The 288358-nt window shown below is 37.6% G+C and overlaps 1 protein-coding gene across 8 annotated transcripts; it reads right to left on the minus strand.

Annotated features, from left to right (window-relative positions):
• Nucleotides 1–558: 558 nt before the first annotated feature.
• On the minus strand, nt 559–243145 carry SLC10A7 (solute carrier family 10 member 7). Of its 8 annotated transcripts, none has more exons than XM_058550154.1 (12): nt 242834–243145; nt 236533–236615; nt 229809–229945; nt 224867–224942; nt 169214–169252; nt 68598–68633; nt 49268–49351; nt 40039–40204; nt 38808–38859; nt 29646–29719; nt 4853–5023; nt 559–2673 (listed from the first exon to the last, which is right to left on the minus strand). In XM_058550154.1, the coding sequence occupies exons 1-12, from the start codon at nt 242931–242933 to the stop codon at nt 2579–2581; spliced, it is 1113 nt and encodes a 370-aa protein (XP_058406137.1). In that variant the 5' UTR covers nt 242934–243145; the 3' UTR covers nt 559–2578. The 8 variants fall into 8 exon arrangements, with proteins under 8 accessions (XP_058406137.1, XP_058406138.1, XP_058406139.1 ...); XM_058550157.1 differs by having other exon boundaries at nt 2579–2673; nt 4853–4998; XM_058550155.1 differs by lacking the exon at nt 169214–169252.
• Nucleotides 243146–288358: the final 45213 nt, after the last annotated feature.

Below are 288358 nucleotides of genomic sequence, written 5' to 3' on the forward strand. Positions count from 1 at the left end.
ATGAACTTATGTCTATTGAACCGCAAGTGATGTAATAGTCCTGGAATGAATCAAGAGCAATCTATAGATACTTGGAAGGTATTTTGAGTGCATCTGAAATTAGGGTAAAAATAAGCCAGAGGTTCTCTTGTGATTTCTGAAACATCTCTTTGTTTAATCACAGAATCATTTTCATCTTCCGTTAACCATAAATAACCCACTTCCTTACTTCAGCAATCCTTTTGAAAAATTTGGTATTTAGCATAAACAAATACTGAACATTAGCCAGAGGTGTGTTAGTTTTAAACAGAATAGGGAAGAATTAAAAAAAACCACAAATTTTTAAAACTTAGAAAAGAACACATGAAAAGATTAACATTATCACCCATTAAAAAATCAAATTTCATAACAACCCTTAAAAAAATGCAGGTGAAAAAATTAGTAAACATAAATATAATCTAATGTATTTCTCTCATAAATACATTTAGAAAAAATAAATGCATAAAACAGAGAGCTTGCCAGTGCATAAACATAATAAAATATTTTAAGATATGAATTATTAAATCCCAATGAACATGATTAAAAATGAATTTTGATTTTATTTTTTGTTCCTTATGGAAAAATATGCCACAGCATTTGTGTAAAAAAAGAAATAGGCATAAACATATCACTAAAGCCACCAAAAGTCACCAGGTAAAGAAGACTATTTGAAAACAAAACACATTTTTCAAAGCAAAAGATAAAATGTGATAGCATTTTCAGTTGAATTTTATCCCATAATCACACCTACTATAGGTGTTAGACAATAGAGGTAGATAAGTTGGGGGAAAAAAATCAGTATTCAAACGCTAAGGAGAAAGATTTTTATGATAGCTCAGACAGACAGACAATTCCATTTACTCTGAAATTCAAAGAAGCTTGTAGGAACGAAACATGAAAGGCTTTCTGTGCTCCATGTGTAAGCATCAAAGTATCGCGCAAAATTACTGTAGTTTTAGACACGAGTGAAATTCTTGACAACAGAAATTTTTGACAAATAGCCTGTTTAGCATGGATTTTTGTGGGGTCTGGCAGTGGTCTTAAAATTTACACTGAGGATGACTCTTGTGAAATTTACGAGCTTCAATGATATTGGAATGAGTCAGAAGTACCTGGCAGTCACAATAGTATAAATTTACACTATTGATAAACTTGGTAAGTTTTGAAGGAATGATTTTTTCTTGTTGACAAAACAACAAGACAGCTGCTGCGGAGAGAGTGCGGCCTCAGCGTGACCCAGGATGCCAATATCATCTGTCAAATCAAGAAAGGACACGTAGAGACGATGTGACAGAATAGTGTGCAGGAAACAGAAAAAAAGTGTTCCCTTAATTCTATGTATCGCTTTATTCTCTCTTTGGGTCCGGTGAAAGCTCTTCCAGCCGTAGTAGAAGCAAGTATTGGATACTCCTTTGAAAGCTGATGCTCAACTGGGAACTAATTTTACTTGATATTTTGGTTAATGAATGGTTTTGATTTTCTGTGTCCTTTTCTCTTTCCATCTGGCTAAACGGAATGTGGATATGTAACAACTGTTTGCATCTATGACTTTTATATTTTCATGTATTCATAAGAGCAATATGATTTAATTTTTTAAAAAAATATTGCAAACATTTGTCAAATCTGCCAAGAAAATTCTAATAACTTGTGTCAAATGCCTTAAGTGTGCCTAATTCAAGGATGTACCAGGCTGCTTCTGGCTAAAAGGGGCAATTTGTGATAAGTACATCTGTGGAACAGGAAAAAAAGTTTTGGTCTCAGTTACGAATGTGAATTGTTGCCACTCTCCAACTGTAACATTTTTGCGTCTCATATTTGGCTGTTATGAGTTTGCAAGTGCGTTGGAAAACACGAAAGAAAAAAATTATGGAAGAAAAAGGAAAAGCATATTGAAATATAATTTAAAAAATTCTGAAAACCAAATCCTGTAGTTTATCTCAAAACTTCACTTACTTGACTCATAACTCAAACATCAGGCCCTTTCTTTGAAGCAGCTTATAATAAATTTAAGACATATAACACCACAATCTCTTATAATGGGACTGAGGAATTTCTGTGTGGAAACTATTTGAAGGAATGTCTAAAAAAATGATGTCAAGAAATGCAGATAAGTTACGATTTTCAGCATCTATTCAATCTATGACCCCTGCTGAGCTGATAAAGAAGAGGCATGTCACAGTTGTAGAAAAAAAGAATCACAAAGAAATCAAAGTATTCATGAAGACGACTTTGGAAATTTTCACTGTCATCAGAAGGGCATTTTCCTGATGGTGCGACCTCATTTCAAGCAGTACAGTGACTAGTATAGAGTTGTATTGCACAAAAGGTGGAAAGAGGAAAACATGTTTGCTTTTTGTCACTTAGATGACTGTTTCTTGCGTTAGGAAAAAAACCATTAAACAACTCCAAAATACTGTACCACCCCTGGCAGTAACCAACAAACTAGGTTTTGGAAATAACGCTCTTGTCAAATACATTTTAAGGCACTTAAACAGTTATATCATATTTTTGTGTAAAAAAATAAAATATGCATCGAAGCAACATTCACAAGTACAAGTCTTCAGAACTGTTTGTATGTACAATCCTGTACATATATACATCGCAGCGTAAGGAGCGCCTCCTTCGTTACACTGTTGGCCTCGTCAACTTCACTCCCTACGAGAAAGGAAAACATGCTGTTCAGAGTTGGACAGTATCCATGGCAAAGTGAAAGCATCAATTAACACCAGATAATTCATGCTACTAGAAGGAAGAAGAGGCCACCCAGATAGCATTACATAACCAATGACCCAAACCTCTGGATACAAGCAGATTCACCTGCCCACCTCACTGGTCAGCAGCCTTTGTCATCTCCCCCAGCTCGGCCTGGCTATGCATACTCTCCTGTTGTGCACTAGATGGTGGCCGTGGGCCTCAAGCAGTATTGTTCGTAAAGCAGAGGAGACACTCATGGATACTCTTAAGATTGACACTTTGTATTTATTTTTGTGGTCAAATGGGATAGATAAATATTTCAAGTCTTCTGTATTATTCTAAGCTAGCCAGCGGTCCCCTGCTTTGGAGTGGTTTCTTTGCAAGGGGAAAACGAACAGCATTGTCCAAGTTAGTCTCCCTTTTGGAAACGCTTCTGTTATTCTGTAGAATAAATCCTAGAGCTTTTAAACATTTAGAGGTAAACTTCATTCTGATTAATTTGCCGTTCACTACAACTGCATATTATTGATAGAGTATTACGATTTTCAAATAATTTTCTTCATATTTTGTCAAAATTTATATGCATAAACTCTGGCCTACAATGCACACACACATTGATAAACATAAGCATAAACATAAATGGAAGTTTTCAAAGGGGATAAATAGCAAAAGAAAGAAAAAGTTACTAAACTACTCCTCTACCAACTCTTAGTGGGAGGACCAGAGCCTGGAGTGGTCCCCAGCACAGAATGGTGATCACTAACATTTTGTTAAATAATGAAATGAGTGAAGGTGCTGGATGGGCTAATCTTTTCACATAGGATCCTGGGGACCTAGGATGCTCCTTCTAAAAGCAAACTTATAATCCTGTCTGGAGTGTCATCGTGGTATAAGGGAAAGGTGTTGGGGGCCAAATAGACTAGGGTTCAAGTCCTAATTCTTCACTGACTAAACCAATCATATAATCTTGGGCAAGTTGCTCAACACTCTGAGCCTATTTCCTAACCGGTAACATGGGGATAGCAAAGCTTGCTATAAATGGTGATGCAGATAACAATGAACAACAATGACAATAATGGTAATTATAGCAGTTAGCTTTTATCAAACCCCTGCCACCTAGTCTCCTACAACTCTGAGGAGTAGATATTATCATTAGTCTTAGAGTGGCAGAAACTGAGGTACAGGGAAGTGAAGTAACGTGCCCCAGGTCGCCCAGTGAGAAGGTGGCAGAGCCAGCAGGCTGGCTCAAGGGTCCACACTCTGAACCAGGTACAGGTTGGGATGTGCTTAGCACACACAGCTCAATAGGTGGCATTGTGGCTATTCTGTTTTCAGGACACTAAGGACAGGACACAGGGCACTCCTCTGTCATTGGCTGTCTCTTCTTCCTACTCATCTCCTGATAAGGGTCGCCACCTTGTGTACAGGCTGAAAGACGTCCTGTAAAGTCCAACCACTGGGAAGAAGCCAGCTCTACGCATGCTTCCACGATATATGCAGCATCAAAACTTCATGTGACTCACCCGGCTGATCTTATTTTGGGTGATAATTTAGGAAATCAAATCCACAAATACCAAATAAATAACGAGACTCTGAGCTAAGTGTAGTGAATTGACATTGTGTGGGCTCCTTTGCTACTGAAATTTTTTTAACGCTCAAACACGTAGTTTTGCTATACAAAAAAGTTATTATGTGTCTAGAAACAAAAATAAAGTAGGAATTCTAAATAAAGGCAGGTGCTATGATATTTAGACAGATGTGAAATCAGGACACATATGAAAGATCAAGCGGGGCAAAGACAGTATACACTTGGGTGGAGGGATACATATATTTTTGAGTATATTTACTGAAACTTTACCCCATTGCAATATGCCCTTCAATATGAGCAAATTAAAAAGACCTTTTTAAAACTGCATTTTAAGTATAACTGTACTTTTATAACAATATAGAATATTTAACCCTCAATTCTCCTGTTCAAATTGAAATGGATCAATGCATCATTATTATTGTATTTAGTTAAGAAAATATATACTTGAGAATAAGGATATGCTCGCACAAGTTAAAGTGTATAAACAGCCAAGATTCAGAAACAGCATTTCAATCTGATTTGGATTCAAATAAGATCCTTCTAGAGTCTCACCTTCTGCCTTGACACCATCCAAGACTTTATGGTTGGCACCAGCACACTTCCCAGAAGGATCTGAACCGGGTGGTAGATGAGCAGGGGTACGGATATTAAAGAGAGGTGCTCGTGGCCTGCAAACACTATCTTCAGCATTGGAATTCCTGACGAACAAAGAAGACAGAAAACCTAGAGGCAAATTCAGTCTGTCATCAAATTAAAGACATACTCCATTAAAATCAGAACTTGGGAATAGACCATTGCCATATTTCCCCCATATGTATTCACAGAACTGAAAAGGGAAGGTCTCAAACGAGTCACCAAATCTTTCCATCTTCCTTTCACTACATAAAGCTCTAAACTCTACCTAGAACAGATTAAAGCTGAAAAGATGGTCACTATTCAAGGGCACCAATAACTCACACCGCAAATTAGCAGCCTCTAACAAGGAGATGAGAGAAGATAGTGTGGAACAGAGTTGCTTCAAGAAGACTGAAAAATGCCAGTGAGGTAGAGGTTCAAAATGGATCTTTTCTTGCTTAGTAGTGAAACAGTCTGTTGGTCTTTAGGGAGGCCTGCCTGGCACCATTTCAAAGACCTAAAGTTCACTTTTGAGAGTCGAAAGGATATGGTAAGACAATGTATGGTACATACTGCTATAAGTAGGAGGGGACTTTAGCCAAATGAACATTAATAAAGGCTTTGCACATTCTCTTTTCACCAAGGATCTCAAAGCACTTTACGCAATGTTGTATATGGCAGGTAAATTCTAAGATTAGTGCTGAAATGTTCAAACCCCACAGTGAAGGTCTTAATAGAACTCGAGTGAATGAATACTACTTCCTGAGTCTCCCATTCTATTAACACCCAGGCAAGGTGTGCATATTTTGCAAGCAGCTGCCTATAGTGTGTACCTATTAAGCCTCTATAATAGAATTCAGACACTGGCAGTTTGACTATTATCAACAATTGTTTTAATATGGCCCAGTTCTCAGAACTGCTGTGTATGCATGTCAGCTTTTCCAACTGAATAGCTTTAATAGCTTAGCTTTCTTCTCGTTTCTTTGAGAACAGCCTCTGAAAAGGACCCAAGCTCCTAACCACCCGCAATGATGGCACATAAATAACTTTTTATTATAATCCAGCGAGGAAAGCTCTGCTTTTTCAATTATTTCTACCTTCTAATAAATTTCAAACCTTTATGCAAAAATGTATTTCATGGCTGCTTTCTTTTTCACAGCCTCACATATCATTGCCATAAACTGAAAACACTTAACCCTTCCCAAACAATGTCTCTCTCAGAGCTTCAAAAGCACAGATTTTTGCAGTTTCTGTTGTCTCACAAATAGAAAAAACAAAAGAGCTTTATTTTAAAAAACAATATGCTTCATCCATTTATAGTTGAAAAGCAGCATCTGGTATTATAGTCCTGAAAAGTTATGAAGATGAAAAAATGAGACCTGAACATACTCCTCCTGTCTCCAGGAAAGATTACTTGGCCCAAAGGGATGATGCTAAGGAGCTGGGGGAGGAGGATGGAGTTGAAGTGGGGGTAAGGGGAGCAAAAGATAGAAATATGGAGATATTTATTCCTAAAAATGATCAGAGCAGGGGTCTTTGACCCAAAATTCGAGGACCGTAGCTGCTGGGCTAAACGACCTGAGTTATCCTTTCTTGGCCAAGACTCAGGCTCTGTGTCATTCTTCAGCAAGCTGAAGTGGGCTCTGAAGGGAAGCCACAGACACTCACAGGGCTGCTGCCACAATAAGTAAACAAAAATCGACTGCAAGATATACAAGGTATCTTAATGTAAGCAACGTCGGAAATTCACGTTGGTGTGATGAATCAGGTACACAAAGATAGCAATGATGATGATGACAATGGTTAGTGTGCAGTGAGTGCTTACTAGATGTCACGTGCTCTCAAGAGCTTTCCCATATTAACTGAACTAAGCCTCACAGGAACCCAAGGAGATTGATGAAAACTATTGTTGGCAGCATTTTACTGGTCAGGAAACTTTCCCAAGTGGTGAAGGCCGAACTGCAACCCAGGCAACTTAAATTTCCAGTTCTCTGTGTCAGGTAAGGTTCAAGGCCTCTGAGGTCTCAGTTCAAGATGCCATGAGGATTGCAGCTCCATTACCCTAAAGAGGGCCTGGAATGTAAAAACCTTTCTAGTCCAGAAGTCCTTTTGGAACTCATTCCCCTTGGACCCTTCCCAGAAGCACTTCCAGGAGCAGCAGACCTCATCAATCTCCCCTGCTACCGACAACAGGATGTCCTGTGATTTCACACGTGTGAGGAGCTAAGTAACTGCTATGATCACCCCAATAGCGGCAAGGGAACCAGAGATTGAAAGATGTAGCCAAGTCTTTACCCTCAAGAAGCTTCCAGTGTGCAAGTGACCTTCTACCTTCTTTGGACCCTAAAACCAATTTGTGTGAAGGTGTCTTCTGGCCCTGTGCTGGTTCTTCAGCTCTTATATCTCATCTTCAAACACACCCTTCTGTACACTGCTCGATGATGGGACCAGGACTCTGGAAACATCACTCCTTGTCAGCTGGCTCTCAGGACAGTTCTGCCAAAGGGGGCACTAGAGGAAGGCTGGCCAAGGAGGAGGTGCTTGGGGTTCCTGCCAGCAACAGCACTTTCAAGGGGGCAGCAGTAGTTGGCTCCAGCCCACAGCTCATTGTCCCCTCCTCGCAGGTCTGAGCCCCCATTTCCTCCTCCAAGTGTGTAGGTTCTGAGAACCCCAACTTCTCCCCTTTGTTCCCCTGGCTTGGGCTACTTCCTGCAGTTATTCCTCATTTGTTTTCCAGTACATACTGTTTAATCTTCCCTATATTGAAGGAGTGGTGTCTGTCTTCCTGACTGACCCTGGGGAGACAGGCCCTTTTCTTACTTTGCCTCGCATCACAGTCATTCACCATGTGCTTGAAAACGAGAAGGGACCCATGACGACCTGCAGCTGCTGTAGACATTTGTCGAATTAAATAGGGATTTCTCCTCATCACCTTACGTGCTTGCAATACCCTCTTGTTAATAGTTAATCAAATTCCCTATCACCACCGCTTTGAGCGACTAATGTTAAAAATATGATTGAAAATAATGTATCAGTGAAAAAAACTTAGCTTCCCAGAGATTAGGCCCAAGACCTTTCACATGTCGTTGCTTGTCACTCTCATGTGGTGGATTCACAAGTCAATTACTGGGCGGGCGGAGGACTCCAGCAATTTTCCCTCAGTCTTAAAATCTACCTTACTTTTCAATCACTTGATTACCTACTTTCCTTCTCAAATATTAGCGTTTTCCCTCTGTCTCCTGTTAATCTCCATCTTTCTTCCTTCCTGCTTTCCTTCAGTTTCTTCCCCACTCCCCTTCCCATCCCACACCAGCAGAGCGTCCACTGAGTGCATTTTCATTTTCTGGAAGGCCAGAGATGAAAGAGAAGTTGGGAGAAGCAGAGTGAGAGTTAACTTCTCCATGTTTGAGTGATCCTTGCCACGGTGGCAATCATTGGAAGCAGTGAGGGTAACATCTCTGTTCTAGGGCATCTTTGCCATGTCTCCACACTATCAGGAAGACAATGAGAAACTCAGCAGAGAGGGGTTGGAAACCTGCGAGCTCCACTGCACTCACTGTACTGTGATTTCTGACGCCTGGTCATGAATTGGGCAAAATTTGGTCTTCAAGTCAAATCAAAGAAAATCAGCTGTAGCTTTTATTCCAGAAGCCTATGTAATGAACCACCCTTGCATCCTCTTCACTCACTCACTTAATAATTCACTTGATCACTCATTCATTCATTCATTCAATCAGCACTCATGGAACTGATTAACTACTCTGAAAGGGCTAGACATGAAGGGGGATGTGACATAACCCTGCATTTAAGTAACTTACTGGGCACCTCTGTGCCCATTCAAATCCCCTCCAGATAACTTTCCTTCAGGGCACAATCAGCTCTCAATTGCACTTTCCACACTATCTCCAAATCAGTCTCTGCCTTTAGGCTTGTCCTGTCCAAGCTATTTTCCACTCTGCAGCTAGAGTGAACATTCTTTCTTTTTGGTGAGGAAGATTGTCCCTGAGCTAACATCTGTTGCCAATCTTCCTCTTTTTACTTGAGGAAGTTTGTCCCTGAGCTAACATCTGTGCCAATCTTCCTCCATTTTATATGTGGGACACCGCCACAGCATGGCTTGATGAGTGGTGTAGGTTTGCACCCAGGATCCGAACCTGCAAACCCCGGGCCACTGAAGCGGAGTGTGTGAACTTAACTGCTACGCCACCGTGCTGGTCCCAGAGTGAACATTCTTGATTACAAATCTGACTATGTCAAATCATGCAGGAGTTTCTCACACAAGAGAGTGTGGTGTGGTGGACAAGGACCCCCCTCCCACTGTGTCTCATCTCTCCTCCCCTCTGCTACTTCTGGGCTCCAGCATGAGGAGCACCTGTGGTTCCTCCCTCACTCATCCCTGCCCAGGCACCCATGCCCACGTTGTCTCACCTCTAGGCCTTCGCACATGAACTCCTTTTGCCTACAATGCCCAACATCCACTTCTCAACCTGCCCAATCCTTTAGTTTTCAGTTCTTAAGTCACCTCCTCTGGGAAGCCATCCTCGAAGTCCCAAGTCTGGCTTTACATCATTTCTACTCTCTGCTTACCTAACCCGGGGCACATTCCAGCCTAGCGTTCATAGCACTTGTTATCATTGCCTGATTCTTGTGTGTTTTCCTCACTAAGCTGTAAGCTTCTTAGGGTCAACAACTATTTCTTCTTCATCTTTGAGCATTTAGTAGGTGCTCAAAAGGAGTGTGTTGAATGAATGGATTTGCACTTTTCCAGATCCCATCATAAAGTTACTGTGCAGACTCTCACTCTATTTTTATTACATTCTTTAACTAGGAAAAAAACCAATAATTTAAAAAAACCAAACAAAGTTACTCGAAAGAGTTTTCTTTTTAAAGTAAAATTTAAATATAGGACTCTTTTCATCTTGCTATCATTGCAGTAATATAAATGAAGCAAATTAATTTTAATGCTCCCAGGTACTGATTCTGTGTCACCATGGTTGACAGGATCCAACCAGGCTTTATGAGATGGCATTTGACTTTATGGAAGTGAACACTACGCACGCATTTACAATTTTACAGGGACTTTAAGCTGTCATGCTGAAAAATGTTTATAAAACATTAATCAAAAAATGCCTCTTTAATACAATGCATTGTCTGAAAGATGTTAGAAGGCGCATATTGTAAATGGATTCTTTTTCTGACTAAAGTAATTTCCACCAAAAGCATTTCCCCACTGCTCTACAAGTACACTGTGTGGAGAGATAAGGAGCCCTTTCCCAGCACATTACTACCTGATCCAAACACTTGGGAAATCACTAATGTACAGCATGCCATATTTCCATGTCACACATGACACATTTGTCTAAAATTATCCAACAGAGTTTGACACTGCAGCATATTCCATAAGCAGAGCTTTCAACTGACATCTGCCAAGTAGGAACTTCAAGTGAGAGCTTTCTTCTTCTAACAAGCAAGTAAGGGGTTTCTTTTATCCTATACCCAGGATGGAAAGGATAAAACAAGACGTATGAGAACAAGTTTTTTTTTCCTATTTTAAATATGTTTATTTTATGTTCTCTGAATTAGAAAATTCCCTTTGTATCAGTGTTGAAGATTCAACAGTTACGACTTTCCATGGGATGAACAGTTTTTTTTATTTTTCCTTGAGAAACAGACATTTTTCTTCCTAGATTAAATATGGACTTTTATATAACTCCCACTGAAGGCTGCTCTGTGGTTCACAATATAAAAACTATCTATCTTATATTATTGTTCAGAGTTTACTTATTTATAGGTGCACAATGTTCTCACCACCCATCCATCCATTCATTCATTCAAAAAATAGTTTTTGGGTCTCTGCTGTATGTGAGTTCCTGTTTTCGGTGCTAAGGACATAAGGAAAATAGCACAGATAAGGTCCCTGCCTTCTTGGGGCCCCCTGTCTAGTAGCTCTTGGCCTGACCACCTCAACTTCCCTCCATCCAAGAGATGAGTGCCGGGACATCGCGTGTAACCCCTTCTGTCACTGGCTTACCTGATTTCTAAACTCAAAGCCTGAGGATCATCTTTGACTAATCCCATTGTCTTTCTACCTCTAAATCAAGCCACCAAATTCTTTCCTCACCTACCATTCTCCTTCTCCCTGAGTTTTCACTGCCACCTTCCTAATTTAGGTCCTCAGAAAATCAAGCCAAGATTACTTTTACAGCCTCCTGACATAATGCCCTGTCTTCAGACTCTTCCCTTCATCAATCTTACAAACCGCAGCCAGATTAATCTTCCTAAAACTCACATTAATTAAAGCCAATACTCTGCTCAAGAATTACAATGACTTTCCAGTGCCCATTCATCAAACCCTCTACCTATTCAACTACAGCAAAAAACCATTGCTCCTACCACCATGTTGTGCTTACTGCATGCTAAGTGTGTTGCATGCATTATCTCATTTAATCCTACAACAGCGCTAAGAAGTAGGTGGCAATTTTCCTATTTAAAGATGGGGAAACTGAGGTTTAGAGCAAGTAAGTGACTTGCCTAACATCGTACATCTGGTAGGTGGTAGAGGCAGAATGAGACCTCAGTCTGTTGACTTTTAATCACTAAGCTATGTTAACTCCATTAAACCAAACTTTCAGTTGCCAATTGCTGCCATGGGCTCAGGCCTCGCACTTTCTTGTCTTTGTAAAAGCTGCGCCCCTGCCCGGATCTTGCCCTTTCTCTCTGTGTGCCTAACCCCTATGCGTTTGTTCGGGCTCAGCTTCATAGTTTCCTCCCCCATGAAGGTAACCTCCCTATCGATTTCTCCTTCTTTGGAAGAATGAAGACACTCTTCCCAGCTGCACCACATAATACAGCATTTGCTTATGTTGCCATTATTTTCTTACATGTAGGTTTTGTTTTCCCCTGCACGTAGGAAAGTGTCAAAGTGTTATATTTTTCTAGTCTCCTGCAGTGTTTAAGCACAGGACTGGTACTCAATACATAAATGATTGATTATTCAAGAATAGGTGCTAAAGTCATGCTTCCTATTGAAAAAGGCAGGATATAGAACACATACTAGAGGCTTTACTAGATGCTAAAGAGAATCATTCACACACCCCTCTGGGAGAGGACTGTATTTCATAGGACAAAAATACATTTGATATGGCAGGAAGGTAAGAAGGTGAACTAACCGTGGAACACAAAATTTGAAATGAGTATTGACTGTGCAGTAGGAGAGGAAATAACGTGAGAAACCCCCTTTGTATCTTTTGAAGTCGAACATTACACTTCCTTTCCCACTTAGCTAAGGGAGAGTACACGCCAATCACCTGGATCATTTCCTGTCTTGCAAAGATTCATTCGCCTGAATTCACATGACTTGTTTCCCATTTAAATGCTTTCTCAGACTTTTCACTGAGTTCTGGAAAGAGCTGCTGGCAAATGTGGAATCCAGTTGCTTCTCTCTTTAGTTGTCATGGTGATTTCCCACTTTTGTTTAGCTTGTTCTTAGTTAGAAACATCCATAAGTTTACAATCCAAATGTCCTCTGCATTGTTATTTGAATTCTCTCTCTTCCCCCTTAGTGAATCTCTCAGAAAAGCCCATGTTTGCCTTTAAAAGTCATTGGGAGAGATGGTCTCCCCAGTCATAATATTAATCCAGGGAGGCAGTCGCTGTCTGGGGAACACAACCACCCTTTTCCAGCATCGCTAAATGCCAATCTCTGTGTCCCCTTCCCCACCACATGTGTGTGCGCGCGCACACACACACACATACAGTCTTTCTCTTTAGAGACAAATAGTCACAGACAGGCAAACTCACTGGCACTGATTTATCTCAATTACTAAACAAAGGGGCAACTGTATGCCATTTCTAGAGTACGAAATGATGCCATGATAAGGTATAACAATAGTTTTGGAATTTGGTTAGAAAAGGCTTTCAGTTAGTATTATCCTAAAGCAAACTATAGTTGTCATTTCATGCTGCAATTTGTAATTTACTGCATCCAGTAGCAGACATGAGGCAGTCCAGTGTAGCAGTTAAGAAGCCTGATGCAGGAGTCAGAGAGCCTGACTTGGAATCCCATGTCTACCACTTATCACCTGTGTGACCTTGGCTGGGCAAGTTATTTAACATCAGTTTTCACATCTGTAATATGTACCTACTTTGTAGGTTTCTTCTTTTCTTATATTATTTATTTATTTATTTTTTTGGTGAGGAAGATTGGCCCTGAGCTAACATCTGTGCCAATCTGCCTCCATTTTGTATGTGGGATGCTGCCACAGCATGGCTTGACAGGTGGTGTGTAGGTCCGCACCTGCGATCCAAACCTGCAAACCCCAGGCTGCCAAAGCAGAGCGTGTGACCCTAATCACTATGCCACCAGACTGGCCCTTTTCTTTTTAAATAAACAGTAAGTGAAATGCTACACAATGTCTGGCAACTAGTAAGTCTTCCTTCTTTATATGCCAGACACTCTCCTAGGTGCAGTGAACAAATGGGCAAACCCCCCTGCATTCATGGAGCTTATGTTCCTACTCATGTAATAAGGAGAGAAGACAGACAGAGCCACGCCACAGCTACGCAAAGAGAAAATTCCACCCAATAACAAAATCATGGCACTGGGCGGTGAGAAAAGGCAGCACTGCTGTCTAGGAAAAAAGGTGTTAGGCAAAAAGTGGATCAGTGAACATTTGGGTTATTCTAATTTTTATCTCTTTTTTAGAGTGGGTAAAAAGAAAGGCCACCTACTTCCAGGTTGATGGGTGTGCCCTGGCTTGCTGTCCATCAGAAGCCTGAGAGATCAGTCAAGAGCTGCCCGAAGGTGTGGCATTTTGGAGCAGGTGGTGTTTAGTCTGCACAGCCCCCAGAATTATATTCTGCTCATAATCCTAGCTCTTCTAGGACTTCCCCCTAAACCCATTCTGGAATGTTCCAAAGGCTGGCAAGTCAATTCCTGCAGACTCCATTAGGAAGGGGGATAGGAGGTCACAGATCATGTGACCTGCTCTCATTCACTCCCATCTAAATGACTGGTCTTTTGCTCAAATTCTCCAAGGTATTTTAATACCTTGCCAATGATTTGCATTTTACTTGCTTTCCTGTTCTTCTCCTGTCATTCCATCTTTAACTGAAAACTCTTACCATATTATTTTTGGTATGACTCCACCACAGCATCAGAACCTCTATTGTTGCTTTATGAGACACAGAAGAAAAAATTTTTGTCCTTTTTATACAAAGATTCATCCCAAATGAGGTACAACTAAATAATGTACGCAAATAAGAGCTCTCTAGCAGTTTTCTCAGTGTGATGGGATCAGGGAACCAACATAGACGTAGAGCATTTCCAAACTGCTGAACACAAAGCCAAGAGCAGCAGCTCCGGGATGTCTAACAACCCCCCTTGGCCAGACCTCTGGCAGAAAAACAAGATAATCGCGCACCAGTTTAACAGATATGTACAAACGGAATTTTAATTTCCAACCCCTGAAGCCTGAAAAATGTCATATGGTTATCTCTGCAGATAGCATAGGAGAGGGAAAGGGACACTGAAATCTACACAGGAGACGTCAGCAAACATGCTTTACAGACTGGACTCAAACATTCTCTCTGCCACCTCGAAGGGGCTCCCACTGCTCTCCCACCACCCCACCCCTCTACAGTTAGGAAGATTTTAAAGCTCCATGTCTTTTCTGGTACAGTCAGGAGCTATTTCGCTATGTTAAACAGAGGTTTATGTAAAACTTTCCTAAGAGATTTATCCTTCCTTCATATTTCCAAACCAGAATTCAAAAACATTCCTTTATCCAGAAGAGAGATTTAGTCCTGGAAGAGCAGGGAGATGAACAAATATAACGTTACAAACTAAATGTCTGAGGCCATTGTTAAGAGAAAGGAACAATCTTTCCACTAATTAAGAGCTTTAGAAAAACGAGAGCAGTATTCATGTTTTAGTCCTTCAGCGATCCCACATCACATGGATTTTGGAAGCCACCTCTGGCGTTCATGGACACTTTTGGTTTTCATATGTATGTTGTCAGGCAGAAGACAGACTGCAGAAAATAATTACACGGGGCTTACTATGTGTCAGGCCATTCTGAGAGTGTGCAAATATCAACTCATTCACTCCTCACATCTACAATGTGAGTAAAGCTACCACTATCATCTCCATTTTTCAGATGAGGAAACTGAGGTAGCAGATGAATAAAAATTTCCCCAAGGCCATGCACAGCTTGTGACAGGATGTAGCTGGGATGTGAATACAGACAGACTGGCTCCAGGGTCCGTGCTCTTCACCCACTCTGTGCCTGCAATGCCTGTTATCTGTCAGAGTACTTGGGAACCCTAGAGAAAAGAGATGCCTGATAATATTAACATAGACTAACAGAGGGTGAAACCTAAGGAAAATAATATTTACACAAGAAAGGTCTGGAAGGAAGAGAGGTGCTCCTTTCCACAAAGGCGCTTATGCGGCTGGCCTTTACTTGCTTTGAATAAAGGTTGGTTGATGATCACTTTTGGCTCATTAGGAAAATTAAAGATTGTGTTTTCGCCTTCAGTTACCTGGGCTATAATCCTACCATCTTGCTGAAAGTTTTATGTAAATAAAGATGCAAGAAAAGACCGTGATGAGCAGCTGGTGTTATTTCTCTTTTGAAACAGATATGTTCTGACTGGAAAAGATGTTTAATGAATGGCCTGAGCTGGCTCACCAGATGCTGACAATGAAACATTTAACTCTACCAATTGAAGGTTTCTGCCCCAGAAGATTAGGCACACCCTCACCTGTCTGACAGCGTTGTGGGAGTAATTAGCAAACAGGGAAATCAAGAGTGAATTAAAGAACTGAGCCACGGAGCCTTCATTCAAATGCTGGTGGTATCATCCAGGAGGGGTCACCATATTTATGGAGATAAGGTGGGCAGGAAATAGAGTGAGATGACTTTTTTCCTTTTCTAGGCTGTAAATGAAGAGTTGTTCATCTTCTAAAGAGAAAATCTAGCTAATGTTCACACTCACAGGATGTGAAAACATCAAAAATAGAATGAGAATTTCATATGACAAAAATAACACAAGGTCATCAGAAAATATTTAACATGGTCATCAACACAGAACTGGCTTCCTCTGACAGGCTCTGGAAAGCCTTGTCTAATTTTATAGAATATTTTGATGTGTTTTATATAAATGAAGAAAAACACTTGAACATTTTCAGTCTCAGGCAAAGAGAAGCCGGCGGGTGTGCCATGTACTTTCACGGATTCTGCCAAGCTCCTACCACCTTAAACTTAGTTTTCCCTAAAATTTTGCATTCATAAACCTCTTAATAGTGGAACTGCCGGAAGGCTTCCAAATCTTAGATAAGTAAATAAATTTGAGTAAGCTGTGACCCAAATGCACAATAACTATTTTTAATATACATTTTTTTGTTTTGTTTTTGCCATTATTCACCCTCTGGCAGTAATTTTCTTCATCATGGTTCCATGTTTATGAGGAACATAAACCTCAGAAGAGATGTCTTCTGACACAAAAGAACAAGGCAGTTTTGATTTGGGGATTAGAAATCACAGTCATTTATCCTTAACCATCTGTCTTAAAAAGGTTGACTCCGGTTTCTGTGGTTTAACTTGGCTAGAAGATGTCCTGCTAACCTACTCATGCTCTTTTTTAATTTATTCTCAGTAACATAAAAATTGGAGAGTTAAGACCTCATGTAGAAGACTTTTAGGCAGAGGAAGAAATTAGGAAAACCTTGGAAGCCATCTCTGGAAATAATGACGTTTTTCTAATCCTCTTGGCTTCCTTTAAACTATGAATACTTAGCATACGTAATCATAACACAGAGAATTGTGGTTTTCACAAATCAGTACAAATGGTCGATTTTATTAACAAATGAGTAGGTATAATCCTACCTTGCATGTTTTTTGGAACAAACAAATACAGAACATAGTCTCACGCAGTGGTTCTCACCACCAGCTGCACATTAGAATCACCTGAGTGGCTTTTAAAAACTATGATGCCTGGGTCTATCCTGAGAGACTCTGAGTTAACAGGTGTGGGGAAGGGTCCCAGCAGCACTGTTATTGAACAGCTCCCAGATGATTCTAATGTGAGCAGAGTTGAGAAGTTGGATCCGGTTATAAGAGAGAGCTGGAGGACTCTGGAGCATTGTGGAGGTAGACAGATGGGCTACTGCATGCCGGCTCTGCCCTTTACACACTATGTGAACTGGAGTGAGTTATTTGACCTCTCTGAGGCTCGGTTTTCTAGTTTGGATAATGGGATCAATAATAGCTATTGTGCAGGGTTGCTGTGAAGATTAAATGAGATAATAAGGCAATTTATGTGCCTAATACAGGGCCTAGCATGTAGTAGGTACCAAATAAATGCCGGAGCTTTCTCCTTTCAAAGTGCCTTCACATCTACTTTCTGAGTTAATGTTCACCTCAACCTTGTGAGACAGGAGGAAAATACAAGCTTGCCAGTTTGGATGTCTGTATGTCTGGCTGATTTAGATTTTCATATTTTATTATCAAAATAATTTCATATCCTCTCTAACCTCTGGAGAGCCTCAGGGCTCAGTCCCCAGAGCTGTTTTCTCCTCTATCTACCTACAGGCTGGAAGCTTAAAATAACACCTATATGCTGAAAAATCCAGCCTGGATCAGAATTCCAGACTCATAAAACCAACTCTCCGCTGGGTGTCAAAAAGACACCTCAAAATTAACATGTTCAAAATGGAACTCCTGACTGGCCCCCGTATCCGTCTTCTACCACCAAAATCTGCTCCTCTGCAATCTCCCCCAGTCCAGTAAATGGCAACTCCATCTTTCCAGCCTCTTGTGGCAAACACCTCGGAATCATCTTGAATTCCCCTTTCTCTTACATACACATCCAATTTGTCAGCAAATCCTAGTACAGTTCTGCATTCAAAATATATCCAGAACCCAACACTTGTCACCACTTCCACCTCTATTACCTTTGACCAATCACCCTCAATTCTTGTCTGGATTAAAGTCTCTTGACTGATCTTCCTGTTTCTCACTGCTGTACCCTTCCACCCATCCCACCCCCGTCTTTATTTAATGCAGCAGCCACAGGGATCCTTTCAAAGTGGAAGCTGGATGTTGTCACTTGTCCATCAAAACCTTCCAAGGCTTCCTCCTTATTCTGAGTAAAAGGTAAGTCCTCACCATGGCCATAGGCCTTATGCAATATCGCTCGCTCCCTCTCCCATTACCTTTTACCAGGTCTCCTGTCACTCCCTCACTCATTCTGTTCGCTGAACACTGGCCCCTTCCTCTTCCTCCAACTTGCCAAGCACACTGTTGCCTCAGGCCCTTTGCCCTCACTGCTCCCTCTGGTTGGAATCTCCTTCCCCTACATATCCACAGGGCTTGCTCCCCCTTTTCTTCAGGTCTTTGATCCAATGTCTCCTTTAAGCCTGAAACTTTCCCACCTCCACTCTGGCACTCCTTATTTTCCTTCCTAGTTTTATTTTCCTCCATAACGCTTACCATCATTAGATGTGCCATATATATAAGTGTTTGTCTGTTTAACCCCACAAAAGAGGAAGCTAGATAAGGGTGAGAACTTCTTTGTGTTTGGTTCACTGCTCTACCCCATAGGGCCTAGAACAGGGCCTGGCACATAGTAGGCACTATAGAAACACTTGGATGAATGAATCAAGTAGATTGCGTTTTAAAGGCATATTTCCATTGGCACCAGTGCTTCCTGTTCATCTCTGTACTTGCTGTCAGTTGCAGAGGGGTTTATTATTATTATTATTAATATTTATAAAGTTTGCTCTAGCAGTACTGGAGTAGCATAGTACTAGTACACAGAGGAGAGTACTAGTACTAGAGCAAACCTGCAGCAAAGGCGGCTCTGGGAAGGGTCACCGCTTCACTATCATTGACACGCCCAGCTTCCGGATAGATGACATTCCAAATGGGCTGGCTTCCTGGGGCCCAGGAATCTTTTGCATTGCGTCCAATTTTACATCTCCTGTCCCCAGAGTAACTTGTCAAAAACCTACTGTGTAGCCCATGGCTTTAAAAACTGGGCAGCTCACTTTAATTTCTTGCTAGAGTTGCTTGGATGGGGCTGTAGATGGGGACAAGGAGGTGGTGAGGACCACCCTCATTTTGCAGCTGTAGGTTCATTTATTTTTTTACTGTAAAGAAGCACAGAGCTGGCTGTCATTAAGGACATGCCAACTGGTTTATAGTGTCTGGTTCAGTTAAGGGAAGTTCTGGGAAGAGACAGGACCCAATAAATAATTGGAGAGATGCAACTCAAATGACAATCGTTATTCACTGATCTCTGTTTGCAAGTTGAGATTGAGAGATATAAACTTCAAGTGAATGAGATCTCCTGGGTGAGATTCTTCACTTCAAACACAGTAAACAACTATTGTTCTATGATGCACATTTTAGTACTGCTTGAGGCAAAGTTTCTAAATATTAATAATAATAATAAAAGAAACCCTCTGCAACTGACAGCGAGTGCAGAGATGAACAGGAAGCACTGGGGAATAGGCCCTTGTCGGCTCTCCTGGATGTGGCAAAGGCCTCATCAGAAAGGACAAGCTCCAGAATAGCAGAATGTGTTCCCCTAACTTCTTGTGGAATTTCCCTTTCAGAGCCTTGGGTGTATATGACTTCAGGCATGTGAGTTGATTATTAGTGTGTAAAATTGATCTCTTTAGAGCTACTTCTAACTAGGACAGAGTGGTTTTTACTTTGAAATAAATATGCAACTATGGAATTAAAAGCTTCTACCACTAAGAGCTGACATTCAGAAGCACACAGGGATAAAGATTCAGTACATAGTTTGAGATGCCACTATATAACACGGGGGATTTTTAAGTCTCCTTGCCATTGAGCTGCAAAGTAACAACTCCAAGTGGAGCTGGGCTGCAGTGAAGCGGATGCATGGAAACACTGGCCTCTCTTGCTCTGGCTCCGTCACTGAGACTGAGCGAGCAGCAGACAGCTAACACGCCACTCTCAGGTATTTCTAGAGGACTGGGTGGTGTGATGCGCAGGACGTGGGCTTTGATGTCAGAGACCTAGTTAAACACTTATTGTGCCACCCATTAGACATGTGATTGGGGAATCTGACCCTAATACACTCAGTTTCCACATCTGCTCAAAATGAGGTTAAAAATAACTATCTCAAATGGTGGTTGGAGGTTTCAATAAGACACAATATGTCAAGTACCTAGTACAGCGCCTGGCATAGAGTCAGCACTTCCAAAATGATATTTATAATTATTGTTATTAGAAATAGCAATACGAAACAGTATTGTGGGGCTTACAAGTCTATAGAACTGAGCAGGGAAGGGGTTTCTCACTGAAATCATCTAGGATGAGGTCTGAAGCATTCCTAAAATTTTGGAGAATGGTGGCTGTGAGAACTGCCACAGGAACTGAAACATCCTACCCCAGATGCTGTCCAAACCTCCAACGGCCTCCATCTGTATACAATTTCTTTTCTTTTTTTTTTTTTTTTGTGAGGAAGATCAGCCCTGAGCTAACATCCATGCCAATCTCCTCTTTTTGCTGAGGAAGACCAGCCCTGAGCTAACATCTATTGCCAATCCTCCTCCTTTTATTCCCCTTTTTCTCTCCATAGTCCCAGTAGATAGTTGTATGTCATAGTTGCACATCCATCTAGTTGCTGTATGTGGGACGCTGCCTCAGCATGGCTGGACAAGTGGTGCGTTGGTGCACACCCGGGATCTGAACCCAGGCTGCCAGTAGCGGAGCGCGCCCACTTAACCGCTAAGCCACGGGGCCGGCCCCTGTATAGAATTTCTTGATAAGAGCTTATGATTCTATTTGGTCTACTGCCCCTTTTGGAGTGCTGACTTCCAGAAAGAAGTGATTCTATCTTGTGTTTCTTTTTTTTATCTTTCCACAGTATCAGTTATGCTGTGAGATTTTTTTGCAAAAATCATACATAGTTCCTTTCATAAGGGGACTTATATAACAGTTAACTTTCAAATAGTAGGCATTCTGAAATTATTTTAAATATGCTTAAATTTTACCCTCACCTTGCTAGGAAGACATTGTCTTAGAGAAGGCAAGCCCCACTTTTGGAGTGAGTGCTAGGTATGATGGGCCCTAAATAAATGGCTTTCTTTTTTTTTGGTGAGGAACATTAGCCCTGAGCTAACTTCTGTTGCCAATCCTCTTCTATTTGCTGAGGAAGATTGGCCCTGGGCTAACATCCGTGCCCATCTTCCTCTCCTTTATATGTAGGACACCTGCCACAGCATGGCTTGATAAGCGGTGTGTAGGTCCACGCCTGGGATTAGAACCCGTGAACCGTGGGCCACCAAAGCGGAGCACTCGAATTTAACCACTATACCTTCAGGCCGGCCCCAATGAATGGCTTTCTTTTGATCTGGTGTTATACCTTGTTAAAGGTTGGCACACTTCCACATCTAAACGCTGTGGTTTAACCAAACTAGTACAAAGGGAACTCAAGAGAACATTTGAAGGCAAAAATATGGGAAGCCCAGCTACAGATTAGAAAAACGGGTGCAGGTTTTTATTTTTCCTAGACACGATCGTGAATGGAATGAAGAAGTGGGTGATTCCTAGAAATCAGGGTCTGGGCCTACTGAGTTGTTGTTTTTTAATTTTATTATTTATCTTTTTATAATACTTAGTTGTGCGTCATAAGCCTCTACGTCTTAAGTATCTCATTTTGGCTAATAATGAGATAAAAAGTATCTAAAAGTGGGGCACACCACGGCCAGGCTAAAGTTAAAAAAACCCCAACAACCTAGGATGGGCTAAACTGGTTCCACTGTCATCAAAAAGGACTTACACAAAAGCTGACTGAATGCTCTGCTAGGTCAAAGATTCCCTAAGAGCCTGGGTGGGTGAGCCAGCTCCTCTGGAAGCTAAGAGGTGGTTATGGATGTCTGTAATATGGTGGCTCTTAAACTTGTGTGTGCATAATACTCTTTTTTGGAGTGTGTTACAAAAATCAGACTCCAACGTCTTATTCTTAAAAATTCTGAATCAGTAGGGCTCAGAGGAGACCCAGAAATCTACTTTTTTTAGGAAGCAATTTGCTATAATTTTGAGGGCCCGCCCTTTGAGAAATGCTGATCTTACGGTGTCAGTCTGAACGACTCTAGATTCTAAAGCTAAATACTTAAGTCTTTCAAAATCAGAGACTTCTTGAAATGTTAGAACTAGAAGGGTGCCAGGGATCATCTAGCCTAAACTTTTCATAGCTAGCAGACCACAGCACTGATTCCAGAGCCCAAGTTTCACAGCACAGGCCTTTTCTGCAGACAGCGCAGCACAGTGGCTCAGAGTCAGACTTGGCTTGACTTCTGGCTCTGCCACTCGGGGTCATGGGACTTGGATAAGTTGTCTATCACTTTGGAACCTCCCTTTCCTTATCCGGGGTGATTGTGGGAGTGATGTGTGCTGGTGCATGTAAAGGACTCTTGATGCATGTAAAGTGACCTATATCAGGCTGCCCATGCATAAGTTCCAGATTCTTTCCAGCAGATAGTGTGTCGTGGCTAAAGAAGTTTAAGGTAGGTGAAGATTAGTTATACCCCACAACCTTGCCCGCAGGTTTGAATGAAAGTAAGCTGCCACACATATAGGTATTTTTTAACTTAACACATATTAGCAGTTAGGCACAAAAATAGTTTAAGCAACTTATCCCATATACTCAAAAGTCCCAGCTCTGACCTTTCAAGTGCTCTTACCAGCACCTTGCATGAGAGGGTCTCTCAGGGCAGAACAGCTCCACTCCAGAGCAGGATCCAATGACCCTCACAGTCAGCCTCAGGCAACCACAGATCCTGCTAACAGTAGCTGGGCACAAAACTGGGTAGAGATTGAACCTCCAGCAAGGCCCTGAGAATTTCCTATTCAGGCTATGGGATTTGCTAGATTCTTTTAGCAGGTGGCAAGTGTCTTTAAAGTTTTTAGGTAGTTTCCATATCAAAGAGAGTCCATTTATTACATTTATCATGCAAAGTAGTAAGTCAGTAATTTCATCAATAAAAACCTACTTCTGAATTTATTATGCTAATTAGTAAGGTCTCCGTTGATAGAGATACAGATAACGAAAGCATTTGTTGTAGCTGCCTCTGGAGTATTTCCTTTCTGATAAATTAGTAGCTGAACACTCCAGTGAGAATTTTCCATTAGAGCAACTGGCAGTCCCTGGCGCTGAAGTCTGCACTAACTAGTACATACAGAACACCACACTGTCAACACAGAAGTATTTTCAAGTAAATTACTTCTTGTAACAAGCACTTAGCACAGTGTTTGCCTATTAAGTACCCAATTAATGTTAGCTGCTATTATTATTATTATTACTATTGAAAACATGTTAATGAGAGAAACAATTTAACAAATAAATCAACAAAAGTTACAGAAACTCTGTTATATAAGCTGAATTAATAAAATCTAAATGCAGGTGATCTTACGTTACGACAAATCAAGAATTACTCTAAGTCTTAATTTAGCTCTGGTTCCTACATGGTATCAGAAATTTGGGTTAACAGTGAAAAAGGGACAGCAGTAGCCAAAGCCTACAGGGTAACTATTTGAATAAGGGGACAAAATCTCACCAAGCCAGATGTAAAGTAATATTTTTCAGACCTTGGATTTTCAGACCAATTAATGAGTTGCAAAATCAACTTAGTGGGTTTTCTCTAGTACTTGGCTAGAATATGGAATGTATCACATACAGTAAGAGTGAATGTTGTTTTGTAAAACTTTTACACATGTGCAAGTATTTTCTGGATCACACTGTAAATATATTTCTAACTGTAGGTTGTAGTTAAAAACACAGTCCCTGGCACAGGAAACATGGAGGAGGAGGAGAAGTGTGGGGGTATTAGGGCATTGGTCTTCCAGCTGAACATCTCCTGGCACATCATTAAGATGAATGGTCCTTGAGGGACAGGCTGGGGATCCCCCAAAGAGGTTTTATTGTCTTTAATTTCATACTTGCTGCCTAGAACCTGGGGACTTCCTAATTTTTTATTACAAAGTCTAGAAACACTAGCAATGATTTTCAGACACCAAATCCAGAAACAAAAATATGAAACAAAACAGTCCACAAACCTCGTAGGAACGTAAACGTATCACTCTGCTTGAGAACTTGCATTTCTCTCTTTTTGTGGATCAGAAAATAGCACAAAATGACAGACACTCCCCTGCTTTTCTTCAGCATGGCAGTAAAATCTACTGGGTCTTTAATTTCAGTGGCATCTTTAAAAATCTGTCAAATGGCAGGGGTCCCCACACTGCCTTTCCTTACAGAACTGTAACTCCAGGGGCAAACTGCAGGACAAAAACATATTTACGGCTATGCTCAAAAGACAAACTTCCATTTTCTCTCTTTACTCTGGATTTCTAGTTCTACTTTAATAGTTTATGGTCAAACAGCACTGTGGCCCTTAGTTTGCCAGAATAGAGTGCAGACAGTGATGCCTCATGAAAGGTAACGACTGGCTCATCAAGAGTCACTTTAAATAGAATATAACTTTTTGTTAATGAAGAAAATATAAGGAATGAGTGCCAGTTTATGACTGGGTCACACAGAAATATATGCTTATGGGAACAATTAAGTATTTTTAAACCACCTTATAACTAGCAATGTAATTAGAAGTAATTTTCTTTTTTTTAAACAATAAACGAATTCAAACCCATGCTGAGATTGCACATTTATGATACTTGGAATCAGTATAGCACTTTTGGTCTTCTAAGTGCTTTCATAGCCTCTGATCCAATGCAGTTCTGGAAATTAGGAGGCCTGGAGTCTAGTCTCTGTTAGTTATATAATCTGGGATAAGTTTAAAATTTTTTTCTATGCTTTCATTTTTTTCTATGCAAAATAAGATAATAATTCCTGACTTGCTAATATTCAAAGTTGTTCAGGTAACATGACTTAACGGCCTTTAAAAAAGTGCTTCCCATTTGTAGGGTAGTTTTATTAAGATAGTAGTCTTTACATGTCAAATAGAATCACAGATAAGCTTTAGGGGAAAGAAAAACAGAAACACAAATTTTCGTATTTCAATTCCATTTCCCCTTGAGAAAATAACCCAGACGTTATTAAATGATCTTTTCAGCCCAAGTTGCAGGTAATCCTTTAGCATTCTTGAAAGGCTTCCAAGCAAAATTGAAAACAAGATCCTTTTCAGATTTTGTTTCTCCTATGAAACTCTTTGGAGAGTATGAAGATATTTTTTAACCTCTTTAGGAAGAAGTAACAGTCATGTTTCCTTTCCTGTAATATTATAACATTATTTACATAACTGTGCCTTTTAAGAACTCTTTTCCATTTCACACATAGCAGGAAACTTGTTATCTTATAGAACGGAAATATCAGTCACTGAGCACAGCCACACAGAAGTTTACAACTGGAAGGAATCTCAAGTATCATCTTGTCCATCTTCTCATTTTACAGATGAGGAAATTGAGGACTACAGCATTTAAGTGATTTGTTCCAGCTTTTGGTGAGAGAACTGGAACTTGAATCCAGACTAGACTCAGGTATGTGTTCTTTCCACTCTTTCCAGAATCCTATGTCTACCAAAAAGCTATATTCTTTTTGCTTAATGCATAGTTTCTCGTCACAGTTTAGCTGTGTAACCGCAACCATAGACTCACAATGAAGTTCAACGTGAGGAATAGCTGCCTTCACTCACCTTTGTAAACGAATGTCTACAAGGGGTCAGACACACAATGGGCTTTTAATAAGTGCTGATCATGACACTCTTAAAATTTAAATAGCATTCTTTCAATTCAGAAATGCTTTTGGAAATAAGAACCAACTGGGAATCTCACAATTGATTGCCAATAGTCAGTTGATATGCTCTAAGAGTATGTGCTTTCATTTTGCTATTTAAAAACTTTAAAAACTAATATAAATACACACTTAACTTAAGGATCTCAAACATCCTGAAACATTCTCTTTCTAGGTATAGTGAGAAAGTTTTCCTCATGTATTAGAACACTAGGTAAGCAAAGTGATTTGAATACTCAAGAGAAAAAGATGAATAAAATAAAACTAACACAGTAATTCCAGAGTTTCTTGGATCGAATTTCTTTCTTGATGAGATCTATTGACTGACTGTGCAGTGAGCCATTGTTAACCAGGGTACAAGCTGTTCTTCAATCTCTGCTACGTAAATTATCTTCTCATTATTATACAAATATTACCATCAAACTAGAGAATAATTTGGGACAGTTCTTGGCTTTTATAGCAACCCATAGCAAGTGATGCTGTCTTGACAAAATATAAAATCACCTCCAACACTGAGCTGAAACTCTAGGAGAGCAGCAAACAAGCCCTGTAGTATTGTTTTAGATGAAGCACAGTGATAGCCCTGCACTTCCTCCAGGCCTCCTCTTTCTTCCTGAATGAACTCCAGGGAATGGCATCATGTCAGGCTTTCCAGATGGATTATGTGAAGCCATAGCTCAATGTCATTTTCAATAGGAAGCCTCATAATTAAAGGTCAAATAGTCACTTCATCTGCAATCAATCAATAGAAAAAGTACTAATACGAAGAACTAATCAATCAATGGCAAATGCACTAATAAAAGCAATGAATCAAATTCAGCATGTGTGTAGATGCAAGCACATGGAAGAGATTGAGACAGGGCAAAAGCAAGAACAATAAAATAAATTGAAAGTATACGTACATGAGAATATTCAGAAAGCTTCTCAAGCAAGAGTTTTCATCTTTAGTTCATTAGTTACATGGGTACCTCTTGGCCTGCAATGATTTATTCTTAAATACAAATACTGGATGTAATAATGAATGGTATTTCATAAGGCTCACTTAATGTATTCTATTTGAGATGTTATGTATGCATATGTGTGTGTGTGTAAAATCACAAAAGGAAATATTATGACAGTGATTGTAAAAGGGATAGGTAGATTTTCTAAATGCCAAATAGATATATTATAATCTGTTGTATTTTATCTTTGTGTGAGAAGTGAGAGAAAGTATAACTCTGAGTGATATTACCTGAAATTTCCCCCCTGCTTTCTGGAATATGAATTCTTCACACTTAGTGTGATGGTCTTTCATTTCCATGCAGATAAGAAGTTCCATTAGGATACTTATTAGCCTGGAGCTCAGGTCACTGTCATGGCATATCCTCTGTACCACTGGTACAGGTCAGGTCACCAGTTGAGGGTAACATGTATTGGATCTTGTGAAAACTGATACAGTAAATTTATAGAGCTTAACAAGCCATTTTAGCAATGGGATCCTAACACTTCTTGCTATATGTGGAAATAAGGGTGCTCCTGGGACAAGAGCGATCCATGCTCCCCTTCTGAGATAAGGTTAAGTGGCAAAGAGGCCATTTTTATAAATGTGACCTAGAAGACTGCAAGAGGGTAGCTAGGTATGAGCATGGCATGATAGAATAGTTGAGTTGGAAGTAAAATTGTCTAATCTAAGAGCTATGGAAACTGAGGCCTGGGGAGGTATCAGTGGGAGAGCCAGGATGAGTATTTAGTTCTTGCAATTCCAAGAGAGCTTAAGTGTGTCATGTTATGGAAGTAACTAAGGATTTACATTCCATGCTTACTTAGATATTTAGTTACACCAATATTTTATTGGAGGATCTAAGCGTCTGCTTCATGGAAGAACAATGCAAAAGCAAGGCAAAGTCAAAGTTAACCCAACCCTTTTTAGCAAAACTGCTACTTCTGATTGGTGATCAGAGCACCTATCTGCCCGAAAATTAGCTTTCAAAAATCATCAAGAACAGAAGAGTATGGCTCTGCGATTAAGAAAAATGAAAAGACAAAAAAAGATTGAATGGATAGGTATTTTGCTTACAGAAAAGAAAAGAAGACTGATCATGCCGCAGCATGCTTCTTGGGTAGAGCTCTTTGTTCAACCCAGACGGCTCTAGCACAGAACATCATAGAGAAACAAAAAAATCCATTTTGGTTTTCCTGACAAAAGCAAACTCCTAGGGGTGGGTTGGGTTTAAAAGCCCATTGCAAAAAAGGGTGTATCTGGTGAAGCCGTGGTTCAGCATCTGCTCTAAGAACACGGGATCATTTGATTCCTAACTCTGGACATCTGAGGCATCTGGTGGCACCCACCTCTGGGCTCCCTACCTTTGTAACAGCCCCTTACTTTTAGGGAACCTGGAACACTAGACATCACATCACAATAACCACATGGGAAAAAGTTCAAGATGATTTCTTTGAGTCAACAACTAAACCACACTTGTTACATGAAAATCGACAAGACAGGGGTCAGCGGACTGGAACCCTGGAAATGGTAACACAGTCATAACTAATTTAGTTAATAATAATTAATAACAATAGCTACTGCTTAAAGAGTATCCACTGCGTGCCAGGTAGCACAGCAAGCTCTTTAGGTGGCTCATTTAGTCCACAGCAATCTCTACACAGTGCAATTATTGCACACATTCTGTCATGTACTGACCAATTGTTATGTACAAGTACTGTGCTAGGTACTTAACAAATTTTATCTTTATTCTTTTACCTTACAAAGTAAGTATTATTCTGCCCTATTTTACAGATGAGAATGCAAGAGTTCAGGGAGGTTAAGTGATTTGTCCAGGGTCACAAAATCAGGATTGGAATGTGGCTTCCAAAGCTCGTTCAACTCAATTTGATGATGATTATGAAGAAAACCAAACAAACATACTGCAGTGTATGGACATTATATATATAATTTATTCAAGTAAGCTGAAGCCCTAGATAACAATTGTTCCTTAAGGAGTTTGTCCAATTTCTAAATCATTTTCCAAAGTTGGTAAGACTGACAATAGCTTCTATCAGACAAATATGCTTGGGGTTAGTAAAAACATCGTGAAATGTCTTTGTTTTCTAGTTTACAAACTGAACTTTTTTAACGTGAACAGACTTAGAGCAATATCATGATTCTTCAATCTCGTAACATGCCAAAATATAAAGAAATTTTTAATATGACTTTTTACCACAATGTGCCTACTACCCCAAGGAGTTTGTGAATGATGTATATTTCAATAAAGTTTCTGATTACTTAATGACTTTTAATGACTAAAAACATGGATTCCTGATGTCTGGACAGGTTATTGGGATAATGCCATTAAACTGGATAACGCTAAGTGGAAAATAGCATTTTTATTCTTAATCTATTTTTTCCATTAAATAAACACTTATTTCACTTTAGGTGCTAATCAGATTGAGTTAATGATAACTATACTGTGTTTCTTTATAGAAATAAGGTTATGTTATATAACCTTCTGAAATGAACTTCAAACTACTGTCAATATCAAATTAGAGTAATAACATTATTCTCACCTTGCTCCAAGCTTCTAGAATAAATTAACATTTTTCCAGGAGCAACTCTAGAGCCTTCCAAAGCCAAGTTTTTGCCCATTCCTTTTTCAGAAGTAGTTCCCTGTGCCCCCACCCCACCCTAGCTTTTAACATTAACATTCTACATTGAAAACCTTTTATGAGAATCAAAAACCTGATTACAAATTAAGCTAAATCCTGCATTATTAAATTTAGGCCCTCAAAATTGGTTCAATCAAATAATGGTATTTCAAAGCAAAGAATCATCCTCACTTTTCTACTGTTCATTATCTAACATAGTGAACAGTACCCATTCCATTTTCATTTGAAGAGTTGCCTGAACTCCAAAATCATAAGATGTAACTATCTGAGGATAATATTAAGTTGGTTTTTAAGTCTGTGAATCACTTACCTAATGTGAGGGACTTGTGTGTAGAACAGAAAATGATAGCCACAGTGTCTGCTGGTGTGAAACCCGAATTACTCCTAGAGGCAAAAAAAGTGTTTTACAAATACTTTTATAGAAAACCTATCTAATACATCCTAAATCAAATGCAGTACCTACCTTCATGTTAACATCTCTTTGATCAATCCTGGTGACAGAAGTAATTCTATGCCCAAATGTACAGAAATGTCTAAATTTCTTTCTAGAGAATCATTTCTGAGTCATTTATCCATGAAAAGGAGACAGTTTTAAAAACATGTGGTGGAGGTCTCCTAAGATCATGTATGCAATCAGCCTGTGGTGCAGGACTTCATGAAAACCATGCAGCAAGGGACTCTGTCAGCTAAGTTGCTAGGTTATCACTTGATATTAACCCAGTGGCTTGAAAGAGTTAATGTAGCTCCAAAACTGTTTCCCTCAAGGAGCAATGTATCCTTTTGGCAGCAAACACACCCTTTTGAGAAATACATGGTATGAACAAAGATCTAACATCACATGTTTTAGTAAAAATAATAACATCATTCTTTGAGCAGTTACCGTGTATCAGGTACTCCTCTAATGTGTTTGCATGTAAAGACAACAACCCCATAAGGTAGGTGACACAACAACCCTATTTACAGATGAGAAAACTGAGGCACACAGAAGTTGTGTAACTTATCCAGGGCCCCACAGCTAGTAAGTGACAGAGCCAGGATTTAGATCAAGTCTGGCTCCTGGGTCTATGCTCTTCACTGCTTGTTATATAACACGCTAAGCTTAAAAAAAAAAATCTGGCTTAGTCAAAATCCATTCAATGTCACAAGGGTCAGTACTGGTGAACATCATATTCAGATATCCTATTTTAGATTATAAAGATTTAGAGAACCAGGAGCCAAAAAGGTTAGAAATATCATTATTATTGTGTCCTTGATTTGTTGGAAATTATTCCTTCCTGGAGAATCAGGGGTTGAAGATATAGTGAGTCTACTCATTTCCTGCCCTGAACTCAGACAAGAGAGTTAGCAAACGGAAAATACTCTAGAACCTGACTGAAAGTATATTGTTGCAGATATAACAATCTACCAAATTTTTAAGAATCTCTAAAGAAAGAGATCCCACCATTTCCTTTAGTAACCTCATCCTCATATATAAATTTTTTTGGGAGAAAAATCTTCCCTAAATGGATCCCACATCCTGTTTTCTTTGTTATACACTCACTGGAGGGGAGAAAGGCCTCCTCCTCCTCCTCCGCATCCTCTGTGCATATGTTAAGAGAGTACTTAAATTGCCCTTTGGTCTTCTCTCCTTTGAAAGGTCACCTATGTCATGCTTCCTAACCAGTCTCACATCCAGCTCTTTTTTGATAACAACTTTCCAAACTGATTTTTTGGTGTCTCACCTCAGTTAAGAATTCCTTACAGCTGTATATCACTTGAGAATAAGATTGCCTTATTGTTCCCACATTTTATTCTCATATTTATATTGTGATACCGCTCATTTCTTAAACATTGCACTACATGGCTGACACATTCCTTGATCCTTTTATTTGCCATGTAGGCCTAATGTGGAAGGAGCTATGTAAGGTTCTATAAATTCATGGATGAAAGGAGTACAGATATGTACGCTATAAAAGAGAAAGAGATTGAGAATGAGAGAGAGAGAGAGAGAGAGAGAGAGGAGAGAGAGAGTTTTGGCACCGAAGAGAAGGATTATCTCAAGCTTGGCAGGGGGGTGGGGGATCTTGATGGAGCACATAGAGAACCTTCTTGGAGGAAATAACAATTGAGCTGGGCTTTAAGCAACATGTTTAGACATGTGAGATGTGTATTTTAGGTAAGGGATAGTGAAACTGAAGTAAGTATGGGAGTGAGAGGGGCAGTTGGAAAAGAGCAGATTCTTCAGGCCGACTTGTGTGCAGGGACACTGGCTTGTGACCAGGAGTGTGGACTTGATAAGATGGGATAAGGAGAACTGATGAAGGACTTGGAACAGTAGAATGATAAGATCAGATCCATTCTTAAGGAGGGGTAATCACACAGCACAGCCTAAGACTGAAACTGAAGAGGCCAGGCAGGAAGCAGAAAGCTCTAAGGGCCTGAAGAACCATAGTGCAGGCAGGAGACGGTGGTAAGAGACATGAAGATAGAATTAAAAAATTTGTCAACTGTTAACGTCTATGAAATATTCCCTCCCAACACTTAAGAGCACAGGCTTTGGGGGCAAATGAACTTGAATTTAAATCCAGATCATCCTTTTGCTTATATATGAAATAAGGATAATACTGCCTGCCTCTTAGGGTCATTGTGAGGATAAATGCCAATGTTTGCTAAGAATTTGGCACATTGCAAGTATTTATTTAATACACTCTAGTTGATATTTTTATTGTTATTGTTGCTTTGAGAGCAGGAGGAATTACAGAGAAATTAGAAGCTTTGAGCAAATAGGACAGAGAAGAGCATTTAGGCACTGAGGCAAATAGAGAATGAGAAAGGAGGCCAGTGAGGTCTGGGGAGGAGGCCAAGGAGTTGATGTTTACATGTACTGAATTTGTAGTAGTAAGAGGGCACTGTGTTTTCAAGAAATCTGGTGAAGAGAAGAAAAGGGTCTTGGGAGATTTTAACACGAATAGAGAGAGAGCGAAGATGCAGCAGGTAGAAACAACTGATGAAACCAGGTCCTCAAATACGCCTGAGAGGACGAGACTGAGGGCGTTAGCCTGAGTGGAGAGTTCCCTGTAGCCTGTGAGCTGGAAACAAAAGATGAAAAGGTAAATGAAAAATACGGAAATTTTTCAGGTGGAAAATGGGAAAGTGGAGGCAATTTCTCTGTCAGAGCTTGTACTTTCTTTGTAAAGCGTGAGGCACTTCACTCATCCACAGAGTCTGAGGTAATACTGAGGCCTGGGAACCTAAGAAATTAGAAAAGCCTGAAATAGGAAGATTGGGGAATATGATCTACAGTCAATTCACAATGAATAAAAAACTTCCACAGAGATGAATGCCCACCTGTGCTTGTAGCACATGTAGCATAACCAAGTGGCCTAGTTTTGGGCTGTTCTCCAGCAAGGCTTGTGGTGTTAGTAACACTACATAGGCCTTTTTTGTCTTTTGCTGCCCTTGTTTAGAACCAGTTGTCGCTGCATCTGAATTTATGCAGTTTGGTTTTCTTCCAAGAGAGTCTGGCAATACACTTCTCCTTTGGTGAACTCTGTTTTGCTTGATATCTTGCTCTTTTCCAGATTTTAGCACATTTCCAATGTGTCAAAATCTCTGGCCAAGAAGGCTCTGATTTAATCTGGCGCTGGCTGCCATTCCGTAGAGCAGCACTTACAGTGTGGCTAAACAGGATATTTGCAAGACGTGCTTACCTGTCCTCTCTTTTAGGTAAGGAGACTGAAGGTAGGCCCACACTGGGAGGCTTCTGGCCTGATTTGAGTTGACACATTGCCCTATCATTCTATTGACACAAAGCCCATCAGGTGGGAGAGAGGAGCAGGACATAAAAATGGAATGTTTAAGGTTCAAAACAATATTCCCCCTAAGCAGGGCTGACTTCTACTCTACCTCCAAGTAACAGACTGTTCCACATAACGGATCTCGGGGAAGGCCAACAGATCAGATGCTCACTTAACCCTCCATTCATGATGAGGATGATGACAATGATGACGAATGACCACAGCAGTAAACATTTATTGAGCACTTTTCTAAGCACTTAGCTTCCTACTTCTTCTTCTCAGAAGAGTCTTATAACGTAGATAGTATTATTGCCTTGCTGTTTCCACAAAGGGAACTTGAAGCACAAAGAGGTTAAATAACTTGCCTAAGGTCACACAACTAGTAAGTAGGCTCTCCCAAATCTTGGAGATAAGTTTGCCTGTTGAGAAGGAAATTATAAAGAAACAAAAACAGAAACAAAATAACCACACGATTTAGTGGACGAGAGCAGCCATGCTCTGTCAAGGGGTGGCTTAATGGAGGAAAGTCATGACAATACACAGAAAACCGAAGCATTCTGTACATTATATTTAAGTAGTAATAACTGTAATTATTTTCAGTGATTAACATCTCTATTGTGTCTGCTCACATTCTTGAAAGGAATCACATTATTATTTCTTTTCTTTTTTTTTTTTTTAATTTTTATTTATTTTTTTCCCCCAAAGCCCCAGTAGATAGTTGTATGTCATAGCTGCACAGCCTTCTAGTTGCTGTATGTGGGACGCGGCCTCAGCATGGCCGGAGAAGCGGTGCGTCTGTGCGCGCCCGGGATCCGAACCCGGGCCACCAGCAGCGTAGCGTGTGCACTTAACCGCTAAGCCATGGGGCTGGCCCTACTATTTATTTTCTAACTCTACCTTATCTCTTTTTAATATTGATTTTCTTTTTATCCTGTTTTTATAATTCTTTTGATCACTTGGCTTCCCCTGAGATGTTTGTTTCCTTTTCTTCCCAACTGGTCTTTTTATTCTCTCTTACAAAGCTTTCAATCAGTGTTTTCCACATAATATTTATTTTGCCTTCCTTTGCAGTACCCACAAAGGAAAACATGTCAGAAGGTTTTACCAGTAGAATCACAGAATGTGGAGCAGAAAGGGTCCTCAGAGATAGTTCCGCCGGAGCCCACTGTTTTTAGAGGAGGAAACTTCCATGTGAAATACTTTCCTTTGTTAACCTCTGTACCTGTGTTTTGTCCTTACTCATTTTAGGGGAAGACCTCGTCTGTCATTAGCTGTGTGGTACTAAACAAGTTACCCAGAGCTCTGTGGCTTCACTGCCTCATCTCTGAAATGGTGTGGATACTCACCATTAATAATAATGCCGTCTTCCCTCTCTCCCTCCTTTTCCCACTCTCCGATCCTTCAACCACCCTTCTTCCCTCCCGGGGCTATGGTGAGAGGCCGATTGACACATCTGATTGAAAATGTACTGACAAGGATTAAAACACCTACACAAATATTGGTTTTCTTCCTTTTCCTTTCTTAATGGTTTCTTTTGTCACTCTAGTGACACTCTAGGTTTCTATTACTCTAGTTCTCAGCTTACCAAACTGTCTTTTATGTATTTTTAAAGGCTCCCAATTACTGCTTTCTTTTTCTAAGCTTTTTCAACATTTTTTTTTTACCTTTGACAGCTTCCCAAAGTTGCAGAAAGCTTAGGTCACTATGGACAACTGACTTTTGGTTTAATGAATCAACTCTCATTTCCTAGCAACTTTGACAGAGAAATGTCACAAAGAATGTATTACAAAGCTAGAAATGCTAATTCCCTCTCTTCCATAATTAGTTTTTGAAATAATATAAACTATTTTGACATAATAAATAAATATTCTACAGTAGCTAACATTCAGTGAGCACTTACTATATGCTAGATATTATGCTGAGGGCTTTATGTGCATATTATTTACTTCTCCAAACGACCGGTACCACTACTATCTCCACTTTATAAATGAGGAAACTGACAAAAATGACAAAGTTTTTACATAGGATTGAAACTCAAATCCATTTGACTCCAGAGTTGGAATTTTTAACCCTGACTCTATTCTGTAGACAAATAAATGAGAACACAGAATGACAACTCTTAAATGTACTTTAAGTACTCAGAGTAGAAGAGGTTCACATGCCAGACACTAGAATGGTAACATGTCAGGTCAGTAAATCTAAGAAATGTTAACCAGGTAAGCAGAGTGTTGCAGGAAAGTTGAATTTTCTAGGCTGGGTCTCTTCCGGTTTATGCTAAACTTCCATCATTCAGAGGTCAGTGGCATGCTGTACAAAAAAAGACAGACTGATTTCCATGCTGAGATTTTTGTCTCTTGATATCTAGATTGGTTTTAGATTCACTGAACTGGTAAGAAAAAGATGAGGAAAAAACCACAGACCAATTTCACTAATTTAAGTAGGAAGGAACAAAAAGTAGGAAAAGAAAATGAAACTCAAGAGAGTATAAACCAAGGGGTCCTAGTTCAAACTCTTGGTATCTTAGACTAATTTGTGTGTGTGTAAACTTGAAGAATCCAGTTAAACACTACACATTCCCTAACCAAAACCAGTATAGGAATTTAAAAAGTAATTGAAGTAGTTTAGTGCAGTGGATAAAGCATGGGCAAATGTTTTTGGAAACGTCAAATAGAAATAGATTTCAATTCTACATGTACTATTTGCCATCTGTTATTAAACTACTAAAATCTGATTTTAAACTAAATTACCTATTCTAAGTGTGGGTCCTCATCTGCAAAATAGCAACAAAAACACGCAGTATCACAGTCTTTGCTGTTAGACTGACATGAAATAACATATGCACAATCCCTTGCATAGTGCCTGGGACAGAGAAGGGTTCAATCAATGTTGGTCTCTTTCATTCCTTCAGCAAAATCTTCAGGCACTATGGGGTCTCTCAGCATGAAAAAAATGTGAACACCATCTTCTAAATTTTGTCCAGTTGAAAAATCTCCAAATTTTAATGGAATACTTTGGGGCTACACAACCATTACACAGGAGCATAGTTATGGCCACCCCATATTCTGTTGTTTATCAAAGAACGTGCCTGTGTGACAATGGGCCAAGCAAGTTCAAAACGTGACAGAACTTCAGTGAAGGCAGAATAGAAGGATCTCAAAACCACAAGGTCTTATGAATGTCCCGTTTACCGCATGCTGAAAATTCTCAATTTTAATTCAACTAGTTGTGACACCCTAGCCCCTGCCTTCAGCAATCCCAATAGTGGCTATTCTGTGCTTTTCAAGGAATTTTTCGGTCACTGACAGGATATCTGAGAGGATAGGATGAGTGGGTCTGATTATTACTTCTGCCACAAGGACCAGGAAACAGCGGCGAAAGGCAAACATCTTTTCTAAGGTGACATAACAAGCCATTTATAAAACGAACTTTAAAATACTTCTACTCTCAGACTTGACCAATTAAGTCACATTTTCTCTGTGACTTAATGGCTCTAGGCTTTACTCTTACTTCATAAATCACAACCACAAGCTTGGGAAAATGCTTCCAATTATACCAGTCGATAAGTTTTTATTGACTGTTTACAATCAGCCTCATGCCAGACCAAGTGCTATGGGAGCCAAGCACCTAATGTGAGGCCTGAACCATCCACAGCTCTGACACTGTTTCAGGCCTTGTAAACAACCCAGGACCTTTCCCTCTGGCAGCTCATTGCCGTCACCTGGAATTCAAGAGCCTGGCAACCTGGCCCAAGCTTACCTTTCCAGCTACCCCTCTACTCCTGTTGTCTCACCATGTCTTGTTTTTAATCTTCCTCTACTCCTGTTGTCTCACCATGTCTTGTTTTTAATCTTCCTCTACTCCTGTTGTCTCATCATGTCTTGTTTTTAATCTTCCTCTACTCCTGTTGTCTCACCATGTCTTGTTTTTAATCTTCCTCTACTCCTGTTGTCTCACCATGTCTTGTTTTTTTTGTGGGTGTGTGTCCACATTTACATTATTGTTTCTTCTCCCACCAAGAAGCCCCTCTCTGCATCTCTGTTTGCTGAATAATTAGCCATTCTTCATGACTTACGTCAAATCCCATCTCTTCCATGAAGCCCTGCACCACCACTCTCTTGGAAGTGCTTTCTTCTTTGAATTGACTACAGGTTGGCTTACTGTACCACTAAGAGGACACTTAGTTATCAGTGCATATATGTAGTCTATAAACTCATGCAGGATCGGTATCATCTCTTATTTGTTGTATTCACTATGGTAACTTTCTCACACCAAAGGCTTAAGTAATATCTGTTGCATGTACAATACTCGTGGAAGAAGTTGCATTAGAAGTGAGCCTTTAAGAACAGGAAAGATGAACTAGGACATGGAGACCAGTTTAGATAAGGGATAGCCTAAGCAAGGTATAAAAATGAGAATGCATGAGGTTCCTCTAGGGAATAGCAAAGATTTTATCTCAACCTAAAGCTTAGACAGCATGAATGCTAGTAGTGGTTCACTTAGTCCACCAAAATGAACTTCATTCTGTGGGAACTGGATACCCATTGAAGATCTCTGAACAAGAGGGCTATTATCAGAACTTCGAGTTATTGGAACCAGTGTGAAATGCGTAAGAAAAGTCTGGCCTAGAAATGAAGATACCAGTAGGATATCCATTGTAATAGTCTAGGGAGAAAACAGGCAACAAGAGCCTGAATTAGGGAAGTGGCTCTGGGAGCATAAAAAATATTTCTACAGAGGTAGGAAAAGACATTTTAGGGCCGGCCCGGTGGCGCAAGTGGTTGGGTGCGCGTGCTCCGCTCCCGGGGTTCGCCAGTTCAGATCCTGGGCACGCACCGACACACTGCTTGGCAAGCCATGCTGTGGCGGCGTCCCATACAAAGTGGAGGAAGATGGGCATGGATATTAGCCCAGGGCCAGTCTTCCTCAGGAAAAAAAGAAGAGGATTGGCAGATGTTAGCACAGGGCTGACCGCCTCACAAAAAAAAAAAAAACGGCCGGCCCTGTGGCTTAGCGGTTAAGTGCGTGCGCTCCGCTGCTGGCGGCCGGGGTTCAGGTCTGGGCGCGCACCAACGCACTGCTTCTCCAGCCATGCTGAGGCCGCGTCCCACATACAGCAACTAGAAGGATGTGCAGCTATGACATACGACTATCTACTGGGGTTTTGGGGGAAAAAATAAATAAATAAAATAAAAAAAAATCATTAAAAAAAAAGACATTTTAAAAATAATGATGTGAAGGATTCCAGTTTGAGTAACTCTGCAGGTGGTGGTTCCATTAAAAATAAAGAAATGAGAGAGAGAGAGGCAGTATTGGGAAAAAAGATTAATTCCTTTTTGAATATCTTGAGTCTGAGGTCCTGTTAAGACAGTCAGGTGAAAATATCTGAATGGTAAGTGATAAGCAGTGCTGGAACTCAGGAAAAACGTTGGAATGGAAGGTCTAGGCTCAAAAATCATCAGCAGGAAGCTGGCAGCTGGAGCCAGTAGAATGGAGGAGGCTGCCTAAGCACATGATGTGAATAGATGAGACAAGGGCCAAGGACAGATCCTTGGTAACATCTACAACTTGAGGGTGGCAGGAGCAAGATGGAGTGGTCAGGAGATAGGAGAAAAAGCAGAACAAGTGGCATAGAAGCTCAGTAACGAGCATGATCTGTCATTTAAGCAACTAACAATGAGAGATACCAAATCACTTACCTTGTTGAAAAGATGAAGGTTAAAAGCATAAAACTCAGCTGAATAGAAAATACTGAAGGAAAAAAAAAGATCGAATCTAAATTAGCACTATAAAAGCACATTTACCAGTATGCTTAGTTTTATCTGAAACTTATGGGAACTCAAATAGAAAAACAAACAAATGAATAAACAAACAAACATACCTTGAGCTAAACTGATAGAATCATTTAAATTGGTGGGACTCAACTTGTTCTTATTGAAGACATCCCTAGATATAATCTATGATATCTACTACTCAGGGCAAGTCTAAAACTCTCTTTGATTTAAGATTTGGTTATTTAATTTATTCAATTTAGAAAGAGCTGGTATATACTACAAATATTTATAGCAAATAGCATAAATGTGGTGGCATATAACATATATTTTGGAATAACTCATTTTGATTTTAATAACAAAAGATTCTTTGATATTATAATTACCAAAAGTTTTTGGTATCACAGCATAAATAGAACAAAAGGTTGATTTTTGAGCCTAGCAGTTACAGTCATGCAGTGTTTAATGAACGATGGGGATACTTCTGAGAAATACATCCTTAGGTGATTTCGTTGTTGTGTGAACATCATAGAGTGTACTTACACAAACCTAGATGGTATAGCCTACTACACATCTAGGCTATAGGGTGCTAATCTTATGGGACCATCGTCATATATGTGGTCTGTCGTTGACTAAACATTATTATGCGGTGTGTGATGTACTTGCATTTTATAGTCTGCTGCTTCTTAAAATGAAATAATATTATGCTGGGTATATTTTAATAGAAAAGATTATGTAAATATTCACATTTTAGCCAATGCAGCTGATTATTATAATTATAAAATAATAGTATCATATACTATAAATCCTACTTTTAATTCACAATAAAGGATAAGATTAGCTTAAAGTTATAATAAAATAAATTGGCAAAAAGTGCTCAATCTAACATTTGAATTTGATAGATATTATTGCTTCTTTCATCTGACATCAACTATCGTAAATCAAAAATAGAAAACAAAGGAGATTAAGTCATAAGTGTGTAACTGGTGTCTTTTTAAAGCCCAGATACACATGATAGTATCACTGAGTACATATAATATGATACTAAGTATTCTTTTCTAATCAAATTTACGTTTGAAATGAATTTAGGGAACACAAATTGCTACACTTTGCTATTGGGGAGACCGAGTGGATAGCAAGGATCCATTTACCAACTTACTTATGAACAGTATGAGAACAAGGCTGAACTTATCCAGGTCAATATTTGGGTTAGAGAACGTGTCACAGAACGTCGTGTAGATGATCATGAGGAGCACACTGCTGCTGATAGCACCAAAAGGCGGTTTCTTCCTTTCAAGCCAATCCTTGATGTATCTTCGGACAATCTGAAATAGAGATCAACAGGTTGCCTCTTTTCAGAAATAGAGGGAGTTGAATTGGGCATTGCAAAGTGAGTCTGACAGCAGAAAGACATAAAGGAAAGAGAATAATTTGGATGATGGCCACAGTGGATTTCAAAGCTTTCCTGCCACACCACTCTTCTTCTGGGGAATTTAACATTTGTAGTGCAACTTCCACTGGTGTCCATAATGAGAGTATATTTTCAACTGTATTCAAATCCATCCTTAATCATGCCAAATGCTCTTTGCTAGCTGTCACTGAGACATGCCCATTAAGCCTCCCCAAAGTTTACCTCCTCTGCTGATCCTAATGGATGTGTGTAATTATCATAGTCCCCTTTGCCTCAACAGACAATTCCAACTGCAACTTTGGGAATCTTAAAAATCTGACATCTTCAAGAATTTCAAGACGGTAGATAATCGAAAGTGATCCATGGAACATATTAATATTTAAAATGCTAGCAATGCACCAGAAGTTTTTAATTAAATTATAACTCATGCTTGAAAAGCAAAAGTGCATGTGTTGTGGGAGTTTAAATAATTCAAACTCTGAATATCTAGAGTTTCTGTGAATCCAAAGACAAATGCCATTTGCATGCTTTTAGAATTCTAGAATTAACGCTTAAAAATGAATAAACCTGTCCTAACTTTTCTACAAAAGGATGAGTGAAATATAAAGTTATATAGCAATCCTCTTATTTTAAAATCAAATCAGATATTTAAAATCAGGACAGTCTGAATATTGGTGATAACTTTTGTTTTGTTATCAAAGTGAACTGCTCTATTTAAAACCTTTCGCTTTTGAAAGAAGCTGAACAAGCCCTATAATAAGGACTATAGCTGAGACATACTAAGTTTTGAGTCACTCATTATCCTACATAATTGAACACGAGATTTCACAACAGGCTGAATTACCATGATCCATTAGCAATAATGAGGTCAGGGAGCTTCTCCTGACTAGGCTGATGCGGTTCTATCATCTACTCTGTCACTGAAAAGCCTTAGTTTGCAATGGAGCATACCTTCACAGATACTCAAGATCAAAATAAACTACTCTCAAGAGAACCTTTGAACAAATGCCTTTGGATCAACTTTATCCATTCTCAAGGACTCAGTAAGTGAAATCACAGTGTTAATAAAGGGAGTCCTGGCAGAAAGCTGACCAGGTGGTACAAGGTACACTTACAATACCTTGAAGGTTGGGTGGGGGTGGGAACGAGGAGAAAGAGTGTTTTATATATATAGATAGATAAATGGTTACATATTTTTAAAAAGTAGATCTTGTAATTAAAGTTATAACTGGATTTATAAAAAAATATATATATTTTTTTATAGAAGTGATCCCAAACTATAGTAATTTATCTAGTGTTTCTTTCTTTAAGGTTAAAATGTAGTGAGGTACAGAGAAATAAGAGCAGTTCTGTCACACAGTGTTATTGACCGATGTATTAGAACACAAGTTTGGATAACAGTGCTCAAGTCCCGAGATGGCCCCATGTTCGGATATGTCACCGTGGGGGTAGCTGCTTATTAGAAAGCTACAGAGAGACTTCATTTAAAAGGGCATTTCATAATCTATTGTGTTTAATAGCATAAAGCTGTTAGTTGCCCAGATTTAACACAACTCAATCCTTTAGGAAATAAAATAAATGGAAATTACATGGAGTTATTGAAATTGATGCTGTCCTCCAATCTTGTTTTAAAATGCAATGGTTAAAAACACAAAAGTCCTCTCTCTGCAATAGGTTATAGAATGTGTGATCTCAATTCCAAAAGTAAAAGTATCTTCTCCCACCACTATCGACCCCTCCGACAAAATAAACAAATAAATATGAATGAGGTGTAACTTGGAAGTCAAAGCCATTTTAAAAACCAAGACAAATCTCTAATCATCAATCAACTTTATAAACTGTAATTTGACTTAGTCAACCTAATTACGTTTTTCTTTATTACAAACTACTCAGACTCTCTTTCAATATGGCAAGAAACAAGGGCTCCTGAGTCCTGAATCCTCCTGGCCACAATGCCTTTCTTCTAAACACATGAATGTGTTTACGTTGGATACTTAATCTCAATAAAGAAAACAACTAGAAAGTTGGAAATTGGACAGACCCACAAGTGAAACAGTAACCCTAGGGGAAAACAGATTGTCTTTCACTGTTTTTAGTCTTATAGTGATATTTGTGTTTTCTAAGTAAACCACTTTATAACTGGCCAGGCTCCATAGAGTTTTTCCATCTTCTTCTAAAATTAAATTCACAAAGCTGCTGCTTTTGAATTGCGGAGCTAGAAAAGTGTTAAAATGTTTCATACACTACAGGGTGAGGTAGTGTTGACACGCCTCAAAGATGTGCTGTGGACATAACTCTAGGAAACCTCGTCTTCTCTTAGTTCAGCCACAACACTTTTGACACAATCATTCTCCATTTGTGAAGAACCATGTCATTTTAAAATTCTCCAAAATTCTTTGCCTTAAGAAATGTTTAATAACCTTATAGGAAACAAGATTTTGCTAGAGATAGGTCAACACGACCTGATAGAGATGCCTCAGATTCTCTCTTGGGAAAATTAAAAAACCAACAACTCAAGATGAGATGGGAAAAGGCACTCTAGTGAGGTGGCCAGTTGTAGCTTTCTTCAGAATCTATACTAATTCAGTTGCCCACATAGCTCAAAGAAACTTAGACATTCAAAATTAAATGACAAATCCTCATTAACTTGTTTGCTTTTCCCTACGGAGAGAGGAGGAAAAACATCTTCCACAGGAAGCTTTTTATTTTATTTTCATCTTCTACATTTTGATTTTCTTTATTTTAAATTAAGCACCAGGAAAGGTTAAAGGGAAAGTTAAATTTGAATCCCTGTACTTCTAATAAGCTGAGCTACATATCAATTACTGCATGACCTACAAGCTGGAAACCTGGAAAAATAACATGTCTTAGGTGAAGAATGTTGATAGACTGAGATAACCGAGAAGTGTAATATCCATCATTTTAGTTTTCTTCATTTTTTTTCAGGGTATTGTCTTGCTTTTTTCTTTCTACTCTGCCTTTACATTTATAAATTGATTTCTGAGTGGGGATATATGATGGATTATTTTTCAAGTTAAGTCTGAATTTTAAAATATATTTTTCTTCAAGGTGGCTTTAGATTGTTTCTTCAATTTTTATCCTCTACTCCAATGAATCCATATATGTTCATAAAGTGTTTTGTTTCTTCATTAATATTCTGTTGAAATGTATAGTCAGGGATATGAAATCAAATCCAATTTATATAACACTTTTCTTTAAAGGTATTTTTTATTAAATATTGAGTAGATTCAAAATAATATCTGTATACTTTCTAAAAAGGTATAAACAATAATAATAAATGGATACATTAAGCACACGTCATCTACTTAACTTTTTGAAAATTCTTTCCCACTATTATTTAATTTCATTGTCATGAGAAAGGTCGTGCAGATATTATCCTGCTCAGTTTACAGTTGAAAACAAAGGCACAGAGAACTCAAACAACTTGCATAAATTTTAAAAAGCTAGTCAAGTGGATAAGTAGGAACAGACCTATATTTCCTGAGGGAACAATAGCATAGGGGTTAATGGTACAGACTTTGGAGTTTCTTACTCTGTGATCTGCCCTGTGCCTCATCTGTAAAATGGACATAATAGTAGTCATAGTGAGGAGTATGTAGTTAAATAAATATAAAATGCTTTAGAACCTGGGCCTGTACATGGTAAATAATGGCCAGTCTTATTTCCAAGTCTCAGACTGGTGATGTTTCTATCACAACACTGTTTACCAGTATATCCCACTGCATAATGTAACCGCTAGTTTTCTCTCAAAGCAATGAAAACAGTTCATAACTAATATAATTTTATAAGTGCAAAATTTTATTAACATTAATAACACTAACTTCCGCTTTAGCTGAAGATTATTATGAAAAGCCAATCTCAAATTGTGAAACAAATCACTAATGAAAGGCCAGAGAATGCATGAATGATAAATGATAGATATGCTTTTGATTATTAATTTATAGCAAAAAGTGGGGTTTAGTGTGCTGTTTTGAAAAACATTTTTCAAAGGTGGTAGAAATTTTATTAACATTTATTTGTAAATCTCTCAAATATAACGCATAAAATAAGTATTTGTCACAAGCACTTAGATGTATTGAAGGGTTTATCAGAAAAGGAGAAGAAATATTACAATAACACACATTTTATTTCTTTCTAGAATTGACAGAAGAAGCAATCCCTCAACCATCTATGGAAAGACTAATCTTATCTCACAGAGTCACAGCATCTTCGAGCTGGAAGATATTAAACTCCTTGTTCTACAAATGAGGAAAGTGAGGCCTAGAAGTTGTATGGATAGCCAGGTGGTGGCAAAGACCAAACCAGACTTCAAGTCACATCACAGTCAGACAATAATGATTGCAACCAAAAAGAAGTATTGTATGAGAAAAACACATAAAAATAAAATAAAATTCACTCTCAGAAATATAAATAAAAAATTGAATGATGAAGTTTTTTGTGTGTGTGTGAGGAAGATCAGCCCTGAGCTAACATCCGTGCTAATCCTCCTCTTTTTGCTGAGGAAGACCGGCTCTCAGCTAACATCTATTGCCAATCCTCCTCCTTTTTTTTTGCCCCAAAGCCCCAGTAGATAGTTGTATGTCATAGCTGCACATCCTTCTAGTTGCTGTATGTGGGATGCGGCCTCAGCATGGCCGGAGAAGCAGTGCGTTGTTGTGTGCCCGGGATCCGAACCGGGGCTGCCAGTAGTGGAGCGTGCACACTTCACCGCTAAGCCACGGGGCTGGACCCCAATGATGAAGTTTTATCATCACTACAAGATTAAGGAAAATATTTTCAGCTCACCCTGCGTGGTCTTTTTCCTCTCCCTCTAGTTCCATTGATTATTTAAAAGGTAATGATAAAGTCTCATTTTAAAAGATGCATATAAAAATCTATAGACATGTTTAATCTCATAATGTGGCAGCTCTAGTTACAATTGAGAAACGAGGCTACCTTGCCCGGCATCTGTTTCCTCTGAAGTGCTACATACGAGCACTTCTTACAAGGTCCTCAAAGATCACCTTACAAAGTTTAGGTGAGTCAATGGATTACAAATAAATACAGAGATAAACAAGCAGACAAGGTCCCTGGTCTCATAGAGTTTACATTCTAGTTTGAGAAGATAAATAAAAAGAAAAACAACAAACAAATAAACGAGAAGCAGATAATGATCCATACTAAGCAGAGGTTTAAACTGGATGATCTGACAGTGACCAAGTGGCTACCGGGTAGCCCCTGGAGGAGGGTGAGGAAAGGTCTTTCTGAGGAGGTGAAAGGTGAGGTGTTCCAGGCAGAAGGAACAGCCAGCGCCAAGGTTCTAGGCGGGATCAAGGCTGGCGTGTCGGAGAAACAGAAGCAGGGTCAGTGAGACCTGAGTGTAAGGGCAAGTGGGGGAGTGTTAGGAGAAGTAAGAGGGACTTGAAAGTAGAGGACAGGGCAAAATAATCCTATAAGGAAGTGGGGCAGGGTTTCTGGGAAGTGTTGAATGACATTTTAAATTTGGCGTCATGAATTTAAAACAAGATGAGACCAATTACATGTTTCTCTCTAGCAAGACCGGAGATCTAGGGAAAATGGCTGCTGGGGGCTCTGTGAGGGTAAATTCAGAGTTTTCTTCAGTCAATCTTTTTACACAGCTTACACCCTACTATTGAGTATGCTATTAAATATAATATAAGTCTCTGCTTCTAGGAAGCTCACAGATAAATTATAATCTCTCCTGACAATATTACAAATCAAGTACCATGGGAGAATTGGAACCTAGTCTAGGCCAGGGGAGTCAGAGCAGGTCCACTGCATGTCAGAGGGCATCTCTGTACAGAGTCTTAAGGAATGAGTAGGAGTTTGCTGGCAGAAAAGGCAGGAACAATAAGATGAAAGGCATGGAGCAGTGCAGGGCACGGTCAGGAGAGGGAGTGGTGCACATACAGCCCCCCAGAAGAGACGCCTCTATGAGGGGGATGGTGGGAGGCGACTCTGGAGAGCACGTGGGGCCAAACAGTGAAGGGCTTTGTGGCCCACACAGAGATAGACGACAGGGAGCCAGGAGGGAAGTTTTTCAGGAGAGGGATAACATAATCTGATTTGTTTTTTAGGACTACCCTGGAGGCAGTAAAGACATGAGATAGGAATTGGAAGAGACAGCACAGAGACTAATTTGGGAGGTGCAACTGTTTAGATAAGAGATGATGAAGGTGTGGCATCCTCTCTGCAGTGTGAATGAGGCTGCAGATGCCAGATCTGAAAGATTTCTGAGGCAGAAATGGTGGCATTTAGTGACTGCCTGCATGTAAGGGAGTGAGGATGTAAGGAGAGGGAGGAGGCAAAGTGGTTTCTAGATATGGAGACTGGGGGTGTGATTGTTAATTCCTAAGACTAGAATACAAGAGGGGGGCAGATAAATGCAAACATAAAGGTTGTTCTCTTTGAAAAAAGCCATTGAAGTACTTTGGTACTAGAGTACTTTTAAAAAACCACCTATATTACTTTTTGACTACCTTGACTGCTTTATAATTTACTGTAATACTTGATTACTGGGCATGCAAAGGATAAGCAATCTAATAATTCATTGTTCTCTCTGGATAAATATTCTTAATTACATAAATTATGTAACCCTATATATTAAAAAAAAAAACCACTGAATAGCTTAGACAAAGGGTTTTTTTCCTATATGTTTTAAGCCAAACATTTATTGTTAATAGAGATATCTTCAAGATTGACTAAGAGAAGAACGTATGTGCCCTGAGTTATTATATGGAATTATTTTCAGAACCAAGAAAATAAGTTTGGGTTTAAACTAATACTCTGCACATCTTAAACTGTGGCTAGAGCTGAGAAGGGCAGGCGGGTTCTGTTATGCCTCTGTAAGACACAGTACTTCCCCTATAGATCACAGAATTCCTCTCACTCATTCACTCCCTCCCTCACTCACTCAACACATAGTTACTGGGTGCCTATGGTCTGGGTATGTAATGATAAACAAAACAAATATAGGTCCTGTACTCATGAAGCTGACAGTCTAATGGAGGAGACAAAGAGTTAACAAGAAACAGAAGATAAGTATATATTGTGACAAAGGCCAAGAAAGGAATCAAACAACATGCTGCAATGAAGAATAACCAGGGAAACACACTTCAGATAGATGGTTCAAAGAAGAGACGAATTAAAGAGTTAAATGAGCAATGAGTTGGGGTGGGAGGGTGGGTAGAAAGACATTCTAAACAGAAAAATTAAGCAGGAATTGAGAAGAAGCCAGGGAGGCTACAGAATAGGAAATGTGGCAAAGAGGTTAGAGGGGTAGGTGGGGGATGTAATATTTATTCAGAATATCTGTTACGTGAGCAGCAGTGTGGAAGAAGTATTGTTTTCAAGTATCCTTCTATATTCAATTAAATGGTATTCTTTGAGTGCTTTTAAGTCCTCCCCTTTTACCCTAAATTTAGTCCCTTTTCTAAGCAGAAAATTAAAATTAAAAAAAGATTAGTGCATGAGTAGTGGATGCAGTGGTATTCCACCCTGATCCATCTCTTTAGGAATGAGGTGCCTATTCCCACATCTGCAGGGCATGTTGGTTGACTGAAAGGTCTCAGTTGAGCTCCTCTTTGGAAACTGCCTTCAATTCAGTTGAGTTCCTCTTTGGGAATTGCTGCCAAGAGAGCAGACTCACCCAAGGTCATACCTCTCATGGGGAGTGGGATCTAATGACTGGTCAATGCAAGAGTATAGAGACCAGGCACTCTTGTTAGGCAGGACAGCAATGAGGGGTCATTCCACTTGAGGCCTTTGCTGGGACGGCATCACAGTTCAACTCCTCCCTCAACCCCAGCCAACTTTTTTCACTCTCCCAAAGGTGTTGATCCTAAGGGTGCTCCCCAATAAACTCCCTGCATGGAAACCTCTGACTCAGAGTCTGTTTCCCAGAGAACCTAATCTAAGACAACATGTACGTATTACATGTCTATACATATATACTTTTTTATAGTTAACATTTCAAAGAGTTGCTTCTTAGTATTTATAGGGAATTTGAAAATGATGTTGATAGACGCTCTAGAGCACTTACCTGTGTCAGGCTCTATGATGACAAAAACTTTATATGCATCCATACTACATTTAATCCTCCCAACAACCCTTTAAGATAGGTACTATTATGTATTATACAATTTGATAAATTACAAACCTGGATCTAGGGACGTTAAATGACTTGCCCAAGCTCACATACCAAGTACAACATTGAACTAAGAACTAGAGTCTAGTTGCTCTTAAACCAACATCTGTGCTCTTAACTATCTTAATATACTATATTCCTAAGACTCACTCATTTTAGCAGTACATTAAATTCTGCTCTGTTACCGTGGCTACTGAAGATTAAAAAAACAACAATCTTGTTTTTAAGTTTATATGCTTATAGTTAAATTATATGCTCATTATTAACTTGTAAGAAATTAAAATATAAGAATTTCTTCTATTAGTCTAATTCAATAAGAATGATAAAGGAAACTAAACTTTCTAAGATCTAATTTTAAGAGCTAATAAGATTAAATGTTAATTTTATCAATTACATGATCACAAATATGACCACCACTGTTGGAGAAGTCTGTGAAGCAGCCAGCCAAAGACAGATGCTTGTTCCCAACAATGGTCATAAATGCTGAGACCTTATGGGAAGTCGCAGAATAAGGTAATGATTTGCTAGATGTTTCCAAGCTAGCTACACAGCTACAAAAAAGGGAAAATAAATTTAAAACACCAAGATTCTGTGCAGGTGTCTTTATATATAGTTATCTGTAAAGCACATTGATATTAATTAAAAAAAATTAAAAGATGAGAATATTGTGATTGATGAAACTGTGTTTCACAGTCTTATATTTTCATTTAATTGTCTCTTCCTCTATCTTTCCTCTCAATTGTCCTGACGTTGCATAGGAATTAAAATTTGATCTATAAAGAAAAGAGCAGATAGAATTGGAGACCTTACCTGCCCAATAATGAGAGGAACCACAACAGTCATAAAAAGCTGAGAAAAAATAGATGTAAAAGGCACAGAAGAGGATGAGCCAAGCTGTAAAACAAGAATATAAGGGGAGTTAAAGTTACTTTGAATCAGTTATCAAATATTGCTGTTAATTAAATAATGCAATAAATGAATTCTCTCAGATGCACCCAAAATTTGACAGCTATATACAAACAAAAAGCAAGTGAAGTTACTTTTAATTTTCTAAATTTAACACAAAATAGACTGTTGAGTAGTTTAATTTATAATTTCTAGGGGGAGACTAAGATTCAGGAAAAACGATAACTATTGTTTTGCAATGAACTTAAATTGCTTATTATTATTATTATTATTATTTTTTTTTGTGAGGAAGATCAGCCCTGAGCTAACATCCATGCTAATCCTCCTCTTTTTGCTGAGGAAGACCAGCTCTGAGCTAACATCTATTGCCAATCCTCCTCCTTTTCTTCCCTAAAGCCCCAGTAGATAGTTGTATGTCATAGTTGCACATCCTTCTAGTTGCTGTATGTGGGACGCAGCCTCAGCATGGCGGGAGAAGCGGTGCGTCAGTTCGCGCCCGGGATCCGAACCCAGGCCGCCAGTAGCGGAGCGCGCACACTTAACCGCTAAGCCACGGGGCTGGCCCAAATTGCTTATTATTAAATACATATCGAAAGATTAAAGACATTCTGTGTTCATACTGTCTATAATCACATGCCATGATATTTCACCTATACTCATAGTGATTTCTATTTCACATGTCTGCAGATACCTAACACAAACAAGTATGTCTCCTTATTCTCTTTTTGAGATAACATATTTTTTTTTGAGGAAGATTGGCCCTGAGCTAACATCTGTTGCCAATCTTCCTCCTTTTTTTTTTCCTTTTTTCTCCCCAAAGCCTCAGTAGATAGTTGTATGTCATAGTTGTACATCCTTCTAGTTGCTTTATGTGGGATGCCGCCTCAGCATGGCTTGATGAGCAGTGTAGGCCTGGGTTTCTCCGAAGCAGAGCGCGCAAACTTAACCCCTTCACCACTGGGCCAGCCCAAAAAAATATCAAGATAATATTTTTATTAATGCAAATAAAATAGTTTCTAACTTTCCTACTCCTTCAAAACAAAGGCAATGAATCTTATATCCTTTAAAATTTATTCTTACACAAAATCTATGGAGTGGGAAATACTGAAACAACTTATTTTTCAACTTAAAATTTCAATATACCTCTCCTAAATCTGTATGTCCTAACAGTGTTCATAATTCCTATTTTTTCTCCCTCCTCACTTTTTGGATCTTTCTTTGCTAATGACTGAAATCTCAGGTTCATGAAGATTCTATCGCCAGCAGGACAAGTTAGTGTTTATCTATGAACACAGTCACACACCCACATTAGCCTCAACCACCAAGAACTGCTGTCTTCCTATTAACTTTCTAATGGTTTTCAAAACCTCCTTCCGGTTTTCAAACCTTTCTGGACAAACGATAGCCTGTTCCATAGATGTTATCTCTTTTATGATGCCCTTTTGCAACCAGGTTCTCCCAAACCATCAATAATGATCTCCTTGGCCCTTGGAATTTACTTCATCCTTCTCTTGCAGACCAAACCTCAATTTTCATATTTACTTAAGTTTAGTTAAACTTGGAAATACCTTTCGGAAAATAATTTTTATGAAAGACATTGAAGTGGTAATGACTGAGGGCATAGAATGTTAAATAAATCAAAAATTTAGATAAATGAAGTCAATAGCTCAGAATGAAATGATGTAGGATCAGTGTTTTCACTAATTTCTGATATCTGTATGAGCTAGCTTACCAAAATTTTTTCTACACCCTGGTGTATTTTGTAAAATTCTGTCCCCAATCCTCAGCCCCAATCTATGTGCACTCAAAATGCCAAGAATGTATGTCCTGCCCATCAATGGCCTGCATTAACAAAAGCTTCAACATTGACCACTGGCTGTCAGTTTAACCTATAAAAATTGTAGCCTCTAGCCTTTTCCTCCATAACCAATATAAACTAAAGAAATAAAGAAAGACAAGCAGAAACAGTCAAACTGGTGAAGAATACATGGATCCCGGTGTGTTAAATGTTACATGGCTGTTAGATGTTCCTTTTTATGCAAAGCAAGAATATTAAAAGCTAATAATTACACCCTATTTTAGAGCACCTATGTCCTCGAAGCACAAGGTATTTACCAAACATATTCTCTCCACAAATATTAACACTAAGGATGCTCCCGAGGCAAGAATTGAAATAAAGAAAATATATATTTTACAGAGAAACCGAGGCACTGGATGAATAAAAAAATGAACAAAGTTTTTGGGGCCAGCCCAGCGGCATAGTGGTTAACTTTGTGTGCTCTGCTTTGGCAGCCCGGGGTTAGTGGGTTTGGATCCCGGGCGAGGACCTACACAGCACTCATCAAGCCATGCTGTGGTGGTGTCCCATATACAAAGGAGAGGAAGACTGGCACAGATGTTAGCTCTGGGACAATCTTTCTCAAGTAAAAAGAGGAAGATTGGCAACAGATGGTAGCTCAGGGCCAATCTTCCTCACCAAAAAAAAAAAAAAAAGAACGAAGTTTTCAAGTTCAAAAACATTCAGCTCAACGCTCTATCCAGAAAGTTCACAATATTTGTAGAGAGACAGTAGGATTCAGGGTGATAACCTTCAAGTAAAAGGTGTCAATTCTTGCTTGGGATCCCATGAGTGATCTCACACATCTCTGTTCCTCTTCTAGCTCAACTTTATTAAGTTATTTAATATGTTTTTAAAATGTTTCAATGAATAACCATATCAAGCTATATTCCCTCTGTAAGCCCAGGGCTTAACCCAGAACCTGGCACAGAGAATACGTTTGTAGACAAATAAACCTGTGCAGAATGAACAAATGAAGTAATTTGAAACTATGAGGTGCTAAAAAGTGACAAACTCTTATTCAAAATCATATCTCTCTTTTTTCTGAAGTTAAAAAAACACAAAACTTAAGTATATCTAAAAACCTCTTATTATTGTGGTATTTATACAATCACTTGGTATTATTTTTCACACTGCTTATTTATCATTAGTGACACAATTAATTCTAACATGCACCTAGAAACAAAGGGCGTCTAGTCACGACAAGAACTATGTGAAGAAAGGACATGCACACGTGTGTAAAAAGCAGCGTGAGGGTGGCCTGCGCGTGTTCTTTGCCCTTGGTTCTCCTCCATCCCTCCTCCTCAGCTCCTTAATGCCGTTCTGGAGGGAAAGACCTAAAACTGATAGAATCCCAACTCTGGAAGAGACTTGTAGTCCCATCTCTCTTTTTAAAGATGTGAAGACTGAGGTCCAGAGAGAAGTGACTTGTAATTAACATCTCTAATACCTGCACTATGATGTGAAATTGGCTGTGCTTCTCAAACACATATAAGCAACTCTTTAGCTGAATCTGCTCTGTGATAATAGTTCTCCTACACTGGGGAGGCTTGTTTGTTTAACCAAAAAGTATTACTGCAGAGCAGTAAACTCAGAGATCAAATGGAGAGAAAAGTTAAAACATCACTTCAGGGCTGGCCCCGTGGCTTAGCGGTTAAGTGCGAGCGCTCTGCTGCTGGCGGCCGGGGTTCGGATCCCGGGTGCGCACTGACGCACCGCTTCTCCAGCCATGCTGAGGCCGCGTCCCACGTACAGCAACTAGAAGGATGTGCATCTATGACATACAACTACCTACTGGGGCTTTGGGGGAAAAAATAAAATTAAAAAAAAAAATCACTTCATTTATTAAGCGAATTTTGGGAGTTATTTTTAATCCCTGTTCTATCTAAAAGATTGAACTTGGAAATAAGAAAAGTAAAGAAAACGCCTTTCAACTTTGGTTTTAAAGAATATTATGTGCTTTAAATTCTCCATCCATCACATAATAGATTTATCTGCATGTTCAATGTTTGGAAGCCTCATGTACCTAGAAGACAGTGGAAAGGGCTGTGGGGTGAGCGGGAGGGTGTCTACAATCTCCAAGGTCCCTTTGTCCTCTAAAAGGCCTATAATCTCTGAGCCACTTGATTAGGAACACAAGGTAGAGCAGCCCTCCTCCGAGGCTTTGTCAGATCACAGGCCAGAGCAAGCTAGCCAGGGATGTAATTTAACTGGGTACATGAAGCCAGGGCAGGGATGCTGGGGAGGAAATCCCACGGGATGGTTCCCTTCGAAGTGGCTTTGAAAGGAAGGAAACCTCAGTACTGGGGTCTAATCCGGCACAAGTCTTTTCTTTTGAATTGGCCACCAGACCTGTCTCTGTGGCCAGAGTGAAGATGCAGAGGTACCCTTGGGGAAGATTCTGATGCTATGAAGTATGCCCTGGCATCCAGAAGAAAGAAGAGCGAGCATCTGGCATACAGCAGCATACGAGAACATGACGAGAAAAGTACAAGACCCAATCATTTTGTATGCAGAGTTGATTTTAACTAAAGCAGAAGGAAATGTGCTGCCTGGATATTGGGTTCTTCATACTTTAATGAGAAACTGTCATGGTTTCTATTGCAAAGACCAATGTGTTTATAAGAAGCATCAATAATTTGCACATTTGGATAAAGTTGCAAGTTCAGGATAAGCTTGTATCAAGCAAGTGCTCTGGCCTTCACTGAGCCACACAGATTTAGAGGTAATAGGTCTCATACTGCCAACCCATGCTTTCAGATACAGCATGTTCAGCAAACAATCCAGTCATTGGCTAATTTCTTGCAGGAATATAATGCTTTAAAGCAGAGAATTCAAAATTAGGTTTATTTGTTTTAATATCTTATGCCGAGAAGAAATGATTCAGTGAAAATTAAGTAGGTGGGAATTGAGGACCTTTGTGTTTAGTCACTCAAATAATTACTGGTCCTCCTGTGAGCCAGGGGCATGTTCTAGGCACTGGGGATCTAACAGTGAACAAAACATAAAACCCCTCCTCTCCAGCTGGTTAAGCATAAAAGTTGAGGTCTGTAGGTGGGTCCACTCATCACCAAGTCAGATCAGCAGTGCTCCTTTCTATGGAATGTCCCCCCCATTTATAACTGGAAAAGTTCTAGTCTTTTTCTAAGACTGAGTTCAAGCATCACTTCTAGGAATTCTTTCCAAACTCTCCTCCCAAAATGCAGACTTGGCCACCCCTCCTTTTGTGGCTCTGTGTTTCCACTGTACCTTTCAGCATCCTTGGCTGCTGTTGTTTACAAATCTGCCTCTCCCAGTAGACTGTCTGTTCCTGAAGGTCAGGCACAGGGTCTTACTCATGTTTATATTCCCAGTGCCCAGCAGAATGACTACACTTTACATCTAGGGCAGTGGTGCACAAAAGTGGTGCACATCAGAAACACCTGCAGGGCTTCGGAAACCAGAGATTGCTTGGCCCCACCTTCAGAGTTTGATTCAGAACACTTGGGAAGAAGGAGGGAGGAGGATGGTGAGAGTTGGCATTCTAATAAGGCCTCAGGTAATGCTGATGCTGCTGAGCTGGGGTTCACACTTTGAGAACTACTACTTTAGTACATAGTAAGTGCTCAGCAAATGGGAGTTCAATGAATGAATGCCCACAATACATAGGTAGAAAAAGAGGCTTGACAATGTTCTCTTTTCTTTCTATTCTTCCAAATACAAGTAAGCTACAAGCCCTACTTAATTCACAGACCCAAGAAAGATCACTAGCCTGCCGTCCCAACCAATTGTCTCCTATAATTTCAATAGTGGCAACATTTATTGAGCACTTCCTATGTGCCAGCCACTGCTCTACATACTTAATGGGTGTTGAATAATTTACTACTCACAGCAACCCCTTCAGGTAGGTCTTATTAGTACCCCATTTTCATGTGAGGCAACAGTGGCACAGATCAGTTAAACAACTTGGACAAGGTTCACCATGGCTAGCAAGTGACAGAGCCAGGTTCTAAACCCAGAAGTGTTGCTCCACAGCTCTCACACGTAGTGCTTACATTCTACTGCATACTAATTACCAGAAGGTACAGAGCAGTGAAATGGGGAAGGGGGCAGGAGAGGAAGCCAAAACCGGGCTCCCCTCTTCTTGCCCCTGTGAGAGAAAGAGGGAGTGTGTGTGTGTGTGTGTGTGTGGCTGCAAGGAGCTGGGGAGCTGGAAGGCAGGCAGAAGCAAGAAGAGGGAGGAAGAGAAAGAAAAAAAGCGGTGGGGGAAACTTGATAAGCAGAGGTTGATGGTGCAGCCTTTCTCAACTGGGGTTCCTGATTTGAACCATGAGACACAGAAAATTACCTGAGTGACTATTTTCTCAACTCTCTCAAGGATGGTACATAACTAATACCAAGGTAGATGCTCAGAAACAGTTAATCCAATATACACAGTGGATGCCTTAAAGCATTAGGACTGAATTCTCTAACCTGGCAGAGAAAGGCTGAATGGAAGTAGGATTGGCTGCTATCAATTCATTCAATTTAGAAACTATTTGATTTGGAAAGAATCTGGGGGTCCAGTCAGTAAGATATTATGAGGCCACACTAACCAGACTCAGAAAGACAAATAAGAACCAATTCTTGATGAAGAGACATTGACTGTCCGTAAAATCATAGTTATCAACCGACAGCTAGAAAACAGATGGTGCGTTTTAAATCACTCCTGTAAGTGAGCTGACCTGTAAATTGTCATTAATGCACCAGGTCTTCACTTGCTCTGCTGTGTAATCAGCCTTTTATCTCCTACCAGGGAAATCCATTAGCCACAGGCGTCTCCTCTATTTGTGTCTCTTCGCAGCTATTAAAACATTATTGTATTAAATAATTCACCCTTGATGATTGGTCTTTGCTTTCATTAGCACCAAATTCAGGGAAAAATAAGAATAGATATTTACAGTTTATACTGTAGAATGACGAATGTTAAATCTCTTTTGTGAGAAAATCAGCAAGAAGCCGCTTCAGACCTAGAGCAGGATTTGTTCACTTCCTGCCCAATTTCCACCCTGCCCCCATCGCCCACAGAGCCCAGCCCTGGGGAAAGGGAAAGAAGGAAGGGACTTGCTTGCTACTGGATCTAACTTTCTTGTCCCCACACACAGACACACTCATATATACCCATCTCCACGTTACAAGGACAAGCATTCAGACAGAAGAGAGAGTGTCCCCAGGTCCCAATACCCCAGATTCTTCTAGATTTCCATCTTTCTCCAGAAACTATAGTTCAGCCTTTCTTTCATCCCTGCTGCCCCTTCTCTCACAGGGGTACTTGCACACTAAATTGATTACTTACACAAAATCGATGACTTAAATGTACACCAGCTGATAGGCTGAATGTAAAAATGACTATGATTTTTGTCAAAATTAAGAATGACTGTTAATCAGCCATATTGATTCAGCTGCATGTATCAAACTAAAATTAGGTTACTGCATGGAAAGTATATATTTAGTAGAGAAAAGGATCCTTTTTCTATCTAGATGCATGGTAATTTTCCTTCTCTGAGAAGTAAAGAACAAAATAATCTTTAAGTGACTTTTTAAAGGTAAAAAATTATGTGAAACATTTCTTTTTGTTATGTGTTAATTTAAAATGTAAGATGAAAAGGTTACCTTCCAATAACCAATGGAAACTATGTACAATTGTAAGTTTTGGTTACTCAAACCACACAGAAATTTTAGAGAAATATGCCCAAATGAACTGTAAATTGGCTTATCATAACCCAAAGAGGAAAGCTGTGGGGACATGGAATTCCAGGACATGGAGGCCTGGAGATAGGGATACTCAGAGACAGCTAGGGACAAATTTGCTCCTAATTCCCTGACCACAGGATTTGGTCTTGTCAATCTGAATTTGCTTCAGGAACCAAAGAGCCCACTGTTGCTAAATAGTCCCTTAAGTAAAGCAAATGTTTACGTTCCTCCAGAAGAGCGTTCTAAGCTTGGGGACCAACAGGCAAGGGTGGAGCAAGGAAGCAGTGTCCCGCTCACTCTGGCTGGACCCTATCTGCTGAGGGAGCACCAGCAGTAGCTGGTGTTGGGGAGGGAACCGAGAGGCAAGGGAAAAGCTTGGTTAAGACAGTGCCGCGCCTGAGCTCATCCAGTGTCACCACCTCCTTTCGGTTCATCTGGGAAGTCCCAGACCAGCAGTAGAGTTGGTGTCTCTGGGTCAGTGGTCCTTAAAGGGGGAGGGAGTTTATCAGTGTCACTTCTAGAGCATTTGAAGATGGCTTATCAGACGCTCCCGCTAGCCCATTATGGTTTAATAAGGTCTAGGGGGAGCCCTGGCATGAGCACTTACAAAAGATGTGACAGATTATTTTGCTTCACAAAATTCTCTCTGTGTGAGAACCACTTCTGCACGATTTACACACGCAGTCAGAAGATAAGCCACTCTCAGGTTCAAGAGGAGGAGATTCATCTTCACTTGCTTTAGGAAAAAACACTCCTGGGCACAAGGTGGAGAGAATGGTTCAGTGTGAAGTAACTGGGGCAATCAAATGGACAGTTTCCCTTTAAATGCTTTACGTCTTATTACCATTTTATACATTGCACACACGTGTGACATCAATTATGCAACCTTTGCATAATTGATGCATTGGGAACATATTATAAAAAATAATCAGAGTATTATACATGACACTAATGGCTGTATTCATTGTTTTTGTTTATATTGATGGGATCAAAAGTTGAAGAATTTTCTATGACAGGTAGCCAATTACTAGGGAAACTAATGATAATTGTAGCCTCAAAAGCTGCCATCAAGCTCTCTCCCCCACCTGGACCTCTCTTTTCTATGAACTCCTATGAAACTCAGTCTCAATCATAGTTTAGCAGTTAATTTTTCCTCTAAATTTCTCTCATATTCTTTATTGTTGTTTACCCAAATAAACTTTCAGTTTCTTCAAGGCAATAATTATGCCTTATTCTTTTTTGTCTTTCCTATGTTTCCTAGAATATAGATGTTCAAGAAATAATAATTGAGTGCTGATAGTATGTCTTAAAATAAACTGTGTCTCCTAAGAGGCATGCTTTGTAAGCATAACCTGGAAGGAACACTCAAGGGGAGGCAGGCCTGGCTGAAAGGGCCTTGTGTTCTTTACTTGTGCAGTCTCAAACGAGTTCACAAAACCTCTTAGAACCTAAGTTTTCTTCTATAAAGTGAGGATAATATTTATGTCTAAAGGTAGTCATGCTCTTCACATGGGATTATGTATAAAGTACGTATTATAGCTACTCAATAAAAATTACGTTTCCTCTTCCTTCCATCTCCCCTCGCAGAAAAACAAAGTTTCTAATACAGTGTTGTGGGAATTCAAGCCTATTGGATTTAAGAACTGCTGAAATGGAAAGTAACAGAAGACAGTCAGATCAATGGAACATATAGTTAGCCTAGAAACAGAGCCAGGTGTGCATGCATGTGAATGTACATACGTGTCCGTGTGTGTGTGTGTGTGTGTGTGTGTGTGTGTGTATGTGTGTGTATATGTCCAACTATCACAATGCCTTATAAATATCTGCTTGAGGAGGGGCTGGATTCCTAAAAAATCAAGTCATATGAAATCATTTGATACAATAGCTGGGCTAGTGGTGCTCCCACTTACTTAAGGGGGTACTCACATGCTACTGAATGGGTCAGCATGTAGATGACTGTTGATCAGATATCCTAAGGTATTGATGTGACCTTCCCCACATGTGAAGATGGTCTGGTCTATAACTCTGAGGACATGACTTTCAGCAGTGGTCAAAGTCTGGACCCTACACCTTTCCAGAGGCCTTGATGTTCAATGACCTTTATGGCTGGGGTGGAAACGAGGCCTTGATCTGTCGTTCTAGTGGCACAAGCTCAAAGTGTTACTGACCTTCCCCTGCCAAGCATGACCTTATTTAAATAAATTGGTGGTCTACAGAATTATGGGGCTTGAGTCTGTGAACATGATCTCTAATATATGAATTCCTGAGATCGCAATTGCATAGAATTAGACTGACCTGACAACAGGTCAGTGTGTACACAGGTGTGTACACAGTTATCCCTGACTTCCTTTCTCTAAACTTCCAGAGCGAGTAGGAGAGAAGTTTAGGCATTACTTCCTTTCATTCCTCAGAGCAAGCAAGATGTAGTTGGGCAGAAGATATGAGGTAGCTGCTAAGGAGACTTCGGGGGAACAGGAATCAAGGGAACAGGAGCTTCACACTCATCACACTCTTCTTCACTCCAGCCTGATGGTCTGTCCCAGTGCTGTTCACCAGGACTTCAAATGCTACTGGCTGACTTCACGGCCATAGTGCTTAACTCAGCAGTATGACCTCTTCATCTTAACTACCACACTACACTATGTTTCAAGTTTTAAAATCTCTCTCCTTCAGTCTTCTCCATTATTTGCTGCTGAATAAAGACTATAATAATGGCTGGAAAACATAGTGTAAGTGATAAACCACATCAAAGGAAAGGGAAGATAGGCAAGTTTTTAAGTGATGTCAGACATAACAGAGAATCAGAACCACGCATATGAAAACATCTGAAGTAAGCAGGAGACCCCTTGAGAAATATTAGAAGTTTCCACCAACCTTCTTTCTCCTCAAATTAAAAGTTTCCTTTCAGTATAAAATCCATTGTAAAAAAGAAAAAAACACACTTCTTCCATGAAATGAAATGTTTTCTATTTTAATAATCTCCTTTGAAATATTATACTTGTGATACAATTTCTACCTTAGATTTTAATTATCTTTAAATATATTCTATTTTCTCTATTAAATCATAAATTCTTTGAGGGAAGGCTCAATGTCAGATTGATCTTTGTAATATTCACTGTGCACAGTAGGCATTCAAACACTGAATAAAAGAAGGGATGTTTTGTTTAATATTATTGAAAAAACTGAATTACATTTCATAGCAAATACAAAGTAAGATTTTATTAGTCAGGCTGAGATCTTAACCTTGTAACCATTCATTTATCATCTGAACCACTCTAATCATTCATTACTGACCCACCTTTCTACTCCCCCCCTTCCGACAAATATTTATTGAATATTTGGCATCGGAGATAAGGTAATGAATAAGGCATGCACCGTCCCTGGCTTAGCAGAACTTAAAATCTAGTGGATGCTTACACTTGTAACATTGTTTTTTGTAAGGAAAATTAATATGGAATTCCAAGTAATGAATTTATAAGTGCAGTTTTTAAAGCTAGACAAGGCCTTAGTTTATCCTCACAGATAGGAACTCCATGGACTGATGCATATCCACTGACACAATAAAGACAATAATTTCTGACCCTGCCAATATCAGAGGTTATCAAGAAAATTGAGGCAATATAGGTAAAAGCACTTTGAGTCTTAGGAGCAAATGGTAATACTTCAGGAAGTTTCACTGCTCTCACTGGCAGCCATGGTAAACATTGCATTTGTTTACATACGAGATTATAAGATTATAGATTATATAGATTATATATGTATTATAGAATCTTAAAGTTTTGTTTTAAGACTTAGCCCATCATTAAGGGCCGAATGAGTGGGACTGTCGCTGCATTTCAGATAAGTGCTTTTGCAGAATCTTGACATCCTTCTTGGAATTATTTTCTATTTTCCTTTATAAAGTGTCAAATTTAAATAATTAGCACGTGCATGGTTCTTTACAGTTTACAACATGCTTCCACATAAATTAACTTACTTCGTCTTATCATAATCCTCATTTTACAGAGGTAAAAACTGAGGCTGAGAAGGGCTAAAGAAAATCTACTGTTACAGAACTGCTACTGGCTGCAGACTGGACCAAAATTGGATGCTTTCTCACTATACTGTGCTGCCTCTCTACAAACAGACTGTGAGGGAAAGTAAAGTCAGTCCCTTCAAAATGGCTTTACAATAAGGACTGTGTGTCTGAAGGCAGAGCATGTAACAAGGAAATACTAGTCTTAATAGTAGCCCTAACCCAATTCTGTGGACAGATGCATCCATCCATCTGTCCAGCTAAGATGTGATACAGTAAGAAATATATATTCGGTCTTCGTCTCCAGTTCCTGGCACAGAGCTTCTAAAACTCTTGTAAATTCCTGAGTGATAGGGGTGATAGGAGTTTCTTTTAGTATAATATTTGATTTTTGTCCCCAGTTCCTGGTACAGAAGAGTTCAGAGAGCTCCTGGATTGGTGACTGCATCCACATGTAGGGAGAATAGTGCACCCCAAACTCCATGGGGACAGAAGCTCCTGCACTTGGGACCCTTCTAGATCTCATCCTATGTTCCTCTGCATCTGGCTGTTCATTTGTACCCTTTATAATATCCTTTACAATAAACCAGCAATAGTAAGTAAAGTGTTTCCCTGGGTTCTGTGAGCCATTATAACAAATTATTGAATCTGAGGAAGGGGTTGTGGGAACCCGTGAGTTGTAACCAAGTCAGACAGAAGTGTGGGTAAACTGGGAACCCACTACTTGCAGTTGGTGCCTGAAGTGGGGGGCAGTCCTGTGGGACTGAGCCCTTAACTTGTGGGGTCTGCACTAAGCCTGGGTAGTTAGCGTCAAAATGAACTAAATTGTAGGACATCCAGTTGGTATCTACAGAGAACTAGAGAATTGCTTGGTGTGAAAAACCCACGAATTTGGTGTCAGAAGTGTTGTGAGTACAGAAACAGTCTTCCTTTACCAATCATCCATTCAAAACACGTTTTTCAGTGGCTTCCATGGCAAGGGACTATTTTGAGCATTGGAGTGACAGTAGTGACCAAAACAGATAAAGTCCCTGCTATCCTGTGATGCTTACATTGTAGTTGGGGAAGACAAATAATAAACAAATTAACAAATGATTAAGATGTCATGTGATAATAAATGCCAAGAGGAATAATCAAGCCTGGCAGGTGGTGGGAGAGTGATGGAGCATATTATTTCAAGTGAGGTAGTTAGGAAAGGGCTCTTTTTTAAAACGACATTTGACCAGAGACCTGATGAAAGCAAAGGAGAAAGCCACATGGATGGATATCTTGGGGGGAAAATCCAGGCTGAACCAATGCAAAGTGTAAGAACTCTGAGGACGGTCCTTGGTGCTGCTGGACCATCCCACTACATTTGCCCATTCCATTCACTCTCCCACCTATTTCCTATCTTCTCTCTTATCAAATCTTCAACGCCTCCTTGCCTTTCTTGTCTGCCTCCCCAACTTTACTTGCCATTTCACTGAGAAAATATAAACTTCAGAAGAGAACTTACACAAGCTCTTATAGTTACATCAACTAATTTACTTGCGTCTCTGCCCATATACCATGGCTTCGCTCCCATTACTACGGATGAACTATCTGTGCTTAGGAGACCACACTCCTCCTTTATGCACTAGAGCTCACCCCCTTTCTCCTACTCAAGGACATGGGTCCATGAATTCTCCTTTCTTTTTTCTGTATCAATTTATCCCTCTCTTACTGGATTAATCTATCAATACAAACATGCTAATTATTATTTTTTTTTCTTATTTATTTTTTTCCCCCAAAGCCCCAGTAGATAGTTGTATGTCATAGCTGCACATCCTTCTAGTTGCTGTATGTGGGACACGGCCTCAGCATGGCCGGAGAAGCGGTGCGGCCGGAGAAGCTGGGATCCAAACCCAGGCCACCAGCAGCGGAGCATGTGCACTTAACCGCTAAGCCACGGGGCAGGCCCCCAAATATGCTAATTATTTTCCCAACTTAAAAATAGAATCCTCTCTTGATCCTACATTAATTTTGTTGCTGGTCCATTTTCTGCACCCTTTATAGCAAAATTCCTCCAAAGAATTAATGATTATCACTGTCTTTAAGTCTTCCTTCATGCATTCTTGAACTGACTTCAATTAGGCTTTCACTTCCACAACTCTGCTGAAATACCTGTAGTTAGGGTCCCCAGTGACCTCCATCCTGTTAAAATCAACAGTCAATGCTCAGACTGCATTTTATCTGAACTATTACCAGCATTTGAAGTAGTTGACTACTCTCCCTTTTTTGAAACACATTCCCTGCTGGGCTTCTAGGACACTAAAATCTCTTGGTGTTCCTCCTAAGTAATCTGGATATCCTTGATCTTCTTTGCTGACCTCTTAATGTTAGAATGCTCCAGAACTCAGTCCACTGATACCTTTCCTTCTGTATTCTCTCTTGGTGATCTCATCCAGTCTAACTTAAAATCTATTTCTATGCTGACCTCTCTCAAATGTATATCTCTACTCCAGACCTCTCCCCTGAATTCCAGATTCATATAGTCAACTGCTTACTTGACTTCTCCACTTGGATGTCTCAAAGGCATCTTAATCCAAATACATCCAAAGCTGAACTCATTACGAGTTCCTTCAACCTGCTTAACCCTATCTCAGTAAATGGTAACTCCATCCTTCTCATTGCACAGGCTTGGAGTCATCCTTGACTTTTTTTTTTTTCTTTTTTTTTTTGTGAGGAAGACCAGCCCTGAGCCAACATCCAATGCCAATCCTCCTCTTTTTTGCTGAGGAAGACTGGCCCTGGGCTAACATCCATGCCCATCTTCCTCTACTTTATATGGGACGCCGCCACAGCACGGCTTAACAAGCAGTGTGTCGGTGCGCGCCTGGGATCTGAACCAGCGAACCCCGGGCCGCCACAGCGGATATCCTTGATCTTCTTTGCCACTTCTAACCACTTGCGCCACGGGGCCAGCCCCCTTGACTTTTCTTTTCCCTCATAACCTTCATTCAGTCTCTCAGTTCTTTCAAGTTCTACTTCCAACTACTCCCCACCAGATTTACTCAACCATCCTGGTCCAAGCTAACAGCATTTCTTGCCATAATATTGCACTTGCTTTCTGACAGGTCTTCCTGTCTCCACCATGATCCCCTTACAATCTATTCTCAACCCAGCATCCAGAATCATCCTTTTCAAAGGTATGTCAAAACATGCCATTTCCTTGATCAAAAGTCTTTTAACGGTTTTCTGCCTCTCTCAAATTAAAATTCAAAGTCCTTACAAAGGACTTCAAGGTCCTACATCATTTGGCCCCTGCTATAACTTTGACCTCATCTCCATTTACTCTCCCTCTTGCTCACTCCATTCCAGCCACACTGGACCCCTTGCTGTTCCTTAAGGACCTGAGGCACACTCTCAGGACCTTTGCACTTGCTTCCTTCCACCTGGAACATTCTACTGCCAGAAGGCTTATTCCCTTATCTCCTCTAGGCCTATGCTCAAATATCATTTTCTCAGTGAGTCCAACCTTGATCATCCTATTTAAAATAGCAACCCCCCAACCCACTCTGGCACTTCTTATTCCCCTTCCTTACTTCTTCTCTTTAGCATGTATCACTCATCTTATACATTATATTTTTACTTATTTGTTGGATATTTCTTTCCACTAGTATGTAACCTGCATGAGAACAAAGATGTATCTGTTTTCCTCATTGCTATATCCTTGGTACCCAGGAAAGTGCCTGCCTACATATAGAAATAACTCAATACATATTACTGAATGAGTGATGAATAAGTTTAAACAACTTCTTTGAGGAATTTTGCTATAAAAGAGAACACAGAGCGCAGGTAGGATAAGGTAAGATTTAATTTTTAAAATATATAATATTACAGAATGCTTATATGCTAATAGAAATGATCAGCAGAGATAGAAAATTTGATAATATAGGCGAAAGAGAGAAATCTGTGTGAATCATATTGTTAAGTAGGTGGTAAGACGGCACAACTGGAGGGACTTGCCTTAGATGGGAGCAAAGACAGTTTATCTACAGAAACAGGAGAGAAGGCAAAGAATATAGATGCAGGTAGGTGGGATCTTGTAAAATTTCTCTGATTGCTTCTAATTTCCTCATCAGCTAACTTCCTTTCTGTATCAGTTGAGATGAAAAAAGAGGCATTGGAAATTTGAGAGGCAAGGAGAAAGTGTGAAATGATTTTCTAGAGGGTGGGAATATGAACAAATTAGGGGAAGGTAGTAGGATTGCCAGGCTCACTTACAGTTAGTTGTCGTGAATTTCAAATGAGACCAGTCAGCATGATAGTGTGTGCTCCAGTCATGTTTAGGTACATATGCAGGAAGGTACAGAGCTGGATTGGGCACTTTACCAGCCAAATAGGAGCAAGGTTGTTGATGATGTACACAATAAAGTAATTATAATGATGGGCTGTGAGATCTAGGCTAGGTAAGATGGGATGTGAGGGTAAGGGGGTGAGGGGAGGGTGTGTTAGATAGAGGCATTGTTAGGGTGATAAGGTAAATAATTGGTTGCTCTAGCAAGTTTGAAGTATTTTTAATTTGGGGAATAAGTCACAAAGATAGGACTTGCTGGTAAGAGAAGAAATTTGAAAATAGGATTATGGAAGGATGCAGTTATTGGCAGTAATAAAGATAGGGTCTGACTATAGGGGTGGTTGGTTGAGATGAAGTGGAAGGCAATCCTATTGGAGAAGAGGTCAAGAATTTAGAGGCCAGGGTATTGGGAGGATCAACAATGTGAATATTGAAAACATCAAGAATTAATCCAAGTGTACCGTTAAAAAGAAGACAGTGGGAAGATGCTACCATTTTTTGGGACTCATAGAGAGTGACTTGGGGTTCTACTGATAATTAGAACAAGGAGCAGCAGCAGGCAGTATAGGCAGATTGGCATAACCTTCAAAGGAATTAGGGAATTTTATCGAGAAGTCATGCAGAATGATCTGGAACTGGTAATGAGGTACAAGAAAGACACCTTACCCATTTTCAGTGCTCAGTGATATGAAAGACGACTATCAGAGGATAGGTTTCAGCTGAAGGAAGACTGTGAAAGGAACATTCTGAGAAGAGGTTAAGATATAGGGAATTGAGATTCCATCAGCAAAAATGGCCTGTACCAGCTACTACACCTGAATATCCAGAAATTTCCATTTTCAAGATATGATTTAAAAAAGACAATTCAATTTTCAGGGGTTGTATTAGTTTCTTTGGCTTCTGTAACAAAATACCACAAACTGGGTGGCTTAAACAACAGAAATTGTTTCACAGTTCTGGAAGCTGTAAGTCTGAAATCAAGCAAGGCCGTGCTCCTGCTGAAATCTGTAGGGGAGAATCCTTCCTCTTCTCTTCTAGCTTCTGATGTCTGCCAGCGATCCCTGGCATTCCTTGGCTTGTAGATGCATCACTCTAATCTCTGCCTCCATCAGGACATGGCGTTCTCCCTGTGTGTCTCTAACTCCTCTTCTTGTAAGGACACCAGTCATCCTGGATTAAGTGCCCACCCTACATCAGTATGACTTCATCTTAACTAATTGCATTTGCAATGGCCCTATTATCAAATAAGGTCACATTCTGATGTCCTGGGGGCCAGAACTTCAACATATCTTTTGGGGAGACACAATTCAACCCATAACAGGGGTACTGATAAAAAAACTACATCTTTTATGGAATGTGTTCATATTTTAAGTTCTTCAGGTTTTGTCCTGCTCAGTAAATGAAGCCTGGTAACTCAAGTGTTTAAGCAATTCCCATTGTTTGTAAAATGCATGACAACCTAAACAGACAAAAAGTGTTACATACTGTGCATGCGATTTAAGGTCATATAACACAGAAGTATCTATTGATGTTGTGTGATGATTCCATTGAACCTATTGGGACAGCCCAGTTAGCTCAGCAGGGAAGCATTACACTTTGAAGTTGAAGGTCTTGGCATCTCTTTCACTACTTAAAATGTTGAACCAACTAAAGCTCACAATCCTATGGGTCTAAGAGTGGGGGACAGCTTGCAATAGCATGATGTCATATTAATCAGCTGAGAACATTTCTTGCTATGGCATGGAGACGGGAAGGAGAGAGAGAAAAGTACTCATCTGATTCTTTAGTCATGAGCCGAAACAGGGTCCCAGAGACTCCAGACTCTGAGATATTCAAAATTGCTACCCTAGGTCTCAGCCCCTTAGTTGTGGTTGTGACTTCTCTCCTGTTCTTCTTAAAAGAGTTACATGAGTAAGAGATGCCACTCTTCTGCAGTGGAGAAAACCTAGGCTACAGAGCCATTTATTGCACACTTACTAGATGCTCAGCTCTATACTAGTCCTCTGACCCACTGCAAGTGGGGACCTCAGACCGGGCTGCATCCTGTGCCTGTTGAGGACTGCTCTTGGCAAACTGTGATCCAAGGTCTTGGAAAAAACACTGAGGGATGATCCCAGTTCCTCCCATCTAGGGAGCAGGTAGGTAAATACCAAGTCTTTTTTTCCAAACAAATACAAATCAATATTCACCTCAGTTTCAATTTGACTCACTGCAAATTCTGAATTGATGGACTCCAGATTAACGAGGTTTGTTATGCTGAGGGAAGTGATCTGATTATTTGACTCTTCTTACCTTGTCAGAATGGAGCTAGCATTTCAGAAGGGATGGTAAGGCAGAGGTTTATTACTTGAAAGTAATGTCTTTCATGAAAGATGCAGAATACAACTGTTTAGTAGTATCTCTCTCTCCCTCTCCACTTCCTACACAGCTTGTAAGAAATGAAGTCCCTCACTCTATTACTCTAATTGAATTCCAACTTGGGTAATTACATTATAATTAAATAAATTTTCCCCATAGTTTTAACTCACTGACAAATAGTGCTAGTCAAACACCAACATGTCACTCCCAGAAACGCATCCCCCCTCCATTTCAGTGATGAGTGGAGTGATTTATATTTGGGAGATGTGTGTATGAAAAATGCATAGTTCATAAAATATTTTAGGTATCATTCATGATTACATATGCTTTTCTCAGCATGAGATAACATTAATTTCTATTATAATCTTTCATCTAATTTCTCATATGCTTAGTGCCAAAAGAAATAAGACAGTTAATTAGCATTTCTTATTTTCAGAATGATTTTGCTTAGTTAACCAGTAGCTTGTAGTTTTTATTTCTAAAGCACATTTCATTATCCCTGGGAGACAGACTGGCATAGGTGTTATTGTTTCCCATTCTACAGGTAAAAAAATCAAGGCAGTATTTCCCCAAGTGAGGAAGCCAGTTACTATCAGTTCTAGCCTTGGAACCTAAGCTTCCTCTGGTCCCCTGGTCCAAAGCTCTTTCTATCAAACACGGTCATTAGCAATCACTTTAGTTTTACTAATGAGAAAATAAACAGCAGCACATTTGTGACCAATGTCACAGGTCATTAATTTATAATAATTAATGATTAACCAGGAGTCAGAGGCCTAATAACTGAGTCCTGATACTGTCCTTGGATCATGAGACCACAGAGATTCTTTGTGTCTATATGTTATTACTTGGTGTAGCTCAACTAGAAGAACAGTTCAAAATGTGATGCAAAGTGGTGCAAAAGGATTCAAATTTCAATTTTATTTTAACGACCTTTCTTAAAGCGTTGTAGATGGCTTTTAATAAAATATATTAAAGACAACATCAAAATACTCACAAAAAGCAGCAGTAGCAGGGGTGTTATAATGATGCCCTGAAAGAAATAAAAGAGATGATGATCATTTATCAGCTTGAAAAGCAAGACACTTTCTTTGCCATTTTAAACTCTGATGCGTGGAAATGCGTATCTTTCTCACTTCCATTTAATAAAGTCTAGAAGATAAACAAGACGGAGCTCCAATCTTGGCCCTACCATAATGCCTTAGCATCTTTATTACAATTATTTGTATTTAGCATCATTAAAAGTACAACCACCAATCTTCCTTAAACTTGTCTTCCCTTTTTTGTTTTTTTTTTGTGAGGAAGATCAGCCCTGTGCCAACATCTGCCAATCCTCCTCTTTTTTTTGCTGAGAAAGACTGGCCCTGGGCTAACATCCGTGCCCATCTTCTTTCACTTTATATGGGACGCCGCCACAGCATGGCTTGCCAAGCGGTGCGTTGGTGCGCGCCTGGGATCTGAACCGGAGCACGCGCACCTAACCGCTTGCGCCACCAGGCCGGCCCCTTGTCTTCCCTTTTTAAAACTTAAGTTACCTTCCCCATCGCATATATATCAGTTGGGTGGAAGCTGGCAAGCTTTCTCACGCCAAGGCTTTCAACTCTAACTTGGATAAAGTACCCCTTTTCAAGAGAAGACAGGTGGTTTAGTCCCAGTTGGAGTCCTCTCCTGAGCAAAGACCACGTCAGTTGTGATGAATGATATGTCATGATTTTGTAATGTGAACTGATCTCCCCTAGGAAATGAGCTGGGATCTCAAAACTCATTTCACTTGATTAGACTCCATGTCTCCATGGTGGAAAGCAAGTCTTTCATCTAATTCAGCCACATAGGACCACCTCGGTCCCTCTGCCTCCCCTAGGCAGAAAGGAGCAAAAGATTTGTTTTCTGCAATGACAGGGAACAGTTTGAGGCTGTTGTCAATGAGGCAGGATACAAGCTTTTAGCTTTCTTGAAGGTAAATCTTTAAAACAAGGTGTTTGAGTTGGGAGTTAACATGACAGGTTTCAGTTTTAGAGAAGCAGATGATTATTCGTCCCTCTTAGTTCTTTCTTTAGCTCTCAACACTACATTATGATTTATACAAGACAATGCATTTCATATTTTCATTAATGAATTCTACTTGGAACTTTAAAATTCCAAAGAGTTTATGTCTGTGTGTGTGTGTGTGTGTGTGTGTGTGTGTTTGTTGTATGAAAAGAGAGAGAAACAGACAGACAGACAGAGACTGAGCCCAGGATCTAGGTCTGGGACCACTGCATTACTTTTGGAAAAAAGTCCTTTTGATAGTTATATGCAGTCCTTTTGTGATTACAGTAACTAAATTCTCTTGGATGTGGCCCAAGAGAGAGTGGCTTACCTTATATGACACTGCTAATATGACTTTCTTAGGCATACATGCACGTGGATATTCACATACAGGCTTGTTTTATTGTTAAATAATAGAATAAATGCTTCTTTATTGTGCAAACATTTGCAATTGGCAGTAGAGAGTACAACATTTTAATTTAAGTGTTTTATTTTTTAATCTATTTATTAAAACATGTATTGTGGCTTATCAACTCCATTGGTGTCTAAGAAACAGGTTTCATCGGCACATTTAGGAGAGCCAAATGTGCAAGCTGCCAAAATAGTTTTTAGAAGCTACTGCCTGTCAATGACATGGAAAATAGTCAGACTTTAGGAAGAATTTTAAACTATACTAGGCTATGTGGAAATGAAAATATCTGCTGTTTCAGTCTATGTGGGAGCTAACTGATTTCAAGTCATTTGTTTAAACATTTATTGAACGTCCACCTATAGGCCAGGCACTCTTCCATTAAACAGAAGAGTTAATGGAAACTGATCTGGCAGAAAGGGGATAAAGATATTCCAGGAACAGGGCAGGGCATTCACAAGGCTATAAAAAGTTGAGCAGGGTGGGAAAAAAAGCATGAAGTGGAGAAGTCAGAGACCAGATCACCAAAGGCCTTGTAGGCCAGGAGAGGGGGCTTGGACTTGATCCTACTAACAATAGCAAACTATTGAAGAACTTAAAGTGAAGGTATAGTAAGTTGGTAAATAATTTAGTATATGAACAATGGATTTGACTTAGCTTATAACCTAATGAGTTTTACCTTTGTTATCTATCAATTTACCTAAATTCAGATAAAAGAAAATAGAAACATATTAATTATGAAATATCAATAGCACTAATCACACTTCTGAGAAACAAGGTATGATATCCACCATAGGAAAAGAATTTTCACGAGGAAGAAGGTTGAGCATTGTCACCACTCTGGGGACATTTGTCCTGTATTAGAGGAGTCGAAGCCACCCGGGTGTCACATAACACATGGGGACCCATATTCTTCCTGGTGCCCATTAATTTTCCTTTGCAATAGTGGAATAGTAATAGTATTAGTAGTAATACCAGTACTATTAATGGTATTTGCTTCAGCACTTTCAAGCACATTTTAAAATTTGACCCTCCCGTATTGAAGGAGTTAGGTTACATAATAGCCCCATTTTATAGATGAGGAAACTGGGTTCAGAAAAGCCAAGCAAGCAGCCCAAGGTCACACAGTGAATAAATGCCCAAGCTTGGACTTGAGCCTGCTCTGTCCAATTCCGAATCCAAAACTGACTCCGTGACACCACTGGTCCCTGGGTAGCAGATTTGAGCAACCAGTGCAGTTTTCTACAGAGTTATGCTTAGGATATACATGTAGTAATTATTTGTTGCATGATCTTGGTCTCGAGTTGATAACCAGTTCTCAGAGATGACCTTATTCTGGAAGGCAGAGCACTATTATCTGTAGGTTTTCCTGCCTGAATATTTCAAGCATATAGTCACCAACATATAATAGTTTCTTTGCAGTTCTTCCAAGAACTTACAATATTTGTTCCTAAAATAATGAAAATTTCCTAGCGAATGGTATGTATTTTCTAATTCTGGATGGAAGATTTCTCATTATTTTCTCAAAATGGCTGTTCTAGTTCATTAACTAAGAATGAATTGTTATATAACGCTGAAACCTGCTTTTCAGTTGTATTAGGAAACAAGTCAGCTACGATGCCATTAATACTGACAAGAGCACCATAAAGTTTTGGGGAAGTAGTTATAATTATTACTAAAATAATAATAGCTAATATTTATGGAGCGCTTATCTTACGTCAGATGATGTGTGAAGGACTTTACGTACGTTAGCATACGTAATCCTCACAACAACACTATGAGGTGGTTACTATTATTATCCCCACCCCTTAGGGAAGGAAACTGAGTCTCAGAGACGTGGAGTGAAGTACGAAGAGGCAATGCCAAGAATTCAATCTTTATCTCCCTGACTCCAGAGCCTGTGATCCTGAATGGTGTAAATAAAATCTTTGCAATCTCATCCTCTTTCCTCAGGGTTATATTCTAAGAGTAAACCAGAGAGGAGCTTCAAACTCAGTATGTCTTTTTGATGACAGGAAACAAATTGAGAAATAAGCCTTTATGTAACATGGCTGATACATTTTTTTAAAGTCAGGTTTTTTGCAAATATCAATGGTAAAAAGGGTGAACTAAAAATTTAAACTGTAATAGCAACAATTATTGGAAGCTGAAAAGTCAAATAAACATATTATTTCCTCTTGGGTATTTAGAAGGCTCAATTTGATGACCTCCATCTACTTTCTCTTTCCCAAGGAAATTCTATACAAAGAGATAAAACCAAAGAGGTGGTGGATAAGCACTTCCTGCAAGAGATGTTAGCCCCCTCTTTGCAGATTCAAGGCTGAGACATAGTTTTAGCATCCTTGCAAACTGGGATGGTGTGTTAAGCTTTCCGATTGCAACACCTGAAGAAGTCAAGTCACAAAGTGACTGGCTTTGACTGTCTCTTAAAAAACCTTCAGAAAATCCATTTACACCTCTGATGTGAATGACTGGGTGAGTATATTTCAATGACTTTGGTGAAAAGGAAAAAAAAAAGTGTCAATTCTGAGACACTGAGATTTAGTTGCATTAAAATACAAACCAAAAAACCCCCAAATAACAACAAAAACAACAACAAAATTGTAAATGCACTTCTCTCAGCAGTAGGACTTGTAAAAAAGGCAAAACTGAAGTGAATTATCATTATTTTAAAAATAGAAAATGTTATTGAAAGGTTTTGCTGCAAACAACTATTGTGATCACAGAGATACTAAAACTGACTTCTTAGGCTCTGTCTCCAGAATATTGAATGTTAAACCTTGGAAAAGGTGCTTTTTATTTTTTAATTAAAAGGCAATAACTCAATTTTTACAGAATGACAGCATCTCAGTTTTGCAAGGGATCTTAGACCCACCCTTGCCCAGGCCTCATCTGACCCTGGACTATGTCTATCTCCCTCTGTTTATCTCCCTTCTGTGCTCACCAGTGATGTGAGGCTGTGATGGCTGCACCTCTGCCAGAGAACCCACAGAGAGACAAAGCTCTTGCTCTCAAGGCACACAGTGCCCTGGCTGAAGCTCTTTCACAAGGAGGAAGCTCTTTCTTATACTGATTCCAAACCACTTCTGTTGCTGCCCTGTCTTCCCCTTGGAGCAACTTAGGGCATGTCCCACCCCTCCTTCCTTGTGATGGCCTTTTAACTGCTGCCCTTGAATGATGTACATAAAATCTCTGCACTCTTAGACTCTTTCCTCAGGACTATATTTTAAGAGCAATGCTGAAGTGAGCATTTGGGTCCCACACTAAGTCTTCTCCAGGTTGAGTCCTTGGGACCTCCCACTGTTCCTCCTGGGAAAGGGCTCTGAGCCTTCCCTTAGACATAATCCCATCCAGATGAATTTAAGAGTCCACAGCACTCACTTAATAAAAATTGACCAAAACTTGGAAATGAGGCCAAAAGAGGACTGCACGTCCTTTCAATGTCATCCTGGAGCATTGTCTAACAGGCCAAACCAAGGATTATTTAATTACTTAGAGGGATATATCTTTGTTTTATTTCTATTTACTATTGATTAGGGCCTGGACAGTGAAATTACATGTTAATTTACAAAGTGTTGTCCAGTAGAGATAGAAATCATTTCTGTCTAGCAGAAAAAAACAACCATAAACATTACGGTTTTATTACCCTGTAGGTATTTGCCAGTTTTCTCTCTAACTTAGCAAACTTATCTTGGTGTGCTTTTCTGATAGACTATATAACCCCCATTTCTATAATCTCAAAACCAACGTTACCGTCCTGCTGGTTCCCTCACCATTCAGTTAAATAAATGTTTGACATGTGTTCATTCTATATTTGTAAGAAAGTTGTGTTTTCAACTTTTGAAAATTATATTTTGGAAACTCCTTTGTTCTGAACTTTGTATTTACATTAATGCAAAGATCATATTTTTTTTTTTTAAAAGAAGATTAATGCCAACTAAAACTTCTAGGGTGTCTTCACATTTTGTCCCGTGGCCAGTATATAGTGATATCTTAACGGTTAGAGAAAAGTTTGCTCTTCAAGAATGAAATTATGTAAAACCAATATGTAATAAGTGAGATTTGCCAACACATCCTAATGAATAAATTATAAAGGGGAGGGCGTATGGGGAATTTTGGAGATACCTAAATTTAAACAAAATGGTCAGGGTATACGGTCTCCAGAGAATATGACCTTATAAACATGGATGTCAAAATATATTGTTGAGTAAACTCTACGGAAGAAAGAAAGAGGCATTAGGAGCCAAGGGGAGGGCAGTTGGAAAGAAAGTGGTGGTTAGTTGGTGGGTGAGGGCCTCTTTCCCCTCCTCTGTCTATACTTTTCTCTTTAAAACTGGACATTCACAGAGTAAGTGTCTTAACATCCCCAAATCAAGGATTTCTCAGTACTTTCATAGCTCTGTCAGGGGAAGAGGGTGTCCTAGCAGCTGCCATGAGCATTCTGGTTTGTTTACTAGGCACAGTGCACTATGGTAAAGACAGCTGCATCTGACTATTTAAGCTAGATAACACCAGCCACTGAAAACATCCAGTTAATTCTCCCTGGTCTGAGTCCACACTTGCCAGGACAACACTGAATAATAATTTTGTTTTCCAAATAGCATTTCCGATAGGAAGAGAACACACTGATGAGCTGACACCAGTCTTCTAGAACACAACCACATTGGGGTGTGCTAATGACAGTGAGTTTCTGAACCTGCAAAGCTCAGGGTCTATTCCTGGATTGTGGTGACCCCAAAAAAGCAGTGTCATCCTGCGAGGCCTTGCAGGAATGACAGCTGGCTTGTCTCAATGACATACATTTAATTAAACACACATTTATTGAGAGGTAACTCTGTATCAGACATCCTGGGTGCTGAGGGTAAACGGATTCCAAAGTCTCCTAAGTACATAAAACTTCAGTCATTTTGAAGCGGACTTTTACATAAAATTCCAGAAAATAGTTTCCATGAAGTCCTTGAGGTTGTCTTTGAAGACTGTCTTAGAAGATTGTTGTTCTTTCTTACCTATTTTTCTTCTCCTACAACCACTGTTGAGCACTCACTAAGGCACTTAGAGTAATTTTTGTTTTGTTAAGCCAAGTCTCTGATATGATATGCATATATTTGATCTTTAATTTATGCTATGGTCCATGCCCATAAGGAGTTCCCATTATAGAAACCAGTTCTACCTTGTCCTTCTGTAACTTCAATGCTTCTGTTAAGAAATACCTCTACTATCTTATTCCCAAAAGATTGTGACTTTTTTCCAGACCAAAATTAAGGGTCTTATATATGTTCATATTAAGTATTATCTTACTAGATTTGACCTATTATCTTTTTAGATTTTGATCTGTCACTAATAAATTCAACAAATACCTACTGAGTAACTACTGCACCAGGCCCTGTTAGATGAAGAATAATGGTGAATGAAACACACACAACTGATATCCTCAGTTTTTTAGAGAACTCAGACAAGCAATCACAATAAACTGATGAGTGTTCAAAATGAAAATCTCAGGGTGCTATAAGAGTGCTTAATAGGAAGGTGAGGGCAATTAAGATGAAAACTGAAAGCAGAGTAGGAGTTCGCCAGGCAAAGGAAGGGCAGGCCAGAAGGGGAGGGAGAGAAAACATAGGCAGGGAGAAGAGACAGTATAAAGGCTTTGGAGGCAACAAGAACATACAGAAACCGAAAAGTGAAGAATACAGTGTGAGGGGTACAGTTGTGAGAGATGAAGCTAGAAACAAGATGAAGCAGGAAGGCCCAGTAATTCATGGTAAGGAGTTTGGGCTTCATTGCAAAGCAAGGGGAAGCCACTGAAAGAATTTATGCAGGCATGGCTGTGGGGAAGATTCGGTGGCAAGGGCTTGATGATATCTGTGTTTAGGTAAAAATCACTCTGGGTGTAGTTTAGACAAGAGATTAAAGTAGTGGAATATTAAAGGAGGGGAGACTAATTAGGAGGTTGTTCAGTAATCCAGGCAGGAGTTGCTTTGGGGTAAAATTATGGAACCTTAATTATCAAGAAAGAGAGACATAACATATTCAAGAAGTATTTGAAATGTAGACTGGTAGATTAAATATAGGGGGAGGGGTGTGATAAAAAGGGAGGAGGGATAGTTTCTTAGTCTTCTGAATTAAGTGATTTTTGACCAAATAGGTGGATTATAGAGCCAATTACTGAGCCAGGGCCGAATTGGTATGTATGGATTAATTTTTCTTGATGAAGATGATGAGTCTGAGGTGTCTACAAGGCCTCCAACACTGTAAGCAGTTGGATATATGGGACTGAAGCTCAGAATAGTGTGGACAGTGGCTATAGATGAGTGAGTCCTCAGTATATAGTTGGTGGTTTACTGTTACAGAGAAGATAGGAAGTTAAGGCATATAGACTATATATTGCAGCTCAGAGGAAGCCTAGAAAAAAAGCAATTTCAATGGAATGACTAGTGTAGAAGTTAAACTGGAGTAGATTGAGGGCTGAGAAGAAAGAGAGGAAAGAGAGACAGAGTTTGGCCAAGTCTTTCAAGAAATCTGGCTGCAGAGAGGAAGAGAAAAATAGAGCTGTAACTTGAGGGGAATGAATATGAAGTAAAGGAAGTTTGTTGTTTTCTGTTTTATTGTTTGTTTGCTTTGTTTTAGAAAGGAGAAACTTGAGGATTTCCAAAATTCATATAAAAGAGCCAAAAGGGGGCAGGGGAATGAAGATTTAGTAAAGAGAAGGGATTACACTTATTATACCTAAGGAGGCAGCAGAGAAGGAGTTCCAGTGCACAGCTGGAGGGTCTAACTTTAGAAAGGAGGTGGGGCTGACACTTCTTCATGGTGAAAGGAGAGAAAAGGATAGATTAGGTACAGATGAAGATAGACTTGTATGCTTGATATTAGAAAGTTGAAGAGACTTTCATTTAAGAGCTTGTATTTTCTATATTAAGTAGAAGGTGAAGAGTTTTACTAAAATGAGGGGAAGAAAGGTTCAGAAAATGGGAAAAGTCAGTGATTGGAAACCTGTGTTGTGACTAATGAGAGAGAGTGTCCAAAACTGTGAAGGGGCTGAGATGTTACCATACTTTGAAGATAACAAGTTAGCCTGCCACAGTTTCATGAATGCTGGAAAAAGACAAGACTTCTGGATCAGAGCCCAAGGACTGTATCACTCACAGCACAGTAAGCAGCCTAAGCATGATGTTTGCATCAGCTCCCCTTGCCCCTAAGTAAGCAGGGTGGTGCAAACAGGCTCAGATGCATGCCTACCTATTGTTAACGTGGATTTGAGAGAACCTATCCTCCTGCCTTCTCGTTTTGGCAAATTTGAATAAACCTTTCTCCATCTCCAAGCACAAGTGTCTCAGTGATTGGCTTATTGCAGATGGGGCACATGAACTCGAGATTGAGAGGTCTGGTATCACTATCAAGCTCATTACTGCTCCCCTCAAACATCAGCATTTAGCCAATGTCCTCATACAAGGAATGATAATTAGATAATCATTAAAAAATGACCAGAAAAACTTCTCTTCAAGATGACATTGATCTTCTAACACTCCTTGGACACTGTGATTCAAATAAATAGGAGTCTAACCAACTGAACTGATTTCCAACTCATAAGTCACTCTATTTCTTTTCTTAAATGGGGGAATTTGCTAAATGTCTTTGAAATCTAGATCCTCGCTAGGTTGAACTGTGGTCTGTGGATCAGCAGCATTGGCCTCACCTGGCAGCTTGTCAGGAATTGCTGAATCTCTGACCCCATTGCAGACCTATTATACTATCATCTGCACTTTTAACAAGATTTCCAGGTAATTTGTAGATACATTAAAATTCAAAAGGAACTGATTTAGATGCTAGAGGAGCGGTAGGCAAACCTTTTCCGTAGAGGGCCAGATAATTATTGCAGGCTTCGCTGGCCATACAGACTCTGTTACAATTACTCAACTCTGGTGTTGTAGCTGGAAAGCAGCCAAAGACAATAAGTAAACAAATGCCAAAGACAATAAATAAACAAACGGGCATGGTCAAATTTGGCCCAAGGGCTGTAGTTCTGACCCCTGCTCTAAAGTATTGTTTTGGATTAGCAATTATATTAAAAAAAGAAATAAGTTAGTGTAACAAACTTTTATTTTTAATGACCCGGTTTTTAGTGAATCCATGCTGGCTTCTAAACATCACAGCATGTTCCTTTTTAGCTGCTTAAAACATACTACTTAATTACCCATTCTTCAATTTTTCTCTAGACTGAAAACAAAATTACCAGTTAATAGTGTGTAAAATCTACTTTCTTCCCCTTTTTGATATTTGCAGTGACATTTGCACATGCCCAGCTGCTGATTCTACTCCTTTTCTCTATGATTTGTCAAAGATAGCAATTCAGCAATCTCAAATGTTAGTTTTCTCAGGACCCTATGAAGTAATTTGTCTGGACCAGCAGATAGTCTGCTTATCTTGGGCCTATTTTCCTTTTGCCAATATTTACTTTACCATTTCTAATCTGCAGATGGTTCTCTTTGCCAAAGATGATGGAAGCAAAGGGAAGGGTCATTGGGGTGGGGGAATTAAGGATGCTGAATAGCAGGCAGAGAGTGTGGAGTTTAGGCTCCTAATATCCAGCACTGTACAAGAGAAAAATGAAAAACACAAGAACACCAAAGAGGAATAACACGTACATTGCTAATTAGAACTCATACAGTAATATATGTTAAAGCCGAAGAACAGTCTTCAAACTCTTGATTTTTCTTTTTACTTTTTAACTGACAAAGTGAATCTTCTTTTCAGACTATATAAATTCATAGACTTGTTTAAAACTATTAACTTGGCTTTTTCTATCTAGATTAAGAGTGATAAGAACAATCTGAAATTTGAATAAAGCCCAAAGTGAGATGGATGTGGGAATTTTCTGTATTTCCCAAGAATCTTTCATGTAAATGTCTTCTAAGTTTATAGATTTAACATGCAATAAATAATTTTCCAAAAGAGCTTCTTAGAAATGCTTACCTGTAGATCATATATTAGACCAAAAATGCGGCAAAAGGAAATTAAGTCAAAATTTCTTTTTTGATGAAATAAGCTTTCATAGCTGAAGAAAGATTTGCCAGGGTTCATTTTGGCCTGCAGGCTGCCACCATGGGCACACAGTGCAATCTGATGTGTTGCAGTTTTATATTCCTTGGGAATACATGTGGCAGCCTATTAAGGATTATTAGCAGCACAACAAACATTATACACAAGAAGTACAACTCTCTTAAAATGTCAAGAGGATAGTCCCACATTACCCAATGGTCAGCCCAAGTTCCTATGGCCTGAATCTTATATATCAGAGTTTGTAGTATTTCTTGCTTTAGAATCACTGCTTCAGTGATACCAAATACCACCAACATAACAACAGCCAACATTTATTAAGGTATATCACATACTAGGAACTGTGCTAACTGCTTTACAAACATTATCTAATTTAAAATTCCAATAAGTAAATTGATTATCCTAATTTTAAAGGTGAGAAAAGAGAGGCTTATAGAGACTATGGCTAAGCTGTAGGAAGTACCAGGAGGTAGAACTCAGCCAAGGGAATAAAAACAAAAGTTGAGAGGTCAAGAGATGGTCCAAAGGGAAGAAAAGCTGTTAGAAAGAAAAAGAAAAGCACAAATGAGGAAGTTGGAAACTTAAAAAGATATTCAGGAAATGAATTGTAGGAAACCAATACAAAATATGTAATAAAAATCAAAAATAGGGTCAAAGATTACACATACAATCTGCCAGTGGTATAGGAATATATGAAAAGAATGCACCAAGTAACTCTCTCAGGCCACTGGAGTAACACTGAATATTTATTACCCACTGGCTTAAAAGATTTAATGTCTATCTGCCATTTTGTTCACTGACACCTAAAACAGAACAGTACCTGGCACATATTAGGCATTCAATACATTTTTTTGCTGAATGAAGGAATGAATGAATGAATAAATGAATGTGTGTCCACAAATGCCTCTCTCAGGGAGGAACATATCCATTTGACGAGAAACACACTTTCTGAAATGCTTTAAAACCCTTATGTTTGTAATAATAAGGAGATTAGTTGACATTTATTGAATGCCTACTCTATGTGTCAGGAGCTGTTCTATGCTCTTCATGTGTACTAACTCTTCATACATGCTCTTCATATGCTCAATCCTCACAACAAATCTATGAGAAAGGTGTCATTATGATTCTTATTTTACAGAGGAGAAAACTGAGTTAAACAGAGAGAAGAATTATACAAAATTCCTAGCAATAAGTGGCAGAATGGAAAGCAAGCCATGCATATGGCTCCAGAATCCACGGCCTCTATCATTATGTGTTTATGTAGTGGTTAAGAGTTCTTTGAGAATTTAGAGATATCAGAGAATTCTAGCTGAAAGGGATATTAGGGATAACTTGCTATCTCACTTTACAGATTGCAAAGTTGAGGCCCAAGGAGGCAGTGTCTCTCAGAGTTAGTGGAAACACTAGGACTAAGACAGTAAGTGTCTCAAATTCCCTGTCCAGTTCTTTATTTCTGATACCACACTGCCTCCTATAAACCAGTTGAGTAGAGCAAAACTCACATATAGAAGACCTGAAAACTATTACTCAGCACTACATCATTTATCATATGTATAAGGCAAAAAAGATATGAATAATAAAATAGAAGAGACTATAGGAGAGTTTTCTGAAGGAAATCAAATCATGAAACAGGTGCTCCCTTCCCCTAAAAAAGGCTCATGAATTTCCAACAAGGCTATGGGAGAACATTGTTGCAAAATTTTGCAAAAGCAAGGTAGAGATGTGCAAGATGGAGGAGAGGGATAGTATGAGAGTCAGTGAGGGTAGAGAAGGGAGGCAATGAAAAGTGATTTGTGGAGATTTGGGGAAGTGGTTTTTAATGCAGACCTGTGGATGTTAAAATAAACTTCCAGAATAATTATAAATTGATTTTCTTTTAAATAAGACATTCAAAATAATGGTTTAATCAAAACTAGTGTTCAAACTTGTAACTGACCTTTACCATAAACAAACAACAAACAAAAAAACCAGACTATGTCTACACATGTGAAATGATTTGGTTTGGCACAGCTCATCCATTCCTTTGGATGTGTCTAAATGACAGATCACAGTGCTGATCTAGCTGTGACGATCAATACTGAGTGTAAAGATGGACAAAATGAATGGAGACAGCTGCGGTCCACTTGCCTTGTCTCATATATCAATAGTCTGATTTACTCTGGTTTTTATAATATTCCTTAGCCAGAGCCACTCCTACAGCTTAGAAAACTGGCCCTGAACTTTGTGACTCAGAGAGGCTCCAGTTGGGAGAAGAGGGTGGATTAACCAATGGTCCTAATAAAAGTCTGCTCCTCATGTGAGCATCATCGGTCCACAAATCCTCCCGCCATTACCAAGGCAGAGGCAGTAGCATTCTGATATTCTGGCTAACTTTTGGGAGTCTCCTTTTCCCACCCAGCCTCCACCATCAATGTCTATTTTAAACAGGTTTCTCCTGAATAACTGTTTATTTTTACGAAATATCAGTGGACAGGAGAAGAAAAACATACAATGTGATATTGGGGTCTGAACAAGATAGATCCTAGACCCTGAAACTCTCTAGGGCAGTGCTCCCAAAGCCTAACAGAGTTCCTGGAGGCAGAAGGAAAAGCTATGATGAGGTAGGTGAGGAAGAACACTGTCTGATCAATTTATAAGAACTGGGAAATAGACTTTGTCATTTTAGGATCACTTTTTTTTTTTTTTGGTATAAAAAGTTCAATAATTAATACAACAAGTTAATCACTTCTGCATAATAAAATTTCACCTTATGACCCAGGAAAATGAAAAGGAGCTATCTAAAAACAAATTTTTAGTGCTTAGATTTTTACCCTCCAAATTCCCATGGTGAATTGCTAAAAACAGTCCTGACTCATTTTTGTTGTATAATTATATACAGCTAATTCCTCTTAATGTTTCAGCAAAGACTCATTCCTACACAATTACTTCTGGATCTATGCTATTGAGTATTGTCACTAAGGAGTTTTTAAGAAGGAATAGCCAATGTTTTCACTCAGAAGTTGCTGTAGGTACATTCACATCAGATATTTATTTTTAAATGTACTCTGCTAACCACTTCAATATTTTTGAAAGTTAAAAGTGTCAGAGAGCAAGAAGTGATCATCTGGTACATCACATCAATGCTTTTAACTAAGAGTCTTTAAAGAAATTGAAAATCTATGTCAACATAATTTTTCTAGTTCCCCAGTAGAGGGCAACTTGTACACACTTTGACAGTTAAAAAAAAAATCGATGCACACTGCATCAGTAAGAACCACTGTGTGTTTAAAAATAAAACAATACAGTTTATGTCTATGAATGGATTTTCACTATCAGGTAGCTATAAAATGTCATGAAATTTTAAATATGTAATTGGGAATTCAGTATATTTAATAATGAGTAATTAGGATTTTATGATTAATATAAGTGTTACTGCAGGAACTTTAAAGTAGCAATCGTTTAGATCACTATGATAGAATTATTAGTTACTGAAATATAAAAAGCAAATGATGAGAGTACCGTTCTTTAGTAAACATTTTGATTGAATTTCATTGTGATCGAGTTACAAGTATAGCTACTTGGAATGCATAAAGTCTTATTAAGAATAGACAAAAAAATAAAAAGGTCATAACACAAACATCTCAAAGTATAATGTTGAATGCTTTTGTTATGCTAAACTTTAAAATAATACTTATCAGTGTTCATGTTTTAAATGACATCAGATATAAGAATGTAACTGTACATATATATTTATGTATATGCAAATAGAGTAAAATAAGGTTCTACTACAGTACATCTCATTACTATATAGATTGGGACACAATGTGATAGATTGTCATTCATTCACTCAGTCAACACTTACTTACGGAGCATTTATTATGTGCCAGATACTATTCTAGAAGTCAAGGATACAGTGTGACATATCTGACAAAATCCTCTGCCTTCTTGGAGCTTACACTCCCCATAATAAAAAATAATGTATCATAAAGCCTTTTGAAAAGATAACCCTATGAGATAGAGGCGTATTGTGTCTCATAGCACTAGTTCTTCTGTTTTTATTTTAAAAATTAGGCTTTGTTTTTAATACAGAGAAATATTACAAGGAAAAATGAAATGGCTCATAATATTCATATTCAAAGAACCCCTGTTGATCTTAAAGTATAGATGGATTTGATTAGAAAAAATTTAATCGTATAGAAAAGTAAAAAAATGAAAAATGAAATTTTCTAGCACCCTACTCTGCCCGGAGATGTGAAGTTTCTTGTGACTCCTTCCAGAAAAGAAAATAATATACCAGTATCCATCCATCCCTCTACCCACCCATCCATCCATCTAGCCTTCTTAAATTATTCAAATTTATACAGTTTCCTTAAGACAATGATACTATACACAGTATTCTCACTTCACTGTATTTCTTGGAGCACTTTCCATAAAAGAATAAAGTGCACCTCATCCTTTTATTTGACGCATTTTATTTTTTAATGTAGAAGTATTTTATAACATTCCATATCTAAATACCTCAAAATTCTAATTTTAAAAGTGGTTATACAATTTTGTCTAAAATTGATAAGAGCTGTGATGTTAATTAGTGTAGTTCAATCTATGAAGACTGGGAATTCATGGACTTCAAAAAGAAGCCTGGAAAAATGACCTTTAATTTATTATAGAGCAGCAAATAAAAAAATAAAAGGAATCAGCATCTGCTTTGGATAAAAAACTTACTAATAACTCCATTAGGTCACACACAATGTAACGATCTTCCAAAGAGTGTCGTTGCTTGTGAATTAGCAATACTAGTAAATTTTTTTTTACTAGTAAATTTTTATAATAGTTCTGTTATATAATCAATATTTTTTTGAGTCCCACTTAAAATTTTCCATTAAACATGTAAGAATTACTTTATTTCATTCTATTTATAATACTGCTTAAACTATATATTTATTTCAGTGCCATATTTGACATTAAAATGTGATCAGAATTTTTAAATGTACAAAAATATTATGCAAAATAAAATACAAGGCACTAGGTGGTGCTGTGGGACCTTCCAGATAAACCAACGCTGCAAAGTTCTGCACTTGGTAAATTAATTGTGTGGCTGATTCTATATATTTAAATGTATATTAAATTTTTTTTTCTAGATAAACCAATGCCATGTAAATAATAAAAGTAACACAATGCAAAGTTTTGATAGATGACATCTCTCAGGACGACATGACCTCCTTTCATAATTCCATGCCCTAACTCCTATGTTAAACTATTAAAAACATCTCTATATAATAAATATCATTTTTGAGGCATGCCTCTCAATTAATCATAATTTTTCACTTATCTTTAAAGTTATGTTTCCATATTCCAAGAATAAAAACACCAGCAATTATATAGTCTTGTCAAATAATTTTCTATTAGGTGATTTCTTATGTCACAGTATATATTGTAATCTTCTTGGGTTCTATTTTTCTATTCTCCCTAAATGTGACAACTTGTTATAGAACTATTAATTCAAATGCTGACAGTGGCCAGACTGACAAGGTAAATGCATGAATTAGGCCACGTGTAAGATAATAGGGAGTGGGAGCAACCTAAAAAAACAGTGTGTATGCATTCAAATTCAGATGAGAAACAAAAACGCGCGTGCACGCGCACACACACACGCACCACAGTGCTATGCAGGCCAAAGAAAGCACATCTGCGGTCTGCATGTGGCCTGTGGGCCACTCATTTGTGACCTGTGACCAAGCCCAACATGTCCCAAACTATTTATCTATGAGTGACACATCTTAAAAGAAAACCCAAGAATTTCAGTTCAAATGAAGAAGTGCAAATGACGTTTCAGCTGTCCCTCTAGAATGTTTTTTTATCACAGATGTGTGTCCTTCCTTAAAGATAGAGATTAGTAATGATTCAGGAGATAAACTGTAGTGGTCAAGAGCATTAATGCTCTATGATGAGCTACCGGGTTAAAGAGAAGCATAGATGTAGCAGCCTTTTTCCATTGGCACAGTGTTCTTCTCCCCACAGGTACTTTTATTACTGTGTGTGTGTGTGGGGGGGAACGAACTACTTAATATTGAATGGATAGAAATATATGATTCACATAAATGAAAAAAGAGTAGAATTTCTTCTCACTAATAGTGATGGTGGAACTTACATTATAGGAACAAGGGGTGATTAAAAGGAATGAAAATGAATTTTTGACAAATGCAACAAACTAATCTAAAGGAATGTTGTTCTTCAAGTTTGTCATTGAGAAGCCAATCTCATTTTTAAATGATGCATTATTCCAAACATTTCTAGCTGTCTTCAGAAAGAGCTTGTGTGCCACATAAGAAAATGATATAAAATTGTATCATTTCTGAACTGGAAGAGACCAGAGATGAACAATCCTCTTGTTACTCTAGCTACACCTCACAAATCAGCTCTTCTTGAAAGATAAACACAGGGAAGCTGCAGTCTCCAGGCGAGGCTGTGTCACAGGAAGCCAAGTGACCTGATGCTCACAGGAAGCCATGAGGGAATCACAGTTGACTTTGAATGGAGAATAAGCCTTACACCAGTAACCAAGGCAAAAATAGCGTGTTTCAGGAATTTCAAATATTGTCTAAACATCCATAAGAGTCTCTTCTAACACTAAAAATCATTTGGAATTTTTAGAGGATTTAATGGGTTCAAACAGATATATGGACAAAGTGATGAAAAGCAGAAATAGATCAGAGCCACATTGCCTGAATTCTTTCAATTTACTTTTGAGACTGCCTGAAATTCCATCTCCGAGAAGAGTCTTTTGACTTAACGAGAGTCTTGCTTTTAAATAGCATGTCTTCTACAGCAGCAGATCTTAGTGTGGTCTGGGGACTCAGGGTCCCTAAGACTATTTTGGGAGTTGGTGAGATAAAAACTACTTTCGTAATAATACTAAGACATTATTTACCTTTCTCACCCTCATTCGCTCACAATTGTACAGTGGAGTTTTCCATAGGCTATATGACATGTGATACAGAAAGATTTAATACAGAAAGAGATATGAGACTCTAGCTGTCTTTTATTAAGCCAGACTTGAAAGAGATCTGCAAAATGTAAAACAATATACTATTCTCACTAGTTTTTCTTTTTGTTTTGGAAAATATAGTTATTTTTCATAAAAATATGTATGTTTACATATCATGGGGTTTATTGTTATTTTTAAGTGAATGATTAATTTCCTAGCTTTAATTTCAAATATGATAAATACAGATAGATATAACTGACAAAAATAAAAGCTCTCTGTGGTTCTCAACAAGTTTTAAGAATATAAAGGGGCCCAAAAAGTTTGAGTGCACTATTCTTGAGGTAAGTTGCTCATATCTCAGCCTAAATCAATTCTATCAGTGTGCTTTCCTCTAAATACTTATATAGATCTAAAACTTCTACCAGAATGAGGTTTTACTAGAAGCAGGGAAGCTGGAGCATTCTGGAGTAGGAGGCACTTCTCTGGGCGAGGTGGGCCTGACTAGCTTGATGCAGAGGGCTAGAGAGCGGCATGAGAGCTACGGGCTTAGCTGAAATGAGCCCAGTAGAAGAGGAAATTGAGTCAGGAGGGTGCAATGGCAAATATTTTGATTTCAAAATTTAGCCTGGGACCAATGCTATATCTAGGAAGGGTCATTTTTCTCTGCCTTCTTTTACCTCATACTTTGGCAGACTCTAACCAAGTCTCCACACTGAAATGCAATCCTTCATTGGTTTTTGGTCTTTAAAGAACAATCATGGCCCTCAACATTCTGTATGATCTGCTCCTGTCTACCTCTCTATTTCCTTCTCTCCTTGTTCTCCTCCTGGCTCTCTATGGTCCAGCCACAGGGCCCTTGGTCCCTTTTCTTGACTGAGCTATGTTCCCTTACACCTGCAGACTTTGGTTTCCTTCAGTCATCAAGGAAGCCTTCCTGCCAATATCAACTTCCACTGAATATGCACTCTCATGGTATCATGGATTTCCTTTGTACCACTTACCACAGTTGCAATTTTACATTTATTTGTATGATTTTTAAATTAACTTCTATATCTCCTCTACTAGGCTGTTGGCTTTATGAGGGTAGGGACCATGTTTATTTTTACTCCATCTTGTATTCTCTGTACCTAGTAAAATGCCTGGGATACAGTAGGGGCTCAATTAATATATATATATATATATATATATATATATATTTTCGTGTGTTTGAGGAAGATTAGCCCTGAGCTAACATCTGTTGCCACTCCTCCTCTTTTTGCTGAGGAAGATCGGCCCTGGGCTAATACCCGTGCCCATCTTCCTCTACTTTATATGTGGGACTCCTGCCACAGCATGGCTTGATAAGTGGTGTGTAGGTCTGTGCCCGGGATCCGAACCCGCGCACCCGGGGCCATAGAAGTGGAGCATGCGAACTCAACCACTATGCCACCAGGCCAGGCCCTCAATATTTTTGAAAGAAAGAATAAATGATTTCTTGCTTCTAGATACTGTTCTATACATTTGGCAAGTGTTACATAATTCTGAAAACAAGCCAATGGACAGGAACAATTATTATCCCGACTTAACAGATGAAGAAACCAAGTCACACAGAGGTTAGCTAATTTGCCCGTCAAACAGCAATTTTTAAGGTCAGAATTTGAATTCAAACAGTTTGACTCCAGAGTCCTTAACACCAGACTGTAGTTTGTGGGTCTAATCTCCATTTATAAGGTTGGAATTCAAAGTTTTTTGCCACAGAAATCAACAACTGATTTATAAACCTTAGGAAGCTAATTTGCAAACTGATGAGTGACTCTAATGGGGAACTGTGGAATATGTTCTGAAATTAAAAGGCATTAAAGAAAAACCAAACAGCCATTTTTACATTAGAGAGAACTTTAGTAGCTTTCTATGTTTCATTGGTTAAAAGAGGAAACGACGTTTGTACATTCTGTTTTCTGAAGGTATAAAGGCAGTCCAAGAAGTAATGACAAAAATGCTGTTCTCTTCCAGATATCTAGAACTAGATAGTACAAATGTTAGGATTTAGAAAAATTTTTTGCATTTATAAGAAATTCTATTTTTAAAAATGGAAGAAAATCAAAATAAAGCAACTAGCCTAAACTTTCAGAATTGAATAGATATATGTCCCACTCCCGAGTTTGGTTTAATTTGAATTAAAATTTCCAGCTATGCTTATTTGTTAACTAACACAGGTTTTATTTATATTAACCTGGTCATTTGAAATTACAAATTAGTCTCATCAGTCCTAAAATGCAAAACATAACTGCAATTCAAATCAATTTTTTTTTCTGTTACCAAAGCATTCTTAAGAATATATATTACTATAAGAAAAACAAAGTGAAAATCTAGGAATCCTAGAAATTCCGACAATTTGTTATCTAAAATCTAACAACCCATATCATCATTTTTATGTTTAAGTTCAATTTTATATTATTTAGTATCTTTGTAGTTTCACTCAACAAATAATTATTGGGCACCTACTCTATGTCAGGCACATCATAGAGGTTGGGGAAACAATGATAAAGGTGGCCTGGTCTCGACCTTAAAAGATCTTATAGTCTAGGTGTGGCAAAGTAAAAAGACAAAGGCCAGGTAATGGGGCGAGGAGAGGCTCTTACTTCACCTTCATCCCTGAACAAGGGATTCTGAAAGAGGTGACATCTAAACTGAGACCAGAATGATGAGGAGAAACGGCCGAGAGGTGGAGGTGGAAGGTACCCAAAAATGGTCTAGGAAGAGGGGGAACAGCATGCGCAAAGGCCTAAAGACAAGAAAGTGTGCTCACGGTGTTTAGAGAAAAAGAAAGATGGGCACAGTGAATGGGACATAACAAATGCCACTCCCATGACAGGAATCTCACAAATTTCTCATGAAAAGATAACCGGTTATATCTACTAGCCTTCTCATCTTCTAGTAAATCAAAGAAACAGAAAGGGCAATTAGATTAAGCAATATCTCAAAAAGCGCCATTTGGAATTTAACTTTCCTCAGCACTAAACTTTTTTTTAAATATTATTACCAAAATGTCAGCAAAACCAAACATTACCAGTGCTGCTAAATTGAGAAATGGGTGGAGAGGAGGATAGGGTAACAAAAGTCAGGATCTTAAGACTGTCCAAATCTCCTATTGCTGGCAAATGCCTTGTTCTCTGAAGAATATTTATTACTATGGTAAACTTACTCCTTCTGGAATTTTTGTTATTTAGCAAGGAGTTATTTCTATTCAGAAATGGAAAATTCAAAGACCTAAAGCCCCTCACTGTGTGGTAATCTATATGGCTTGTGTACTGGTGCTGTCTGCTGGGCCCTAAGTCATCAATTATGTATAGAAATGTAGAGCTACAGCAGTAGCCAGTGTCGTGGGCCTGTCAGGGATTTCTTAAGAGGAACAAAAACATTTGATTGTGTCTTCTTTTAGAAAACACAGGCTAGGTGAAAAGAGGAAGATCTTTGAAAGAAAATATGAATAATCTTCAATACATAAATTGACTTCTTGTAATGAGTGAAAAATGAATCTTAAAAATGTACTTAAAATGAAACCAGAAATATAACTGGGGGAAATGCCTCAGAAATAGATACAAGAAAGGCTGACATTAGTTCATCAAAACCCACGTTAGAATACAAATTCTTTGTCCTTATATATGTGAGGAAAAAGAACTAATGGGGTTCAGCAAGCTCCAACCTCTCTGAACCAAATTAAGTGGATTCAGTGTTTACAACAAGGAGTAGTCATGTTATTTAAAATAAAATGTCTTATAATCCCCAAACCTGGCTGGCTTCTAAGGTGTGAGTTTTCATTCTAAATGAATGAAGCATGTTTACAGACTGACCAGGGAGCACAAGGACTAGGAAGATTACCATGAAGAAAATGCAATCTAAGAAATCTTATGGAATTTTTCCTATTATACCAAACACAACAAAAGCTTTCACTGGGATTTCAATAAATTTAGTTCTACACGTTGCTGCAGAAATTTCGTTATTCCCCTTTCTCTAGTGGATATCTGGGGTAGCAGCTGGTCTGTTTTGTATTTAAAACATGAAAAAGAGCTCTCCATCTCTCTCAGTACCTACATCAATGTGCTTGGGAAAATTTGGAAAAATGATTTACTTTAAGTAAAATGACTTTATTTCCTTTCCTGTAAGGTATTTGACATGCTTTTAAACATCTGAGAGTAAGAGTTGTGTTTTCAAAAAGCATACAGATTTCTTCTGGAGGAAACTACAGTGCATAAAAACATATCATTTAAATTTATGTAAATTTAAACACACATGCTTGAATGTGTATCTTCATTCTTCAACACTTTCTGGGTAGAATTCTTAATGCCTGATTTTTATAAAATAAATTAGGCGACCTGTAAATATTGCGAGGTGGCTAGACAAAGATATCATCATTTTCTGTTACTTTAAAGAGTGTGTAACAGTCTCATTTTGTCATTACCATACAGGTTAGATCACATGTCATATTATTCAGCCAAATTCTGTAAAATTGAAAGCACATTTAAAAATCAATGCTCAGACATTAGGGAATGCCTGAAACATATGAGAACCCAATCAATTTCCTTATTTCTTAGATTTAAAATGAGAATAATTTGTTGATCATTCATAGAAACTGTAATTTAGCAAAACAGACTCCTGTGAATGCTGAAATATTTGATTTCCTTAACTCTTATTTGTTAAACAAATGATTTATGCCAGTTTGAATGTGAAAAATTCCAACATATCTAAACACATTGCAATTCACATGACACGTGACACATGTGACACAAAACACATGACATGACACATCAAATTAACTACTTGCTACCAATATAGTCCATTAAAAAAGACCAAGCTACAGTTCCACAACTATTATAGTTTAATTTACTGATTTCCATATTTTGGCTTACATACACAGTTAATTGAACATTTTGCAAATTCAGTGAGAAACTGATTGAGACCATTTAAAAATATCTACCACTATGAATTTTTAAATTCACATTTTATTACACACATGAGATGTGAAGAAAATCTTCAGTCACCTGTCTGCTATACGACTGGTGCTTTACATAAATTACTTTACATAATCCTCGGAAATATATTATTGACTATTGCTCCAAGAAGGTAAATAACTTGTCCAGGGGTCACATGGCTACTGAGAGCTCCTCATGTTACTCCGTCACTCAATAGCATTTGACTTCCTCCTTCTTGAAACACTTTGTTCCTTTGGCTTCTAGAATATTACAAACTCCTCTTTTATCTTCTTCTCTTAAATCTTCCTCCCTCACTTAATTCAGGTCTCTTATAAGACCTTCCCCGACCACTATCTCTACAACAGACAGACAGACAGACAGACAGACACACACACACACACACACACACACACACACACTCCTATCTTCCCTCCTCTACTACTTTCTATTCCTTTCTATTGCTTTATTTTTGTTCACAAAACTTATCACCACTTGACATTATATTTAGTTATTTGCTTATTGTCTGTTTCCCTTACCGTTCACCCATCCCCACTCCCCAACAAAGTTCCACAACATTGCGATCTAGAAGGTTGGGATGCTGTCTGTCCCCACCCCGGTCATCTCAGTGACTACAGCAGTGCTTGGCACAAAGTAAGCCCTGAATAAATGTGTTGAATGAATGAATGGCTAGAAGTTGTGGAGCTGGGATTTATTTGAATCCAGGTCTTTTTAACTCTAGCCCTCTGCTTGTTTTACCACATCTGGTTTAATTTCAAATATAGCACACTTTTATTAAAGTTTCCAAATAGCAAACTTGCATTCTTTATAATGAATCCTAGAGCCCTGCCTCTCTCTGCTCTACCCAAAGCCTATAACTAAAGAAAGCTGCTCTACTGAAAGAAAGGGAGTGAGAGGTCACCTAGTCCAGGAAGAAAGAAGAAAGGAGCTAACATTTATTGAGCACTAACTTTGTTCTGAGTAATATATGTACAGTATATATGCATGCATATGTGCATATTTATGTATATATATAATTCATTTCTATTTTATCCTCATGGCCATAATATAAAGCAGGTAATATTTATCTCTTATGTTTAGATGTGGACACAGAGGCTCATAGAGTTATTCACTGTCACCCAGGAAGCCTCAATAATCTTTGTGCATGGGAATGTGTGTGTACATGAGAAAACCTATATTTCTCAATCTTCTTTTTTCTACCTGAAATATTTTTGAAGGATAATACTAAAAAACAAAAACAATTGCACAGTATTTAATATTCCAGAATGCTTCTTTTCATTCAGAAAAACCTCGAGTAACTGGAAAAGAAGGTGGAGCAGGTAAAATGATTACTTCTCTTTTGGGCAAAACTATTCATTTATCCTCTAGCTTAAAACAATAACTGTGCTCTACTATAGGTTCATTATTCACTTTCAAGCTATGCACGAAAGGCAGAAGTAAGATTGGGAGAAGCAATTTCTTTGGGGAGGGTTGTCATTGGACCGTGTAGATATCCACTCCCCTCTCCAAGGCGGTTCCCACCCAAGGTATGTGAGGGGAGCTTCAGAGAACCACTTGCAGAATGTGTCTCCTGGAGTTTGGGGAAGGTGGAAAGGGAACACCAGGGTAGGGCCTGGTTCCCGCTTAGAGAAACTTCAAGCTGAGAGGCTGGGAGTGGAGAGAGGCCACAATGGGAGCAAACTGCAAGTTCTTTACTGGCCAGGTAAAGACATGTCAGATTTCCTCTGGGTCAAGTAACCCAAGGAAGAGAACTGGACTTCAGTCATTCTGACCAGGACTCCACCCAGAGAAGCAGATCACTAAAAGCCAAGACCTGTGGCTGGAGTTATAAGAAGATCATTGCCCATGCTAGGCAATGTTGTATTAGAATGTTCCTAGCGAAGCAGGATCACCGAAAAACCCACAGAAGCACCCCCACAAGAGAAAGCACTAGATTTTGGAGATGTGCCACACTTAGAGAGCTTCAAAGCCAGATTACAGCCCAAGACACATCAGACTTTGTTCATTCTTCTCTAATCCCTCCTTCCCCTCCATGCCTGATCCTACAGGGGACAGAAACAGTGGCTCAAGAATGGGAGAGGAGGTGAACCAAGGATGAGAAAAGAAACGTATCACAATTCTCCCTTCCCTATTGCAGATTATTGATTATGAGTTGATGATGTGAGTTGAAGAAAGGGGAAAAGCTTTCAATAGGATAAGAGACTGAAGTTTTGACATTAGACTGGACTAGTCTTTTTCTTTGTTTACTGAAGTACAACAAACATAGGATAAACTTTTACATACACATTTCATACATATATACACATACCTGGGTAATCACTATGCAGATCCAAATATAAAACATTTCTAGTAATCTAGAAGGATCCCTCACGCTTCCTTCCAGTCAATATCCACCCTGCCAAAGTTACCATTATTCTAACTTTTATCACCACAGGTTAGTTTTTCTTATTTTGAACTTCATATACATGAAATCATATATATAAACTCTGTTGTGTCTGGCTTCATTTGCTCAGTATTATGTCTGTAAGAGTTAACCTTATTTTTGGGCGGGGTCAGTAGGTCATCTTTTCCATTCATATTTTGTGTTCCATTGTACACTTACATCACAACTTATTTATCCATTCTCCTGGTGATGAACACATGAAATTTTTCCATTTTGACTTATGAAAATAAGTTGCTAAACATCTTCCTGAAACTGTCTTCTGGTGAACACATGCACTCATTTCTGTTGGGTACATACCTGAGAGTAGAATTGTTAAGTTATAGGATAAGGCATATGTGTAGCATTAGTAGATACTGCCAAACAGTTTCCCAAAGTACTTGAATCATTTTCTACTCCCACCAGCGATATATGAGAATTTCAGTTACTAGACATCTGCATTAATATTTGATATTGACAATCTTTTTAAATTTTAGCCATTCTGATGCATGTGTAGTGGTATCTCATTGCAGCTTTAATTTGCATTTTCCTGATGACTAATGATGTTGAGTCCTTTTTCATATGCTTCTTGAAGATTTGGATATCATCTTTTATAAATGTCTATTCAAATCTTTGCTCATTTTTCTCTCTTATTTTTTTATTGACATTGGTTTATAACATTATACAGATTTCAGGTGTACATCATTACATTTTGATTTCTGTGTAGACTACATCCTGTTTACCAGGCAAAGACTAATTGCCATCCATCACTGTACACATGTGCTCTTTTACTCCTTTCGCCCTCCCCCCCATTCCCCCATTTCCCTCTGGTAACCACCAATCTAATCTCTATATCTATGTGTTTGTTTGTTGTTGTTTTTTGGTGAGGAAGATTAGCCCTGAGCTAACATCTGTTGTCAATCTTCCTCTTTTTGCTTGAGAAAGATTGTCACTGGGCTAATATCTGTGCCAATCTTCCTCCATTTTTGTATGTGGGACACCACCACAGCATAGCTTGACGAGTGTTGTGTAGATCCGCACCTGGGATCCAAACCTGCGAACCCCGGGCCACCAAAGTGGAGCATGCGAACTCAACCACTAGGCCACTGGGCCAGCCCCTGTTGTTGTTTTTATCTTCTATATATGAGTGAAATATGGCATTTGGCTTTCTCTGTCTGACTTATTTTGCTTAGCATAATACCCTCAAGGTCCATCCATGTTGTCACAAATGGCAAGATTTCATCTTTTTTTATAGCTGAGTAGTATTGCATTGCATATATATACACCACATCTTCTTTATCCATTCATCCATTGATGGGCACTTAAGTTTCTTCCAAATTTTTGCTCATTTTTTATCATGTCATCTATATTTTTTATTGATTTATATGAGCTATTTATACAGTCTGGATACAAATCTTTTTTGGATATCTGACAAACGATGCATGTATTCTAACTATCTTCTCCAACTTGAGGCATGCCTTTTATCCTCTTAATGTTGGCTTTTGTTGAACAGATGTTTTTTATTTTAATCAATCTTTTTAATCAATTTTGATAAATCTTTTTATATATGGTTATGTTCTTGAGACAAGCAGATGTTATCTGATGTTTTCTTTTAGTGGACTGGACTTTTTAATACCTGCAAGTGCCTGGAAAAACTATGGGTTCATCTTGAAATTTTATCCAAAAAGGGGAAGGAATGATTTCAAAGAGCAAGAGTAAAAGGGTGCTAATGAGTGACAGTAATATTGCTCTCTGCTTGCACCCAATAATGTCTAGCTCATTCAATAAGTCAGTTATACTTGGCTTGACTATGAAGATTCATTTGAGAAGTAAGTATATCACATCTTTTTTTTTTTAATAAACAATCCTCCTAGTGTGTGTATGAGACACTCCTGATTTATTAGCTAAGTTTATTATAGATATGACATAGTTATACAGAATCAGAAGACTTTCCAGTATTGGATATATATTGAGTTCACTAGGGCAGTCCATGCAAAGATATGCTTCTCTTATAATTTGATTTTCTTAGAAATGATATTTGCCATGGGAATTTGTGTGTCATACTGAAAAGATACTGGGCAGGAATTTAGAAGTATCTCCAGTCCACTATGACTGTATCTCCAGTCCACTTACTACCTAGCAACAATAGCTCTTCCATATCCATAGAGTTGATTTTCCACAACTGTAGGTTACAAGGTTGGATTTGGATTTCTAATATGTCTTTCTGTACCCACCCAGTGGTCCCAAACTAGAAACCAAGGAGTCACCCTTAACTCCTCTCCGTCTCACCTGCTATATTAACACTCGCCAAGGACTCTCTATTCTACTTCTAAAATAACTTTTCAATATATATTTGCTTCTCATCATTCCCACCGCCACTACTTTATTCTAGGCCAATGTTCTTTTTCCCTTGAATCACTGTACCAGCCTTTGAATTAGTCTCCACACCTCCAATCTAGCCCTGCTCCAATCCATTTTCCAGATGCAGTCAAGTAAATAATTTGACTCTAAGTTAATAACAGCTAAGTTTTCTACAGCACTTAACTCTGTGCTTGGTACTTTATAAACATGATCTCATTTAATGTTTACAACAACCCTAAGAGGGAGGTAATATATTTCTCTTTCTTTTTAAGTGGAGTCACTAAAGTTTAAAGAGAAAGAGTAACTTCCCCAAGGTTATTTAGCAAGGAAGGAGTCTACAAATCTGATCAGGCCACTCCCTCCACTTGTTGCTCTTAAGTTCATCAAATGAACCAGGTTATTTCTCTGTGCTGGGCCTCTGTGCATGCTGTTCCCTCTGCCTGGAACATGTTTTCTCTACTCTCTACTCCCCACACCCCTTTTTCCTAACTCACGCCTACCTTTCGGGCATCAGCACTCCTGAGGTCCCTGAGGGTTAAATCCTCTACTTACATACTCTCATAGTTTCCTATCTTCTCTTATCATAGCATTTATCACATTTTATTTTAATACTTGTTTAAATGTCTTTTCCACTAGATACAAATTCTTTGAGGGGAGGGGTGGTCTATCTTGCTTGTTACTATTCCTGTGGCACCCAGGAACAGTCATAATGCCTGACTTTTAGGAGGCATTCAACAAATATTAGTTAAAGAAAAAAATGTCAGCAAGATATTTTGTGATTTGTGGGGATTATTCAATGAGAAATACAATGGACCACAGAACTGCAAATAAAGCATCAAATAGAAGTTATATTCTTTTATCAGATAGCGCCCAAACAGATCATCAGAAAGGTTGTACACTTGCTATAAGCTCGAGTGCAGTGTCTGTATTTTATTCATTTCTGTAGTGCCTTCCACACGATGGGTATTTATTAAATGACTGTTGAGCAGAATTGCTCACAATGCCTCTCTTTGGATGATCTTCCCCATCTATCACTCAAGGCATACTCATGCCTCTTGTCATTTGAAAACATAGACTAGTATGGATTGTGGAGCCAGACTACCTGTGTTCAAATTCTAGCTGCGTCAGGTGTATGACCTTAGCAAATGATTAAAGCCTTATGCGAGTCAGAATCTTCATCTGTAAAATGGAGATAGCAATTGTACCTACCTTATAGAGTTGATGCAAGGGTTAAATGAGTTAATATAAAGTATGAGAATGGTGTCAGACAGAGAAAGTGCTATGATACTGCTGCTGCTATGATTTATATTACCACTACTACTACCAATGAAATGAATCCTTCTCTTCTCTGAACTTCTTGAAAGCAAATGCATTAGATATTTTTTTACCTCCCTCCACAATGCCAGGTATAATGCCTCACACCTGTTGGTCCATAATAAACGTTAGTTGGATAGACTGAGGGATTTTGCATTTCTGAAAGGAGTCAATGCCAGATAGAGTGAGACAAAGATTTTTTTTAGGTAGGTCAAAGGTTCACTATTTATTCCCAGCTACATCAAACTTGTGTTTTGTAGGTAAGCTGGAAGAATGGATTTGGAAAGCTTTAGAAGAGTTCTTTTGAGGGAGCCAATTAAAATGGGGCTGCCAAAGCAAAAACACAAAGAGGATTAGGGTGGTGATTCTTGCTTGATTTTCTAAGATTCCAACAAGTGCACAGTTGAAGGGAAAAAAACAAGCTAATACACAGTGGAATTGTCTTCCATTTCCTTTATTAATAAAATACTACTTTCATTTGAGAGTCTCTGACGAGGTAGACACCCCCTAAAAAGCAGATGGCCAATCTTGAGCAGCAATTGAAGTCATAAGATCAATGGACTGAGTAAAGTGTCAGGGGACTCTGTAATTCTAACTCTGATTATTGTACATTAAGATCACATTACTATAGCTTAAGATCCAGTAAATATAGAAAATATAAAATTTTACCAAAAATTATGGTTCATTAATAGTATCTTTTGTACTTCTAGAAAGCACAAAGCAAAATACTATCTTATTTATATAAACATTGAATTCAATTAATAATAAGACAGATATTTGCTTTCTTTTTGTCAAATACCTATATTTGCATTTTTAATTTTTATCTAGGTACATAACTATTTAAGATATAGTAAAATCAGATCTATGATTTAAAAATCACAAAGTATACATCAAAATATTATTTTAATACTTCATAACTGATGGTAGCTGACTTTATGACTCCATTCAACATTCAAGTTTATCTCTACTTAAAACACAGTTAACAGAAGTTTTAAATTAAACCATTAAATTCAGGCTTAGAAGTTTAATAAATCAGAATTTTCTTATTATTGATGAATAATGCTTCAAAATTATTACACTGAGTGGTAAAGAAAGGGATGGTTACCAAGTTATCAATATCTGCAAGTTCTGCTCAGGGTCTTTAAGGTGGGTAGGTTTATATTTACTATTTCTCAATATATAGCAATTTTACTCAAATGAAGCAATGTTTTAGGATCTCAAATTCTGGAGTCAGAGAAGTTGGTTTGAGTCTTGGCTCTATTTCCCACTAGCCATGAGAGCTTGAGCAATTATTTACTGTCCCTATATCCTCTTTAGCAAAACTCAGGTAACACAGTTTTACATCCTTTATCCAAAAATCTTGAGGCCAGATGAGTTTCAAAATTTTTCACATTTTTGAAAGATTATATGGTGTGTGTATATATATATAATATGTATACCACATTATATGTATATGCATATATATTATATGTACATACTACTATATACTACATGTATATGGTGTATATATATGTATATGTCAGTGTATATATGTATATATTATATGTATATTACATTTATACATATATATGGTATATGGTATATATATGTATATAATATATATGGATATATCTTAAGTAACCACTCCAGTACACTCTGGGGAAGCACTCTATAATCAAATACATTACATATTTCTGCAGCAAAACATATTAGTATTCATGTTTAATGAGATAAATAAAGTATAAAAACAACCTCATGTCATTTCAGGTCAGATATTGCCCTAACTCATACCCTTTCAGTTTTGCTCTTGGTTTTCAGAGCTTTTTGGTTTCTGAATGTGGACAAGGAGTGGAAGAACTGTAATTCCTCCTTCATGGAGCTGCAGTAAGTATTACATGATAACATGCATGGCCAGCACACAGCACATACTAAGCTATATATAGCTGTCAGTGTTGTTTCTGTCATCAACATTATTATAATTTTGAAAGACTAGAAAATATGTTTTTTTTTTTTTGTGAGGAAGATCGGCCCTGAGCTAACATCTGCCAATCTTCCTCTTTTTTTTGCTGAGGAAGATTGGCCCTGAGCTAACATCTGTGCCCATCTTCCTCTACTTTATATGGGACACTGCCACAGCATGGCTCAACAAGTGGTGCGTCGGTGCGCACCCAGGATCCGAACCGGAGAACCCCGGGCTGCTGCAGTAGAGCGCACGCACTCAACCGCTTGCACCACCAGGCCAGCCCCTATATCAAAGTTTTAAAAGTAATGATTGCTGTGGCCAGTCCGGTGGTGTATCGGTTAAGTGCGCGTGCTCTGCTGCGGTGGCCCGGGGTTCGCAGGTTCAGATCCTGGGCGCACACCGACACACTGCTTGTCAAGCCATGTTGTGGCAGTGTCCTACATAAAGTAGAGGAAGATGGGCACAGGTCTTAGCCCAGGCCCAGTCTTCCTCAGCAAAAAGAGGAGGATTGGTAACAGAGGTTAGCTCAGGGCTAATTTTCCTCACCAAAAAAAAAAAAAAAAAAGTAATGATTGCTAACTGATAGAATTCCAATTGAATTTTATCTTGTTGTCTATACTCTTCTATATTTTATAAATTCTATGTAATGGACAGATATTACTTTTATAATAAAACAGCTTTATACAACTTAAAAAAATATTTATTCTCCCTTCATTTGAAAGGATTTACTTTCTTAAGTCATTGTATTTCCTTCTAGATTTTCTTGGTCTTGCTTTTTCTTTTATCACCTAGACAAAAATTCTTCTGAGTTTTCTGTGTTGAAAATCTTGGGTTATAAATTCATCAGGAGCAGGGCCAGCCCGGTGGCATAGCGGTTAAGCTCACGTGCTCCGCTTCAGCAGCCCAGGGTTCATGGGCTCAGATCCTGGGTGTGGACCTACACCACTCATCAAGCCATGCTGTGGCAGTGACCCACATACAAAAAACAGAAGAAGATTGGCACAGATATTAGCTCAGGGACAATCTTCCTCAAGCAAAAAGAGGAAGACTGGCAACAGATGTTAGCTCAGGGTCAATCTTCCTCATCGAAAAAATAAAATGAATTCGGGCTGGCCCTGTGGCTTAGCCATTAAGTGCGTGCGCTCCGCTGCTGGCGCCCGGATTCGGATCCCGGGTGCGCACCGACATACTGCTTGTCCAGCCATGCTGAGGCCGCATCCCACATACAGCAACTAGAAGGATGTGCAGCTATGACATACAACTATCTACTGGGGATTTGGGGGAAAAAATAAAATAAATAAAAATAAAAATTAAACAAATTTAAAATAAAATAAAATAAAATAAAATGAACTCATTAGGAGCAAAGAAACTTTATTTTTTGAATCCATATTCAGATTTTTTCTCTTCTGACCAACCTATAAACAAGGCTTTTTTTTGCTACTCATACTAAAAGCATGGTTTAGCTAATCTATAAGGCATTTCTTCAGTTCCTGAATTACTTGAATAACGTATTTATAGATCTGTGAGCTGCTGGATATCATAACAGTAAGATATCAAGATGAATACCAAAATTCTCACATTAATTCTCCTAACAGTTATAGTTTCTGCTTCCATAAAGGAATATTTTAAAATTATAACTAAAAATCAAAACCAAAAACAACAAAACAAGACAAAACAAACAAAAGCTTGGGTTGGCTTTTCCTATTATTGTCCAGTGCAGTGCTGTCCAACAGAACTTTCTGCAATGATGGAAATGTTCCACAATCAGCACTGTTCAATTCAATAGCCACCAGCCACATGGAGCTATTCAACACTTGAAAGGTGGCTAGTACAACCAAGGACCTAAATTTTAAATTTTATTTAATTTTCTAATTAATTTAAATTTAAATTGAATTAGCCACATGTGGTTAGTTACTAATGTATTAGATAGAGCAGGTCCACAAAACTCCAACTGTTTACGCAGTCCTTTTCAATGGAGACACTGAATGCCACTTCTATTTTAAAACGATTTGTAATGTTATCCATATGATGAAATTTGAGAGCTCTTTTCTACAGTCCTACTTGAAAAGGATCATTGAAAATCAAATTGTCAGAGCCTGCATGAATGAAAGTTTCTGCTTGATTGTGCTATGTTGGTAGTAGCTGGCTAAAGTCGCTTTACGCTTGTCTTTATTCTCTAGTTCTTTAGGCTGTTCTATCCACTCTACGTTGCCAATTATGTCTAATAAATAAATATCCCCACAGTGGCTTCAGGCAGACAAACATTAAAAACAAAACAAAAAAAACAACCACCACCAAACAACACACAATTAATAACAAACGAGCCTTCAATCAAAGAACTGTAGCAAGTGCCAAAAGCCAATTAAAAAATCTATCACAGTCAAAAAAAAAGAAAACCCTTTAAATTCCACCTCAGCACGCTGATCCTATCGCTCAGTATTAAAGACCCTACTCAATTTTTGGAAACATCCAGAAAGCTTCTGTTTCAGCATTCATTATACTGCAGCTCACAATTAACACTGCCAGACTCTTTTCTAATCAATTATTCGCTAAGATGTCTAGCACTTCTTTGGAGGCCCTTACCTCAACATCACAATGGTTTAAGAGGTGACACATGCCTGTGTACTTTTCAGAATAAGAGGCAGGCTTTAAGCAGGTTTTAACACTAAATGAGAACAAGGGTAAGAGAAGAGAAATCAACTCTTTTAGTCAAAGCTGAGCTTCCGGCGAGCTGCAGGCAGTGCACAGCGTGACAGAATCTGGCCCCAGAAAGTGCCCATGTGTTGACAGCTTAGTAAGAGTCTGAAGGCTTAATGGCACAAGTGTTCTGTCAATGGTACTGTTACACAGGGCTTTACTCAGCCAGAACTGCCAAAAGTCTCCAAAGCCGCTGACAACCAACGATGTGAAATTAATTCACTCTAGGCTTTGACATTAAATTAGCAAGTTATTGTTTTTACAAAGGTAGTAACTCTGCACTGACACGATTAACTGGAGAGAGGAAAGGATTGTTTTGTCCAGTCTATAACTTTACAGAAATAAGACAATTAAAGACTATAAAAGATTACAACTTGTGCCCCTTCCTTCCTTCTTGAATAAACCCACTAGATATTAAATTGGTATTGTGTAACATTTTTATCAAGTGTAAATTCAATTTATGGCACAGGTGAGGGTTGTACACATGGAAAGTTTTCCCCAAAGTGTGAATATTCAAAATAATCCGGGAGTAAATTAGAATCAGTAAGAGATAACTCTTACCAGTATTTAGTATCACATGTAAAAACAAAGATACTGCAGTCTATAAAATTACTTCCAACATTAACATTTGGTGTTTGGAATTTTAAAGCTTTTCCTAGGCATCTCAGTTTTAAGTAAATAATGACAAGTTCATCTGAAAGCTACCCAGCCTATAGTAGTTCTTGTCTTTTCTCGAATACATGCAGCACCTATCAGAAGGCCCTTATCTGCTACTTAGTGGATGTCTTCTATTAAGACTTACTATTCATGATACTGTTTATGATTAGTATCAGAAAACGGGAAGGCAAGCCACTGAGGAGAGGGACATCTCTCACATATTCCTGCAGCAGGGACGCGATATTAGCCAGGAGCATGGGCCCTAGGGCCAGATATCCTGGGTTCAAATCCTGCTCTACCACTTACTATCTGTGTGACCCTAAGCAAGTTACCGAACCTCTCTGGGCCTCGGTTTCCTCAGTAAAATGGGGATAACCACAGTACCTACATACCTTAGTGTTATTGCAAGGATTAAATAAATTTATACATGCTAAATGCACAGTATTGTTCCTGGTTCTTAGTAAGCATTCAAAAAATGTTGGTTAACATTATTTTACTATTAGTTTTTGTAAGCAAATATAGTTAAAAAATAACGCAACAGCATCATTTTTAAACATCACATATCAAGGTAAATAGAGAGAAGAAAGGCTGACAAAGGAAATGGGTTTATCCTCTTTTGAATATATCTTTTTGATAATACTGACAGGTAAATGCTTCTATCCTAAATGATGTTTCTATGAACATTCACCTTGTGATTCGTATAATATGAGGGCTCTACAGCAGATAAATGAGTCTTATTCCTAAGGCCTGATTACTGATAGAACATAAAATGAGTAATGTTAGAGGCATTATCTTGGTTATTACAGTGAATGATTTATTCCATAACATAGCTCAGTAATCCTAATATTAACATATCTCACAGCAATCAATCATATTCAATTTTGACTTTCAAATCTTTGTGAAACATCAAATGATACTGCTAAGCATATAGCTTAATTGTATAGAATGCTGATGTGGACAATAAAGCCATTAGTGGGCTCAAAAAGCTAAATCAGCAGTATTGAGTCTGAAAATGAGAGCGGTTGGAATTCTGAAGAAAAAGAGTTAATCCACCAATTTAAACAAGATAAAGACACTAAAAATAATTTGCAAAACAATTTTCCTCATGCATTTAATAAATGTGTGTCAGAATAAACAAAAATCACAGAAGCTGAAAGTAAAAAAAAAAAATCAATTAAAATAAAGTCACAGGGCATAGTAGAGAATTATTTCTGGCAGTTATTTGATATAATATGGTTAATATTTCTAGTCAGTCGAATTAACACAATTTTGCCACTGTAGATTTACAGTCACAAAATGCACACTCTCAAGAGACTTATTCTAAGAATCACAGTAATAAATTCCTTTTAGGCATGGAACAACTTGACCATTTTCTTCTGAACATAAGTAATGAAAGAGAAATCATCCCTCAGAAAAAATTAATTTGCTAAACATTCACGTTTGGCCATCTTTTCCCTCCTTGATTTCCCGTTCAAAGTCCTTGGATAGAAACCAGTCCATTTATTGCTCCATTTGTATCAGCAGATATGCTTTTATTTCTTATCGGTCTGCCTATTCCTATCACGTGTACTCCACCATGTTATTGACTGAAAGAAGCTCAGGCAAGGTGGTGTCAGCTTATATTCCTAAAGGGAGTCCCCTGAGGACATTAGTGAGGCACTAAAATCAAGTCAGAATTGTCTGTTTCTATATTAAAACTGCAGGGCTCAAAGAGAAGAAGAATGTAGAATTTTCAAGCATGCAAAACAAACACCAGCATTCAACCTTTTTTGTTTTCATCTTTGCCCACAGAGCTCAGAGGTACTTTTCATGGCAGAAAACTTGGATTTGTAGAAACAAAAATTATTTTAAACCATTCTTCTTACTCTCCACGCTTTCTTCTTATTCTCTTTTATCTTTCTTATTTGTCTTTCCAAATGGTTACTCCAAAAGAAGAGAAATCATAAGGCAAATAAAGTCACTAAATCACATCATAGCTAGAGAGAGAGGATCTAGTAACGAACCTTGAAGGTTAATTGGGCATTTTCCTGGCTTGTGAGGTAATCTGTACACTTGGAAGACGGAGAATGTAAAATTAACCACATTTGCCAACTGTGTTCTTAGCACCATAAAAATTTCCCAGATCTGGTTTATTGGAAGAACCTCAAAATTCATTCACCAACCACCTTTCAGAGCACATTGTATGTGTAGCACTTCTGGAATTAAGATTGCAAAGGTGAAGATAATATTCTTGCCTTCAGGGAATTCACAATTCATTATCTTACAGTATATGTGCTGTGATGTGACACGAACAACATGTCAAAGGACAGAAAAACATGTCATGGCATAAAAAGCGTGGGAGTTAGACAGATTGGGGTTCCAAACTGCCTGTCTCCACATACTGGGGGACTCTTGGAAAAGGCACCCACCTTCTTGAACTTCATTTTACCCACATATAACATAGCCATAGTATTATTTATCTGACAGAGAGCCTTTGGTAGATGGTTAAGAAAGATTAGTTTACTTTCCTCCTTGTATACAAAGTCAAGAACAATTCATTTGGTCTAAAGGCAGTGAAGATGATGTGAGAAGGGGCCAAAGAAAGAGCAGAGTTGGGGCTGGGCTTTGTGGAAAAGTAGGATTTCAATAGAGAAGAATGGGAAGTAGGGATTCTCAGCAAAGGGAGCATCATGAGGCGAAAAAATGGAGCTGTAAAAAGTACGTGGCTAAAAAGTAAAAAAGCACACGGTCTGTTTAGAGGCAGCAGAGCATAGTGGTTAGGAGTGGGAATTATGGGGTCAGCCTGCCTGAGCTGGGATCATGTTGCCTACTAGGGGTCACTGGGGTAAATAACTTGCTTACACGGTGTGTCACTTTTCTCATGTTTTACCCACACAACAGTACCTAAGTCATAGAGTGTATTGAGGATTAAATGGGAAAGATATATACATACATATATATATAAACAGAGGCTCATGCATGATAAATGTTATTGCTACTACTGTTAGAGCTATTATTACTTGAGAAGTCTAGATGTCTGGCGATGGCTCAGGCATAAGGAAAATGGAAGTGTGGGTTATCAGAGTGGTATGTCTCATTCTGCCTTTTGATTCCCAAGCATCTGATTACTTAGTACTCTGGAAGCTATATTTTACCTCAGATGGGTGAACGGCTTACTTCTATCAGGTTACTCTATGTCTTTTCCCATTGCTAAATATATTCTGGTCCAGTGGTTCTTAAACCTGGCTGTGCATCAGAATCCCCTGGGAATCTGATAAAAAACAAGGACTCTTAGGTCTAAACCTAGAGATTCGTTCGTATTCAGTAAATTTAAGGTGGAGCTGAGAAACCTACATTTTTAAAAAGCTTCCCTGGTGATTCTGAAGGACAGGCCAATTTGAAGACCTTCATTGTAGCCAATTCAGAAGCCAGGTCAATATGTTTTACTCTTATTATCCACTGAATAAAATAACATCTAGCTTATCTAATAATAACAGATTCGTAAAAGCACTAGGCTCCTTCTTACTTTTAATCTTAAAAAAATCTCTGATTCATTTAAAGAAGGCATTAATGAGATTAGAACTTCTTTCTTAATTAGTTACTAAAGCATTTTGCAAGGATGATGGCATAACAGACCAGGGACAGACAGAGAGGCAAGTTAAACTTTTCATCAAACATTAAAAAAGGAAATACCATAGTCTCCGATTAAATATCACAACACTGCCAAAATACGTTGTTTCACCATTATTTACTCTGCTCTCAGTTACAGTTAGCAATGCAAATTATGAAATGAGAAATCCAAGTAATTCATCTCAGTTTCAACATTGTTATGAGGAAGATCTAAATTTTGATATGCAGAGTCCATTTGTTCTTCTAGTAGGTCTGTCTTAAAGAATATCTGTCAGCCATCTCAGAGAGCTCTTTTGTTTCACAAAATAATTGTTTATTTTGTTAAAATCATTTATAGCTTCTTAGTGCACCTAAGTTTGTTGATCATTATTTGACAGGAAGTTCTAGTGAAAGAACATTTTAAGCAAAAGGCCAATTAGAAATACAAATAAACATCCCTGAATAATAATTATATAATATAAACATAATTTTATGTGATTTATAAATAAATTCAAGGGCAGTACGAGATACAAGGGCTGGCAAGGTAAGCCCAGGGACCAGGTCAAGAAGGGCGATATTAAAAGTTTGGACTTTATCCTGAGAGGAAAGAGAAGCTACTCAGGGATTTTAATGGTAAAATTTACATTATAAAAGGGCGTAATACAATAGTTCTCAACCTTGAATACATATTAGAATCACCTGGGAGCTTTTAAAAAATACCAATGCTGGGGCTGGCCTGGTGGCTCAGCGGTTAAGTGCGCGTGCTCCGCTTTGGTGGCCCAGGGTTCGCAGGTTCGGATCCTGGGCACGCACCGAGGCACCGCTTGTCAAGCCATGCTGTGGTGGTGTCCCATATAAAGTAGAGGAAGATGGGCACGGATGTTAGCTCAGGGCCAATCTTCCTCAGCAAAAAAAGAAAAAGAAAAAAAAAACCCAAGGACGATTGGCATTGGATATTAGCTCAGGGCTGATCTTCCTCACAAAAAAAAAAAAAAAATCAATGCTTAAGTTTCTCTATACCAGGATCCTAATATAACTAGGCTGGAGTGGGGTGCACACATCAGCAATTTTTTAAAAAACTACCCAGAAAACTACAGCCAGGATTGAAAACTACTGCTCTGATTGGAAGCCTGGAGACCAGCAAGACTATGAAAGATGATGGCTGAACTAGGGCCCTAGTGGTAGAGACGGAGAAATGATAACTTTGACAGATATTCAGGTGATAAAATCAACAGAATGTATTGATTGGTTACGTGTGGAAAGTGAGGGAAATACACAAAGCAAAAATTACCACGAGGTTCCCCCTAGGACAATGGGCAAACTATGGTGCTATTCTTTGGCCTTGAATTCTAATGGATCTGGATTTGGATCTAGCTTCTCCATTTTCTATTTTGAGGCTTCGGGCAAATTATTTACTTTCCCTGAATCCTACACAAAATGGAGACAGTAACACATCACAGAAGTATTGTAGAGATCATATGAGATAACATACACAAGGGACCTAGTACAGTGCCTATCACACAACATGTGCTCAGTAAGTGTTTTCCCTTCCATCTTAAAACAGCTACTCCAGGTGTAGCTATTGTGAAAAGTAAAGTGTACTCATTTAAGTTCCTAAAGAAATTAGATTTGTTTTAATATATGAAATTGTTTTAACGTAGTATTTAAACAAATATTATGATTTATACTTCGCAGAAGATACAAGACATTTCAAAGGATGTCTTGGATGTTGGAAAATAGTGTACTATCATTTCTAGAAACACAGATACATCTGCTTCTAATATTGTTAAATAATTTCAAAAACAAACAGTAAAGATAGACAGGAACTTGATAATGGAAGACTGATCTTAGGAAAAGCATTCTAGTTTCAATTTATAAGAACAGGGTCTCTGAGTACTTGGAGGGATGCTTTCACCTTAGGGCCTTTGCATTGGCTGTTCCCTTTGCCTGGAATGTTCTCCAGAAATCTTCATGACTAACTCCTTCATGGCTCTCAAGGTTTTGCTCCTCCTAAATGAGGCCAACTTGATCACCTACCTAAACTGCAACCTCCTCACCCCTGCCCCAGCACTTCTGGCCCCTTTAACCTATCTAACTCCTCTTCATTTTCTTTCCTTAGCTCTTATCTCTTTTTAACAAATTATATAATTTACTTATTTGTTTTATTTTTTTATTGTTTGTCTCTTCCCAATAGGATGTAAACTCCACGAGGGCAGATATCTAAGACTGTTTTATTAATTTGTTTTTATTAGGCCAAGTACTTAGAACAGTGCCTGGCCCAAAGTAGGTATGAGATGAATATCTGTTGAATAATTACAGATTTAAAAATTGCCAACAAAATTCAAAATTCATAGGTATATATGCCAGTATTGTAAGTAAGCATGCTACTAATATAAAACCAAGTCATCGAAACTGATCAAAAAAAAAAATGGTAGGTGAAGGGGTTGTTGAAACCAAAAATACTTGTACACTGGTATTAATCAATGCTCTCTCCACTCTTAGAGCATCTGTGCCAGGACTAGCGGAACATAGAAAAGGGTATGTGTTTTAGGTGAAAAGCCTGGCTTTTGTAGGCAGTACTTTGGGAGTGAAGCCTGATCTAGTGATGAGAACAAACATCAGGATTGAAGAGTCTGTCATTATGCTTTTAAGCATTAGAGATGTTTTCTTATGCCAAAGAAAGGCATAAAAATCCACTTCCTTATCAACAGTTTATCAGGGATACTACCTGCCTAGCCATAGAGATGACTGCGATAATTTATATCCGGCTAAAATGTCATTAGTGTTCTCTCTCTCTCTCTCTCTCTCTTTCCCTCCTTTCCCCACCCACACCCCGCCTCCCTCCCTCCCTATGTCCCTTTTTCTCTTTGTTTCAGAAAACATAGGAGAATGATGATAAAAATGATTGCTAAAAATATAATTCACAACCCAGTCTGATATCCTAATCCACAGAAACTGTGACTCACGGAGATAACCGATCTTTCTTTTGACTGAACCACAGCTACCTTGAAGGGCACAATCAAGCAGGATTACCAGGGCACCAAGGACAGCCTAGGCTGGAATGACTTCATGAATTTCCAGAGAAGAAATTAAATTACATCGTAATGCTATACCTACATTATAGAAAACATGAAAAAACGAAGGGTGTTTGATAATTCCATTTTGCATGGATTTCATGATACATCTGTTTTCTAGTCTAAAGATTTCTAGGAGATAAGAGTAAAATAAATGGGGTTTAGGCAACTCTAGAGAATACAGATTAAGATAGAGAAAATGCCAGACCAAATAAGCCTAAAGTCATTTAACAAAGCAATGCCTGTTGATTGATTTATATTTGGTTTTGTAATGGGATTGCACACAGAGTCCACTGTGCCTAACTTCCCACACTTCACATTTTAGCCCCATCCTTGGCAACTGAAAGCCCAATGGGAAGGCTGATGATAGAAGATCAGATAATCTGCAAAGCAGATAATCTGCTTCTCACAATTGAGTATTAGAACAGTCTAGTAGGCCACCTGAGCCCCCATAATATACCCTTTCCAGGCCCACAAACAGGGCCTTTCAGGTTATTGACCTGAGCCCAGAGGCATCATGGAGGCTCACAATTAAAAGGCTTTGACCCAACTTCTGACCTCAATGTCCGCTTCCTGTGGAGAATGTCAGAACTGGCCTAACAGAATTGCAGATTTAGGAACGCTGCCCAAATTACTTTCATTCTACCTTCTAGCTCACAAAACCATTAGGATCCTATTTGCTCAGATATATGCTGGTCCAACAGCTCAAACCAGTTCATATTAGTCTTTGTTACACGGAGGGCTTCGATGTTCTCAAAAATTACTTATCCCTTACCCCTACCAAAAGTGACAATCTTTAACACATGTAATATGTGTATTTGCAGCTTCAGCTCTATGCTTAATTGATGAATACAACATCTTTTATTGATGCAGATTTACCAGAAGCCTCAGCAAGATCATCAGTATAAACAGGTCTTTGAGAAACAAGACCTCCAATAAAAAAGTTACTGGTTACTTTAATATTGTAATTGCTGTTGCTGGGAGAATAAATTCAAAACTAGGACAGCTGGTCTAAAATGAAACAAATACTTTATCTTATTTAATTGCCTGTGAAAACTGCCTGAATAACTGAGAAAATCAGAAAAGTGAGAAATAAGCTTCTTTGGAGATGAAAACCCAAATCTTAAGAACCTCTCAGTCAGAAGAAAAAATTTTAAATGGGCAATTTTGATGCTAGCAATTAAGTACTTTGTTCTAAATCAATGTATTCCTTTTTATATTTATTATTCTTTCCAAGGAGTATGGCAGTAAGAGACTGTACTCTTTTACTGAGTATTTCTAGACCATCCCGCCATTGAGGTACTGAATCAGATATATTACTCCTAGCTGAGAGATATAAAATTCTTGATACCTTGAAGAATGGCCCCAGCTCTTGTCAAATTATGCAGTTCAGAGTTCATTCAGTGATTCACGCTACACAAATATCTTCTTGCCATATAACTATCTATGTGTGTGTATTGTGTGTGTGTGTGTGTATATATACACAAAAATATGAATAAGTAAAAGAGAGCTAACCTCCTGTGTCTTAGAAAGCAATTGGAACAAAATTTGATATCCATTGGGAAGAAAACCACCCAAGGGATATAGGTTTCAGATACAAGTATATGACTAGTCAAATAAAATTTTGTCTAAACCCAAGTATAATCCATTAGTTATAATTTATCTAGGTCAATCTACAACTCTATCAAAAGCAGGAAGGCAAAAAAAGACCCCCAGATCTTTCAAGCATATGTGAATTTTCAGACAAGGCACATAGGATGCCCTAGTTAACCATGTACTCACCCAACAAGTAATAACGTGGTAGCAGGTTTGTGATATTATGTTAATTGTACTTGCTAAAGGATGATTATGTAATTTCTGGGAAAGTAGAGAGTTTTGCTCTATAAACGTTACTTGCCATCAATGTGCAAACCACTATATTTAGGTTATGTGTTTTATTTTTTTCAAACCAGACAGATTCTGTTAGCATTTCTTTTTAGTTTTAGAGCAATTCAATTCACAACATATACTTAGTTTCAAACCAACAAATACTTTTTGACCACCTACTATGTATGAGGCACTAAATTAGGTATTGCTAAAGGGTACAAAGATGAATTACATCACAATTCAGAATATAGGAAATCTGTGAATCTTTTTAAAATGAATCCATTTGATTCTCATTTATAATTATTGTATCAGTACACAGAAACATATCCATTGGTACCTTTATATTATTATATTAGGGTTTTTTCCTACTTCTTTTTTAACATCACTAACACTATATTTAGGGAATAAAGTAATCACTATACTCACAAAAACATGTAATTAGCTAGTACACTGTTCATCTAAATTCCTAATTTCAAAAAATAGATAATTCAGAGTAAACAGATAAAGATCTAAGCATTTATTAAATTTAAACAGTTCCAGAATCCCTAAGAAGTGAAGAAATCCTGGCCTTCATTTTGGAGAACTTTTCAATTTATGTCCGATCACTTATTTATAATTGAATTTTACTAGCAAGGACAGATCCAGGTTTTGTGGGACCTGAAGCCTATACAATTTGGGGGGCTTTTCTTTAAGAAAGGAATGCAAAATTAGTTCCAGGGCCTTAGAAGGGGGCTATGCATGTGAGGGGCCCTAAAGTTTAAGCTTCATTAGCTTCTGAGCAAATCTGTCTCTGGTTTTCAACCATCAGTAACGAGCTTTCATTAATGACATGATGTAAAACAGAGCAACAAGTATCTGAAACTTAAGTTGGGGCGGAAACATATTTTTCTGAAATTTAATTATAGAAGCTATGTGGACTTTTGTGAAAATGAGCTCCTAAAGCACCCCTCGGAAACCTACTCTAACATTGCCATGCACAGCATCAGGAGGAGGCTCAAGGTTAATCACTCATTTCCCCTTTCAATCTGTCTCAATTACTGTTATGGGATGCTTCAATTAGTCATTCTCATTCTCTCCAGGGATAGGGAGATTGCAGATAACTCATCCCAAATAGACTTCACAATTTGAATCCCTCCACCCCACTAAAGAAAAATCTTCACTGGAGACAAGCAAGATTTGCTATCACCCACTCTGTACTCTGTCAATGCCACTCTTTCATCAGACAAAGAGAAGCCATAAGTCTTCTGGGATGTGAGGCCTTCTTTTCCCTTTCCCCCAAAGGAGCAAATTCTATTTCTACCACACACTCAGCCCAAGACAGCCCTAGGCAATTGTTCTTAAAACTACCCTTGGAAGGCCCTTTCCAGAAGCTAGCCCCTGAGACAGACAACCATATTATCAATCACCCAGACAGCATTTATACCTTTTTCTATGCAGGCTCTTCACTTGTAAGAAGACTGCTTAGCCCTAAAGTCTAAAATCTGCAAAAGGAGATATTCAATGAGTCTTTAAGAAGCATGTATGGTATCAATAGCTTACAGAAGACTATATAGAAAATAATGATTTCTAAACCTAGAAAGAATAATGCCTCCTATCATCAGAGAAGGCATTTGATCTCTCTAAATGCATGAAATAAGAAAAAATTCTAGTCCAACGACAGGCTTTGTTGCAAAAGTTGAATTTTTACCTTTGCAAAAAATCTAGTAGTCTGGGTTCTGTTATGATATGGAGATTACACACATCGTGCAATTGTAGCAATGCTATAAAATAACACCTATGAATGGATAAAGATTTCCAGTTATGTTGGGATTTCAGTAATTGTGTATTCTCCTATAAAAGGAGTAAATTTGCTCAAGGATTGTGTAAAGTAGCCTATTTCTGATCAGTCATTTTTTCCTTTGTGCTATCACTGGATTTACAGCATCACAGCACTTATATTAGCCTGCGATTACTTGTTCTCATGATTGTCTCACCCAATACACTATAAACTCCTGGAGTTGGGGTGCAGGGGAGCACTGGGGCTGTTTTCATTTTTGTAATCTTAGTGATAAAAAGAATGCTGACACATGGTAGACACTCAGTGAGTGAATTTATTTATTGAAGGAGAGTCATGGAATGGATAATATTAAATGGTAAGTTTATATATTTTAAAAATTGACTTTGAATGTGCTCTTCAATTAAATGTGAATGGCAGGGAGCCCAGCATTTTAGGAATTAACACGGCATATTGAAAACCAAATAATAAGCTACTTTATAAGGAGCTGGAACAAAAGATGCTCTTGATGAAACTGAGTAGTACTAAGTATGGAGTGATTTTTAATACACAGTAATGTCTCCTTCCAGAAAAACATTTCAAAACCCAGAGATTAAAGATGTTCCAGATGTGTTTAAAATTACATCATTTATTTCAAATTTCTTATATCCTGACTTTCCTTCTCATAACATTTGTATTTTTGCACAAGAGAAAAATACAAAACTCAGTGGTGACTTATGAAATTCTCCTCTATTATGAGTCTAGGACATCTGGAGACAGAATTACATCAGTATTAGGGGGAGGGAAAGAGGAGGATTTAATCCATATCAGTGAAACTTTCCTTGGTACCTTCTAACCTCCTCTTGGCATCACCTCCTTCTTGCATGCCTCCCATATTTTCTTTTCGCACACAGGCTTCTGAAACAATTGAATGTTCACTTGGTCTCCTTATCTATTTTGTGCTCTGCTCGCTCATCACACGGTTTAATTGAGCATCTTTACGGTTTCAGTGACCACTTTAGATAGTGCTTACAATCACAAATCCAGAAGGGGGTGGGAAGCAACTAGACAAGATTGGTTGGCTCAAGCTGATTTTAGGAGACTGAGTGGTTACATTTTACATAATATTTTACATAATATTTACATAATTATTATTTTGATCCAGGTACTGCTCCAAGCGCTTTGTGTGTGTATACATATTTATTAAATATATAAAAATATAAAATATAAAACCCAACCTGTTTCTTCAATTCCCTGTAATATAGGTTCCATCACTCTCGTGTTTTATAGTTGAGAAACTGGAGGCTTAGAAAGGCTAACAACTGACTGCTAATATCACTGAGACACAATCTCAGTCTGGCTCCAGAATCCATGCTTTTTATAAATAATGATGATGATACCATGACAACAGCAAAGTAATAATAATAGCTAATCCTCAGGGAGCATATATTAGGTGCCAGGCATGTTCTAAGTACCTTATACATATTCATTCACTTATTTAAGAAACAACATTAGACTGGAAGTCAAAAAGACCAGGATTCCAGTCCAAATCCTGATATTGATTAACTGCAAAATCTGGAGGAAGTCATTTCAACTACTCTGGGTCTCAGTGTCCACAGATACACGTTGAAAGTATTGTACCAGATGATCTCTGAGGTCTGACATTATATTTATAGTCAGCCCACTCAGAACAGGACAACAGAAGAGGCCCTGGAGATGAGTGCAAGGGTACTAGAATGAAATAGTCTTGCTCTCTAAAAAGTTGTATACTAAGTCAAACAATATCAATGATTAAAGACCAACAAAGGTCTTACATGGTGCCCAAAACTGCTATTTGGTGGATTAACACAGAATACAAAATGAAATTTGGTAATTATTATGGACTGAACTGTGTCCCCCCCAAATTCATATATTGAAGCTCTAACTTCCACTGTGACTATATTTGGGGATAGGGCTTTTAGGAGGTAATTAAGGTTAAATGTGGTCATAAGGGTAGGGCCCGAATCAATATACTGGCGCCTTATAAGAAGAGAAAGAGGGGCCGGCCCGGTGGCGCAAGCGGTTAAGTGCGCGCGCTCCGCTGCGGCGGCCCGGGGTTCGCTGGTTCGGATCCCGGGCGCGCACCGACGCACTGCTTGGTAAGCCATGCTGTGGCGGCGTCCCATATAAAGTGGAGGAAGATGGGCACCGATGTTAGCCCAGGGCCGTCTTCCTCGGCGAAAAAGGAGGAGGATTGGCGGATGTTAGCTCAGGGCTGATCTCCTCACAAAAAAAAAAAAAAAAAAAAAAAAAAGAAGAGAAAGAGACACCAAAGATCTCAATATTCCTCTCTCCACCATATGGACACGGCAGGAAGGTGGCCATATATAAACCAAAAATAGACCCTGCGCCAGGAACTGAATCAGACTGCACCTTGATCTTGGACTTCCTAGTCACTGTGAGAAATAAATTTCTGTTATTTAAGCCACCCAGTCTATGGTCTTTTCTTAATGGCAGCCCAAGCAAACTAAGTAATTAAAAGAAAAATTTTCCTAAAAGCTATAAAGGAAAAGACTGCTAAATTTATTTGCACATTAAAAAAAATTACAGGGGCCAGCGCAGTGGCTCAAGCCGTTAAGTGCGCGTGCTCCGCTGCGGGCGGCCCGCGGTTCACCGGTTCGGATCCCGGGCGCGCACCAATGCACCGCTTGGCAAGCCATGCTGTGGCAGTGTCCCATATAAAGTAGAGGAAGATGGGCACGGATGTTAGCCCAGGGCCAGTCTTCCTCAGCAAAGAAAAGAGGAGGATTGGCAGATGATAGCTCAGGGCCGATCCTCCTCACCAAAAACAAAAAAAAAACCTACATGACAAAAACATACAGTCAAAAGATAAATGACTGGAAGGGCTGGCCCCGTGGCGTAGCGGTTAAGTGCGTGGGCTCCGCTGCTGGCGGCGCGGGTTCGGATCCCAGGCGCACACTCACGCACCGCTTGTCAGGCCATGCTGTGGCGGCGTCCCATATAAAGTGGAGGAAGATGGGTACAAGTATTAGCCCAGGGCCAGTCTTCCTCAGCAAAAAGAGGAGGATTGGCGTGGATGTTAGCTCAGGGCTGATCTTTCTCACACACACACACAAAAAAGACAAATGACTGGAAAAATATTTAAAACACATGTAACGGACATAGATTATTATTATATGAACAGCTTATAAAATCAATATAAAAGAGTGATGGGAAAATTGGTGAAAAGATATGAACATGTTTATATCCTTGGTGCCTAGCCCTGTTCCTTGAGAGAAACAGATGGTCAAGAAGCTAATGATTAATTGAACTTAATACATAAACTATGTAATTTTCTTACTACTCTTCGTTAGTTTTTTTTTTAAAAAGCACACAACCTATATATATAGGGATTTAGACAATAATAGGTTAATTTTACAGAATTATTATAGAATTTTATAGAAATATAAAATCAGAATATCATATTAAAAAAGAAAAAGGTATGTAAAAGCCAATGAACATTTTAAAAACTGCTCAACCTCACTTGTAATTGACAAGTAATATAAGAAATGCCATAATAAATAATTGAGAAATATACATCTAAACAAGGTAATATTTTCTCTTAACGAATTTACAAGTTGGTAATACCCACTGTTTGTGAGGGTATGGGGAAAACAGCATTCTCTCGTACTGTTGGAAGGAGGGTAAAATAGCAGAGCCTTTTAAGAGTGAAATTATTTATCAAAATTAAAAATATAAACACTTTTTGGTCCAGCAGTTCTACTTCTAGGAACTGATGCTACCAATATGCTCCCCAAACAAACAAACATCAAGATAAATGCACATGCATTTATATACATAAATGCACATTTATTGCACATGAACATGCATCATGTTCATGATCGGTTGTTTGTAACAGTAAAAAGCTAAAAACAACTTTATGTGTTCATTCATGGGAGATTAGTTAAATCCATTATGATATACCTTGTCAATGGACTCTCATACAGATGTTAAAGAGAATGAAGGAAGAGCGTATTAAGTTAAGGAAAAAAGAAAGTAAGGCCTCTAGTTTCATATGATATATGACCATTTGTGTGAATTTTTATAAGTATACATGTATGAATGTGCGTGCACACACATATATTATGCTGGTATTGTCATAAATATTTTTCTGGTAGAAAACATCAGAAACTTAACAATGACTATCCACAAGGAGAGGTTGGGTAGGGATACTTTCATTTACTGCCTTATTTTTTGTGTGTGCTAGTATATATTTAAAAATATAATTATTAAAAACAAAGCCTTTATATAAGAAGTCTTTAAATTATAGGTCTACCTTTAATAATTTCTAAGAATCAACCACTCTTCCTGAAAAGACTCCTTCAGAGTGTTCAACAGTCAGTATGGCAAACAACTCAATTAAGCTAACATGTCTTCCTTTCCATAGCAATGTCTTCCTTTCCTTAGCAATTTCTCTTTACAAACAAACAAACAAACACGTTGAGTTTTTCCTGAGCTCTCTTTCCTCCTCCTTGTTTCCTCAAATGCAATCAGTTGCCAAATCCTATTGATTCTCTTCCATTCCCCCTGCCACTACCCTAATTCAAGTATTCATTATCTTTTATTAGATAATACTAATAGTAGCAGGACATGTTGTTACTGAGTTCTTTTATGTGGCAGGTACTTCATATGCTCTGCTCTCTAATCCCTACAGCAATCACAGAAGGTTGGTATTAACATTTCTTTTTTTTCAGATACTCACAATGTGACTATACTTAAAAAAAGGTGTAATCAAGTGGGTGAAAAGTAGTATCTCATTGCTTTAAATTAACTTTCTCTAACTCCTAAGATATTGAACATATTTTTATTTATTTATTGGCCATTCTTATATTCTCCTGTAGCATTTTCTGTCATGTTTGCCCCCTCTTTTTTTTTTTTTTTGGTGAGGAAGATAAGCCCTGAGCTAACATCCATTGCCAATCTTCCTCTTTTTGCTGAGGAAGATTAGCCCTGAGTTAATATCTGTGCCCATCTTCCTCTATTTTGTATATGGGATGCTGCCACAGCATGGCTTGATGAGTGGTGCATGGGTCCATGCTCGGGATCCAAACCTGTGAACCCCGGGCTGCTAAAGCGGAGCATGTGAACTTAACTGCTACACCACCAGGCCAGCCTCTTGCCCATTTTTTTAACTAGGTAATTTGTCCTTTGGTTATTGATTATAAGAGTTTATGTATTTTTTTTCCAAAAAATTTCAAACCTCCAGAAAAGTTGCCAAATATAGTATAACAAACACTCATATACCCTTCACCTATATTCACCAATTACCAATTGTTAACACTTTGCCACCTCTCTCTCAAACCTCCAGTGCCCAAATTATTCTCTGTTACTTGCAGACTTCACAACATTATGATACTTCTCATCTAAATACTTCAGCATGTAGTCTGTGCCTATTAATATCTTCTGCTATGCTGTCCCTTCATAGATCTTTTCTCCAGCCTAACGAATTCTCACCACTTCCTGTATCATGCATTTACTGTTTCCTTCCCTTGGAATGTACTTCTGCTATTCTCCACACCCAAATCTATCCATCCTTCAAGGCCCAACTCAAATGTCCTTTAATCCATGAAGCCTTCCCTTCTCAATTTCCCTTCTGTTGTCTGTGCCTCTCTTATACCACTTACTGCCTTCTTCTTGGCACCACAGTTATTTATGTACATGTCTCACATCCCCTAAGAGTCCATGAGCACCTGAGGACAAGATGTGTGTCCAAAGCAACTTGTATGTTTCACAGAGCTTAGCATAGCTCCTTGCAGAGAGGAGACACTCAATCAATATCTGCAAAATCGACCAACAAAAATCAATGAATAAATATATGTTTATGGGAGAATCAGAGGGAGATTTAGATTCTATTTCTGCCCCTTTCAGCAACTCTTTGTGATTTTCTACAAATCACTTAACTTTAGTAGTGATAATATTGATGATAAAATAATAGCTTTCTTTTTCAAGACTAAGCAGTATACATATACTGTGTCATTTAATCCTCACAATAGCCTTATGAGGTAGACATTATTACCATATTACAAGAGGAAGCAAAAGTGTAGAGAGATCGAGTAACAAATCCAAGATGTGTGACGTGTTGGCTTACAATTTTTGTCTTGTTCATCTTTGTATTGTTTGTATTGCTCTCCTGACCCATAGTAGGTGTTCAATAAATGCTTGAAAAGCAACTTGTTAAAATTGAGTGTTTCTTTGTGCCTGCTTAGGCTTATATGAATTCAATGGCTAATGCTATTAAGCCAAAAAACCAAACCAAAACAAATAAATAACTCAGACTTGATAACAGATAATTAAGGAAAAGCTGATACCTCTGTTATATACAAAAAGTGACATAATGATCTTTGGGACTCTATAATAGATTGATTTGGATTTTAACTTTTTGATTTATCATGAACAGCAGTAATCCTTAGAGAGGCACATGCTTGAAACATATGCAAAATTAAGGGGCTTTCTCTTTGGGGGGTTCTGGTAATAAGCTAGGTAATTTCAGCTCTGCTTTCATAATTGGCAATTCCACCAAAATCCCTCAGATGGGAATCTGTGATTTCTCTATTAAACATTTTATATTAGAAAAAGCTCAGGCCAAGAGTCCAGTGTCAGGGCCCTTTGTTACCATACAGGAAATCTTGCTCCCAGCTCTCACAGGTCTGCGAGTCAGTGGGCCAAGTAACTTTCTGGTTGACCAGGGCTTTGGAACCTCAAATAATGGGGCTATAATTTAGTTCTCTTAAAGTGTGATGCCAAAGTAGCTGATAAGCTTTGCTCTTTAAATGAAAAAAGAAAAAAGGTTAGTGCATAGAACGATTTTTATCAAATTTTGTTTCCTTGAATTATACATCTAGTGGTTTGTCTCCCAAACCGCTGCTGTGTTTTAGTTTTGAATATATACTCTCAATGAGATCTACTGACTCTTTCAAAAGCAGTAAGTAGCATCAAGACACGTAGTAGACCTATGCCCCCAGAGAGAACTTCATACTCTTTGGTCCAGTCTCAGTGTCTTCACGGCCAAGGTCAGGGGATCAGCTTCTAATATAACGGGGAGGGGGGGTGGGGATGGCTGTTATATAGATAGAACTCCAGATGTGGAATTAGGAGGCCTGGTGGGTTAGCCTCCTGGCCTTGAGACTCTGGGCAAATCACTTCCTAGCCTCTACAATCCTTAGAGTCCTCAGCTATAAAATGCAGATGACCATTCCTCCGTGGGGTAGCTGTCACGATTTGTGAGATAATGGACGTGAAAGCACTTAGCACAGTTACCTAGTTTAATAAATGCTCAATAAATGTTATTGAGTTGAAAGCAACCTATGGGGACTCAAAACATATATTTTTAGGGATTATGATAATGAAAAGTGTAATAGCATATGACATTACTAAGGTGTGTGTGAGTTTTAATCTTTTAGCAGTAAAATTTGTTGAAGACATCCTAGGTTCTGCTATTTGAAGGACTATTTTTACTCTTATTTTATACCTTACTCAGAGCAATCAATGAATAAATGTGTGTGTTCATTGAGTGAATAAATGAACACATGACTGAAAATAGGATTTTTGGTTATAAACATAGCTGTTCACAGGAAACTGTATTGAAATGGACAAAAGGCAATCATAATGTTTTACGGCTTCAATTACTGATAATATTGCTAAAGCTAGTAGTTATTAAGGGCTTAAGGTATGCTAGGCATTGAGGAGTTGTGGGGGAAGGATACAGAATATGTAAAAGATAGTTATTTAAATCAGAATCCTAGAACTAGGAAGGTTCAGAGTAGGAAGAGCCAAGAAAACACGTGCATTTTCCCTTCTTACTCCACCAGATATATCACTTTTAAGTTATTTAAATTTACTGAGTTTAAACTTGCCTGCACTGCAAATATTTTCTGCTTTTAATTCTAACTTCAGATTTAGCAGACATAAAGACAGAAAATTCCAAATGGAAACAAATAGTTGTAAAGATAGAGAATATAAAAGCAAGCAGGGCTTTTGGAGAAACTAATACTCAGAGCAACTTGAAAGGGAAAAAGAATCAGACAAACAAACCTTGATCTATTTTCATTAAGAAGAGAGATAGATACTGAAGCTAGAAAGGGCAATATCATCCTTCTAGGTAAATGCTGATGTATCATGTAATTGAAATTTCTGATTGTTTACAAAAGATGACATATATATGTCATCTTGATTATAAAGAAAATTTGTTTTGCTCAAAAAAGGACATGGAGACCATATAAACTTATGCCCTTAGTACAACAATTAGTAATTATCTCTATTTTTTATCTTTATTACAATTCTCATTTACATGTTAATATAAAGTACACCAGAGCTTTTAAATATCGGTCCCCCAAATTTGAACACTGTAAACGTGTTAAGAGGAAAACAATGTCAGGTATCCATTTGTGACTGTGCAAATCAATGTCTCTAAAAAGAGTAGTCTGGACTATGGGTTATTCTTGTTACCAAAAAGAAAAACAGCCTGTGTGACCATTACCAAGGAAAAAAAGTGTAAAGTAAAAACACTGCTAAAAGCAAACAGAATTCTTGAACTCTTTGACCTAATTTGAGTTGAGAAATAAAGTGAACCTCAGTCCTTTAATTCATAGTCCACTCAAATCTTTGAGGCTTGTGGAGCTGGATTTCATTGAGTAACTGGTCAGTTATTAGGGACAGAGCCACACAAAAGGCAGAGGAAGTCTTCTCTTCTCAAAGTCAATATATCTTCTCTAAGGTCCCCAAACATCCTAACTCTAATCAGTAATTGTCATGAAAAGCTCTCATTATGTGAAGTAAGTGTAATTAGAGCATCTTGCCCTCACAGGGTGTACTGCACCGAGAAGGCTAGAAGAGTTCATAAATTAGTGCCAATTCACTCTCCCTCTATTTACCAAGCAATCTGCCGTGAGAGAGAAAAATCGTATTTGTACACATTAAGGCAAAAGCCCACTGGCCCCTACAAAATTAACCTAAACACTAACTGTGGTTATTTGAGGGACTCCCTTTTTCATTATGTGTCTCAGAAATAAAAGAGATAAGTTTGCTGCCATCAATAACACTGAACATATCTGCTGAATCCCGCAGATTCCAAGACATTAATAATTCAAAATCTTGTGGGAATTTTCTTACGGTGGAGATACGACTTGTCTGCAAACGGAGCTCAGGGGATGCTCAGTATGATCTATTCTTGTATATGCACATGACTGCTGCATTTATCATGACATGGAGAACAACAGGATTCTCTAGTGTCTCTACAATTTCTGAAATTTTGGAATCTATATTCTAAAGTCATTATGCATAACATGTTTCCAATCTCACATGAAGAGTAATCATTATGATATGTCATTATACCTTATAGATTAAAAGGATTGGTAAATGTATTTCCTGTCCCTCATCTCTTAAATATATATACCATAACTCCAAAAACATTAAGATTGAATAGTCAGAGGCAGAAAATAGGAGAGAAAAACATGTTGGACTCTCTCCCTATATGTGTGTGTGTGCATACATACATACACATGTGCATATTTATATGTATATGCATGCATATACACATACAGTCATAGTGTGTTTATATATATTTATGCATATATGTACACACTCACACGTATACACACTCACATACATGATCCCCAGATTTACTGAAGAACTGGAAATCGACAATGTCAATTATGTCACTGACTATTGTCCCAGGGACCAACACTCAAGAAGGTGTAACTAGCAAAAATATCCACCAATATTTTCCCCAAAAGATCCCTTTAGAGATGAATCAGACCTTTAATTCTTGATGAAAGATTTCAACCATTCTCAATACTAGTGCCAGAACAATCTTTCTAAAATTCAAATTTAATCATGTCATTCCCCTGTGGAAATGCTTCCTATTGTCCTTAGAATAAAGTCCTAAATCCTCCTTAACAAGGCCTACAAGACCCTGAATGATCTAGCTACCCCAGCCTACCTCAGCCTCAGCTCAGGCCATTCTCCTCTTCATTTTCTGAGTCCAAGCACAATGGCCTTCTTTCAGATCTTTGAAAACATCATGGGAGATCCTGCCTTAGGGCCTTTAAACATGGTGTTCTCTCTTATAAAATGTTCTCCACTTAGTAAATTCCTACCGTAGTTCAGATCTCAGCTTAAAAGTCAATTGCTAAGAGAAGGCTTCCTTGGCCCTCCCTTTCATAAAAAAAAACTAATAGGTAATAATTAGTAAATGTTACCAGGTATTAGGCACTATGTCCAACTTTTTACAGGCATTTTTTTCCTTTAATTTCACAACAACCCCATGAAGTTAGCATTATTATCATCTCCATTTACTGTTGTGAAAATGAGTCCCAGAAAGATTAAGAAATATATGCAAGATCACACAGCAGGTCAACGGTAGAAGAGGAACTCACTGAGATGGTCCTTCTGATACATTCTCTCTTCACCCTTTACTCTTTGGTAACACTTACTAAATAATCACTTGTTTAATATTTGCTTTCCATACTAGAATGTCACCTCCATAAAGGCAGAAAGGGTGTTGTGAAAATTAATAAAGAGAAACTTCATTAAAATGGAGTCAGGAGGCCAAAAGGGGGGGCTCTCACCCCTCGATAGCAGAGCTCAGCAAGAAGAAGAAAGACTTTCTGTTCTTGATGGGCAAGAAGCTCAGCCAATGAGAGACTGTCACAACTCATTCAATGAAAAGCCACTACACTTCGAACTCTCAATTCCTCCAATGGACTCTGTTTACAATGGCCCTCCCAACTTCCTCTTTCCCTCTATACAAGAGTTTCTCCTCCCCTTGTTCTCTGGATTTACAGGCCACTCTCCACGGTTGCAGATCCTGAACTGCAATTCTTTGCTGAACCCGAATAAACCCATTTTTGCTGGAGAAGTAACTAGCTGTCTATTTTTTTAAGGTCAGTAGTGTCTACTTTACTAAGATACTGTGCTGGTGCTGGGAACACAGAGGTGAACAAATTTTTCTTGTTGAATGAACAAGTGAATGACACACCAAGTCATTTCTAACACAAAGAAGAGAAAGGCTAACTAAAAATGCTCATAAGTTGCTACCTATACAATTCAAGCACTGAATTTGGAAAGCTGAAATAGGCATAACTTATTATTAAGTACTATATGAAGTCCAATCAAGTCCATAGTAAATATAATCTGAATAGGAAATGTATGAAGTATGTCTTTAGGGAAAGGCAACACAGTGTACATATCAAACTTTATGCTAGAACCTGCTAGTAAGTCCCTCAGAGAACTCTTTGAAAATTCAGTTCTCCATAGCTTTCAGAGTAGGCTTGATAGCTTCCAACTCCAATTTCAAAGTATAAACACATATAAAATCACACTGAAAAATTATGTATAATTAAAGTAAAATTGTTTCAAAGACCCACAGAAGATCTACCTCAATGAATACAGGTAATCCTTGCATCTAAAGAGTCAGTATTACTCCATATTATGTCAAGAAATCTAATCAGAATGATTGCAAATTTTCTTGAACCTAATATGTAAGGCCATTTACATTGACTCTAGGGACTGGTCAAGGTCAGGCCTAGATTTCAAATTCTCATAATCCATGGTTAAACATGAATGAAAACCTGATTTAAGTTTTTATTTCAACATCCTACCTCATTAAATCAGTGCTGCAACTGAAGAACAAAATAAATGTGTCTTGTTTAGTATTCTTCCTTTCTACCTTTCCATAACAAAGTGGTTAATGAGTATTGAAATGGCCAAAGGCACGAGGAAGCTTGCTTTGAAAATTTTTCAGGGAGTACAAATATCATACTTTAAATTGCAAATTATAAAGGACAATAATACTGATCAGAATTTATGTGAGGACACCAAGACAAAAGTCTGTAATCTTATTGTTAGCAATATGTCTATTTAAAGAGCCTACAGAATCCACCATGTACACACATAATAAATATGAACCATATGAACAAATGAAAACATGGAAGACCTGGGAAAGAGTCAAAGACATCTTCCTTCTAAGTCCATTTTCTTATCCATGGGATCCTATTCTTCCATATTCTTATTCATGAGTATAAAATGAATAATCTATATTTTTCAAAACCCATGCCTTATTAGACACACACAAACTTTGTTCAGCTATCAGAAATGTTAAAAAGGAATATTATTCTCTGATCAACATCTCTACTACTTCTGTGAAGCCTTCCTTGATCATTTCCATCTTCCCCCCTTAATCTCTGAGCTCTCACTCCATGTTACCATGTTACCTGTCCTTTCATTAATACTTCCCTGTTAAAGCATACACTTTCTTCTATCCTGAATTTCATTTATTTATATGTACATGCCTACCTTTTTAAAGTAGAAGCTCGTTCTGGGCAGGTTTTTCATCTGATTAAATTTTGCCTCCCCCTCTCCCAGCACTTTTCATAATGGATGCTCATAATAGATAGATAGAACAATTCGTTTCACTAATAAATGAACATAGCTGTTTGTGGGTGAAGTGGAGTCAGGTGCTAATATTTGCTCACAACAAATACTAACATCAGACATGCTCGTTAATACTAAAATGTAATAACTTAAGTGAAAAACTGAAACAAGTGTATACACATTGCACAGCATGAATATCTTGAGAGGAGTGTTATTACTTTGGTTATTCAATATTTCAATGTATTTTCTATCCCTTGAGGTCCCCTACACACTGTATTTGTAGATAACCATATATGTCATTCATTCTTCTTTGCTCAATTTGGACTTTAGGGAACTTAACATTCATAAAAATCAGTAAGATGTCCTCATAAAAGTAAGCCAAGTTGGCCCTTGAATTAGAGACACGGATCATTCTTCTCTTTGTTATGCATCGTGGATTGTTCTCATTATAGGTCAATCTACAAGGTTTTTCCCCTCCACTTCCTTCCAATATTAATTATTCCTTCTTCTCTCTGGCCCAGATCAACCATCCAACAGGTTGCTTTATCATGTCTACCTGAAGAGAATTGATAAGGTAACTGGACTGACATCATTTAATATTTTGTTCCCCAGCTAATCTCCCTGCTTAGTCCAATTCTTTGACTACAAAAGGGGATCATTATGTTAGCTTTTTTTTTTTTTTTTTTTTGCTGAAGAAGATTTGCCCTGAGCTAACAACCATTGCCGATCTTCCTCTTTTTGTATGTGAGCCACCGCCATAGCATGGCCACTGACAGATGAGTGGTGTAGGTCTGCGCCTGGGAACTGAACCCGGGCCACTGAAGCAGAGCATGCTGAACTTAAGCACTAGGCCACCAGGGCTGGGCCTCATTATGTTAGCTTTTAAATAAAGAGATAACTAATTAAACCAAAGTAATTCAAAGGACTTAGAATATTGAAAGACACACAGATACGGGTAAAAAAGTCTATTTCAACGGAGGCAACATATTTAAATAAAGATTTTCCCTCCAGTGATAGACATTTTACCAAAAGCTTTAAATAAAATGCATTATTTCATGCATTACAGTATGAAAGTCAAAAGCTCATGAAAGTAGAAAAGGTTGATAGTTTAAGATTACATTACTCCAAATAAAGAAGGAATTGTTGCTGACATCACCTTAAATATATTGTATATTGACATGTTTTTGAAGGAATTACAGTTGTGTGGCACAGGTTAAAATCAAATTTAGTCCAATCAGCTACAGCATATATTTAAAAAATAAAAACATATTAGGACAGAAATATATGAAAAGGCCTTTATCAATCTTGCTCTTTATGTACCAAATTTTTAAATCCCTACTTATTTGCAAGCAAAAAATATGTACATTGGTAAAATTGTGGGATTATGTATATATTCATAAAAAGTAATTTCACATACAAAAAGATTTCTGACCACTACTTCTTCAAAGTTCACTGAAAAAAGGGAGGGAAGGACCTGCCCCTTTAGAAATTCAGTACTAAATGTTTAAACCCATAAAATGAAAAGTCACCAAGATTTAAACATAAATAACAAAGAAAAAAAGAGAGAAAGAAACAAAAGAATTAAGTCAAACACTCTGTAAACTGAATTCAGACTTTAGGGTTTTAAAGGGCATTAATCTAATACATGCCAAATTAGATTTTCAAATTCCATAATATTTGATTTCTTTTCTAAAACTGGTTTACCCTCAATCCCAGAAGTTTTTCTTTCAAAGATAAACTACAATTCTAAGTGAAATTTCTATTCAACTAGGAGCTCTATTGTTTTTTTTTAAGTATTTATGAATCATATTATGATTTTACCCTCCCTAAACATTACTTTTGACTTTAATAAAGCTAAGACTGATGTAAGAACAAAAAGATGGTTTAACATGGATTAAATAATACTCATTTAAAAACAAGCCCACTTGTACACTATTTGTCAACTAAAATAACATCGGAAGTTTTCACACATCTGGGAATTTCTTCCAAATTGACAACTACACGCAAGACCAAAGTCAGCCAGAAATTTCAGGATAAGATAAGTCTGCTTTTGAAACACAACCCCCAAAATATAAGATAACTTTTCTGTCTTTGCTGTAGGACTATACCCTTTAGCTTGAAAAAACCATGACTATGTTCCAGTCTATACCAGGAAGAATTTGCACAGCCTAGAATTTTCAGCAGTTAGACAGCTTGACCTTTCCTTCACACCCTGCTTAATGGGGCTGCTCATTAATCCCACTCCTGAACTTCCAGGCACAGAGTGAGATCATCCAACAGAAGTCCTTCAGTATGGCCACTTCAGTGATGCTGAAATGGTGTTGAAATGTTAAGTCTGTGGGTTGTTCAAGAGCAAATGAAAGACTGCAGAAGGATATCCAAATACGCAGTCATCGGATAGTGAGTAGATCTGGGGTAGCTTCAAAACAGGAGAGCAGAAGAAATATCCTTAAGAATTCTCTGGAGTATGACTTAACAATACAAAACAAGAGTGGAAACTAGAGCTGAAAGAAAAACTGGATAAAGCAATAACAAAAAAGGTTGTTCATTTTGGGCAGAGACTCCAGGGACCAGAGTTTAAGAGGTGGAATTGTAAAGCACAGTTAGCTCTTTAGGCAGTGCAGATGTATTTAATGTCACAAGTGTTCTAAGTGTTATCAATACAGCCTTGGTATTTTCTGCAACATCATGTAATCAGAACACAGTAACTCTTAGGAACACCTGAGATTTCTGGAAGTGTGTGAACATGTATATACATGAGCAAATGCCTGTGAATGAGTAGAACCACTCTTCTGCTGGACCCTCTCCCCCCCAAAAAAGATTCTATTCTGAACTGAAAAAGAATAGATAAATCTCTTTACATAAGTCAGTGTCCTACAATATGATATTTATTCTGGCAATGAAATATTAATCAGGATATAACGAAGAGCCATGTGAAAAAGGGCAATAGTTATATACAGTTATACACACACACAATGAATGTGTGGCATCCATTATAACTTAAATATTTTGGTTATCTTTCTGGTTAAAGAAATAGTAAGAGAAGAAGTATCAAAAAGATTCTTCATTACAAAAGAAGTCAGAAAAGACAAATTAAGATCAAGAAAATCAGAAACTCCAAAGGAGAATCTATATGAGATTACACTGCTGGTAACAACAGTGGAACATTTGTTACAAGAAAAGTAGACAAGCCTTGGACTAGTGATCAGGAAGTCCTTTAATTTGATATAATAAGAAACAGCTTTATGTACCACAACATGTCGGAATTACTCTCCTTTAGAAAAGAATCTCTGAGTGATATCAAAAGACAAGAAGGATGAAATGTGGCTTTGTAAAGGCTGTTTAGAGATGGAAACAAAAGACAAGTCCATCTTGAAGAAGGAGTAAAGATGCGAAAAATGAAACTTTGCGTGTGAATACTATCACAGACCACCAACTGATAAGACTTGCAAATCCCCAGACTTTTTGTTCTACCTTGAGTCCTGGAAAATGGTTAATTCATTCTACAGCTATTTAGCCCAGACTAGATGCCAGTCACTATATAAACAGCAGGGATATTGGAATGAAAAAGACCGGCAAGGACCCTCCTCTCTCAGAGCTTACACTCTAGTGGGGATTGATACACAATAGATAAATGAATGAGATAACTTTTGATAATGACAACGGCTCTAAAGAAAATAAAACAGGTATATGTGATAGAAAGTACTGGGGAGGGTCTCAGGGAAGGTCATTGAGGAGGTGCCATTTAAGCTGACACCTGAGTGCCAAGAAGTAGCCAATCCAGTGAAGACCAGAGGCAATATTCCAGACAGAGGGGATGGCTAGTGCAAAGGCCCTAAGGAAAAAACAGGCTTGGTATGCTTGAGGAGAGAAACTTTGTGTTGCCGAAGTATGCTGAATATGAGGTATGATATAAGATGGGGCCAAGAAGGAAGGCAGAGCTAGATAATAGGACCTTACTGGTTAGGATAAGGAGTCCAGATTTTAGCTCTAAGAGGAAGAGAAGACACCGGAGGTTTTAAAACCAGAGAAGAGGGGCTGGCCCCGTGGCTTATCGGTTAAGTACACGCACTCCACTACTGGTGGCCCAGGTTCAGATCCCGGGCGCGCACCGATGCATCGCTTCTCTGGCCATGTTGAGGCGGCGTCCCATATAGAGCAACTAGAAGGATGTGCAACTATGACATACACCTATCTACTGGGGCTTTGGGGAAAAAAAAAAAGGAGAAGGATTGGCAATAGATGTTAGCTCAGAGCCGGTCTTCCTCAGCAAAAAGAGGAGGATTGGTATGGATGTTAGCTCAGGGCTGATCTTCCTCACAAAAAAACAAACAAACAACCAGGGAAGAGTTGGGGGAAGAGTATGGTGACACAATGTTAAGTTTATATTCTAAAAGATTATTCTAATATTCTAAATGATTACTTTAGCTGATGTGTGACGTCAGAATTTTAGGGAGATCAGAGTAGAAGCAGGGGGACAAATTAGGAGTTAACTGCAGCGTAACAGGCAAGAGCTGATGTCATCTTGAATTTGGTAGGAATAGTGAAGCTGAAGAGAAGTTGATGAACTATACATTTTGAAAGTAGATCCAATTGGATTTGCTGATAAGTTAGATATGGGGAAGGGGAGATGGTGGAAAGAGAGAAATCCAGAAACACTCTTAAATCCAAGTAACGAGTAGAGCCATTTACTGAAATGAGAAATATTGAGGGAGCAGCAGTTTAAGGATGGAGGGATCAAGAATTCTATTTTGCATATGGTAAACTTGAGATGCTTATTAGATAGCCAAGATGAGACATCAAATAGGCATTTTGATATATGAGTCTGCATTTGGCGGAGAAGTTAGAGCTGAAGATATCAATTCGGTAGCAGACGAATTTTGATACTACATCAAACCATGGAATTGGATGAACTTTCCTAGGGAGTTACTGTAGATAGAGAAAAGACCAGGACCCATGACCAAGCCCTTAGACACTCTAACATCTGGAAGTTAGCAGAGCAGAGAACCCATATAGGAAGCTGAGAAGGAGTAGTTGGTGAGGTAGATGGAAACCCCAGGAGAAGGAGGTATCATGGAAATGAAGAGGAAAACAAGTTTCAAGGAAAGAGTGATCAATTGTGTCTAGTATTGCCAAATGTTTGAGTAAGACAAGGACAGAGAAACCACCACTAGCTTTGGCAAGATGGAGGTCACTGGTGACCATGATAAGAGCAGAGTCAAGTTCTAAGTAGAGTGCTAGGGAGGCTTGAATAGAGTAAATTGAGGAGGTGTGGTGCTGTGAGGAGTGAAGATTGGGACAGCTGTTTCAAATTTTGCTTGCTTGGAAGAGGAACAGTGATATGGGGCAGTGGCTGGAGGGGAACTTGGAAGGTGTCATAAGAGCATGATCCAGTAGAGGTCCACACTCAATCCTATTCTGGTTTCTAGGCTTAGTACAAATATCTGGGATGAAAAGCAGGATCTTGAGTTATTTACTGAGTCACCGGTACAATAAACACTTAATGAAACATTTATTGAACATCTACTAGACGTGAGGCACTGTGGTAGGAATCAAAATAGAACTAAGGATATGCGCTCAGAATTTCAGCACTTGAGCTCTCTTGCTAGGAAGCAGAACCCTAATCCTAGACTTGTGGAATTTGGTTCCAAGGAACCAAAAAAAGTAGTCTAAAATTCAGGTCCCACTGGACTTATTGTGGCTCACATCTGACGACAGACAGATGAATGGCCAGACTGTCAATAAGAGCTCCTGCTCTCCACACACATACAACGTTTATCAGTCTGGCCTTGCAGATATCTTTTTTCTTTAGATTTTTTTCAACTGGAGGTTTGTACCTTTTGACCACCTTCGGCCATTTCACCCACGCCCCACCCCCTTGCAGACATAAAAGGAAGAAGACGACGACCAAAGAAAAAAAAATAGAAATGAACTTACATGTAATAAAGATTGCATAAAATGTGTGTTGACATTTAGGGACTATGTATTTATATATAAAAGTGTAAAGAAAGTGAGTAATCAGACAAACACCCAGGGGCTGGCCCAGTGGCATAGCGGTTAAGTGCGCATGCTCCGCTGCTGGCGGCCTGGGGTTCGGATCCTGGGTGTGCACCGACGCACTGCTTGTCAGGCCATGCTGTGGCGGTGTCCCATATAAAGTGGAGAAGGATAGGCAGAGATGTTAGCCCAGGGCCAAGTCTTCCTCAGCAAAAAGAGGAGGGTTGGCATGGATGTTAGCTCAGGGCTGATCTTCCTCACAAAAAATAAAATAAAATAAAATAAGAAAAACACCCAAAAAAGAACAAAGAAAAAAATGAAGCTATCAATGAAGGAAAGAAACTGCACACATTAATGGCCACAAGACTCAGAACAGCTAAAATTTGCTTGCTGAGTAAGGAGTCAGAGAGGAGAATCAGACAGTCACTGGGCCATGATTAATCAGTATTTTTCTGAGAGATCATAAGCTACTCTGACAGCAGATGAAAACAGTCTCCAGGTTGGAAAGCCCTGCTCCATCCTATCCTTCTCACTGACACTGGCTACTGGTCCCCTAGTAAGCCACAGTGCTCTGGCAATCCTCTTGTCCTCTCTCTGCTCTACACCCATCCTCCCCCCAAACTGTGATCACGGTCTGGCTTGATTCATCTTCTGGATGATGATGGATGAGTTAATTACAGAAATAAAGGCAAAAATCAGATACAAGGAGGGAAGACAAATATCAACAAAAGGGCAGGGACAGAGCCCTTTTCCTATGGTCCCTTACCAATAAGCTTTGTATTTCCCTACACCCAGGAGGCCTGCATGAGCACTTTTGGTGAGAGAAGGAAGAATGAAGAGAGGGAAGGCAACACTCACTGCATGCCTCTTACATGCCAGCAACTCTGCTTAGGCTTTTCATGTTTCCACATTTGTTCCAGACGACAGTCCTGAGTTGCCTGAGGATGAGGAAACTGTGACCAAAAAAAATATAAGAATTTTGCCCACATTCACACAGCTAGATAGAAAGAACTGGGGTGTGAAACCAAGTTTTTCTGACTCTAAATACCATTCTCTTTCCATTATAAAACACTGTGGGGCAGACTTTACATGTCTAAAATATATTAAATTAAGAAGAAATTACGTGAAAAATAAGTAAAAAGTATATAAACGTAATAAATTTGTGACTTGGGGTACTTCGAATCAACATTTTTTGTAGAGATTGCAAAGGTCAACTAAACTAAAAACTACACAGAAATAAACTTTATGAAACATTTTTAGAAACCAAGTTAAAGGGTAATAATTAGGGGCCAGCCTGGTGGCATAGTGATTAAGTTCGCATGCTCCACTTTGGTGGCCCTGGCTTTGCAGGTTCAGAACCCAGGTGCAGACCTATGCACTGTTCACCAAGACACGCTGTGGCAGCATCCCATATACAAAATAGAGGAAGATGGGCACAGATGTTAGCTCAGGCTAATCTTCCTCAAGCAAAAAGAGGAAGATTGGCAACAGATATTAGCTCAGGGCCAATCTTCCTCACACAAAAAAAAGAGAAGGGTAATAATTAGGTATTAAACAGGTCTGTTTAGAATGGAATAAAGATTTACATCTACACAACCACCACAGAAGAGGTATAAACAGGCACACAGACAATCATTATCTTCAGAACTGAGAGTAGGTTGGAGATATGATACACCATTAATACTTTGGTGTATACTTCCTAAAAGACAAGAGCACTCCTCTACATAACCACAGTAAAACCTGTTAAATTAGGAAATTATCTTGATAATGACACTACCATCTACCATCAAATTTCACCAATTGTCCCAATCTTTTCCCAATCTAGAATCATGTCTTGCATTTAATTGTCATGTCTCTTTATCTGGAACAATTCCTTAATCTTTCTTGCCTTTCATACCCTTGGTATTTTTGAAGAGTACAGGCCAGTTATTTCACAGAGTGTCCCTCTGTTTAGGTTTGTCTGTCTCATTCTGATGATTAAATTCAGGTTATATGTTTTTGACAGGAAGGCCACAGAAGTAACGCGGTGCTTTTCTTAACGTATCACATCAGGAGGCAAACGCCCCTTTACTGGGGATGTTCACTTTGATCATTAAGTTAAGGTGGAAGTTACTATTTTCCCCTTTTTAATTAAAACACTTGGAGAATACTACCATCCTGTTCCTTCATTAACTGTCACAAACTAGTTTTTAACATCTATTGATGACTCATGCCTGAATCAATTATCAGTATTATTCCTATGATAGTTGCCAAATGGTAATTTTTTAACTCCATCATTCCTTCTATGTTTATTGCCTAGAATTCTCCCCCACTGATTTATTTATTTATTTATATCAGTATGGACTCCTGGGTTCCTATTTTATTCAGTGGGGTATAATCTTTTACTATCTTTTACTTTTGCTATCATTACCACCTCCCAAGACCCAGTTTCAGTCACCTCAGCTCGAGCGCTGACTGGGTCCAACACCCCTCTTGGGCCTGACTGCCTCCTCAGCCCCGGACCACAGGCCACCCCAACCCCAGCTGCCTCAAGGGAACGGAACCAAAATTATTTTTAAATTGTTTTTTTAAAGAAAAACTTGAGGAAAGGAAGGGGGAGGAGGAGGGAGACAGGAGAAGAAGAAAGCTGCCTTTTCTCTTTGAGCAGTATGTGTAGTGGTTAAGCGCACAGATGGGGGAGCTAGACGATTTGGGTTCAAATTCCAGCTTGGCCACATACTAGCTCTGTGATCTTGGGAAAATTTAGTAACTTCTTTATGCCTTATTTTCCTCTTCAGTAAAATGGGGATAATAGTGAGTTACTATCCATAAGTAAGTTAATACATATATAAAGCACTTGGAAGATTACCTGGCACAAAGTAATCACTATAGATGTGTTTGCTATTACTATCAGTAGAAGTTGCAGTTGTGTAGTCTTTGTTGCATTGAAATTTTATTCTGATATATAGGTGTGGATTTATTTATACTTATCCTACTTGGGACTTGGTAAACTTCTTTAATCTAGGGATTCATGTCTTACTAATTCTAAAAAATTCTCAGCCACCCTCTCTATTTTCTCTTTCTGGAAGTCTTGTCTGGAACTAGATTTTACATTAATTTCTAGGCTTGGAGTTTCTGGTCACACAAAAATAGGATAAATTCATACTCCACAACCACCTGTGGTTCAGGCTTGGAGTTTCTGTTTTTCACAGGAGACTTATTTTCTTCCACTCAAACTCCCAGCCTAAGACAACACTGTCACTTATCTTGGCCAATGAGCAGAGTTTCTCCTAGTACCCCTTTCACTGAGGGGGCACTTTTTATGTCCTTTTGTTCGGTGCTCTCAGTTCCAGCTAACTGCCTTGAATATGCCCAAACTACATTTCAGATAGCTGCATGTATACTTAGCACCTAACTACAAAGGTATATAACATTATTGTGAGTACAACTGGGCATTTGATGATTACCTTTTCAACATAAATTCCTAGAATTGGAACTGACCCACCAAGAGCAGGCTGAACAGCACAGTGGTTATCATTGGGAGTCTGGAGTTAGAAAGATATAAGTTCAAATCTTGACTTTATCACCTAACAACTGAATCACTCTGGAGTGGGGGAGACTCTTTTACACACCTGCTTACACACCTACCAACAGTGTGTATTTCTTTTTTTTTTTTTTATAATTTTATTTATTTATTTTTTTCCCCCAAAGCCCCAGTAGATAGTTGTATGTCATAGTTGCACATCCTTCTAGTTGCTGTATGTGGGACTCGGCCTCAGCATGGCCGGAGAAGCGGCGAGTCGGTGCTCGCCCGGGATCCGAACCCGGGCTGCCAGCAGCGGAAAGCACGCACTTAACCGCTAAGCCACGGGGCCGGCCCAACAGTGTGTATTTCTAAGTCTTTCCATTCTCACCAACAATAGGTCTTGTCAATCTTGTTAAACTTTGCCAATTCTATAGATGGAAAATATTTTTATTTGCACTGATATGATTAGCAGTGCAGTTTACATCTTTTCTTAGGTTTATTGCTCATCCATAGTTGTTCCTCTATGAATGGCCAGTTTAAGATCTTTGCTCATTTTTCTACTGGTATATGTATTTGTTTCTTCTTTATCTGCACGATTTATTTATATATTAAAGATAAAAACATCCTTGTCTATATTTTGCTTCTTCGTTACAGTGAACTTCAGATATTCAAAACACTTCCTTTATACAGAATGAACTCACTGATGTATCACTGTCTTAGTTTCTCTTAGTTCTTAAATAAATTCACCCAAAGCTTTTAAAAATTACTTTTCAGTTCCCGTTAAGTAGCTCTACTTCTTATTTTTCAAGAGAGTTTCAAGAATGCCCTTTCATCTTTCCATTTCCAGATCTACCATCTTGGTCCATGTTCACCTTACCCATGCCATTCATGATTTGAGAGATTTCTACTTTTCAGGCCAAGGAGTCCTAATCTTTCACTTTGTCTTCATATGTCAATTCCTCTTCCCTCTCTCCTACTCCTCTGATCATTTTATAATGAATTGGTAACCACAATAATGAAATTTATTGAGAAAACTAAATTTTGAGATGCTGCCATAACTAATGGAGTCAGAGAAATGATGAAAAGAGCTTTAATGAGGTTTGAGATATGGTCGGAATATTACAGATAGAAAATCAATTTGGAAAATGCTGTCAGCTTCATCCACAGAAGGAAAAATTATTTAAACGCACCCACATCTAAAGGACAGGAGTATCTTTGAAGGCAATGAATAACTGAGAATTGTTGTATAATAGAGAAAAATAGTTTTTTTTATCTGCCTATATCTACCTATCTCTCTCTCTCTCTCTCTCTCTCCATCATCTATCACTATTTTGCTATCACTTTTTGCTAAAAGCCTAACCAGGTAAACATTCAAATACCTTGGGCATTCAAATTCTAGAAGGCCCAGTAAATAATTAAGCATTTGACTATTATAACTAATTTACCCTTAACTCTATATAATCTTGGATGTAGAAGGAAGACTTTTACGGCTCCTTTGCAATACCACTTACAAAAACAATGCATAAATTTGGTCATCGCATACAATATGTTTTATCTTCCTCAAAATAAAAACTGAATTTTGTGGACTCAGGACTGATGAATATTTTGGAGAAAAGCATATCTTCTCCATAAAGTCATTAATGTCATATACAGCACATAATGTAAAGCACCTTATTCATCAAAGAGAAATTACTGTCTAAACAGATTATCAGGTCATAGAACAATTAGAAGCTGCAGTTCTCTTACAATCACTCTAATAAGACCTGGAAAACTGCTTCCCATCTGGGTTATTTAAGCACTCAACAGATTCTCTGTTCTTAATCTTTGAAAATTAGATGAAAGCTATGGCCTTTCTCTCTAGAAAAATCCATATACAATTATGGAATAAATTTTGAATATAAGTTTTTAGATCTTACTAGGATTCCAAGCCTCCAGCCTAAGGAACTCTTGCTCTAGAAGAAATTTTGTTTTTAAGATCAATACTAAATACCTAATATATAAACTAATCTCCTATTTCACCTTAGGCATTTCATCTATTTATTTTGAATTATAGAAGAGTTAAAGTTTTACGTCATCTGTAAGCTCTTCATCAGTGCTTTGCAAAGTAAAGCCTTGTCAACTCCTAAAACTCACTGCTGATGTAGCTCCTACCTGATCTCCACTCTCAGCTACAGACAACTTCCAAGGAGCATCCTGATTGACTATACTGGAGACTTAATGATTTGCCAGAGCATCCTTTGCAGTCTGACATATAAGAAACCAACTACCACCAATCTGCTGAGTGCCTGGTTCCTAGAATCCTTCCTTATGAGTTTACCATAAGGTAAACTCTGGTCTCTCTGATTCACTTTGGTGGTGAACCCTTTCCTGTCCCTCACTTTCCCTTTACAAATTACCAGCATAACTCAATGTATGCAGAAGTCATACCATCACAAGTGAGGCTGAAAGTATACCTGAAAAAAGAAGTCAACTTTCCAGCTCCAAGCCTCTTTCACAGTAGATGACAGTTTCACTATTAAAGGGGAAAAAAAAGTAACTTCTGAGAGTAACAGATACATATTTTTTCAAATCCAAATATACCATATTCCAAGATCAAATACAATTTATTTAAATAAACAGCTACTATATCAGACTCTATTAATTGCCTACCTAACAGCCATTCCCATCTTCTTTTATGCTTACAGGACCCTGTTTTCTTTGAGGCAGCAATATGTCCAGTCTAGGATATGACTAATGACTAGTCTAAACCAGTCATTTCAACTAATATGAGCTTCAAAGGCACCACAGATAGCCAAGATGTTGATTCTCCTTAACGCTCAGGGCAGAAGGGCAGGGCTTAGGGCAGCAGGAGCGCTCTGTCTACCCTGACGATGTACAACAAATGTTACATTTCCTAAGTATGCCACGAATGGAAGGTCAAGAAGCATAGTTCTAAGCCAAATTCTGTTCCCTTTGATACTCACTCTGTCTCATTTCCTTACAGCTAATAGCAACCCTGTGATTGACTTCTGGCCAATGAAATATTAGAGAAAGTCTGCTGAGAGTTTCTTGGGAATGCTTGTTCTTACTTATTAAAAGGACAGAGATGAGAAGAAAGCTTTCTAGCAATACCCTTCCCCTTCCATCCTACCTTTAACATGGATACAATGCCTGAAGCTGCAGCAGCCATCTTGCCACCATGAGGCAACAAAGCATGAAGATAAAAGACCAACAGCTAAGTAGAGCAGAGCAGAGAAATGGAAAGAGTCTGGGACTCAATTACATTATGGAACATCAGAATCAAGATCAATTGTCTACTTCCCATCTTCTTATCAATGGGGATAAAAAATACCTATATTGCTTAAAGCTGACGAATGCACACTGGTGAATGGGAGATTTTAAGTCAATTGTTTTTTCTCCAAAGCATCCTATAGTTCTCAGTTTTGTAGGAATATCAGCCCTTCTTCTCCTTCCTCCCAGGTTATCTAATGCTTTATTATCTATTAATGCCTTTACCACTTTGAGTCACCACTTTGAACCTTACTAGGGTGACACCAGGTTTAATGCTATGAAATTTCTATTGTACTCTTCATAGCTCAGAACTTAAAAGTCTTTGAAAAATTTTAATACATTATGGCAGTACTGTGTGTAATTTTGCAACTATGTGGAAATTCCTAGAGGCCCTGTAAACTCTTACATTCAGGGTGTATTAGTCTGCTCACGCTGCCATAACAAAATACCACAGACTGGAAGGCTTAAACAACAGAAATTTATTTTCTACGTTTTGGAGGCTGGAAGTCAGAAATCAGTTTGCTAGCAGGCTTGATTCTGCAGAGGCCTCTCTCCTTGGCTTGCAGAGAGCTGTCTTCTCGTTGCGACCTCACATAACCTTTCCTCTGTGTAGGCACACACCCCTGGTGTCTCTTTCCCTTCTTATAAGGACATCAGTCCTTATAAGTCATAGGGCTCCACCCTTATGACTCATTTAATTTCAATTACCTCCTTAAAGGTCCTATTTCCAAACACAGCTACAATAGGGGTTAGGACGTTAACATGTGAATGTGGGGGAAACACAATTCATTCGATAACTTAGGGCTTGGGGTATTAAAAAATTTTTTTAAACTACTGAACTAAAAACCTGGGAGAAAATATCTTTTCATATATTCTGAAAGATAATTTAACTATTTTTTTTTTTCAATATGTGGGACAGACAGAGAGAGAGGAATTTTCAAATGAGTATGCACAGGCAGAGGCTCAGGACTATTTGGATACTCTCAACTTTTCTATAGGTATATAAGCCATGAACATCAACTAGTGTTTCTCAATAAATGAAAAGCACACTCCAGAGATGCAAATTTGGAAGTCTTTTTAAGAAATAAGTGCAATAACAATTTTGTTTCCAAATAGAAAAAAATGGTGTTTAAAAATGGTACATTAACAAAAGTGCCACATTTGTTAAGCTCAAAACACTATATAATGTATGATTGAATTTACGTAATGTTCTGGAAAAGTCAAAATTATAGGGACAGAAAAGAGATGAGCAGTTGCCAGGGGCTGGGAGGGGAGGTGGAGGCATTGCCTCCAAAGACACAAAGGAAAACTTTACAGGTGATGGAATGTGCTACATCTTAATTATGGTAGTGCTTACCTGACTATAAACATTTGTCAAAACTGGTAGAACAGCACAATAGTGAATTTTATGTAAATTATACTTTAATTTTTAAATGGAGGAAAATGACACATTTGTGAACTGACATGAAACCAAAGAGTTATTCTGTACTGGGTTAATTCAGACTGTGTGGATTATGGATTACATAACACAGTGGATTACACTGTGCTAACCAGTCAAGAACCCTAGAAATAGAGCAGTCACCCACATATTACGTAAATTTTTAAGCTGTAAATGTCTATGGCAGAAAGAATCTTGTGTTGTAGGATACTGTTATGTGTGTTCAAGACTTTTATAATGTATAAACTTATCTGAATTACATATCAAATTATTAGATTTAATTTACTAATAAGGGATCACAAAAAATGATATCCTTTGCTGTAGAAATAAGCAAACAATATTTTATAGCATAATTGTGCCTTCCAACGGGAAGAAAGTCTATATTTGATAATGATAACTTGCAGATGATAATGGCTTAATTAACTTTAAAGAACATTTAATATTTCACAAAATCTCTCACACACATTGTTTCATCTGATTCTCACAGTAATTCAGTAAGGTTAGATAGGTAAGGTATTATTATTATTTTCCCCACTGTACAGATGAGAAAATAAAGGCCCAGTAGGGGGGATGACTTGTCTACAGCCCTGAAATTAGTACATATAGAGTCAGAAAATGAACCAAGATATTCTGACTCCAAATCTAATACTCTTCTCCATATATCAGTCTGCCAATTAAAGGCAATATATCTGAAAACTCCCCAAATCTCTAACTACAAAGCCCACAAAAACTGGAAAAAAACTATATCCACCCTCGAATGCATTTAAAAAGCTTTACAGCTTCTTGAACGGTGCTACAAAAGTAAGATGAGACTATAGCAGAGGCAGGGTATTCTATGAGGCTAGCTACCACCCCAGTGAAAAGGAAGGTAGACACATATCGAGTTCCTACAATGCATGAGGCCCACTGTTTGATATTTAATCTCACAACAATCTCCAAGAGTGGGTATTTTATTATCCCCATTTAACATTCAGAATAATTTGGATCAAAAGTTGTTAATTTAGTTGCTGGAGTCACACAGCTTATAAGGGATGGAAACAGGATTCCAATCCAAGTCTGCTGGATGCTGAAGCCCTTTGTTAGGAGCCAGAAGAAAGATATTTTAAACCTACACATTTGCACAGTCTGAGTCAAAATTTCAGCAGTTCCATAACTTTGAATCTCAACAGAAATAATAAATAAATAAATAAATTTTAAAAAGCATATCTGGTTCATAGCTTCTTCACCTTTAAAATAAGGATTAAGTGTTCGTCTTCCTCCTTGACATATATAAAACCTCTTTGGATGCTCTGAAGTGATCCGAGTTCACCAAAAGCGGGTGTTTTGATACCGTATTAACTTCTAGGTACCACTGTAGTGCCCTGTAGCAAGGTCAGCCAGCCCTTGAGACCAAAAAGCAAAATGAGCCAAAATGAGAGTAGAAATAATTCCAGGAATTGTGATATTTCCCTTAAAATGTAACTCTGCTTTAAAATTACATATTGAATGTTTAAAAAATAAAGCAGTTTTATATTTAACAAAGTCAGGACTCTTAATTATAAGGTTATAGAAGGAACGGCCTATTTTTTAAAATCTTACCCAGCACAGAATAATGCACATGCACACACTTGAGCAATACTTCATGGCGAGGTTGATGGTGATGATTAGATAGCTACTTTCACATTGATTTGTCTTTAGTGGCTTTCATTATAACAAAAGTGAGGGAGAAAAATAATTTCCAGTTTCTATTGTTTTATATTGTCACTTAAACCTGTGAGTTATCTGTTCCTAGGCATATTTTTTTCCACATAGAGATGCAAGTCATTCATTTGCTGGAATAAAACTTACAAAACAAAATTCATTTCGCTTGTCAACTGCAGATAAAAGGAAGAAGGGGAAGAAACAGTTTAAATGTAAAAGGCACCTTTTTCCTAACTCCTGAACTAGTTCATACAATAAAATGAATAATTTAACTTCCTGAAACTTCATATGTGCAGAACGCTGCATGCAGACAGTGGCATTTTCACTTCAAATTTGTATAGTCTTTAGTCAATACACTTCATCTGCATTTCTAACACCTGCTTCAGTCAGCTGTGAAGTAGGCTGTTATCTCTATGGCCGTCTTTTATCTTTACTCTGTCCATCTAACAAAAAAAAATTGCATTATAGAATGTAATTACTTGGCCTAAAAGAGATAGAGAGTAATTCACATGATCTTCTGAAGGGCATTTTCCTTTATCTTATCAAAAGGTAATTTTAAAACAAGGTACTAATTAACGTTGTCATTCTTTACTGTATACATCTCCTTTAAACATTAATATTAATTTTGTACAGCAAAAATAACAGTATCTACATTTCTCTGCAATGAGTCTCTGTTTTAGGAGCAAAGGAAAGTAAAAAATTAAATGCAATGACTGATAAGATTTGTAAAGTACACAAATATCTTTTCTAAACTTGTTATTATTGCACTGCTACCAAAATGATCATCTTCTAGCCTGGCCTGCCTAACATGACTTAACATCAATGTAATCAATGTACATCAATGTAAATATCAGCCACATTTTGACTGTCAGCCAGCCCACTGTCAGTGACTCACATTATCTGTCTTGTAGTAAACAACTTTGTACGGAGGATTTAAGCAAAACACTTAAAGACTGAGGTTCTTTGGTAAAGAAATTATCTTACAAGAGGAAGAAAAGTGGGGAGTAATTGGGAAAAGAACTGGACTAAAACAGAACAATTTCTTGTTTATTATCATTCTGCTTATTTCCTTCATAGCACTTAATTATAATGTGATTATTTTATCTATCGTCCATCTCCCTATTTGAAGTAAACTCCACCTAGGCAAGGATTATGTCTGGCTTGTTCACCACTCTATTCCTAATGTTTAGCTTAGTTCCAGGCACACAGTAAACACTAATAAATGTTTCTTAAACAAATGAATTTCAAAATTTTCTACCAGATTGAATTGAAAGGGATTCTGCAGGACCAATTAAACTCTATTTCCTTAAAATATATATGTGCTTTGCATATATACAAGAAAAACCCTCATTTATCTAGGACGATTACAGAATATTTTCTACATAAACTGATTTTCTCAGCCAAAGATGATTTCTTTAAGATACCAAAACATTTTAATTCCAAGCATTTTAAACAGGGGTCATTCAAGCATACATCATTATTTATTTCTCTACCTTGCTTAAAAAAAAGTAGGTTTCCACAGCCAACATCATGCTCAACGGGGAAAAACTGAAAGCCATCCCTCTGAGAACAGGAATAAGACAAGAGTGCCCACTCTCGCCAATTTTATTCAACCTCCAGTACTGGAGGTTCTGGCCAGAGCAATTAGGCAAGAAAAAGGAATCCAAATAGGCAATGAAGAAGTGAAACTCTCGCTGTTTGCAGATGACATGATCTTATATATAGAAAACCCTAAAGTCCATCAGAAAACTATTAGAAATAATCAACAACTACAGCAAAGTTTCAGGGTACAAAATCAACTTATAAAAATTAGTTGCATTTCTATACTCTAATAACGAACCAACAGAAAGAGAACTCAAGAACACAATCCCATTTGCAATTGAGACAAAAAGAATAAAATATCCAGGAAAAAATTTAACCAAGGAGGTGAAAGACCTATACAATGAAAACTATAAGACGTTATTGAAAGAAATTGATGATGACATAAAGAAATGGAAAGATATCCCATGCACATGGATTGGAAGAATAAATATAGTTAAAATGTCCATACTACCTAAAGCAATCTACAGATTCAATGCAATCCCTATCAGAATCCCAATGACGTTCTTTGTGGAAATAAAACAAAGAATCCGAAAATTCATACGGGGCAACAAAAGACCCTGAATAGCTAAAGCAATCCTCAGAAAAAAGAACAAAGCTGGAGGTATCACAATTCCCGACTTCAAAGTATACTACAAAGCTATAATAATCACAACAGCATGGTACTGGTACAAAAACAGACACACAGATCAATGGAACAGAATTGAAAGCCCAGAAATAAAACTGCACAAATATGGACAGCTAATCTTCAACAAGGGAGCTAAGAACATAGAATGGAGAAAGGAAAGTCTCTTCAATAAATGGTGCTGGGAAAACTGGACAGCCACATGCAAAAGAATGAAAGTAGACCATTATCTTTTGCCATACACAAAAATTAACTCAAAAGGGATCAAAGACTTGAAGGTAAGACCTGTAAGTATAAAACTCCTAGAAGAAAATATAGGCAGAACACTCTTTGACATCAGTCTTAGAGGGATCTTTTCGAATTCCATGTCTACTCAGATAAGGGAAACAAAAGAAAAAATATACAAGGGGGACTTCATCAGACTAAAAAGCTTCTGCAAGGCCAAGGAAACCAGGATCAAAATGAAAAGACAACCCACCAACCGGGAGAAGATACTTGCAAATTACATATCGAACAAGGGGTTAATCTCCGTAATATATAAAGATCTCACACAACTGAACAACAAAAATACAAATAACCCGATCAATAAACAGGCAGAGGATATGAACAGACATTTTCCAAGGAAGATATACAGGTGGCCAATAGGCATACGAAAAGATGTTCAACACCACCAATCATCAGGGAAATACAAATCAAAGCTATTCTGAGATATCACCTTACACCCATGAGAATGGCTATAATCACCAAGACAAAGAATAACAAACGTTGGAGAGGATGTGGAGAAAAGGGAACCCTCATTCATTGTGGGTGGTAATGCAAACTGGTGCAGCCTCTACAGAAAACAGTATGGAGATTCCTCAAAAAATTAAAAATAGAAATACCTTATGAACCAGCTATCCCACTTCTGGATATTTATCCAAAGAACTTGAAATCAACAATCCAAAGAGGCTTATGCACCCCTATGTTCATTGCAGCATTGTTCACTATAGCCAAGAAGTGGAAGCAACTCAAGTGTTCATCGACAGATGATTGGATAAAGAAGATGTGGTGTATATATATACAACGGAATACTACTCAGCCATAAAAAAAGACAAAATCGTCCCATTTGCAACAACATGGATGGACCTGGAGGATATTATGTTAAGTGAAATAAGCCAGACAGAGAAGGACAAACGCTATATGACTTCACTCATACGTGGAATATAAACTAACACAAGGACAGAGAGAACAGTTTGGTGGTTACCAGGCGGAAGGGAGTTGGGGGGTGGGACAAGGGGTGAAGGGGCACATTGATAGGGTGAGTGACAAATAATAGTGTACAACTGGAATCTCACAATGTTATAAACTATTATGACATCAATAAAAAAATTTATACTACCATTAAAAAAAGTAGGTTTCACATAATTTAATCATTTCTTGATGCTTTACAATCAAAATTATATATTAAAATTCTCTTACATTCTGCGACATAATATAGTGGTCCCTCAGATGTTAATGAAGTCGGTAAGGCTATGTGCCCCTAAATCAAGGGGACTTGTCAATACAGACTCATATTTAGTGATTTTGTTGTCTCTTTTCTTGCTTTTAACTTTCAGTATTTCACCATCTGGCTGCCTCTCTTCACTACAGTTTCTTGTTCCTAATAAGTTATAATTCATTACCCAGGGTGAATTAAAATAAAAAATCTATAACAGGTGGCCTGCCCCAGTGGCATAGTGGTTGGGTTTGTGTGCTCCACTTTGGCGGCCCGGGGTTCATGGGTTTAGATCCTGGGCGCGGACCTATGCGCCGCTCATTGCGCCATGCCGTGGCGGTGTCCCATACACAAAATAGAGGAAGATGGGCACGGATATTACCTCAGGGACAATCTTCTGCAGCAAAAAGAGGAAGATTGGCAACAGATGTTAGCTCAGGGCCGATCTTCCTCACCAAAAAAAAAAAGAAAGAAAAAAATCTATAACAGGAATATTATGAACATATTCAACTACATCTTTTTCTTTTTTATTCAGATGTAAAACTATTCCTTGCACGCCTCTCCATTCAGGATAAGCCATTAGGCTATCACCAGAGCAGGGTGAACATAGTTTATAGCATTAAAGTTATTATTCAGTTTTGACTGTCAAGTTAGGTTTATTTGAGTTCCTAGAGAGACAAGAATCTTGCAAGACATACTTAGTGTCCTTGAGAGAGGAAAGAATTTTCTAAAGTCTTTAAATTTCTATTACAGATTACAGGTCAAATCCGGGAGAGTTAAACACCAATCTTTACCTCAAAGAGAGAAAATTCAGGATCTGATGCAAGGGAACTCTTAATGGGCCAGGAAGAGGGACCTATGCTTCTAGAATTGCAGGAAGGAAAATTCAGAGAGATATGGAGGAAGAAGAGGATGGGGAGGTCAGATACTAAGGTCCTTGCTTAGAAGGGATGGTGAAATAGAAATATCCAAAACTGTGAACACTGGAGTTAACAGCTTGTTCAGGAATAGCCCCGGGGAACCCGCAAACTCCTGGAAGTCTCACACTGGGCCGTACCCAAGATAACTAGGAAATAAAAGGAGAGCACTGGTGAAAGTAGGTTTCTAGATAAATGACCATTAAATACAGCTCCTGCACAGGGGATCCAGACACGCCCATATGGCCCCGCAAGGAGACACCAAGGCGCCACTTGAAAAAAATAGCAACGCAGAACTAATCATAAGGTTTTTTCACAACCCATCTAGCCCATTCAAAAAAGCCCGCATAGATGTTTGGCCATGACCTCCTACAGGAATGTGTGTACTACTCATCAGTAAAATATCCAACAGTGGAGGCTGGACAAAAACAGAAGCAAAAGTCAGACTGGGAGCAGATATCTTCTTAAAGTCTTAATTTAATAGTCCCAGAATCACCACTTTCATTCCTCATGGAAACAGTAAACAGTGAACTGTTGAAAAAAACGGTAGAAAGAAATTAAGCAATTTCTAGAGAAGGAATAATTTAATAATTCAAAAGAGGTTCAAACTTTTGGACTACTTCAAGGAAACAAAAAACTAAACGATACATGGGGAAATCCCACTTACATGGATTAACATCAGAAGGAAAGAGTGTGGGTCAGGACGGAATACTGAAAGTTCAAGTTATAGAATATTTTAAGAGAGAGAAACTTTTACTACCTTCCTTAACTCGAACTATCCTCTTTTAAAGTAGAACTCCTTCAGCTACATGATACAAAGGAAAGCAAAGTGTATGAGAAATAACAGGAACTGGATTCTAGCTATGGTTCTTCTCATTACTAGCTAGATAAATTTGGACAAATCAGTTGACCTTTTTAACTCTTCATTATCTATTAAATGACCAAAATAATGACAGCTAATATTTATTATTTACTAATGCACCAGATACTCTACTAAACATTTAACAAAGGCTATTTCATTTCATTGGCACACTACATAAGGCTGGCACATTTCCTATTCCCAGGAATCGAGGGCACAGTGAGGAAATACAAACCCAGGCAGTCTGACTCCAGAATTAGTCTCATTTGAAACCTGAGTCTCACAATACTGTGCCTGACTCACAAGAGAAGTGTGGTGCTTGCCTAAGAAAATACATGTACAAGAGCTTTGAAACCTATAAGATGCTATACATATAAAAGCAGTCCAGGGAACAGCCTGTGAGAATGCCCTGAGGCTGTAATGTGCTTGGCTCAGAAGCTACCACCTCGGTTCGAGCCACTATCATCTCCTGGCTGAAGTAGTGCAAACATTTCCTAACTGGTCTCCTTGCTCCTGCCCTGAATCCTACAGTCCATTCTCAACACAGTGGTCATTAAGTGAGATCACATTACTGCTCTGCTCACAACTCTCAAATGTCTTCCCATCTGTTATGAACTGAATTGTATCCCCCTAAAATTCATACGTTGAAGCCCTAACTCTGAGTTAGACTGTATTTGGAGATAGAGCCTTTAGGAGGTAATTAAGGTTAAGTGAGGTCATAAAGATGGGGCCCTAATCCGAAGGACTAGTGCCTTATTAGAAGAGGAAGAGACATCAGATCTCTCTCTCTCTCTCTCTCTCTCTCTCTCTCTCAAGGACATAGTGAAAAGTCCACTATCTACAAGCCAGGAAGAGATCCTTCACCAGGAACCAAATCAGCTGGCAGTCCTTGATCTTGGACTTTCCAGCTTCCAGAACTGTCAGAAATAAATTTCTGTTGCTTAACCACCTAGTCTGCAGCATTTTGTTATGGCAGCTCACGTTGACTAATATACCATCTCATTTAGATTTAAACCCAAAGGCCTTTCAATGGCTCACAAGGCCTTAACTTTATAATCTGGCCCCATGTTATATATCTGAATTTATCTCTATTGACCACTCTGTTCTGGATCTTTTCCAGCCTCAGTACCTTTGCACTTTGGGTTTTCTCTATATGGAACACTATTTCCCCAAACATCCTCACGGATTACTCCTTCACCTGCTTCACCTCTCCGCTGAAACATTCTAAGTGAGACTGTCACCTAGCACCTTTTAAAAAATTGTAACCCATCTAGCTTCCTCCTTATTCCCCCCCTTTTCCTGCTTCATTTTTCTCCATATGACATATATATATATACACAAAGAGATATAACAACTAAAATATAAAGATTTGCAGCTAAAATATGTATATGTAATATAATAGTATATAATATATATTTTAGTTGTTATAGCCCCTCACTAGAACGTAAGCTCCATGGATTTTTGTCTGTTTTATACATTTCTGTAGCCTCAATACAAAGTAGGAGGTCAATAAAGTATCTGTTGAATGAAGGAACTGGAGAAACCTGTGGTGCAAATGTGTATATATATATTTTTAATTTTAATTCTTTTTTTAAGGGACAATCTTTATTAGATCTGCACCTCCATCCTAGATCCTCTTAGAGATGCTGTTTTGCTATTAGCTTGGTTAAAGAGTTCAGACTGGGTGGGTTTGGTAATAAAAGATTGTTGAAGTTTCAAAAAAAAAAAAAAAAAGCCCGCATGGAAGCTGTCTTGTGGGTGAAGAGGGTGGCATGGGATGACGCTGGAGAGGAAGGCAAGGGATAGATCATGCAGAACCTTGTAAGCCACGTAAGGGACTTTGATATTTATCCCAGGAAACAATGAAGGATTTTAAGCAGAAAAATGACATACCAATTTACATTTTTGAAGGTCTTTCTCACTGCTATATGGTGAATGGAATGGAATGGGCTAAAAAAGAGATGAAGAAATCCAGAGCAATTTCCATCTCCAGGGTTGATGCACATTTTGGTATGCCTCCATGTGAGGATGTGTACACCCTGAACACGTGCTGATGTAAAAATAAGTCATTGCTCAACTTATCACAATTATATTTGCCAAGTTCCCAATACTATTTCTCAAAATTTAAATGTTTCTTTCCCAAATCTTTTCCTTCTAAGTTCTGAAATAAAAATGTGATTATATAACGACTTTTAGCAAATTCTCATTACTTAGACTCCAATACGTAATGTAGTCAGTACTTTGAGCTTGCACAAAACATCTCTGAACAAGGTCCATAAAGGTTATGAGTAGCCTAATTTTCTGAGATTCTTTTAGCTATAAATTTGGCTAAGCGCTTGGGTAGTATGAGAAAGAAGATAAGTGAGAGAAACACTGGTGATTTAACCTCCAGTGTTCCCTTAAGGACAAACATTTGTCACCTTGACAGCAAGGTGAAAGGTTTGCAGCGAGTGTGCTTATAACAGGCCTCACCCCACCCTCTCCTCTCTGGGGACCTGTGATTTCTGAACAGGCGTTATCTGAACGGATGATGATGATGATGAGCCACAGGAAAGGCCAGGGGAGGAAAAGAGGTTGAGACTCACATCACTCAGAGCCTCAAACTGAAACACTGCTCCAGGGACCATCACAAAGATTTACCATTTGCTGCTCTTCTTCCTAAGGTTCACTTGCGGCAGGAGTAATCAACCCTATACATTATCACACAACGTTCAAACAGTGTCCAGTGTTAACAGCACGGAACCCATCGCTAATAGTTATGAGTGTGTTATAAAGCTAAAGTAGGTTCTAGCCATATATATCTCCACTTTCTATACAAATCTCTGATTTTTATGTTTCATAATTCTGATGTGAAAGTTTGCTGCAGGCTTAAATCAGGCGGTAAAACGGGCTTGATTTTTCCTCTTGATGAACACAGATAACTCAAAGTGGCATTAATGTGATGACACTCATGCATCAAAAAGACACTTGGATTTCTGTTTTGGCCTATAAGCTAAATTGTTGATACTCTTTTCAAAGTGAAGTAGGAAGAGATATTTTGCAAGCTAAGAACTTTTTAAAAAAGAATTAAAGTTATTAGTTTATGAGCATTTGGGGCTCTAATTTAATTTCAGGAACCAGTGGCATTTATTTATGTGTTCCTTTGATGAAAGGAACTTTGTCTAAATCAAAATTGAAAGCTATCATCCATTCTATTTGAATATTTTTCTTTGCCTAATCATCACTGATTCTAAGTACTGTCAGAAGGGCCAAAATTATTTTTAAGAAGAAAATAAACTTTTTAACATAATGAACTAAAAAATACATAATTAATAGAAAAGTAAGGTTATAAAGTATACCAAAAACTGTATGGTAATGGAGGCGAGTGTCAGTAGAGACGTGAAGACTAGAACACTGGATGAGACCAGAAGTTTAAAAAAAAAAAAGGAGGAAAAGGAATTAATGGTCAACCTAAAAGAATCTATACTGGTTTAAGATCCATGTGTCCTTCATTCACGTAGAAAGAACAGATATCAACCATGTCCACCCCTAGACACACACCTTTGGATGTCCCAGCACCACCATGTAACTAACAGGTATCAAATCAAACTTAATCATCTCACCCAAAATTATTCTCTCGCCTAAATGCCCTGTTTCTGCTCATGACACCACAGTTACTAATACTAAGATCTTTGAGTCCCCGGTCTGCTTATGTTCCTTGCACTTACTGGCCTTTCTACCATAAAGATATCCCAGACTCTTTCATGAAAAACTTGGCCAGTAAAAGTCTCTAAGTAGGAAAAGAGCACTATAGTTATGTTTAAAAAATAAGAGAGAGCTCTTACTTATTAGATTCATGTTGAAATAAAATGATGACAGAGGTTTGCCTCAAAATAATACCTGAGAGAGGGAAAGTGGATGAGGGTATAGAGGAAAGAAGACTGGCTTGAGTTAACAACCATTGAAGCTGAGAGATGGGTACACAAGGTTCATTAATATTATTTATCTACATTGTATAAGCTTCAAAGTCTCTAATGAAAAATGTTGTTGCTGTTTTTAAGGCACCAGAGATTTAGGAAAATACCATATCTAGGGACTGGATAAAAAGTCTAGATACAGGATTATAGAGAGGGTTTTGGCCATAGTTACATAAATGAAAATAGGAAAGGAACAAAGAGGAAAATTTCTCCTGTAGGGTATAACTGTCTCCCAATCATGTATAATACTTTATAAGTTCGATGAAACATCAGTCTTTTTCTTAATTCTTGTATTTTGTAGAACATAATTTAGAGACCATACCATAGGCCAAATTTAATAGGGCTCTGCTAAGATGTCAATAATATTGATAAAAGTAAATGAAGTCTTTATTTATTTAACTTTTATAAAAGAAAAACTATTTTTCAACTGAAGCAAAGATTAATATTCTATATAGAGAGACTATATATATGTGTATATGTACACATATTTTTTACATTTACCTAAAATGAACATTACTACAGTTTAATCATGTGTAAAAGTGTAACTAAAAAGTCTAATAAATAAACTTGCAGGCTTTTCATGTCAAATACACCTTTCCTGCAGAAATTCAGCTATGACAAATATTAGACCAGGCTCATTCTATCTATTACTTGTCCCTTTTGGTTTATTATTTTGGATTATACCAAATTTTGTCTACAAGACACTAACATTATAACTCATCATAAACTAAGCCTACTAGATAGATTTTTACATAGAGAATCAGTAATAGTAAGATCCCCCTAGCCTTCTGGAATAAACATCACTATTTTCCCAAGTTCTATCTATTCTGCAAGGCTTTTTCTAGTACCATCCCTTCTGGGAGGTATTACCAATTGCCCATACTTTAGCTATTCTTTCACATGTACTTCCGTATATACTTAATTACTACAGTATAAGCTCTCTGAGAGCAGGATCTGTGCATGGAGACATCTTTGTACTCCTCTCAGCAGCTACAATGTATCCATTATCTTTAAAGTACTCAATAAAACGTGACTTTTTCTAACAAAATATACAATTGTGTATAAGAATATGGATGAATAAATATATATCTGAGTGTATATAAATACACTCCAAGAAGTTCCTTCAGAAATCCACCAAGCACATAAAAATTCCACAAGTGAAAATTATATATATTTTTAAATTTTACCTTAAAAAACACATTTTTCCAAACTATCTATTTTTTCCTAAAATTCTAAGTTTCTGACAAGTGAGCTATATTATCCAAATATTCCCCAAATAGATTTCTCTGTGAAGCTGAATTCTTAGGTCTACTTAAGTTATTTTGTGTTTATTCCTTTGTTTTCATCTTCCTCCAGTTGTGGAAGAGATATCCATTTCTTTCTAGCCTCTACAGAGTATAACCTAGACAAACGTACCTCAGAGTATGAATTAGACAAAAGAAAATTTGGTTAACAGCTGGCATGGCTCAGACTTTAAATAACTTTTTGATAAATCATCATCACTTATCAAATGACCTGATTATACTATAGGATTTCCTTGAAAAGAGACAATCTTTGCCTAACTAATAGCATAGAATCTAAATCAAAATTATAATTCAAAACACCAAAAAGAGGTGGTAAAAAGATCAACGAAGAAGAAGAAAAACAACAAACAAAGGTTCACAATTTCAATCATGAAGAGCTTAGGTGTGGGACTAGTCAAAGCTCTAAAGGAATAAATAGGAAAAATAAGAAGAATGTAGTATGACTATCATAAAGCTACATTTATTGAAGGATGTCTGAAATACATCCTTTTGGGTTTTATGTTTAAATGTCCATTCTTTCATGAAATGATGATGATAAACGGCAGTTCTTATTTAGCAAAATAAAGAATTAAAAACATTAGGCACTCCCCAAAATTTCTTTTGAAATTTTACTGATCAGTGAAATCCAAATGTTAGAAAATCACTGACTAGTCAAACTACCATGTAAGAAAGACCAGTCTTATTGAAAATGATCTTTCAAATGTGAAGGTGGTTAAAGCAGATTAAAAAATTTAATAGTCCCATGAGAACATTTGTTAAATTCCGAGGAAGTCACACAAGTTAAAAATAAAATCATATTCAGACTCTGAAAATGATTGACTTTCAGGTACTCCTAGCTACAACATTCCACTACTTTTCAAACGACATCTCATATACATATAAGGTTGCATTTATTTTCCTGGCACTGTCAGCATTTCTGAAGGAGTGTTATTAATTTACCAGAATAGTGTTGAAAAAAGAAAGAAATCTACCATTATATGAAGTCAAAATTATGAAAATCATAAAATAACCATTAAGAAATGTTTTGGCTGTGCACTAGTGTTTTTTCTAATACTCCAAAGTAAACAGTCCTTTCAGTAACTAAAAGAGAACTGCAAATGAAATTCATGAGCACTTTTTAATAAGAAAAATGCTTAAGTGCAGGATACTTAATCAACTAGTATCTTAACAACAACAAAATCCTTGTCCGGCTGAACACATATATGTGACAGACTTCAAATTCACTAGGGAAGACTGAAATAGCAAGTTGGGTTATTATCTGAAATAAATGTACAAAAATGAAGACATATAAAAATATTATACACTAAATTATGTTAAAATAGATAATTGCAAAATAGTTTGTCAATTAAACATCTCTTTTCAGTGGTGTCCAACAGAACTTTGTGCAATGATGAAAATGTTCAACATTTTGTCCAGCACAGTAACCAGCAGTCACATGTGGTTATTAAACACCTGAAATGTGGCTAGTGCGACTGAGGAATTGAATGATTAATTTTATTTAATTTTAATTAATTAAATTTTAAATAGCCACATGTGGCTTGTGGCTACTATATACGTCTGTTCACCTGTATAGATGATAAAAAATGAAAGTACTAATGTATCTTCCCCCTCTCTGAACTTGGAAATAAGGGAAATGCCTTTACAGCAAAGACATGCAAAATAACTTTAAAATATTAGAATGTTTTCAATGTCAGCGAGATTTCACTTTAAGGTATGGTGGGTCAAAAAAAGGGGAAACCAGTCACCAACAGAAGCAGTGAGCAAGTACCTAAAAGCAACTCTTAAAAACACCTATCTGAGCACCATCTAGGGAAGAAGATCCCTCGTCCAAATGACGGACCTCTTTCCAAGGGCAACATACCCTTGTTGTGGAGCCAGACACAGTCACTTAACAACAGCCTGATAGAATCAAACTTGGGAATTATCTCCCTACCTCTTCTTCCTCTAATTCCACTCCCACCAAATAAACTTCTTATTCAAACATCTTCTCATGTGAATTAAACCACGAGGAGAGAAAGCATCAACCCAAGTATCTAAGAGTTCTCATAATTGTTTTTCCCACTTTCAATTAATAAATTACCAATCTGCTGTATATATCATTATCTGTGAGTACGACTAATGTGAGTCCATCCCTGTGACGGAGCCACAGAACCAGTTTCTGAAACAGGACCATAGTAAATTTACAAAGGACATGCCACCTATATCCCCAGCAATGGGGAGCTCAATATCTTAAAAATGGATGACTCAGACAAAGAAAAAAAAAAAAGAGTAATGTTACTGGAAATGATTCTGCTTAGGGGTGACATCATGCCAAGAAAAGACTTAAGCCAAGAAAAGAGGTCTCAGATCTTCATGGTATCAAGAATGATTTCCAGCAGAGAAAGAAAAACTTCCTTAATAACTATCTAGCACACAATTTCTCTTTCTTTAAGGAGAAAAACTTCCCCTTCTAGTTTGTTTGTATTTTTGAAAACATATATCAAAATATATACTTTAGGTGACTCACTACTTACAGTTCCCATATAGAAATGAAAGGCTAGCAACATCTAGGAAAACTAAGACAAAGATACACAATGCTATTTGAGATTTTCATTAGTTTATGATATTTTTGTCACTAGAAAACCCTTAGTGATTATGGCACCAGTTGATAGAATTTGAAAAAAGGCAGACATGATGGAAGATTTGTTTCAAGACTAAGGATTGTTTGTTGAGATTGCTCCTTAGGGAGATTTTGATGTTACTTTTCAAATATATCTTGAAAATTCATACAAAAGAGAACAACAGCACTCTGTTACAAGAGGAGGTATTCTTCCTAATGTAGATATTTTCTACTGGTATACACTTAAACTCTTTCTGTTAACAACTTGTCTGCACTGGTAGGAGTTTTTATTCAATTTTTTTTTTTGAGCTGGAAATTTAACCTTTTGACTTCAACAATTGTTTGGTTTGAAACTACATGAGATATGGATCCAAAATTCTATAGAGACATTTAATGATACAGAATCAGGATTCAACCATCTTTGAGGGAAAATGCCTGTGAATTAAAGGGCAAAAAGCAGAAAGTCTCTACATTTCTCTAATGTTTTCATGATCTCTACTCATTTTTTTCTTCTTCAATTTAAAGAGGTAGAAATAAATGAAGAAAAGAGAAAAAGCAACATGTAAAGTTACTATTTTTTTTGTAAACAAGAAATAACCTTTCCCATTGCTGATTTTAGTTATTGAAAAGCTATCCTCCTTCAAATTTGTATACCTCAGTAGCTGCTGATCAGGAATTCTGAACGATTTATTAGGCTGCTATACAAATATAGATGGCACAAATGTATTTTTTAGATCATCATAAGAAAATGGAACCAACTTTCCCATTAAAAAATCATGTCCGATTAAGCACACATCCCTTCTTTTAGTATCTTAAAATTCTGTGTCTTCTTTTCTCCATTATATAGAGATACATATCACTTTCCAAAGCTCCTCCACCCCAAGTCACATCTTTGTTATTTTCTATATCTCATTTAACGAATTTTAACCTCCAACAAGATGATAAGACCAAAGTCAAAGCAATATTCTGAATTATGAACCTACCAAACTGAAGCACAGCGGGCTGTAACATGATGCTTCTAAAGAAGGAACTCCATTAGCTTTCATTTGCTGTCATATCATATTGCAAGTTCAGTTTATCTGCTTCCTCATTATCACCTTGGCTTTTTTTTCTTTTATGTTTTCTTTCTTTTCCTTTTTTGGCCATTTCTATTTTCTAAGTACTTCTAATGCCTCTCAGATATGGATTTGATCAAGATTTTACATATCATTGGAATGGTTCTTCTATTCTTCAGACTTACTTGTACTTTTACCTCTCCTCTAGGATACTGTACAATTTCTCTTTCAACATTGTCTAGAAATTCGGCTCTCACTTGTCAATTTAATTATATTATATATTTCACAAGTTGTTAAAGGATAAACTTTAACAACAAAATACTTTTCTTTAATACCAACAGTGCAACAATACTCTACAATGCCATATAATGGCAATCACTTATTACATCCTCTTATTTATAAATCTCTAGCTCTTTATATATATGTAGTAATCACACTTACAGCAGTTTTTCATGGAAAATTTTCTGACATTTAAACTCAATTATTTCAGCGATAATAGCATATGGGTTGGTAACCTATTACACAGGGATAATCTGCCATAATCCACTCACAGGGAGTCATTATAACAAGAAAATCTTACAAATTACCCAATATCAAGTTTAAATGTGGAAATAAGTTTCTACACCCATTCTAAATCAACACTGTGAAAACAAAGCAATACAAATTTCTTAGGGCTGTAGCATATGTTTTATTGATATTCAAAGCTTACAATTTAAAATCACTTTAACATAAGTAAGAAATATTTGGTGGATAGCCAATTAAAGTGATATTGAGATTTTCTGTCAAACTAATTCAACATACAATTGTAATAACATGCATTTTAAATGTATATTATACACAAGATATTTTACAATCTTAGATATATGAAGAAGAGAGATTAAAATAGCATTCATTGAATGATTTCTATTTATTCATTTAACAAATATTTTTTGAGTGCTTACCATGTAGCAGGTACTACAGGTTCTGTGGATAGAGCAGTGAACGAAACCAACCAAAACAAATACCTGCTTTCATGGAGCTTTCATTTGAATAAGGGGAGACAGACAATAAACATAATAAGTAAATATATAATATGTTAGAAGATAAGTATTTTAGAAAACAAATAATAAGAGCAGGATAACAGGAAGTGCTGGAGGTGGGAGAGAAGGTCAGAATTATAAACTAACTGTACTAACCAGTTACAATCTAGATGCAAAGTCATCCCAAGAGCTAAATGACCATGAAAGAAAAGCTGGAGAAATTGCTTCAAGAGGCAGACAGGCTTTTGAGAGATGGATAGGATATGGAAAGGATGAGAATAGTGTAAGCAAAGACGTGGGAGCCCCAAGTGTTGGAGGAGAGGAAGGAGAAGAGTGAATCAATAGTTAATATGGGAATGAAAGAAGAAGACTGGGGAGACAGAGGATGGGGATGCACTTGAGGGACTCCTGATTGGCCAATTAGGTGGAGCAATTAAAAGCCATGGGACGCACTGGGGCATAGGAGTGACATACAAAGGTAGCATGTGAAGATTATCTCACAACGATGTATAGAATGGTGAGAAAGAAGATAGGATGCATCGCCTTGGCTCTTGGAAATTACCAAAAGCCCAATACGGTTAATAAACATTATTTCTCCCAAATGAATAGATAAAAAGTTGAATAACATAAGCTTTCAAGTGAAAATCTAGGAAGATTTTAGAAAATAACTACTTACAAGAGAATTGCCTGAATGATAAAAAATGAAACCACAAATATTGACCACTAGACCAAGTACTGTTACAATGTAAAACTATAAACACAGTGGACATTTTTAATTTAATTACTCTATTTATTAGAAACATCACAGAAAAAGCTAGCCAGGAAAAGTAAACAAGTATGTGGTTCTGTCAAAAGAGAAGCAAATGTACAAACTGCAAACTCAAGAGTACAACCACCAGTGAACATGCAAAATATGAATCAATGTTCATCTCACAAGCCTAGAGATCTGTCATGCTTTGACTCTAATTTCCAAGATACCATGTTTGCATCACGAGGATTTTTTTTCCCCCGACTAGAAGAGACTGTTTAATTATAAAAGTGAAAATCAAATTGATTAAGGTTTTTAAAATTATAAAACTTATTTTTAAAAAGTCCTCTATTATTTGAAACTGTTATTAAGAGAGCTATTCACTTTACTCTATAATCCTCCAAATAGAAACATTTTACTATTAATTTGTGTAAATATTTGCAAATTAAATTGATAGAGATCAAAATGAGGTTTCTATAATTTTCAATCACTCTTCCATGCACATATCCATTTTACACTTTGATCAAATGATTTTATCTTAAGTAATTGTATTAATGTCATATGTAATATCCTAAGATAGAGAAACAATTTTTAACAGTCATGAATACTGATCTAATTATTTTCAGGGACAAGCATATATGACACTATGTAGATATGAGAGTAACACCACAAAGCTGGACTTGGGGAAAAAAAAGACAAGTATGGACAGTAACAACAGAAATTGACTTCTTTAGCCAATGATACCATAATCAGGTAAAGTGCTATCAAACTGTTATTCGTATTTATTGAACTCCCATATAATGAGCTTTGCTTTTTAACATATATTAGATATGCATTTTGTCTATAAAACTAAAAGAAAATACATGTGAAATTTTATCTGACACTGTGATTAGGGAAGGGCTTTTTAAGTGTAAAGGCTATGGAATAATCCATAAAGGGAAAGATGGATACATCTGACAAACACAAAAACTTGAAACTTCTACAACCATATGCAAAGTAATGAAACCCAACTCATACATGGCACCATATATAAACATTAACTCAAAGTGGATCATAGACCTAAGTGTAAGAACAAAAACTTATAAAACTTCTAGAAGAAAACATAGGAGAAAAATTTTTGTGACTTTGGGTTAAACAGGTATTTCTTAGAGAGGACACAAAAACCATGAGCCATAAAAGAAAAAAATAGATAATTTGGATTTAATCAAAATTTAAACCTCTGCTCTTTGAAATACATTGTTAAGAAAGTGAAAAGACAAGCCATAGACTGGGAGAAAACTCTTGCAAAATACATATCTGATAAATGACTGGTTTCCAAAACATATTTAAAAATTCACAATCCAATTATAAAAAAGGAAATAACCCCATACAAAAATGGGTAAGTGACTTGAACAGATACTCCTCCAAGAAGATATATAGATGGCAAATAAGCACATAAAAAGATGTTCAACATCATTAGCCATTAGGGAAATACAAATTAAAGCTATGACGACATATTACTATAGATCTATGAGAATGGCTAAAATAAAAAGTACTACTAATACCAAAGGCTGGCCAGGATGTGGAGCAACTGGATTCCTCATACCTTCCTGGTAGGAATGTAAAATGGTACAACCACTTTGGAAAATGGTTTGGTGATTTCATATAATGTGAAACACATACTTACCATATGACTCAGCAATCCCACTCCTAGAAATCCCACATTTCCCCAAGAGAAATGAGAACACATTCTATACAAAAACTTATACACAAATACTCATAGCAGCTTTATTCATAACCACCAGACACTTTGGAAACAATCCAAAATTCATTGACTGGTAAATTGATAATGTAATACCACTTAGCAATAAAAAGGAGTGAGCTATTGACAGATACATACAACATAGATGAATCACAAAAGCATATACTAAGTGACAGAAGCCAAACTCAAAAGGCTACATGCTGTGATTCCATGCACATGACCTTCTAGAAAAGGCAAAATTATAACAGGAAAAAAACTCAGTGGTTGCCAAAGGCTGGAGACGGGAAAGGGGATTGACTACAAGTGGCCAAGAAGGAACTTTCGGAGGTGATGGCAATATTCTTTATCTTGAGTGAGGTGGTCATTACATGACTAGATACATTTGTCAAAACTCAAAGAACTGTACATCTAAAACGTGTGAGTGTTGGGAGCCAGCCCAGCCGCATAGCGGTTAAGCGCATGTGCTCCACTTCGGGGGCCCAGGGCTCCCAGGTTTGGATCCCGGGTGCACACGGACGCACTGCTTGTCAAGCCATGCTGTGGTGGCATCCCATGTAAAGTAGAGGAAGACAGGCACAGATGTTAGCCAAGGGCCAATCTTTCTCAGCAAAAAAAGAGCAGGATTGGCATCGGATGTCAGTTCAGGGCTAATCTTCCACACTCACAAAAAAAAATAAATAAATAAATAAAATGGGTGAGTTTTTCTGTATAAAAATTTTATCTCAATAAATCTGACAAAGAAATTTTAAACTTCGGTCAATCAAAAACCATCCCCTCTCACTCACGCACACAAATAAATTAAAAGGTTAAAGAGAAAATATTTGCAATATATGTAACAGAGTACTCATATCTTCAATATACAAAGACCTCGTTGAAGCCAAAATAAGCATTCCAATAAGAAAAATGAGCAAAGGATATGAACAAATAATTTATAATAGAGGACTCTCAAATGGTCAATAAACATAATAAAAGGTCAACTTCTCAAAAAATTATAATTAAGATAAAGTATCTTAATTATTATTATTTCTTTTTCTTTTTTAGGCAAGGAAGATTGGCCCTGACCTAATATCTACGCCAATCTTCCTCTATTTTGTATGTGGGACGCCACGACAGCATGGCTTGATGAGTGGTGTATAAGTTTGTGCCTGGGATCTGAACTGTGAACCCTAGGCCACCGAAGTGGAGTGTGCAAACATAACCACTATGCCACCAGGCTGACCCCCTAAAACTTAAAAAAAAAAAACAAACAGCCAGAGTTGGTGAAGATAAATAAAAATGAATATTTCTTACATCCATATATTAGGATGATAATTTGGTTCAATATTTCTGGAGGGCAATTTAGCAATATCAAGAATCCTTTCAAAGTTTGTAACATTTTACCCATTTATTCCTCTTTTAGGAATTTTTCCTAAAGAGGATAATTAAAAGGGAGGACCACAAATATTTATGCACAAACATTTTGTGGCAGTTTTTATTTTTGATATAAAAGTAAAAGAATATAAACAACCCAAATGTCTATCAATGGGGAAATAACCAAATAAATAGCAATACTCCATCCAAAAGAATATTATACATTATATTATTCATTATATAAAGCAACATCAGGTTGTCAGGGTAGAAATAAGAATATGAGGAGATGCTCACATATGTTGTGAAAGGGGAAAAGGCAGAAAATAAAAGTGTCTATACAAGGCAATATCACTTTTGTAACTATATGTACAAAATACACAGGATATACACTAAAATGCTAATGGTTGTTATATCAAGGTGATTCTCTGTTCAGCAGTTCTATAATAAACATATACTACAACTCTAACAGCTTTAAAAAGTTAATTTTTAACACAACGTTCTCACAGAATAAGTTATGTATGGTGAGGTACTTTTCTAAGTCAGCTTTTGATACACTTACAAACTGAATCCGGTATCTGATAAACTGCTTTTTAAAAACATCTAAGTTGGCAGACACACAAACTTAAAATCCAGTTTTTTTTGGAGTTGCAATAAAAATGGAAGAGTTTTTTTCTTTTTAAATAATTGGAGATGATAATCCACTACTTGAAGTTTTACAGTTAAAATAAGTGATCCTCAAACTTTGTGGGACCAAATCATCAGTTGGGGTGATTAAGAATCAGGTTGTCTGGGGAATCACACTGAAAAATGCCATTGAAATCCAGGAATTTTACGCTCCTTGATGCCAAGAATCATATATTCTTCTTCTTCTTCTTTTTGTTTTTTCTTAGTTCTAGAACCTAGCCCAGCACCTAGCACACAGTAGAAAGTCCACAAGTGTTTCATTTATAAAATTGATAAAGGTCAAACCGTGGCATGCCGTGGATTAGAGCTAAAAATAATTGATGTTTGATTTTTTTACTTCAAACTACAATCTACCATTTCCAATAACACAGACTATTGTTTTTTAGAAGTGCTAAGTGTTTACTTGAAAACCAGAATCAGCGATGGAGTTTAGATGTCTAACATTGGTTTCATCATAAAGACCAGTAATTAAAGAGAAAGTTCTTTTTGGTTGGTAAAATCCACAAGTCTATACAGTTTATACATCCTCAGATGCCCTTCTGCTTCTTTCCACATATCCAGATTTATTTTGGAATGGAAGTAGTGTCTGAGTCAATGAGGTATATTAATAGTGGAAAATTATTACCTCTCCCACCCCTACCCCCACCATGGGACTTGAAATTCTCACCTTAAGAATCTGTAATGCAGATAAAGCCGGGAACCTTAATTGTTTGGCTCACCACACTATTATTCCCAGATCCCTCAAATATTAGCTTAATAAATAGATTCAATCATGGTAAATTTTTAGTTAGGAGAAATAGAAGCAGAGAAATGAGAACTATCTACATATTATCATCAATTAGCAGTTAGTGGGTATCTCCTACTAAAGGCCATAAACTGATTCTGTAGTAGGTTGGATTCAAATTAAGGAAATTTAGTCTTGGTTTTAACCAACTACTAGGATCTTGTTTCTTAGGAGGTCCTCTATAAATATCCTGTGCCCCCTCAAATTTATATTTATTTATTTTTATCTAAATGGGTATACAAGCAAGTACTTTTCCAGTTTGGGAACGGTGACATTTTAAAAATTAATAAAAATAAAAATGAAAGTACATGGCATTTGTTAAAGGGTAATAAAATAACTTCAGTCAATTGGCTAGTTCTACACTAGTAGATTTCTTTAAATAGTAATGAAATCATTGCTTTAAAAAAATCCATCATTATTAAAAAAAAAAAAAAAAAAGTTGCCTCAGCCTCCACCAAAATTAGATTTGTAAGTTGCTGGTCATTCCAATAATTAAATCTATGTCACGAATTTGCAAGAAAAATGGTCACTGCGACTAATGCATTTACTTGCTACACAAGTCCTGTCAGACAGCATAGAGCATTATGCTGCTAAAATGGAGTAGGTAAGGATTCTATACATTTTTATTAAGTAACAAAGACCATTTTTTATTTACAATGACTGTACTTCAGATAAGAGTTTGTTTTAGAAACAAATCCAAATGTAGCTATCACAGGGTTTCCTTAGTCAAGCATTAGAGCATATTTTTACCTCTACAAACGCCTTTGGCACACATGCATACTGCTTTTCTGGACAAGAGTAATGTAGAAAATACTCTCACGAAAGAAACAGGAACATGTTCAAGTTGCCAGAGTCCCTGCTCCTGGGGGTTTCCTCAGCTGACCTCCTCCAACGGTTCCGATTCACCTCTTTGATGAAATGATTGAGAAGTGACCTTAGAGAACGGTGCTGCCCAAAAGTGTAAGAACAGTGCTGCCCAGAGGGGAAGTCAAAGAAGGTGACTTAACGGCCACGTGGACAGAGAATTGGTGATAAAACGTACTCTCTTTTCAAAAACTCTTTTTCAATCCTTCGGATTGCAGAAAGAGACAGTTCTTGCTTTGGTACTAGTATAAATTTCACTTTTCATCAACAGGAGAGCAGGCATGGGACTCAGAGCCTTGTGTAGGCTGCAGAGTTTACCTATAAATTAATAACATTTTTCCATTTGATTTAATTTCACTTACCTTCTATTCACGACAAGATTGTTTTTTATTTACCACGTGGGTGTAAAGTTTTGCTTTAAAAGAAATTTAAATTTAAAAAGTGAATTTTATTTAACTTAATAATACAAATAATATGTTGACATGGCAAAAGGCATAAAGGTGCCTGAAATCTGGAAGACACTGCCTTGAAAGCAGTTTCTATCTTCCCTCTTTTTTAAATCTTTTATTGCTACTTATTTTTTCACGTATTTATGTCTTGTGTATTTGCTTCAGTATCTAGAAAAGTGCCTCAAATCTAACGGACTCTGAGCATATGCATGTTAATTTTATATCCTATTTTCCTATTTTGTGCCATACTGCTAATTGAACCAATGGTATTTTTCAAAGAGGAAGTAGTCTGTTCTCAGCAATCCAGCAATGATGTTCAGTTGCCCAAAGAGGTGATCAGATGAAATGCACAGCATGATGATGGGTTGCATTGTATAAAGGTAGAAACCAATCCCATTGTCTGAACATAGTTCATAAGATATTCTAAAGCTCAAGACAGGTTATTTTAAATCTTTGTTTTATCGAGTCCTCAGCAGTAAAAGTATGAACTTGAAATAACATCGTATAAGGTGGTACTAAGTACTGCTTAAAAATTCAGTTGTTTGTTTGTTTGTTCCAGCATTTAAGCTTAACGAAAATAAAAATCTGTTTTCTAAGCAAATCATGAACTTTTGGGGGAAAACCAAGATGTCAACTGAATAATTTGGGTTGGTTAAAATTTTAAGCGAATTAAGAAAAAAAGAGTCAGCATAGTTTTCAGTAATGCATAAAATGAGTATTCCATAAACATAAACTAAATTAAAAATTGACAGCCTAGATTTAGGTGAAAGGAAAACCAAATTAACAATTGAGTCTTGTCTGGCACCACCTTTAACCCTCTTCACTAGTATTTGAGATTCTTGCTTTGATTTTTAAAAAGCAGCGTTGTACAGCAATCAATGAGTAACCAAGTTAATGTGCTTCGTCTCTGACGGGTCTAAGTGTGGCTGAGCACATTTTTTTACAAGAAAGGAAGAATAAAAGAAGGTGATAAACATATATCCCAAGTTATTAAAACATGGCATTTGTGTTTGGGATTTCTTTTCTTTTAGCAACTACAATAGCATCAGTTAACTATTCGAATTTTTCTACAAAGCTAGGAAATGATGAGGGACCAGCCAAAGCAAAGAAGGAACACAGAACAACTGGTTAAGGGAAGAAAAACGTGCTGGCTAGTTCTTCAGCTCAAGGCAAGGAGCTCCTTTTAGCCCTTGTTCTGGCATGAAAAGAAACAAAAGTATTCATCTTAGAATAGCTTTTGCTGGTTCCAGCAATGACTATTTTAAAAGAGAAGAATTATGGAAAATAAACCCATTTCTTGATACTTTAAATGAAGAGATTTAGAAAGTAAACAGCAACTCAGATTTAGAAAGTAAACAGCAACTCGTATAGATCTTTCTTAGACTAGATGTTATGCATTCACAAAGATGCTTTAACTTTGCTTATAACTCTTTGCTGCTGTTTCAGAAATCTTTACATTTGTGTTGCCACAAATCATTATCATGTTGTATAACAAAAGTTATTAGAAACTCAATTTGGCATGATCAACTTTGTAACTCACTAGAGTCTCCCTTTCAGATCAGCAGTTACCAAAAATAATAAAATAGGCTGAAGAGTCTAAAAAGAAAAAGTTCTACCTTTTCCTTTGAAACTCTAATCTGCAATTCTTTTTTTTTGGTGACGAAGATTGGCCACGAGCTAACATCTATTGCCAATCTTCCTCTTTTTGCTTGAGGAAGATTGTCGCTGAGCTAACATCTGGGCCAATCTTCCTCCATTTTGTATGTGGGATGCCGCCACAGCACGGCTTGATGAGCAGTGCGCAGGTCCACACCTGGGATCTGAAACCACAAACCCTGGGCCGCTGAAATAGAGCGCGCGAACTCAACCACTATACCACCGGGCTGGCCCAAACCTACAATTCTTGAAGACATGGAAACACTTGAATTCAGCCTCCAAATAAAAAATGCTACAGGTCTAACAAATCATGTGACCAAAGTTTTTTCAACACAGTTGAATCTTTTTAAATTAAAGAAAGAATTTTTCAATTGGAGTTTTTCAGAAAGTTGCCAATATCTATTTTTTTAAAAATCTTCCTTTTGATGAGTAAGCAACACTTGAGAAGGCTGAACTTGAAATACATGGTTTTACATAGAAAAATATATATGTGTAAATTTTGATAACATTTAGTTATTCAGGGTAGCTATCAAATTTTATTAAAATCTCATCAAGAGGAAAATCTCAAAACACTTATTATGCTCCACAATTATTGTAAACTGAACAATTTAAATGAGAGGAGGAGATAATGACATTAACTTCTTAACTCAAAGCAATCCTCTGTGGCATGATTTTAAAATATTCTCTTGGTCTTAAATTTATGTAAATTAAATTCATCTATCATTGGTTATTACCAGCCTAGCTACATTAAAGGAAAAAAAGTTTTCTGTAACAATTAGTTCTTAAAAACACTGTTTTAATTAGACCTGGGACATTATTAAACTAGCTATAAATATGTACAGTATTTCAGTTGGTATACCCAGCTGTCTGAAAATCAACAAGAATGCACTCATAGTTATTTCTTCAAAAATTCTTCAAATAAATGCCTTTCATTCAAAGTTTTAATGTAATCTGAAGTGAACACCCTTTGCAGATTCCATTACGTAAACACAAGAGAAATAGTCACTCATAACCAAAGAATAATCATTGAATCAGTGTATTTTAGAACCCGTAGGGCTTAGTCACAGATAACAAATTTCTTCATTTTATGGATGTCCATGATTATGCAAAAAAAATTCATGGCAGAGCTGGACAAAACCAGATCAGTTATTTCTACCACAGCATACAAGCATTTTACATAGATTATCCCATTTAATCCTCACCACAACTGTATAGTTTAGGTACTATCATTACCCTATTTTACATATAGGGAAGGTGATGTGGTTAGGCTAGTATTCAGTCAAATAAGGATTTAAACCCAGACAGTCGGACTCCAGAAACCATACTACACCCATAATCCTAAATATTAAGGATAGATGGTTTCCATTAATAAAGAAAATTAAAAAAAAAAATTCCAACAAGTACCACCTTTTAAGAATAACAAACTAGGGGCCGGCCGGGTGGCGCAAGCGGTTAAGTGCGCGCACTCCGCTGCGGCGGCCTGGGGTTCGCTGGTTTGGATCCTGGGCGCGCACCGATGCACTGCTTGGCAAGCCATGCTGTGGCGGCATCCCATATAAAGTGGAGGAAGATGGGCACAGATGTTAGCCCAGGGCCGTCTTCCTCAGCAAAAAAAGAGGAGGATTGGCGGATGTTAGCACAGGGCTGATCTCCTCACAAAAAAAAAAAAGAATAACAGACTAAAATGTGAAGGTTATAATTTGGAATTTCCCTCCTCTAAAATAAGTCTTTTTCCCAAATCCAACTCATGCATCAACTTCTCCCTGAAGCCTTCTCCTATCATACAACTGAGATTAATTTCTTTCTTCAAACTCTTGACAATTGCTGTACACTGCTTATATGCAGAAAGTGCTAGCTGCCTTTTCATATCCATTCTTGTCTTCCTTAGTAACAGAAATCCAATTTTTAGCTCTTAGCAAACTGCCATATGTTCCAACCTTTCCAGTGGCTAGGTACGATCATATGGCTAAGTTCTACAATAAGATATTACTGTAAGTATGGTGTTGGAATTCCAAGAATGCTGTTTAAAGAAAGCAGACTTAGCTTTTAGGGGAGCTCTTTTGTGGTTTCCCAAGGTAAAGACCTTGCTATCCAGGTATCTTTTTGGCTGGTGCTCCAGCAGCTATCTTGGACCATGAGGCAACCTTGAGGAAAGAAGCTGCATGCTCTGAAGGGTGGAGGAGAAAGACAGGTGTCTCGGTCCACAATGAGATCAGGAAGCCATCATACCCTATTTGGACAGCCTCCCTCCAGATTTTATATGATAGAGAAACAAATGTTTATCTTGTATAAGCCACTATTATTTGTTGTTGTTGTTGTTGTTATTGTTAAATAAGCTGAATCTAATTCTAACCGATTTAGTTCAGACTCATACATAGTCATAATCTAAGGTTTGTTGTAACTATGGTGGGGAGGGAAGAAAAGAATAGAATTACTTCTCTTAAAACACTGGAGCAAAACATTTCCAAACATAATTTTCATTCTCAAAGCCTTTCTGGTAATTTTCAACTTTGGAAAAGAAAAAGAAGGGCAAGTAAGGGAAAGGAAAAGTAGAAAAAGATACTTCTGCCTCTCTGCCATTGCTCACGCCATTTCCTCTCTTCTCTTCCCTACTAGCTAAGCCCTACCATACTTCAAGGCCCAGCTCTGCGAAACTGTTTCTGTCCGACCTTTGAATTCAGAGTGTATATTGCCCGTGCCATTTGACAATCATATATCATCCAGTAACATCTTCTGTTTGACTTGTTAACTTTTACATTGTATTTCTTTTTCTATGTGTCATCTCCATAACATACTGGGACCCATATCATATTTCTTTGCACCCTCCACAGCTACTAGAAAACCACCTCTATGTGGCAAGAGATCAATAAATACTTTTAATTAATTAATTGAATTAAGGTTAAAAAAAAGAAGAAGAGAGCAAAAAGAGCAGAAGACTAAGGAGTAAGGATGCATAACTTCCTAGAAGTGAAAGAACATCATAAAAATCCTGAAGAATCCCTAGACCAAGTTTTACTATACTGGACCTTATCAAAGAATTGGGTCTGGTAGAACAAATATCACGATATGTTCATTGCACATACAGTCAGTGCAAAGCTCAAACTATACTTAGTGAGCTTGTCCTCCAACAAAGGATTGTGTATTTTGCTTCAGTTACTCAGAGAATTGCCTCAGACTTATTTTCTCAATTACCCTAGACATTTTTAAAGAGTAAGAGTCCAGCTTAGGAAACCACGTTTTGATAGTGGATGTGTATGATTCCAAACCATGTAAAAAAATTGGCTTCTGGCAAGATCATATTTTACAGATATTATTCTGTCAATTGTGACAACATATAGAAAATAATACTTGGACACATGAAATAATGACAACAAAATATGACTGAGTCTAAAATAAGTAGCTCAAGAGATCATTTTCATTAAATAGACTCTATTACCTCTCTTCTAAAACCAAGTAAAAATACAGCATTGGGAATAACATTACTACTTTAAAAATAAGATATACTTTAAGCATATATTTTGCAGAAGCTACATCATTAAAAGCTCTGTAACAGGGACATTAAAAGCTGTACAGCACTATGTAACAATATGTTTAAAAGCTTCAACTACATTTAAATACATACAATAATAAGTGACATAAAGAGCATTTTAAACAGAAGTAATCAATATTTTGCCCAGACTCATGAACCAGTTTATACACCACTGATTTTATTCTCAATTATTTGTAAATAACTGTACTATGTATCTGTTAATGAGTTATATACCTAAAAATACAATATTCTCATTTATTTTCATGAATTTACCCAAGTTTTAGAGAGGGTAGAAATAAAAATATTTAATTAACAGAAAATGTAGTTTCTTTCTCATTCTTTCATAACACAAACCAAGTCTTTGTTATACGATCTATTTAAAAAATAATGATTAAAAATGCTAAAACAGTATTATCCTCATAATTATATTGGTTCTACTTATGAAAGTTGAACGGTTTTTTAATCTTTTTAAGTCTAATTTATAGTTCACGTGTTCTTGCAAATTACTCACTAGTTATTTCCTCATTTCAAATTTTTTTTCACATTGATTTCTCAGAAGTATTCAAGACAGTAGCTTCTTTGACAATGAAATGTACAAAATAAATGACATGTCAACAAGTAAATTAGCATTCCCTCTCTGACCAGCTGGGTCATGTTTCCTTTTCAAAATCCTCAGTCCCATGATACAAAATAATAATAATCTAAAAGACCTCGTTAAATGATCAATATATTGACATAACCTCTATAAGGAGACACATAGTGTTTTAATTGATTCCTTGAATCCATTAAATGGAATATTAAACCCAAGCATCCAAATTATACTGTAAGAGAACATTTCCTTTATTTATTAACTATTTTCTTCAGGGTATGATTAATGGCATATGAAAAGATTCAAGAACTTTTATACTTAACCACATAGTAAAAGAAGTCCAATTTTCACTAAATCTTTTATACTAACAACATCACAACAGAAGTTATAATAGACAAGTTAAACCATGTTTACTTACCAAAAAACTTCCAAAGGCTGAATTAAATATTGCAGCTGCCTATAGAGAAAATAAATGGGGGGAAAAAAACTCACTGAAAGTAAATAGGAAAAGGAAAAGCAAAATTATCATTCTCCCATCCCCCACTATTCAAAACCTTAAAACATTGACTCTCTAAAGCAAAGTTAGTCACTGCTTACAAAAATTGCCAGTGGCCTCTAGTTTACTAAGATAGATGAGCTGCAACTTAGGAATTCATAAATAATGGGTCTCAAAAGCAAGCAAAAAAGGCTTGCCATGAGATGCTTTGAACCTATATGACAGTACCAAAGAATCATCACCAATAGTAAATTGAAACCTTGTTGTAATGATTTTGTTACTAGACTTAAAACAATCAGAGGTTGATTTATTCATCAAAAAAAAATTCATATTATTAGGAAAAGGAAAACCAGAATTGTAAAGCAAACATTAACTACTCTCTACCAGGGACTATAAGTCCTATGAGTTACACCCACAAAGTGAGATCTGTTGTTCCCATACAACACACATTAAACATATGAACAATACTGTTAGACCACGGAAGTTATTCCTATACCATTAATTTTAAAGTAGAAACTAGCAAGAAAAACTTCCATTTGGTGTTCAGAATTCAAAGAAGAAATACTTTACTCTGTGCTTACCTAAATATCCAGGGAATACATAGTAGACGTAATATAGTTCTTAACTTTAAATCAATCACTGTATTCCATGGAGCTACACCTGAATCCTGAAAGCTTCTCACATTACCCAAAAAGGATAAAATCTTGTATATCATCCAATTTGATTAAAAGAAAAGAAAAGGAGAGAGGAAGAAAAAACAATAAAAGGCAAAAGGAGGGGGAGAGAAAATCTATTGACATCTCCTGTAGATCCAGAGCAGAATTAAATTAATCATCATGGACATGAGCAGCCACATTATAGTAAGAAGAGGATGTCAGTCTAGCAAGTTTGAATAAAGTCCAAAGCCACGCTAAGAGCTGTAGCTGAAAATGCCTTCTGCTCCAGAAGAGGATGCAATGAGAGTGCATGGGTAATGAGATCCTTGGCTCCAGAGAGCTTAGCTCTCCTATTCAAGTTCATAATTAATTCAAAGCTTTGATAATTTCATTAGATTTCTCCTTTGCTGGCCCTATCAATAAAAGATGGCACTGGACCACAGCTCCTCTGTGGCATAAACATAGGCACAGGCACAGACCAGGGAAACCTTTGCTTCCTGAGAGGGACAATGGCATATGGTGTTCTGTGTTGTACAGGGAGCAGTGAAGAAAAAGATTTGGCTAAATAAAACATTACAGATGACGATTGTAAACTACAGCAACATATTTAACACATCTTCCTGGAATTCCACCATAGATGATTCAGGAAAAAGTTTTATGTGTGGAGAAAAATAAATAAAGCTGTATAAATAAACGAGTTGTAGTGAGATCAACAGGGAACACTGCCTTCCTTCTTACAAAAGTGCACCTTCCCCACAAACAATGTTTATTTCTAGACCCTATTTTGTGCTTAAAATGGCTTTATTTCTCTTTTTAGTAAAGGAATGAAGTATTCCCTTTGAGCTCCTCTCTTCCAAATTTGTTTCTTTCCAGTACCTTTCACCAGCCTTATATTGATAACTAACCATTTTGTCTAGCGTTTAAAGAAACATGGATCGTTAGAAAAAGACTCAGAAGTCAAAGTAAAATAAGTATCAACTACTACTCGTCAGATCAAATCGCCATACTCCCACTCCATCCAGTTCTCTTTTCTAACCCAAACACAAGCAATATATTTCAGGTGGATTGGCTGTGTTCCTGCATTTTATAAAATGACAGTGATGACAGTGACGGGATATCTTAGGTACCCAAAGATGCTGCAGGTCAACTTCTTCTCAGTTGTTTTTCTGACAGTGGTGATGGATTTGAACGCACTCACCTATACTATCACTCGATGCTCCCATGCAGGGAGCTCTGGCAATCATTTGTGAAATGGCTTATTAAGGTTCTGGGTACTCTGAAGAACCATGTGAAATTGGACAGTGAACCAAGGATCTTGGGCTCAATAGCAACAGATAATGAAGCTAATAGTTGCCTCAATTCTGCAGTTGCAGCATATGAAGGAATTATGTTTTCCAGAGTTCCAAAGAGTGATGATAAATATTTAGAAAGTATTTAATTGATATACAAAAGACATGCATGACTTGTGACTTAAGGAGGAATTCCCAGCTCCTCAGCATGATGTACAAGGCCCTTCATGAACAGGTGTCTGTCCATCTCAGTTCTTGCCTCAAGTTTTATATTCTGACAACACAAAACTCTTGTGATTCCCCAAACTCATCATGCTGTTTCTTACCTCTTTGTTCCCTGGCCTGGAATGCCCTTCTCCCTTCCTCTACCTAGGTAACTTCCATGTATGTTAGCGACTCGGCTTGGGTTTTGTCCTTCCAAGAAGCTTTCAATCACCTCCTCCAACACACACACATCCACACTTCTAGAGGGACTAAGTGTCCCCACACCTGCTGCCACAACATCTTGAGCATACCTCTGCAATGGCACTTATCACATTATTGAAATGGCCTATCTATATGCCTCCCTGCCCCACTAGAGACTAAAGTCTTCTTAGGAAGGCATCTGATGAAGCTCATCCTAAGCACCTACATGTTTGCTAAGTGAATTGCTGAAATTTGTAGGATTCCCAGGAATGTCCAAAGTCTACCTCTTTTACTAAGTTATTCTACGTGTTTGGCAGAATCCAAGGACTGGCAGACACAGAAGACTGGACCTGACACCTGGCACCACAGCCAAGCAATAGCAATGACAGACCTAGACTTTGGTCTCCTATCCAATATAAGCATCTCTTTCACAATATCTTGTTTTACTTCCCTTAACTTCCCTATTATGATACAGTCATATAAATATGCTTAACATAAGTAATGTTTTAAAATTTACTACTACTATATAGCAATAGAGTTAGTTAAATAAAACCTGGAATTACCCAGGAATACTCTGCAGCCATTAAAAAGAGGATAATCTAAAAATACTGATATGAAAGCAGGCTAAGATATTTTAAATGAAAAAGTAAGTTTCAAAACAGCATGTATAATTCTTTCAATGTTTTTTTCCACACTGCTAAGCAATTTTCCAACACCGGCTGGGTGTCCTACAATTCAATTCAGTTCTGCGACTATCTACCTGAAACTAGTGTCAGATCCCACAGGTTAAGGGCTCAGTCCCCCAAGACTGCTCACACTTTAGATGTTAATCACAAGTCTGGGTTGTCACCTGTGCTTCTGACCAACTGGCTATAAATGGGAGGTTCCCACAACCCCATCTTCCAATTTGATTAATTGGCTGCGAGGCTCACAGAAGTCAAGAAACCAGTTTACTCACCAGATTACCACTTTATTATAAAAGTATATAACTCAGGAAGAGCCAGACAGAAGAGACGTATAGGGCAAGGTGTGGGGAAAGGGCGTGCAGCTTCCACGCTCTTTCCAGGCACACCACTCTCTCAGCATCTCCACGCGTTCACCGTCCTGGAAGCTCTTCGAACCCATCCTCTTGGGGTTTTATGGAGGCTCCATTACATATGTATGACTGATTACATCACTGGCTATTGGTGATGGAATTCAATCTCCACCCCCCACCCCCACCTCCCAGAGGTCTGAGAGTCTGATCGAAAGTTCCAACCCTCTAATCACTGGTTAGTTCTCCTGACAACAAGCCCCGTCCTTAGGTTGGCTAGGGGCTTTCCAAAAGTCACCTAATTAACAAAACAAAAGACACCTTTTAGAGCTCTCATCACTTAGGAAATTCCAAGAGTTTTAAGAGCTGTGTGCCAGGAACTGGGACAAAGACCAAATATGTATTTCTTACTATAAATCACAATATCACATTCCTATTGTGTAAATATGTACACACTCACATACCTTTATACTGATAGGTATAAAAAATACTATTTTTTCTGAAAGAAATCACAAAAAAACTCCTAACGATGGTTATATTTGTTGAAAGGGATTGGGTAAGGGGTTGTTTTTATTTTTCATTTTGTTCTGTCTGTCCTGTTTGGCTTTTTGTTTTTAACATGTTATTTTTCTATATTTCAACAAGGATTATTTGGGCAAGGAGATGTTGAGCCATTTATTGTTTTCGTTTTTAATCTCTTTGTGTTAAAAATGTAATAAATGTTTTATTTTAAAATAAAATTAAGATTTCAATCTCTACTTTGCACATTAGGGATATCTTTTACCGGTTGCTTAAGCTGGATGGTGAGCACCCTCTGGAGCACACATCATTGTGCTGGGGGTATAAGAAGCCACAGGATGAACAGAGGGCATCTTCTAGGAGTATCTGTAGCATGAGAAAATTTGATTTTGAAAATAAACCAAAAATCTACTATTATTTTCGTATTAAAAAAAACATGGCTATCGAAATACAAACTTTATGTACTGAGATCAAACACGAGCCACCAAAGACAATTTGTTCTGAAGGTAAGACCCTTCAGATGATACAACTAGGATCTTAGGATATGAGTTTCCTCTCCTCTGCCTTCTAGAAGCCATACCTGAGACAGTCCACTGATTTTTTAAATATAGCATTTCATTTGTTATTCCCTTTTGTTAGAAACAATTTAATTACCTGTCTCCCCTCTAGAATGCTACATTACAACAAAAATTATGTCTAATTTGTACAAGATTGTATCCTCAGTGCCTAGAACAGCACCCGGCTTGTAGTAGACCCTCAACAAATATTATTGAATCAAAGAATGAATGAATGAATACTTCTTGTACTAACTGAATGTCCTGTACAGTAATGTTTTCATTATTAACTCATGAATCCCATCTGCAAAGTCTATACCTTGGTGTAATCACATTTGATGGATAATTAGATCAATGCTAATGGAAAAAAGTTTATATTGAGGTGGTTTTTTAATACTGAGTAGATTGGCTTCCTTTATATTACACATTTTTAGATAATATATTGCTTTCAGTGTCAACCCAATTTTACCCAATACATAGTATTTTACTAATGTTTCATTATATGTTGTACAGCACATCTTTATTAAGTTATTTTGGAAAATCGAGTAAGTTCAATAACACATTAATTTCTTCATAACCTACTTGGAATTATTTGAAATAAAAAGGTAAACTAAAAAACACTGGAAACAATGGGGACAAAGAGTTCTCAAATCACAAAAGCAACCTCTTCCATTGCTGAATGCCTTTAAATGTTATGGAGTTCTACCTTACAGTAAGCCCGAAACCTTCATCTTCCATAACTGCCATGCAATGACTATGTTCCACACTCTGGAGTTAGATAAATTTGTAGTCCTTTTTTAAACAACTGTACTTCAAATATATGAACACTGCTGGGTCCTACCCAAGTCTTTTCTGATAATACCATATCTAAAATTTTCATAATGCTGGTCCAATACTCCTTTTTTTCCTTCCTTCATCAGTCCACTAAATCAAAAAACGAAATCCATTATTTACATTACGTGTGAATGATCTTTTGCAAATTAGTTTATGAAAATTCCAGCTTTCGCTGTTGCATACCCCGCTTCCCCAATCAACGTATACAGAAATGTTTACTAAAATGTTAAAATGGGATATTTATGGTTGTGTCAGATTTCAAATAATGCTCCAAGTTAAAGAGAATGTGTGGCAAGTACTCCACTATTCTAAAGTAAGATACCAGATATATTCAAGCAAATACTTATAAAAAGATATGAGAACTAGACCAGGGACCATTTCACATACAGGCCATATAAGAAAAGACTAGAAATTCTAGAGGAGGTTGATAAAAGGAAATTTCCAGGAGTAGTGGGTCTTTTGACTTTTCCCTCCTCACCTACGGGAGAAAGCTGACGTGCCCACCACACCTCCCAAGTTGGGAAAGGGGCAATATATACAAAACCAACAGCAGGGATAAGAGAAATTGCAAGGAAGCTAAAGAGTAGCATTGCTGTCCTGTGTGGGATGTTTACTGAGGGAGAAAGAACTCGCTAGGCTGTCAGGGGAGCAGAGTGCACTTTGTGAGAGTTCTTGGAAAATCCCTAGAATTGGGGTAGGGGGACAGTGAGGGTGTGTAATGAACCAGAGACAGGTTTTGCTTCCTGACTAAAAACAGCAAAGGTGAGGACGCCGCTTAGAACAGACCATAGTGGTAGGGCAAGGAGAGAGCGTAAGCAATTGGGCAAAGTATACTTCAGTTCTGTGATGGGGCAAGGTTCTGTCAAGTCCATGTGGGCCAAGTAGATGCCTCAGAGGACAGGCATCACACTTGATTCATTTCGAGCAACCTAAAACAGCAGCCTTCCAGGGTGAAGAGAGTCTAGCAATAGGAGGCTGAAGGGACATGTTTAGGGGCAAGGGCTGGAGGTGTACTCTGAAGACTCCCTCCTCTAACCTGTCCAGCAAAAAGAGATAGCATGTGGATTCCTGCTATGACAGAGGGCACTGAGGGCCAGATTACAACAGCACCAATCAGACAAGACTCTGTCCTACTCCCTCTAACGTACTTGTCCTATTCTTACCCGGACTCTAAAGAGGCCAGAAGTAGGAGGGGGAGAAGGTAAAAAAATAGTGCAACAGACCAAGCCCTCTTCCCCACTGGTCCTGCCGCCTATCCCATTTTTATATTTTTATCATATGTGTATATGTTCATTTTTAAAAAATTATAATTTTCTGTGTTTTATAAAGACAGGTTAGGCCTAGATTGGGAAAGAAGGGAGTTTGGACGGCCGGCCCCATGGCTTGGCGGTTAAGTGCGCGCGCTGTGCTGCCGGCGGCCCGGGTTCGGATCCCGGGTGCGCACCGACGCACCGCTCCTCTGGCCATGCTGAGGCCGCATCCCACATACGGCAACTAGAAGGATGTGCAACTATGACAGACAACTATCTGCTGGGGCTTTGGGGGAAAAATAAATAAATAAAATCTTTAAAAAAAAAAAAGAAGGGAGTTTGGAGTTTTAAGCTAGACTGTCCTGGATTATTTAATACCAAAAATTATTATTTAACACATAATTACTAAATATATGACTATTTTTGTAACTAAAAGTAACCAGAAAACCATGAGATCTGCCAGAGATGCTGTCAAAGGAGAGGGTAGGGGTGGGGAATAGAGTATGTGAGACAGCATTTCATGTATATGATCCTCAAATTCACAACACTCAATAAAGAGATTATAACAGCATAACATTTTAAATGTATAGTTGAGCTAAAAGAAAATAAAAAACCCCAGGTACTAGACATATAGAAGTCAGCCAAAGAAAGAGCAGTAAAGCATGAGAGTTGATGCTGCACTCTCCGGGACAATACAGACTTGTGCCCATGAAGCCATAAGAAGCACAGGCTTTGGCCTGTGAAGGGTGAGAACCGAAGTGAGACATGTGCAGCGGGCAGAGCAGAACGCTGGAAGGACCGCCCCACCATACACGAGCAACTAGAAAACTCTACCTACAAAGTCAAGAAAGGAACAGGAAGGCCTGCATCAAGGGTGGGCACGGGACTGAATTTACACTACACACATGATTCGAGAGTCCCAAACTAACGATTAGTTCAAAGAAAAGAAAAGACACAACGGATCAAAGACCAGTGGAATTCTGAGGCCTGGAAAGAAACAAATGCAAAATTTCTCTTTGGGGTTACTTCAATAATCCAGAACAAAGGGGATTCCCAGATAAAACAACCCCCACTGAAGAGGATTTTACAATTAAAAAATTACAGACAATGTGAGAAAGCTGTATATGACAACAGCACCATTATAAAGCAGTTAGGAAAGGAGGAGAAACTGAGTTTTCCACAATATACTAAAAAAGAAAATACTAGATAAATTAAAGACATAGAATTGGAAAGCAAAACTTTAAAACATAGAATAAAATACGAAACTATGTTCAGAAAAGGAAACAATTTTTTAAATAAGACACAAAAAGTACACATGAAAAAGGAAAAGCTAGGGTTGCCATGCAACAAAGGTCTGGCCAATGAGATATAAACTGACATCTGCTTGATGATGTGGGGTCAGGGAGGTTAGCTTGGCACTGCTCTTCTTTGCTTCTTCCTGCCCAGAGCAGGGAAAGCTATCTTGTGACCAGAAGAGAAAGGCCAATAGCAATGGAGAGACAGCCACTCTAATATCATTGAGCCACAGAACAAACACCAGCAACCCCTACCTCCAGGCATCTTGGTATATGAGAAAAATAAGTCCCCGTTTAAGCCACTTTTAGTCTGATTTTCTATTACTGGAAGCCTAACTGATACAATCATGTCCCTAAACAAGGGAGAAAATAGTAAAGGACAAATCAGGCAGGTTAGATAAATCGCTCTAAGATATAAAATTTGAGAGGTATATTAAGTTTTATTTAGCACTTATCTCTTGTTTCCATTGCAAACGGCATAACACATTAAAAAAGAAAGAAAAGAAAACTGACCATTGGTGACGATTGTTGGAGATCAAAACTGCCTTGTCTCACCTTGGAAAAGTTCCCTAGCTACGTGAATTTATGTCGCTCCAGCCTCTGATTCACAAGAACTGGCCTTAATATTTATTTCCTTTCTAAGCCTAGGTTCATTTAGAAAAAACATAAAGACATCAAAGATTGATTTCCAATCCTTGGTCTTCAATTAAATATGGAAACACAAAATATTTTCTTTTTACTGTAAGATATTTTGCAAAAGGTTATATAGAAATGCAAAAATAAGACTTTTTTTTAAAGTTTATTCTGTTTTAAAAGCCAATTATAATTGGCTGTCTGATAAGCACATTAGTTGCTAGGACATTTTAATATTGCCTACTTAATTACCACTATTTTTACTGTGTAAATCTCATAACAAGTAAAATTCGAGTTACATATTTCTATATTACATTTAAATATTATTGAACCATACCACAAAAAGTAAATACATGGGATAGCAAATAAAATGTGAATTTATACACCATGCTCAACATTAAAGGAGCACTCTTCATTTGATTCCATTATTTATGTAACTGGATTTTTTAAGCAGCAATGGCTGAAAAGTAGAATATTATTTTAAAATCATTGCTGAATATTTCTTCTCAACAAATAAATCTAAATGAAGACCATAGTACTACTACAGGCATTCACCAATTTAAAGAAAGATTGTTTTTAGAACATGTACCATCAAAATTCACCATCTTAATGACCACTTTAATTCTTTGTTTCAAAACCATTACAGGAATGAACAAAAGTTCATATATATGCAGGTTACCAGTAAATGACACTTAGATGCTTTTCTGCAAGTAAGCCACATTTCTTGCCTATTTCTACAGGTCCATTTCTTGATACTAATGGAAAAAATTATTTAATATCCTTAATCTTGAAGTGAATGGGGGTAGCTATTCTTATTTGAAACTATTCATCTCAATTCAGGCAAGGAAAAAATATATTTAAGTTACTGTTTCTGGGTGCTAAATTGAATCAGGTGTCCTCTCCTCTTAAGAAAATTAAGTTGCTTTTGTGCAAGAGTGTTTTAATGAAAACACAGCCCACCGACAGTGATAAATGGGAATGACACCAGAGAGAGCATGTAAGCAGGACAATATGTGCACGTTACAGTCTTACAGCCAATTTTTCACTGACTATTCTGAATGACTTCGCTGTTTCTTAAGGGGCCTATTAATCTCAAATTTAGTTATTACACAACGTTTATTTGAACATATATTCTGCGGATGATGACAGTTAATAAAGGAAATCTTTCACAAGCTGTATTTTTACATATTGTTCCAGCTACAGCTCCCAGTCATTTGATGGTATTGATGGAATAACCTACATTGTGCTGAGACTTAAAAAAAAAGGGCACATATATTCAGATTCCTTTCTAAGCACATGGGGACTCTTAAATAACCGTTAAAATGAATACAAAAAAATCCTGCTATGAAATGGCAAAAGTAAAAGGACATCTTAACAGTTCAACAAAATTTTTTAATGTGAAAATTGACTCTTCTAAGACAAACCAGACACCTTTTAACACTTTTAAAGTTTTGCTGCATAATATGCAATAGTTTTTGCATACCAATCTATAATCTTCACAACATGCATGGAGTAGGGGAGGGAAGACAAAATCAATTTTCTTGAAGTACAAAAAGAATCAAGTAACATAGCTGCTTTGATTTTCTCCTTGGTATGCTTTTTTGATAAAATACCATGTATTTAAAATAGTGGGGATCCTGTATTTCTTATTTCTGGTGGCACACTTAAAGGCTGACAAGAATTACTTCAACATTTTCCTAAAAACATATTTATCAGCTCAAATAACTTCATCAATTCAGATTGTGGTTCTTGTTCCAGAAGAAACTTGTTACTTTAAGTATAACTGGTTCATAACCACAAAACCTATTAGCAGGAAATATTTACACTAGTTTAAGATTTTTAAATCTGCCTCACAATCGAGATGAATACAGACTTAATCAAACACTTTCAATTTCATCCTCCTGAAATCTCAGTCTTCAAAGGTGTTCAATTTCAATGACATCAGAATTTTCAAGTGGGAAAGGCCCTTGGATACTATGATAATCCCTTTATAAATGAAGAAACAGAACTCTAGAGAGATGAAGGATCTATCCCAAGGTCATATTGGCTAGCGGCAAAGCCAGAATAGAACTCTTCTCCAGACATTCCTTGTACCTTCTCTATTATATCCACGCTGCCTATTGCACGTATTATTTTAAACAGATATTTGTAGACATATAATACAAAAAGAGCATATACCAAAATACTAATAGTGGTTATTTTGTGGTAATGGGATTATGGATATTTTTTTCCTTTGTACTTTTCTCTGATTTTCAAGATTTTTGTACCGGTTATGCATTTATTAGGAAAAAAGCATATAATAAGTGTTATATGTTAGTACAACTAACATTTAGAGGTTCTCTCTTTAATCTTTAGGCAAACCTTGAACAATGCTGTGCGCATATTAGGTGCTCAATCAATGTCGGACTAGAAATTGAATGAAACTGAAGATAACACCAAGAAGAAACTACCTAAATAGTCTTGTTATATTAATGCTGAATACTCAGAGGAACAAACTGTAACTCAGAATATCAACTGTTAAACTGAAAATACATATTTATTTATTAATAGCTTATTAAGCACTTGTAAATATCTAAGATGAAGCTGAATAAAACTTACTTAAAATATTACATGCTGCTTGACATTACATCTTTTTTTAAATGCCAACTTCTCAATATTCCTGAAGTTTAATTGTTCTTAATCTTTTGGGTTTCCTATGCTCTGACAAAAAGGAATAAAATAAATACTCCTTTAATTATTCATTCATTTAACACAAATTTATTAAGCAATTTATTAAGCTAAGCAGTGAGAATACAAAAATAAACACCATAGAGTACCTGCTCACAGTATAGGGCTAGAAGCCAGACATCATAACCGCTGTAATACAAGATCAGTGGGATCAAAGAGTTATGGCAGCACAGAAATTAACTACTAAAATTTCCTTTAAAGTGATCTTTTTCCATACTTCCTAGTGATATACAACAAGCACTTCTCTGATCAATTAATGGAAGCTCTATTTAATGTCAACAGATGAACTAAGCCCTCAGCACACCAACAGAGAAATTGGCCAAGAATTCCCCTAACACTTTGTTTAGAAGGGCATCCATAAAATGTAAGTGACAACCTATGTCAAGCCATCTAATGTTTCTTACAAATTTTAGACTCTAGCTACCTAACTCTGTTATTTCTGCTCTTTTCCAACCATTAGGTCCGGGAATCTCTGAACTTCTTAAGAGGGCAATGGATCAATCCCTCAGTAATAACTCTCTCATCAGCTTTTCATTAGCAATAAAATAGCTTTCCTACCATCTTCTCGGAAAAAATTTACCATAGATTCACAGAACTGCAACGGACTTCTGCAGATCATCTAATCAAGGCACCTTTCCTCAAAAAGGACCACACTGAAATCACTAACAAATGGAACCTACCTATCCTATTCTTCATGTCTTCAGGATCGGAGACTGCACAATCTCTTTTAGAATCCTAGATTTAAAATCTAGAATTTAAATCATATTTTTCACTAGCAAGTCCTTTCCTTTTCTGAATTAACTTTTCATCTGAGATCATCTTTTTATGTTAGATCCCTTGAGAAGATTAAAAAAGAGCTGTGTTATTGCTATTACAAGTAGTATGCTGGTAAATGTTTAACAACTGGCTCTCAGAATGAGGGAAAGAACCCCAGTTTGTAATGTTTGCTGATTTTTGTGCTGTAAATACTCCCACCGTGGCCAATTTTAAGCTGCAAACGTAAACACAAAGATGGGAAATGATGGCATAATTCCAAAGGTATAAAAAATTAGAAAAAGAAGGGCAAATTGAACACAAAATAAGCATAGAAACTAATGAAACTAATGAAATCAAAAACAGAAAGACAATAGAGATCAATGAAATCAAAAGCTGATTCTTTGGAGAAAGAAGGACTAAGCTGCAGGTATCACACTCCCTGATTTCAAACTATACTACAAAGCTAAATCATCAAAACAGTGTGGTACTGGCACAGCAACAGACACATAGATCAGGAGAATAGAAAGAGCGCCCAGAAATAAACCCACACATACATGGTCAATTAATCTATGACAAAGGAGGCAAGACTATAAATGGGGAAAAGATAGTCTCTTCAATAAATGGTGCTGGGAAAACTGGACAGCTACACACAAAAGAATGAAACTGGACCACTGTCTTACACATATATACAAAAATAAATTCAAAATGGATTAAAGACTTGAATATAAGACCTGAAACCATAAAACTCCTAGAAGAAACATAGGCAGCCAGCTCTTTGACATCGTTCTTAGTGATATTTTTTTGGACCAGTCTCCTCAGGCAAGGGCAACACAATCCCAAAACAAATGGGATTACATCAAACTAAAAAGCTTTTGCACAGTGAAAGAATCCACCAACAAAACAAAAAGGCAACCTACTGAATGGGAGAAGATATTTGCAAATCATACACCCAATAAGGGGTTAATATCCAAAATACACAAAAAAATGTATACAATTTAATATCAAAAAAACAAACAACCTGATTAAAAAAATGGGCAGAACACTGGAATGGAAATTTTTCCAGATGGCCAACGGGCACATGAAAAGATGCTCAACATCACTAATTATCAGGGAAATGTAAATCAAAACCACAATGAGATACCACCTCACACCTGTCAGAATGGCTATTATCAAGGCTATTATCAAAAAGAAAAAAAATAACAAGTGTTGGTGAGGTTGCGGAGAAAAGGGAACCCTTGTGCACTCTTGGTGGGAATGTAAATTGGTGCAGCCACTACGGAAAACAGTATGGACGTTCCTCAATAAATTAAAAATAGAACTACCATTGTTGCCGTTGGTGCCGTCGTATAGATTCTGACTCCTCGCGACCCTGTGTACAGCAGAGCAGGACCTTGCTTGGTCTTTTTGTGCCATCCTCTCACCTTCTAGCACTATATCAGACAATGCTCTGCAGCTATTCACAGGGTTTTCATGGCCAATTTTTCAGAAGTGAGTGGCCAGGTCCTTCTTCCTAGTCTGTCTTAGTCTGGAAGCTTTGCTGAAACCTGCCCACCACGGGTGACCCTGCTGGTATTTGAAATACCAGTGGCATAGCTTTCAGCATCACAACAGCACACAGCCGCCACAGTATGACAACTGACAGATAGGTGGTGTGGTTCCCTGACCAGGAAACGAACCCAGGCCACGGCGGTAACAGCACTGACGCCTAACCACTAGACCACCAGGGCTGGCTAGAACTACCATAAGATCCAGCAATTCCACTTCTGGGTATTTCCCCAAGAAAACAAAAACACTAATTCAAAGGGATATATGCACCCCTATGTTCATTGCAGCATTATTTACAATAGCCAGATATGAAAGCAACCTAAGTGTTCATTGATTGAAGAATGGATAAAGAAAATGTGATATATATATATACACAACGGAATATTACTCAACCATAAAAAAGAACAAAATCTTGCCATTTTTGACAACATAGAGGAACCTAGAGGGTATTATGCTAAGTGAAATAAGTCAGATGGAGAAAGACAAATACCATATGATTTCACTTTTGTGAAATCTAAAAAACAAAACAAACAAAACAAAACTGAAACAGACTCATAGATATAGAAAACAAATTGATGGTTACCAGAGTTGGGGGGAGGCAGTGGGGGGACTGGTGAAGGTGATTAAGAAGTACAAACTTCCAGTTATAAAATTAATAACTCATGGGAATATGTTCAGTATAGGGAATATAGTCAATAATATTGTAATCACTTTGTATGGTGACAGATGGTAAGTAGCCTTATTGTGGTGATCATTTTGTAATTTATATAAATATTAATCACTATGATATACACCTGAAACTAACAGGATATTGTATGTCAATTAAACTTTAATTTAAAAAAAACCTGGTTCTTTGGGGAAAAAAATCAGTCAAACCAAAATACTTTTAGAACAAGGATTGGCAAACTTTTTCTGTAAAGGGTCACTATTCCATTTCAACTCAACGGATCTAACACCAACTGACTATATATACTGCAATACAATTCTGACACTAACCACCTGGAGTTAGTGCAGAGCCCACAAGTTAAAGGCTCAGTCCTCTACAAGACTGCCCTCACTTCAGAAGGCAGCTGCACTTCAGGAGTCCCCAGACCATCAGCACTTCTGACCAACTGGCTACAAATGTGGGGGTTCCCATGACCCCCTCTGGTTCAATAATTCAATAGAACAACTCACTGAACTCACTGAAAGTGCTATACATACAATTACAGTTTTCTTATAAGGGGTACACATAGAGTGAGGTCTGGGAGCTTCCATGCCCTGTCCCCATGGAGTCAGAGTGTATCACTCTCCCAGAACATCAATGTGTTCACCAACCAGAAGTGTCCCTGAGCTTCAGTGTCCAGAGTTTTTAATTGGAGTTTCATTATGTAGGCATAACTGATTAAATCACTGACTATGTGATTGAACTCAACCTCTAGACCCCTCTCCTTCCCTGGAGGTTGACTGGCTAAAAGTTCCAACCCTCTAATAACATGCTTGGTCTTTCTGGTGACCAGCTACCTTCCTGAAGTTATCTATGGGCCCATCATGAGTCAACTCATTAGCATAACAAAGACACTCATCACTCAAGAAATTCCGAAGGTTTTTGAAGCTCTGTGCCAACAACCTGGGACAGAGACTAGATATATATATTTTTTATATCACAGCAACTTAATAAATGTTTTAGGCTTTGTAGCCATTTTGGTCACAAATTCTTAACTTTGCTGTTGTAGCACAAAAGCAGCCATAGATAATTATAAGCCAATGAGTGTGATTGTGTTCCAATAAAACTTTATCTATGGATACTAAAATTTGATTTTCATTTATTTTTTATGTGTCATAAAATTCTTTTCTTCTTTTGATTTTTTTCTAACCACTAGAAAAATGTACAAACCATTCTTAACTCACTTACTATACAAAAATATGCAGCAAGCCTGATGTAGCCTGCAAGCCACTGTCTGCCCATCTCTGCTCTGAGAAAAAGAGAAGATAGAAATGACCAATATCAGGAATGAAAGAGGTGACATCCTGAGATCCTTCAGATATTTAAAGGATGAGTATTATGAACAACATTATGCCCCCAAATTTGACAACTTAGATGAAATGGACAAATTCCTTGAAAGACACAAACTACCAAAGCTCTCTCAAGAAGAAATAGATGACCTAAATAGCCCATTATATATTAAAGACATTGAATGTGTGGTTTAAAACTTTCCCACAAAGAAATATCCAGGACCAGATGGCTTCACTGGTGAATTCTACCAAACATTTAAAGAAGAAATAATATTAACTATGTGAAAACTCACCCAGAGAAGACAAGAGAGGGGAAAATTTACCAAATTATTTTATAAAATCAGCTTTAGTCTGATAGCAAAACCAAATGAAAACATCATAAGAAAACTAAAGAACAATAATCCTCATGTACAGAGACAGACACAAAACTCCTTACAAAATGTGAGCTACTGAACCCAATAATATACAAAAACGATAATACATCACGACCAAGTAGGGTTTATTCTAGGAATGCAAAGTTGGTTTAACACTTGAAAATTGATCAAAGCAATTCACCTTATCAATAGATTAAAAAAGAAAAAAAATATTATCATTTCAATAGATGGAAAAAAAGTATTTGACAAAATTCCACATGTATTCATGATAAAAACTCTCAGAAAACTAGAATTGTTAAGAATTTCCTCCATCTGATAAAGAACATCTTTATGAAAAACTGAACAGATAACATCATACTTAGTGGGAAAGGACTGAATGATTTCCCCCTAAAATCAGGAACAAGGTAAGGATGTCTACATTTGCTGCTACTTCTAACCAACATTGGCCTGAAAGTTCTAGCCATGCAATAATGCAAGAAAAATAAATAAAAGGCATATAGATTGGAAAAGAAGAAATAAACCTGTTTATTCACAAATTATGTGACCTTAAAAATTTCCCATCTCCCCCTAAAAAAACTATAAGAAATAACAAGTGAGTTTAGCAAGACTGAAGAACACAAAGTCTATACATAAAAATCAATCTATTTCTATGTACTAGCAAGGAATAATTTTAAATTGAAATTAATAAAAATACCACTTACAATAGCACATAAAAAATATGAAATATTTGAGAGAAAATTTTAAAGTTGTAAATAAACAGACATATATGTATTGGAATCCTACATTAAGACGTCAAATCTTCCCAGAATGATCTATAGATTTAATGTAATATCAGTCAAAATCCCTGCAGGACTTTTAGTAGAAAATGATAAGATGACTAAATTTATTTGGAAATCTTTTTCTTGGAAAAAAAAAGAACAAACTTGGAAAACTCATACTATTGATTTCAACATTTCAAATAAAGCTACACTAATCAACACAGTGTGGTACAAGATTAAGGACAGATACATAGATCAATGGAACAGAATAGAAAGTCCAGAAATAGATCTTTACAGATATGGTAAATTGAGTTTTGACAAGGGTGCTACAGTAATTCAATGGGGAAAGAATAATCTTTTCAATAAGTGGTAACTGACATCTATATGCAAACAAAACAAAACAAAGCAAACTTTGACCCTTACCTCACACAAAACATATATACACCTATATAATCGTATATACACATATACAAACATTATATAAAACATAAGTTGGAATAGATCATAGACCTAAATTTAAGAGCAAAATCTATAAAACTTCTAGAATAGAAAATAGAGAAAATCTGTGTGACTTTAGGTTAGAACAACATTATTTCAGATAAGATACAAAAATCATAACTCTAAAATTAAAAAAATGATAACTTGGACTTCATCACAATTTAAAACCTCTTTCTTTCAAAGATATTGTTAAGAAAATGAAAAAGCAAGCCACAGATTGGAAGAATATATTTGCAAAACACATATCTGATAAAGGACTGTATGCAGGATATATTTAAAAAATTCTTACAACTAAATAATAAGAAAATAATCTAACAAAAAAGTGGGCTAAAGATTTGAACAGACACTTGTGTGGATACTTAAAAACTCTATGGGGGGCCGGCCCGGTGGTGTAGTGGTTAAGTTTGCATGCTCTGCTTTGGCGGCCCAGGGTTCGCAGGTTTGGATCCCACGCACGGACATACATGCTGCTTATCAAGCCATGCTGTGGCAGGTGTCCCACATATAAAGTAGAGGAAGATGGGCACGGATGTTAGCCCAGGGCCAATCTTCCTCAGCAAAAAGAGGAGGATTGGCAACAGATGTTAGCTCAGGGCTAATCTTCCTCACAAGAAAAAAAAAAAAGACTCCATGGCCTTATCTGCCATTCAAAAAAGATACCCTTGTTTCATACTTATTTAAAGATGATAAAAATATCATGTCAAATAAATTTTCAGTTTAAAATCATCACAGAGGCATCTGTGAAATACTAGAAAAAGCACTGATAATGAAGTCAAAAGACTTGGTTTCAAAACACCTTGGTCATATACTCAGCTATGAAAAATCTTTAAATCTCAGTTTCTTCATTTTATTAAACAGGAATAACAACATCTACTTCCTAAAATGTTTGTGAGGATTAAATGAGATGGCAAATATAAAACCCCTGGGTATCCTACAACCATATAAAGTAAGGCCCAGAAGCCTTCCTTATACAAGGGTTCATTCTCCAAGTCCCTGAAGAACTTAGGTTGTACATGGAAACAAGAGACATCACAGCAGGAGAAGGTTCACTAATAAACTGTTCATTTCTAAAATGATCCCTAAGAAAACATTTTCCCTTCCCATGCTCACACCTCAACTACTTCACATTAATATCTATTTCTGTATCTCAGGTTTGTATGGTTTACTCTCATGATTGTACAGTATTTTAAACACCTGATAATACTTCACAAATAAAACACAAATAGGTTGCTAAATATAATTGCAAGTCCTACAGAAATGCAGGATTTCAAGTCAATGAAATCAGAACAAAGTCAATGACAGGTAATTAAAAAAAAAAGACAAGATATGTGCTTAAAAGGAGAGTAATCAGAATATTTTTTTAAATGAGAGCACCTGTGAAAACTGATGAATTCTTTTTGTAAATCTGTATCCTTATGACTGGGTTGCAAAATTAAACAGGAGGGGAAGATGCCACATTATATCATCATACAATTTTCTTGGGAAAATTACATTGATCCCCCACCCTCCAAAACAACACTTGATTCTTTCTTCTCTCACTCCAAGAATTAGTGAATAGTTATAATATAACTTGAATTTTGTTAAACGAATTATAAAATAAGCTTATTTTCATAATTTAGCTTCATTTTCTCAAAATAAAAACTAATTACATTTTTTATAATTACCACTAAATGCTAATTCACTTTTTAAAGTTCATTGACTTGAAGTGAGCTTTCTCCTGTATCATTTAGCATTGAATAATATGGAATCTTCTCTTTTTTTATTCTAGTTACCAAAATTTTTATAGAGGGCAGAATAGAGCAATTCTTTTTATTTCCTATAAAAGCATAGCTAAGATTTAAAAAAAAGATTCAATGCGTTACATTCAACAGAATGTAATTTAAATTGTCTACAAATAATAGAGTAATACAGGAAGAAATATTAGAGAACATCTTCCCAATTTCCTAATTTTACACATAAGTATTGGACAGAAGCCCAGTGTGGGAAGTGACTTGCTCAAGATCACACAGTTTCTGGCAGCAGCCGAGTCGGATTACAAGGAAGAGCTCCCAAACACTCTTCCTTCTCTAGATCATTAATCTCTATTTGACTCTAATGTACCATGTAGATAAGATATATGTGAATATCAGAAATACAAGGAATGGAAATTGTATAGACACACTAAAACGTAAAACACTAGTCAGCAAGCAGTGAAGCACTAAATCGACTTCAAATTTTTATTAAGGTTATCCTTCTGTTAGTGATTGAAGGTATATTAGCTTAGTGGGCCATGCAATAGCTGTAGCACCGCAACTAATGGACTGCCAAGAGATGATTTAATAAAGAGGCCCAGCTGAACAACAGTGTATAAGTAACTCTGACAACCTGAGGCTTTCTTCTGGTCAAACGTTTTGTATCTGTAAGTGACTTTCTCTAAAAAAATTACCTGAGAAGATACTCTCAGAAGGTTTCACTGTAATAACAGTAGCCCAAACATTCTTATATAAGTTCAGATTCTCCAAGATCTTAAGATGTGATTAAAAAAAAAGCTTAAAGGTCTTGTCCCCAGATCCTTCTAGAGGCACCATTTATAACATGGTTAGAGATCTAGTTAAACAACACCTTCAGCAACTACAATGTGTATTTCTTTTGGTTGAAGTAAAGTAAATAAATAGAGCAACTTTTTAAATGTTTCCCTCAAGATTCTACTCTAAAATATGAGCAATAGAAATGGAAGGGAGGGGAGATGAAATCAAAATATTTATTAAATACACATTTCTATAAAATATTACGTCGACGCCTCATCTTTACAACATGGACCGACTTGCACTGAGAAGAGAATACAACAGTAGAAAGTAGGGAGAAAACTATGAAATGAGCAAAGATTTTAAAAAATAATAACACATTTGATTGAGGAGAGTTCGGGGAAAAGGTGCCTTCACATCCTTCACAACCTTGCTGGAAGTGTAGCAGTAAACAGCAAAACCCTAAAAATGTCCATACACACCCCTTGACCCAGGAATTCCATTTTTAAAAATTTATCTAAGGAAATAACACAGATCCAAGAAAAGACTTAGCTAAAAGGATCTTCATCACAATGTTATTTTTTAGTAGCAAAAATTATCCAGGGCTGAAATAAATCATTGCACATCTGTACATGAGAATAGTAAGTAGTCTTTAAAAAGAATGTTTAGAACACTGTGGAGACATGTTCACCATATATTATTAAGTGGACAAATAGGATTACAAAACAGTATGTATTATATGATCGTGTTTTATTAAACATGTACAAATAAAAAGGTCTGGAAGATACATACATAAATATCAATATGGTTATTTGACCAGCGAGATTATGGTATTTATTTGCTTTGCTTACCTATATTTTCTAGATTATCCACTAGGAACACATACAGCTTTTGTAATAAGAAAAAAATAAGTTATTAAAAAAAATTTTAAGCAGTACAAGAACATAACATTTTATACAGTCATTCTGGAATATTGTATGTGACTAGGAGATGCCACAATACAGTATGCTAATTTAGGACAGGTAAGCCTTTCCTTCGATATGCCACTGGTCAAAAATTATGTTTACATGATAATGTGAACCTAACCCCAAAGAAAAAAAGTCACTTCATTGAGAATGCCAGTAATTTTATGTTATTAGAAAAAGAATCCATGACAGCCATTATCAATTTTGGGGAAAGTAAACTGCAAATAAAGGAAGACATTTATGTGGAATGATTTTAGGTTGTAAGCAAAATGGATGAGTTTAAAGCCACAGTTAGTATCTTAGATAAAAACAGAGTTTTTATTTCCTTTAAAACAGTTTATTGGGGCTAGCCCAGGGGCGTAGTGGTTAAGTTTGTGTGCTCTGCTTTGGCGGCCTGGGGTTCGAGGGTTTGGATCCTGGGCACGGACCTACACACCGCTCATCAAGCCATGCTGTGGTGGCGTCCCACAGACAAAGTAGAGGAAGACTGGCACAGATGTTAGCTCAGGGCCAATCTTCCTCACCAAAAAAAAAAAAAAAAACCCAAAAGAACAGAGTTTATTGTTTACTCATTTAAAAAATGTATTTCCTTAACTACTCCTTACAATGGCACAGATAAAGTTGAAGAACTCTGTTCCAGATGTAAAGTCAGATTAATGATTCTATTTTAAGGATGCTTGATTTCTTATGAAAAAAGGACAGAACTTCCCATCTGAATTTTCACATGAAATATTTCTACTAAGAGAACATTTTAAAAGACTTTGAAATTTGTTTTTTAAAAAATTATGTTTATAGAATTCAATAAAATATTAAGTAGCCAGTGGGTGTAACTAACACACACACACTCTAGAAGTGGTTTGCGCATCACATCCATAGTATGACTCATTCAAAACAGGTTTATGAAGTAAATATTTTCCTCTTCTAAACACAGGTAAATGTGTCTTATTTAACACACATTTGTTAAACAGAGATGACTTAAAAATAGGAATAATACCTTTGCATTTAAAACTGTGTTTAGATCACCTTAAAACGGATTAATTTAAAACATGTTCTTAGGAAAGTTTAAGAATAAAATGAGCCTTCAGGCACAATGTTATTCCAGCAGCGTTTTGAAAAACTGTTTTCAGATTCAACGTCAAATAATTAATTCAAACACTTCATTCTCCCAATCACTGAGAGATATGACTGCCTAATACGTTTTTAAGACCTTAAATCTCAAATTTTAGTATTCTTTAGAAATTAGAAAAAAATAAGCATTTGTTTCTCTTCCAACGCTACTCTTTATTTTCATTAATACAGTGAAGTTGTCATAGAAAAGCGCTGCTTAAATGTGAATTGTCTGTGCACAGAGTGCCTATTACATCTAATTATTCATAAAACACCCCCTTGGCCAGGATATCGTACAGAAGATTGAAGCATCAGATAACAGTTGGATTGAGAGACTTCTCCGTTGCCACCTCCTTCCCAACCATTCTCTGCAGTTCTTAAAGATCTCAGTTTTACTGAAGGCTTTACCAGATACCAAGTGAGTTAAATGTACTGAAAGACTCTTTAAGAATATAAATGAGAAGGTTACTCAAACCAGCCTTCCTTCTTTAACCACAATTAGCTTAAATTCAAGATCCAAATTGTCAACATAGTTTGAAGATTTTTCTATGTCCTTTAACCTGCTTCCTCCTCTTCATCTTTCTAATCTTACAGTTGAAAGGGGTTTACATTTTTTAGAAAAATATGGATGCTTTTTAAATGTATTCCCTTAACTACTCCTTACATCTACTTTCTAATCCCCAACACACTTAATTAAATTCAGCGTGAATTTAAATTGCAATTAACATCTTTTGAGGGATTACTTGTTCTAATCACAATTATGCAGTGAATATTTGAAACACATATATTTTGTTATATTATGTGAAATGCAAATTGCAGTACAAAAGAGATGTTTAACAAAAATGTATAGTACTGAAGACTTTATTATGGAACCTGAGGGACTAGAAATGAGATTAAAAAGAGTAAAAGCACTGATACAAATACAAAAACAAATTGCTTCACCACCAAAACCCCTGGAAATGGCCCCTCTTGACTCCCATTTAACCGAGCTTCATCACAGTTTCAAAACTGCCTTCCAAGAGGTTTCATTAACCAAACTGAATTTCATTTTTTCCCCTAGATCAGTAGCTTACAGAGTCTTAAATGAGAGATGATGCATAAAATTCTACAAGAGCAGGAGACAAAACCTGTTTTTCTGACCCAGGAATTTATAATAAAATAAGACTTAACTTTTATTTTACTTTTCCTTCAAAATAGCATTTGCACAAGAAAAAAAGCTAACATTTATTAAGCATCTTCCATATGCCAGATAATAAGTGTGATTTCACTTAATCCTCAAAACAACTCTATGAGGTAAGTATTATTCTATTTTGTAGATGTGAAAAATAAGGCTCAGAGAAGTTAAGTGGTTGAGAGAAAGAAGCGAAATGAACTCGTGGTGAAATCAGGACTCTTAAAGCCATGCTCTTGTAAAAAGACAGTATCATAAATGTGAGACCTTAAGAGAAAAGCTTAGGACAGAGTACCTATTTTCAATTTTCTATAACTATAATCCTCTCAAACAGGCCGCTGGGATTTCGGTGGTTCCACAAGACAGCTTCATCTCTGGGGGTAAGCTTGGATAGAAAGCTTCAAGAAGTTTCATTCTTGGGGCTCCCAGAGCTCTTTCTGCAAATCCAAGTGCTTGCTGAAAGCCAGGCTTACTTCACCATCTTCTTAATCAATGTTCTGCAGTCAGGACAGGCTTTATCATGCAGTAAAGATCTCATTTATTACTGTATGCCCAGTTTCCTTTTGGTAACTTTCCTCTTTCATCTCAAGGTCTGTTTGTACACTTATCAGATTGTTAGCTCCAAGGTTAAGTTTATCTTTAAGGAAGCTAATGCAAATTCAAGTTCTGCCTTTCGTTCCCTTCAAATGCCAGCTTCCTGTTCACTATTCACAAATCTTTTGCTGCCAAGCTTTACTAGCATGAGTAGGACTAGTTAGGCTAGCTCTTACTATTTCCTTTGAGATTGTCATTACGAGATAACCCCACGTTACTAAACTTCCAATCCAGTCAACCCTGAAAAGTAGGGTTAAAAAAAGCTTGGTAGCATGTGACATGATTATGCCTAATGTGACACAACCTCCTGCACAAGAATAGATATGGACACGTCCCAAAGATCGGAGGGAGGCAGTTGGGAGAAAATAGGTGTGTTTCAGCATGTAGTTATCACCTAAAACAGCCATAAGATATGCAGACACTAGAGGGCGCTAGATTCAGTTTACCTTGGTCTGAATTCAGCTCCACAGCTAGAGGACCTTGAATAACTTGAACCATTTCAAGCCTTTGTTTTCTCATCTCAAAAATGGGTGTAATATTAGTATCTACTTGTAAGCATTTTGTGAGAATTAAATGAGATAATTCATGTAAAGCATTAGCATAGTAAATACTGAATAAATATTAGCTATTATTAGCAATATCATCATCAATATTATCACATTAGTCATTAGAGACAAAGGCCAAGATTATCCACACCCTTGTATTCCCAATTACTATGGACAAGTGCAAAAGCAGGACAGTGAAGAAGGCTGACAGGAAAAAAATGGATTCATTTGAAATATGGTGTTGGAGGAGAGCTCTGCCGACACCCTGGACTGCCAGAAAGACGAACAAGTGGGTCCTAGAGCAAATTAAGCCTGAACTATCGCTGGAGGCAAAAATGATAAAACTGAAGCTGTTCTCCTTTGGGTACATTATGAGAAGGCAAGATTCTTTGGAAAAGACAACAATGCTGGGAAAAGCAGACGGCAGTAGGAAAAGAGGAAGACTAAATATGAGATGGATTTACTCCACAAAGGAAGCCATAGGCATGAATGTACAGGAGCTGAGTAGGGCTGTTGAGGACAGGACATTGTGGACATCACTTATAGGGTCTCCAGGAGTCAGAGCCAACTTGATGGCGCGTAACAACAACAAGGTGGTGAGAACCATTAATCAATGACTTGCCAAATTAGGATCCCAAGTGTAGAGAGAAAATTTCTGATAAATTTGGAAAAATAGAGAAAAATAAACATTTTAAGACAGGAAGAAGAAGGGAGGATGGATAGAGATATGAGGCAAGACTTTTAAAAAACGCAGTGTTTATTTTTTACAATATAATTCACTGTGATTTTAGAATCATATTCTGTTATGTAGAATTCTTTGCTAATATTTAGAGATTTGTGAGACCTAGGAAAATATTCAACTTTTTTTTTTTTATCATCTTTGGGAAAAAATCTAAAAGAAATCCTCAGGGGAAAACAAACGTTTGTGGAGGAATGGGTCCTAACAATTCTAATTAGGACTGGGGTTTAGAACAAAAGAATAATTTGGGATAATTCTTAAGTTTCTTGAAAAGCAAAGGATGAACGGGGAACACAACCAGAGGGATAGCATAGTCACCAGAGAGGCTAATGGCTTCTAGAAGGGCAGAAACCAATCTCTCTGGCAAAATCTCTACATCTTTCCTGTAAAGTGCATCTCTTAACTCAGTCATCACTTTTCCAGCTCTGGCCTTTCTTGTGCCTCTGATAAAATAACAACGTGGGGAGGGTAGAAAGAGGCGCAAATGGTTGGTGGGGGTAGGAAGGTGGTCAGAAGAGGAGGAAGTTACCATTGGTGTTAGAGAGGTTGGAAAGTTAACTCAGTTAGCAGCTTCACAAAGCTGCCAAAGAACACATGGATAAGGTCCCTTGAGAGCAGTATTAAGGAAAAGTAAGAGAAAACAAGGAACACTGGGATCCATCGACTTAAATCTGATTATCAACAAAATCAACCCAATTATTCAGTCAACAAGCATTTCATGAATTCCTACTGTGTATAAGGAACTGGAATTTTTTTCTTTTTAATATAAGATGTGACCCCTGTCCTCAAGAACATTTCACCCTATAAGGGAGTATAGGATGTGTCAAAACCAAAGCTACTTTAAAGAAAATCAGGCATTGGACAAACGTTTATTTATTTATTTATTTATTTATTTATTTATTTATTTATTTTTAATTTTTTGTTTATTGCAGTAACATTGGTTTATAACATTGTAAAAATTTCAGGTGTACATCATTATACTTCTATTTCTGCATAGATTACATCATGTTCACCACCAATACTAATTACAACCCATCACCACACACATGTACCAAATTATCCCTTTCACCCTCCTCCCTCCCTCCTTCCCCTCTGGTAACCACCAATCCAATCTCTGTCTCTATGTGTTTGTTTATTGTTGTTATTATCTACTACTTAATGAAGGAAATCATACGGTATTTGACCTTCTCCCTCTGCAAATCAAAACTACAATGAGATATCACCTCACACCCGTAAGAATGGCTATAATTAACAAGGAAACAACACGTGTTGGAGAGGATGTGGAGAGAAGGGAACTCTCATACACTGCTGGTGGAGTGCAAACTGGTGCAGCCACTATGGAAAACAGTATGGAGATTCCTCAAAAAATCAAGCATAGAACTACCATACGATCCAGCTATTCCACTGCTGGGTATTTATCCAAAGAACTTGAAAACACCAATTTGTAAAGGTACATGCACCCCTGTGTTCATTGCAGCGTTATTCACAATAGCCAAGACTTGGAAGCAACCTAAGTGCCCATCAAGGGACGAATGGATAAAGAAGATGTGGTATATATACACAATGGAATACTACTCAGCCATAAGAAACGATGAAATCCAGGCATTTGTGACAACATGGATGGACACTGAGGGTATAATGCAAACGTTTATTTAAACCAAATAGACCACATAGATTTTCTTCAAAGCAGACTTCATTATTTAATAATAAAGAGTTTATTATTTACTCTCTGATGGGCTTCTTTCCACGTATGATGGCTATGTTTGGGGCAGATGTATAACCATGTTCTGACAACCGGCAGTGTACGCATCCTGCCCTGTTGGTTGGTGGGAGAACAAGGATGTAAAAAAAGGTATAATCCTTTGACTATTTCTCTACCTATCTCATGGTCTTGTTGCTTCCTCTAATGTCCTTTCTTCAAAGTCTTAACAACTTAACTATTGTTCAAACTTAACACATTATTTAAAATGCCATTTTTAAGGAATGTGCTTGACTGGAGCTCCTCTTGAAATACTCCTAGGTATACGTCAGATTCTGAGATGAAGATGCACCCATTACATGTAGCTATAGATACACATACATATGTATATTCACATACCCACATATATAATCATGCATATATATCTATACATACACACATATCCACATACCCCCCTACACACACACACCATATATGTAAGTAACTAAATGCGTAATATGAAGACATGTTATAAGTGAATTTTGCTATAACTATGAAAAAGGATTGCATAGACACAAATGGTTCCTTCTCCCTTTATTCTATATATGCAAAGTAAAATGCACAATTACCTTTTCAGGAAGGAGTCTCTTTTCTAATATAGCACAAGGTATCTACCTCAAACTTTAACAAAGTTTTCACTGGACTATTAAAACGATTACTGGATCATTTGAAAATCATGTGGATTCTTTTTCACCAGATATATGGTAACCAACCTACTAGCCGATGGAGCCTATACTAGACCCAACTTTCTGCATTAGCTGACCTTGACATTCTCCCTGAAGTTCCTCCTTTTAAATCTGCAGAGCGTTACTAATGCAGGCTGGTCTGTTGGTATGGAACATGCATTGACACTATAACAATGACCATCATTTCTCAGTCCCTCAATGTGTGCCAGGCTCGGTGCACACATCTTTACATACATCATCTCATGTAATAGGTACAGTACTAACCAAGTAAAAAACACAAAAGATACATTTAAAATAGTTCTCAACCATATATTGCCATTTTAAATAAGTTTAAATAAACAAAAGTATTAGAAACAGTTACACAAAAAGGAATTTTGGAAATGTTCCCAAATTTAGGCAGACATTAACTTTCTAGAAGCTGGACCAAGTAGATTTTCTTTTCCATTCAATTTTCTCTTAGCATTTGAAGTATGGCTTATTATAAAACTAACTGTTTAAGAACATATTCTAGCATTAACCCTTTAAGTTAAATAACGTCTATGTGAATATTTTTGTCTCAAATTCTGGTTGAAACTAAGTCATTCCCATTTAGTGAGGTTTGGTCAAAAAATCTAGAGGAAAAGATAGAAACTCTTCAATCCATTGAAAGTATAAGCCATACATATTAAAATAATGGGCTAATAACTGAAAATTATAACTGTTATAACAATTAAGGATCATTATTATAGCAAGCATTTTTCAATACTGTATGTCAGGCTAAATGATTTATATTCATTATCCTCTCATTTAAAATTCATACCACACCCATTTTATAGCTGAGGTAGATGAGAGGTAAAGTAATTTATCTACAATTAGATAGCTAGTAATTAGTAGTGCCAGGATTTGTACAGGTCTATAGACACCAGAGCCCACATTCTTTTCACTATGTTATGGCATCAATATTAAAAACCTCAACTGAAAACAAAACGCTACTGCAGTTTGAACCACCACGCATACCAAACTCATAAACCCAAGAAAATATCCCTCTACCTCATCCAGCCATTTGCTCGCCTCCACCCACACCCACTCTCAAAAGATAGGTTTATGCACTTTTCTAAAGCTGCATTAAAGATAAAAAGAAATAAAAATGATGTCCACACAAAATATAAATCCTTCAGCATCTTCAAAAAACTTTCTTATAAAATATAGTGGAATAACTGAGGGTCGAGTATTAAAAAGTAATGAAGGTACAAAAAAATGCACTACTGTCAACACTCTACCTGCATCACCAACGTGTTAGAACATCTTGGCTGAAGACAAATCAACCTAAACGCCTGTTTTGGAAAACATTTTCAAGTACTGTATTTGCAGTATTAGGAAGGGAAGCAAGCCCAGAAATTAATTAAGAAAAGAGTGGTTTTACAGAGTGCCATGAGAGAAAGAACTTTCTAATAAACTTTCTCTCTATACTTGGAGTGAAATCTTCCTACAGATTTCCTTCCCTCATTTACATATCTGTGAAGGCCTATTCTTTTTTTTTTTCCTTCCAAGCCCCTTTGCCCTTTCAATCATGAAGCATATTACTCCACTGTCAGTGCAAAGCAGTTCCTAACGACAGGGAACCCAGCTGGGATAGGAAGAGGGCAGCAGGCTCATGCATTAACATAATAATCCAACTGTGTTCCCACAGGCCCTTAGGGCAGACAGCATATTAGGTAGGCCTCCTGTGCAGACCCTGGTGGAAGCTGCCTGATCACCTGCCTATCAACCTGTGGCAGCTACAGCCGGCTCAATAGCACCAGCTCCTGCCAAGCAGTGGTGCCCAATTACCTTACTACAAAAGACAGAAATCCATTTTTCTATGTCTGTTTAATGTACTCAATGCATTTTCTTATTTACAATTTGAATCCACAGTTCTGCGTCGTTTCCAGGGGATTGACTTATTGCCTTTTAACTTTTGAAAGTCTAGTTGTCTAAAGGCCACATCGCTGCAAGTAGGCAGGAATGAGACTGAAAACCAAATTTCAAATACAAAAGCCCCGTTTGGTAAAGCTAACTCTTTGGTTACCAGTTGTCTAAAGATTCTTTCATTGACACAGAGGACTAGAGGTGTGAGGAAGACCTGAATGGCAGCCATCACCATTTCCTCAAGCGGACAAAGGTGTGGGGCAATCCTACACCAATGTCTTCTTGAAATGTAGATTTTTAATTCTAATCCAAGCATATTCTAAGGTTCCCACAAAACAAAAGCCTTTGTGTACACTGATCCCCTCATGTGGAAAGTGTATGGATCACTACAATTGACTGAAGGAATAGAGAATCACAAAAGATACCTTAAGACAAAATTATTTTTTAAAATCTCAAATTATTATGGAAGACTCTTTAAAAAAAAACTGGCCCATTTGTATGTTTTTTTACTGATTGCATGTATGAAATGCATGTTTTATTTTAATGCTGCTCGGTTCCTGGAGTCTTTGATTTACTCTAAGTGTGGTTTTCTTTCCAAGCCACAATACCTATCAAATAAGGAAAAGCCAAAGGGGTATATTCCACTAAAAAGATATTATTTATATGTTACACAAGATCATCTTTAAAACACCATAAACATATGTCTGAAATTATAATTCACTTCAGTGAATTAAACACAGTAGTCTCATTCCTTAATGAAATTTCCTCCTTAGAAACATTGCGAAGAAGGTACATAATTTAACATTTAATTTAACATGGGAAAAAGTACTTTTAGAAGTATTCCAATTAACGCTATTTAAAAGAGCATGAGGCTACCAATTTGGCTAGGGAAACATTTTCTACTGATCAAGTATTTCTTTAAAAAAGGAGTTTCTAGAAATGTTATATTTTAGATTTTTTATGGCTATTTTAATAAAAAATGAATCCTCCAGTCAAACAAAAGTGCATTTATCTAACACTTCTATGAATTTTAAATGTTAGGGAACTAATACTATTATTTAAGCCAACCAACCTGATATGTTTTATACACATTCTAATAATTAAGTATCAAGGACCTATCTACACATGGCACTGATTTTCACTGTCAAGGTTACCTCCGTTACCTTAGCATTAATAGTTTGTGCGTTAACAGATGATGGTGACCATTCAGCAACTTGTCAGTCCTTTGGATTACTTCCATACATACCAGACAGGGTTTTATATAAGGTAAATGCCCTCATTATGAACAAATTTGTTGGTTCTTTACCAAACAACCTGGGGAAAATTCAAATAAAAGAGAAAAAAAAAAAAACCTAAAAAAATTTTTTTCTTCTTCTATGAGTAAATTCTGAGCTATTTAATGGTCTCTAAACAATACACTATAATATATGTTGATGGAAGTATAAATACAAAATACTAAACTCTATAATAAATATTAATGCTTATATATGTGTTAAGCAGTAAAATTATATACATCCCTTTCTTGATCTTTTGGGGATTCCAGAGGCTCTTTATTCTTCATAAATTCTTACATTTTGACAAGATATAATGCATCTTCCAAGTCATTAAGTACAGAAACTTGATTTTTGATTAAAAAACAATAAACAGCAGCCATGTTGTGACAGGATAAATGGTGACCTAGACTTTACCACTTTAATTCCTTCGAGGGGTATGCTTCCACTCTAGGGTAAACAAAAGAAAAGCATTTATATAAAAGAAATCTAGCTATTCCATTAGTAAGAACTTGATTTTAACCTCAATAACAACTTATGCAGCTGGAATAATTTGGTTTCTAAAGGATGGTAGAGAAGGAAATAAGAGACAGAATTATAGTATCATTTCTAGCATAAGCAATTCAATTTTGAATGAGGTTAAAATTTAAAAAACAAAAACTAAACATAAATGAAGGAAAGTATTATTTCAAATTTAAGTGGGAGTAAATAGAAATAGAAAATGATGTGAAAGAAATCATATTTATGTTTAAGTATGATACACCATTTTTTAAATCTGTCCCCTCCCCTCCCCGCAGCACTACCTTTAAGCCGTATATTCCCATATTTGAAATACGTCACTTCTTCATTTTGATTCTGCAAGAGCATGCCCTTCCCTCCAGAGAATTACCTAATAAGGACCCTCTTCTCTCTGTAGAAAACTATTTGATTCTTAAGGTCTGTATCTACCTAGTTCAATTTGGTAGTGTAGATATGGCTTCAGAAACGGTTTGCAGCTCGTATATTTTGACATTTCTGCCAAGGATAAGATTAAGTATGAAATATCGAAATTACACGTTAAAATAGATGCCACTTTACTTTGTTTCTTCCTGAATAGCCCTTCAGCTGTTGAGGCACATACATTTTTTCCCCAGGCAAAATCCCCAGGCTAAAATAACTAAGCCTCATATCTTTAGGAAACCCATCTTCCCAAACATTATTCTTAAGTATCTGATTATCTATCAGCTGTAGTTTCATTTCACATTTAATCATGTAAATCTTATTTGGAAAAGGAAAAATATTCCATTTAAAACATTTCTTTTCTCTCAATTGCTTACATTGGATATAATCAATGATAATACCTAACTTTCTACTACTACTTTTTTAAAACGTTGCTCTTTATTTTAGCAATAGAGTTAGAAGTCACAAGGATTCAAGAACTGACCATTTTTGTATTCAAAACATAACTTTCCTTCCAGGACTGCCCTCTCGAGCAGCACGCTACCCTACATTTGCCACTGGGGAAAGGACCCTCCCACCTGCTAAGATCTAATCCTATCACTTTGCAACCTCAGATTCTCAGGCAACTTCAAGTCCAAGACCACATTTTAAACAGTAGAAGATGTTCCAAGGCTATTATTCCAAACCTCAGGTGAGGATAAACATAACTTTAAGTTAAAATTAAAGAAACAAGTAAACAAGTAAAAAGGTAAATAAATAAGTAGCTCCTAAGATCTTTCAGACCACCATAGATTAAAAAGAAAAGTTTAAGATTGTACACTTAACCTCAAAGCTTTTAAATTTAAGACAAATTAAAATGCATATTGAATCATCACATTCTAACAAAGCCAACTTGATTTATATTGCAAGCATTTTTATTTAGCACATAATTCTATCAAAAAGTTTATAGATTATTACCTCAATACCCACTCAAGTACTAAATCATTATGCATTAAGTTATTAAAAGAATTTTTAAGAGATCTTAAGTCCCTGCTCTTACAACTTAGCTCTTATTTCAAATCAGAATCCATCCTGGAAAGCTATAGATAGAATGCTGAAACAGAATTAAGAACTAAAAGATAAAGAAAAAGAGAAACAAAATATGACAGGGTAGAGGAGGTAATATAAAAAGAAATCTATAAATAAGGAAGGTAGAGTGAATAAATAAAAAGGAGAAACTAGAAAACTAACATTCTTCACCTTCTTAAATTTCATATTTATTTATTTTTTTTGCTGAGGAAGACCGGCCCTGAGCGAACATCCACTGCCAATCTTCCTCTTTTTTTTGCTTGAGGAAGATTAGCCCTGGGCTAACACCCATGCCATTCTTTCTCTATTTTATATGTGGGTCACCACCAGAGCATGGCTTGACAAGTGGTGTAGGTCCGCACCCGGGATCCAAACCCATGAACCCTGGCCACCAAAGCAGAGCGTGCCAAACTTAACCACTAAGCCACAGGGCCGGCCCTTGTATCTATTTTTTTAAAGCATAATTAAACACTTCTCCATACACACTGTTGCAGTAGAGATGCCCCATAAAGAGATGATACACATAGTAATGGTCCATAAGGTAAATGGGAGAGGGGGAGAAGAGAGGGGGAGGAGGGAAAGGGTGGAGGGGAGAGAGCAAGAGAGCACCAATAGCCAATGAAGCAACCTAAGATGAACACATCAACAGGTTAGTGGCCAGCAACATTGGGAACTTCTGAAAGATAAAAACAGGAGGCACATTTGGGTCTTCTCCTTAGCGAATCCCTATTTTAAACGTGTGTGTATATGTGTGTACCCAGGCGTGTGTGTCTTGGGGGTGAGGAGGAAATGGGAGGCACATGAGGAGGCAAGAACGGCCCCTGAACCACAATAGAGTGGAATGCTATTTCTACCATTGGACTTTAGTCCTGGAACTATGACTCTGATTCCCTCAGATCCAATCTTACTATACAACCAACTCCAAGGAACTGACAATAACATTGTGGTCCTGGGAGGTGTTTTGTTACTCTAAATACTACCTGCTTAAAGTAAGCCATTAACTGACGCTTAGAAATATTTATGGTACAGTGGTCATAACTGACTCAACTTTCATTCAAAATAGGAAAACATAACCTGACTCTTTGGTGATAGCAAATGGCATTGTTCACAATGGGGTAGCCAGTAACAGAAACACAAGGATAAAGAGTGAAAACACAGATCACCCTGTCATTGAGGCAACAACAAATTCTGCTCTGAAAAAAAAAAAAATACAGTTGCCTCTCCAGTTCTTTGTATTGGAGAGGCAACTATATTTTATTCTTGCTTCAATACTTACATCTAGAAACAAAGAGATAAATCAATTAACCCTTATAAACTGCTCCTAGGAGTTTCATTTTCCTCAAGGAGTTAAAAGAAGCCTTGACCACTACACAAAGAACATGAAATCTCTGCACTATATTGCTAACACATATCTCCAATTAGGTTTAAAGACATTTTTACTGCTTTTATGCCAAGTTTATATTACTAGATGTTAAAGAATGTGTTGTAGCACTGAAAAGGGCTAAAGCTGGCTAATCATGCTCTCGATAACAACGGTTTATGATTATATTTCAAGGAAAGCAGGAATAAGGCTTTTACACGATTTTGTGGTTACATGATGATATTAACAAAAACAGAAACAAGTGGCAAGGCCAACCAAAATCTTTGGTTCTCTTTTTTGATACACTCATCTAGAGGCTAAGAAAAGTTATAATTAGCTTTTACTCATCCCTTGGAATGAATTCAGCTAGAAGTTTCTGGAGGCTTTAGGATTAAGACTAACTCAAAATAACAAATGTATTCCTATTTTCCAAATGTGTATATGTCTAAACAATGCAAAATTGTACTTATAAAGCAAACAGGTAAAGGATAGCAAGAATTTTTAATTAGTATTTCATTACAATACCAACGTGAAAAGAAAGGGGTCAACTATCAATAAGGTACAGATTTCCCACCACTGGGGTTTATTCTGAATTCATTTTAAGACCAAGAAGCTGTGATCTAAAAATCTCCACGCTAAAGCAGTTAAAGTTGAAATAACAGTACTTTAGAAGTAAGGATTGGGGCTTTAAGAACAGCTCTTCATACATATAAGCCATGTAGTTCCCGGTCATTAATTTGTAATTTTAACTTAGAACCATAGCTCCTTCTTATTTCATGATAAATGATTACAAATTGGACAGCATATCTATCTGGATAAGAAAAACAGCTTAGATTTCAATCAGGCACACAAATTCCTTTTCATGTCTCTTTTTTGGTATATGTACTTCTCAAAACTACACAAAAGAAAACATACCAAAAAAGAAATATACTCACTAAAATTTAAGGTTACTCCAACAAAAGGGTTAATTAGAGAAACAAATTTTCTCAGACTGTTAATAATGGGAATGACACATACTATGTGCCCATAAGTAATTCTCAGGTATCTTTGATCTTCAGCCCCACGTGATTTCTGTTGCCTACCGTAGCCTGGCCTCTGGGACTCTCTCAGAACCAGACATCTGGCTACTTTGTTGTTTTAGACTAATCTCCTCCCAGGAGAGCCCAAGAAATGACACCAGGCAAGGAGAGTCCTGGCAAGGGAAAAAACATTACAGTATTAGCAGATTTCTTTTCGAGTGGACCCGAGTATCAAAATTGTCTTCACATTTCTACAGGAGTCTTAGGAGCTCTTCTGTTCTGTGGTTTTACTCTGGCATAATTTAAATGGGATGTATATATTATATCTTTAAGGCCCATCAATCATCTTTAAGAACTCACTGAATGTTAATCATGGACTATTACAATGTGTAGGAGAAAGTTGTGGGGAAAAATACAAATCAGATTAATTCTTCACCCATCTGTTAGGGTTGGGTGATGGCTGATAAAACAAAGATTTTAATTGTCAGCTGAAGGGTTATACCAAAATTGTGGGATAATGTCTAAGACTTGCAAATACAGTTGCATGCCTCCCATTACGCCAACTCCCTATCCTGTTTCTTCTTTTTAACTGGGATTTTTTCAAAGAATCTTAGCTACCAATCTATCAGAAAGGTTTTATTAAAGTGTACTTCTGAAAAGCGCCTCGGAGGAAACCAAGAGCGAGCAAGAAGTGATATAAGCTTTAAAACAAACAGTTAAGTCCAGGACAAAATGTTATTTTTGAAGTGACAAAGATCATCAATATTTTTCCCAAGGCAACAAATAATCGATATCTTAATACCTTTTTAAGGACAATTGTTCAATCTCAAAAATCTATACATTCTCAGAAAGAAAAAATAATTTACCATTTGTTACACAAATAGAATATAAGCCAAGTGGGAGAGCTGCTTAATCTGTGAACTTTAATATTTTATCCTAAAATCACATTTTATCTATTTCTAATACATTCAGACAATATATGAAATCAATTGTTATACTACCATATAACACTTACGTTCTTATACAGAGTGACAGAAAATTCACCAGATTGCTAAAATACCTAATGCACTCATCTCATATCTACTCTTAAAAGAAAGTTTTTGTTTTATGTTTCAGTTGTCTTTATAACATTAAAAACACATAACTATATAGTGACTTCTACCTTGTACTGTATTTCGTAAGTTAACGATTCCAATATCCTATTTTATCATAACACTATATACTCCATTAGCTAGCCCTGGTGGTCTAGTGGTTAAGATTGGGCACTCTCACCACCACGGCCCGGGTTCGTTTCCCAATCTGGGAACCACACCACCCGTCTGTCATTTGTCATACTGGGGTGGCTGTGTGTTGCTGTGATGCTAAAAGCTATGCCACCAGTATTTCAAATACCAGCAGGGTCACCCATGGTGGGCAGGTTTCAGTGGAGTTTCCAGACTAGACAGACTAGGAAGAAGGACCTGGCCACCCACTTCCAAAAAAATTGGCCATGAAAACCCCATAAATAGCAGAGGAGCACTGTCTGATACAGCACCAAACAGTGAAAGGATGGTGCAAAAAGACCGGGCAGAGTTCCGCTCTGCTGTACACAGGATCGCTAGGAGTCAGAATCAAATCCATGGCACTAACAACAAAATATACCCTGTTAACATCCATTATAATTTCCACTAAAGATGAAAATCTTCTTCAGAAGATGAACATAAGAGACACAATCTTAGGCAATAATAATTCATTTATGATTAAATAATTTCCCAAGTAAAGCAAAAGAATTATGTTACAGTGAAATAAGCCAGTCACAAAAAGATAAATATTGTATGATTCCACTTACATGAGGTTTCTAGAGTAGTCAAATTCACAGAACCAGAAATACTAAAGCTGGTTGCTAGGGGCTTGGGGGAGGGAAGGATGCGGAGTTATTGTTTAATGGGTATGGACTTTTACTTTGGGAAGATGAAAAAGTTCTGGAGATAGATGGTGGTGATGATTACACAACAATGTAATATACTTAATGCCACTAAACTGTACACTTAAAAACAATTAAAATGATAAATTTTATGTTATGTACATTTTACTACAATTTTTAAAAAACAATTATATTAGAAACATAATAATATGAAAATTCAAAGATAATAAAAATTCAGAGATCTTTTTTTTAAATGTCCTTCCTTGACCAAGGATGCATAAAGTTTATGGAAAGCATCACCAACCACACTTTAATTTGTACATTCTTATCACCATCATTCAAGAAATGAAAAAAAAAATCAGTCCCAGAACACATTAGCAAAATGGATTCCATAAAGAATGTTTCCAAAAATTCCCCTAGACATCTCGTGTTTTGTACTTAGCATTAAGAATACTGCTGCCAATTAACAAAACTATTTCTCAGTATTAATCTGCATTTCCAGAAGAATCAAAGAGGTAGAAAACAACCCATGAGACAACCAATGAGATATTTTTTACAATACTATACACTATTAAGTTATAATGGACTCAGGAATTAATTTAGCTACTCAGGGGCCTTCTAAATATCATATTATTTTGAATTGTATTTAGTGTAATCCCAGTGTTAAGTATACTTTATTATATTCTATTATTTGAAAATTATACTCATAATTTATATTAATTGTGATCAAGTTTAGCTGTATACAAGAAATATCCCAAACTACAGTAGCTTATACAAGAGTATTCACTTCTCCTTCACGTAAAAGAAGCCCAGAGGTAGGCAATCGAGGGCTGGCATGGCTGCTCCATAGTCAAAAGGACCCAGAGCCCTGTTCTTGCTGCTCCACTATCATTAGCAGGCTGACTCATGGCCTAAGATTGCTCCTCAAGCTCTGCCATCAAATCAACATTCCAGTAAGCAGAGAGAGGAAGGAAAAATGAAGGCTGTACCACTCACTTTTAAGCAGAAGTCTTGGATGCGATATACAATACTTTCATTTACATTTCACCGGACAGAATTTAGTTACACAGCCACTAGGATGCCAGGAAGCCTAGTAAGTACAGTATTTAGCTGAACGGCAGTGTGCCCAGCTTAAAATTGGGCTTCTGTTCTACAGATGAAGGGGGAATAGATATTAGAAAGCAACCAGAGGTGCCTGACACATATATTAAATAAATGAGTTTTTATAAAAATTCATTACTATTACTGGTATCTGATTAGTATAATTCATACAAAAGAATGGGAGTTATCAATAAATCACCATGATGAAAATAAGAAATTTAAAATTGGGTCAATTTGAGAAAATACAGTAATATCAATTAAAGAGACAGACACAGGGAATCACTTCATTTCCTTGCAACGTAGTGAATTTCCTTAAGTATGAATTGAGTACTCACTAAATAAATGAATCAGTCAGATTCTCCCAATGAGTGTGGGCTTAGACTGAGTCAATGCAGAGACCAGAACATAATTTTAGGTATGTACTGAAATCAGTGATCACCCCACCCCTATCCCTTCCACCACTGGAAAAAAAAAAATGTTGGAAAAGAAGTAAAAGAGTGAAAATCAAGTTAAACAACCAATTTCCTCTAAAGCCTGTCTCCCAGATCACATGAAGAATTATTTGTATAGAATCATGCAGGAGGGAGTTTAAGAAGATTATATGATCTGACTCTGACTGGAGATTTTAGAGAGTTATAGGCCAACTTCTGGTCAGTTAGCCATCTATCTCCTTGACTTCAACATCCAAATAAAGCTGCAGTGATTCATTTTGAGAAAACTTTGGAAGCGGCACTTTAAGAGTAGGTGGCCACCTACTTTTTAGGCCCAAAAGTGCATGACAGTAGCAGCAAGTTTTGGGATGGGTCTTGTGGTCATACAAAACAGGGTCAAACATTCTAGAGGAGGCTTTCTAATGTCTTGGTGCTGTTGGCAAGAATGCCTCATGGAGTCCCATAGACCCTGCAAAAACCTGCTATTCACAGAGCCAGTGTGGAGGGTAATCCCTCGTCTTAGAAGACCTTCAGAGACTATCACTGTCATAGCAGAATGACCAACACTGACAGCTTCTGGAAGAAAACACAGTACCAGGAAAGTATATACTTTCATCATTATAAGGCCAGGTTCAGGATTTGTAAACCTGAGAGGATGTCCCATTCTGGGCTGAAAAACAGTTATGCCCAAAGAAAGAAACCACACAGTGATGAGATAATGATGAGGACAATGACAACAAAAGTGCCAGAGGACCATGCAGGGACCCACTCTATGAGTCTAGCTTGGTTAAGACCTGGTTAGTGGAGGAATTAAAATTCACCAAAAAAGGGAGGTAGACACGATGATGAAAGAAAAAGAGAAGAGGGACAAGAAAGAGAAAGGGAGAAGCTCAGAAGACAAAAGCATAGATTTTAAAAATACAAAGATAGAAGATGAAGAAGCTTTAAAAAAATCAAGTAGACATCATAGTATCCTCTCTTCTCAGCCTTATGAGGGGAAAAGAACTATGTGAAACAACTTAGGCAAGGAAGAGAGAAAATACTAAATGTTTTTTCAGGTACCATGATAAAACTATGGTTTTCTGAACCAAGGTGGAAAACATCACATTTAACTTCTAAGGCCAAAAGTAATAACACAACATTCAATAAGTCCACTCAGTATTCAACTAGAAACTGTAGGTCATTCAAATAAGCTGTTGAGAGAGCAATGATTAATTTATGAAAAATTAACTATATTCAATAGACTTTCTAATCAACAAGTTTCTTAAAAGCCAGTCATCTAAGTAACACAATTGTATAATGTTTTGTAATTTGCAAAACATGTTCACATATGTTAATTTAATCATTTAACACGATAACACTAAACAATATGTATCTATTGCCAGGAAATATTTTATATAACCTAAGCAGTGGTGGGAAAAATAGGTATGTACTAATAGGCTTTCTAATATTGAAGTTAATTTTTTTTCATTATTTAAATAAATAACATTTAAAGAAAAAGCATGTACATGGCGTCTTACAGTTTCAGATACCGGAATAACATTTGCTAGAAAGGGATATATTTGCTGCTGTGTTCCTGGGTGGGAATGGCTTCCTGGTGGTAGAGTTTGTATCTGTGGTACCAAAACAAATTCAAGACAAAAGCGCTCATGTTTGAGGTATAGAAAGAAATTTCAGCTTTGCTTTCATCTTCTCATCCTGCAGAGAATGGAAGTTGATGAAATGTGTGTGAAGAATCTCCCTATGACGAGGACAGTGGTGATCCTTTTTTTTAATTGAGGTTAAATCGGTATATAACATTATATAAGTTTCAGGTGTACAATATTATAATTTGTCATCTGTATACACTACAAAGTGATCACCAAAAGTCTAGTTTCCATCCATCACCACACAATTGACCCTCTTCACCCATTTTGCCTACCCCCCAACCTCCTTTCCCTCTAGTAACCACCAATCTGTTCTCTGTATCTATGACTTTGTCTTTTTTTGTTTGTTCATTTGTTTCGTTTTTTAGATTCCACATATGAGTGAAATCATATAATGTCTGTCTTTCTCCGTCTGACTTATTTCACTGGGCATAATACCCTCAAGGTCCATTCATGTTGTCACAAATGGCAAGATTCCATTTTTTTTTATGGATGAGAAGTATTCCATTGTATATTTATACCACATCTTCTGTATCCATTCATCTATCAATGGACACTTGGGTTGTTTCCATATCTTGTTTACTGTAAATAATGCTGCAATGAACATAGGGCTGCATATGCAGTAGTGATCTTTTCTTTTAACTCGACAACTCCACAAGGCAGGGCACACAGGCTTGGCCTACCTATGCCACTGACCCACCCACACCATCCAAGTGTTTGGTTATTCCACTCAAATTTGCATCTATGGGGCACAGCAAAGCCATCATTCTGCCACCAACTCACTATAAGGAAGCAACACTTGCAGTCAAATTGTCAGCCGCAATGCAATTGCTTCCTCAGCCAGCCTGCACTCCTGCTCCCACATGCAGGTAAGTATACTGCATTGACCAGGCCACTGGGAGAAGATTTATGAGCAGGACCCCTTCCACCAGACTCATTCTTTTGGATCTTCCAACCACTTTGTTATCTTAACCCCACTGGGGAGGCCTTTCAAAAAATGCCCTAACCACTGGGAGAGAATCTGAAAGCCTATCGCTTCTAAGAACCAACTTTCAACCAGGACCCATGAGCCTGGCTCAAGCTCTAGGGACCTCTCCAGCCCCCTCCTTACTTACTCCACCTGCTCATTCACACTCACCTGTTGTTTACGCTCCTTCCAATTTTCCCCATTTCATTACCGATCTCTGTGAAAGCAGACTACGTTGGATTCTCTTTGTACTCGAGCTCCCCACTCCACAAAATATTAGCCCAGTGCTCTGTAAACTGCAAATGCTCAATAATTTGTTTTAAGCTAATATTACACTGACATTCATCTCTCAAAAAAATTTCAAGCCATCCACTTTTAAAGAGGAGACAACACAAGATCTAGGTGTTCCTTCTTATGTGAATGATTTCTGGAGTTTTGTTGTTTTTGCTTGAGATATTATATAATAGGATGAAAGTGTCCTGGAGAACGAGTCCTACTTCCTAGCTGTGTGACTTTAGTCAAGTCACTTCACCTCTAAATCCTAATTTGACCAACTACAAAAATCAGGATAATACCAGTCCTATCTACTTCATATAATTGTTGGGAGTTAGAAAGAGAAAATACAGGTAAAAGTTTTCCATAAGATATGCAAAATAATTTAAAATGTACTTCTCACAATAGGAGATGACCTACAGAAGTATTCTCACATAAATTTTCATTCTACATATAGTGAAACTTCCATAGAGAAATCATTATTTATTTCAAATAAGGAAACGAAATTTTACCTCATCATTCATTGAAAAAAATATTTATCAAGTATGTACTAACATCTTCTAACATCAAAATCATTTTTCCTGCATGAGATATTTACTTGACTACCAAGTTTAAGTATTTACTTGACTACCAAGTTTAAGATCATCCAAAATTAAAAAGGGAAGAAAACAGACTAAAGGTCCCATTCAGCTACTAAAATGTCTGTGTCACTTAATAGGCTTGAAAATGCAAGATCAACCCTATAGAAGTCTTTTATTTCCTTCCAGGCCAGATCAACCATATAAAACTCTTTTATTTCCTTCCAAGCATTAGAAGTCTTTTATTTCCTTCTAGGCATTATGCCAGCCATTTTGGAGGTTGCCACATTGTAAATGGCTGTGGCTGCTGATGCTTAGACGAAGCAGAATAGGTGTGAATAATTGAGAGAGCCAAAAATAGTATGAGACATCCAATTATGTACCTTGATTTTTCTATAAAAGTTTATTTAACATAGAACAAAGTAAAACAATATGAATTATTACCTTAATAGGATGTATTTAAATTGAGACACTGATAGAGCTAGATTTAAACAAATTCCTTCAAAAATATTAATATGTTCACTGTACCCTGATACATGCCAAATACTTCAATAGACACAAAGGATACAACTGTGAGTAAGAAATACACAGTCCCTGCCATCTAATGGAAGCCTCAGTGAGACACACAGGCATTTACAATAGTCTGTGCTACATGTGTCTTGATGAGGTAAGTACCGCAGGGCCCTGGTAGAGAGATGGGAGAGCTTTCTGAGGGGATGCTTGCAGTCAAGTAGAAAAATCAATACCCACACAACTTCTTAGGGATCATTTTTACCAAACTACTGGCTCTTTGGTCTACTCTTAGGTCAACCTTTATTTTTCTCACCTACGTAGTTCGGGCACTAAGCCATGTGTAGATGGAGCACTTTTAGTGCCATTTCTCCTACCTCCAGTCTTAACTGAAAGCCTGGCAGTAAAGGGAAGGTTAGGAGCACAGGCATGGAAAGCACAGTGCCTGCGTTTACATCCTAGCTCTTCCTCTTTTGCACTGTATTACGCTGCACAAGTTTCTTAATCTCTTTTTTTGTGTCAGTTTTCTCATCTATAAAATGGGGATAATAATAGTACCTATCTCAAAAGGTTGTTAAAAGGAGTAAAGGAATTAATATATGTAAAGCACTGAGAAGAAGGATTGACACATATCATGCGCTATAAAAGCACTGGCTACTCTTATTTTGATGGCAAGAGCTTACCGTGATTGCAGCCATCTCTTACTGTGAGGGTTAGCAGCTAGCTACATCCACACAGGGCAGAGGAATGGCCCACAAAAGTTAAGAGTGCTTCCTGGAATTGTGCACTGCTGCCGTCCTGAGTCATTCCATTGTGTGCCCTTTTTTCCTTCCAAGTCAGAAATTAGGAAAGTGCAGAAAAATGCTAGCATTTCTTCACATCCCTGAGAGGCTTTGTAAAACCTGAGGTTAGGCTTCTCCCACCCACTAAAGGCTCCTTTACTTAGCAAGCTTCTAACTCAATTAACTTCTTTCCTCTTTCTCTATTGATAATCAATTTATAATGAATTGGGCCTGAAGTTGTAAAACTTCATCAACCACAGGCAAACTGTTTCTTAAAGTAGCCTCTTTTTTTACCCTCAGGAGTATTTCAAACACAATTTGAAAATAAAAAAATTTTAAAGAGAGCTACATAATTCCCCCAACAAAAATTCCATTTTTGGTTATCTACAAAAAGATAACACTATCAAAGCAACAAAATTCATGTCTCTCTTTATAGACTACTTGAGCATAGTAGATCCTTTTTTAATTTTAACGCCAGCTCTCATCTTTTATATGAAATGTGACTATGTAGCCCACCTTTAACAGCAAGTGTGCAAACACACAGCAGAATAGTTGGTAACTAAAACTACTATTGGGGAATTGGAAACATCAAACTTTGGAGGAACAAAAGAATAAATACATGCCAACAACTCCATTGCACAAATGCAATGAGTATTTATGATGGCTTATTTTGACAAGGTCTTTTTGTAAACTCAAATGAGAGTTCAGGCATATCAGTCCCTGCTGTGCTTGATAAGGAGGGCCACAAAAGTTCAAAAGCATTTTTCATAGACTAACTCATTGTACGCTTAAAAAAAGATTAGTACATACAAATATATAAATGTGCTTTATCTCATATAGTTAATTTCTCAGAATTAAACTATCATGGTCTGCCTATTTGAGAAAGTACTATACCATTTTCAAACCAGTGTGAACTTAATGTAACTGTAATTAGACTGGAACTTTGTAATAACACTGTCTCAGAGTCCATATCTGAAAGATCATTAAATGAGAAGCACCATGGAGCACAAGCTGTGAATAATTCCCACAATAAGCTCTCTTAAAAGCATCTAAAATGTACTTGCAACAGTGAGAAAATATGTCTAATCTAGATAGAACATTGTTCAATTCTATCCCACTTTATTCTGGCAGAGTAAATATGTGAGAAGATCCTTGAAGGAGAGATTGAGTTTTGGAAATTATTTCAATGTAAGTGCTTTCATCATTGTTCTGAGAAACTCTGTTGGGATCATTATATGACTATGAGGAAAGTGGAGTCATTCTCTAGCTTCCCCAAATCCTCCTTTGCCATTTTTATTATGGATTTTCTTGTATTGCATTAAAGGGATACACAGAAAAGCAGTTCCTGCAAAGAAAATTCAGAAACTGGTTGGAGAGCCAAATATATGCAAAAATATCTAAAAAACATCTAAAAATAAGGGTGACTGTCACAACAGAGGTACAAAAAAAGTACTCTATTGGGGAAGGAAGAAAAGGTTAATTTTGATTGGACATCTGCAAAGGCTTCTTGAAAGGGAAATGATATTTGAGCTGGGCCTTGACTGATGTGCAGGACTTCAACTGGTAGATATTGGGGGATGAAGAGGTCTCTATTATAGGAGCAGACTGGTCAAGAGAGCTGACCACAAGCAGCAGAAGAATTTATCCAAAACACCAAGTTCTCAAAGTGGTCTGAGGGCCAACACCAAAGGAATTGTCTGTAAGTAACAGGAGGCCAAGAATCCTCCTGAGAATAGACCAAAGGCCAAAAAGTTTGTCCAGAGGATCAGAGCTGCTGATTCAAGAGAAAATATGGATGGCAGGTGTCCACTACAGTTTAGGGCAGTGTTTTTCAAACTGTGGTTCACAAAATCAATTTAGTGAATACTGATTGGACATTTTTTTCCAAAATAGAAGAGGATAAACGTGGAAGAGAGAGAGGGAGGGGAGAGGAGAGGAGAGGAAAGAGTGTGAATTACACATAGAGTAACGACACTTTGGAAAATTTTCAGTTTCTATCTGTGGGTTGTGTTTAAAAAAAAAATTGAAAATTACTCATTTAGAGGGCCTTGCAAGTCCAATATCTTCGCACTTGATTAGAATGCAACTCAGTCCCACTTAATATATTCAGACCATTAGTTTGGAGCCAAGTGTTCTTGGTTGTGAATAATCTGCTTGCAAAATCTTATTGCACTAAGCAGGATGTTCTCATTAAACACTTAGAAGACATAGCCTGATGTCTTCATACAGCAAGCAAAGTTTAAAAGGGTCATTTCCAAAGTTTGTAGCAATGCAGTAAAGATTAAGCTTGATTCCTTCAGTTTGATAGATACTGAACACTTTCATATGAAAGATATAGGCATAATATAATCCTTTTTTATGAAGCATATAATCTCATAGGGAGAAAAAGTTGAGAAAGCATAAAGATCTACAATTAATGCAATAAAGCAGATCATATTTCACCAAGAAGCAAACAGCTTTCTACAGATTACTTTCTCTCATTTATATAGGTCCTTATATGTTTTTTCCTAAAATATTTTCATCTAAAACAACCCTGCCTACATATGATTAATCAAAAAGCTGAGAAAGAGAATATCCAAGATCATAGAGCTAGTTAGGAATGGGGCCAAGAGAAAAAGCTAAGTGTCTTAGATTTAATTTACTGATATTTCCATAATTCCAAGGTTTGGTAAATTATTGAGATTGTCTCCTATTTTCAGCAGTAACAACTTCATAAATATACACAAATATAGGGGTAACTGGTATATAGTCAATGAAGAGATAAGCCACAGAACCTAAAAAGGGTACATGCCCAGAATTTGGAAATAAAGGTAAAAATAATCAAATTCTCTATAATAAGATATAACAAATATGAACATTAATCAGATAAGATTATCTAAGAAGCAAGTTATATGTTTTTGTTTACACTAATTTTTTAAAAGATTTTATTTATTTATTTTTTCCCCCCAAAGCCCCAGTAGATAGTTGTATGTCATAGCTGCACATCCTTTCTAGTTGCTGTATGTGGGACGCGGCCTCAGCATGGCCAGAGAAGCGGCGCGTCGGTGCGCGCCCGGCATCCAAACCCGGGCCGCCAGCAGCGGAGCGCGCGCACTTAACCACTAAGCCATGGGGCCGGCCCTTGTTTACACTATTGTTTCCTCAAAATCACTAATGAACTCAGAGTGCCTCCCTAAAACAGAAGTCTGATATTTAAATGTAACTAATCAAAATAAATCTAATTATTGAAAAATGTTTTACGTTAGTCATAATATATACAGGCATTCTGATATTGAAAAAGAATGAGATAACAACAAATTTTCAACCTATATGTAGAACTGTTCAAGGGAGACATGGCACCTGTTTTTGCAGTTGGTTGTTTTGTTGGATAGAAGTGGAGTGGTTTTCTAGGCTTCACAGTTTAGAGGAAACATTTTGCAAATCTATTCAGTCCCCTTTATCTGGTTCTAAAGTCCTAGAGCAATCTTTCCATTACTAATTTGGCTTCCCATGCCCTTTAGTTTCCAGAAGGAGTGATCTTGGATATCTGACATAAGCATCCCAGGTTATGGTAGGAAATATTTATACAACAACATTGAGGACCTATAATACAAACTAATAAACTGGTATTACCTAGTTCATTAAATTTATTTAAAAATCCACCATCTTGTAAGGTTATTTAAACACTAACTCTCTTATATTGCAATTTACTGTTTATGTTTTACATCTCTTACTAAACTGAAAATTCTATGAAGGTACTATATATAGCAAGGTATAGCAAGTGCTCAACATATATTTTTAGATGAATGAAGTGAGTGAATGAGTGAACTTAGAAGATCAAATTCTTGAGAAAGCAATGAGAATGAATCAGGAAAACTGGATGATTTCATCACTGACAAACCTCAGCAATGATGATAATGCTGATGCTTGCTTGATATGTTCCCTCACAATTTACAAGAACTTCTGCACACCATTTTGGGAGACCCTTGGAAGCCATTCTACAAAAGAAGGATGTAAATACTATTGCTCCCCGGATGAGGAAACCAAGGCTCACAGAGGTCCAGGGCTTACCTGGTGACCACTCAGACCACCAGGTGAGTAATGGTAAAAGCAGGAATAAAACACCTGCTTTGATTCCTTGGCAAGTGTGTCCTTTGCTAAAGGTCAGGTGGCCTAGCAGCAAAGGTGGTGACATTGTGCCAGAGCACGTTAAGCTGGCATTGTTTAAATACTTCTGACCCAAGATCAGGACTGGTCCTTATGTATGACGCAGAGTTAGATCCAAAGGTGAGGGTCAAATGTTTTCAGCTACAGAGAGAAGGACTCAGAAACAGGAATCTGGCAACACTAAACAAGATGTTTCAAGATCAGGTCCCTGACAGGCACTCACATTGGGATGGGAAAGGAGCCAGACAAGAATAAAAGGAGTGATGAGAGATGTAGGCAGAGAATTAGGAGAGAAGAGCGTCAGGGAAGCAAAAGGAAGTTGGAGGTGAGTAGCCACAGTGTCAAAGGCTGTAGTTAGGTCACGGAGGATGAGAACTGAGAACTGGCCACTGGATTTGGTGAACAGAAATCACTGCCAACCATTAAGAGGACTCTTTTCATTAAAGTGGTAGAAATAGAAGACAATTTGAGAGGCATTAAAGGGTTAAGAGAGAATTCTAAATTACACATAAAAATCTTGGGAAATCTAGCTATGTTTCACACAAGTTTTATAGCAGCTTAAACGTAGTCAACTCTTTCCAGGGCTCCCAGGAATGCTAACCCAATCCAGAAGATGAGACTAAAGTTAAAAATCAGATATGGAAGAAGAGTAGGGATATGGAATTTCTTGCTGCTGCTAGGTCTACTGTTCTTTCATCTGTCAAAGAGGAAAAACTGTTCCCATTTCCCAGAGAGCACAGGAGGCAGGAGGGTAAAAAGTGCACAAACGCCAGCTTGCAAGAGGGCTCAACACTGAGAGGCGTTTTCAGATAAAGATTTCTCCAGAATGCCATTAAACTTCCCCTCCAAGCAAAAGCTGTAACGGACCCCATTTCACAGAGGAGAAAGGCAAGACACAGAAAAGCCAAGTGATTCCTGAAGCAGAGACAGTGACTGACAGATCAGATTTCCTTCTCATTTCAAGTCCTCTCTCTGCTGATCAGATCTGCTCTAAATGCCTTTATAAATGTTTCAATGAATCTTATCTTCATGCATTGGATTAGCAAGATCAACTCCCCACTGATAATGCAAAATAACCCTGAAATGTTTCATGCCTTGCTGAAAAGCCAGAAATTGAACTTTCTGTCTCCATTTGGACTGTGATGATCTTGATCTTTCACCTCTAGCAAAAATCTTCTTATAGCTATAAATTTAAAGTTAGTAATGAGTGCTTCATTTGCTTTCCAAGCAGACAGAAAATCTTTTTTAAATATACTCAGACTGCCATGACCTTTCGTCTATGACTTAAAGAGTTCACCACATGTAATAATTTTCTTTGCTCAGGAGACATTCTTAAATTTTCTTTGAAGAGATTTGGGCAATAACCCCATTGATGAAATTAAATACACACACAGGCGCACATACATGCATACACACGCACACTTTTAACTTGTTACTTTTCTACTATACCTGAAATCAAAACTTTTCTTTAAAATGTATTTGGAATTCTACATGACTATCAAAGGGTTCTAAAATCCTTCAACCTGCTAACTAAAATATAATAAAAATGCCAGCTAAATATGTTTACATTAAAACGAGCACCCGTCTTAACCCTAGACCAGGCGAGAGGACAGCCTAATGCCTAGGAGAAGCAAACACAGTCCAGATCCCCAAACTGAAGTTCTGGCTGTCCCACACAGCTGAGTGGGGCTGAGCCCAGTTGGGGTGCATTTTGTTTTTTCTACACTAAAGAAGGAAAACAATAATTTGATGATATGGGCCATTATAAAGCCATTCCACTCTTTTTGGAATTTTGCCTATTTTTGTGAGGTGTATAACCCGAAATAGAGGTTTTGAATAGTGTAATATCACACTAAATGTAGGCTTCTCCAAGGCAGGCACCAGATTTTATCCTCCTTTTTATTCCTTATGGTAAAAGACAGTGTCTACATAAGGTGGGTGCTTAATTACTGGCTGAATATCACATTCTATTTCTAAAGCTGGATGGTGGGCAGAGCAATGTTTATCATTATGCTTTAAAGTGTATATATGTGTTTTACACATCTTTTGTAGATATGATAGATTTCATAATTTTAAAAAGAAGATTCCTGAGGCCCATTCACCACACATTCTAATTCAGTAAGTCTAAGGTGGAGATAAGGAATTTATTTTTTTTCCCTAATCATCCCAGGTAATGTCAGTGTAGGTAATCTATGGAATTCACTTTGAGAAACAAAAAAATAAACAAACAACATAAATAACATGCCTGTAATCAGTATACTGCTATTAGTGGTGAAGGTGTCTTATTTTCCTGGTTCAAATTACCAGGCTTAGCTTTAAACACAGACAACAGAGTTCAGTATAAAATATTACTCTCAGATATGACTGGAAACTCCCTCCTAACTTGCCTTGATTTTTATCTATTACGATTTTCACTGCTTTTCTTTTTCTTTTTTCCTTCAGAGATCTGAAAGCAACAATACCCCCTTAGTAAGTCCCAAAAGGTTGAAAACCTTTGTAAGACCTTTTGGGGAAAGAGTTGTATTTTTTACCACAGAACTTTACATTTGGAACAGAAATTTTAAACCAAATAAACGTATAGAGTTTTAGGCTAAGAATAAGTGTTTATCCTATGTCTCCCATGTTAGAATAAAATAGAAAACATTTTGATTTATCTTCTTTCTTATATTTGGCAATGAAATTAGGGTTCATCAAGTCTTATTACTTTTTCTATTATTTAAACAAGGAACTAAAACTGTATGCACACACACATAGACACACACAATCACCATCACAACCAATCAGACTACATCAACAGCACACTCTACAATCTTGTAGTTTTGAAAATTGCATTTAAAACACTGGAATGAATAAATAACAATCATAAAAAAAGAACCTAACCATGTTTCCAATATTTAAATGAAAGCATTTTAAAATTTAAAGGCCACAAAATAAGACTGTAGTCAGCTATCTCATTTTAATACCTAAAGGACATGCCAGCATTCAGCATATCTGCAATGTTATGCACATATATTGAGATCCTTCTGCTGCAAAAAATTATTATAAATTCTATTTGGCTCACTGAAACAGAAACAACCTAAGTTATAAAAACAGAAATTGTTTTTTATACTGTTATACTTTTTATAACAAAAAGTAATAAGGCTATTTCTCACCAAAGTACGGCTGTGAGTTTAAGGGATGCAATAACCTTCAATCCATGACAAAACCTTTTGGTAACCAAGAGTTTTAGGGAAAAAGCATTTAAAATGAAAGGTGTATAAGTAACAGAAAAAATTTCCTCCTAAATTATATAACAACTTTTCAAAATAAAAATAAGAGAATCATTTCAAATGACACTATTTTATCTGCATACATCCCCCAAATCATTAAATACAAACATGCTACACACTCACTCACTTTAATACACGATAGCATATATTAAACACGTGTTTGCATATTAAAGATGTATATATAAATACATGAGAGCAGAAACTAAATGTAAAGAAGTTACATTATACAAAATCTGGAAGGAAAAAAGTGTTCTTACATGTCATAAACACTGCAAAGAATAGTCAGTTTGTAAGGACAGTGCAACATGAAAACGTGCTCCAGCCAATTTTCCCACCATGACAAAACCCTTGAGGGTAAAGAGCCGCGGCGTGCAAGGCAGAGCAGAGAATCACGGATAAGTAGAATCAAAATCTTCACCTAATGGCACCTGACACTAGACTCAATTTTTGGACCTTTTCATTTACATGAACCAATAAATTCACTTTCCATCCTTAGATTAGATTTCTCCAAGATACAAAAAATTAATCTTCCCTTTCATTTACTTCAACAAATGCCTATATTCAGTTACCTTTTACCATTATTTTAGAAAAACATTAAGCTTAAAATTATCTAATACTTGCAGATCAGTTTCTTCCATAATCTGACACAAATATAAAATAGTCTATTCATTTCACATCAGAAGATATGACCAAACTGGACTTAGCAAGCTCAATGTTCAATATTTATGAAAAATTGTATCTTCCTCCCCAGGACTACCAAAATGCTTGATAATCATGAAGTTGCACAACAGAAACATTTAAAGAACGAGACCAATGATATTAGAAAACAAAGGAGATATTAGTAAATTCAACATTATTAACATGTAACATTAATGTAAATAATTTAAATATCTACTGGGGAATGAGCATGTAAATATACTTTCTAATGCTATATGTTAATCTCAAGAAAATGAGTGAACTTTGAATTTCCGCCAAAGTCATTTAAGAACAAAAAGGTTTTTTAGTCTTAAAGCTCTAAAGGGAATCACATTAGAAAGAAAGCAATATTTCTTTGCCGTGGCTTAGCTGTTGGGTGGGCGTGCTCTGCTACTGGCGGCCCGGGTTCGGATCCTGGGCGCACACCGAAGCACTGCTTGTCCGGCCATGCTGAGTCAGCGTCCCACATACAGCAACTAGAAGGATGTGCAACTATGACATACATCTATCTACTGGGGCTTCGGGGAGAAAAAGGGAAAAAAAGGAGGAGGATTGGCAATAGATGTTAGCTCAGGGCCAGTCCTCCTCAGCAAAAAGAGGAGGATTGGCGTGGATGTTAGCTTAGGGCTGATCTTCCTCACAAAAAAAAAGAAAGCAATAAATGACACCCTTATGCCAATTAACACTGGTCTCAGATACACCAAAAATAACCCTTTCCTCAAATTCTTTCAAGGCAATAGAAAGATAATCATAACAAGCACTAGTCCGAGACTCCTACAACTCCTCTCTCTCACTAATTATGTAGCAACCAAAAAGAACTACCTGTCATAATGAAAACAATCTGCCAATTCCATTCCCACACCAAGAAGCTAAATGTGGCTAAGAGGAAACACACAACGATGATGCCTGGCTTCACTTTCAATGCATGACTATGTATTTCAGCCATATCCTTAGCGCTTCCTAGCAATGCTACCATACTCTCCAGTTAATTCACTCTCTTCATCTAGATGGCAAGTGCACATTTTCTCCTTTCATCTCAAACATCAATACCACCTACCTCATCATCACTCTCAGTTACTGAGAAAAAATAAAAGTCATCAGAAGACAACTAAGAAAGTATAAGTCATCAGAAGAGAATTCCAAAGTGCACCCCCTCTACTCACCTGCATGAATCTATCATCTACACTCTGCCTTCCCTCCTGTTTTTATGAATAAATGGTCCAAGCTCCTACTGAAGCTCATACAATCCAATACCATTCTCTTCCACTTGACCAAGTAAATGACTCCAGTACTCTCTCTTAAATCAACAGCTCCCTCTCTACTGTAAAATTCCCATCATGATAGAAATATGCTGTCATTTCTCCATTTAAAAAAATCTTGACCCCACATCTCCCTTGAAACACAGGCCCATTTCTCTCTTCCCTTTTATCACAAAGGACCTCAACATAGTCACCTATACCTCCTGTCTCTAATTCCTCTCTTCCTATTTTTCCTTTAGCCTACTCCAAACAAGCTTTTGCCCCTACACTCCACAAAACCACGGATCAAGGTTACCAATAATCTCTATGCAGCTTAACTCAGTGGTCAATTCTCAAAATTCATCTTACACAACTTATATCAGTAGAATTTGACACAACTGATAATACCGTGCTCCTTCAAATACCTTCTCCACCTGGCTTCCAGGATGCCATACTCTCTTGCTTTTCCTTCTAACTAATTATGCTTTTTCTGTTGCCTTTGCAGGTTACTCCTCATTATTCTAACCTCTTAATGTGGGAGGGTCCCAGGGCTCAGTCCTTGAACCTCTTCTCTTTTCTATCTATGCTCTCTCCTTCAGTAATCTCATCTAATCTTTGGTTTAAATATCATTTATTCACTGATGACTCCCTAATTTATATCTCCAGTTTTGAACACTCATGAACTCTCAACTCTTGTATCTTTAATTGCATAGCGACATTTCCATTTGGATATGGAAGAGGCATCTTAACACATTAAAAAAACAAACTCTTGATCTTTACCCATATTGCTGACATTACAAGTATCACCAATATCCAGTTCTCCTCTCCTTCAGAGCACATGAATGACAACACATGGTAAGGCCATATGACTTGTTCTGGCCAATTTAATGTGACCAGAAGTGCCATGTATCACTTCCAGCCTGGAGAATGAAGAGCCCACTTGTGATTCTCCCATGTCTCTCTTTCCCTTCTGTGGCAACTGAAAATGCTCTGTGTTCCATCCAGATGGTGTACCTTCAAGACATGATGCCTCCATCAACCAGGCTTCCTTAGTGATGGCAAAGACCTTCCCACTGATCCACATGGGAAACGTACCAGGAGCAAGAAATAAACCTATATGTTTAGCCACCGAGATTTTGATTTTGAGATTTTGTAGCTCTTAGTTATCACAGCATAGCCTCACCTACCCAGACTAATATCCCCCAAACCTGCTCTCACATAGCACTCTTCTCCATATCAGCAACTCAATCCTTTCAGCTGCTCAGTCAAAAACCTCGGAGTCATTCTTGACCCCTCTCTTTCTCTCATATCCCACATCCAATTCATCAGCATTTCCTGTGCCTTCATAATACATCCAGAATCCAACCACCTTTACTGCCTCCACTACCATCCTGCTCTTCAAAAGATACAAGTAAGAAAACGAAGACAAGCCACAGAGTGGGAGAAAATATTTATAATATTTACAAAATATATATCTAAAAATATTTACAAATATATATCTGATATATATCTGATGAAGAACTTATATCCAGAATATATAAAACTCTCAAAGCTCATCAATAAGAAAACAAACCAGCCAATTAAAAAAAAAAGCAAAAGACTTATTAGACATTTCACCAAAGAAGACATGGATATCAAATAAGCACATGAAAAGATAATAAAACTCAATATAGTTAGTCACTGGGAAATGTAAATTAAGTTAAAACACTAAACACATACTAGAATGGCTAAAATTAAAAAGACCGACAATACAAAGTGTTGATGAGATGTGGAACACTGGGACTCTCATAAACTGCTGATTGAAATTTAAAATGTACAACCACTTTGGAAAACAGTTTGGCATTTTCTTAAAAAGTTAAACATACACCTGTGGTAATTGAAAGAAATGGTATATTGAAAGAAACGGTCCACTTCAGAAGCTATTTGTAGATGATTAATAACTATTTATTGGTGATTCTTACCTTTGTTGAAAGGTGTTAAAACATACACCTCCAGATGATCTAGACCTTCCACTCCTGAGTAGTCCCAATGAAAGTATATTTTGACTTAAAGATCTGTTACAAATGTTCATAGCCCCAAACTAGAAACTGCCCAAATGTCCATCAACAGGTGAATGGATAAACAAATTGTGGTACATCCATACAAAATAATACTACTCAGTAATAAAAAGGACTGAACTATTGATACACACAACACAGATGAATCTCAAAATAATTATGCTGAGTAAAAGAAGCCAGAAAGGAAAAAAAGAAGAGTATACACTATATAATTCCATTATATAAAACTCTAGAAAACACGAACTAATCTATAGTGACAGAAAACACATCAGCGGTTGCCTGGGGAAGAGGGATGCTAAGAAGGGCAGAAGCAAGGGATTACCAAGGGGCACAAGGAGACTTCTGAGGGTGATGGATATGTTCACTATCTTGGTTGTGGTGATGGTTTCACAGGTGTATGCATATGTCAAAACATTAAATTGTTTAAATTTGTGTAGTTAATAGCATGTCAATGATAATTCAATAAACCTGCTTTTAGAAAGAATATAGCAGGTACTCAATAAATATTTTTAGAATGAATAAAGTGGATGAAAATGAAAATAGATGCTAAGAAAGCAAAATCCTATGAAATGAACTGAAGTAGGAACCCCTTATATCTTCCTTCATCCAATAGTATTCTTTTCTGAATGAGAGAACATAAGTAGAAAAGGAAGCACAAGCTATTACAAAACAAAGTCCCTCAGTACGAAGTTGTAGGGCCTTTCAGACGTGAAGGACCACCTGTAAGTGGCTCCTGAAAATGACAATCGCTATTCTACACACAAGCCCTCTTCTTTCACCATAGTTCCCTAGCAGTTGAATAATGTCTTTGAACTCATCTTAGAAACCTGGCCTCATCTCTCTTTTTTATATCATCTTCACTTGCCATTAAACTTATATTGACCCTTTTACCACAAATTTAGTTTGTTGCAAATTTTTTAAGAACTAAGGAATGGCCATAGCGGGTGTCCTCAGTTCGTGAGTCTTGGATAAAAAGTCCTTTTCCTTGGATTCTTTGTCCTCTGTCTCCCAATTTCCCACTGAAGTAGAAAAATCAGCATCTCTATTTCATTCACCTCCTTGCTCTTCTCTTAGAAATCCTAAATTCCACTTGTCATCATCAATTTTAGCATCATCCTAATATATGAATACACTCGCTTCCTTCATAAGCTACTATGTTTATGTGTTTTCTGTGACATGACTCTCTTATCATAAAATAAAATAAAATATAAAATAAAGGCACAGCACCCACGTATGTTTCAATAAAGTTAGCCCCGCGACTCACCTCATTTCCACCAACTGCCTTGGTTAAAATCACTGCAGAAGACACAGGGGGAGGCATGCAACCTACCGTCTGCAAACTGAAAAAGAAAAGAAAATGCAATTATAAGTATGTTTTCTTTTCAATTATAAATAGTTTTTTCAGTACATTTATTCTAAAATAGCAGAGCTGAGTAAATGAAAACAGGAGAATGTTTATTGATGCATATGCCGTGCAGAGTTTAGACAATTCTTGATGAGGCAACATGGCTTAGAAGACTCTGCAAGTGCATGGGGTAGCTCTCATTCCATTCCACAGGCTTGGGTGATTTTATTTTTTTAAATTATTTAAGCTCTTATTATACAATTCAAAAAACAGTCAAGTTATAGTGAGTGTAGTCATTGAAAGATAACCAAAATGGTTAATCATTTGCTAAGTGTATATAATTTTAGGTTATTTTCAGGTATCTTTTCCTTATACTTTTTGTAGGAAGTCTTTTGGCAAAAATAAAACTTTAAAACCACTTTCAAAGTTCAAAAATATTTAACAAAACACAAGCACACATTTGCCGATTCCTTTCTATAAAACATCAACTTTCAAACTTTCATCTCATAAAAGACATTTTCATGTTGTTGTAATATCAATATAGAAATAAGCATGACACAACCATATACTTCTTGGATTCAGACTCTGTAGTAAATTCTAGGGTCTATCCTACATTACAGAAGTTTATGCTCTAGTGTCTATTCTAAATTTAGTTTTTATTAAACTATATGTATACTCCCTAGATCATGACAAGAAGTCTGTTCTCTGAGTTTAGGATAGAAAATACGTTTCACGACAAGCAAACGAAACTATGAGTAGTAAATCTAAGTACTAAAGATAAAAAACATTACTTAGCATTCATATAGAATACACATTCTGGGGACAGAGAGTAGCTGGCCCAATTAAAGTGGAAAGTTCATACAGGGAATAGAGGACACAGAGTATCTGACTAATATTTTGAATGTAGGATTACAGACGATTTTTATTTACTTTTGTAATAATGTACTGTCTAAACTTTATGTAATGAATGTAACATTAGCTCTGAAATAAGAAAAAATAAAAGTTTTATCTCATTTTGACTGAAAACATAAGAAAACACCTTTTATGGAATTTCCAGCTCAATCCAATTCAATATAGTCTTGTTTTTAAGGTCTATTTTCCCAAGTGATGCTCAAGTAGTGTGTCCGATTCCCAATCTCTAGCCTTCCTTATGATCATCACCATCACTAATACTTACTGCATTTACCATTTGTAGTAGATACTGTTCTAGACACTTGACTCACGTTTCTCACAAGTTAAGGCAAATACTATTATTATTCTCATTTTACTGAAAACTAAAGAAAGAAGTTAAATAATCTGCCCAAACTCACAAAGCCGCCTATCTAGGGTTAAACTGTTATTCTGGAATCCAGGGTCAAAGACTTATCCAGGCCTACTCCTCCAGCCCTCTGCCTTCTATCTCCTCTACCACCAATACCAGGAACAGGTCTGCTCAGGTATTTTCAATCTTTCTAGCTTTTTCAATCTTTTCCTCTCTTCTGGCCCCTTCTCTTCTATGTACAAAGAAGCAGAGTTCTCCCTATCCTTAAAAAAAAACAAAAGCCCCAAACTATACTTTGAATACATATGCCTTCTATATGTAGGATAATACACAAAGGTATTAAAAAAAAAGCATAAGACATCATCCCTGCCTTCAAGGAGGCAGAAGATTCAACATATAAATGTAGATAATTAACCTCAAAATTAGTACTGTTGCCTCAATATGTAATTCTGCTTTTTCCATTGTAGCTCACAGTTGACTTGCTTTAAAGAGTGCTCCACTTCCATGACCCCAAAGCTCATTCTCTCCTCACTCCCTTGGAATCTGACTTATGCCCCTTCTACTAGTATAAGTAGCAACCTTAAAAGTAACCAGTGATCTCCTAATCACCAAATCCAATATTCTTTTCCCCATATTCCTTCTCCTTACCTTCTTGCTTCTCAAAGCACTCTATTCTCTTGGTTACCATGGTACTTCATCATTCTAATTTATCTCCTGTCTTTTAAACCAGCCATTCTAGTTTTTTTGCTGGATCTCCTTCCTTCTTCTCAATCTTATTTTCAAATCTAAATCTGTAGGAATACTTTCAAATTTACATTTCTAGCCCTAACCACCATTCCCAAATTTGTAGCTGCCTACAATGGCCACCTCAAACTAAACATGTCTAATGTTGAATTTATATATTTTCTAAAAAATCAATTTTGCCTCTCAATTTACCTATTTCTGTCAATGGGACAGTTTTTTCCTAATGATCCAGTTCGAAACTTTGGAGTTATATGTGGCTCCACTCACTCCTCATAAATTAATCACCACAACCAACTTTCCATTCTTTTCCATGACTGTTGCCATCATCCCCCTTCAGATGCTTTTCGTCCATGTCTGGGCATTTCCAAATGCCTACTAAATAGTCTCTCTACCTCCACTCTTTCCCTTTAACATAGCAAAGCGAGGAGTATATGATCAGAATATATTTATTTCAAAGACTTAACCATGATCCTGACGTAGAAGTCTGCAACTCCCTCAAGTTAACATACTAAGTGTGTACTCTCAAATTGGGGTGGGGAAGAGAGAAAAAGTGAGGTAAGAAGAGCTTTCTCTAAGTGAGTCAGGCTAAGTTTGTACTCCTTTAATATCCTGAGGTGAAAACTGTATGCTTGTTTTATTTAGCATACTGAAATTGAGATTTCAAACCCTATCTACTCTACCTACATACTAGGTACAATGCTATCAGATTAACCTTCCTTGATGACTGCTTTTTAGCATGCTGTTCTCTTGTTTAGCACATTTAAGAACTCTCCATCATTTACAGATTCAAACCCAAACTCCTCAGCCCAGTTCTCGCCTTCTGCAACTTGGCCTTAAGGAAACTTTTTATTTTTGTCTCCCACTAATGCCTGATTTTTGAACTCTCTGCTTTAGGAGTACACAACTCTTGCTGAACCTCTTACTCTTTAACTGATCACACCCCTCATCTGACAAATCATATCCTGCCTCATTTTGGTTGGTTACTATTTTATGTATATGTCCTATATATCCAACTAAATTAGAAGTTCTCTGAATACAAGGAAAATGAGTTAATATCTTCCTATTTCTTGAGTGCTCTATACATGGCAGATACTCAGTAACTATGGGTTCTTAACACACGTCTTACATTGTTGCTCTAAAATGATGTCATCATATTTATGTGGCATTTTATGCTTTCTAGCCAAATTTTATGTTCATTCTCTCAAACTCAGCCTAGCCAAAACAGCACTCTTGATTTCCTTCTCTCATCCTAACGTATTTCTCCCCAGCTAAGTAAATGATGCCACCAGTTACCCAGCGGCTCAGACTCCACATCCAGAAGTGATCCTTGATTTCTCTCTGTCCTTCTCTCTCCACAGCCTATCTGCCCATGGGTTCTTAAAATATATCCTCCATACATCCATTCCTCTCTACTGCACTGCTACTTCACCACACTAGCCTCCAAGCTGGTCTCCTAGCTTCCCCTCAGGCCCTTCTACTATCTCTTCTCCACACAGTAGCCAGAAGAATCATTTGCAAATATAAATCAGACCATATCACTCTCTCATTTAAATCCCTCCAGTAGTTTCCTGTAGCACTCAGAATAAAATATGAATGCTTTACCATAGGCTACAAGGCTCTGTGTGTCCTGGCTCCTGCCTACCTTTCCAACTCTAAGTCATAGTATTCATCCTCTATATCCCCAGGCTCTGGCCATCATGGTCACTTTCCCGATCCTAGAACACACCAGGCTTGTTCCGGCCTTGGAGCCCTTGCACATTCCGTTTCCTTTGCTTAGAACATTCTGCCTCCGGAACCCTACACTCTAAAGTAGTCTCCAGCCTGCCCACCTGACCACTTTCAACCATATCATACTGTTTTACTTCATCACTTATCTCTATCTTGATCATCTATTTACTTGTTTATTGACAATCACACCCAGAGTCTATTCAAAGTACAAAACTAACTGGCAATTTGCCAATTTTGTTCAATATTGTTTCTCCAATACTTATAATAATTCCTGGCACATTGTAAGAGCTAAATAAATGACTTGAGTAAATGAATGAATACGTGATCTCAGTTGATACCTTCAACATTGTTATTAAGCAGGCAGTAAAAGTATGATTAGCCTCACTTTATGGACAGGGAAATTGAGGTTCAAAATTATTAAGTGACTTTCCTCAATGTTACATAGCAAGCTAGGGACAGGGTCAGAACGCAGTCTTTGGGTTTTAAGTTCAGTGTTTTAGCTGTTATATATGATGTTAAAATGTAGTTAGTTTTAAATCACTTCAAATAATTTTTAAAAATCATTAAATCTTTTTAATAAACATGGCAACATTTTTAATGGGAGAAAAGATTCTAATAAAAATCTATTGTTAAATCAACTATCCCATCAAACATAAAACAGGACAAGTGAAAAAGCAAAAGTTTGTCCCTTATATATATTTTTTCTTTCTGATACATTTTAAAAACACATATACTCAGCCATTATCTGTATACATTTGGTAAGATATGGAATGCAAAAGTGAAAGCATCCAATTGACAGCCTACATTATACACATGCATACAGATCTTACATCTTTTAGTCCCTTCCATTTTTCTACCAACACAACTCATTTAAATTCCCAGAAAAATGTCCATCCTAGAACCTTAAGATTAAGCATGAGGGTGTATTTTACGATTCTGTTATAAAATTCTTTGATGAACCTCCTTGATGAAATACTATCATTCTAAAGGATAATAATAATGTTAAAAGTGTTTTTTTTCCTTATAAGATATCACTCATAAGCCCTTTTGTGTATAGCTGCCACAGAAACAACAATGTCACTAGAGATGCCCCATTAAAAATGGACCCTTCAAAATATTTAAACATACCCTTTTAAAAGCCATTCATTGATGGGTGTGACTGATAAAAGCTGAAGAAAAAGCCATATTGCTGCTGGGAAGAATGCAAGTGTAAAGATCTGAATAAAAAGATGCAGTTTTATATGCACCAAAGCACTGGTCAGCTCCTGTAAAAATGAAGGACACAAAATAACAAAGGTAAGAAAACTACTTCTGAAGAGAGACTGCTACTAAAATAACATCACATGAATTAACGTTTTTTCCTACTGGGATATAATTGACATATAATACTATATTAGTGTCAGGTGTATGACATAATGATTTGACATTTGTATATACTGCAAAATGATCACACAATGTCTAGCTAACATCCATCAATTTGGTGTTATTTCATAGCTAAAATTTTTACCTATAAGCATATGCATGAGACAAACTTTAAGGAAAAAAAAGTTATTTGTGATGATTGTAAAGTATTTTTATATAAAATTTCTGAAATATTCTAATTTCTTTTGAATATACAATATATCCTAACAATTCAGATTTGTAAAATTCTGGAGCAGCACTAAGCTAACTGCATTTACACTAGTATAGATTTAAAGATTGTTGATACTGTAAAAAACATATATGTTTAACTACCTTAAAAAATAAGTCCTGTTTAAAAATTTTAGCAGGACCTATCACATTTTAATTTACTATGATAATTAATCCCTATTCCTTACACCAGACCTCAATTTGGCAAGATGTTACTAAATCTATACACAAATCATAATTTTTAAAAATGTTTTCCCCAATGATATTCTATAATTTGAAATGACTTTTTCCCCAAAATCTACTCACTAGATTTCTTTTTTAGCATTTACTGAATAGTAGCTACATACCATGCTCTGAGCTTGTCACTTTATATATGTTATCTCATTTAATCCTTACAACAACCCCATTAGGTAGATATTATTATCCCTATTTTACTGATGAGGAAATGGAGGCTGAGACCTACTATACAGTAAAGCTCAGAACCAAACCCATTTCTGGCATGCTATCAAACCCATGCCTGCTTCATCCACCATGTCATACTGCTGCCCCAGGAGGGAAAAGTCACATGAAACATGACAAACTAGGCACATGTTATGAGTCTCACAGCTAAAAAAGGATACTCAGTTAAACTTTGGGGTTTAAATATGTACAAACTAACAAGCATTTGCATTTGAATTTGAGTTATATGGTTATTCAGTGGAAATAAATTCAGAAAGTAGTAGAAAACTTATATAAAACATGTAGGCAGTCATTAAAGCACATTAAAGATGCCAGAGATTCACTGGTTATAGATACAGCACTGTATTGACCCCCTAGTTAAAGCAAAACATTCAAGAGATCCTCAGCCTCAGAGATATTAGCCAAAGTTTATACTATTGTTTAATAAACAGTAGGTTCATGCAGACTCATTCTGATGACCACTTTCTGGGATCTGTCTCCTGGGTTCCCTTTGTGGAGACACAAAGCAGTTCCAATTTGGTCATAAAATGTCCCTAATGACATCTAAGGAACTTCTGGCAATCCAGGTCTAATGTAGGGCAACTGGGAAACACTGGGCAGACCAGAAGCCACACTAGGTCCATGGATCTGAGCTAAGTTCAGAGGAGCCATCCTTAGACTGAATCAGAATTTTCAGCCCAGAACAAACTTGAGCACCAGCAGTTCCAAGAATTCTCAGCAGTCTTGAAACCAAATCTCACTCAAATATATTCACAGGCATTCAACAAATACCAAATAAATACTAGTGATATTTTTATTTTTAAAAAATTGTGATAAAATGATTAGCCAGAATGCAGTAACTAAGGCACTTGCATATACTTCTCACAGGAGTATAAAATGGTATTAACTTTTCTGAAAAGTAATTTGAGAATACATATCAAGGACTATAATACAATTCATATTCTTGGACCACAGAGTTTTATATCTAGGCATTTATCCTAAGGATATAAAAAGTGGTTACAAGCATTATACACAGAATTGATTGTCAGAGCATTATCTATTAAAGCAAAATCTGGAAACAACTTAAATGTCCAAAAATGGGAGAATAACTAAATAAACTTAAGGTATAAACATAGTGTTGAGAGCTATTAAAAGCCATGTTAAAACTGTGTTGACAAGGCTATAGGAGTAGAGGGTCTCTCCCTACTTAACCAATAGGAGTGTAAATTGGCACAATCTATGGAGAGCAATTTGGCAACCCATTCCTTCATTCAACAAATACATACTGAGCACCTGCCACCATTCTAGGTACTTGGAATACCTATCACAACTTAAACTGCACATACCATTTAACTGAGCAATTCCACTTCTAGGAATTAATCTTTCACATATGCTCCCAGTGTGGGAAATGACATATTTTGAGGTTATCCTTTGCAGAATGTTTGTAATAGCAAAACCTTGTAAATAACCTAAATGTCCATCAATAGAAGACTAAGAAAATATGATGACACATTCATAAAATGGAATACTTTTTGGCATATAAAAAGAAACAGTGAGGGGCTGGCCCCGTGGCCTAGTGGTTAAGTTCAGCGCCCTCTGCACCAGCAGCCCGGTTTCAGTTCCTGGGCACAGACCCACACCACTTGTTGGTGGCCATGCTGTGGTGGTGACTCACATACAAAACAGAGGAAGATTGGCACAGATGTTAGCTCAGGGACAATCTTCCTCAACAAATAAATAAATAAAAAAAGAAACAATGAGTTCTTTATGTGTTGATATGAAGGAATCTCCAAGATACGCTTTTTGAGTAAAATGAGGGTAGGTGGCAAACAGTATGAAATACCACAGTTTGAGGGCATGAAATACACATATGTGTATGTTTTGCATAGAATGTCTCTGGAAAGATCCATAGAAACTGTTAACATTAGTTGTTTCCAGAGAAGAAAACTGGATATTTGGTAGAGGGGTGAAAGGAAGACTTATCATCATATATACTTTTGTACCTTTTGCTTTATGTTCATAAAAGTAAACAAAACGTAAATTATCTTATTTTTAAATATATATAAATGAAGAAAAATTAAATTATATGAAAAATGATTATACGTCACATAGAAAAAATATGATTATATATGTGTAGATATGTATGGAAGTATGTGTATACATATATACATACATATATATAAAATTTTTTTAAATATTTTATTTTTAAAATATTCTATTTGTAACAAATGTGTCTAAGAAAAAAAGAACTAAAAAACACATAGATGTTAATAGCAGTTATGTTTATTCTTTCTAATCTTTCTACAACGGGGAAATACCACTTTTGTAATCAGAAAAAAATTATAAAAAAATACGTAGTTAGGGGCTGGCCCGGTGGCACAAGCGGTTAAGTGCGCGCGCTCCGCTGCAGTGGCCGGGATTCGCCCGTTCGGATCCCGGGCGCTCACCGACGCACCGCTTGTCAAGCCGTGCTGTGGCGGCGTCCCATATAAAGTAGAGGAAGATGGGCATGGATGTTAGCCCGGAGCCAGTCTTCCTCAGCATAAAGAGGAGGATTGGCAGATGTTAGCTCAGGGCCGATCTTCCTCACAAAAAAAAAAAAAGAAAAGAAAAAGAAATGTAGCTGGAAAATACTAGCTGACCTATAAAATGACAATTAGAAACAACTGACATTGCATCAGAATAACGGAACAGTAAAAAAATTCAGCAAAATGAATCACAAGTGCCTACTATGTTGGGTCATGAGGGGCCTCTTAACACCAGGGAAATAACAGATGTGAAGTGTTCCTAAGATTTTCAAGACTGTCACAAAAACCCAGTGTTATATATTTTCTATATCTTCTTCATGCTACCTTAAAGATAAAATAAGGTAACACTGGAAAAGAAAAAGCAAGTAAACACTATACAATCCAAAATAGTATTATTCCATATATATCCATGTAGAATTTAGGGCCACATACTCAAATAAATGCCATCATGAATAAGTGAAAAGTTGATTTTGCATGAGACTTTGTTTATTCACATGTAATACAGGTCAAATTCATCAAAATAAACTTAAGGAGATACTCCACATATTGATTATACCAGAGTCTCACTGACAGCATCAAGAATTGCTTAAAATCAGAGGCTCTGACTAGGATGTAGAAATATTTTCATTACATACCAATTTTCCTTCTAACCCTTATCTGACCTTCATGTGATTCACTTTCTGAGAGTCAGCCTCGTAGCTCTGGGCTGGAAACAAGCAGCATTAGCCTAAAGTTTAGAATTTGCTATATTTACTTCTAAGCTAATGGGATTTTAAAAAATAATATGTTTGGGAAAATAAGGAAAAACCTGTATATTCTGCCCTACACAGGACCCTTTTCAGACCCTGAGAGTTCTGCTCATCTTTGTTTCTATCCCCAGTGCCACAGTGCCTTGTAGCCATACGCACCTGATAGTAATTGTTTAAATGAGATCGGTCCTGCCACAGTCTAAGTGACAAATTCTCTGAAACTGTAGGTTTGAAGATAGCTAAATATAAAATATATTTCAAATGTGACTTTATTTCATTTCAGTACAACAAAATTTCAGAAACCATTTCAACAGGTTATTTCGAAAACTAGAAATCAACTGTCATAAAACTGAAGGTTTAGCATTAAATCTTTTCAGCATGAAGTATTAACACAGAGCTCTTTATAATTTTAATAATTAGCAAAACAAATTATAGAATACACAGCATTACATCAGTGTATGAGTAATACTATATGAAATGTTCAATGTAAATCAATCTTGAATGGGACCAATGCAAATGCTCTCAAATAAATTCAAGTCAGTAATAACTTACTGTCTCCTGTATGCAAAAATGCAGTATTCTAGGACCTAAAAGGATACAAAAATAGTTGTCCCAGCTGAAATTAATTTAATATTATTAACTCGAAAACAATAACAATAAGATTGCTACCTCCTAACTTACAACTGTTCGGTTGCCCAGGAAATTAGCAGGGTTTAGAGATGGTTTAACATTACACAATGATGCAATCTAGGGCATCTTAAGTTAAATGGATCTTGAAAATGACTTAAGGCTGTATTAGTTTGAAAAGGGCCTTTGATGGAGGAAATGGCTTTGATGGCTACCTAGATACCGTAGTAAAGCACAGGATCAAGGCATTTCATCATTAGATCCAAATTAGCTGGATGACTCTGAAGGTTTCCTAGGCGCTTACAGAAGAATTTGGTCCTTAGAGAAATGCTGATAGCTGTGACATTCTTCGTTCTCCAACCCGTGCATCCCATGAAGTTGGCTGCTTTACAGAATAGCATTAAGCAAGAAGCTAAAGGAGTGAGAGAATCAAGTCTCTTGCCAGATTTCCCATGGCATAAGTAACAGCTGTAGCCATTAAGCAGCCACCAGGGGACGTAGTTAGAGCAACGCCCCAAGTAGAGGACTTCGGTAAGGCAGCTGCTCCACAAAGAGCATTAGCCAAGGCCAGCAGGCAGACCCACAAGGAAGATCAGGCCAGCACTACAGGAGTGGCAAACACCTTTCTGTATCACTGGGCCCCACATTTGAGAACCAATAGCAGAAGCCAGGTGTTGACAGAAAAAGCCTGTGCCTTCTAAGCACTAATCATAGTCTTTTCATATGAATATAATTTACAAAAACTGGAATTTAACATATTTAGGAAATCCTATCCCATGTCAGTTATTTTCAGAAGAACAGGTAATTAGTGAGAATATTTAGAATTCTTGAGACACAATTTATCAGACACTACACAGGGATCCCATCTATATCAAAATGCCCCAATGAAAAGATTTAGATCAACCTGATAACTACAGAAGACATAAATTTAGCAAAACCATCTTTTTTCCATGTTGCTACTAGGATAGTCAAAGGAGGTAACTAAATTTAGTCTTCATTCAAATCACACTTAAAAGAAAAGAAAATAAACTTAAATAAGTAAAGGCAAGACATGATGCTGAAACAGAATTTTAACTTTTAAAGCCAAAAAAATTCTTACATAGTAAGATTTCTCTCTCTACATAAGAATAAGTATCTTAGAAAGATAACTTTAAAAATTCTATGTAATTTCTTCGAAAGCAAATATGTACTTTCTCCTCTTTTTTTTTCTTCCATTATAAGTGAAAAGAGAATCATAAATTCTATTCATTCCTCTCTTGGATGTAAAAATGTCTGAATTTTTTAAATTCCAAGAGAATCCCATGTTCAGTGACACCTAGATCAGTAAATAACGTTACGTGTATGTGTTCATGATAGGTTGCAACTTAGTATGAAAAATTCTAATATTTCTCTTAAAACATTTATCAATATTTAACAGATATACTAGCAAAGGATATACTTTTTTTAAAAAAATATAAATTAGTTAAAAGTTATAACAAGCATCACTTGAGCAGCATGAGTCCTGGAAACAAAAGATGATCCACAAAAGTTATGGAAACCTAACTAAACATCAACAACTCAAATGTGGCACAGCAGACATCACTATAGCTACCACCATAATCTGAGGAAGACCTGAAGTAGATGCTTCAGCGCAGTTGCCATATTAAAAACAACACCATTATAACCACACTCTCAGGGTCCATACAGCTCTACTATAAAGTTTCCATAATATGTAGGTACCAAACACAAGTCCTTTGCTGAAGTCCAAGTTATATTCTGTTATAGTGAAGCCTTCAGACTATAGCTACACAAGGCTTTACAAAAGGATTCTGAAATTTCAAAATAGTAAGTACAAATTAAATTTTTCTCCCTGCTTTTCATGTGCCCCATAGGTGACAGTACCTCTGTTTTTAATGATAGTCCACTGTTAAAGAATATTGTTGAGACAGCAATGTAGGAGACAGTTATTTCTGGCTTCAGTGGTCCTAAAGAGAGAGAAATGAGTTGCTGTTAGATAAGAAGTTCCAGTAGATAACTTGGTATGAAGGAAGAATCCATTCGAGGAGGACAAATAGTACTTTAAATCTTAATGTTGCCCCCCAGTACACTACTGTGCTGATAGAGTTAAGCATTTGCTGGGATGCAGTCTAACTCCAGAGGGGATTTTCCAGAAGGCAAGGACCATGGCTGTCCAGATCAGCACAGTATCCTCAGATCAGAAGAATAAAAACAAACTGCTCTCCTAATTATATCTGCTACAGTGTCAGTGCTTTTATAACAGTCAAAATTCCCCAAACCAAAGGAAGAGAATCGATGGAAGAAGTTCCCTTCTCTTTAGCAAATATTATTTTATTCCTTCTAGGATACCAGAAGTAAAAGCTTGTATTCATGCATACTTTCAGTTCTGTCCAAGAGTATTCATTCTACAAATATTTATCGAGCTATTACTATGAGAATGAGATATTGCATACAGAGTAATAAAGTACCTAAAATGTGTTAAGATTGTAATTATTTTTAAATTATGCCAGGCCCTGGGCATACTGTAGTGAACCAGACATGCTTGATCCCTGCCCTCTGGAAAATCCTCTCTGGAGTCAGGCTGGCCTCACCCCAGATGTGTTAACACTGTGAGTACAACAGGGGCAACCCTAATATTTATTTATTTTTGTAGCTTGTACACAATTGGCTTGATGACCTAATGTGCTAACCAAAGAACAACATTTTTTTAAAAGCTATAGGTCTGAGAAAATGCCATTTTTTATGTAGTTACGTAATTTACACGTTTTATACCTGTATACCGGTGGTTCTCCAGCAGTGGCAATTTTGCCCCCCAGGGACATCTGGCAATGTTTGGAAATTTTTTTGGGTTGTTAGAACTCAGGGAATTGGGTGTGTTACTAGCATCCAGTAGACAGAGATCAGGAATTCTGCTAAATATCCTGGACGATAACCCTGCCCCACAACAAAGAATTATCATGTCCAAAATGTCAATAATGCCGAGGTTGAGAAACCCTGCCATATACCAGTGTTTTAAAATCTGAGACCATCTCATGTGAGACATTTTACTCAGCCTTCTTGTCCTGGGTTGAATAGTGTCCCTCCAAAATTCATGTCTACCCAGAACCTATAAATGTGACCTTATTTGAAAATTGGGTCTTTGCAGATGTCATCAAATTAAGATGAAGTCTTATTGGACTAGGGGAGACCCTAATCCAATGATTGGTATTCTTACAGTAGAGAGAAATTTGGACAGAGTCACACATAGAGGGAAGATGGCCATGTGAAGACAGAGGCAAAGACTGGAGTTACATTACCACAAGCCAAGGAACACCAAGGATAGCTGGCAACCATCACAAGCCAGAAGAAACAAGGAAGGATTCTTCCCTAGAGCCTTCGGTGGGAGCACGGCCCTGCTGACATCTTGACTTTAAAATTCTAGCCTCCAGAATAATTTCTGGAAAACAAATTTCTGTTGTTTTAAGCCACCCGGTTTGTGGTAGTTTGTTGCAGCAGCCCTGGGAAACTAATACCCTCCCTTAAGCAAAACAACAGGACCACAGTCATGGCTCCTCCATTCCCTGCAACCCTCCACCACACCTACAGATATTGCACAATAAATATGACCAAGCTCAGGAAAAATCACCTTCATTCAATCAACAAGCATTTATCGAGCAACAACTATATTGTAGGCATTTGTAGTCGACTAGTGAAAAAAGGAAACAAAGATCTCTTCAAACACTGCAATAAATTCTTTTATATACCTGGCACTTATACAAATCATTTTGCTGAGATCTGAGAAAAGAGAGAAAAAGGAGAAGGCAAGTGCAAAAGGCATTACATTTCAGGGCAGTAAAAGCTGTTCCAACACTTAAAAAGAGGTACTTATTTTTATACTTGTGAGTGAATCTGTCTCAGCAACTCACACTAAGAAATAATATTTCCTCAACAACCAAGGAAGGTGATTCTGGAGCAGATTTTAAAGTCAAGGAATCTGGATTGTTTTGGAAGTAAATGCCTTCCAGGAATTTTACATACCATATTTTAAATCATTTTTATTTTCCTCCAATACCCTGCTTTTTATAAGACCTCATTTTTGTCAACTGTGCTTCTGCCCACAGTTGTGCCTCAGAATTTCTATATAGGTTAGAGTTAGCAACATGGTCACAAGTGAGAGCTAGAAGACACGTCCAAAGATGCATCTCCAGAGCAAGCACATGGCATTCACTTAGGTTGCATGTTTCTTTGGAGCAGCTAAAGCATCTACCTTAGTTGGCCAACAACAGTATTTTTTAAGAAGCTAACTCTTCCCACACTCCACACACACATACATAAATACACAAAGTAACTATTAACTAATTGGCATAATTCAGTGGAATGATTCCTAACTTTTAATGTTTAAAATCCTAGAGACAGGGTATACTGTCTTTTGTGTTAGATGCACATCTAAATAACTCTAATCCCTGAAAGGACATGGTGAGGATATTCCAGGGCTACGTACAATGTACCTTTTAAAAGGGAAGGAGGAATTAATTCTGTTTTGGAGACACCTAAGGCCCCTCTGAAACATCATCAATGGAGATACTGATCGATTGCCCAAGTTGGGAATGCAGAACTAGAAGTCACTCGGTGGAAATAAAAACTTGATAAATATTTGTACAGAAGTAAGAGTGGAAACTAGGATACAAAAATGATATTTGGCCCCTCTCCAAGGTAATGATTATATTTTCCACGTCACCAAAATAACTAGATTCAGATCTTAAGATGGCTATAAAGCTCAAAGTGAAAATATAAGTTTTATCTTTTCCTTTAAACAAAAGCAAAAAAATGTTTACTAGTGAAAATGGAATGGAGAAGCAAAATAAAAAAAAAAAAAATTGGCCATAACAAATGAAGCAATTTCTGGGTTCCAAAACCCATGTTTTTTAATGGGAAGGAAAAAGAAAATGATTTGGAATGCTGAGGAATGCAAGAAACTATTACCATTTCATAAAATCTACTCATCACTAAGTAAATTTCACTTCTAAACCCAATCTAAGATATTCATGCTAATACGCTTAAGCTTATAGCATGTTTCTGGTTATGTTTTTTAACGGAAAAACGAAGCAGTTTCCTTTTCAGGATTTATGTCTTATTAATGGCAATAATTTAAGTTAAGATGCAGTAGAAATGAGAAACTTAGTCTGTACTTCCAAAGAAGTAAACCTTTCTCTTCCCGAGAATGAATAGCACAGTGTTGAACTCTGGTAAACTGTAAGGTGTGCATAGCTCAGTGCTTCCCTGGGTCGAAATGGAACAGATTATCAACACTTCAGAATCTACACATTCACATCCTCTGTGGCTTTTTATTTTCAACTTTCTTCTATATATTTAAAAGTGAAATGTAACTGAGTAAAAAGGACAGTGAACTAAGAATTAAATTATCTAGGCTAGTACGTGATGTGCTGTTTCCCATTTGGAAAGTCATTTGACTTCTCTAATTTTAGGGTCCACACATCTATAAATTTCCTGTTATACATAACTTGCCAATTGGCTATAAAGATTTTTTTTTAAGGAAAGTCAGATCATAGGTGTCATACTTTAAGTGTAGAAAGAAATCTTACACTTAAAAATAGAGTGTAGTCATTAAGGTATTGATCCAGGTATAGGTGAAGTGAGCATCTTAATAAATTGAAGACTACCAAAACTTTTCCCATTTGAAAGAATGTCTAGAAAACTTCTATTGAAAATTGTTCAATGTGAATGCATTAAAAGTCACATTCCCAGAGTACAGAGCCCATAAATGGAATCTTTGTCTAAAAGTTACAAGCAAAAAGAGGTGCTTTAGACCGTTCTAAAGAGCAGGATTTGACAGAAACGTTTTCAGCAACCATTCCTCTCCTTGTTTCTAGATTTTTGTTGTTTTAACTAGTGGAGTGAAAATGTTATTTGGTACTATTTGGACATTCATTTTTATTTAAGAGGTTTTACAGGAGGGAATGTCAATTAAAAGCTCAACAGAAGTATCAAGAACTTAGACTGACAGCCTATATAAGAAATCCCAAACAATTGTTTGCTTACATTTTGTTTTTAGAAAAAGTAACTTTTACATATGGACAGCTATCCAAGAAATCATATGAGTACATTGTTATCTAATATTAGCTGATTCTGCTGTGCACCTTTGGGCTAAAAATCAGGGCATGGAAAATGTCTTTATTACATAGAGTCCTTCTTAATACTGATTATTCATTTTTAATGATTTATTTGCCAAGAAAATTTGTATGGATTTTACAACTGGTATGAAATAAGGGGAAGTCCTGATTTCCAGCCCTTCCTCTGTCTTAAGCTAGCTAACTTAACCTAGGGTGAGTCACCGAGGTCTAACCTCAGGTCTCCATATCTTCAACTGTAAAAGAAGCATGTTGGCTTAAAATACTTTCAAGGTCCCTTTCAGCTCTTAACATTCTGCTCTTTTATAATTAAACAAAGAAATGAATTATCCTAGATTAACAGCATAAGGACTAGTGAAATTGGGAAACAATACTTCTAAGATACAATAATATACCAAAACTTCAAGAAGTAGAGTCCAAGGGAACAAATAAGATTACAAAATCCATCTCACACCTGCCACTGCAAGGAATCATTTCCACCCTAGGGAAATGATTCAGCATTCAACAACTCTTCTTCCCACAGAGTGTCCCAGGAATGTAAGATGAAAAGTATTTTACCAAAACTAGTCCCTGCAGATTTAAACTTAAAGATCATACATTACCTGTAATTTCACCTGAACACTGAGCAAAAAAGAGATCTAACACCAGAAGCTATAAAGTGTGCTAGTGAAGTGTGCATTCCAGATCACCACAAAGACACTCTCTAACTTTAATTCTTACTGTCCAGCCAGCTGCAGGGACAGAGGGTACTCATTTGACAGAACCTGATGTTCCCAAGTTTCCCAAAAGCTCGCAGAAAAGCTATGTCAAAAAAGAAACTCGTGTTCAGAAGGAGAAACTTCGACGAATACCAGCTTGTTATTCTCACAGTAACGTATTTTGAACATTTTGTACTAAGTCGAATACAGAAAAAAAAAATAAAATAAAAAAGTTTTAATCCCCACAATCTTAATAATAATTCCTTTTAAAATGTTCCCTGAAGCTACTTCTAATGGAGGAATTGAGGGCAGAGGGTAGAAGGAACCACTGTTCTCCTGAGAGATCATTTCATTCATTTCCATCAACTTTTAACAAAAAGGTACAAATAACTTCAAATATCCTTCTGAGCACTTTCCAACATAAAAAGATTCTGTGTACTCACTTCTGTCCTTATTTGCCCCTGTTGTATGACTGATGTATTATTAAACCTGCCAATAAGCGCGGAAACTGACAAACAAGGTCAAAAACACTATGAACTGAAGAAATTCAATTAATGATTATGAAAAGTGGGACACGATTGTCTAAGGGTGGAAATGACTGGAAATATCATAAAGGACTAATGAATGCCCACCCCCACATTACAAGACTCCCACTATTCAGAGATCTGAGTCTGATTTTAGCCCGCCTACATTTTCTTGCCAAAATACATACTACACAGCCTAACACAGCCTGTATCTGTTAGGCTGCTGGTGTAGCAACTGAGTCCTGGCAGCACACGGAAGTAGCGCCCTGTAATAAAAAAGTGCAACGTGTCAGTCGGTTTGGCAGTCTCTGGAGCGGCAGCAACTGCAGCAAATCATCACTCTCCAACATGTGGGCCGTAAAATCTGAGTTGGAGGAGGAAGGGGTGTCCCTTTTTCTTTTTCTTCCCCCATTTTTTTTTTCTAAATGTGGCGGGGGGGAGGGGGTCGAAAATTGACATGGTAATGATGTCCACTCCAAGATAGATAAGGAACTCCTGGCAACCTAACGTCCCTTGGGATAGGATGCTACTTTGAAGGCAAGAGGAGTAAGTTTCATTCTCAGTAACCTCACTCCTTGACTCTGAGGATACTCATTGATTGTTCGCGGAAAAGGTAACCTGCGTTCAAATTCCTTTGCCTCATTTCTAATTACAAATCCTCTCTGGGGTTGGCATATTAAAACAATCAGCAAAAGGGCCAAAGGACACCCTGGGCTAGTCAGCGCCCCTGAGAGAGGCAGACACTTCCCAATTAGGCTTTCCCCTCCTTTCCAAGACTCGAAAATTAGTTCTGAAGTGGGAATCGCGGTGGAGCGTGCGGAGGTGCAGCACTTACCCCCATTCACCCCTATGGACGGCTTCAGCTTAGCCCCGGCGATCGCCAGCACTATTCCAACCATGAACCATTCTTTCCTCATTCTCTCCAGCAGCCTCATGTTTGTTAGGGTGGGTGGGTTTTGTTTATTTGTTTGGCTTTTTTTCTTTTTAAGCTGAGGTCGCTTAATCCCCCGGGCGTCTCCACACTTTCCACGGTCCCTGCTGACATGCAGCAGAGCAAGTCAAATTGCCACTTGTAAACTAAGGACCAGGGGTTTGCTCAGGCGGCTTTGAGGAGGGCTGGGAGTAGTAGTATCCAGTGACGGGAAAGTCTCACTGAGCGCCGCCATCACTACCATGCACCTCCTAATAGACGTGCATTTAACTACGGTGGCTCTGGCCGGGGCTCCCAAGAGCAGATGCTCTAAAGCGGACACTTGGGCCAGGCCGGCCAGCGCAGGCGATCGGGGAAGGGAGGCTGGCCGCCGGGTAGGGCTGACAGACTCGCCACCGCCAAGACCTGCGGGACTTTAGGAATAACTGGGGTAGGGAGCGGCATGAGGCGCCACAGCCACCTAGCTTTATCGAGGGTCCCGCTCCAACAAACCTTTAGGCACAGCTGCCCGCGCTCCTGAGCACATCCACGGAGAGGCTTTCTTTTAACTCCCCATGAGCCTGCGGGAAGGGCTACCGTTCGCCTGGGGCAGCTGCAGCGGCGGGGTGCAGGTCTTTCGGTGGCGCGTTTCTTTGGGGCATTATGACGCTTCCCAGACGCCGCCGTTGACGTGTGCGCGGGGGGAAGGGGAGGCCACTCAGTCTCCGGGTTCCCGGCCGGAGCTGCGGGAGTTAGACGCGCTCCGAGGTCGGCGCGGGAAAGCAGCTCCCTGGTAGGGGGAGCTTTACCCCCAGGGATGGGTTGAAAATTGGGCTCCCAGCCGAAGCCTAACTCAGCAGGACCCCTGCCTTCCAGCGTCCGCTACAGCCCGGGAGGGCGGGCGGGTGGGCGGCACCCGCCAGGTGGGTCGCCTGCAGGTGGAGCGCTCAGCCCGGAGCCCCCTCGCCTACACCGCCCGGGAGTGAGGTGGACTGCGAGGGTTCAGCCCCCTACCGGGAGGTGAGGACCAAATCTTCCTTCGGGGGCGGTGGGTGAGTGCTCAAGCTCCCTCACTCCCCACCAAGCTCACGATGGGCGGAGCTGGAGAGTTTGAAGGGTGCGCGAGTGCACGCTCTCGCTTGACCCCCAGAGCTTGCCCACTCAAGCACCAGGACATCTGTGGGAGGGGGGTCAGGGACCCCGAGGTAAAAGTGGTGAGGGACCGAGTAAGGGGGGCTCCTGCCTTCCATTGCCCCGTGTGCTAGATTCTATCCGTCCCCCAGTTTCTCGAAGTGTTTTCTGGCAACCAGTGACAGAGAGAGTTTCATGAATGCGTTTCCTACCCATAGACCCTGCAAGAGCATCAACTCCTCCCCACAATGCACCCAAATAAATAAATAAATAAAATACTGTGTGACATTTTGAAGTAGTCTGGTATCTAATCCTTAAACGGTTAACTATGGAATTTAGGATTTGTAAGGGTCTTCCGGGATTGCTTGGTGATGCCAGACTTTAATTCTGAATTTATTCCAAGAGTGAAAGCGACTCATCCTGTAATTTCCTCTCTTTAATTTAGCTTTTTCCTGATAGCATGACTTGCTGTCCAAAAACTAAGTTGGTTTATGCAGTTGTGCTACCAGTTGTAGGTTACACAGTACCGGGTGTCGTCTACTTATATATCAGGCAGAATAACAAAAAGTGAATCTCAAGATAAAACGAACTTAATAAAGAAACACAGATGACATTAAACAACTTAACCTGAAAAGAGAAAAGAAAGCACATGAGGTGTGATCAAATCTGATGTTAATTATCAGACAGTCACAAGATAAGTGGAGATACATGAAAGATAGTTTACAACACAATTATTTTCTTAGAGTAATTTCTTATTAGGTTAAAGAGTCATATATCTCAGTCTTTGAAGGTTTGCTCTTGTATTAAAGATCATTAAACATTATGCTTACAGAAATTAAGCTGATTTGCCTTTATGGCTGTTCACAAATTCTTATTTACTAAGAACTCTTTGATCTGTTTAGAGCAGAATCTAACTCATGGACAGGTTTTTTTGTTTTGTTTTTGTCGGCACTTAAAGGAAAAGAATACAGTGCACTGTGAATTCTGTTCTGTTATGTTAAGGCGTTGTGTTAGTTTCCCACGGTGGCTGTAACAAATACCTAAAAGTGGATGCCTTAGGATAACAGAAATTTATTCTCTCATAGTTCTGGAAGCCAGAAGTCCAAAATCAAGGCGTTGGCAAGGCCGCACTACCTCTGGAGGCTCTAGGGAGAGGATCTTTCCTTGCCTCTTCCAGCTTCTAGTGGTTGTCAGCATAACTTGGCTTTCTTGGCTTATGGCCACATCACTCTAGTCTCTGCATGTGTCTTCACACTGCCTCCTCCTCTTCTGTCTGTCTGTGTCTTCTCCTCTTCTGTGTGTCTCTTATAAAGACATGTGTTGTTGGATTTAGGGCCCACCCACATAATCCAGAATGATCTCATCTTAAGATCCTTAACTACATCTGCAAATATCCTTTTTCCAAATTAGGTAACTGTACTGTGTTGAATGGGGTCCCCCAAATATTCATGTGTACCTGGAACCTCAGAATGTGACTTCAGTTGGAAATCCAGTCTTTGCAGATATAATTAATTAAGATGAGGTCATAGTGGATTAAGATGAGTCCTAAATCCAATGACTAGTGTCCTTATAAGGAGATCATGTGAAGACACGCAAGAGAGACACAGAGAGGAGATGCAGTGTGAAGTTGGAAGCAGAGATTGGAGTGATGTATCTAAAGCTGAGGAATGCCAAGGATTATTAGCAACCACCAGAAGCTGGATGAGAAGTATGGAACAGATTTTCCCTCAGAGCCTCCAGAAGGAAACAACCCAGCTGACACCTTGATTCAGACTTCTGTCCTCCTGAACTGTGGGAGAATAAATTTGTTTTGTTTTAAGCCACCCAGTCTGTGGTACTTTGTTACAGCAGTTCCAGGAAACTAATACAGTACCATTCATGGGTTCCATGGATTTGATGCAGACCCATCTTTGGTGTGGCCATCACTTAACCCACTACAAGGCCGTTATCTGCTTTCTCTTTCTTCCATTACTCTTTCTTCAATAAATCTATCACTCTTCTTTCTCACTTATTTTTTCTTGTCATTTTTTCCTTTCCCCTGCCTCTTCACCACCATTTTTTCCTTTGTTACCCCTGCCACTTCACCTGACATGAAGACATCCCAACCAAAATGTACATGTGAAAGAACGCTTCTCTAAAAGACACGCAATAAATGCTCTTTATTCACTAGATATTATATTTGTTTATTGAACAAATATTTAATATGCCTCCACTGTATGCCAGGCATGTGTCAGTGCTGTGCAGTCAATTATGAACAAAAACAGACACAAAACCTGCCCTCAGGAGCTTATAATCTAGTAGAGGAGACAGATGTAAACAAACATGTAATTACAAATTGTGATAGGAAAATAGGAAAAGAACAGGATATTGTGAATAATCTCGGTTGGGGAAGGCCTCCATGAGATCTGAAGGATGAGCAGGCATGTGGAGAAAGCTATTGCTCAGCAAGGAAGAGCTTGACACCGTGAAATTCAAAGACGAGGGTAGCTGGACTAGTCAGTGAAGGGACAGTGATGTGAGAAGGGTGGGGATCTAGGCAGGGTACAGATTATGTTGACCTCTCGTGTTGCGGTAAAGGCTTAGATTTTGTTAAATACTATAGGAAGCCACTGAAGGATTTTAAACTAGCTAGTGATGACACGTCCAGTTTTGCTGGAGAGATTACTTTAGAAGCAGTCTCTGGACAATAGTTCAGGAAGAAGTGACGAAGTCAATAGAACTGGAAAAGGCAATTAGTATAAGAACTGTTAAGCAGGGAGAATAAAAAGTAAATGACCAGTCATCTATACGGGAGTAGTGAAGCAGTCAAAAATGATTCCCAGAATCTGTTTAGATAGATACCAGTGCTATTCACTCAGCCAGGGAATCTTTACGAAGTAGATTTGGGGAGAAGATTATAAATTTGGTTTATATCTTATGTTCAAAGCCATTGGGGCATGTAAATAGAGGTGTCCAGAAGGCAGGTGGAACGGAAGTTTGAGCTCATGAGAACACAGTTGCTATAGCTCTGGGATTCTTCAACAATAGATTATGGAAACCATGGGCATTAATGTAAGCAAATATCTACTTTTAGACTTTGTTACTTACATTGGATAGTCGATCTCTTTGAATATGGTTCATTTACTCATAATATTTATCAATGTTTACTATGTGCCAAGAACCTGGGTACACCTTATAATTGCTCTCATGGGCTTTATGTTGATTAAAATGGTGATAGGAATGCTATCTCATGGGGCTGTTGAAAAGATTCAGTGGGATAGTGTATGTACGTTGCCTTGCATGGAACAAATGCTCAGTTAATTCATTTGTTCAACAAATATTTGTTGAGCTCCTACTTTGTGCTAGGCATTATTCTAGATACTGGGGTTACACGGAAAAGAGAGAGACAAGGTTTCAGCTTTCTTTCTGTGTTCTAATAATGACATAAAGAAGAAAAGTAACAAGTAGTGATAAATGCCATGATGAAGATAAAACAGGTTATGTGATACAGTAACAAGTAGGCTACTTTGAGTGTTCAGGGAAGGCCTTTCTGAAGGATGCATAAGCAGGCACCCAAATGATGGGGGGAATGTCCACGATGCTAATATGTGGGAGGTGAGCACTTCAGGCAAAGGGAACAACAGGGACAACCTGTGTAAACGCCCTAAGGTGAGAATGGTCTTGGCATGTGTGTTTCCTGTTGCTGCTGTAACAAATTACCTCCACTTAGTGGCTTAAGGCAGCACAAATTTATTATCTTACAGTTCTGGGGTGCAGAAGTCCAAAGTGGATCTCACTGGGTAAAATAAACATGTCAGCACGTCTGCATTCTTTCCTGGGTTTCTAGAAGAGAATCTATTTCCTTCTATTTTCCTTGCTCCTAGAGGCTGCCTGCATTCGTTGGCTTTCAGCTCCCTTCATCTTCAAAGTCAGCAATGGCCCATCCAGTCTTTCTCATGATGAATCACTCTAACACTGACTCTCCAGCCTCCCTTTTTCACTTACAGTGACCTTTCTGATTACAATGGGCAAACCCAGATAATCCAGGATAATGACCCTATCTCGACATCCTTACCTGTAAAGTCCCTTTTGCCATGTAAAATAGCATATTGACTTGTTCTGGGTATTAGGATGTGCCATCTTTGGGGGCCATTATTATGCGTACTACAGCATATTAAAGGAATAGAAAGAAGGCCAATATGACTAGAATGCAGTGTGTTCGGTGGGGGGGGGGGGGGGGGGAGGCAGGGGCCGGATCATGTAGTTGTTTGTAGACCAGGTTATGAAGTTTAGATTTTATTTAAGTGTGGTAGGAAGCTGTAGGAAAATTTTAAGTAAGGAAAGAACTTTATTCTTAAAAGGGCACTCTGGATGTTGTGTGGAGCAGGAAATTTAAAGAAGGGACACCAGTTAGGGGGCTTTTGGAGTGGTAGAAGGGAGAGATCCTGTTGGCTGCGCTGGAGGGGCGGGGGTTGTGGGGAGGAAGAAAAGTAGATTACTTTTAGTGGCAGAGACAGACTTTGCTGCTGGATGGGATTAGGCGAGTTACGGGAAGAGAGGAATCAAGGATGACTCCTCAGGTTTAGCTAAATCCACTAGTTGAGTGTTGGTATCATTTACAAAGATGCAAAATATAGGGAAGAGCAGATTTAGTGAGGAAAATCAAGATTTATTTTGAGACAGCTTTGAAGTGCCTGTTAAAAATTCAGGTGGAGATCAGACAGTTGGCTAAACAGTTCACAGATGGAGGTCAGGGCTAGAGATAAAAATTTAGGAGTCATCGGCATGAGTGGTCTTTAAAGTCGTGGGATTGGATAAGATTACCCAAAGACAGTGTGTACGGTGAAGAGTCTTAATAAAGGAATACAGGTCAACTACCCCCCTCCTGAGATCTCACTCTCTTTTCAGAAGTATGGCCCTGCTCTGGTCAAAGATCTTCAATGGCTTCATGTATCCTGCAGAATAAAATCCAGATTCCTTAGTCTGCCATACCCTGGTCTACAGACTGGGTGACTTAAACAGCAGAAATTGTTTTTCTCACAGTTCTGGAGGCTGGAAGTCCAATATCAAGGTGCTGGCGGGGTTGTTTCTCTCTCCTTAGCTTGCAGATGGCCACCCTCTTGCTGCTTTTTCACATGGTCTTTTCTCGGTGCACACACAAATCCCTGGTGTCGCTTCCTCTTCTTATGAGGACACTAGTCGGGTAGGATTAGGGCCCCACCCTAATGGTCTCATTTTAATTTACTCACCCCTCTAAAGACCTTATCTCTGAATGTAGTTACATTCCCAGGTACTGGGGGTTGGGACTTCAACATAGGTATTTCGGGAGGACACAATTCAGCCTATAACAGTGGACATATAGAATATGGCAGAAGGGATCAGATGCCACTTCCAAGATTAGATTACAAAAAAACTATGGATTCTGTCTGGGGCCTTCTCTTCAGGCTTGCTCCTTTGCTGAGGGAAGCTAGCTGCCATGAGGTGAGCTGCGCATGGAGAGGCCCAGTGGCCGGGAGGTGATCTCTCCCTCTTACAACCAGCCAGAGCGTGAGGCTTGGAAGTGGATCCTCCAGTAAAGGTCCACTGTACAAGTTATATTAATACCACTGCTTTCAGTATCTCTATAAGAGTATAGTGATACACAATTGGTAATCTCAGGATTTTTCCCTATATATGCAAAATCTACACTGCACTTATTTTTCTTATAGTTCAACAGTTTTTCTTTAGCAAAATGAATTTAGTTTGGCATTTGGAAAAAAAAAAAAAAATGACTGCAGCCCTGGCCTCCACCTTGAATGCACCCAGTAGCACCCAACTAAGCCACACTCAATTTCTGACCCACAGAAACTGTGAGATAATACAGTCCCTGTTTGTTGTTTAGAGATTTGAAATTTTGGAGTAGTTCATTACACAGTAATAGATAACTAATACCTAAGCCAAATGGGAAAGAGTTGAAAGGTGGCTGCAGTAAGCATAGACAACTCAGTCAAGAAGTTTTACTACGTTGGTGAGCACAGGAGTTACACGGGAACTGTGGAGAGATGTGGATCAAAGGGGAGTTTCTTCTTTTGAAGATGAGTGATATTAGAGCATTTTCACATGCTGATGAAATGATTCATTAGAAAGGGAGACTTTAATAATGATGGAGAAATAGAGGCTATGATAGGCAGAATAATGACCCACACACACTACTTCCTAATCCCTGGAACCTATGAATATGTTAATTTACCTAGCAAAAAAGTGACTTTGTAGATATCATTAAGTTAAAGATGTTAAAATAGGGAGATCATCCTGGATTAGCCAGGTGGCCCAATGTAATCACAAGTGTCTTTAAAAGGTGGAAGAGGGCTGCAGGAGAGTCAGAGAGATGTGAGCTGGAAGCAGAGTTTAAAGTGATAGGATTACCAGAAGGGGACCATGAGCCAAGAAATGTGGGCAGTCTCCAGCAACTAGAGAAGACAAGGAAATGAACTCCTCCTGAGCCTCCAGAAGTAGGGCAGCCCTGCCAACATGTTAGTTTCAGCCCAGTGAGACCTATTTCGGATTTCTGACCTCTAAAACTGTAAGATAATAACTTTGTGCTGTTCTAAGCTACTAAATTTGTGGTAATTTGTTACAGCAGCAATAGGAAACTCATACTGTGGCTAACTGCTGTAATGAAGCACTTGAGAAGGTAAATATTGACCCTTTCTATAAAGATGGGAGGGAGGATAGAAATGTTTTGCCCTCAAGCAGCTGAGGTCTGGAGGAAGCTAGAGCACAGGCAAAGCCTGTGTATTCCCAGGCGACATTCACCTGGGAAATGACCACATGTCCTTTGAGAAGGGAACTCTTATACAGTGCTGGTGGGAGTGCAAACTGGTGCAGCCACTATGGAAAACAGTATGGAGATTCCTCAAAAAATTAAGGATAGAACTACCATACAATCCAGCTATTCCATTGCTGGGTATTTATCCAAAGAAGAGGAAAACTCTAATGCATAAAGATATATGCACCTCTATGTTCATTGCAGTGTTATTCACAATAGCCAAGACTTGGAAGCAACCTAAGTGCCCATCAAGGGACGAATGGATAAAGAAGATGTGGTATATATACACAATGGAATACTACTCAGCCATAAGAAACGATGAAATCCAGCCATTTTTGACAAAGTGGATGGACGTTGAGGGTTTTATGCTAAGAGAAATAAGTCAGAAGGAAAAGGTCAAATACCGTATGGTCTCACGCGTAAGTAGAAGATAAAACAACAACAAATGATCATGTAGAGACAGAGATTGGATTGGTGGTTACCAGAGGGGAAGGGGGGAGGGAGGAGGGTGAGAGGGATGATTAGGCACATGTGTGTGGTGATGGATTGTAATTAGTATTTGGGTGGTGAACATGATATAGTCTATGCAGAAATACAAGTATAATGATGTACACCTGAAATTTATACAATGTTATAAACCACTGTTACTGCAATAAACAAAAAATAATTGTGAACAACAACAAAAAAAAGAAAGCTTGTGTCTATATTATAGTTTAGGATTTCTTTAAGGGATAGACAAAGCAGGGATATAAAGATAGGTCCAGAAGAGGAGATGTTGCGTTGACTAGCTGCATATTGTTCTGTTATCTATTGCTGTGTAACAAACCACCCCAAACATAGAGGCTTGAAGTGTGAACAGCTGCTTCTGTCTCAAAGGGCATAGCTCTCTTTGCAGTCATCCACACTGCAAACTAACATTACCCTTGATCGCCTCCTTTCCTAATCTACAACTAATCAGTCACCAAGATTAGTTTGCTTTTTCACCAAAATTTTACTCACTTATGTCCAATCTTTCCTGTTTGTTACTTTACTACCTAGTTCAATTCCTCATTTCCTTTTACCTGGACCATTGCAATTGACTCTGCCTAATGGATCTTTCCATCTCTGTAACTCTAATAACACCAATTCTCTGCTCAATTAATATTTGATTTCTTTCCAGCACAGTGCCTGGAACACAAAAGGTTTTGTGCCCATGAGAGAAGCTCTGTGAGTCGATTACCTCCGGGATGCTGACAGGGTCAAACTTCTGAGCCTATAAAACTGGGGAACAGCTCCTGAATGGTAGTGAACCCACCCCAGTAAATAACTTCTTAGTGGCCAGCCAGGTGGTCTTCTCTTGGTAACTCCCCAACTGTAGTTTGCCATTCAAACTACAATAAGAAACCAAGAAAGTTTTCACCTGTTAAGTGGCCCTCAGGGTTACAACCTAGATAAGGTTGACCTTGGAACACCGAGCAGTGTACCTTAGTGGTTAAGAATATATCTGTAAGCATCCAACTGCCCAAGTTAAAATCCTGACTACTACTTACTGCAATACCCATGTGACTCTGGGAAAGTCACTTGACATTCTTTAGCTTCAGTTTCCACATCTGAAAATGGGGAGTAATTGTAGTACCTACCTCTTATGGGTTGTTACGATAGTGAGTAAACAGAATCATATCAGAAACATATCCAATGTCAAAATATATTGTGGTATTGCCTCCCTTATATCTTGACCCACATCGAATCTTACATCTTTCATGAAAGCTTCTCCTGCTCTCTTGAGCCAGAAATAATCTTTTCCTCTTGTGTGTTTCCTTCTTTGTTGTGGTTACCATGGAGTTATTTGCGTACATACTTTCCTGTACTAGGTCGGAAGCATCTCAGGAATAATGATTGGGTTTTTTCCATTGTACTGTCATCCACACCAGCTAACATAGTACCATGAGATATAATAAATGTTTGATAAATGTTTATTGATTTGAATAGTTGGTGTAGAATCAGAGGATACAACGTAGAGGAAAAAAACAGGAGTTTTCTTACGTTATGGTGGGTGATAAAGAAGATGTGTCTTTTGATTTTTACCTGACCCCAACATCTACATAGTTATAAGGTATCCTAGATGATGGTGGCTGTTGCTAAGTAATAGGTGTCACCGGATGGAAGTGAGCTAGTATTCAACGGAAGCTACACTGGACAAGGAGTCAGAAAAATCTGTGTCCTAGCCATGACCCTACTTTCATTAGCTGAGACCTTCAAATGAGTCACTTAACTTCTTTATCAATTCAAAACGATTCACATAAGAAATAGACCCAGTGTAGTTATACATTCAGTTTTCCCCTTATCACCTAATCAGAACCTGGTTGGTAAATTCAGAATTGTCATGTTAGTCTAAGTGGTTAAGAAACATGGGCTTTTAGAAAATAAATGCTGTGAATCTATCAAGATGAAAAAAAAATGTGGGCTTTAGAATCATTTATTGATTTATTCACGTATTCAAGTACTTCAACAAATATGAAACTGCTTTCAAATTTAGGCAAGTGTCTTTTACTAGCCATTTACTTTTGGCAAGTAACATAACCTCTCTGTGACTTAGTTTCTTCATTGGTTAAAATGTGCCTCATGGAGTTATGCCCCCAAAATTCCTATGTAAAGTATTTAGCCTCACAAGGAGTACATGCTTAAAAATGAATTGTGGTGATGGGAATTATTGTTGGTTAGATTTGTGTAGTTCTTCATTTTGTTGGCATTACACCGTGTGTCAGAAGTACACATGGACATAGCCAAACCACATGTTTTGGGTCATAGATGCATGAGTGTTGAGTGTAGACATAGCATAAATGTTTCCCATGGTGAAATAAATACGGGCTTGAGTAACAAAGTACACACCAAGCAAATGAGTCTCTGAATCTAGTAAATAGCTAACAACATGAAATAAGTATAGATAAAAAACAAGTGAAAAGTTTAAAATTTAGTCTCTATTAATTCTTAGGTTCAAAATCAAACAACTAGTTGCTTCCATATGCTTCAAGTTGGCTGCCTATGCTGTAATAATTCACTCAAACTTTACCAACGCTTTTGAGTCCTCACGACGCTTCTAACTCAACCCCCTCCCACACCCTCCGTCAAGAATTTCTCGAATCTTAGCATGGACTTATAAGAGACTGGAGGTATAGAACTCCATTCAGACAAGTTAAATAAAAAGCCACCTGGTGATGCGTAGAAACATAATTTAAATGGTGGTGTTTGGTTCAATAATCAACCCGTGTAATTTATTTATCACTGGTGGATATTTGTGAAAATTATGTAGGGCATGGTGATATTTCATATTTTTCTTTTGAGAAGTTAAGTAAGTCATTTGTATTCTTTTTAATCATTTGAAGTAATTACAAATTAAATGAAAAGACCCATAAAGACAATCTTTGACATGTAATGTAATCTTTGAACAAAGACATATTTGAGAACAACTGTTTTGATCAGAGAATGCTTTTTTATGCTAGTGAATATTGTTAGCTCCAAAATGTTACCATGAAAGAAAATGCTGACTTACTTTCCTGTATTCTCAATATAGCAAAAATAAAGATATATAGAGGCCTTGCCGACTGCAATGGAATACCACCAATACATGCATAATTTTAAAACATATTGTAGAAAGCTAGCTAATTTCCAAAATAAATATCTCCGCTTCTCTAAGTGTTGCTAAAATGCTTTATGGAGACAGAGTACTATTTTCTTCTTTGATATTGCCTCTCCCTAGAACAACTCACAGACTAATATTAAACAGTTATGAAAATTCCAACTCAAATATAGGAGGCCGTGTTTTACATTAGACTAGGAATATAACTACTTCTCTTTTCTCTGCTCAGGAATTTAGGCACTTAGCTTCTATTGTATTTGTGTTAATAAGAGTTATGCATGTGGATTTCCTCAATTCAAATGCAATTATGTCCTCTGCACATTGATAGCATCTGGGTTTGTCAGCGTGGAAGATGTAATGCTACTTTCTTTTTTGAACCCATAGTGGGTGAATGTGTCTCTTTGCAGAAGACCTTATGCTCCCGTGGTTTGTGGAAACTCTCCATCTAATAGTTTCTCAGTCTCTTAAGTGGAAATCTGTCTTAGGAAATTAAGGACAAAGAGGAGAGTAGACAGCAGTGGATGATAAGCTATTGGGAGGCACAGTAAATAATGGAGGGAAATGCAGCCCGAAAGAGAAGGATCATTTAAGGCTATTAGATGACAAATCCACTTCAATGCAGTTATTATACCTGTAAATATAGAAAAATGATAATGTTGACAACTGTTCATCACACAATCTGTGTCATTAATAAATGATGAAGGATAGAAAGAGTAAGAGAAAGCCAACACTCTGTGCATAACAAAATCAAAGAAGCACTTGGAAAAACTAGCTAAGCTAAAAACAAAGATGTAACTTGGCACCATTAATGAAGAATGACTGAGATAAAAAGAGAAAATTCAAAAGTGTGTATGTGTGGAAAATAGTATGAATAATATAGGTTTTGTTGTTTAAAATAAATTAAATATATAACTTTACCTTATATTATTAGAAAAAAATTAATATGTAATAATTACAGTGTAATTTTTCTTAAATGTTGGTTTCCAGGGAAAAGATAGCTGCCTGCATTCCTCTAGGGCAGGTCAAAGATCATGTGTAGAGTGGTTGCCCACTTCGTATTCCTGAGAGAAATGCCAAACATATTAAAATTCTCCAGAGGGCATTTTTATCTCCTCCTAGAAAATTACATATAGCTATATCTCTGATTGTCCTCTAAGATGGGGCATCGACTGGAGTTATAAATCCAATTTAAGAAAGAACAAAGATCTAAAAGAAATTTGGAGAGCCTTGTGTCTCTGTGATTTGGAGACCTGCATACATTACATTAGGTTCATGCAGCTCTCAAAAGCTGCATGTCTCAATGACTAGACTTGATTGATTAGTATGAGGGCTGCGTAATTAGAATGGGTGGTAGTGATTGCTGGCAGTCTCTCGTTATCCATTCTCTCCTTTTTTTCTTAGTGGTAGAACTCCTGATTCTAGCTGGTCACGTGGCCACCAAATAAAGTTTATAGCTTCTTTTGCAGCTAGTAAACAGGCACTTGACTAAGCTCCAGGAATGGAATGGAATTGGACGTGCCTGATTTCTAGGAAGATTCTTAAAAGAAGGGGATATTCACCTCTTTATATTCTTCCTCTCGCTGGCTGGAATGCAGATGTAAAGGCTTAAATCCCAGCAGCTGTCTTCCACCAAGACTGGCAGAGCAGCAAGATGGGACCATCCTGGAGCTGTCATGTTCGTTTAAACACCTGTTTCCAGATTGTATGTATATAAGTTGGAAACAAACTTCTATCCTGGTTATCATTATTATTGTGAGTTTTCTATAATTTATAGCCAAGCCTAATCTTAATTAATGTGCCATGTATTTTTGAAAATTAGAAGAGTAAGCAGTAATCTCTTGATTTAAAGAGTGATCAAAAAAGTGACTTGCAAACCCTAACTAATGCCTAATTGATTGCCTTCAACTCATACAATCTTTTGAACTTACACTGGAGAAACTGAATCATCAGTGATAGATTGTTTTGTTTTGTTTTGTTTTTCTACAAATTTATTGTGAGGTTATCAATGTCAAATAAAATATTGATTTTTATCACTTGCTTCTATCCATCTGTTCTTGACCAATTCCTCATTTTTCCTTCCAAAGCATTGCATGCCACACTTGAGGCAATGAAGAATTTTTGAACAGCACAGCTAAGGACATGAATATTCATTTGCAGATACCTATGTGCTCCTTACGTACAGCTGTGGTCCTAGTGGTTTTTTCATAGCTATCCTCTATGACAAGTCCTTGGAAGACATTTATCACAATGACCTTCATACATCTTCAAAACTCATAGGCTTCATTGCACCTCAAAGACTTTGCTGCTGTCTGGTGGGCATGGCTGATAGTACCTCACACACCTTCCTCCCTTGGCAGCCTTGCAGAAAAGCAATAGATTGATTATTAAGTAGAAAACTAAGACTAGAGTTTGCTGTTTCGATTGGCCTACCTGTCTTGATCAATCCAATTTGTGCATATTTGGAGGGAGAAAAAGTCTGACCTGGAGGCCAGAAGCTGTACATGAAGACACTTTAGAGCCATACTAGCCAGGCATCTATAAATATTATTTTTGAATACATTGCATCTCTTAGCATCAATCGTGAGGCTAGCTCATGAACTCTAAGTGGCCCTGGGTACTGGGATTGAAACTCTTGAACAATGAAGAAGAAAACACAATAAGGGTCACTATATTATATACTGTATTATATATATTTATATACCATACTCCAAGGGAAGTGTCACTTTATTCTTCTACTTCAAGGCTGTTGTAATTGTGTTTCCCTAGAAACAAAGATTTGAATAACTAGACCAATGGCATTTCCTAATTTATACAGTTTATCAAAGCAGAGCTCTTAAATTCACATCTCCAAATTACTAGCCTAGTATTTGTCCTATACCAGGAGTGGGCAAACTAAAGCCATTGGTTATGTAAATGAAAAACAAGTCCCATTTTTTAAAATAAAGTTTTATTAAAACCTAGCCACAGCTATGCCCTTTTGTTTAATATTGTCTATGGCTGTTTTTACTATAAAGTGGAGTTGAGTAGTTGCAGAGCGATCATATCACTCAGCAAAGTCAAAAATATTTATTATCTGGCTCCTTACAGAGGTTTGCCTCTGTAAAAGAAATTCGTCATCCCCTCCCTCTCTATACTATACCACCTTAGATAAGAAAAAATTAAGGTTCTAGAGCTTCCTCTTTGACGTTTAAGTCCTTCCTACCCTGAGATAACTCCCAAGATCTACTACTTCTGGGCGCAGCTTGCATGCTTTGTTAGGGCATGCATGGAAATTTATTATTAAATTCCACTGGCAAATTTGCCTGCAACACTTTCCTGACAACGTGATATAGAGACCTGAAGCCAAGAAATATATCGATGGAACTTAGTACCTGCATCTAGAAAGTTATTTCCTTGGGTAGCCAGAGGATGTCATGACATAATTTTTGGCCCTTTCTGGAATGTAGCAAAAAATGCAGAGGAAATGAAACCAACAAAAGATCAAAGACAAACATAGAAAAAAGATTCAACAGACAGATATGCGGCTGAGGGAAATAAAGAGAATTAGGATGATTTAAAATAGCAGAAAGGAAAAGCAGCACAAGAAGTTATATCGAGGTAGGCAGAAATAATTCAGATAAGATGAATAGTTTGCCTTTCCTGGTTGATTCATTCATTTCTGGTTGAAAGTTATTCACGTGTTTCTTCTATGAGTGCTTAACCAAAAAAGATTGTTAGAGATCCATTCTATTAGGATTTATCACCATTTTTGTGGAATTTTAGAAATTTAAAGCTGCAGGTGAACTTTAAGATAATTCTAGTCCTGGGGCCAGCCAGGTGGCGGTTAAGTTTGCACACTCTGGGTTCGCAGGTTCAAATCCAGAGTGCGGACCCACGCACCACTTGTCAAGCCATGCCGTGACAGCATCCCATATAAAGTAGAGGAAGATGGGCACGGATGTTAGCCCAGGGCCAATCTTCCTCAGCAAAAAGAGGCGGATTGGCATCGGATGTTAGCTCAGGGCTGATCTTCCTCACAAAAATAACTAAATAAAGTCTAGTCCAACATGCTCATTATACCAACAAAAACCAATTGTGCTACTCCTAAAAATCACATGCCACACAATGACAAAGCTGAGACAAGCAGTCACAGTTCCTAATCACAGTGTTCTTTCTCCCATGTATACTACACTGGAACATGCCCTCCCAGAAAAGCTGTTTCAATGGTGAAGAGTATTAGATGGAGAACTCCATTTTGGGAAAGAAAGTATAAAACCTTTAGAGATTTAGAATTGTCTTAGAAAATTGGAAGATATGCCTTTAGATGTTCATTTGGAAGATAAAATCAGTTCTTGTGTACATGTGCTAGCTGTGAAATGAATGTCATGGAATAGTACTTTGAGAACCCAAATATATCTTCAGATTAAGATTAGAGAAGGGGAAAATTCCACTAATATTTTTCCTCTTTTCCTTATATAGTGAACAAATTAATAAAAATTTTTGAGTGTTTTAGTTATTGTATCTCTTAGATATATTTTTCTTTGAATTGTGTGCCATCTTTCTTTTCCCAGCTACTTCTAGTAATTAAATTTGCTTATCATTCTTTTATTTCCACATTCTTAAGTCCCTGGGCATTTATTTTCCTTAAAGTGATCTCAACCACTGTATTCCATCGTCTCTGATGGAACCACATTAAAGAATATGGAGTCTATTAGAGATAGAAACTAGAATAAAAAGGTAAGCCATACTACTCGATATTTAGGAATATTAATTAGGTCATAACAGGACTTATATTTAAGTGCTTCTCTGTGGTTTCAATAGCACCCTTGCTTACAAGTTCACTTCTTTGTCTTTTCTCGAGTGGCAGATAATGTTTTTTACATCTCTTCTTCAGCTGGATACCAGCTGCATTGTCCCAATGGCTTTCAAAAGGAGACTAATGGGCCTAAGCCATAAATACTGACTAGAAGCCAGAGTAAAGGCAAGGGGCTCTGTTTATTGGCCATTAGTCATCAATAAATGATAACAGTGTTAAACAATAAACATAGAGATCATTAACATTACTTGCAAAAAATATGTTTCTGTGATACATCAGTGTTTGGTAGCCAAATCCCCACAGGGCTCTAGGAGTAGATTGTCATCTGCTGTGTTTTGAACTGAAATATCTTTTTTGTGTGTGTGTGTGAGGAAGATCAGCCCTGAGCTAACATCCATGCCAATCCTCCTCTTTTTGCTGAGGAAGACTGGCCCTGAGCTAACATGTGTGCCAATCTTCCTCCACTTTATGTGGGACGCCGCCACAGCATAGCCTGACAAGCAGTGCGTCGGTCCGGGCCCAGGATCCGAACCCGGGCCACCAGCAGCGGAGCGCGTGCACTTAACCCCTACACCACAGGGGCAGCCCTGAAATATCTTTTTAAAAAGCTATTTTTGGTTCTCTGCTCTGATGGACTTATAAGAAGACTGGTATTTTCTCAGAGAATAAGATCTTCATTTCCTCTGATTATGTGTCAGTTTTCAGTGAAGACATGTTAACTTCATGAAGAGCTGGGAATACCTGACAAATATTTTGATCTCTTTACAACTTGGGTTGCTATACCTGAGGTATATATTATAGGAAGCATGCCTAAACCCGCCGACTACCTAACCCAAGAAAGTAAAGATTAAACCTTGAGACTTTAACAAATAACTAATCATGAAACAAGATAAATCTGTTTTTGTATTGCTTTCTAGAAGATCATAGGGAAAAGCAATAAAAAAGTACTTTGTAAACAGCCTATTTTCCCCCCTTTTTCTTGAAATCATATGCCTCCTCACTTGGTACCACACTGCAAACAGCTGGAGTCTATCACATGTCATAGTGTTATTCCCACTTGTTGAATTTCCTAAAACCAAACACTCTAAAAACAATAAAGAGGGAAAGAGTAAACATGTTTTAAATGATTCCATTTTCATGCTTTATGACCTTCTCATGATCATTTTAGTCATCTACCTAAAGATTTATTTTGAAGGCTAAGTGGTGATTACAGCTGAATACACTTCTGAAACCCATTTGAAAGGCCTTATTTTAAAACACTTAAGAATGCAAGAGAATGAAAACCTGGAGGCTTCAAACTCCACATCCACCATTTGAATAAATTGCCTAACCACAGTCACAGGTATGTTTCTTCATTGATGGAACAAGATAGTCAAGAAGCAGGGTTAATATCTGGCAAACTTGAATTCTCAAAAATCATAGGAAAGACACGATTTTGTTGTTACTTTTAAGACGCATAAAAAATCTCATGCTACCTCATTGAGAGGTAAATGACCCTTCCACTCCCCAGTGAAACATGTCATGGTTAATAATATCTACTTCATAAGGTTGTCGTGAGGGTTAAATATAGAGAAAGCACCTGGCAGTAGAGTTAATGGTCAAGAAATGTTCATTCTTTTCCCTTGTGTTTTGTCTTTTTCCCTGTTCTTAAAAAGGAGAAAAGGCAACAGTGTTCCTAAACATTGATATTTGCAGAATGGACTTAGGAACAAATAGGATGAAAGTCTCAGGCTTTTTAATGAAAAACAGAAAACTATAGCAAAACATGTAATCCTTTTCTAGAATCTTTGCACAGGGCAAATACTATACAATTCTCCTCATTTTAAAAACATGGATATAGAAGCACCAAAATGTAAATACTTTCTCTGAAGTTGCTTAAGAACAGATCCAAAGAGAATACAAAAATCTCCAAATTTGAAGTTCAAAATTCTAAAAACAAGCACATTATTTTTGAGAGATTGTTTGGTGTGTTTGTATGTGTATCAGCAACCAGTAGTGAAATCACTAGTTATCTTAAGGTTGTATTTTTTTTCTGTGAATTTTTAAATAGATACCCCATTATGTGTTTAGATCAGGAAGGCAAACAGGGCCTAGGAGATCTCCTCAGTGGAGGGCAAGGAATGAGGTTATGAATGATCAAGTGCGCATGCAGCTGCCATGGCTGTGGTTGCTTGAGAAGCTGTTTTGTTTCAGTGGTTGGCGTCATCATCCTCCGCCTCTAACTGAAATTCCTGTTTTTCCATTGCTGAGTCTTTGCAGCTTTATTCTATGCTATTCCAGAGCCAGGTCCCACTTGCAGAGTTGCCTGGGATATCTACCAGGGCTGCACTCCCCAAGACTCATTTTTTTCTCTAGTTCTCCCTATTGCCCTTATTGACTTGGCCCTCTGTCAACTCATACAGGCTTCGTTGCTGCCAGGTTATCACCCTCTGCACCCAGGATGCTAACTTAGTATGTGATCTCTGCTAGTCCTAGGCCGTCTTTTGCTTGATAGAGTGTAAAACGTATCAGCGCCCTGTGCCAATGTTAGAACATCCCCCAGTATACTGTAAGTGGGTAACGTACAGTGTTTGCATACATATAGCTCCAACCATCTTCCAGATGCATGGCCCCATTCCTAGACCATGGCCGCTCATCCCTCAGCTGAGGGATGAGAGTTTTGCTCCTGTCACCAGGTTGAAAGTTTTTCAGAGAGTCACTTTGATCTGGTTTCAGAGTAGTCGCAATGAGATGGCTTTAATGTTCCCCAAGGGACTATAGTTAATCACAAGTGCAGGCTTGAATCCTGCTACAGTTCAATATCCTCAAGATGTCTCTAATCTTAGCTTTCTTGAGATAGACTGAAATGCCCTTGGAAATTCTAAGACCAAGCCGCATATCTGGATGTTCCCAGATCACAAAGAACACAGGACCAGGCCATTGCCTTTGGATGTTTCCAAATAGCAGAGCAGGATGAACTGTACACAGCGAGCCATGCTGACATTTAGCCTTATCTGCAGTAAGGACCCAGATATGTGATCAGCCTGCTGCTCCTTGGCAAAGTGCACTTCAATTTCCAGCTGATGTGTTTACTTTCCAGGGTTGACATTGTTGTCAGCAATTTTTATTTTAAATAGAAGTTGCAGTCACTGGCCTTTTAGAATACTTCACATTTACAAAGGTGCATTTTATAAGAACATCCTAAAGTGCTGTATGAATATCATTTCATTTATCCTTATAACATCTGTGTGAGGGAAAATCGCCCAGGTTGCCCTCCCCCATCATCACCAGACCCAGTGTTCAAATGAAAGCACACAAAGGCCCAACACAGAGGGCTTCTAGAGGACCAATATAGAACTCACACTGGACCCAAGAATAGGCCTGTTTGGGTTGTAGATGAATATTCAGCCTCTGGCAAAGGGTTGGGGGGCATAATTCTATCACCACAAGAGAGGAACACTTTCCTGAGGGCAGAAGAAGGGAGTATAGGAAGAGAAGGCTACAAAATGAGCCTGTTGTGTTGAAGTTCCTTCCTCTCTGCCCTCCTCTTTCTCTAGGTCTTTGGTTACCGTTGTTATTATCACTGTAGAAGGGGAGTGGAAGGGAGGCATGGAGCAAACTGGAACATGAGCCCATGAAATGTTGATCCTGTTATTTGCTTTTGAAATACTCACCCATGTTCTAGATCAGAGGCCAACTGATTTTTATTCTCTAGCACTTTCAAGTGATTGGGATAATCCATTAAGCATATCCCAAGAACCTTTTATTTTCTAGATTAAATCAGTTTGATTCAACTATTTAAATTTATTCAGTAGAACTTTTGATAACTATACATTACATTGACAAAAAGAAGTGGAAGGGGTAATGATGATAGAAATCTTTCACCAAGAAGAAAGAAAAGGAGTATTTATTGAGTATCTACAGTGTACCAGGAGGTCTTAAAGGTGTGAGATTCATTTAACACTGAATTTGGGGAGTTATGATTACCATGCTGCCTTCCAAGAAACCAAGGCTCAGAAAGAATAAAAACTTACTCAATAAACAACTTACACAGCTAGTAAAGTAAGCTACAGCGTCTAGATTCAACCTACACATGTCTGATTCCCAAACTCCGGTTAAGAGCTGCTTGGGAATTGTTCTCATATGCTAATGTGAAAGTACTCAGGAATATGACAGAAATTCTCTTACCAAGAGTCAGTTGTATTTGTCCCCAAACCAGTTTATGTCTTTGGTACTTGTTATTTGAATTATATTATTTAATTAGCTGCTACCTAAACTAATGAAATATGAATGCAAAAGAAAGAGGTTTATTGTTTTTATGAAGACCAGCTAGAATGCTTTGGAAACACTGCAGAAAAATTGGTGTTGTATATATGTGAGTGAGACACCAGCAAAATATTGGAAAAAACTCATAAAAATCTAGGATTCTATACTGAGATTGCTTCGCGATTCTTATTGCATCTTAAACAAATGGAAACTAAAAATTGTAGACAATGCTTATGGATGGGGTTATTCAAGAAAGATGATGCAAAAGTCAAAAAAAGGCCTTTCAAAAGATTGAAAAAATGAATAGACATTTATATTTTTGGTGTGTATATATATGTACTTACATATATATACCTTATATATAATATATATAAGGTGTATATAAACTTAAACTATGAAAAAGGTAGTTTATATATATCTCTTCTTTAACTGCCTTTTTCAATTCCTTAACCAACTGCAGGTCCTGAAAGCTTTGGATAGCAAGCTAGGCTTGGATATAGGCTTCTCCTATAAAGCTTTTGTTCTCTAATCTGGGAATTGTATCAGCTGATTAATTATATATATTTCTACCAATTTGAGAGAAACTTACACAAAAGCCTAACTTTCCTTCTGAGTGAGGGGAAGAATTGGAGAAATAGGAAGGAGAAATATCCAAGGATGGGTTCCCAAACAGAATTCAGATAAATTTAAGAACTGAGTAGCCAATAAACCATTCAATTAATGTCTAGATCTTAATTAATGTGAAGTTAGAAGCCCACATTGTGTAAAATTATGTTTCTGTGCTTTTTTTATGCTCTTGCTTTTATTTGCTTTCATTTCTTAATGAAAGCTTTATTTTGAGAAATGCCAACCTAAGCATTCTCAACACTGCTTTCCCAGTCAGCCGGAATCGCACACCAGGTAGTCATCCAGGGTTCCCAATAGCAGAGACAGAGCAGGTACCACTATCCCCAATTGATGGCTAAGGACGCTCAGGGTGGTTTGAGGACTCTGAGCACATTGCCCAGAGTTAGCATTGGGTTCAAAAACAAATACATCAAGTTGTCTGATTCCTAATAAGAGCTTGCGCATAGGCAGTTGCAGAATATTCTTTTTTTCCTAAGAAGGGAATATATGAGAGGTAATATTTTAGGCTTGGTAAAACTATTTTTTAAGGGTAAAATCTATCGATACAACCAAGGAATAAAAAAAATGGGTTCAAAATTAATTCTTCCTTGACTTCTTTATCACGACCTTATATATAAGGACAATAGTTGTATTAAACAGACACATCTATCATTAGCTTATAATAAGTCCGTTTTACCTCTTCAGCTATCTAAGACTACTCAAGCACAGAGTTAAATATTTACGAAAAATGAAATATAAAGGTTTTGCCTGATTTCTATAAATCTGAAAGGAACATGTCTACATTTTTAGGTACCGTAGACGGAAATTAAGACAGTGTTTACACTTATTACTACTTTTATGGCAACCAGTGAAACTATGGAAAAAAAAGAACTTAAGATTTTAATGACTAAAAAGGCTCCAAGGAAGTGGAGCCTTTTTAGTTCACTGGCACATTCTGAAGGCCTTGAACAGGACTGGAATATAGTTGATGCTTAATAAATATTTGTTGAATGAATAAATGAAAGAACAAAGGAAATAGACAAAGAAGTTGAGGCTTATGACCTTAACTTATCAGAGAAGTGGAAGATAATTCATCTATTCAATAAATATTGACTGAATGCCTAAGGAGTTCTAGGCAGATTCAGAGGCTCTGGACTAGGACCACCAGGCCCCTGCTAGTGCCCTAGGGGGAGGTAGTCTACTTTAGGCTGGATGACTAGGGAAGGTATCTCGGAGGAGCTGCCCTTTGAGATCTAATGAAGTGAGAGAGCAAGCCACGCAAAGATAGTAATATGACCCACCTGTTGTTGAAGCATTAAATTAGATGATGCATAGAAAGCACTTACTTCATTGCTTGGCACACCCTCAATGATCAGCAGATGATAGAAAAGGAGTTCAGGACATGCTACCCCAAAATATGGGACCTTGGCATATTGAATACTTCCAGCTGGAGGAATCTGAGAAATGACAAGTTCAGGAAGGACTCTCTGACCTTCCCTGAAGCAAGCCATAAAACCCTCATAGGAGAGGTGCCTCCCTTGGAAAGGACATCCTTTTCTGCGTAGACAGAGGGACATTGAGGGGAATCTGAACAAATAGGCTGCTTCCCCCAGTTTATGGCTCTTAGCTTATACCCTTTTTTTTTTTTTTGGCTTATCACATTTTCCCACAACTCTCCTCTCTGTATCAAACCTAGCATAAAACCACTGAGGTTTAACTGCTTCTTCAGGTCTCATTTCCTTATGAAAGCTCCTGTATCAGGTAAAACTTATATTAAACAAATTTGTGTGCTTTTCTCTTGTTAATCTGTCTTTTGTTACAGGGAGTCCAGGCGAGAACTTAGAAGGCAGAGGAAAAAGATAACTTTCCTCCCCTCCAGTAGACATTTTGTTATTTCTGTAGGTGGCAACCAAGATATTCATTTCACCATATTCAAAACTGAGACAAATCCATGGTGTTGTGATAAACACATCTCTTTACATGGCTTTTTTGGGTTTCTTGGAAACCTTGGTCTTGCACGCATCATGTCCTTGGGGAGAAACCAAGACTTCCTGTCCTGGGAAGAAGAGTCTCTGCTGTACATTCTGACTTTCTATATCAAAATCCGCCATTTCAAAGCCTGAATATCCAATTTTGACAGATTTTCTTATTGGGTTTAAGGGCCTTGAACAGGATTAGAGTTTGCAAATGGTCTGCTTTTTGTACTTGGGCCATAATATATCAGCATATTATAAATCCTTTATGCAACTTTTTAAAATCTGCCAAATTTTAAAAATTTTACTAGTTTTCTGGAGTATATACTAAGCCTTATATTTGAAAACATAGTAGTAATTTTTGACCTTTCAAAAACTTGTTTATATAGTCTGTATTTTACAGATTTTTAAAGTTTTTTTTCTTAAATGTTATTTATAAAAGTGAAATTATTTTACTGATAACTCTTTAATCCTCTTTTTATCTCATTATACAAATAATACATGCTATATTATAGTCAGCCAGAACAAAAAAAAATTTTAAGAAAGAAACTAAAAATCACCCAAGATAACCACTATCAACACTTTGTTTTTATGTTTTTTTTTCGAGGAAGATCAGCCCTGAGCTAACATTCATGCCAATCCTCCTCTTTTTGCTGAGGGAGACCGGCTCTGAGCTAACATCTATTGCCAATCCTCCTCCTTTTTTTCCCCAAAGCCCCAGCGGATAGTTGTATGTCATAGTTGCACATCCTTCTAGTTGCTGTATGTGGGACGCCACCTCAGCATGGCCAGAGAAGCTGTGCGTCAGTGCGCACCCGGGATCCGAACCTGGGCCGCCAGTAGCAGAGTGCACGCACTTAACTGCTAAGCCATGGGGCCGGCCCCCCACTATCAACACTTTGATAACTTTTCTTTAATACATCTGTTCAGACTTACATACGCAGACTTATACATAAAATTTTGAGGAAGAGGACCATATTATACACATGTTTTACTGAGAATACTTTTTAAAATATTTTGTTAAATTGTTATTTCTTTCCTGTCTTTCTCTCTTATCCACCCCTCCTCACCACTACCACAAAAAACGCTAGAAAACTGTTTTTCTCACTTGAACGTATAATATACAAATCCCTCCAAATCAACTAATACAGATCTTAGCACATTCTCTTTAGTGAACACATGACATTTCATGGTATGAATGGACCAGTTTACTTATCTATACCCCTAGTGATCAGCATTTTTTTGTGTCTCATGTTTTGCCACTATGAACAAAATTACAGTAAACATCCTTGCACCTGGACCCTTATGTGCCAGTAGTTTTGTTTTTATGGAATTGCTAGGGGTAAGGGTACGCATACTTGTAATCTTAATAGATATGTCCAGAACTGCATTCTCAAAAGATGTTACAGTTTATATTTCCCCTTTACATTTTATCCAATATTTATTTTTAATGTTTATACACACACATACACACATAATTGGAAGTAATTACTATAGAATTATTACATTATTAGTGATGCTAGAAAGATTCAGTTATTACTCAAGTTTTATCTGGCTCATTGATCTTGTCACCTGTATTTTAAAAGTAAGTGAAACAGGCCTTCAATAACCACATTTTCAAAGCTATGCCAGGCAGCCAAATAGTTAGAACCATAGCCGACAGCTCTGAGAGCCAGTGTGGGAAGTTAGTCACTTAGCCCCACCAGTTCTGAAGTTAAGAATTCTCTCTGAATTCCATTTAGCAGAAGAAAACAGCTCCATTTTGCCAGCATTGCTTTTTGATTTTCATCCTGCTGCTATGATATTTGCTTCTAGCACCTGAAAGCAGTATAAAAATGCATTTTAAATCATTGAATAGAATTTCTCTGCTCTGATTTGCATTATAAACTTTAAAAAGAAGTAGAGCTATGAGTCTCAGCTTCTTGGTAGCATTCTTATTTTTTAAGTGCTGGGAAAAAAAAGTCACGATCACTCATCAAAGAAATGTAATGCCATTAACGCATTGTACTGATACATGATGAATTATTTATAATCTAATTATTATAATTAGAATTAACTTGCCAAACACATTTAGGCTCGGGTTTCCTGGCAATGTTCTGATTGATTTTCTGAAATACACAATAATTGGCATATATTTGCCTAGGTTGAAATTGGCATCTCCTTGGTTATTCTCCCAGGTACACCCCAGTCTCTTAACCTTTGGTTCTTATGCCAAGCTCTGAATTGTAGGCTGGAAAAAGGCAAAACATACTAGTCAGCCTCAACCACCATATTTTCAGTCACTTCTTCAAGTTAAAAATAAACTTAAATTATCCTCTACTGTAATCATAGAAAAATGTCTAAAGATGCCTTAAATATTTTTAAAAGCCTGCTATTGTGGTTATTTGATCCACATCATAAATAGCTATTCATCTCCAAGTATGACAGAAAAACAGTCTTGGGGTATAAACAAAACATAAACATTTTTTTTTAATCTTCTGTCCAGTAGCTGTGTATAAACAGAGTAGTGAGTGAGCCCCGAGTGAACGCCCAGCAATAATCACTGTGTATACGCCAGTCCCCAGTGAGCTGTATATTAATGTCTGGCTGGTAATTTAATGGCACCTCTAGGCATAAACAAAGGTTTATTAAAATAGTAAGTAAAATATTCCTGAACACTGGATCGCTTTTTAAATTTTCCTATTCTGCTTTGAAAATTAAGAAAGCCTATATTGTGATGCCAAAAGACACTGATTGAATCAACACTTGGCATCATTTTGTTTAGGTTCTATTTAACATAGCCCAAAGCAAATAATCTACCTATATTTATATGCAAAAAATTTTATTTCTGGGGAAAAAACTATAATGGTAATGAATAGAGTCCCTTTCTTCAGGTTCTTTTCTTCTGTCTACTTTCTAGTTTTACGTCCACTCTCTCCCCACCTCCTTCATGATGGCAAAAAAAAAAAGCTTTTTTTTTTTTCATGAAACACAATCAAATAATGAAAGCAAATTAATCTTACGGAGACTGCCTCATGAATCCATCTTGGACAAGCAGCTTTGAAGTTCTTGTGGTCTCCTTATAACAATTGTATCCAACATGGCCTCTGGTGGTCCATAGATGAGAATCATTCTTACTTTTTCAAAGAAAATAGTCTGAGGCTATTGCCAACACCATTGAGCATTTCTTTATAGACTCCCAGCAGGTAGAACACACTGATGTCTTGAGAAACATTGACTTCAGAGACCGTGGTGTGCTATACCACTACGCTCAGCTTAGAATCTTTTATCTAAAAGAAACAGCAAAACTGTATCTAATGGTCTTATCTGTCCCATCCCCTTTTACAAATGACAATACAACTCTTTTTGAAGGGATTAGAGCTCATTATTCTTGACTTTCTCCTAAACATCTATCTATCTATCTATCTATCTATCTATCTATCTATCTATCTATCTAATCAAAAGTTAACCCAATATAATAAAGCAAGTGCTTTGTGAAACTTTGTCACCAACATTTTTTTATGTGGATTTTGATTTAAATTATGAAATTCTATTTGGTACTGGTACTTCACCAATGGATAGTGCTCATTATACAACTGGTTGACTTTTCAATAGCAGAAAAGGATATGTAACAATGAAAATCACTAATGGTGAAAAAAATGATACACTTATAGTAGCAGTTTGCAGTGACTTGTATCACAAGTTTATTTTCCCTGCGGATAAAGTTACAGGTAGCAATTTTAGCTGTGGGTGCTAACGAGGCACTATGAGGTGCTTTCATGAAATAGTTTTAGCAGTCATAACCAGTTTAGGTACAGTTTTCTGACCAAAGAGAATATATTTAAGGACATCTGGAGGACATCTTCCTTTAGTCCTGTGAGTTAATATTTTAATCTAAAATCTATTTGATATAATGTCTCCAAAAGCAAACATTGTTTTCCTACGTTAAAAAGAATACTTTTCCAATCTTCATCTGGAAAACCTAGTTTAAAATTCTAATCAAGGGCACAATCTACCATGATGAGTAATACTTACTTGGGTGGTTTATTTCCTCTCCAAAAGTGTATACTCATTCTTTATATCTTTCCACAATGCAGAGTGTGGGCAAAATAATGACACTTTATGAGCTCTGCCTACTCGTTTTAGTAAAAATAATTGCTTTACCAATAAAAAGAATGACAGGAAGTTAAGAAATAAAGGATAGACTGGTCTCAAAAAGAAGAAAATTGCCCTAACGTGAGGATAAAGTTTAATTAGGGAAGCTCAGTGGTGCCCCATCTCATAAAACTCATTTTATTAAATTTATGTCCCATATTTTTGCCACGATATATTGCTTTCTGCACTTAAAATCCAGGCGTGAGGATATGAAATGATTTTCCCATCAGTCACTGGCTTCAGGGGACAGGGTCCTGATTTCACCAGGGTCTTTGGTTCTCTTGACCTTTTGTTTCTTATTCAAAAGTTTCAGCAAATTTGACCTCTGAGAAGACACAATTTCCTGTTAGCCTTATAGCTTGACTTCTCTGTTTGTGTATTAGAACTCTGCTCAGAAGTAGAAAGTCTTACAGCTCAGCTCAGGAGCCGGAGCCAATATCAAGTGAAGTTTTGTTGTCAACATATTTCACAGCTGGACCAGTTTCCTTATTCAGGACTGAGCATCCGAATCCTATTTCTTTTAGGGTCCACTTTGGAATGACAGGCTTGTATAACTCTCTCCACGACCCACTCTTGAGTATTATCTGGTTAATTCTGCAAAATGTCTTTGTCTCCAACAATAAATCATGCTTTTGAAGAAAAAAACCCATGTATTTCAGAAGTTCTGGTTATCTAGGGGGGCTGCCTACACTGATAACAGCCTGCTCAACTCTTTTCTCCTTCATTTTTAGTGAGCCAGCCTGACCGGAGCATTCTTTTGCTGAATTTGATCCTGTTTGAGAAGAAGCAATATTCCTAATTCAGACTTGAATTGTGCTTCAAAGGTTCCTTCATTAGCTAGACGCTTGGAACTCATTTTCCAATGAAAACAGTGTTAAAAATCAGAGACAGAGGGGCCAGCCAGGTGGCGTGGTGGTTAAATTCGCGGGCTCTGCTTCGGTGGCCCAGGGTTTCTGGGCCCAAATCTGGGGTGGGGACCTATGTACTGCATATCAAGCTATGCTGTGGTGGCATCCCACATATATAAAGTAGAGGAAGATGGGCACAGATGTTAGCCCAGGGCCAATCTTCCTCAGTAGAAAGAGAAGGATTGGCAACGGATGTAGCTTAGGGCTAATCTTCCTCACCAAAAAAAAAAAAAAAAAAAATTAGAGGCAGACATGCAAACACAGGCATTTGAGATCAGGCAAGTTACTAACAGTGAAGTAGGCAGGGTGCAATATGCGTGATTTTTAAAGATTCCAGTGAAACAGAAATTACTGGACAACAAGAGGCCTGACCTTTATTCCCTATCAAAGGCAGTGCTGAAGAATAAACAGAGAGTACCCACACCGAGCCCCTGACCCCCATGTTCTGACATTAGACTTCTCCTCTTTTGGGAATGGCACGGGGCTCATGGAGGACTCAGCCTTCGGAGGAACAACAGAGGGTGACTCATGTTTGCATAACTGGGTGGTGATTCAGAGAGGAGGGGTGAAAAAACAGGGTCAATAGTTGGGTTCTGATTCATCTTAGTTCATTAGGGCCGAAATTATGGCCCTATGTGAACATCCAACACAGCTCTCTTACCCTGTCTGGGGACACTGAGGGGCAATTGGTTCCCTGTTCTTTTACAGAAACCAGAAAGAAACAAGCAAGCTTTTTAAATAAAGGATCTTTAAGCAGAGGATTTTCAGACATCTCCTTGTGACCTATCTTCTGGAAAGTGGCACACCGATTTTGGTCTGCCTTGCTTAGGAAAAATACATACTGATCACAAGTCATTAATCCCATTTGCTTCCCATAAGGAGTCACTATCTGATTGTGTTAGGGGGTCTGAGGCCTTATAAAGGGTCCATTAAGGACCAGCCCGGTGGCATAGCGGTTAAGTGCACGCGCTCCAATCCGGGGGCCCGGGGTTCGAGGGTTCGGATCCTGGGTGCAGACTGACACACTGCTTGTCAAGCTATGCTGTGGCAGCGTCCCACGTAAAGTAAAGGAAGATGGGCATGGATGTTAGCCCAGGGCCACTCTTCCTCAGCAAACACAGGGGGATTGGCATCGGGTGTTAGATCAGGGCTAATCTTCCTTTCACACACACACACACCAAAAGAGTCTATTAAATACTGTGTACTAAATACTAAAATTCACATGAAAAATAGTAGGAAATTAATCTTATAATATTAGTAAAAATGCAAATAAAACAGTGAAATCTTAAAACATCTCAATGATTAAACTTGAGGGAAAGTAGGTTTAATTTAACGTGGATAAAGTGTTGGAGAGAAACTTGAGGAAATTCTGAAAGTGACTACTGTGTATTTGTATTTTGTCAAATTTAATTTGAAAGTTTATGAAATTTTCTTTAATACAAGAGCTGTATAGCACTGCCACAAGAAGGATGGCAAACAGATGGCCTGCAGGCCAAATCTGCCTTAAAGATGTATTGTGTAACTTTTTAAATTTGAATTTGAATAGTTCGGGGTGGAGCAGACACGCTCCCCAAGACCAGTGTTTCTACAGTCAGCTTCTTCACATATTTATTGTGTGCTTGGGTCCTGAAGGCATTTTTTTTCTTTGCCCTAGATTATGTTACTTTGGGACTCAGAAATGTTACGAGAAGCAATGAAAGACAGAAGACCAGGAGATGCAAGGGTTAGAGAAACAACAAAAGAGATATGTATGGCAAATATTTATTTAGTTCCTATTATGCACTGAGCAATGTTCAAAACACCAGGTAAAAACCAATAAATAAAACAGACAAAATCCCTACTCTCATGAAATTTATATTCTAGTGGGAAGAAATATAAAACAAACAAATAAGCATTGTCAGTGGAGATAAGAAACATGAAGAAAAATAAAGCAAAATAAGAGATATAAGTGGTGGTGGGGGAATAAAGAAAGATGCTAATATGTAGAGTGAACAGGGCAGGAGTTGTTGACAGGGTTGCATTTGAGCAGAGACTTGAAGAACGTAGAGGAATGACACTCCAGGGGGAGAAATAGCAAGCGCAAATGTCCTGAGGCTGGTGGACAGATAGAAGAGTTAGAAGAGAAGGGAGACCAGGTTGGGGGAGAAAGACATGAGCAGGGAAATGATAAGACCTGGCAACGGACCAGATGATGTAGAACACAGCCATACTAAGAACTTTGGAGTTTCCTCTGAGGGAGATGAAAAGAGGATTTTGAGAGGAGTAGTGATATGATCTTGCCTGAATTTCAGAAGAATGACTCTGGTTGTTGTGTTGAAAATATAGAGGCAAGGGCAGAAGTTAGTAGAATGGTTAGGAGGCTCTTGCAGTAATAATTGTGGGTGGCTGGGGGTAATAATGGTGGAGGTGCTGAGAAGTGGTCTGTGTATTCTCTGAAGGTAGAATAAATAGGAATTGTTGATGGATTAGATATGGAGCGTGAGTAAAATAAAGTGAAGTCAAGGTTCAGTCTACTTTTTACTTTTAAAAATGTCCGTAAAAAATTAGTAAAAGAGAGAGTCAAGGATGACTCAAAATGTTGGGCTCATGAAACTGCGAGAATGGAGTTGTCATTTACTGTTATGAGCAAAAACAGGGAGAGGAACACATTTGAGGGGGTGGGACCATGAGTCTAGTTTGGGATATGTTAAATTTTAGACGCCTGTTAGACTTCCATATTATGACACCAAGTGGGAAGTTGATTATATGAATCTAGAGTTCGAAGGAGAAGTCTGAGCTATAGATAGAAATTTGGAATAATCTACAGATATTTGGCATGTAAAGTTAGAGGATCGAGTGAGATCATGTGAGGAGTGAATGATAAAGAAGAGATCTGAGGATTGAACACTTTGGTACAAGTGTTTAGAGTATCTGGAATATGAGAAGGAACCAGCAAGGATATGACAGAGGGAATGACCAGAGAAATAGGAAGGCGAAAAAGAGCTAAGCAAAGAAAGCATTTTAAGAAAGAGAGAGTGATCAGCTGATCCAAATGTTACTGATAATGGAGAATGATGAGAACCGAGAAATAATCATTAGCTTGGCAACATGGCAGTCACTGCTAATCTTGGAGTGATAGGGCACACAAGCCTAATTGGAATTGGTTCAGGAAATATTAGGAGAAGAAATGCAGGCAGCAAATGTAGTTCACTATTTTGAAGATTTTTGTTACGAAGGGAAACAGAGGAATGGGGTACTATCTGGAGGGGCATGTGGGCCAAGGTTGGGTTTTATTTTTAAAGATGAAAATGGTCTAGTTAGAGAGGGAAATATCAATGATGCAGAGAAGACCAGCAACTTCAGGAAGAATGCCCTTGAGTGGAACAGGAGATCCATTTTGTACGTGGTGGGGTTGTACTTAGAGAGAAGCAGAGACAATTTACTCAATCTAACAGAAGGAAAGCCAGGATGGGGGCATAGACGGAGGAAAGTTTATGGATTTGGTGGTGGGAACATGTGGAAGTTCCTTCTAATTGCCTCTATTTTCTTAGTAAAATGAAGAGCAAGGTCATTATAAGTAAGAGCAAGAATAAAGGATGAAGTGTTGTAGGTTTGAGGATAGAAGAAAGGTGCAAAATAGTTGTCTAGGAGAATAAGAGAGGAAAGTGACTAGGCAAACACAGTAGAATTTCTTGGCAACAGTAAGAGGCCACTTGAGATTAATAGTCAGGGATTGAAGTAAAATTTGTCAGCATAAGTGTGTGTTTTCCTTCAGCCACTTTCAACAGTTCAGGGACAGGAAGGAGTAGAGAGAAGTTTGGATTGAACTAAGAACAAGTAAATTTGATGGTGGGAGAGAAGGACAAGGGAATTGGGATGTATGCAAGGTAATGATTATCATGTTGAACCATTGAGTCTTCATTAAGGAAAGAGGTAAATTAGGACATGGGGAGGTGAGACACAAATGCTAAGTTCAATAGATAGGTGTTTCTTCTGGGGCTACAAAATGATTAGAGGAAGATGGAGAGATGGGATGCAGTGGTAGAAGTATGTGATGTCTGAAATTGACATTATGAATGGGGTGCAGTTACTGGTAGTGATAGCATCTAGGGCATGACCATAAGAGGAGGTAGCTAGAGTGATGTGGAGGACAGATCATGGGAGAAGAGGACGTCCAGAGCCCAAGAGGTGAGATTATTGCAAGGATCTTCTCAATGACGTTGAAATCACCAAGAATTATGAGAAGAGTATTGTTGGAGAGAGTAACAGTGGGTTGAGCATGAGAATCTTCAAGGAATGACGAGAAATGACTATGAAGTCTGTAGATGATTGACACATAGAGAAGTGGATGACCAAAATCTGAGCTTCAAAGGAAGCAAGAATATTTAGGGAGAAGGAAAGGGAGACCTTCTGGAATTGGCAGTGAGTACTCACAGCTGTGGGAAGAACAGGTTTCATCTAGAATAAAGAAGTGGAGGTAGTGTGGGGAAGACTTTGAGAACATAGGAAATTTTGTTGATGGCAATGTGTTCCAGGGGGCACAGTGAAGAGTTTGTGTTGTGGGGAAGAGTGTGAGATTGGGTCCTATAATGGGATGCACAGAGCTGTATGGGGATGTGATTTAAAAGGATGAGTGGTGTTGGGGCTCCGTTTGGTGACTGAGATAGCATGAGTGTACGTAATTGGCAATTGAAGAGAAATTTCCAGAATACTTTACTGAATTTCAAGCACAGAGAAAATGGGAGAATATGGCTTGTGCATATTCTAAAGCCATTTGATTAGACAATTTACCACCGTGACCAGTAGGTGGTGCTGTTGGCCCAAGATAGTTTGGTTGCTGTTCAGCAGAGTGGAGAAGAGAAAGGAAGGAGGGCACAGATTGGGTATGAGGAAGAGGGGGCAGTGTATTCACCACGAGGTAAATTGTAAAGGATGCTGGTAGATTTAGGAGATCTCCCTTTTTGGACTAATCATTCTTATACAAAATTAATGTTTCTTGGAATGGATAAACAAGCACTAATTCTCAGGAAGAACTGGAACTTTTAAAAAAACTTGGGCATAAAGACAATTATGGAAATATATAAAGTGCAAACAATGGTGCGTTTGCTTTTTATTTTTATTTTTTGGATGAAAAAAATGAGAAATAGAGAAAGAGAAGAGAACTGCAAGAACTTGCAGACCACTCAAGACAAATCAGGATGCCAAGCCACTGGGATTTCTCATTTCTCTTCTTTCACCTCTGGGACAACCATGTGCACTAATCCTGGCAGGCAAGTGTCTGAGAAGTCACTGGTTAAATTCTGATACTTATCTGAAAACACATGCTTTGTAAAAGGCAAATTCAATTTTCGCTATAAAAACAAACAAAAAAAACTCATCATCGGTCTTTTCTCTTCTCCTGCTTGCTTTGGGGATTCAGGACACAGAGCTTAGAAAGCCAGAGGCACAATGACTTCCTTTTCAGAACGAGGAGAGACTGAAAGAGGCAGATGCTGATCAGAGTCTATGCACTTTGCATATTCATATGCCTCAGTTGTTCAGCATTAGAAAATTCCAGTAATGAGCATGTGAAAACTCTAGCAGCCTTTGTATAGCTTGGGGGTTTGCTATTCTCATGTTCTCTGTGTAGAACTGATTCTTATCAAATCAGGAGCCTTCGCCCGCCTCCCCCCACAATTGAATCAGCACTTGTACAATGAAATTTTCAACATCACCCCCAAGATTTTTAAGGGCTTGTCAAAAGAATCTTCAGAGTCTCTAACCATGAATAAAAATGATTTCAGATATCATCTCTATTGCACATTTTATTTCATGGGATTAATTTAATTGATTGAGCTGAATAGTTAAGGGTTGTTAAGTGGTTGCTAGCAATAAGCAGAAATTTTTAAATTTTTAGGAAAATATACCACAGACATTCTGACATATTGATTTCATTAAATGGTTGAAACTCTTCTTTAATGTTAGCACAGTCACACCTTGATTTAATAATCCTCTAGGGCAAAAAAACCCCCAAACCCCAAAACTCCTTTATAATGAAATCAGCCATGTTAAGAAAAATATCTGCAGCTAACACATGAAATTGATATGCTTGGTGTTTTATGCAAATTAAAAATGCCATATGATTATCCCTGCCCACATCTTCTATTTGGCCAAATATAATTGAAAGTTAATAATACTAGCTCTGGAGAAAACTAGTGTTTTCTGAATTTCTCTTGGACACATCATCCTGGCTAGGCATTTGAAGGCCAGGTTATTATTTAAAAATTTGTAAAAGATTCAAAGACTGGAGTTTATGAGCTAAATCTCCAGAAATTTTCTAGAGAGAATTGCTATTTCTTCTCTTAATTAAGAATTACAACAAAAGAACAGTTTTACCCAGCTGTTAGGTAGACAGTGGACCGTGACTTACTTCTTCCTTAAGAGTGATTCATTTTGGAATAATGGAGGACATTCTAGAATAATGGAGATCTTCAGCATTTTGTTATAATAAAACTTTTTTTTCTCTGATACTTGAGCAATTCTTAGCTTCCAGAGGCTGCTGTTTGGCGGCCGTGGCTCCTGACACCAATCAAGGGCACCTCTAACTCTCGGTAGCTGTTTCTATTAACAATTCCAGTTTGCAAGCAACTCAGAGCAGTGTTTATCACAGTGTACAAAATCATCTGTGGTCTTTGTTAAAAATTCCTGGACCTCATCCCACAACTAATGAATTGGGGTCTCTGGGGTGAGCTGAAAATCTGCATTTTACAAACTCAGAGTTGAATCTTCGCTTCCATCTCCTATTGGCAGCTAGTGTGCAGATGTGCTTCTGAAAGAGCTTTAAACAGAACTATTTTACATGTCCGTAGAGTTGCACTTGGGAAGAAAAACAGCATGAAATACCATTATGTCACAACCCATTTGATGAGTCACGAGCAGGCTCAGAGAAATCTTTTTGATGACCAATCCTACTTTTACTATTTCTCAAAACCCCTACTCAACCTTCTTTACCCGTCTTATTCTCAGCACTTGACCTTGTGTCTTACTTCATCAAGAAAATGGAGGCGATCTTCTCTGATTCCCGGATTTCTAGATTTCTTGAAAATTTTTCCTGACCTTCACTCTTCTCTCTTTCAATAATTGTGTGAGCTTCTAACTCCCTGGTATAATTATTGTGATTGATACAGGCTGCTTCCAACCTTTTCTTTTTATTACAAACAATGATAAAAAATAATTTATACCAATCTGGACTTAATGTCTAAAACTCTCTCATCCAGAATCACATATCCAACCATTGCTCGACATTTCATTTGTATATGTGTATAATAGGCATCTCAACTTAATTGTATTCAAAATTGAGTTCCTGATAGTCCCCCCAAAGTCACCTTCTCCTGTCACCTTCACCACCTTGGTTTATGGCCATTCCCTCTCCCCAGTTGCTCAGGCCAATCACTTTGGTGTCGTCCTTGACTCCTTTATTTTCCTGACGACTCACACAAGTCCATCTGCAAAACCTGGTGCTCTACCTTTAAAATATATCTGGAATAAGACCACTTCTCACCACCTGCTTTACCATCTCTCTGGCCCAAACCATTCATCTCCCATCTGGGTTATAAAAGCCTTTTTCTCATCTTCTCTTACCTCTGCAGTCTGTTCTCAGCACAGTGGCCAGAGTTATCTTGAAAAACATAAGGCAAGTAATGTCATTTATCTGCTCAAAATCCGCACACTGAGATTAGTGCTGATGAATTTACAGAGAGACCAGCAGGGAGGGGAGGTGTTGAATTTCACCAAGTGGGCATTTTTCCGTGTAACGGCTACTTGAAGAAGGAAGAGCGAGAAGTTTGAGGGTATGTGTAAGGAATAATTCAAGGAAGGATAATTGAGTCTAAACTGTCAGAAGGGAAGTAAAGACACGAGGGGAGTAAGGCTGAGTGAAAAGGTGGCAGAAACAATGGATTTCGAGGTTCCAGTGGGGTTGAAGAGAAGTCAGTGTCAAGATACTGGAGGGCGTAAAGTGCGATCGGAGAGAAAAATGATTGAAAATGAGTTATGGGAAAGGTAATGAGAAGATCTCGATGACCTTGAAAGTAGGTGGCTGAGTAGTGTGAAGGATAAGATCCTTGCAGAGAATAGTCAAGGGCCTGAGAACTTGCATTAATGGAAGGATCATCTCAGGGCTAGTGAGATGACTGGAGAGGTTGACAGTGAGCCAAGAGCTAAAATCTGTAAGAACTTATGGAAAGTGACCTGGAGAGCTGGAGGTGACTGCAATGTGGAAGAGTAGTGGGTGGAATTGACAAAAGGCATGAGGTTCAAAGGAGCAGGGAGGTTTAGGGAAGAGGAGAAAGTGTGGTTTGGCAGTGGCAATGGAGGACACAGAGGACAGCTACCACTTCTGGGCCCAGTTGTAGGATACAAAATGTCACTATCTAAGGGGACTACAGGGAAAGCAGTGTTCTCAGGGGAGAGCCAGGTTCGAGTCACAGCAAGATGAGACTGAGGATATAGGAGGTTTTGTTGATTACACATGTGAGTTCCAGAGGGAACAGCCAAAGGGACCATAGTTGCAGAGGGAGGAAAGATTGCGTCAGATGATTAAGGGATTAACAGAGCGTCATGGGGATGAGTGTTGAGGTGAAGAGGCATGATCTGGGAGTCTTGACCTTCTTGAGGTTGCTGAAGTAAACAGGGATGGAGAATATGAAAGGACTATTGGTGGTGGATTCTTGGGCAGACAAAGGGGTGGCGGCTGTGAGTGTGTTGAAGAGGAAGTCAAAGCTCTTGGCTACAGCATGAGCTTTGTGAGCTCATGGCTCAGTCATTCTGATGGTGGCTTTGAGGCTGACCCAAAGGTGGTGGCACCCAGGGTCCAAAGGGACTTTGACACAATCAATTTATACAGTGGGGCCTCAGTTCATAATGGGCAGAGGGAAGTTCTTGATGGCCTTCCATCAATATGGACAAATTAGCTTTCTCCACCTAAAAGAGTAATGTTAACAAATGTTTTTCCTGGTAATCTCTCACGCATCACTTTCAAGAGCATACACATCACTTTACATAACTAGAAGGGAGGATCAGATTGATTTCTCTCTCATAAGAAAATGAGTACTCCACAAAGTAGATATTTGAGGCAAAATTTAAATTTAAAAACATTACTTAAGATTCTTGTTTCTGTTGGCTTGGAATTTCAGAGGTGAATTAATTTTGAGGTGGCTTAGTATGAGTTTCATTGAGATGGAGATGACTTTTCATGGAAAACATTCATTGACTTATTAAAATGGAGCCCACCTAAGGGGCTGGCTTTAAGCGTGTCTCTCAACACAGGAAGATTATTTATGTCATTGAATGACCTCCCCACAGGCATTGGTACTGATTGGATCATCTGGTGATTTTCTATCCATTGCTTCTGCAAAGAAAATGTTAGTGATAAATTGAGGAATTTAAGACTTGAATATCTTCTTTTCAGGAAGAGTGACATTTAGGAGGTGGAAAAAAAGGAAAGCACTTGAGGGTAAGGGAAAATGGGTAGTATTTCTCTCCTTCTTTCCAAATCAGAAACTCTTCAATCTGCCTTTTCTCTCATGAGTCAGAAAAATAAAGTGCAACAAAATCCAGTCTATTCCTATGCCTTGAGGCATGACTGTAGCTAAACCATTAAGGGATGCAAATTGAATTCTCTCTGACTAAAATTCAGTGTATAACACACAGTTTGGACCACATGCAGAAACCACCCATTCATAAATAGGATTTTCTCTGAATATTCATGGACAGGCTCTGCTCAAGCATGGAAAAAAGTTTGACTCACAGGATTATGAAAAATGAAGTAATACTTTAAAATTTTTCCTTAAGTTAATAGACAATGAACTGAGAATGAAATCAGTTTTAGTCACTGAATTCTTAAAATGAGACATTTCATTAACTTGAAAGTTTATGAAAAGCAGTGCTAGTGGTAGGGAGTAGATTGCTTCTTTCTCACCTCATTGTTTGGGAGCCTGGAATTAAACTATTGTCGGGCAGGTTTGGCCTCTTCTGTGCAAATGATAGATAGGATTGAAATATTCATTTATTGTAAGCTCCTGTGACTGCTTACAAAAGCTAATGGCAAGAGTAGGGCAGGTCCTTGAAAAAACTAAAAATAGGATTACTACATGAACCAGCAATTCCACTTTTCGATATATACCCAAAAGAACTGAAAGCAGAATCTCAGAGACACTTGTGATATTTGTATCCTCACTTACATAGAAGCATTATTCACGGTAGTCAAAAGGTAGAAGCAACCCAAGTTCCATCAACAGATGAATGGATAAACAAAATATGATATATACATACAATGGAGTACTATTCAGCCTTAAAAAGGAAGGAAATTCTGACACATGCTACAACATGGATAACTTTGAGGGCATTATTCTAAGTGAAATAAGCCAGTCTCAAAAAGACAAATACTGTCTGAGTGCACATGTATGAGGTGTCTAGAGTAGTCAAATTCATAGAGACAGAAGGTAGAAGGATGGTTGCCAGGGAGTAGGGGAAGGGAACAATGGGAAGTTACAGTTTAGTGAGTACAGAGTTTCAGTTTGGGATGATGAAAAAGCTCTGGAGATGGATAGTTGTGATGGTTGAACAACAATGTGAGTGTACTTAATAACACTGACCTCTACCCTTAAAAATGATTAAGATGGTAAATTTTATGTTATGTGTAATTTACCACAATTTAAAAAAAAAAGCTAATGGCTCTATGAATTTGCCTATTCTGGGCATTTTATATGAATGGAATCATACAATATGTAGTCTTTTGTGACTGGCTTCTTTCACTCACTGTAATGTTTTCAAGGTTCATTTATATTATAGTATGTGTCAATACTTCATTCATTTTTGTTGCTGAATAATATTCCATTGTATGGATATACCACATTTTTCCAGGAGCTGGAGGGAAGAGGTAATAGTGACTGTTAATTAATACAAGGTTTCTTTTCAGAGTGACGAAAAAGTTCTATGACTAGGCTGTTGCCATAGTTGTACAACTCTGTAGATATACTAAAAACCAGTGAATTGTAAACTTTAAAAAAGTGAATTTTATGGTATGTGAATTATATCTGAATAAACCTGCTATAAAAAACTGAACAAAAGAAACCTAATGGCATTTTAGATACGTTAACAAAAGTACAGAGGGCGTAACAAATATGGAGAAGAGAGCACACACTCAGGGTCAGAAGGCCTGGGTTTAAGCAGTGACTGGCGATTATTTGTGTGATTTTGGTCAAGTATTAATTTCTCTGAACCTCATATTTATCATTTGTAAAATGGAAATAGTAAATTAATGCCAACTTTGCAGAACATGGTGGGACCAAATAACATAATGGATATGAAAGACTTTTTGTAACTGTGAGTTGATGTATTAATATTAGCCTTCATTGGAATGCAGGGGGTATGTGCATGTGGGCAGAGGACAGTTTTCTTTTGTTCAAAGGGCTGTTGAGTAGAAGAGGATTGGATTTATTCTGAATTGTTTTAAGGGAAAAACTGAAAATATGGGTATAATTTATAAGGAAAATAGATGTTAAATTGATAATATAAAGACCTTTCCAAGGAAGGTACTGACTGAGTGCCCCTCACTGTAGGTATTAGAATAGAGGCTGGATTCAAGCTTACCATAGACTGTTTATGTAGAGGATTGAAACACATCTAAGGGCCCTTCTAATTGTGAGTCATTTTTTTCTACATTTTTCCCAAATTTTAATATTTCTTAACTCCAATGTTTTTCTAAAAGTATGTCTTCTACGTGATGACCAAGTCTTTAAAAAATGTAACCTCTTCTTTCTCTGCTGCTCCCCATGTGTTTTCCAAGATGCTTCTGTTCTTTATATCTTCATTTTCCATCCTTTCTAACTCCCACCAGCAATGAAGCAAAAATCCTAGGGTTCTAGGCAGTGGTTTTTAGCCTTAACTGCACACTGGAATCACCTTAGAGCCTTACAAACTATTAATGCCTGCAACTCGCTCTTAGAGAGTCTTAGAGGTCAGGAGTGTAGATTTGACATCAGGATTTTTTTTTTTTTATTGATGTTTTAATGGTTTCTAACATTGTGAAATTTTGGGTTGTACATTTTTGTTTGTTCATCACCCCATATATGACTCCCTTCACCCCTTGTGCCCACCCCCCCCCCCCACTGCCCGGGTAACCACAGTCCAGTTTTCTCTGTCCATGTGTTGGTTTATATTCCACATATGAGTGAGATCATACAGTGTTTGTCTTTCTCTTTCTGGCTTATTTCACTTAACATAATACGCTCCAGGCCCATCCATGTTGTTGCAAATGGGACGATTTTGTCTTTTTTTATGGCTGAGTAGTATTCCATTGTATATATATACCACATTTTCTTAATCCAATCGTCAGTCGAGGGACACTTAGGTTGCTTCCACTTCTTGGCTATGGTGAATAATGCTGCAATGAACATAGGGGTGCATAAGCCTCTTTGGATTGTTGATTTCAGGTGCGTTGGATAGATTCCCAGTAGTGGGATGGCTGGATCATAGGGCATCTCTATTTTTAATTCTTTGAGGAATTTCCATACCGTTTTCCATAGAGGCTGCACCAATTTGCTTGACATCAGGATTTTTAAAGCTCCCAGGTGATTCTAATGTGTAGCTAAAATTGAGACACTGCCATAGAGAGAATGATTGTGTGACTCCAGTGTAACTCAGCTTGGGGTGGGGGGAGGTTGGCATGAAGAGATTCAGTTCTCTGAGCTCCTTCTCTCACACATCTTGTGTTTTGCCATGTCACCAGCTGCCTCTAAGTAGGCAAGCAACAGCTGCAGGTGAATCTGGAACAGATGTCAAGCTGGAATTTCATTCCAGCAATTACCATCCCCACAAAGTCTTTTCTTTCTGTTAAAAAGAAACTCCCCTTTACATTGATACAACTGAAGTTAAGCAGGCCTGAATTGCGCTCCAGTTTACCACCCTGGGGACATAAATGTCCAAGCCAGCACTAGAGGGGAAGGGCAGGATTTCTGTATATGAGTATCTAAGGAAAATGCAAAATTGCGTGCAAAATGTTGCTATTTTGCATATACTGACTTTTGCAGAAATTTTCTCTCTTTCCTCACCCCAGTCTTCTGTGTTCTAAAGTATCTCATTACAGGGTTCTCTGTCAATTCTCCTTGACTTTTTGAGTTTTTGCAGTTTTATTTCTTATGTGACATCAAGTTTGGAAGAATGGTTTGACCTTTCTTTCTGGTCATCTCTTTCTAACAATTCTCTTGATCCCTATAGACCCAGGAAGGAGACTTACTCTTTAAGATACAGTCATTTCCTTTGCCCCATCTTGAAGCTGCTCTCCAAAGACAGGGAAACAGTGCCACCCAACCAGTTCTCTGGTTTCCTCACCATTTCCCCACCAACATTTCCTATTCTACTGTGAGTTACTATTAGGAAAAATGGGTCAGTGAGAGAATAAGTGGATTTCCCCTCTCCGAATGTCTTAGGGATGATGTAGATGCACTTCCTGTTTGCCCCACTTGAGAGAAAGCCTCTCAGAGTGTGTGCTCAGAGGGCAGGCCTCTCTTATGCACCTTGATTTAAGGGATGACTTACAAGATAACCAGTCGTGAGGTAAGACTGAGCTACCCATCCATTTCTGAGAGCCAGCGATTGCCTAACTAGTTAAACTGTATAGTGAAGATGGAGGATATTACTATTCCTACATTTGAATATGTTAAATTGATAAGAAATTTAGTGTTCCTAAAACAGTAGAAGGTATGAGAGTAAAAGTACGAGAATGTTTAGTGAGAAGCTTTAGGAATCTTTCATGTTTGAGGAATTTACTGACAGCAAAAAAGGAATACTCTAGGGAGGAAAGCTCAGAAGTTTTAGGCCTTTTAATGTGAGAAACTTCAAGTGTGTTGAATTGCTGACAACCCAAACTTTCTATGGCCAGCTGCTCAAAATATTTATATCTTTATGAAAACTCCGTAAAATATTATTTCAAAAAATCTTGTCCATTCAGGTATATTTGCCATTCAGGTATACGATTTAGGTATAGAGGTGAATAATATTTCAATATGTTTGTAAAAGCCAAATGCTTGGCCTATGGCCTCACTGGGGTTGGATGTTATCATGCTCCCACCAAAGAAAAATATCTATCTTACTTTAAAAAGGAATCTTTCATTTTAGGCTCTCTGGAAAAGTTTAAAATAGAGAAATATTATTTTCCTTAGAGGGCCTGATAAATAATTCAGACCAGCTATAAATCTTAATGAAAAAAAAATTTTTTCTTTTTCAGTTGAGTCCTCTGTCTATAATGGAACATAGTTGTTCTTTGGCTGTCCCATATCTAATCATAATATTTTCTGAAAATGGCCTTTGATTTTCTTTTCTTTCTCGTTCTCAATCTTTTGTGATTCTGGTGAAATTTATTCTACCCCTGACTCCAAGGGCAGACATATCACCCAAGTCTGGCCAATCAGACCAGGGATAGTGATTGGTTCAGGATGAGCACATGATCCAAGTTAGGCCAATTAGAGACAGCAAGGTTAATTTCAGGACAGTGGTGTCAGCTAGCAGCTAGTATATTTTCAAACAAGTGACCATTATAGGTAACTGGGGCTTGATCTTGCTTTGAAATCATAGAATCAAATGTAAGACACATGCCTCAGAGTTACCTACCCCATGGCAAAGGAACTGGGTATTTATACCCCATCTCCCATCAGTCATTGGTTGAGGGCTTCTGGTGGTGGTGGGAGGGGGCCATTAATTTCCTTGCATTTTGGGCTTAGGTGGTCAGAGAAAGCCCTCAGGCAAAGAAATGCCTTTGGAAGTTGGTCCTGTGTGTACCGAAACTAATGGCAAGGGAGATACGGGTAGGGCACTGACTCATATCCATCTACTACAATAAATAATGATCTTAGTACATTATCTTATTCCATTTTATCGTAAACACTTAGTAAATGTCAGTTACTGATAATATTTATTCATTCAACAAATATCTATTGTATTGTACTAAGGTACATTCACAGTGCTAGACGCTGGGAATAAAATAAGACACAGACTATCCCATCCCTAAGAAGATGACAATCTATAACAGATACAAACAAGTAAGCAAGAAGTTATATGCTAGTGATAGAGAAGGATGGGACGCTGGGAGAACACACGTGAGAAGAACCTAACCCAGCACGTGTCTTCTATACACCCTCCCCAGGTTTCAGCAGCAGGAATAAAAATGTCGGAGGGAGATAAAAAAATAAATAGATTACAGAGGTGGAAGGAAGTGGAGGTTTTACTGTACATCTTTTTGTATTGTTGAATTTCATACTATGTGCGTGTATTACCTATATAAAAATTTAACTTTTTAGAAGAATAATTATTCCATTTTAAAGTAGTAAATTTAGTATGCATCAACAGAATGAATAACATTACCAACTGTAGTAGTAATCTAAGCAACTGTCTGTAAAGTGTGGCTGAGGAGATTTGGGGTCACAGGTTCAATTTGGGTGGGTACATGTCACATGAAGGCATGGCTGGAATGCAGTGGCATAGATCGGCACCCTGGCCGATCTGAGGAAAGGACCATGAGGGATATGGCAGCAGGAAGCTCAGAGTGGAGAGTTGGAGGTGAAGTATCATTATGTCTCCAGGGCTGTCTGGGGAAGAAGTTGAACAAACAGCCGTTACAATTGCTGGATCCTCCGAAGCCCTGCGAGGTACTCAACAGACTATTAATAAATTAAATCAATTCTATTTGAAATGAATAAATTAACCTATCACAACTCAATAACACTAACCATTAAGAACATCCCTGGCTCCAATTTCACACGCACTAAATAACTCTTTGATAATAATCTGGCTTCCCATCTGAATAATCCGGTGGAAACAGAGTAGGCTCTCTTAGTGAACTTTCTGGGCCCTTTGAGAGTATGCATTTCTTAAAGGAATGCATTGGATCTTTTTCTCTGGTTGCTTAGTGTGACTCAGGGACCCTAAACCTGATTATTACCTCAGAGTAAGCTGACAAAAATCATGTTTCTGGACCTAGAGAGCCAAGAAGTTCACTGAACTTCACTGACTCTGCCAAGATAAGCACGTCTGAGGGCCTAAATTGCATTTCTGTTTCATTTCACTTTAACTACAAGTACTTACCCAGAATTTTGAAGGTATGTGTGATTATGATGAAATTCATTCAACTTAGGGCCATCCCATTGTTCAAATCAGAGGCTGCTATTCACATGGGCAAAATCCATGTACCCACCTCAGGATTTAATCAATGTAGCATTTTACTATATATTTTTTTTTTTTTTTTTTTTTTTTTTTTTTTTTTTTGTGAGGAGATCAGCCCTGAGCTAACATCCGCCAATCCTCCTCCTTTTTTGCTGAGGAAGACGGCCCTGGGCCAACATCGGTGCCCATCTTCCTCCACTTTACATGGGACGCCGCCACAGCATGGCTTACCAAGCAGTGCGTCGGTGCACGCCCGGGATCCGAACCAGCGAACCCCGGGCCGCCGCAGCGGAGCGCGCGCACTTAACCACTTGCGCCACCGGGCCGGCCCCCGCATTTTACTATATTTTCTTCAGATATACATATATTTTTTCATTTAGGAAATAAAATATGCTGTAGTGAACTTTATACCCTTCCATGATCCCACTTTCCTCCCCCGCTCCTTTCCTTCCAGACGTGATATTATCTGAGGTTAGTATATATTGTTTTCACCCACGTTTTTATATTTTTTACTACATATTTTTGAACCTATAAACAATAGAATATGGTTTTGTAAATTTTTAAGCTTTAGATGAATGGTAATCTTCTCTCTATATTATTCTGTCCTTCGTTTGTTTGTTTACTTAATATTGTATTTCTTAGACTTACTTATATAGCTATACATGGTGGTGCTTATATTTAAAGTTTTAATATGCATAGTCGACAATAAGTTTTTCCAGTCATCTCAAGCTATTCCCTATCTTTGTACTCCTCCTGAACAAGACAAAGACTCTGGTCAGCTTTAACCACACACTGAAAAACCTTCTGTCATCTTTCTTGTTGTTGTGTGGAATTTAATTCCAATTTATGAATACAAATTGTTTTTATTATTAATTTTTACCAATTTACATGATCACTGTTGTTGTTACATCTCTGTCTATCCCTCTGGATCCAGTTTCTCTCTTGCTGAATTACTTCCATTCACGGTTGTTTCAGAAGAGCACGAGGTTTTAGTGCCCTCTTGACTGGAGATCCACACCCCATTTTTCACAAAGTGCGATTATATTATAAATGCAGTGTTGAAGTTTGCTCTTTTTTAT

The sequence above is a fragment of the Diceros bicornis genome, chromosome 11 (genome assembly GCF_020826845.1).
Source record: "Diceros bicornis minor isolate mBicDic1 chromosome 11, mDicBic1.mat.cur, whole genome shotgun sequence".
Taxonomy (NCBI): Eukaryota; Metazoa; Chordata; class Mammalia; order Perissodactyla; family Rhinocerotidae; genus Diceros; species Diceros bicornis.

What these genes read in the sequence shown, in the direction of transcription:
- SLC10A7 (XM_058550154.1), bottom strand. Translation starts at nt 242,933, where the DNA reads ATGAGGCTGCTGGAGAGAATGAGGAAAGAATGGTTCATGGTTGGAATA. An exon ending in GACTATCATTAAAAACAGAG is followed by an intron (nt 229,946 to 236,532) that starts GTACTGTCACCT and finishes TCATTTTTACAG; the next exon opens with GAGCTGACCAGTGCTTTGGT. An exon ending in AGGCAGTTGGTGGAAATGAG is followed by an intron (nt 169,253 to 224,866) that starts GTGAGTCGCGGG and finishes TTTTCTCTATAG; the next exon opens with GCAGCTGCAATATTTAATTC.